The sequence below is a fragment of the Hippoglossus hippoglossus genome, chromosome 14, assembly GCF_009819705.1.
Source record: "Hippoglossus hippoglossus isolate fHipHip1 chromosome 14, fHipHip1.pri, whole genome shotgun sequence".
In the NCBI taxonomy this organism is placed as follows: domain Eukaryota; kingdom Metazoa; phylum Chordata; class Actinopteri; order Pleuronectiformes; family Pleuronectidae; genus Hippoglossus; species Hippoglossus hippoglossus.
In genome coordinates, this window is record NC_047164.1 from 11,969,519 (window position 1) to 12,257,876 (window position 288,358).

Genomic DNA, 288,358 nt, shown 5'->3' on the forward strand with positions numbered 1-288,358 from the left:
CTCCCCTCTTTTTTTTTCGAAGCGGCAGCCTGCAATGCCTCTGGTCTCCGTGGCCCTCCGCGTTCGCCAACATCTGAGGGAAAGGTCATTTATACTGCACACACAGTTGGAGAGAACCGCTCAGGTGTCTGCAAGAGAAGCCACCTGTGTCATGCTGGAGTTATACATTCATTCTGGACAGCAGCTACTGGGCCGTGAAGCCTTTTTCAGTTACTGCTGCGTTGCGTTAGCGACTACACACCATTTACTTCCTCACAGTTTGCCATCTGCTCAGCAGCACAACTCATCAATGTGCCTTTTTTCCTGTCCCTGTCAGCACGGAGCGTGTGTAATTTTCACATTTTGACAGGAGCTGTGCAATACGTGTGTTGACAGGCATTCTCTGCTAAACTGCACATACCTGGGTAAACTTACCTAAAAGCAAATGCTATCACACATAACATGATGAGCTCCGGCAGTAAACAGCGGTGATGTTGAGATGGGTTTGTCATTTCATGCTTATAAGCTGTTCCAGATCACTGTTAACTCCTCCACAAGGTGATGCTTTTTCGCTTGAAGCGCACAGTCAAAAGCAGGCAGCAGCAAAAATGAGATGGCAGGAGAGTGCTGCAGGAAAGGGAGCAGCACGAACCTCCAAATCATTGGCAACAACACCCACGCGCCTCCAGATGTCACAGCACAAGCTTCTATACGTTATTAACAGATGTCATGAGTCCAGGAAAGTGTGAAGGAGATTTAGTGTGTGATCTTCTCAAAAGTTTGTGTGGTTAAAAATGTAGTTTTTTGTCTGTGTTTTCCAATTAAATCCCGAAATAAAGACAAATAATGCAAGTCACCTTTTGTGTTGCAAACATTAAATAATACATAAAAAGGTCTTTGTGATCCCTTCTTTGATTTAATTATTTAATATTATTAAATATATTATTATTATCAATAATATTGTTATTTAATTATTTGATAACTTTTTAATACATTTTACATTTGTGATTTTAATGACTCTGTGCAGAATAGAATAATTAAATTTAACCCACAGACACACACATGGTTGTGTCTCCACTTACATTAGTTTTCTGGAGACTGACCTCAACCACAGTTACTTCTTGACTAATCCTAACCTTAACCTCACATTAACCTAATCCTACACTTAACCTAAACCTGACCTTGACCCTCAAAGCATGTGTTCACCTTAAAATGTATTGATTTACCTAATTGAGACTTCCTTTTGTGCCCATAAAGAAGACATGTCCAAATAACATGACTAAGTAAACAGATGTAGGTCACAACAACATTAGTAATAACTGGACCAGACACACACACACACACACACACACACACACACACACACACACACACACACACACACACACACATAAACACACAAACACACAGAGAAAGAGGGAGAGAGATACATTTTCAAAATGAAAGGTGAGCTGATTGTTGTTGTGCCCCTCCTCGTTCAATCTGAGCCAAAGTGCTTGGTCCTCAGCTTGGCAACATGTGTCAGCCTACATTAGGTGGACCAGTGAACAATGGCCTCAGCCAGGAGCAGGTGGTGGTTACTTGAAACTCTGAGAGGAGGGTGTGCATTAGTGGCAGCATTTGTGTGTGTGTGTGTGTGTGTGTGTGTGTGTGTGTGTGTGTGTGTGTGTGTGTGTGTGTGTGTGTGTGTGTGTGTGTGTGTGTGTTGTGTTTGTGAGGGAGGGAGGGAGGAGGAGAGAGAGACTGGTCTGTCCACCATCTGGAGCACTCGGACAATCCCAGGTGAGGCGGAAATTTGAATGTGCTGTTTCTATCAGTCCACTGACCGGCCTCTCTCTTGGATCCAAACACTTTTTAAAGAAGACCCCATGGTTCCTTGCTATGACTCTAGTGGTGGCACTCACCACTTTGTGAGAGTGTGAAATGAGCCATTACAAGGTGTACAGCGCCGTACCCCCTCCCGTTTAAGGTGGAGTGAGCCAAAATGGGATCAGCAGGCCAAGTCAAGTCAAGTTTATTTATAGAATGTCTTCCACAAACAGATTTAAAACCTTCTACTCAAAACAAAGAACAACTCAGTGTATGTGGGAACTTGTTCTTTTATCTTTGTGAGGAAGAGCAAGACTCTTATACAGAGTGAGGACATTTTGGGACCTCACAACTTCAAAAGTCTGTTTGAGGGTCAAGACTTGGTTTTAGGGTTAGGTTTCGATATAGGTGTAGGTTAGGGGTTGGACATTTTGTTGTGATGGTGATGGTTAGTTTAAGGGGCGAGGGGAAGTGTAAGTCAATAAGTGTCCTCATAAATATAATTATAATTACAACCTTTATTTATAGACTTCCTCAAAATTCAGATTACAAAGTTAACAATGCACCAAAAAAAACACGAGGAAGAAGTTTCAACAATGATGGACATTTTTGAGGAGAGACATTGCGAGTTGGCATGAAACCACAGGTATATCTATGATGTTACTTCACTCTAACACAAGAGGAACATTTTCACAACCTCCTCCACCGCTGACATGATTGATATCGTCAGAAACTCTCGAGTTTGCACTGCTTTCTAGTTGATGTATTGACAACCATTCCAACATATAAGCCACATGGAAGTATGTGGCCAGGGATGGTTACATTCGTTGAAATGAACGCATCTGTTTTCATAAATAATGGCAGCATAATTGAACCTTTGAAAGATAATAGTTATAAAAGTTAAAAGTAAGATGTACAAGTATGTGTGTCTATAAGATGTTGTTGTGTTTATATAAAAAGAAAAAAACAGGATCTGTGAAATGTGTGTTTCTGAAAGTACCAGCTTGCAGAAGAGAAAGAGCCTTGGGCTGAGACTTAATGCCGGTTATTAGTAATTCTGAATAAAAATAAACATATTCTAAATCGGACTTTTTTTCAAATCAGTAAAAATATGAGTCATAAGAGCATTCTGATATGATAGTCCTTAAATGACCTGAACAAGTATGGAGAAGATGGCCTGGCTGCTAACAGCTTTAGGCCACATCCATATGGCTACATTTTTGCTTCGTTTTTCGGTATTTAGGACAGTTTCAGAATTGTCACAGATTATAAAAAATGATAGCTCATCTCCTATGCATGTAAGCAGTTGTAAAATGCTGAATTTAACAACTGTAAGCAAAGACAACAGGGTCAGCGACGATTGTAATTGATTATCCATGTTGCGTTCTGGAGGAGGGTCATGTGATACGAGCCACATCTCTGTGTCTGCCCGTCCAGACTAAAACGTGGACCTGGAGTTTAAAACAGGGCCAGGAGCATTTTCAAACCTCTAAGTTTTAGTGTCTCTAAAACTGTGGAGTAGTGTGGACGCTAAATGAATCCATTGCAGAGTTAGTGCGTTTTGAAACAAAAAAAACGTACATGGATGTAGCCATAGTTGTTTGACTGAGAAGACGTTGTTCTTATTCTTTATGATTCGTCCATAAAATCAATGGTGATATGCCAAGAGTGTTGTCTGCTGTTGCGTCAGACTTTACTTGTTCTTTATAATCATTCATGTAGCATTACGAAGCAGTTTGTCGCTGTTCAAATAGATTTTTGTGATTAACAATCCTCATTCATTCCTGTGTTTGTTGCCACAGACACTATTGTTGGCAAGTGTTCAGAAAGCACTGTCATCTTTTTGTCTTTCTGAGCTCAGCCTGGGTCTCAGTATGTGAACACACATTGCTGCTGCAGACGGAACAGACGTCTGGATATACCCGAGGCAAACAACACATACCTCAGCCGTGGCCTGGCCACCTTTCTGCCCACACTGCTGTCTCATCAGCGCCTTGTATTGTGGTCCCTTCTCTCACTCTATTTTAGTCGTAACAACTTTTTTCCAAAAGGGCTGTGGACATCTTCCACCCCCTGTCCCCTACACCTACACGACTCTTTGTCCCATCACGTCCCACCTCACCTCTCCACCCCTGTGATTGTCCTCTCCAAGACAATCTTCAAAGCTCATAGGCAGTTGTCAACATCAATTCTTCAAAGCGCTTTTAACTGTGATCATCAGAGCAGCAAAGTGATGACACATAAAACTTGCCCATGGTTCATGTGGAGGGACAGCTCACTCTCAGAAGCATGTCTGCATGCCTGTTCCTCTGTTTTGAATTCTGAGCCCATTTTACATGTGCACTGTAAAAAAAGGATTAGCTTGTCTCTCGGGTTGGACGCTGATCCTGGAGGACAATAAGACGATTCGAGTCAAAGCAGCATCCTAGAAGTAAAGCCTCTCAAACACTGAAATCCAGAATCATACTCAAATAGCTGAAGCATTTCCCAGGTTTTGCAGTGGCTGACTCAAAGAAGTGACAGCAGGCGTCCACATGAGCTCTCCCACATCTTTTCCGCACCTTGTGTTGCTGGAAAAAATTTACATTTTAATATTTAAACTCTGTCATTTAGCTATGTTGCTTTGAGTTTTAAGGACCGGTATTTTCAATTCAATTCAATCCTATTTGTACAGTGCCAAATCACCACATACATTACCACATATAAGGTCATGACCTTACAGTATTATAGGGAAACCCAACAGGAAGCATTGGCGACTTTGGAGAGAATAAAACCTTCCATTTAAAAGTAAGAAGACTCTAGAACCAGATTCAATTTGGGCGTCCATCTGCATCGACCGGTTGGGGTGAGCGGAGAGAAATGAGGGAGAAAGGAGAGGTGGCTGGAAAAGACGGGAGAGCAGAGAGAGAAAGAGAGCAAGAGAGAGAAAGAGAGCAAGAGAGAGAGAGAAAGATACTTAATTGATCTAGAAGAACATTTTAAAAGTTTTTTGGGGGGATGTAATGATGCTGTTACTAAATATGCAGCACTAGTTAATAATGTTTCTCCCCCCCACGTTATTTTACACATTTTTGTGTTTTATTTTATATTTTGTTTACATGTTGGCATCCATGTATAAAGAGTTATCTCCATATGATTAACATTGATTTAACTATCTCACACTATTTGATTTAACATTGAGGAGTATCTGAGTAATCCAATCTTCCCCAAACCACTTAACATTTCCAGTCAACACATGGGAAGGCTTTCCTGACATGTAAACAAACCACTTCATTAAAATGAATAATTTTACAGTGTATTTCACATGGTGACCCCCCCCCCCCCCCCCCCCCCCGCACCCTCATCCTCATTTTCCCCCCTCCTATCTCAGCCTCGGATCTGATTGGTTCACGCCTGGCGTCCATCACCGCTGTGGTGGGCGGGACTCAAACACTCCACTCGTGTTCCCTGCGCCGTGGAAGTGTGCGCCACAGCAGAGCAGGAGCGCGGCAGGTTCAGCAGCGTCAGGCAGCATCTGTCACCAGAGGACCACGACTCTTCCCAGTGCGCGAGCCCGACCCTCGTAGTTCCCAGTCCCGTCAACTCAGCCCCAGTAACTCAGCACCTCTCCGCCGGTGCGCCAGGACCCAGAGGAGCCTTTTCCGTTTCCAAAAGGCGACACCAGTCCCCCGGGGTCGAGAAGTCGCCTGTGTGTGTGTGTAAACCCTCCTCTACCCAGGGACCCGCAGAGAGAACCCGCCGCCCGCCCCAGCCTCAACTCCACCTGGATAGCCGACTACAGCCGTCCCGGTTCCCCGGTCCGAGCTCCAGCGTGGAGAGACGGTGCGGAGGAGAGCTTAGTGCGGAACGGAGCAGGAGCAGGAGCAGGAGCAGGAGCAGGAGCGAGGTGCGGAGCAGAAGACAGGATGAATCTCAAGAGTCATTTGATTTTCACCCTCTACACTATTTACGGGATTCTTCTTAAAGGTGAGTCCGGGGCGGGTGGCGTGTGTGTGTGTGTTTTTGTGTATGCTACGTGCGTAATGTGTGTGTGTGTGTGTGTGTGTGTGTGTGTGTGTGTGTGTGTGTGTGTGTGTGTGTGTGTGTGTGTGTGTGTGTGTGTGTGTGTGTGTGTGTGTGTGTGTGTGTGTGTGTGTGTGTGTTTTTATACGCGCGCAATGGTGCAGGCCAGCAGCAGGGGCAGGGGGAGCAAGGGGCAGAACGCGCGGTCACACGAGGGTCCTGGAAGAAACATGCGGAGCTCTCTCTCTCTCTCTCTCTCTTACACACACACACTCTCCCCCTCTCTCACACACACACACACACACACACACTCTCTCTCTCTCTCTCTCTCTCTCTCTCTCTCTCTCTCTCTCTCTCTCTCTCTCTCTCTCTCTCTCACACACACTCACAGGGTGTCTCTATCCTCGTGCCCATGTGTGCCCTGTGCTTGTGTACGTACGCGCGTTCGTCTGCAAACGTGCGCGGTGTAATGATGGGAGCTTGGATGCAAATGTTCAGGGGATGGAAGGAGGAGGGTTGGGGGGTGGGGGGGGATCCTTCAGGACACGACCTGCGTGAGGCCGTGCACGGTGGTGCGTCCCTCTCCCGCATCATCCCCGCTGTCAGGTGCTGTGCGTGAGCGATGAGTAAAAAGAAAACGCGCCCTCCGGGAGCAGGACACACCTTCACCCTGAGCCCAGCAGCTCCGCGGCTTGTTTCTGACTCGCAGCACTCGAATGAGTCAGAGTCGCCGGACGCGTTTTTACGCACAGAACAGTTCGCTGCCGCTGGTGTCTGTAACTTTAGCAGCTCTCACGCCCGCAGGTTTCTATTCAAGAATGTTCTGTATTGTTGTTTCTTCAGTGCAGCTCCGGTGTGTTGTGAGCCCGCATCGTGTTGTAAAAGAAGGTTGCTGCTGTTGTTGTTCACCTCAGATGAGTTGTGGATTCACGTGTGTCCGTCTCATCTGAATGACAGGACTCCAAATTCAAATTCTCCAAAGTTTATTCTCTGCTGAGATTATTAAAGTCGGTCCTCTTCTCAGTTTAAGCCTCATATATCTAATATTTGCCACTGTGTACCTCTGCTAACCGCCCAGGTTACAAGATGGAAACCGATTTGAAGGCAATGTGAATATTATTCTGACTCCAAGACTCTGTGAGGATTGTACCATAAACAGGGAGTCAGAGCACCGGCTGTGGACCAGAAAGGTGACTTTGGGGGTCAAGGTCACTCTGAATTCAGCTTCCTTATGTGCTTTCATAGACGTACAATAAATAAACGACAGTGATATAAAGAAATTAAATGGAAAGAACCTATGCTAAAGCACTGCCATTATATTCCATCTTTTTGACGTTTTTGCTTTGCTTTTATTTCTAATATATGTACGCCTTAAATAGACAAATGTCTAAGTGACAGCAGATTAAAGGCTATGGGTCAATATGAAAGAGAATTCTTAGGCTACAATCATTTGACGGTTATGAAAAGAGAATTCAAGTTTGAATTATTGTAACTAATATTTAAAAATAAGCTACTGTACTGTTTTTGCTGTTTGGAATATTTCTAGATTTCAGACTAGCTCCACTGTCTGGTACAAACTTGCATGAAATAAGCCTAGTTGTATTTTTGTGGTGATTAGTTAATGAGCTCAAACACAGCATCCAAGTCTTGACACATCCATGGAAATGAAAAAAATAAATTTTCTTTAATTTTTACCACTTTATGTGTGAAATTAAAGAGGGAGCACATCCTGAGTCTCTGGACGCCCACATTGTGTTTGACAGTGGCGGGCGGGCGGGGTGATGGTTTTACCCTGAAACAACTTGTCAGTCTGACAGCGGGGGCCACATTCGTCACACTGAGCTTCAGTTCATGCGGTATAAAGTCCACTTTACCCCCCCCCACCACGTCACACCCCGATGTATTTAAGGCACCGGATAACAAACGCATGAAAGACTAAATTAGCATCATCTTGACTTTAACTGCTGTTTTCCACACGAGTAAATGAGAAATCCCAAATGAAAGATCCATTTGTGCTTGATTCCCTTGATCATTTGTTGTTGTCTCTTTGAAGTGCATGTGTGTGTGTGTGCACATGACAGAGAGCGAGGGGGGGGGGGGGGGGGGGGGAGAATGAGAGCCCTCCGTCCTTAATAACCAGACATGATTAAGGCCGTTCTTGACTTAATGAATTGGTATGTAATGAGGTTTCTTAGGATATCTGGTATATCTGACAGCTCACACTGCAGCCATTCTTTTCCACTCATGAGCGTGTGTGTGTGTGTGTGTGTGTGCACGTTTGCCTGTGCTCCTGCAAACTGAGCCCCGTTTGTGTTGCTGATGTAGATTTGGACTAAACACAGACATAGGTACGAAGGGAACAGCAGCGTGCTCGTCTCGTTTCATTTGTGTCTCTCCGCCACACACACACACTCGCATCAATCTCTTTCTCTCCTCTCCTCTTCCACCCTCTCCCTCACCCTGAAGAGGATAATGCTAGGCTGCTTGATTTGAACAGTCATCTCTCGGTGCAAGACCTATTATTGTATAGGTTCCACACAGCAGGCAGGTCAGCCTCCACCTGAATGAAGTCTGCCTTGCAGAAGCCATGTCCGTTGGGGCGCTCTGTAAATGACAGCTGTTTCAGCCCCTCTGGCCCGACGTCGGCTCAGAGATCCAGATCCACGTCTCTGTCACCGACCAGCCCCTGCATGGGTGGTATAGTGTGATCGTGGAGTGGTGTGATGGAGGTTGTTGTTTACCAACAGGTCGAGTTGTCAACATATTATCCGCCGCGTCTCATGTGCCCATGCCGGAGCCAGAGAAAACAGCCTGTTATGCAAATGCTCCTCTTGCGTAAGAGCTTGTAGCTGAGCGGCAGGTGAGGGGAGATAGAGGCAGCGGGAGAGCGACAGAGGAGAGAGTGAGATGTTCCAGAATAGAGGAGTTGATGCAAGCGTAATGTGGGAGGAGAGGCTGTGGAGGAGGAATGTGCCGTCCTCACAACTAAAACGTGTGATATGCACACTGGTTGTTGTTTGCTGTTTGGTATGTCTGTTTATCTCCACTGTTCTGTCTGTTTCCTGTCGCTCTGCCTGCCTGCTAGTCTGTCTGTTCTGAACTCTGATCTTGCTAGCCTAAATACAAACCCCCGCTGAGGGATGTGTTTATCCCCGCAGTGAGTCTAAGCTGCTGAAGGCTGACCCTCCATCCCTCTGTACTTCCGTCCATTCCTCCCTCGCTTCATCCTCCCATCCTGGTGTGGAGCTTTGTAGCACAGCAGCGTGGGAAATCTTCTGATAACAAGCGGCCTTGTGTGTGTGTGTTTGCAGAGCCACTGATTACACCCGAGAAACAAGATGTTCTCTCTTTCTTGCTCACTTGCACTCTTCCCTCCCGCTTCTCTGTGTTTGTGATGTATTCATTTTCATGGCTGTGCTTTGATGGCCAGAACATGTGAGCTGCTCTGTACCTTATACCGATGCCATGAAGCTTCAATGCTGGGAATCCTCAGTGGAGCAGCACTGGCTCAATGTGAATCACACAGACAGTCAAACACACACACACACACACACACACACACACACACACACACACACACACACACACACACACACACACACACTCACACACTCACACACTCTCACACACCTCCACTTTGGATTCATTGCTTCTCTCCCGAGGGATTTCAAAGCCAGTCTTTTGTTAGTCCAGGTGTTAAAGAAAGTTAAAACAGAAAGGAGGAGGAGGCTGGAGTTGAATGTGGTCAGATTCGGAGCTCACACGCTCTCATGGCAGAGCAGAACAGGAGTGAAACATCCACTTGTTCAATTTCTCAGCTGGCTGATAAAAAACAGCTGATATGAGCCTTTTACAGACATATGGCATCATCAGCGTTTATGTTTGCCAATATGAAAAATGTTATTTTACAGGATAATGAGCAGAAAGGATTTGCATTTATCATTACAAGTAAAACAAATTACGTTTATTTTCAAAATTAAAGTTCTATATATTGCAGTGTTTCCCAATAATTATCTAGACTGTGGCCCCCACACCATATTCTAATTTCTCTTAATGGGTTAATTACACTTCTTTATCTTAAGGGTTTGATAACGACAGCTTAAGAATCATTGTCAGCTTTCAAAAATTATAAATATAGCAGCTGATATCGTTATTGGCGTTTACCCCAAAATCCATATCAGTTCGGCTCAAGTTCTTTCATATCATATGAATAAACTAGTGCATTGGTGCCACATTCAGCTCAGTGCGTCTATGACAAGTTGATTTGAGTGTTCAGGCTTTGGGATAAAACAAGGCAGGAAGAGAAAGGACGCCACAGTCATCATTAAGCTTAATAAACCCCCATTAACAGATGGCTGTGTGATTGACGGGTGGCAAAAACTCACCAAGTAAGTCACCGTCAAGAGAGCGGACAAGTTTTGAGCTGTATGCAAATGTCCTGCTGAGTGCAGAGAGCCAACCACTGAGCTCCCAAACCAGCTTGTGGAAAATCTCCTATAGGCTTTTCTGAGCCTCCAGAAAAAGGATGCAAGCACAAAGAATGACACTGCAATGCCAGCCAGATCAGACATCATCATCTAACTGTGCCGTTCAGTTATAGTAGGTACGGAAAGGCAAAGGTTTTAGCAGGCAAATGTCATTTTTAATACATAAGTAACAACATAAGTAAAATAACAAATTTGTCAAGCACCTGTAAAATCATATGATTGATCCACCCAGATACTCAGGAGTAATTAGCTTTGTGATGGCAATGATACACTATCATGGGCGGTTGTGTTAATCACAGTTACGTCGTCAGGCTTAAATTGAAGAAGATGATGGTAGCTTGATTTGAATATTTATCATTTTAGCCAAAGGTATTTTCCAATAGAATCATATGAAGGTGATGGTGTGAGCTAACAACCTCCTAGTTACAAATACACAATATGTCAGCCATGTTTCTAATCCCTAAATCAACATTTCCCCGAATCGATGTAGGATAAAGTTTTTTTTTTTTTTCCGTCATCCCGGCTGTGTGTCACAACTCTTTGGCACGGTGCATCGTACAGCCAGCCCAAAGTGAGAGAAGGGAGAGATCAAATGCAGCCCCCCCATGGAGAACAGTGAGATCACAAGCCCACAGGTGGATTCAGCTGCAGCAGCAGAGGGTTTGCACTCTAAATAGACCTCCCACTAGGTGCAAGAAGTATGCAACCTCAGCTTACATATCAGCTGATGGGGCTTTTCTGCAATGTTAACATGCAGCTATTTCTGTGTACAAGTCGCAGCATGAACTAATGTGCATTTAGTCAGACTTGTGTGATAAGAGAGTGTAAGTTGCTAGTAAAGCAGTTGGTCACCGCTGTATGTACATGTTGCAGAAAGCCCTGAAAACTCCACTAGGACGTTATAATGCGATTAGGACGTATACATGTCTACACAATGAGACTAAGATCAAAAAGTTCCACATGTCTCAATTTGACTATTACTTATTTTAAGTAAAACCTTATTCGGTTTAAGGTAAGAAAATACTGTTTACATGGCAGAGTCTTATTCAGACTCATCAATTTGTCAGGTTATTTTAGAATATTGCTGTCCATTTAAACATAATCACTGATTCAATACGATACATCATCATTCTCAAGAAACCTGGGGATCATTGTGATTACAACTTCAGTCAGTGTTTCTTGTTGATCTTGAAATGCAAACATCCCGGATGTTAGGTTTCTTTTTCTTCCTTTAGACTCAAACGCTTAAATATACAGTAATATACCATGCGAATAAAGCAGCAGCACATACAGTACATTGGAAAAGCCATGGACCGATTGCATTGTTGTGCGCGGGTGCATCGGTCTGTGTGTGTACGCGCGCATGCTTATTTGATGTCTGTATTAGCATTGAATTTCAAAGGATTAGCGAGTGGCTAATCTGAAGCTGCAGTCTTCGACAAGCCATGTGTCACTAATCTCAAAGACACTCCAGAATAAAGAGATGGAAACACAATCTCCTATTTGGATTAAAACTCTCCACACAGAGGCCGTCTGTAATCTTTCACTCGAGGCAAGACAAAGGTAAAAGAAGGTCCAAACTGAAGAAAATTAGAAATTAAAGGACACACAAGATAATGACATCATTTTTTTTGTCTCCCTCTGCCCCCTCCCTCTGAAACACACACACAGAATTGAACAAGTGGGCTCTACAGGTTCATGTATCGTCTCCTCTCTTAACAAGTCTTAGCCTACATAATGTTCTTTTTATGTTATGTGCCCTTTCATCTGACAGCTCCTTTTCATACACGTCCCTGAGGGCCAGAGTCTGGAGACTTGGTAGCACATGTTACAGTAATCACTTTCTTCGACGGAGATAAAGATATGGACAGCCGTGACTCTGACTACTCCCTCAGCTCTCCTGCCCCAACACCGATATTGTTTGGGGACTCAGTGTCTGTTCTTGACAGAAATGAATTCATCCAAAGCAAAGCAGGGCCTGCATTGTGTACAGAGCCATTCTTACGCACTGAGCCATATTGAGTGTGTACACTGAAAACATGCGCACCCCCACGCAAATACACACGCAGACTTTGTGCACACACCAAACCTGGCAGTGTAAAGACAGAGCAGCGAGAAAACAGCAGACAGATTCTTTTGTTTTTGCCGACTGTATTTGATCTGATAATATGGACTAAACATGGGATGAGCTTAGAAGTTATGGCAGTGTTTTTAGTTTTTACCCAACTGCTGCTGTTGTTATGACTCAGATTGAAGGATACCGGTCTCTGTCTAATTGCACAGACATATTTCATTCACATTAAGGTTGAGTTGAAGAGCAGTGAATCTGTGTAATAATTCCAGAAATTGGTTTGTATGTGGAATATCTCAAGAACTATGGCCTTCAGTAGGCTTAAACTTCAGATTTGGACACGTGATACATTCGATATTAATAAACTTAGAATAAAGAGGCGACCAGTTCTCTCTAGCAGCAGCGGTCAATCAGTTTGATTGACATCGTTGATCACGACAACAGCACTTTTAGGACAACGGCAATTGGTTGTCACGTTGGGGGTTCTGCGTACTGAGATGAGCCTCACCACACTTTGAGCAAACAGGTGAACAGCTCTTTGCGCAGCAGCGGTGGAGAGGCTTCAGGGTTCTGCAGCCCGTCTTTACTTGACTCGGCTCAATCACTGCAGGTGACTTTCTCGGAAATAAAGCTGCAACCAGCGTCACCACAGACCAAGGAATGCCCATTGTATCCCATTCCAAACAGGCAGGTTTAGACAGACACTGCACTAGTATGTTGTAAAAGGCTTGATGTAGAGGGACTGAAGAATGGTGAAGGGACAGAAAGATACAACTGCTATTTTCAGGACCGAAGATTTCACGCTTTTCTTCTCGTCCTCTTCTCTTCCTCTACTCTATCTCTTCCCTTCTCTAGGTCTCTCCAGGTCCATTAAAGCCGTATCCACAGTAAATCCCTCAGGTGTTCCTACAGTCACTATTCATTCTGTTTCCAAATGCTGCTATGCCACGAAGTAATCCCCCAAAATGACTCATATCCCTTTTTAATGACAGTGTTCATTTCCTCTTGATGGCTATTACGCATTTCTAATAGATATTCATACTTGTTAATTTCTCACTGCTATAATTTTGTTTGAAATCGACTTCAGAATGCAGCTCGGTTTGCTGGATCTGCACGAGCCGCTCTCTGTGTTTACGCTTCAGTGTAATGATACAGCTTTTCAATATCACACAAAACACTGATTCAGTGTTAAATTGCTTTACTTGTACTTATGTAACGAAATGGAATTATGGCATGATACTAATTGAAAAGCAGGATTTACTGCATCCACAAATAACACAGCTATGCACTTGTTTCAGAGTTTGTGGTCTCAAAGGAAGCCTAGAAGTATCTAAAGCTAATTGAAATATAATTCCCTGAAGACACATGTTCGCGTTAATTGACTCTCTCTGTGTGTGCGTGTGTGTGTGTGGGTGCCTGTGTGTGTTTGTATTCACACTATCGCTAGAAGTCACTTTACAGTCCCTTGTCTAATCATCAGCTTGTGCCCCCCCACATCTTAATTTGTTGTTTGAACACTATTAGACACTCTTTTGCATTAGCACCATTTCTTATCACATCTAATGTTGTAAAAGTATTCAGATGTTGTCTGAAACTCAAATTGAACTCCTTTTCCTTTCACAGTGAATCATAATAACAGTTAATATTCAGCATTTCATTTCAGTCATTATTTCTCAGGCAAGGGGTAACGAACAGAACAGCAGGTGTTTACATGGGAGCAAAAGGAGAACTGTGCAATCTTTTCGAATGGCTGTGTGAATGTGTGTGTGTTTGGGTTTCTATCAGTGTATGTTTGTGTGTGTGTGTTTGTGTGTTTGTGAGAGAGAGTGAGTGAAACTAGGGAGAACACACATTATATTTAAAGGCTGTAATTAACTGATTACCTTTGAGAAATACAGGTATGAAATTTCATCCAACTGAAAAGGTTTTCACACGGTGAACCTTACACCTGTGAACAGACACGCACACACATACTCACCCTCACACACATTCACACACACACACACACACACACACACACACACACACACACACACACACACACACAAACCCACGCACACACACACCCACACATGCACACAGAGGGTGCAAGTACAAATGATAATCATCACAATATACAGCAGAATAATTGAAATGTGTTACGATGACTAAAACATATTCAAATCTATCGTCCAAAAGATCCTTTAATCACACACGTCAGGAATTAATTAATGAATGTTTATATTCTCAATCTCTGACAGAGCATGAAGCATTCAATTTAACAAGAGTAGTAAAAGATAATGAAAAGTCATAAAATATTAAAAAGAAAAAGGAAGATGGTATTAAGAACATACCATTATCTTTCATTCATCCCAGTATGCTTGTAAATTGAGGAACGTCCAGGTCTTAGAAAAACAACAAACAGACCTTAACCATAGTTGCTACTTACTTAACCCTTACCATAAACCTAATCTTAATCTTAACCTAGCTAACCCTAATCTTAACCTACCCTTAAAACACGCCTTTGCCTTAAAATTTGATGATTTACGATATGGTGGCTTGATTTTTGTTCCCATAAGGAAGACACATCCCTATAACACACACACACACATTATGTCCACATAGAACATTTGGATATGTTAAGAGCTAATAGATACACACAGACAAAACAATGCTAGAACAAATTTGTATGGTTTATTACACTTGTTATACTTCCTTGTTTGAGTTAAGACAATTATTCACGTATATTTAATTTAAATATTTATGACACATACACTCAGGATATTGCCTTTGTTATTTCCTTCCTTTTGATGTCTCTCTCTGGTTGTGGCCCTGCTGTCACACTGTGTGACGTCTCCCCCTCCGTCGGGCTCAGTGTCCTCTACAATTCCTGTTTCAGACTTTTCCAAAATCCTTCACTGGTTCTAAGTTTGGAGCGGAGCCGCTCTCTGTGTAAACATTGCTCCGGGCCTGTTGTCTAAGGGAGGGAAGATGGAGTCAAGTGAGACAATTTATAACAGTTAAAAACCAAATGAACTGAGACCCTTGGCTTGGGTGAGCGGGCGGCAGCATACATAATGCGCCTTAGGGATTTCACACACGCACACGCACACACACACACACACACACACACACACACACACACTGTGCTGCGTATGTGTGTGTGTGTGTGTGTCCAAGCTCACAAACGCATAACACACAGACACACACCCCCCCTTCACCATCTGTCTATGTTTGCCACATTGCAAATCCATTATATGCTTCACAACATTATTCCCCCCATCCTAAGTGACACACACCCCTAAGCTTACTTCCACTGTCCTCCTCAGTGGAACGATGACAATTTGCTACTGCAAACACATCTTTGTTAAATATGCTGTGACACGTTTCCACCTGGATTTTAATATATATTTTACAGATTTTACAGGCCTGTTGCTGGTTTCTGCTGCTTTATGTGGGACCATTTTCACCTGCTCCCCAGTTGAACCGACACCTGACTTTATTAATCCTGCTTCTCCCGGAATAATAGGTATTTCTTTTTTGGCAGTGAGATTTAATTCTTGCACACACACACAAACCTCATGAATCTGGCCAGGGTTTGGCTCAGTAGTTTTATAGCTAACTCATCTGCACTTCTAATCAAATAGATTCCCCAGTCCTGAACCTCCCGCTGAGGAAACAAAGAAGTTATTATGTTTTTAAATGGTCTCCGATTACGGGTAATTTCACCGCCTATCTTAAAGCTATTTGCCTTTCTCTCACTTTGCCGCGGTCGGGCAGAGCAAGCCTTGTGCATTGTAGAAAAAAACCAACAACATGTAGACAAGTCAGACATAGAGCAGATGCATTCTTTCTGAAAGCAGAATGGTCTTTTGCACTTCCTCTCTGTCTCTCCTCATCTCTTATCGTCGAAAATGGGGAACAGTTAACTCGATTCCTCCTTTATCTCGCTCATTAGTGTTTGTCTCACAGTGCGCTCAATTACTCACTCCATCACTCTCCTGCACCCACAAGTCAGAAGCTTCCACCGGATGAAGCGAATCAAAATTCTCTTGTAGTTAGGAACCAGCAAGACTTATTAGCGAGATTTGAGTGAGGCCAACTTTGGCTGTTGGTGTGTTTAAAAAAATATTTTTTATCTGTGATGTGGGGTCACTACCGTTTAATGCTTGCATAACTTTTACACCATTAGTCAGAGCCACACTATTGTGGCATTTTAACATTTTAAATGTTAATCCGTGGCCTACCTGGTGAGTGAATTTAGCACAGCAGGATTAGTTTTGATGGATTGGATTGCAGTTGTAACCTTGGCTGTATGTTCTGACTTTTGGCAGCTCTCATTTATTTGTTTGGATTGTGTGACATTTCATTAATAAAAGCTTTGTTTTTTTTTGTCAGAGCAGAATTTGTCAGAATATTGTTTTTTAGAAAATGGTTATTGTCCCTTGCAGCGCTCTGGTAACCGATCATATCATCTTGCCATTTTATAACCAAACAAGAGGAGTAATAGACTGTCTTTGCAAAAAACACACATGATGTGGAATACAAAGTTCAAACCACTGTAATTATAACTGAAGCTTTTGGTAGGTGTGCAAACACATCCATGCAAGTGAATCAAGTAGCTGTATTATACTGTCTCTTTTTGAAAACAGAATATTTCTGTCTGGCATTGCTTCCTTATCTCTCTTTGCAAATTCTTACTGTGGCTACAACCTCGGGTTAGTATGCCAACATGCTAATGCTGCTGTGAGCGTATCCAGTTCAAATGGACCAGCTAATGCTAATCTGCGCTAATCCTCTGAGAAGCACCCTCAGAACAACATTATCATGCTACTCTGCAGCAGAGATGGAGCGAGGAAGAGAGTGGACAAGGAAAAAGAAATCCTGAACGGAGACATTGGCATATAGCAAACATTAGATCACAACAGCTGACGCACCACTGGCCACCTTCCAACGCCTTTTTTTCTCCACATGCACACACATGGCAACCGAAACACACGTGCACACACATGACATTAGCTGCACACACTGAAGATATACACCCAAAATCGCCAGGCATGACGCTTATAATGAGAAAGAGTTAACCACACTTGCACCGAGCTGGTAAATGGTTGCCCACTCTCCAGGACTAAGCACTGACCCCATAAGCCCTCGTCATAATGCGCATGTCACCCTAATCCTGACCTTATTAAAAGTGAGCCTCCAACCAAAAAGGGGCCATATCTCTAGTAGTTCCTCGATACAGCTGGTCTGGCCTCTTAAAGGAGAGATGACCTTCACACACCATAATCCTGGAGCCACCTTCTACCCCCATAGGCATTTGATGGCAGAGCCGGGGCCACGTCTGGAATTGATGCTGAAACTACACAGTGAAAATGGGGCAGAGTCCAGAAATAGTAATAATTGTAGTAATGGATGATGGCTAAGATTTACTTTTAGATATGGATCATTCCTTTTCCAATCAATCACAGTGCAGCGTGATGCCCTGCAATACAGCGAGTATGGCTATCGCAAATGGCAGCAAGAAATAATTTACACATTGTATGAAATATTCTGTCAGCACTAAATTTAAGTTATATGTTCATATCCACATGGCAAATATATTGCAACCGAAATGTTTTTCTTATCTGAGATGTGGTTTTGATATATTTCCCTATATAGCATCTACGCTAGCCGCTAGCCTTGATGTCTCTTTATGTGCCACATAATGCAGCTCTATTTCTAAGTAAAGAGGAAATTATCAGTTGCATGTAATCAGGAATTTGATAATTAGTACCCTGTTATCTCATAAACACATGGCTCGGTCATGCTGTTGGAATGAAATGTGCTGATTTCAGAGATTATTTCTCATACATTTGGATTAATAGTGTCGACAAGGACATGCAGTTGCATAGGTCTTTTCCTCCTATATATGGAAATGCAAATAAATGACATTTCACCATTCCAAGCAAAATGATGAAACCTGTGACATCATTGTGTAGCATCTCTGAACAGATAAGTAAATCAGCCTGTGGAAAAATAAAGCAAGAAATACCAACTCCTGAGACAATTAGAATATACATGTGAAACAACTTACTAGGCATTTTTTAACCAATCTGTGTCAAATTAGACCTTTCAAATGTGTTACACTTTGCCAAACTGAAACATTTAACTTAAACTGCTTGCAGTGCCTTCATCCCTTTCCAGCTTGATTAGCAAAATGAACAGCGTAATCCCTAAAGTCTCAGCAGATCTGCTGATATCCAGCGAATACTTGTCATTCAAAGCAGACCACCTTTGATAGAAGAGATAACAGGAAAGAGAAAGGTAGGAGGGAAAAGAAGGCAGAGGCAGAAAATGCAGCCGGGGAAGCTGATGGGTTTGTTTAGAGATGTTATATGAGTCTATGTTGTGCCTGTGGCTTGGCTGGGATCCTGAGTGACATGTTACTGGCCACTGCTGTGCCAACGTTCTCTTAAAGCCTCGCTGTGATAAGATGAGATGAGACAGGGATGAGGGGAACAGCAAATATTGTCCGTGTGTATGTGTGTGTGTGTGTTTGTGATGAGTGTCATAAATGGGTTGAGGGTGAGGGGGATGAGAGAATTAGAGGGATGTGGGGGTTACTGGATGGATGATGCTGAATAGAGGAATCCTTATATCACATCTGCTCCTCCATCATATACGGAGCAGGAGCAGGGACAGATTAACCCGGAGAGTTTGAAGGAAAAATAAAAAAATAAATGAAAGGTAGTGTAGCGGAAAAAAACAGAGCCAAAATAAGAACAGCAACCATGCATAAGATATTCAGGAAATGAGCCTTGACACTGCTTGAATTTTGTGCTCGAACACAAACTCAGACGCCAAATGGAAATGGTTTGGCTGTGCGATATGACCAAGATGTCATATCCTCGTACAGATCATATCCACATAACAATATTATATATATATATATATATATATATATATATATATATATATATATATATAGCTGACTAATGATATATATATATATATATATATATATATATATATATATATATATATAGCTGACTAATGATATATATATATATATATATATATATATATATATATCATTAGTCAGCTGTACTTCTGTGGCTCTCATCCACAGACTCTCTTCACACTATTTGACAGGATTCTTGTGCAGGTACTAAAAGAGGTTTGTGGAGGTTTATTCTGTTGTGGGGACGAGTTTGCGCCATAATTTGCAAAGTGTTTTTTTCCCCTCCATAACCAAACCACGTCCATGCAACGGATGCAGCCTTTCTTTGAGGTACGAGCTCCTCATTTTTGTGTTGGCTCATCTGGGTCCTCCTGTTTGGAATGATTTCTGCGTCTCGTTCACTCTGCTTCGTGTTTGTTTTTGTTGCCTTTATGCAAATTTACCGCCTGCATCCGTGCTGCTTGGAAGAACGCAGAGCGCCTCCTCAATGGGGAAAAACAAGCGTGTGATTAGTGGCAAAACAAAATACACAATGGAGCATCATATGAAATAGTATATGTTTTTCTATCTATCACATGATATATATTATTATATCACACAGCCCGAGCAAATGGTACATGCTGAGTTTCAACCATCTATTATGTTCACGTACGATCACAGAAATGAAGAGTAACAATGAAGAGGTGATATTTTAGAATCTCCTCATCATCCCTGCTCTCTAAAAAAGAACCTGAATACAATAAAAATGGCTGGTTCACACATTTTCCTCCTGTTTTTCTGAGGAATTATGGATGATTCATGGCTGTGCATTTATAGCATAAAAAGCTTTTGACGGCAACATTTGCTATTTTCGAATAACGTGCCACGCGCCAAACGTCAAGGCCATTGGATTGTCCTCCCGATATAAATTCAGATGGCCCTTTGTAAAGTGCTGTCTTTATCTACATTTCTTCAGTGTGAAAATGGAGCCGGCTTTTCAGTCTTCCTTTATGCAAGATGTTTGTGTATCTTTCTCTTTTATTTCTCTCCTTCCACACTTTTCACCGTCTTCCCTTCTTATCTGGATGTTTCATTACTCTCGTACCCCTGACATCGCTCTCTCCAGCCTCACCAGGGGCTTTCATCCTGGCGGGGTGCTTCCTTTATGAGAATACTCCAATTGGCAGACAAGCGCCCTTGTCAGACACCATTCATTGCACTTGCATAGATATGAAAAGTGTATTAACAAGCACCACGGCGTTTTGAGGTACAGTGGAAACAGCATACCAATGGCAAAGCAGGTCCTGTGACCGAATTAAAAGGGGAGGGAAGTTGGATACAGTTATTTTGACAACCCTGTCATTGACATTAAAGTTCATTACAGAAGGTCATGAGTCTGTAGAGTTTGCTTTGCTTAGAAATGCAGCTGATAAGTTAACAGAACCAGATTTACATAATTTGATATTCTTGCTTTAAATTTGGTGAAAAATACCAACTCAATCTTGGTAAGTTACAACAATAACTTCAGACACTAAAGCACATACTGTGTCATTAGGTACATGGACAGTTAGTGTGAAACCACCACAGATTTTGGTCTTGGAGCCGCTTCATAGACCAGAGTAAGAGAGTGTGTGGCACAGAGGCCATAAATCCATCAGAGGAGTAAGATGCCAGTGGGAGTTGATGACGTACCCCTTTAATGTAAGAGTCCCCCATAAGGTCTCCTCAAGAGGGTTTATGTTTTTTTCTGATAAATGCGTAGCTACGGCAGAGGATATAGATTATTCTGTGGCGGTGGGGGGTTGCAATGAGCAGGTGCTGAAAGAGGTGTTTTGCCCGGGAGGAAGAAGAAAGCAAAATACCTAAAACTATTCAAAGGGATGGATTCCTCTGTGTGAATAAAAACAAAAGCAAATTCACCAGTTTAGCAATTTTTCCAGCACCAAATAAGTTATGCAGAGTAAGCACACTGGGGGGGTGACACGGTGAAATTTTCCTCCCAGCTTGATTCCATGTGCACCTGGTCCTTTTTCCTTTTTTGGTACAACATCTGATGATGATGTTTTTTTTAAATCAAGTATTCTTTACATTCACTGTAATAAATATGCAACCCAAGGAAAATGTGGCTCAAGACAGCTGTTATACATTTTAAAATCTGCTGTGTAAAAGTATTGATCAGGAATGAACTTGCAATCAATGCCTATATACAGGACTGTCTAACTGTTGTTATGGTCAGAGGGATTATGTTCTTGAGTTGTCCGTTTGTTGAATGCAAAATGCCAGGAACACCTTAAGGGAATTTCTTCAAATCTGGTACTGACCTTCCCTTTGACTCAAAGATGAACTGATTACATTTTGGTGGTTGAAGATCAGAGGTCAAGGTCATGGTGACCTCACAAACCCTTATTTGCCTTATCAACACGTTATCTTAAGAACGCCTGGTCTGTCATCCCATTATGTTGATACAGGTCAGTTTTCGCTGTCCGCTCAGGTCATAGTATGTGAATGGAACTTGGGAAACTCTCCTGAAAGTAGCTTGATCTTCAGGTCAGCTGCAGCAGAGAAACCAAATGGCTTAAAATGAGGCGATGTCATCGTAATTCACTGTTGTACATCCTCCGTACAATGATAAAAGCCACAAGGATACTGTCTCTGATAATGTATAAAGTGCCTGCTTTATGGACCATGACATATAATTTCCTCTATTCAGAGCGATACGTACAGTGATCTGTTTCCTTCAGAATGCACTCAGGCTGCACTGATGAAGCTGCTGCGGCAGCAAGCTACATCTGTGTCCTTTACACTCTCACTCTCTCTGTGGAGGAAGTGAGACTTCAGTTTTATATCAGCACTTGGCCAATTTAGCCGCATAAAGGTTACGTGCATCTAGATGACAGTTAATCTGCGGCGTCTGTCAGATCATTTATGACCCAAGATTTTCTGTGTCGTGTCCTGTCTAATATGTAGTCTGGTGCATAAAAATCCTCTAATGGAGTCAAGAAGACCATGATCTAATCCTATCTTCCAATCATATTCTTATATGCTGTTCACACAGTGGGCCCAAGCGGCCAGAATCCGATTGTCCCCCCTATATGTGACCCAGATCTGATTGTTTAATGACAGTGTGAATAGCACAAATCACATGGAATCTGATCTTTTCAAATCAGATTTGGGCCACTTTCATATGTGGTTCTAAATCAGATACAGACTTCAGTCTGAACAGCCATGTGACCTGTATCGGAATTCAATGCGACTTTTACTGCACTCGAGATCGACATTCCTAATTCCTAATTATCACCCTGTCGAAAACATACATGGAAGACCGCTGCGCATGCGGGTCACATCAGGGCCATGACCAGTTCCCATTGAAGTCTGATACTGGCCACAGACTCATTAACTTGATGAACTTGGTATCGCAGACTGAATTGAAGGATAATATAAACTCCATTGTTAATGATTCCTTTAATCATTGTCTCTGTGTTTTGTATCTTTTTTAATTGTGTGCTCGATATTATAACGTGTGAAATTTGTTACGCTCCTTCCCCGACCACTTCTCCCTTCAGACGGAGGTAATTAACCTCTGTGTGATTTACCTCACGGAATATATCTAGGATGCAAAAGAAATGTGATATAGAATTTTGGATGCAGCCTGTTCCTAGAGTTAATTTGACTTGTGCACAGGGCTGGGCTAAAGTTGCCCAAACAAAAGCCCATTTACCCTCTTTTGTTGAGCTGCCCTTCTGGAGGGAAATAGTAACACAATGTTTTCGCTATTGTGGCTACATAAACAATTAACCCATTAGATAGACAGGGTGGCCCAGAGGTTAGACAACAGTGATGCCCTAAGACCCCTGTCATGTGACACGAGCATCAAAATGATGTTGATGATGTGTGAGGACTCCAGTTGAGTCTTTTAAAGATCTGGTAATAATAATGACTAATATGCTTCTGAACAACGCACAACTTTTCATGTTTGTAACACATCACATATTATTGCCTATATTAGCTATTACATGGATCATGGATGGTCTTTGCTTGCTATACCTGGTTAACATAGAGGCACATGTAAAAACATATTTAAAATTGTACATTATACTCCTGTCTAATTCCTGGACTTCACCTGAAATCATTGAGTCAAGCCCCTGTCATCTGACCAAGTATATACTAGTATATACCACTACTTGTTATTTAAAATATAAACAATTTAAACTGGAAAATGCTGTGGACAACATTTCACTTGAGGCTCCAGACCAGAGAGTGGGGGGAGAGCATGCTGAGCATCAGGAGACACATCAGACAGGTACATATTAGGGGGTGTAATGGCCGAGTGTATAAAAGGGCCATGCCAATAATAGTGGGATCCAGAGGAAGATAGATGCTGTAGATAATGATACTCTATTCTCAATAGTACATTACGGAACATGGGCAGAGTTATATTAGAAAGTGGAGAAAAAAAATGTATGGAAATATAAGTATTTAAAGTAAAAAGATAGCAACCCTACTTTAAACCATTCAGGGACATGCAGGATCAAGGTTTTGAAAGCAGCAACCCCTCAAACTGTCTGTGCACGAGTTTCCTGTTGAAGAATGATGGGAACTTACATCTGGAGCCACAACCGTTGTCCAACCGCTCGTAGATCCGGCTGAATAAAGGCATCTGGAGAAACTTTTTAATTTGAGAAAATAATCCTCAGGAATGTGAGTAGCAGGTATTTCAAAGTAAACTGGCACATCTAAAATCTACGAGTTTGGAAAATCACAGAGAAAAGTAATTAACAGCTGAGCCAAGCTAACTATAAGTATTGTTTTGGCATCAGGTTATTGCTTTGTCTTTCGATTATTATAAAACACCTCAACAGCCAAATTAATTTGAATTTTGACAAAGGTTGTCGACAGTATTTTTTTTCCTGATGATGCTGTTAATTAACTCGCCCGAACAAAACTTTTAGGTGGGCGAAAAAATACATTTTCAACTTTCGATTCTATTAGGATGAAAACAACTTAATTACTTAACTCATTTGCACTTACTGGACTATTTAATATGAGGCAGACAATGATGTACATCTACAGCTGCAGGGGAGCGCACACGCATCTGATTCACCTCTCTCTCTCTCTCTCTCTCTCTCTCTCTCTCTCTCTCTCTCTCTCTCTCTCTCTCTCTCTCTGTTTACCGTTTGCTCCGACTCCTGGAGGGGAAACATGACTTGTTTACAGTGTCTGTAGTAACAACTAAATGAAATCACATTCCCCATCAGTCAGTGGGCTAACTGAGGCTAGCTCCTCTATTAGCTGGCAGCTCACATCTCCTTTGCAGGGAGCCGGACCGATCAATGCTCAGCCACAGTTGGATACTCGGCTGCGCACACATGCACACCCTAGCTCACGCACGCCGCGCACATTTCCGCTCAACTCAAAGCATCTGACTTGGAGGTGCAATCATTTTGCATCATTTTCTTTGTTTTGCAGTGAAAACGCGGCTTCATATTACCCCAGTGTTTTCATTTCAACAAACGATTCTTTTTTCGCCAACGTTTGTGTGCAGTTCGTGTGGAAAAACACTTTGGCGGCGGCATCGTGTTCCGAGAGAGGACGTGATACAATCGAGGACAATACTGTCGCTGCTCTGACTGTATGTATTAGAGAGTGAGCGAGTTGAGCCGCTCTTCCTCCATCTTTTGTGCTGGGAGGAGGAATCTGGCTGTTCCCACAGTCTTGGCAAATCCTGCCTTCCCAAATCCTTTTCTCAGTATTTCTGTTGTCCTGCCAACGGTGAGTGAGAGAGCAGAAGTGCATTATGGACCGGTCATGCATGAGTAACAAGGGGCCCCTCTGAATCTCCCTGTGTGTGTGTGTGTGTGTGTGTGTGTGTGTGTGTGTGTGTGTGTGTGTGTGTGTGTGTGTGTGTGTGTGTGTGTGTGTGTGTGTGTGTGTGTGTGTGTGTGTGTGTGTGTGTGTGTGTGTGTGTGTGTGTGTGTGTGTGTGTGTGTGTGTGTGTGTGTTTCTCTACTTTTCTGCCCTATAGAAACCTTGTTATTATGCCGTGGCCCTGTGCTCTTCCGTTATCACATATACGCACTCATGCCTACACACCAGCATATAGAAAGAAATACACCTCAGCATTTATTATAAACTTCCAACCTGCTTTCCCCCTCACAAACCCCTCTGTATTTCCACTCAGCATTTGTTCAGTAACTGAGTCTGACATCAAAGACTAACAGGTTCCCGTGAGTTTTTTTCACTGTGGACAAACCGAGCCAATCCAACACAAACTTGACTCTGTTAGTGAAAATCCAAGTGTGACAATATTCCACACGCCAGAGAGAGATCGTTTTTCTGTCGGACAAGGCAGCAGTTCGCATTCAGCGTTGTGAGGATTATGCTGATACATTAGCCCAATCTGTGTTGATCTAGCAAAGCAGGAGATGAACAGCCCGTATGTCAGATTCTCATTTGGACCGGGTTGGGGTTTTAATTACGTCTGCTCCGCTCCGGTTTGTCTTGGCCAAGCTCTCACAAGCTGAACCGTGTTTGGTTTTCAATACGTGACTTGTGCCTTCACATGCAACTGTCATCAGCCTGATTCAGCCACATTCATTTATTTCTATATCAGTGAATGAATGTGTCCATGTATATTTGATGGGTTATTCATGTCATGACAGTGCTTGTGGGACACACAATGTAGGCTACTGTGTCTCTCTGATTTCTGTTTAGGTCAGTGTCCCAGTCACATGCAGGTCAGATGTAATCAGTGTGGCCTTTACACACACACACACACACACACACACACACACACACACACACACACACACACACACACACACACACACACACACACACACACACACACACACACACACACACACACACACACACAAAGTCATGTGTAACTGCTTGGACATGCCTTTGCATATATGCTGACGTTCTACTGCACTCTGTCCCTCCCCTTTGCCTCGCCTTAACAGTGTGTTTCTTGTGTGTGTGTTTGTGTGTAAGTGTGCAGACATGCTGTCATTTTCCCCTGCTACAGGCAAAGATGAGGTTTGGAGGTTTCTTTTAGTCACATTCTATTTTTGTGGCGCTGCAAATGCAGCATGACTCTTAGCCTACGGCACAGTATAGTGCAACGTAACACAATGCCAGTGAACAGGATTTGTGTTGTGTCTTTGTTTATGTTTGTTTACATGTCTGTGCATTATATCAATGAAAATCTGCTCTTGCACACAATCTGTAAATGAATGCTTCAGTACAAGCAGAAATCTAATGGATCTCCCTTTGTTCCTCTTGTCTGTCTGTGTTTGTGTCAGTGCAAGAGTGTTTGTCTCCTGATGATGTGAAAATGGGAGTGAATGGTTAAATAATGACCAGTGGCGACACAGACAGAAGCTTTGAGGCTCTAGATTTGCCTCTTTTTTTTTCTTTCTCTCAGCCTTTCCGCTAACTGCCAGCTATAGAGCTGAACTGGCTGTGGAGGGTCAGCTCTGGCCCCATGACAGGCTGACGAGGCGAGCGCTCTCCCTCTCAGGGGCCAGGCCTATTAAATGATCAGAGAGTGTGCTCCCCTGACGCCGCTCTGGCTGAGAGGTCTCAACTCCTTCCTGGAGGCCGGCCCAGAGGTGTGTGTTTGTGTGCATGCATGCAGGAAAAATGTATGTCCGAGCACGTTTGACTTCGTTTTTCAGTTGCTTTTACACATTCTGATAGTTCAGTAGATTAAATCAGCACCATCTTCCATTCTGCACTGTATGCTAGAGAGAAGCAGAAACATCAGGGTGTGTGTGTGGGCTTAGACCACAGAGGGTTGTGCTGTATCTAAGCTAGATTCATTCCTTCAGAGCCATTTCAAGCAGGCATTGCTGAGAAAATTTGTTTGAATGCAGCGAATCTGAGAGAAACAATGAATTCACACCTTCAAATACTCTGCTTTAGTCACTGCTGGTCATTACTTGACCGTTTGCCAGCTGTTTCTTACCAGCAGCTATAAAGGCATATACATGGATACACGGGCACAGTGAAATCCTGAAGACGAACACTCAGACACTTTGAGGTTTCTGCTGGCGGCAAGCTCTTATGTGGCAGAAAGCAGCATTGTATGTTTGCCTTTGCCTTCACACAGTTATTTTCTTCATTCTCTCCAGCCATTGTCATTGACTGACCTGTTTCAAGTTCACAGGTTCTGAAAGTGTTACCATGGCTGACGGCATGGTTCTGAAATCACACACAACCTTGTTTGGCCCTGGAGATACTGAACCAGAGCAGCGACTATACTGTAGGACTGCTGTGGATCACAATTGATTAAAGAGTGTTATTGTTATGGTTCAGGATCTTGTTTTGTGAACTTCATATCTAATTCAATAACAAGCCTGTTTATCAAGGCCTTTAAACCCCAAGCAAGGTTTTTGCTGAGTTATAGCTGCCTTGCTTGTTTTGGTATTTCAAGCTGTAGTTTTCCACACCCCATCGTCATGGTGGTGGAAACCAAAAGAAGTTTTCTCTTTTCTTTAATCAAAACCTCTCCCAGCGCCCTTTCTCTACTCCCTCCCTGTCTTTGTTTTGTTTTCAACCAGTCTGTGACTTTGTGGTTGGAAACCATGAGTTGCATATGGCAGACAGAAAGCTCCAGATTTAATCATGCACAATAACACAACATAATGCCATCTCCAGTCCCATTGTGTTGGCTTGGATGTGTGAGCATGTGCGTGTTTATGTTCATGCCTTCTGTCTGTCACTCTGTGTGTGTGTGCATTTTAAATGATGTAATTCAATGTTTTCCCATCCACTGATCTATTAGTGACCTGTCACAACGTGAATCAGATGAACATTCATTTACTGTTTTTACCTAAAATAATGTGCTTGTGGAAATGATTCACTTGTAGAGCTGTGTGCAGTGTATTGGTTTGCACAGCCACTCCTTGTCAGTCACTTTCTTTCATACGTATGGACAATAGACCGGTCTTTAGTCGGACTGTTCATTGGGAGCACTGGGTGAAATCCTGACGTATCGGTGGGCTGGCAGACTATCAAAACAATCCATGAAGTTTTTGCTGTCTTTGTCTGTGTGCTTGTTGTTTGCAGTGGAGTGAGAGCGTGTTGTGGTGTGTGGTAGATTGTTTTTCAGGGGAGCAAGTTTCACAAAAAAGCTTGTTTTATGTAGGTAAAGTCACTAGGGTGTGTGTGTGTGTGTCTGTGTTTGTGTGTACATTCATTGTGCATGCTCATGCTTTAGAGTGTCATTAATCAAGTGGAGTATTATTGTTTTCAGCATCTTGCCCAAGTCTACACATTACCATTTTAATGACATTACTCTCCTATTAATCTGCTTACCACACAGCCACTGGTGCAACTTATAAAACTATCAAAGAAGTACTTGGAGAAAAAAGAGAAAAAGCCATAAAGAGAAAGGGAACAGTAATTAAAAAGCCACTCTAATGAAAGAAAACTCATAAACATGAAATAGGGGTAAAATAATGGAAAAAGTGCATATTCTGTAGTCTAGGATTAGACGTGCAGCAAATAAATGGATGCTCTATACAGCACAGAAATACTGTGTGGCAATACAAAGTCATACTCAATGCCTCCAGCTATACCTGCTATAATTGTATAATTGTAACTTTGTGCATTCCCTAGAGCCTGATCAGATAACTAAATTAAAGCTGCCTTCAACATCTCAAAGTCTAGATTCAGGGGCTCAGGAAACTGTCTCCAAATACATTTTGATGTCTGTTTAAAAGTTCAAATCAAAGGATGAAGTGGAGCTGAAGTCCCTCAGCACTTGGATCCTCGCTAAGATTTTTCTTACCAAGTGATGAGCTGATTAACCTTGGTTGCCAGGTCTAATGAATCAGTGAAATCCATTAACTTGGGGTGTAGGACAAAAAGACTTACGGGCATGTACAAAGGGAAAGTGAAGCCCATGGGCTGCACCTGGCCCCTGCTCCTCTTGAATCTGGGCCCTTCACTGCAGTTTTAAACACACTTAAGTTTTGTTCCTTGCTGAGCATGAAAAGAATGGGCTATTAATTTTTCAGTATAAATGTATATTTTCTATTCATGCATACCCAAGTATATACAATTAAATGTATAACCAGGGGGCTTCAGTCTAGCCAGCTAGACATAGCGTGAACAGACAGGTGTTATGCGAGGGGACTGCTAAAAGGCAGCCTGGGGGTAAAAGCCAGTCACCCACACTCTAACTATTTGTGTGTGTACGTGTCTGGGGACATGTGTGTAGAATACAAAGATAGCTGGCTGAGTATTTCCCTACTTGTAAAACTGCAGCTTTACGGAGATGGATCCACCCAAGGCTTGTTGATATTTTTGATTACTCATGCACGCTACATACAACACGGTCCTGGAACATGCATGCAGCACGCTCTCACGTGCACCCTGAATTACAGGCTCATAGAGAGTGATGACAAAGACGTAGCCGGGTATGGTAAACGCCCACCGGCCCACCGATAGAGCAGCCCACCAGGATTTGTCCCAGTATTCCTGATGGCCAGTGCAGCAAGGGGTTATTCCCTCGCAATCTTGTACACGTACACATAGCTACATACCACGCATGCAGCCTAGGAGCGTTGCAGACAAAGAGCACATGGGGTGAATTTTATGAATGAAAGTGAATGGAGAAGATTCCTTCACCTACTCAGTATTGAAAGCTCTATCACAAAAAGACATCCAAATTGATATTGTTACAAACCTTGTGCATTTTTAAGTAGATACACTGAAATCCTGGAGCTTTCTCAATGGTTACGCGTCGTTAATCTGAGAATCACTCACACTACATATAGGTGGTGTATTCATCTCGAGCCAAACACTGCACCACACGCAGGGCGAATACAATGCTAACAATTGGGTTGTGATGTTTCACTGTTTTTGTGTTGTTGATTTGCAAATGTGTTGGGCTTCATTTATTTTCATCTCCTGATTCTCTCATTATCTCTTATTGTGGCACTTTCTTCTCTTTACTTCTCGCGGCAAACTCTGATGCATTTTGAAGGGAATTGGTAAAGAAGAAAAGAATGCACAAGTAATTCACTGTCTGTCAATCAGCCTTTGTTGGAATGAATGACTCTCTGTCTGTTCATGTGTGAGAATGTGTGATGTGCACCCATGCAGTCCAACATGTTTGCCTTCTCTATGTAAATATTACAGTGATAGTTTAAAGGAGTGTAATGCTGGAAACCGGAGAGAAACACTGAAATTATTCATTTCCTGCCTCAAAAGCGCAGCGGGGCTCCAAATGAATATTCATATAAATTCCTGCCTCTTTTATTATCAGTTTTTCTGATAAGGATATTTAAGGACCACCAGTTGAGTCATTAGTAATTAATGCAAGCCATTTCTGGTTGGCTCTGATCAGAATAGTCTCACCATTATATCCATCCTCTGATATGCAACCTGAACATAAACACACAGTCATGAAGTCATGATAGGGTTAGGGTTAGGGTTATCCAATCTCAGTATTGGAAATGTGTGTTTGTGTCAAGTCTCAATAGTGACATAATCATTAAATGGAATTTTTGCTCTGAGAGAAGCATAATGCAGGAAGAGATTGTATCAGGTAATGGAAGAGAAACAGAGGATGTGGGAGGGAAAAGAGAGAGAGAAAGAGTGTATGAATGCCTGACACTGGTACTGATAATGTAGAACTGAAAATATAATATGTAATAGAAATGTTGGGCTATTATGAAAAGTGCCTGGTTCCCATTTGCTTACGTAAATGGTAGAAGAAAGAAAATGCAGCAGGACCTGCTGTTGTGGCTTCTGAATGTGAGTAGTGATGTACAACTAGTCTGTAAATCACATCCACACATTTGACTCCTCCCTCCTTCCTCTCACCCGTTCTCTCTCTCTCTCTCTCTCTCTCTCTTTCTATCTCACCCCTCTTCCACTCTCTGTCTCTTTACTTCCCCCTGCAAATTTGTGCAAGTGTCAGTTTTGATATACTATGCTTCCACGCTGCGCCTGGAAGAGGATTCTTGAAAGTTGCATCCTGGCAGCCCAAATGTGCTGTCCAAGAAAAGGTCTTATTGGCTTATCGTGCAGTGAGAAGACCCATTCACATAATCCTTAAGCAGCTGGAATCCAGAACATCCATCCCTGTCAGCTATTGTTCTGTTGAGGAAAAACCGCGGCACATACATTTAGGCGGCGCTGCCTCACCCGTCTGTGCTTTCATGTATCATTGTTTGTCACAAACTCCTCCGTCTGACTCCGCTGCAAATGTTGTTTTTATGTGTGTCCGTGTCACTCTGAAAAGAATGGCGCTGCTTTGAAACAGGGAAATATGTCTTTATTTAGGAGGCAGCGGGAGGAAGAGAAGCTTAACATAGTTCTCTCTCATTCTATTGTAAGAAATTAACCAAAAGGAGTGAACCCATTGTTGTCGGTATCCAACTATTTCCATTTCAAAAGCAGAGCTAAGTGGCCGTGATGGACACAAAGCAGCCCATTACCACCGTCACTTTGTGCCTGGTGGATCACAGAACCACGCTCACCACGGTACGTTTGTGTAGTCGAGGGCGGAGCACTACACTCGATAAAGTGTAATGTTTTCCCACTAGATAAAGTTGTGAACTCTTAATTGGGAATTAGTGCAACACATCAGAAGTGACCGCCATTGTCTTAGTCAGGGAGGAAAAAAAGTGTGTGTGTGCAGTCGCGGCTCTCGGTTTGTGTGTCGGGCGTTGAGGGGGTGTTCCCCTGGCAACCTGACTGGGGTCAGCATGTCACGCTGTTTCACTCGCTGAGTGTGCTGCCGTATGCAAATGAGGCCTGTGCCAGCCTTCAAACATTAGCCTTAATGAGCATTTACATAATATCAACTTTTGCTGGTGGAAAAATAGGGCAGAGGAGAGACAGAAAGCAGAGAGAAAGAATTTGTGTTTGAAAAAATCGGAAGTATGAGAAGTGAGAGGTGGCCTCGTCTTCTTTCCTCACCCTGTCAAAATAAATGTGATTGGATGTTTAACAGGGCTGAGTTTATACATGTAAAATGTCATGGTTTATGTGACAGGTGAAAAAAGAGCAATACTTTTGTTTTAATTACTTTTTCATAGACAGTACATAGACCTTGGTGCTAAAGAAATCAAATCTGGCACATGTAAGACTGCAACCAACAACTATTTGCATGTTGATTGATATACAGTTTTTTTTTTAGTCTGTTGATCCAAGGATTAACAGACCAAGGAGGTTATGTTTTCAGCCCTGTTTGTTTATTTGTTGGTTGGTTGGCTTGGTCGTTGTGTGCACGATACACAAACACAACTAAATGGATTTCCACAAAACTTGGTGGGAGGACGTGGTTTCGGTCAGGGAAGAACTCATTCAATTTTGGTGCAGATCTGGATCAGGGGCTGAATCCAGGAATTATTTTTCACTCTCTTAACTTTGCAAGATAAGGCATTTTTCAACACAGAATTATTGATAGATCTTGATCAAAAGCTCATTTAGGAGACTGATACTTATGAGTGTGGTAAATTTGGTGCAACTTGGTTGAATCTAAGGGCACTGTTAGACCTTGGTGGAGGTATGCGCTCTACTGAGTGCCAATCTTATTTGATTAATCTTTATTTATTTGTGTTTTTTTTATTTAAATCAGTGAAATCATGAAATCTACAAACAAAGAATGTTTACCCAATTGTACCCATCATAGCAAGAGTTGAGATTTTGCAGTGTAGTGCCCGGCACTGTGGCAAACCAGAGAGAAAGTTATAAGTCTCATTTCAAAGGGCCATATACCGGCACTACACACACTAAAGAGGGAGGGGGTATTGATGAAAGTTTTCATTTAAGACAGCTACATATTTTTTGTCCTAATTGTAAATTTGAAGTATCTTGAAAAGGCTCATTTTATGACATTTAAATAGCATATAAATAACCCTCTGTGTGTGTGTGTGTGTGTGTGTGTGTGTGTGTGTGTGTGTGTGTGTGTGTGTGTGTGTGTGTGTGTGTGTGTGTGTGTGTGTGTGTCTGTGTCTGTGTGTCTGTGTACATGAGCTGTTTCTTTAGAAGCCTGTTACGCACAGATACAAGTCTGACACTGAGGTTATTGTTTTTAGTTCGCAGGGTGTAGTTTTTCACAGTGATTGGATATCGACAGTGGCGTCATGCTCTCAGCCAAAGACCATACACACTTTACACATTCACATGGACGTATGCACACAAACACACACACACGTGAATGTGGATTTAAGCATATTGAAAGATCATCAGGTCCACAAAGCTGTCGAGGGCAGTATAAGTAAGGTTACTCCCGAAAATGTATTTTTTGCTAATGTGCTAAAAATCCTGAGAAGAGATTCAAACGATTTTTCCTCCTTGGCCTGCTGCTAAAAGTTGTTTCCCTGAAGGTGGAACCTGCAATAAGCAACAACCATCTTTTCCTCACAGTTACTCATTTCTCACCTCCTGTTTCATTGTCTCCTCCGCTGCTCCCTCGGCCTCTCCTCTTCCTCCTTGTTCTCCTCATCATTCTCGTCAAGCAACTGCCTGTTGGGAGAGCTTATGTAACAGCCCCTGCTATACACACACACACACACACACACACACACACACACACACACACACACACACACACACACACACACACCCACATGCACGCACACACGCAGTTAGAGAGAGCACACCGCAACATAAACAAACTGACTGATGGAAAAAAGGGGTGAAAAAGAGCAGACACAAGAAAAAGAACATTAATGATTAAACTTGCATCAGAGCAAGGAAACACAGATTTTGTGTTGATTTAATAACTGATTTACTTGTTGGTCTAATGTTTGCACATATTTTTCATTCCATTCTGTGGCATGACTGGACACCTGGACAGATATTTGATCAAATAGAGAACAATGTTGTTGAAGAAGTCGGGTAATATCTCCTGAGAAACTTTCTGGACGCTGCTTCGCTCTCCTTTTGTAAATTATTACAATCTCTCCTGCCCTGAACCCTAAAAGGTTTTTAAGAAAAATGTGTCAATACTTTATTCCTGGAGAGAAACAATCATCTACAAACTGGATGAAGCACTCTCTATATATATTTTTGACCACTTGGTTCAAACCGGCATGTCTGCTCTCTAGCAAAAGGGATGTAAAATGTTTTTGTCTGCGGTACAGATTCAAGTTTTACCTTTTGGGAAACAGCATGGGGCTGGGTTTTAATCAGTGAAGCGTTTTAAAGACTAAGAGCATGCAGTAAGACAAGAAAAGTGCTCTGCAAAGATACATACGTTAAAAATAGACTTTACAGATGGTTTGATAGCATCCACTTCTTCCATCTTGCTGTTTTTTGTTTGCTGTGGCCCGCTCCGGTTTCCCTGATGAAAATTTTAAACCATCCCCATTGATTTCCCTTAAAACCCTGACTCGCACCCACAAACAAACAACTGCGAGCTAACAATATGGTGTCTCTTGTTTCTCCTCTGCTTTTTCTTCTTTTATGGATTTCTTTTTCTTTCTACATTGTCTTACAATAATTCATATAAGTGGTTTAAAAGAACTTTATCTCATTCCTGGCCCTAATATTTTTGTTCTGGGACTAGAATAGCTTTGCAGAACTCACAGTCCAGACAAGTCCTCATTAATTACAAGTTGCCTTAGTTGAACATTTGACAGAAACAGGCAATATTAGCTCAGGCCTCACTGAGGGTTGACTGTACCTTTGGCTTTCTGTGTCTACTCGTCTCAGTCACATGTACATGTCCAAGGTTCTATTCATACTAAAATGTGAGTCTACAGGGGTCTGGCGTTCTCTGCATGCGTACCGGATCCCTCAATCCATTTCATTCCAGTAGCGCGTGGACATCCGCTTAAGGGTCCTTGGATGGATGACGACATTTACAGCACGAGGACAGTAGCCGACCCCATGTGGACTGACAAAAACCATGAATTCGACTTTAAGAGGCCTTCCCTTAAAACCCCACTTACTTCTGATGGGGGTTCTGCCGTCACCGCTGAGCTTGGTGAGCACTGGCTCATCCTCGCACCTGTGTGGAGGCACTAAAAGCAAACTGTAAAAGACATAAGATGATAGATAGGAAATGGCAACTTCTGAAATCTGTCCCTCTACACACCAATGTGGATATTAAAATGCTATTTTGCAGTCACCAGACGACTGAATTCTAAACCTGCATTGTGGGTTATTTATATGCTAAAGTACAATAAAAGCCTATAGTGCTACTTAAGGCTGCTTTGGGAGAACGGGCTGTGCTTGGAGCAGACGACTGAAGAAAGAAATCAGTGACAAATTAACGTCAGCTCCTTTAGCAAGGATTACTTGTACTAACATTTAGCTGTGAAACTTTTGCCATATTTTAATATGCACATCCGATATTGTAACAATATATTTAGACTCGATTTTGCATCAGTAGCTGTGTGTAGCATAGGTTGTAAATTGTGGGTGTTTATATTATGTACTGACTCAGTTGCAGTATTTCTACCTGCTGCCCTTGATTAATTAAAAGCCTATTTGGTTGCATGCTGCAGCGTCGTAGTGTTTAATTATCACCTCTTTAAATCATTGGGCTTAAACCTCTCAAGATTGCGATGTATAAACTGATCCAATGTCGTAACAACAAGTAGTTGTTCATCTTGCTGTCTCATATTGTTAGCAAAGCACAGAGAATCAGCTACAATGCAATGTACTTCCAGATGAGTGCGCTGCCAGATCTAAAGCTAAACTTTAAGATCACACAAACCTTCAGGTTGCGCTAAGACGACTTGCTGTCACAGTCTCAGTTAAAGCCGAGGTATTCTTCATGCAAATGCAGTTCAAAGAACAGCTTTGTACTGTATGTGTGTGTCAGTGTGTGTACTGTACGTGGGCGTATGTGCGGCAGAGAATCCTTTAATCCCATATGGCATGCCACATATTGTGACAGGGGCTGTCCCTGCCCATTGGTTTGATTTTGTGAGAGAAAAGATAATTATTTCACCTTTCACTTGAAATTCATTATCAGAGGGAGAGAGAGGCAGGTAAATGACAGGTAATTGCTTTTTAGAGTCAACACCGTTCTTCCTCCACTATAGCAGAGCAAGGTGGGAGATGTGAGGAATGGGGGAAAAAGAGAACACGAGGGACAGAGACAGAGTGGGAGCACTGGGAAGGAAGGGTTGATTTCCATAATGAAAAGGTAATAATTTGTGGTGTTAGCGTTAGTTTCAGTCTAGTGTCTATGGCAGGTCAGCTCCCTGATCAAGGTCATTGTGTGGTACCAGTGATGCATGCTAATTCATTTACCAAACCTCGCCTGCGTGGCCTGCCCCTTCTTAAGAGTGTCCGTTTCACCTTCCCTCTTTACTCACATCTTTCCAATCCCATCAAACCACACCCCGCCCTCCCCTCCCCTCCCCCGCCTCCTTTTCTTTTCCCACATTTTTATCTTTCTCCTTGCTCTTTCCAAGGGACCCATATTGTAATAGGTAATACACAAATGAACTATATCCACTCGTGGGATCCCACAAAAGGCCTTTGGAAAACGATCTCTTCCAGCGCGCCCACTCACTTGTTCTATTCTTATATTGTAACATCAATAAAAGCCGCGCCTTTCTCTTTCTGATGCACACAAACACACACTCGATCCTCTCCACCCTGCTACATGAATGATTTAGGAGCATGCACAATGAGTATCTGCCACCTGCCTTGGGCTCTGCTTGGGCCCACCTAGCGGCTACTGGCCCTGCATGTTAATGCCTGCTGGATAGGGACTTGCATGTTAACATGGAGTGGGACACTAGGCTAGCTGACAAAGTGACAAGGAGCTGACACTGTGCCCCTCCACTGCTGGTTAAAGGACCGAGAAGCTCTGCTTTTTAGGTCATTTTCACTTGTAGTGTCGCACGTCACAGCTGAGTTAACCGATGTAGTCTTCGGGCTGTTGGATTGGACTTCGGTTAAAGCCACACGACAACACTTTCATTTGAAAACGCATCAACTCTGCTTTGGATACACCTGACGTCCAAACTGCTCCAGAGTTTTAGAGCGGCTAAACCTGAGAAGCTTGGAAACGCTGCTTCGATTTTGTCTGGATGGGAATAAATGGAAACAAACTGACATAGACGCTCACAACAGCTTACTGATGGGGTCTTTATGGTCCTAACGTAACCTTTGCTGATTTGTCAGGCTCCTATCACAGGACCCCCAAGCTTTGCTAAGCCTGTTGTCTTTGCTAACAGTGGTTTTGCAGTGGTGAGTGGTTTACATGATATGCGTTTTCTTGCGTGTTAGTATGGACGGGTATCAAAACTGATACGGAACCAAAACGCTTGTGTGGACAGAGATCGCTTTTGTTGGGAAATGTTGTTTTTGGCCTGAGCTGCTGCAGGATGGCACAAAAACATCAAGTGAAAACAAAAGACGGAAACACTTCCAGCCAAAGACGGAGCCTGGTTTGACCTTTTTTCAGGACAATAGCTCACTTTTGGGGAAACGCTGGCAATCCTGTTGCTATGTCACTAATGGAAACATGTTTAAAGTGCACTTCCCTTTTAGGAGCCAAAAGTTTGCCTGTTCTTCTGCGACCCTGCACAGTGAGCCCTAATCACATGCTCGGTTCTCAGTGCTGCTGGGAGTGTGCAGCAGCAGCAGCTTGTTGCTTCTCTTGGAAAGAACGAGGAGAAGTTTGTTGGGTCACACGCGGAGTTGGGTCACACGTTGTAACAGTGAATCACAGAACAAGAAAAGAAAATACATGGCATGGAGAGGCTGAACACGGTTTAAAGGAAGTGGAAAGAATCAAGTATGTTTAAGTGCTCATCATAACAGTAAAAAACACATTGCAACTTCTGTCTACATAGAAAATGGAGCATCGAGTGCTTCAAGCTGAATTTTCCATCAGCTTATGATGCCTCCTACTATATTTGATTATGAATTTAGAGTTTGGAATCTAATGTGATTATGAGAGCTGTGGGTTTATAATGAGAGCGTTTAAATTGCATTTTAATCTTTTATCACACTATATATTTTTAGCCTCCCATGTTAGTGTCATTTTGCAGCTGAGTTGATCTTCCTATTGGTTTGTCAGTGTGTGTGCAGAGCTGGTGTCTGTGTTCACACACCAAAGCGAGGTAATTGAAATTCATTCAATGTGGACGGTCACTTTCTCCCCATTAATTTTTGTTTCCAACTCACTTGCTTTTCTAAATAGACTTCATTCTTTTTCAAAATAAAAACATGTGCTGAAGGAATATTAATGTCCAACTCGCAGCCCATTTGAAGAGGCCGAATACATCACAGGTTCAGAGAAGACTTCCTGAATCTTAATTGGCATTTCTATGAATCAGGCCAGCATGCCTTTTCAAGAGATTGATGCATTTGCATTACACTCAGCCATTCTCAGGGATAGATGTGTATTTAGTAACAAAACACCCTTTGTTTGTGTTTTAGCTAACTACTTAATATGACAACTAATCTCACTGTAAAAGACAAACAAATGCCATACTGGATATTGTATATGTGTAGGAAAATTAAACGTTAAAACTGGTGAAATAAGTTAGTTTGGGTTTTAAACATGGAAACTTGCTCCACTAGTTGAGGTGTTGAGGTTTGATTTATGCATGTATGTGTTCTCTAGGTGAGATTGTATTCTGTGCATAACTGTGTAACAGGATTAACTCAGCTGGGTTGCATATCTCTCTCCACTATCTCCCACTGGCAATGCAGAGTGTGTCAAGCTGAGGAGGCTGTCAGTGGGTGGGCGACATATTCTCCACAACTAGAGGGGGATTTTATAGAGTCTGGCAACCGCTACGAATAGGACAAAGGCAGGCAGCTCCCCTTCCTCTATCCACCTCCTTCTGCTGTCTGGGCTTGTCACTACTAAAAGGGGAACAAAGGCTGGAGCAAGTGAGGGATTGGACTGTTCTTGTTTTGGTGTGTTGTTAGTATGATGCCAGCATTTTTAATGGATTGTTCTGCAACACCTTGAACACAGGTTTTATGCTAAAGGTGTGTAGGAAGTTGGCTCGTCCAAACATCTGCTTGTTCTGCATTTCCTCCCCTTCAGATTAGACTCCTGAGTATTCTCAGTTGCTGTTATGAGTAAGAGACATGCTGTGTCAGTGTAGGTACTGTATGTCCCACGTCCCTTAAAGTAGACGAGCATGACTGCTTATTCAGGCACAGAAGCATCATCAGCACTCTGTCTCTCTTTAAAATGAAGCAGATGTCGACAATGGTTTATGACAACACAAGGAGAGCAGAGCTGATGGCACCATAGCATAATGATTTGATGCTTTATGAATACATACAGGCATGTTTACTAAGGATAAAACAATTAGTTAATTGTTGCAGAAAATGAATAAAAATGTGAATAATCAGTTTGGATGAGACAAGATAACATACACTTTATTGATATGTGTTATAAAGAGTACCGTACTATATATAATGGTTTGTTACATATACAGTATAACTATATATAGAATAGAATATGGAATATTGTTGAAGAAAAAAAAACCAAAAAAACCTTACCGAGCATTTTTTTAAACGGTGAAATAGCTGAAACGTCTTTTCCCTCAATGGCCGTGCTGCACATTTCTCTTCCTGCGTGCTCCGACCATCTCTCTGTTGAAACTGCACAACAGCTGTGGCAACCACGAACGCAATGACATGACTAGATTGGACCTAGCAATGCACTTAAATGCCACGACTGTCGAAGATTGCACAGCATACGGCGAAGCGAACAGAACATTATGTATTCACAATTGAATACATTGCCGCTCAGAGGAAAAGTGTCGTCGCGAAAGAAGCCATCCAGCGGCAAAATCACAGGGAAGAAAACCACAGGTCTTAAGGTGCAGCACACAGAAACGGAGGTAACCTAATGTTAAGATGTTGAATAATGTCGCTTTACTTTTAAAGCCGAATGAAGTTAACCACAGGGGCAATGGGGAAATGTTACCTGTTAGCATTTCACCTCAACAGGAAATTGCTACAGTGCTTACAGATTGACATTTAATATCACTCAGTCATTAGCCCAGTCACTTTGGTACATACTTTCTTTGTCAGAGCACTAACACTTGACAGCCACTCAAATTTGAGCTGTGGCTTAAGAGCAGGTCGTCCACTAGCCGGAAGTTTGGTGGTTCCCTGCCTGTCCATTGTGTGCCAAATTGCCCCTGACGACTGAGAAGATAGAGTGTGATTGATGGGTGATAGAGAAAGAGCTGCACATAGATGCACGTGTGAATGTGTTAGTGAATCGCAAAAAAAACTGTTCTGTAATCCCCTTTGCATAAATACAGACCATTTACATTTAAATGTTAGGTCTATTTTTATTTTGAATGGGTTCAGACAATTAAAGGTAATCTGTTTGTGACATCTATTGGTCATTGGAATGTGCATCGTATAATATAGAAGTTTATTTTGGGTAGGAGTAAAGGGTAGTAGTTACAATGTCAAGTACAAAAAAAAAAAGATTATGTTGAACTTTTTATAAACAGTTACATGACACAATGCAACCACTAAGTTCTGGCACATTCCAGACAAATCTAAACATAAGGCAAGGACATGGTTTTCTTCCTTCTGGTTACTTTCCCCCTGAAGCTATTCTTTGTGCTTAAAAATGACACATTCAAGTGGTTTGTCATCAAAAATTCCCCTTGTGACCTTAAAATGGCTTAAATGTAACTCTGCAGCTTCCTTCCTCATTTCTTGTCTGGGATCTGTAAATATGCTGACCTGGCTTTCCATCGCCATTCTTATTTAACTAAATGTTTAATAAATAAAAAGGCTATGTTTCACTTAATATAACTTAATCTAACATGGGCTCTTAATCTCAGGCCAAAGATGACACATTTACTGAAGGTTTACCTTACGTATTTTTGGACGTTTCCTTGGAAAAGTTGCAATTCTCTTTTCAGACCAAGCAAATTAATAACTGCAATAATTAACGAATTAATCAATAATGTAGAACTGCATAGGTGCATTACTTCTACATATACATTCATGTTACAGTGAATCTGCAAACTAATGGTGAAGAAACTGAACAGAATTGCAAACACACATACACACACACACACACACACACACACACACACACACACACACGCAGAAGCAGCCACGTGAGGAAACACATGCAGACGGTTCAAGTGTTGTTGATTGTGCTCATTAGCATTTATGATTCTGGTTGCTGTCAACAAGTGAAGCAGTAATTGTTCTGTTTTTGCTGGTTGTTTTTTGTTTTTTTTCGCATTTGAGGCTGTTGAAAGGAAAGATTTTATGAAACAGGAAACTTAATTGTGTCTTTCAAAAGCACTTACCTCTCAATTAACACAGGGATGCATTCAGCCCCTGAGAGGAATGTGTGAAATGCTGTGGCATACAGGGGCGGTATACTGTTTACTTTGTTTTACTTAAGCAGACAGTCCTTTTTTTTAATTTTACATAACTTGCTCTCAAGCCTGGATGAATCAAAGAGGGCGAGTGACAGAGGGAGGGAGAAAGAGAGAGAAAACGATGGGGGAGAGAATAACTTCCAGTGTTTTCTTGTTGGGCACTGAGGCATGGATAAATATTCTACTTGTAACAATAATTGGAAGAGACAGAGGTTGTCTGAGCGTCCCTCCTCCTCTCCTTTCCTTTCCTCTCTCCTCTCTGTTCTCCTCTCCTCTCCTCTGCAGAGAAGGGAGCTATTTTCTTTTGTATCAGCAATAACTGTCAGTTCACAAACCAGCAGCACACAATGAGGATACATAGCAGAAATGCCATAATTGAACTGGATATCCTGATATTTTTCTCTTTTTGTGTGCCTTTCAAGTTAACACTTAATGCAGTTGGCACATCCTTATACCTTTGCAATAACATGCACTTTACAGCCTTTCTTACTTGTGATGTTAGAAGATATGGCTATTATTAAATCTGGTCTCCATGTATCTGCCTATTAGCCCTGAGCTGTGTGACTGAGCTCCTCCCATCCCCCCCGTTGCACGCTCCGACTCTACAATATTCAGTTGCTCTGCTGGTTGTCAGCATCCTCCAGCCAGTGCAGTGTTGGTGACAGTTTCATTGCAGAATTCACAAGTTCCTCGCTGTGGAGCAAACGCAGGCATTGATAATTCCTTTGACGATTTGAAAGTCAGCACATGTAGCCGTGCTGAACCCTCTGTAGTGTGCTGGGCCGCAGCCACAGATGAATGGCGGCGAGCAGTGTGGAAGCAGAGCCAGTGACTTCTGTTGGACACGGGGATTTGAGAAGCCAGCGTGTTGTCTCCTGTGTTCAAAGCTCAATGGCTACAGACTTTATCTCTTCACAGGGAACTTCAGGCAGAAATAGAGAAATACATAACTAAACACCATCGAACACACACATATTACATTGTGTAATACACAAAACTCACCCTGTTACACTAAATTATAAATATTTTAGTGGTTTAGTGGACAATATTTAGACCGTCATAAATAAAGACCCAGAGGGTGTTTCTTCATAGACGTAGAATCTTTCAGAGACACTGTTTCCATGTGCATATCTGTAACACAGAGCCATTTAGAGGTTGCAGCAACAAACCATGGTATGGACACTAATAGCTTTCACACTGCTTATTACCACTGTCAAAAAATAATGCAGCCGAACTGAGAAAATGTCCGTCATTATCCATCTACCTCTCATCCCGGACTGCCTGTTAGACTTGGAAAATAGGATGAAGATAGGGTTGTTGAGGATGAATATTCAGTGTGCAGCAAATGTGGACACCAATGAGGTGCCAAAGGGTGAAACACATCAATCATGTTCGCCCACCGTTGGGTAGCCAACCCCTCCAATCCCTAAAGAAACTAATTTGTAATTTTTACACAATCCAGCTTCCGTCGATATATATGAGTAGTTTGTCCAATCGGTAACTTCTAACTTGTATATAACTTGTATTGTATTATCTATAACTTGTACCTTTTACTTCACCCTGCCATTTTGTGTAAATAAGTACAAACAGGGAATGGAGGGCTTTGTTCTGGCTGCAGTCTGTTTTTAAAAGGGACACCCGGACCAGGGGGACAAACAAAGATGCTGTTGTGTCATGCCTCGGATTCCAGAACATCAGTATTCTATGTCAAATCACACACTGCACTGTTAATATGACAACGTGTTTGGTTCAGTGTTAACAAGCAAAGGCAGCATAACATCAGTATCGGGATTTCTGTATAAAAGAGACTTAAGTTAAATATTGGTTTAGCTAAGATGTAGCACACCGAGTTAAGTCGCAAATTGTAATCTACTTTGTATTAAACATTTTCAGAATTATTAGAACCCCCCCCCCAAAAAAACAAATTGTTTAATGGTGAAAATAATCAGCAGATAAATCCACAATGAGAAGAAACATTTGTTGCAAATACTGTGTACTAATATTCCATATAATCCACCTACAATGAGTTGATGTGTAGTATGCCATTGGAGAGACTGTGTATGTGCACTTATTGTTGTCCTCTATTGGACCTTTCCCAGTATCAACACCGACCCTGTCAGGACCAAAGTGTCATTTCTGCCGTCCTGGTTAGGGTTAGTGGTGAGATGTGAATCGTGGTTAGGTTAAGGTTAGTCATGAATTGATCATGGTTAAGGTTTTGGTCACAATGGAAGTCAATGCATTGTGCTAACAAGGATATAGATGTGCAAGTGTGTGTTTGTGTTTGTGTGTGTGTGTGTGTGTGTGTGTGTGTGTGTGTGTGTGTGTGTGTGTGTGTGTGTGTGTGTGTGTGTGTGTGTGTGTGTGTGTGTGTGTGTGTGTGTGTGTGTGTGTGTGTGTGTGTGTGTGTGTGTGTGTGTGTGTGTGTGTGTGTGCGCGCGCGCGCGCGTGTGTACATGCGTGTGCATCTGTGATTGGCCTTGGAAATCCCTCTGCCAGTTGGTGGACAGACAGAGTGTCGTGCACGGCAGCAGATTGGCGTGCGGGGCACTCTGGGTCCAGCAGACACTCTGCCTCCCCTGGGTCGTTGATGAGAGACAGAGGACACCACCGGGGGCCCAGCTGACACCTGGGTCACTCTGAGAGAGTCTGCTCCTCATGTGGCCTCTTTGTTTCACTTTACAACCCTGTTCTCCCGAGGCTTTTTGAAAAGACCATATTTACAATGGTGTACTGTGTCTTGCTGATGTTTTTTTTTTTTTTTACATTTACAGCTTTCGTGTTTGTGCATTCACATGCAAGACGTGGAACATGGTTGTACATCCATATAATTGCAAATGCCAAAGAAACTGAGCAGAAAAACACAATTTATTTAAGCAAGCTAAGGAAAGTGGGTGGCGTTTTGCAATGCGTGCAAACATTCACACACTAAATAATCTGCATTTCAGGTCGGTTTGTGCACATGTTCGAGTTAATACGTGCACAGACAACAACTGATATCAACCAACAGGACAGTGAAGTGAGCATCTAATCTCCTCCATTGTTCCTGGAGGGCTTTGTTTGTCAGAATGATTCTGCAGTAGACTGTTGTGATCGCTGATTCTCAGTAACAATTATGGTCTTATACATCCTGCGATAATTAAGACGGCATCTTCTGTATGTTCTTCACTTCATGAAATAGGCCTCAAGGTTGTGCCTGTAATGAAAGTACCCGCAGTTGAACCAGTGCGGTGTTGATGGCTCATCGTCACAAATTACAATTGACTTTATATCAGGTGTTGTTCCAACATATCGCCACCTCGAGCCTCTGTGTTCGTGTCGAGCAGGGATGAAACATTGATGCTAAGAGGAGGTGTAGCCTTGATTGGAGCAGATGTGACATGTTTGTCAAATGACCTACTTCTGTCCCTATTATGAATTAAAATTGTATGACGGAGACTGGGGCGACTCATGAATGATACATGGTGGGGGTGGGGCTAAGTGGGTGGAGAGGGAAAACAAAGGTTACATGGAAATAAAGTCTATGTTTCTGGTGAGCGTGCTGCGTGCTGCGTGCATGCTGTTATATGTGTAAATAACAAATTACGTCTTGTGCTCCGTGGAAAAAAAACCCCAGACTGTATTAATCTAGAGAATAAGCATAGACACAAACAGGAGCATTGACCCACACACCACCCACCAAGCCTGAGCACTAATGGCTCTTTAATTGGTTGAGTGTTTGCATGGAGGTAGCTGTAGACAGATGTTATCTGGCCCCGCTCTCTGTAGGAGGTGAAAGTGGGGCTCTAATGGTCTGTGCATATGGAACCAGGACTCGGGGCCCTGGGTGGAGACGCAGCCCTGCTGATGTGGGCCCTTTAGCTACTTAGCAGCTGAATTAGTTAGCGTAGGAAGAACGTTGACTGAAGGAAGATTAATGCCCACATTTTGTACCAGACCTTATTGTGCCAGCATCAGCACACTGCGTGTCCACTGCTCGTGGTAGCAGCACTCGGGGCCTTATGGACAAACACAGGCTTTGAGTGGGTAGCTGTTTTTTGATAAATGGACAGTGGCTCCTCAGAAGAAAAGTTGTATGTCTGTCTCGCCCCCCGCCCTCGTTTCTCTTCTTAGTGGCTCCTTCTCTCCCTCACCCCCCCCCCCCTCTCCTTGTCTCTTTCCTCTCTCTCTCCATCTCGCCCGCTCCCTCCGGCTCAGTGAGGCACAACTGTGTGTCGTGAGAGATCATATCCTGTTGACCTTGCTCCAGGAGTTCTGATATATTTCATCTCTCATTGATTTTCTATCCTCTTGCCATTTTTTTTATTATCGCCCACTCCCTTCCTTCCATCGCCATCTTTCTTTCTCTCCACAAAATCATTTTCATCTCTCATCCCATACAAACATACTAACAGAATTTCTATTAGTCAGGGGGAAAAAAAGGAGGGGGAAAGCAAGAAAGTAAAGGGGACGGGACAAGATTGCATTTTCCATCACAGTGGATTCTGAGAAAATGTCCACAAACAAATCGAAAAATACAGGTATGCTCGCTAAGTAAAGATGAAAAAGGAGGTGGATAGAAAAACCATTACGCCCACATTCAAACGTATGTGCCTGTAGACACTCACACGCGCACAACAAGGTGTGTGTTTTATGGATGGGCACCACTTACAAAGCAGCCATTTACCTCTCCACAATAACAGCGACACTTCACTCTGGGGCCTCTCCAAACATTTGGGTGTCACTACCCGTGAAGGGAGAGAAGGGACACAAAACAACTTCTTCCTCCAAGTGACTTTTTGACCTTGATGCCCCCACTAATGTATTTTGACTAACACAGTCTGTCCCATTAGTGGCCATGCTGTCGGAGGCCACAAGGTCGCCCGCCGTATGCTGTCTCGGTCAGGGTTCAGGGTTATTGGTACGCAGGCGGCATAGGCATCGTGTCAACTGTCCGCGGAGGTGTCTTGGCTCACGACCCGCTGCCCCGCGGCATCTGGGTCCTCTCTCCGTGGAATGGCCTCGGCGTTTTGTGCCTCCGACCTCAGCTGTCACTCAAACACTTTCATCACTTCTCATTGGCGTGAGGGATGAGGAGTGGGAAAATAAACACAGAGTGAAAGGCTGCAAAACAAAGAGACGTCTCACAGAGGAAAACAGACGATTTCCTTTAATTTCATCATTTTTCCCTAATTTCGTCATTGACGGACACACACACACACACACACACACACACACACACACACACACACACACACACACACACACACACACACAGCTAGTGGTTACTTTTGCTGGTCAACAACATGAGTGAGTCAACATTTTTGAGGCAGGAACAGAAACAACAGACTCCCTGTTGGTTTGTTGACGTGATTCAAAAACAGGGTTATGCAACACCTTGCTCCAACTTCCTTGCCATTAAAACTAATTACTCTCTTAATTTAGCCATCGACTAATTTGGCATGTGCGCATATGTGCTTATGTAATCACATGAATTCATGCACTGCCAGATTTATTTATTATTAGAGATAACGAATTGGACTGTTATCTGTTTTAATCACGTCTCCAGCAGAAATTAAAATACGGTGCTTTCATAATTTCCTATGCACATTGTTTTCTAACAATAACACTTTATAATTTGTGCTCTTTTTAAAACAATTTCTGCTCTGTTGCTTTTGTCTGTTTGTTTTCTCCATAATAAGAGGAGACAGTCGGGTCAGTCCAGTGCAGTGTCAGTCCGTGTTGCATTTTTAAACAGTCATCATTCAAGTATATGTTCCTGTTCAAACGTAAACAGACGGTCTGCCCTCTCTTATTGTGTGTGTGTGTGTGTGACTCTCTAGTTTGCTAAAATATAAAGGTTAGAACACTGGCACTTTAAACCCACCCACTAATTGGCATGTATACTTAGATACAGATAAATGAGTAAACAAAATGTGTGCTCAACTGACATTAGTTCACATCAGACCCTTAGGTTTTTCTGTTCAATTCATGTTGGACTTGCAGAAATTATATAGAGCAAAGTGTAAAGTAACTTTTAGCTGCAAGCTAAAAGCAGGTATTTCCTCCTATGACACAGCAGATTTATCTGAACTACAGTTCACCTTGGTATTTTGGTGCTTTTGTGTCATTTTCTTCTTATTCCTCTTAATTTAAAATGTTAAAATTATATTATTCTTTATTTCTTTATATATGTATAAATGGTTTAATTACCTCATCTAAGGAGGTTATGCTTTCGCCTCTGTCTATGTGTTTGTTGATTTGTATGTTTTTAAGATTACCACAAACGTTGTTGGAAGAGTATGGGTCTGGGAAATCTCCCTTAGATTTGCCGTGGATCAGGCTGCCACCTAAGAAACATAGCTGGACTTATACCCTAACTATTTCCATGAGTTGCTGTGTTTTGCTCTGTTTTTCTAAGATAATAGATTAAGCTTTTTAATATAGAAAAGAAAAAGTAGGAGTATAACATTGACCACTGCAAAGTCTCCTTCACCATGGGATATGGAACATCATGCTGGGTAGATAATGCATTCAGCTCTTCGACATTCAGCTCTTCTATATATTTTAATTGTTCTTTTACTGAGTTAACTATCCATTCACACTTATCCCTTCAAACTAAACAATAGACAACAGACAGTTTGTGTTTTTGCTACAATGAGCTGGCTGGGATTCTTGGTTTAATTGGTTCCTGGAACATATTTTATTAGTTGTCTTTTGAGAAATGACCTATTCCCCTGAATCGTCATCGGACAAGAAACACCGTGAATAACAAGAGCAACAACTAAGGTTAAGCTCATGGTGACGATCATTTTCTCCTGATAATAATATTTTCAATTTTCAAAAGCAGGAATTCTGAGGGAAATGTGACTTGATTAACGGCTTCTGGCAGAATACAGTTGTTTACAATATTGACATCATATATAATACAGCCATTCATTTGGATTCCTAAAACAGGACATGATATGACCACAGAAATGTTGGACACCCAGTCCTTGTCATGTTGGACCCACTTTTGACGGAAAGTTGCTGTGGATATTCCCTTTCATGGATCACTTTCTCAGTATCCGGTCTGTGGCCTTACCCAACCCTGGCCGTGCCATCAGAGAGAGTGGAGGGCATGATGTGAAGCTTGACCTCTGTATATTGTCATGGTTGACTGGGAAAAACCTGAGTCTACCTGTCCCTGCAGAGTAGTAAAGGATTGTAGAGTGCAGGCCATGACAACCTATTCCCTGTGTGCTCATGGTTGGCCTCTCGTCGACAGCCCGCTTCCACAGCTGAAATTTACACACAACTCACTCAGCTCTCAGTAAGAGGAGAGACCGGAAACGAGGTGAGCGAGTGTATGAGAAAAAGTTCAGACTTTAAACTGACTTACATCTTGAGTTGAAGAAAAAAATCAAGAAAGTCTTTTGCCCTGAGATGGAACGTTTCCCACTGGAAAATCGTCAGTGTGAGTGTGTGATGTTCTGCAAGGGGATTTTAAGCATAGACACACTTTCATTTGAGGACTATCACTGGAAAACAACTTTTCTCATTTTTCAGCCTGTGTTGTTAGAGAAAAAACAAAAACAGGTTCACCTCCGCCTTTTTCAGCTTCGCTTAGTGAAGCTGAAAGCAGCACATCATTAACTGGAGTTTCTATTTATGAAGAATTTGTTGCTTTTTGCATGCACATGTGAAGTGTTGTTTAACAGACAATCTTGAAAATGTGTTAATAAGTGTGTGTGTGTGTGTTGGGGGGGGGGCATTATTGTTAAAATGCAGTGTGTTCACAGGAAGTTCTGAAACATTTCACACTGATAAGTGCTTGAAATACTTGATGACTTATACACTGCATTACATACACTGCTTACAGACATGCACTGAATCCTGGATAGTGTCCGAGTGAGCCCCTGTAAGAAGACAGTAGGATTATGTCCAGAAGATTCACCCTGAACACCATGAGCTATACCGATGAGGTTTCTAACACGACGGCTTCAAAACTTAAAAGAAAACTCTAAACACATAGAAAGTCAAATATCTCAGGTAGAAGAAACGCTGCCATGTATGTAGATGGCATGAGAACTTTTGGCTATAAGAACCGACGCTGGTGTTGATGTGGTGTAAAAAAAAACATGTGATGTCTGCAGCAGAATTCCTAAGTTTTGTCCGGCCTCCTGCAAAGTGTGCCACCTCTGGTCTGAATGCTCCTGAGATTTCTGTGTTATTGTGAACGTGTCTGAGGGGAGAATCTCCTGCTGCGTTGTTCCAATGGGAAAGGCAACCTCTGGAGAAAGTCCAGACGCCATTGTCGGAACATTATTATAGAGTTCATGTCTTAAAACGGCTTAACAGTGATTAAACTCAGACTCTGACGTCTCCCCCTTTTCTCTGTCTCTCATAGGTGAGTACCAGGATCCTGGGTGTGTGTGCCGTGGTCGTGAGTACTTGCTTGGTCAACACAGTATGGACTCAATCTCATTTCACAGTCAGTTCCGTCTCCACCTCTTCGAAATCCACTGTCATTCTTGAGGGCATCTGCACTTGACTTCCATGAGTAATGGATGATTATAGTTGCGGGTGCTACAATAGATAATCATTAGCCATATGCAGTGTGTACTGGCATTGCTCGAGATTTAGAGTGCTGTCCGTGGTGCCGAAAACAAATCTATCGCTGGCAATATATTTGCGCTCAGTTGTGTAATAGGTCTATTGTGTGTGCAAGAATCTGTGGGAGCATGTGCGTGTGTGTGCCCGTTCATCTTAGCTGTGTGTGTGTGTGTGTGTGTGTGTGTGTGTGTGTGTGTGTGTGTGTGTGTGTGTGTGTGTGTGTGTGTGTGTGTGTGTGTGTGTGTGTGTGTGTGTGTGTGTGTGTGTGTGTGTGTGTGTGTGTGTGTGTGTGTGTGTGTGTGTGTGTGTGTGTGTGTGGCTCCATTATCTTTGCGTCTGAACAGTTTTTCCGTCCCATGCATCATCCACCCCCGTCTGTCTCCATGTCAGGCCTGATAACAGTTCCTATTGCCCACAGAGATGACTAATCAATAACACACAACCATGGGAACAACAGCTTGCTATCCGCAGACACATACACTCACACACTCTCTCAAAGACGCACTCACACACTCGCGCAAAAGGCGGAAATATTGGCTAACTGTCCTGCAAACATTGCATTGACTGCTGTGTGCTGACAAAGAATCCGTTGTTTTCTGATTCCACGATATCTGAATCAGAAAGCTCACACTCGCACAATGCTTGAACAACAACCCCCCCCCCCCCCCTCCCCCCAAAAAAGAAACAAACAGACAGACACACACCATCAAACCCACAGCTACAACACACCTTCACATAAATAAACGTGCTCTCACGCTCTCTTTCTCTCGAGCTGCTTTCAAACATCCAGTGCCCATGTAAGAGCACAGCAGGATGTTATCCAGAGGATTCACTGTGAGCTGGCAGGCTGTTGATGAAGTTTCTAACACACAGCGGACACAAAACAAAAACAGTACAAACATCTCGGGGTGAAAAAGAGGTGCCTACATGAAGAAGACGCTGGCGAAGATGTCAACTTTGGAAGACAGCAAGATTTTCTGTGATTTGGCCTGGTCGGAGTTGATATGCTTTAAGCAAAAACATGTGATCGCTGCGGTCCTCATGTGTGAAAGATGAACTCCTGAGAAACTATGCGGACATTTTGTGGAGTTCATGTCCGAAAACGACTTCTGTCTCTGTCTTCTGAACACAACACACACACGCGCGCGCGCGCACACACACACACACACACACACACACACACACACACACACGCTTCTCAACCTGAAACTTGAATCACCCCTCAAAATAGTGAGGTTTAGCCACTTTTCCAGAACGTCCTCGCTCCGTAACTTCAACATGTCCCCACAAAGAGACAAGGACGCCAATCTGCCAATAGCCCCTCCATCAGTCATGCCTCCTCAGCCTGATGGTATCAGTGTGTCGTGCTGAGGATGTTTCTTTTATACTAAACATTTTTCAGTTGCTCCTTGCATCACACTGGCCAATTGTTCTGTTGCCGTCTTATCTGTTCGTGTTCTTCACTTGAATACTCCCCTCCTCGTGCGAGGCCCGTCGACTGCCGTGGAGGCTCAATCAGCTCCCCGGCTGAGGAGGAGCGCTTACTGATTTCCATTGATCCAGTGCTCCTCACCCTCCATCAGTGTGTCAGTCGGCCTCTGTGGACTAACAATGGACACACGACAATAAATGCATAATGTACCGACAAAGCACTTTACCTTCTTCCCCCCTTTTTTTCCTCGGTCTCTCCACTTCTGCCTCTCAGTGAGGTGTGAGAATCAGACTGAGACAGACTGGCCCGTATAAAAAGCGTGTCTGCTGTCCTGATTTCCCCCCTCAGGTACAATCCTGACCCAATAACTCCTTCATTCCTCTCTCATGCTTCATTCACTCCTCTCTCTACTTCCTCCCCTCCCTCTTATCCTTCTCTCGCTCCCTCTCTGTCAGTCGCTTGCACTCTATCCCTCCGGTGGCCAGATTGCTGTAATTGAGTTTTTTATTCAAGTCAATTAAAAGTGCCTGCCCAGCCAGAGACAAAACAAGTCTGCATAGTCACTTATTTTTTCTTTCCCCGGGCTGCCTCGTTATTTATTCAATCCACTCTTTATATCACTCAGTAGCTAAGAAAGCATGGAGTGTGTACTTTCATTTCATATGTGTCATTAAACTGTTTTGACATTGTTTACAATGTAATTTATCTTTCTCTATGACGCCTCGCCTTCCCCCAAAAGAAATCCTATTTAAATGGTAATTCAAACTTCCATTAAGTTAAGGCCTTTGTGAATGCCACGCAGAAGTTGCCCCATCCCTCCCTCCTGCCTCAGATGCCATCCGAGGCGTGATTGTTTACTCCCAAAAAGCCAAATATTCATCAAACTGAAACACAGACGATATTGTATTCAGTTGATAACGCTTTCCTATTCTCATTTAGCATCGTATTTTGTTAGCCACTGAAGTGATGAATGATGGAGCTAGAAGTTCATATGGATCATCCGAGATGATAGAGCCGCCATCGCTATGCGTTGTCTGCCGATGCATAATAATGTTGTAATCAGAGGGAAGGTTCGGCCGGGCTGGAATGAGTCGGCCCACTTCAGACTCCGAGTCGACTCTCAGGTACAAATTGATATGCAGATGTTGACACCAGCTGCGCCGCATATCACTACTTTAATGTTTTCCTTCCCTCATTTACTGGATTGCATTTCAGTTTGTGCGGCGCGGAGATAGAGAAAGTGAAGGTGATGCTTTTCATATGCAAATGAGAAATGTAATGTGGGATTCTCAGCATTCATTAAAGAAAAAGCTGAGAGATTTATGGTGGCTCCGGGGCAAATTTTTTCTTAAATGCCTTAATCAGCAAATTGTCTTTAAGGCACAACTCTGAAATGGAATTTGGCCTCATCTCTTACACACACACACACTCACACACACACACACGCTCACACAAATGCACACACATGCACTGCATACAGTACGTTCTCGTTATAGAAGTAGGTTGTGGCGTTGAATTAGATGATGTATTTCTATCTGTTTTCCAGGTCAATTGTCTCGCAGAGTTTGTTTCAGGAACATGCGTCACCCCACTGAGATCCACTGTGCTCCTTTTTCTAAGCCTCATAGGTGGCAAATTATTCACAAGAGTTATTACACACTGTGATAGTCCATTATGTAATGTTGAGTTTTCCAAGCAGACGTGTCTTGTTAAAAAGCTGAAGCCTTCATATTATTATTGCGCCCTCGAAGAGGCGATACAGAAGAGAAGAGTCTCACAAGTCCTCTCGACGACTCAAGCCCTCACATCATCATTCCCCCAACCTGACCTTCTCTGGCTCCGCCGTGCGCTCTTCACATTTCTTTCATCAACAAATGACCTTGAGTAATTATGATGGGAATACAGAAGGGCCTCCGTCGCAGGTGTTGAAGGTGTGTTGGAGAATGGCGACGTGATAGATGTGAGACGACTGTCATTATGCCCGGCTGCGAGTCATGTTCGGTGATGTTTTGCAAAGCGTATATATTATTTATTTCATCCCTTTAGAGAACCTGACATTTGAAAAAAACAAAAACATATTCACACACCTTTTGATTTGACTGGTTTACTCTCTTTTTTTGGGGCCATAATCAAAAGTATAAATACAGGCATACTCTTTACAGCTATGTTGCAATGAACAGTGATTTCTAAATGTATTTACTACAAACTAAGCTGTATCATTATGGAGTTTACTCTTAACCACTCCAGTGAAGGGCCATGTGGGAAAGTAAACACTAATCACTAACTGTTCATTTAAGTTTTGGAGTGCACCGATTAGAAAAAGTGCATATTGGTAGGTTGTGGCTCGTTTCAATAATGATCAAATGATGACTGGCTTTATGAAACATTTCATCATGTTGAGAATTGAACATATGAAGTAGGTTGTATTTAACGCAGTGTCAAGAAGTTTAGGTGAACGTACGTCCATGGTTTGAGTTTTGAATGATTCTGTTTATTTACTTGTACCAAGCAAATGAAGCCTCATTGAACTCTTTGCAACCATTCTGATGCAAAGAGTTCAAGATCCTTCATTAAGCTTCGCTATGAGAATACAGCTAAACATGTTTTCATTTCCAGCCTTTAGATGCAGTACAAGTACTTTGTAATACTGTGTAGTATTCTGTAGTATTTTAAATGTGATTAATTTGCTAAACAATATTACATATGAAATTGATGAATGTTAATATTTTCATTATTGTTATTTTCAAACTATCTAGGGATATTTTGACATTATTGTTATTGTGAATTATTTTGGCTACAATAATCATTTAGTGGAAATCTGATTCTCCGAGAACCCTAATTCATTGACATATCGCTGTAAATTTACTAGCTAATATTAGATGGGTAGAAAAAATAACTTCTATCACTCTGCCACTTCAACAAACAGTACATGGCTAATCTTGACATGTGAACATATATAGTCACTGTCTTTGGTTGTGTTCTGTGTTGATGAAGTTAGTGTTACACTTTCATTCTTGACAGGAAGTTAATGGAAGCAGCATAAATGCCAAGGAAAGGAGGATGTGCTCAATCAATAACCGGTATCAGCATCAGCTTAAACAACTCAACAGAAAGCGATGGGGGTTCTCTACCATGCGGCTCAGTTGTAACAGACGTTTGTTCTTGTACGATTATTTCTGAGCTAATAAAACATATTTCTCTTGCACAGATTGTCGGACATTGTTCCTTACTATCATGCATGCTTGATGCAATGAAATCTTAATGCTCACAGCTGGAAAACATCACAAACCACTGCATCAGATCAATTGGAGCTTGTCAGTAAAGCAGTAGTGACTCTGAGCAGGAGGAGACTGATAAAAGTCTCTTTGAAAAGGCCACCAGAGCCCCCACCCCCTTCCTTACTGTCACACACTTTTGATTTCCAATTTTTAGTTCAGCTTCTGTTCCTGCTGTGTAGCTTCATGTCTACTTGGTAATCACCTGTAAGATGGAACATCATCGTTTCAACATTCAAATGAGGTTTCTGATTAGACGCTCATGCACAGGTTGTGGCACAAAAGATGGATATATTACATCCTGTTTACCGGTAAATACCACTGCACTCATTTTAATTGGTTTCGATGAGAACACCGGCAAAATAGCTCAAATGTAAATGGAGGCAGTGTTGCTTCTGACTGACACAAACAACATTTATGAGGAGAGTTGAAAGGATGAGCAATTTCAGATAATTAGGAAAAGGAAACACTGACGAGCTACCGAAAGTGAAAAATTGATACCAAAAATAACAATAGGAAAGAAGAAAGGCACACCAAAGACAGTTTTTAAATAATTAGAAAGGAATAGTTCTCTGCTTATCAGTCCACACTGTGTTTTTGGACTTTGAAATGAATTGTTAAATTATGCCTCTTTTTTTTTACAACACTACTGACATCTTATAAAAAAAAATACCAATTTGAAGTTTTATATCCAGCATTTTTAGGATAATTCTCGGACCTTTTCTAATGTGACATATCAATAACTGGTAACTGTTTTATTGTACAATGAAAAGAAAGGTGCTGCTGGAAGGGCTGGCATTTTAAAGGCCAAGCCAAACGCCTGCTGCTGTCAAATCCACATATTATTATTTTATCGTTTAAGCTGTTTATCTGCCCTGGATTAACACGGAGGAGAAGCGTTATCTGATCAGTCGTTGACATTTAAGAGTTCCTGCTGTATAACATCCCTCCGATTATCAAAAGTTTAACCAACGAGTGAAGGCTTAAAGACGCTAATCGAGGGTTAGTGTGGTTAAATACAGTACGTATGGCTTGTCAGTCCATCTGCACCCGTTCTTTTCTGTTCACTCATCTATCAAATGCAAGATCTCCCCGTTTCCGTGGCTACTGATGGCTTTGAGAGGCAGGTAGAAGCCGAAACTACACTTTGCATCTCTTCTATTTGGACTCACTGTTCAGGACCACTCAGCTCAAAATCCTCAAATTGAAGTGGTCTGGTTAGACAGGGGTGCTGCTTCTAATGCATTGTCACTGTCATGACCACAGACTGTATATTAAGATGGAGACAGTTATTTGATGCCATAAAAACAGGGTAAAACCTTATGATTGACAGCTGAGACTGTCTAGTGCTTGGTTGCATTGGCGGATCAGTCAGGTTGTTCTGTGGGTCATAATGAAAATGGTTAACCTGTACCAGCACTGCAGCAATACGTCGGATTAAAGTGGCAACCTTATGTTTAGAATTCACTATCTATCAGAACCTGCAGATATTCTGATTTGAGAAAAGTGCCTACTTGAATGTAGAGTCTTTATTTTATTTATTTTGCTTTGACAACTTCACCAGTTTGTCATTTCTCAGCAGGATACTCATCAATAATTTAAACGGCATAAATGCAAGCTTAATCTTTATTTCATTACTCTCCTTCCCTCCCTCTCTCTTGCTCTATATTCTTTTGATGAAAAGCTGTTGAAGCTTGGACACATAGTGGAGACAGGAGGGGTTAGGACTGTGCACAGGAGATGCTGGGAAGTTCAGAAATTGTTGAGAGCTGGATTATGTCAAATCCTTTCCCCCTTCACCTTTTCAAACTGTGTATTTGTTTTGTTTCTTATGTCACTTATCTTCACTTGTCATCACTTCTCCCACCACTGTTTTTGTTGTTATCAGAGTCGGAACCTCTGGAAGAAATGGCCCGTCTTTGCACGGGGCTCACAGCTGAGGAGCCTCTGTAGGCTCTTTTCTGAGGCTCTGATGAAGTTTGTGTCTCAAGGATTAGATTTCAGTTTGATTCACTGGTTTCCAGCCAGAAGGTTTCTTGTTATTGGCGAGTGCTCTGTGATTTGACAGGACATCGTGCGGTATTGGAATAGCTCTCCGTCAGTTAACCACTGAAATATGATTTGCTAAGTCACAGAGCGGCTGCTGATATGATGTTTTGACAGATTGTGGGGAGTTTTATGTAACCGTTGCTTTTTTTTCCAGAGAGCCGACCAGGAAGCGTTCCACCTGCGAATGATTCTGTTTGGCTTTGTTATGTTAAAAATAAAGGTTGTTTTCTGTTGATACATCAGATACTGAGAAGTTTTGATCAACATGTCAGTTTTTCTTTTGTCATAGTCATCCAGTAAACATCATAATTCATTTTTAACAATAATGGTTTTAGTGGAACACTAATTAGCTTGATCTGAGTCTAGTTTTTTGAACAGTCTGTTCATTAATAGACGGATTTCGCTAAAGGCTCCAAACATCTCTCTCTCTTCTGTGTAGGCTTTCATTACTATTTCTCTCTTGTAAAGCTGAAATTCAAGGTTTCAATGCATTATTAGGGTCATGTAAAGCTGTAATATTATGAAATAAAGTCGCAGTATGATACAATTTTACAATAATATAACCGTAAACATCTTAATTTCACAAGAAAGTCATCAAACTTTTGTCTCATCAGCACCATATTATCATACATTTCAGGACTTGTGTAAGAAACTGGCTATTCCAAAGAAAAAAACGCTCAGACTGTGAGGAACGTGCCTCCTATGTGGACGAGGAAATGTTTGGTTGTGGTCGACTGTATAATGTTGCTCACAGTGACATTCAAAGGGGGTTTGTAGTTTCTCAAGAATCAATGGGACTGTTTCAAGATTTTATTTTGTGTCTCTAACCTGGCCTTCATACTCAGTCGTACAAGATCATGTTATCATGACTCATCTTTTTATAGTTTATCCCTGTTTGCTCCTTCACTCTACCATTTATTCGTTTCATTTTTTACATTGAGGAGTTTTAGTAGATGAACTTATCAAGTCAACTCGAGTTAATTTTGTCCACGGGGCTCATTTATTTAAACAACAGTGGAGTCCCAGTTGATGTCATAAACAACAAGAGAGTCAACCTGAGATACAAGCAAGACATTTACAATAGGATTATACGCACGGAGAAGCCTATTACGAAATGAATAATTCACTGTGCCATCCCCGTAAAATCCTCTCATGCCCTTCACAAACACACACACACACACACGTGTACCCCTCCTCCAAATCCGTGCACACTGAGTCTTGGCACCGCGCAGGGGTGTGTGGGTACAAAACCAAATACCTTTTTCAACTGGCCTCAGCGGGATGTAATGATATTGATGACAGGAAGTCATCATGGCGGACATGTATCACAGCAGGATGTGTCTTAGGTGAAACATGTCCCCTCTCTACTCATCAATTCTTTAGCAACCTGCTGTCACCTCACTCTTCTGGCTACAGCAACATATCTCCTGCCCTTGCTCTTTTTGCATTTGCTCTGGCTCTCTATCTACCTCTCTCTCTCTCCCACACACACATACACACAAATACTTACACTTCAAGACAGATAATGCTTTATTCACAGACAAGGGTTGATGAAAACAATGTTGTGGCACTGCAACTTAGTAGAACAGACTTAAGTATGTTTCTTGTGCTGCAAACTTAAAGGTTCAGTGTGTAGAATTTAGTGACATCTAGTGGTGTTCAGCTGAACACCCCTGACCTCACCCTCCCCTTCCAAACATGAAGGAGAACCTGTGGAAGCCTTCAGTTGTAAAAACTCAAAAGGTGTTGAGTTTGTCCAGTTTGGACTACTGTAAAAAACATGGCGGCCTCCACAGAGCGGACCCGCTCCTGATGTAAATATAAAGTATTTAAATATAAAGGGCCCATTCTAGGGTAAAGAAAACAACAATTCGTACAATTTAGATGAAACACACTGGCGAAAAACATCACTAGGATTATTTTATATTAAATTTCTGCCATTAGATCCTTTTCAACTAAATCTTACACACCGGACCTTTAATGCCATGTCTGTTCTTTCATAAAAAAAAATATTGCTGGTTTTAATATCACATTTATTACCAAATTTATAAAATATCCTAATGAACCCAAAGTTTCAAACCATCTTCAGGTTCACTGCTTACGTAGAGTCAACATTTTGAGGTGTCTCCACATCATGAGGAAAAGTAAACATGCTCTAATCGAAGGTGGGCAGCCCCCGGGCCACCAGCGACCGCTGCTCATTTTCAAATCTATACTGAAACCAAACCCCTAAATCACCACATCATCTACCATTCAGAGACGTCCCCCCCTCGTCCTCTCCTGCTCCTCGACTGTCTCACACACGCACACTGTTCAAACCTCTGGCTGAGAAAGCCGCTTGTGCCGGCTGTTTGATCGCCCTGGGACAGCCATGGTGTAAGTGCTGCTACTGGAGTTGCGGCTCATAGCTAGAAAACATGGATAACTTATCTTTCGCTATAACTAATTGGTATGACGTATTTATGTGTAAGTGTCTCAGCCCCGCCTCCCAGCTCTTTACATTTCCATGGAAAGACACTTCACCCATAACTTAGAAGTAACACTTTGTGAAAAGTAAAAATTACTGCAACTGGAAAATATACCCAATTGAGATCCTTTTTTGAGTTTTGGAGAAAGAAAGAAACAAGTGACAAGGACCGGAGAGGAGGCATTGACTAAACAGGATCCACAGCCTCAAGGTTAAAAAGTTGCTTAGTGTAACTGTTTACAGGCCAGGAAGGCTCAGCACGCTCAGGTGGGAAGTTTACTGGTGGTAATGTGATCTGTATTTGGATACCTGTGCAAAGATGTACTGTCAGTGCCCATAACGTGCACTGTAATGCGAATGTGATCGTCCTCGCCAGATCACCTCGAGGTGACGTGGGGCTTAAAATGCCGTTGGATGTCAGCCAGGTGACACACGGTGTGTACGCTGTGAGAAGTGGTGCTCATAGTGTTGCAACATCCTGACACACACCCACGCACGCACGCACGCACGCACGCACGCACGTACATACACGTAACCTTCCACACTGCTTTGTACCACGTGGTCTCCTCCCACCTGTAATTGCTCTTTCCGCTCGTCGATGGTGAAAAGGTCTCTGCTCCTCTAAAGGACGGAAACACTCGCAGCAAAACAAACTCTTTTTAGGCGTCTGATGCATCCTGGGAAACGGCCATTTATTTAATGGCGATGTTTTTCACTCATTTCAGCTGAAAGGAAAATGGAGGCCGCGTCTGCACCTGTTGAATGTTTTAATGAGTTTGCTGCCTCTCCACCTGCTCCACTGCTTTGCATAGCTCACGTGGAAGATGGCATTGCATTACAAAAAGGATTCTTACACAGGCTACATCTGTATTCAGATCACATCTTGATATCTGATTAGAATGTGGCGTAGAGGAGGTTTTGCTGTTGCTCTACCACGCGTGGCTGTGTAATAAGCATCGTGTCTACATCCTGTGGTGCCGTGTGGCAGGTATTGCTGGTCACGTTGTTGGAGAACACCTTGGTACAAATCACATTTTCATTTATTTTTTTCATTTGACCTAATTATTGTTTTATTATCTCTGTGACTATCTGACAGGTTTAAAAAATTCCATAAATTTCCCCTGTACTCGTCTCTCTCCGTATGTGTCCCTGTGTCCCGCTGAGCTGAAAAGAGTCTTGCTCTTCAGCAGCCTACTAGTAAATTAGCACCTCTACAGCCTGGCAGGTGCCTCATTAGAAATATATTAGAGCTGTTATCAGGAACCCAACACTCCCCATTTAAATGTCTGGAGCTCTGTGTGCGCGAGGAAAGAAGTTTGTTGTGTGTGAGTGTCTGTGTTCATAGTTTAATTGAAGCCGAGTTCATTCAGTGAAGCAGTGATTTAATCCAGAAACTGAAATGGTTGATTTCCAGACCTCCAGTGTGTTTGGTGTGAAGTGCACTTCGGTCGGCTGAGTGTGTTTGTGGTTTCTACAACTTAAATTTAAAGCTGTGACGTCAACTTGACTGCAGATCTTAACCTGAAAGTAGATGTATTATCTTATTTAACTGTGTTTGCATCATTTCTGAGCTACAACACTGAACAGCACGAAAAAAAGCTTTAAACATTGATGGACCTCTTTTGTTAGTTCACGGATCTTTTGAGTATTGTTTTTTGTTGACATGCTCTGTAACACGTAGCATCTATTGCACTTCTGTCCGTCCTGGGAGAAGGATCCATCACTTTAAAATCTCCCAGTGGTTTCTGCGTTTTCTTCTCTCCTGTTAAAAGTTTTTCTTTATCCCCGTCGATGTTTAAGGGAAGAGGATTTTGCACCTTTCTTTGAGACAACTGTGATTTGTAAATACGGGCTATGCAAATACAATTTGATTGATGGATTGAAATGACATCTTGGTTTTATGCATTTGAGTCTGGACCACAAGAGTCATAAACTGGGTTATATCTACTGATAGTGAATTACAGTAAATCTCTTTACAATATTGATAGCAGTCTGGAGATAGTTCCAGGCAATAGCAGCTCACACAGCGAGAAGTTGCGGCTGTACTGTGTGTGTGTGTGTGGCCGTGCATGTGCTCAACATGTGAGATTGGGCTCATTTTCAAGCTGGAGCCATACAGGATTTATTCATCCACCCATGTCGTTTTCAAACATTTTATGTAAGTGAAAACTGGATGATTCTCTCCTGTGCCGCGGTGAAAATCTGATGACGCTCCAGAGCTTCTAAATCACAACAGATGATTTTCTCCTCTTTCGACAGATTTTTTCTTCCTGCTCATATCAGACTCCAGAATTTTATGGTCCTAGATATATTAAAGAAAAGAAACAAGATTGTTTTGTGCGGAAACCATCAATTAGGCCTAACCGAGGATATATAAATACTTGTTTAAAGATGCATAGGAGTCAGTGGAGTTGTCAGGGGAGTCCATTATTGTAACAGTTTGTTTTGTCCTGTTTCCCTTTGCTTATAACACTGAGATAATTATAATATTAAGATATAATTCCAGAAGACATTGGACAATACAGGTAATTACAGTACAACAAATAAATATATACATTCAGCCCACGTGGGAAAAGGAAACATATTGCTGTGTGCATATACGGTTGAGGTTCCTTTATTGTCTCTGGATCACAAGTTCTGCTGCATCAAACCAGACATTCAGTTAAAACAAATAAATACATTAAATGCAGGCACACCATTTGCCTGAGATAAAACAACAAAGCAGTTTAGTTAGAAACATTCACACTGTTAAGAAATGTCCTAGATTTCAAGGGCGTACTTGTTAGAGGCATACACATCCCCATTTATGCATCACAGGCTTACAGGCTACTGGAGCCTGCAGTTATTGAAGAACCCTTCCCTTTTACCTTGGTTTTCCATATCCTCTCAAAGCTTTCCGAATATGCTGCTAAGAAATAAAGATAAATCCATTTAATTGCAACAAAAAGACAAGAAAATACATTAAGGTGGAAAACGTATTGACTGACGGCATGTCAAGGCTCCAAAGTGTCTTTGTATATTTAAGCTGCGCTTGTTCACGTTGTGGTACTAAACATACTTTAGGTTGAGAAATACAATTTTCTCCTTGCCATTATTAGCAGAACATTTCGAGAGGGAAAGAAAAATGAATTGAAAGAAACCCAAAAACATCGACTTCAAACAAGGTTTCAGTTATTGTGCGGCGTTTGTGTGTCAGGGCACAAGGGATGGGTTTTCAGTTTTTTGTGTTGAGGAGCGGAGAAACACTCTGTGAACTAAAAGTGTGGAAATTGACAGAGTTTAGTGTTTGGCTGCTGACAGAGTTGATTGGAGTGGAGCCGAGGTTTTCAGGCCGCCTCCGCCGACAGTGAGATCTAAATTAACCAGGAAATTCAGACAGTGCAACATATTGCTGGGCGATGGACCCAGTTTCTGTGCACATGGGTAAACATACATCATGTGGGGGAGCGCACACACAGACACACACACACACACGTGGTCGGGAAAAAAAGGAAATATACTGTTTGCCAGTTACAATAAAAGTTCCTCAAACCAGAACGTTCGTTGAAAACAATCACCGTGGCGTTAACTCGGCTCAGGATGTAGAGTAAGAACAGTTAATAGTTTTTTTTTTGCATTGCACAAAGGCAGAGCATCCTTTTGATAATACATTCTGTACTTCACTGCTTTCAAACAAAGGCGATGTGGGTGATATTACAGTTTGACATTTGACATCTTGGGACAAGTCTCCAGGGGCCACTGGAGTCTTGGATGTGAGATTCAATACGCGGCTAAATGTGAACTTTTTTACAATATCAATCATTTGATTAAACCAAGTTCATGAGTTTGAGAACTGAAAGCTGTTAAACATTGAGAATATATATATTTTTTCGATAAATATGGATCAAATCTGACCTTCAGTAGTTATCTCTCACATGCAGTAGCCAGACTAGTCAAACGAGGTCTATTTTCATTGCAAATTGAGCCTGGCAGCAGGAATGTGTTTGGCAAAATGTTCCACGTTTCCTAACCGAGTGAACAGTCATTTAATCTCATCTGTTGCTCAACCCACTGTACATGACACCAGAACAGAAACAAGTGCTTATTGAGCCTTGGCCCGGCACAACACACAAAACACAGTTGTCTCAGTTTTCAGAGAAAAGTACAATTTGGGCAGCTCTTATGAAATCACATCAAAAAGTCTAAAGTGTTGTTGTAAATCTGAACAAACAACCGTACCAGAGAAATGTGTAATTCTTCCTTGGATTTATTTAAGAAGTTAACGCTTGATAGTATTGAGGCACTTGGTGTACTGTAGGGCCATGACACTGCTTTTCAACCTGGTGAAGAGCTGCTCTATAAAAAACACTTTTGGGTTACAGCTTTTTTTCCTTTTTTTTTAACAGTAAGGCAGGGACAACATAAAAACAGCCACAGACAGAGAAAACAAATACATGTAATTTGTCCCGATTTGACTCTGTGAGACCTCCCCAGCTCCAGTTTAGATTGCTGAAAAGAGAAGCGTGTGAATACCAGAAGGATGCTTTTATTTACTACATAATACTAATGGAGTTCTTCAGTAAAAGCAAAAATGAAATGTGGATATCCTTGAAAATAGAATTCAGGTTAATTCAACTGTCGCTGCCAAGAATGTTTCTGAAATGGTTAGAAGGCATGTTCTCGTAAGATTTCTATACGTTGTTAATATGCATCATCGTTTTGATCAATAATAGGTTTTTCTTATAGGTCTCCAATAAAGAGATACTGTCCACCCTTTAAATATTGCAAAAAATAACAGGCACACCATACTTTACATTACAGATATTCCATCCATGTCTCATTATATTGCCTATTAATTTTAATATCAGCATAAGATTCCATCTCTCAGTGTAAATCCTTTGCATTTTTAAAATATACTTTTCTACCATTATCGAAAATTGAAGATGTGGTAGTTTAATGAAGCAGCAGCTCTGGAGACGATGTCCTCAAGGTCAGTGCAGCTGATCTAACCAATTTGCCCAGGTCGACATCAACAGACTGTCTTGTTACAACAAACACAAAGCTAATATTTACTTCCTTATTGGATTAACTCTGCGTGCTCCAGTATCTATCTCATTTTAATCATGGACATAAAACCCATTTAATTCATTTTTGCATATCAATTGTAGCTTCCACATTCATCAAATAAAAGATATCTCCTGATTTGTAAAATAAAATACAGGTTATCAATACTTAGTTTGGACACTACACTCATAAACTGACCTGCATCTCATCGTCTTATCGCGTGTCAATAGGAGAGTTGACCGACAAGGCAGATGATTTGGGTGTCAAAGCGAAAACTCAAAGCATTAATTCGGATTTTAACCCAAATGTCAAAAGGGAATTGACAACATTAATTGGCCAACGTGCAAACTTTGTCTTACAAAGGTGGCAGCATTTGAAGGTAATACTCTTAAACTACACTTACACTTTCAAGTGCACCACAAGAGCGAGGCTGCCCGCTGTGAAATCTAACGCTAACGATCAAAGTGAGCCACTCTACAGGAATTGAGCCGACACGTCTTTTCTTATAAAATGTCCGCTGTAATTGGTAACACCGGTGCTCCATCCGTAATTGGGATATTGGAGAAAAAGTCACAATTTATGTGCATATAAATCTATTAAATATACGAACATGAGGAGGAACGACGGAGAAGGGGAATTATGTGTGAGAACGGTTTCTGGCCAATCATTTGGATATGATTCGTGCCATGTGGCAGATCAACGAGGCACCAACAGGAAGACTTTTAATCTTCCGACGAGTCTTATTGCAGTGTAGTGTCTCTTGGTTCGTTGCCATCTCCTCGGCACTTTTTCTTCCCCTCTGCTTTTAACAGATTTTATTCACATGGGAGGGAGGCACAGCCGGCCCATAATTTCAACGCGTTTGTCATCTGGTGAGATCAATTTCAAGTATAGTCGTTTAAAGAAGGATGTACAAAGAGAAGACTGACACTTCTGTCCTTCACTTACACCTCATCATGAACCTCCCATACACTTTATTGGACAACTCCACCAGTCTCTGAACTGGCATTGGTCGTTATTACCTCTGCCAACGACGTTATGTTTTTGGCCCTGTCTTTTGTTTGTCGGTTTGTTGGATTGTGTGTTTGATTGTGTGTCCGTCAATCGTATTACGCAAAAACTACGGAGCATCACAGTGATGTTAAGTCAATTCCCACTGGGATTAATGGGTTTACTGAGGAAAAGTAACTGGTCTCCACCTGCTGAAGATCACTTTGTTCCCTGAGGTTAGTTTGACTGTCTAATGTTGGGTTTTTTGTTTTCACTTTAACATTGTGAGATGGGGTGTTTAAGTTCTTGGAGAATAATTAATTTATCTTGATGGGGAAAACAAAATCATGATTAGGGGACTGATATTTGAATGTGTGCAATTTGGTGCAGATCCAAATAAAACTCCAGATCTAGTGAATTTAAATGTGGTCTCATAAAGGGACCGTTGGGCTTTGTATGTGCACTTTACTGAGTACCATTCTAGTTTCTTCTGTTTTATGAGGCCAAGACTAACAGGAACTTTGAGCGTCTCTAATTAATTAGTATAGATTTGTTAAACCAGGCTCTAAGGCTGCTTACACCAGTGTTACACTTCAATAGAGACCTGGAAAGTTTCAGATAAGAAAACAGGTGCAAGATACTGGGGACTATTCATTGTGATAATACATGAGACGATATACAAACAATGAACAAAAGTAAAAAAATAGCTGCAGTTTTTCCTCCTTCCTCTCATTTATCACAGACACACACAGACACACACACACACACACACACACACACACACACACACACACACACACCTTTGTCTGCCTTGGCCTCTATCCTACGTTTCGTAATCATCTGGGGGATTAAGAGGCAGTCACAAGGCTGCTGTGAGGTTGAGCACAGACAACATGACTTCAGATATTTTGTTTTTTTCATGAGTGGATGAAGCTGTGAGTGTGTGTGATAATAATGATGCACTTATCATGCACTCCACTGTCCTGTCCAAACATACAAACTCTGCTCTATGCACTCTGAGGCTCTGTAATTACCGATAGCAATAGTCTTACACTGTAAAAAGTCACAGCCAGAAAATTACTAAAGCAAACGTGGGGAATCTGAGCTACAGTTGTGTGTGTGTGTGTGTGTGTGTGTGTGCGTGTGTGCGTGTGTGCGTGCGTGCGTGCGTGCGTGCGTGCGTGCGTGCGTGCGTGCGCGCGCGCGCGCGCGCGTGCGTGCGTGCGTGTGTGTGTGTGTGCGCGCGTGTGTGTGTGCGCGCGCATAAGAATGTGGATCATGAAAGTGGCTTTGATACTTAAAATGAAGTGATCCTCAGTCTGATCCACCAGCAGAAAATCTGGCTCTTTGGCTGCGTTGCAACTTCACATGTGATAACCACATGTGCTGAGGTGTAGCTTAGCGCTTTTCTAGCCTGGCGACAGCTCAGAGCACTTTACAATGTATGTCTCATTCGCACATTTTTACACTGACGGCGCATCAGGGGTTCAGCCTCTTGCTAAAGGACACTCAGCAGCACACTCTCTGCAGGAGCCGGGGATCGAACCGGGAGCCTTGGGATTACTACACGACACGCTCCTGAGAGCTGGGGAGTGGTCGCACGAGGGGCTGGGTGCACTTGCACACGCACATCTAAAACTAACACTAAAACACACACAGTAATGGTCACTTTTGCATTGTCAGCACTTATCCCAGATACGGCTTGACGGGTAAAGCATCCATTAACACATTAGCATGTTTTTATCTCCGAGTGTGCTCCCCTCACACACACACACACAAGCACTGCTCCGCTTCATGCAGCAGGTATAGAGCGCAGCTTGTTACGCCACAGCGGCGCCAGCCGAGCGAGGTGCGACTGTGTGTTTGCTCACAGTGATGTTAAGTCAATTCACACAGGGATTAATGGGTTTACTGAGGAAAAGTAACTGGTCTCCACCTGCTGAAGATCACTTTGTTCACTGAGGTTAGTTTGACTGTCTAATGTTGGGTTTTATGTCATTGACCCGAGCTAATGTGCGAGCTAGCAGCTGGCACAAAACGCTATAGCGAGCTTTCTTAAGGATCCTCTCTGTGCCTCATTAGCTTTGCTGTCGTCCGATTGGAGGAGATGAGCTTCTACTTTGCTTTAGACTTCAGACCAGGGCTCATTACCCATCTTCCCTCAACCTCTCTGTCCACGCTTACCTTTCTCTTTCCCCCCGTTCACGCCCTCATACACATGCACACATACGCCATTTATACTGCGGGAGTGGAACTGGGGCTTTTAAGAAACACCATTAATGGATTTACTAGACTTGTCATTTAGCCGTCGCCCAATCTGTCATCAATAGACGGCAAATACAGCCAGATACAATTAAATAGCTGAAAACCGGGGGCTTCCTTTTCAATTTTCGAGCTGCCAATGATCACAGACACATGAGCACATCTCGCAGCATTTCACAGGATGCCAAGATCTCGTCCGCCCACTTGCACTCATCCTTGCACAGAAATATACACACATGCATCCTTTCTTTTCCTAATAAGCACACTTTCCACCCCCTCAATAACCTCTATCAGTCAATCAGCAGGATGAGATGGATTGTCTCTCCTCTGATCCTCCTTCTCGGTTTACTCTCCATTATGACTGAAAGAAGACCTTATTGCTGCGTGTGTGAATGTGCATGCCTTTATTGATTCCTCTCTTTAAGTATATGCGTCAATAAATGCACATACAGGGATATATAATGTGGAGAATGCAGAATGGCCTCATGTTGCAGCTGTACAATAAATACATTAAACAGTGGTGGTAAATCCACTGGAGAAATTAATTGTGTGGAATTATCTGGAATTTGTTGCCGGAAGGTGCTAATTCTCGTATTTCTTTTTCTTTGTCTCCTCTCTCTCTAGGTGAGTCTGTAATGCACGGTGAAAACTTCCACCCTGAGGCGCTATGGATCAGTGAGTCATTATTTGTGCAGCAATGACAGGTCCGCATCGAGCCCGTTTTGGAAACTTTTCGAGTACGCCATTAAATCTTAAACTTTTTCGAGGGGCTCAAATGAATTCATGCAGGCGAGGGAATGTAAAGCAAAGCAGTTCATCATCTTCCCCTCAGCTCCCGAGTAAAAAGTACAACCAGGTCTGTCCAATCGTTGACAGGAAGTGGGGTTTATAGCAGTTCTGGCAGATGTTGTAGCCGAGAGCCTGACACATTTTCACTAGAAACCGGGTAGTCGACTTTCTTTGAACATGGGTTAACCAATAAAGATCATCAGGCAATTTTCTACAACACCCAGTTCGACATCCCGGCAGCACATAAACCCTTGTCAACCTGAGAGGCCCTTTTCTTGCATTTCTCTTTCTGCCAATGTGATCGGCCCAAAAGCAAAGGAGTTAGCAGTAAAACTGTTCCCTTTCTTTCTTTTGTGTGCTTTCAAGAATCCGTTTGTCTGCTCGATGATTTAAACTTCTACTGTATCGGCTCTCGACATAATTGTTGTGGTGCAAATGCAAATCATCCAGCTCAAGATGCACATTTGAAAGATGACTGGGCTTTTCAGTTCTGCCAAAGTGAAGCTTTTTTTTTTATTTCTTTTTTTTTACCTCCGCCAAGGGGGTTAGGTTTTCATCTGCGTTTGTTGGTTTGTTTGTTACATAAAAATCTACCCAGGCAATATCCATGAACTGTTGTGGAGGGGCGGGGCCTGACTTAAAGAAGAGCTAATAACATTTTAGCTTGGATCTGAATCAGAGAAGTGACAATTTCTGTTTAATTAAGAGCAAAGTCAACACGGTTTTTTCACAGATGGACTCACAACACATCACAAACATCAGATGTGAAAATGAGCAAAGGGAAGATCGGTGATTTATACGGGATAGATGTGTCACACATTATCTAACAATGAGTCATGCATTGTCAACACTTTGAGTGCATGAACAACATTTTGATGGTGGCAAACAGGTCAGGTCGTCTTATCTCCTATCGGATGAAGAGACAGTTTAACATTTAAGAAAAGGAAAGAGAAATCACTTAATTACATAAAGATTATGATTTATGTTTTTTCTTTCCACAGTTTTGTTATTTTCCCAGAGAATAATTTATGGATCTCGGTGAAAAAGATCAGGCAAGTTCAGGGGACTGACATTTGTAAGTGTGCAGCATTTGGTGGAGATCCAAATATAAATCTGGATCTAGCCCCCCTTTTTTTTTTTAAATATCAAAGTTACTCAAACAGTGCTACAGGCCTGGTGGCAGCTTTTCTGTGATCTACAGGTTCTGCCATTCTATCAGCTCTGGGAATAAAATAAAATAAATTGACATATTCTGCCCAAACATTTCAAGTAGTGAACTTTATCACCGTGGGTCACCAAAGGATGTTGTGGCCACAAAGTTAGCATTCATCCATTGAGTGGAAAAACCTAACGAGCTACAATGGGTTTTTTTTTTATCTCCAATTCATTACACGTTTTTGCTATCTATTTTTGGCTCTACTTTTTCTGGCAATTATTTCATAACAATTCAGTTCTGCGTCTCTGCCTCTTTCTTTTTCCAAAGTTTTAGCTGCAGGCATCATGTAAAAACTCATTAATCTTTGAATCAGGACAATGATGTAATCAGAGACACAAATTCCAGACACCACTGATGCAGTTACATTTGTAAAGAGGGCCGTCTGCTAAACTGAGCGCACGGGCATCACTTTGCAGAAGTAAGGATCATCACAGAAAGTTTTTCATTATGTTAACAATTTTCTAATAATTATTTGTTTTATTGATGAATTTTAATTCGGAGTTATCCTCTCGTGACGTCTCCGTGCTGGCTGGTGCCTTTGGGAATCACACTCCTCTTTGCTTTCTGTTGCTTTGAAACTGTGGATGTGCCTCAGGTGTTTAAACAGGAAAATAGTGTCTGACTTAATTTTCATAAATGCACTTCATAATTCTTTTAAACTATAATTCCATTTTAAAACTCCATATGCAGCCATGTGGATCTTCCTCACTCTGAGTATTCCTGTCATATTTTAGATGTCATCATCATTCTTTTTTACATGGAGAGAGTTCAAGTATTCATTTTCAAAATCAAATCTATTTATTCTTCCTTATAATTCAGTATTTTGTAATTCTCACTCGCAGGTCATGATATACCTGCAAGACTTAATTCCATGAGACCTTCTCATTCTACTCCTCTTAAAAACCAAGCCGCAGCCCTCTTCATTTCTCTCTGGTTTCACTATTAAATCATTTGTTCACCCAGTATCACCATTTGCAATTGAACTCAGCCTATTATTGATGTCGATGCCCCACTGAGAGTTTTGAAACATGCCGCTTTTGGTAAAATGCAGTCATTACATTTATTAACCACACACACGTATTCACAGTGATTTAGGGAGCATAGCATTTTAGTTTAATTTCTTTCTTCGCTGAATCCAACCTGTGACCCTTAACTAATTTCATAACCAAGGATTTTCTACAAATGAGTCGCAGGAGAATTCTAGAGGCTGAATATGTTTTCACTCACCAATCACTTGATAGGAATTTAAGGTTCAATTTAAGGTGATTATACTTCTCTGCCTGCACATGGGCAACTCACATATCATGATTTATTCTCAGAGGGAGATGCTCCACAATCATAATCAAGGTTGCCACTGACTAGTGACTACATTTACCTGGACACCAATATTCCAATATTAACCTGATTAAGACTTAATAGTCTGAATAAGAGACTACCATGCACTTTCTGATTAAAGTAAACTGAATCAGGTCTTACTCAGAATAAGCAATAGTAGAATTAAGACCTGTGCAGTATTCTGATCTTAGTTACATTATATAGACATTTACTGACTGAGTTACCAAATGCTTGACGATACAGATGGTAAAAATAACAAAGGAGTTGTAGCTTTTGCAAAATTAAAAATAACAGAAATACAGTTGGGTTGAACATTAAATATTTACAGGTTGGGGGTTTAAAACTCCCAGAATGCAGTAGGGAACTAAAGATGATGTGAATAACATGTCAACAGGAATATGAATGGATTATTAGCAAGTCATGTTAACATCATAATCAAAATAATGTCGTACTCTGAATAAAGTAAATAGTAAACATATTGGTGTCCATATAAACGTGCTAATTGACACATGCATTTTTTATATTGTCAGCAGCAAATCCATGTTACTGCTCGTCGGTCCTCCTCACCCACCAGTAATGACTCTGTCGCCCGCTGAGATAAGTGTCATGAATGTTTGATTTCTGACATCCAGAAAGCTTCGATATATATACAGCTTGTTTTTAGATCAACAACATGTTAGGTTTTACATCATCACATTCTGCGTGTGAAGAGGAAGCACATGTGGAACCCAAGTGTTTGCCCCCGATGCTCTTCAACCGGACAACACGTTTAAACTCACAGAATGAAGGTTTGTTAAATGTATTGAACAAACACAAAAACTGAAGGGTTAAAGTAAAACAGCAAAAACTTCAAACGGTGAAATCGAGAGCGGAGAAATAAAAAGACAGCACAAGGCCGCTGAGACTATTTTCACTTGACTGAGGTAATAATGGGAGAGAGATTAACATAAATCAGACATCCACTTGTTGGCACTGCCCCATAATTGATTCCACCATGCACACATACAAAAATCTGCATGTTTAGTTGGTATCATTTTCTTGTGCACTTACATATGCACTTTCTATCTGCTCTTTTTCACATCGGCTGCTCTTTTTCTCATCAGCCACCCGTCTCCTTCCTAAATTCAGTTTAATGAAGCTGCTGAAGCAAACTCAGCCAACCCTCCGTAACCTCATTCTACCCTCTCGCTCTCCACCAGACACACAGGCACACAAGCACGATCACAAATAGGGAGCAGTTGTTGGGCAGACCCACCCAGCTGTCTCTGGTTAAACATTAAGCACCCGCACTTTTGATCATGCAGCGCAAGCCTGACTACAGAAATAGTAACAAATGAACCTTCGGCGAAAGAGAGAAAACTGTTGCCCCATCTCGGTTTGCTTTTATTGGATCTTGCAGCAGGCGAAGCCGCCCTGCACAAAGGGGCTGCGGTGGAGTGAACCCGTGCTGGAGCAAAACACATGCATCTGGTCCGCATTAGCACAGTATTACTCATCACGGCTCCACGTCTGCCCCCACAGTTAAGACCACCCTTCTGTTTTCTCCTGTTTTTAAAGTGGTTACTGAAGTCATGTAGTACTGGTTTGGCTCGTCATGAAAAAGAATGGCCTGACAAAATGTTTTATTTTCTGCTACACAATAACACGACACGCCCAAATTAAATATGCGGCAAAGCACTTCTAGATCTTATGGCTTTTCTTGTGAGCTGATAGAGTATTTATGATCTGCGACTCGCAGATTGCGTTTCAATATGATTTTTAAAATATGCTTGAATTGCGTTAATGTGTATGTGTGAGGCTGCAGGGCTTCTTCCTCCTCAGCCCATAGATTCTGACCAATGACGGTAAAGTAAAAAAATCTATCCTCTGTGATCTCCTCATTGCATTTGCAGATTCCCGAGATTGTCCTGATTTATACAGGCCAGTGAACAATTACTCTGCTCAGGAGTCAATGAAAAGACTCGCGAGCACAGTTGCACATTTCTTTTGTTTTATGTTTGAAAAATACAGCAGAGACAGTCACACAAAGAACACTGTAGAAAGCTGTCAAATCCCGTCACCCTCTGTGCCACTTCACCTTCCTTTCCTCCTGCCTTGTGTGATGTGTCGCACGTCGAGGTGTAAACAGTCTCCACGGAAGCTCAGGACTTGCCTGGCCTCCCCCTTTGCAGACACCGGGAGCTGTCACATCCCTTTAGGTGCCACAATAGATCGGGAACACAAATGCGCACATGCAAGCGAACGCTTCCAAAAACACCCACGAACCCTCAGGTTATTGGAAAGACCTCAGCCAGTGGAGCAGTTGGCTCCTCTAGGCTCCACCAAAGCACCAAGACACACATCAAATAGACCCAAATCTGTGATCGGGTGGGTAAACACCAAGACACTGAGGAGAATTGTGATAAATAACCCTTCACTTGGCCTGAACTGTTTCTGAGAAAAAAAGAAATACATTTAAGTCATATGTAAACTCTAAAGGGACGAACACACACGGAATTCACTCAATTCTAATGAAATGCGAGTTTTTGCTGAATAGTTGAGTGAGCTCATATGTCAATGTGCAAATTAAAACCAGCTCATTAAGTGGCGTGGGCTACACTTGAATCACTATGTAAATCAAGAGGGATTGTGATACTTCTACACACTCCATAAACACACATATTGCAGTCCCGTTCTTTCTCTTACATGCCTCCGTGAGCATGTAGCTAAGTTACTCACTTAGGAGCGCGCAGTGTGAGGTTTGTGCATCCATGTGTGTCCCCGTGTGAATACACTTTTGTGTATGTATGTGGCTAAGGGGACATTTGAGAAGAGAGATTGAAAATCAGACAGAAGAGGAGGAGGAACGTGTGAGCAGTTTGTATGAACTTAACCACTTTTCTGTTATTATATCTTTGAGGTTAACCTCAAGCTATGGAAGGAGTCGACAATAACAGGGCTCAGAAAGCCACAGTACAATGTTTGTTGCTTTAATAACCGACACAAACTGGGGCGTTACTGGTGTCTGGGCGCCCTGAAGGCGTAACAGGCAACAAAAAAACATTCCAGCAGCAACACAAGTGTAAAACATACATGTCCATCATAAAAATCTAAAACTATAGGAAAACAATCGTTCATTTTGAAATAGATGAAATGAAAACCGCAAACCTTCAAGAAACACAGTCTCCTTGATTAGCCTCTATTATGTAATTGTGAAATGATTATATCTTTTTTTGTCCTGCAGTAAAAACAGTTGGAGTCGGGTAATATGCCTGAAAATAACTACAGCCTTAATTTAGCTCAAATAATGTTCGTGGTAAAAAGAACAGTCACTGCAAAACAGGAAAGCAGCTTAGTGAAGGGCAGTTTTACACGTGTAAGGTTCAAGTCTTTGTTCCAATGTTTACATTTGATCTGGTCAATTCTGGACTTACATTGCAATTCAGGGAGTGCACTAAAGAGTTTGTACATCATACATACGTCCTGAGACACCGATATGTGTCTACATATACCTGACATTGATTGGTTTGTAGATGGCCGTTTGTCTGACGTCGGCGTGCTGCCAAATCAGAGGTGAATACTACAAGTTATCCTGTGAGCTGCTTCCGCTTCGTTTTTCTTCTTCTATTGTTTAATGCACTCTCAACTTTCCAAAAGACAGTTTTAGTCGGAATCAATTTTGGTCCATTGGTTCGGACCTGCAAATTTAGTACGGATTAACAAGGTAGCTGTGAAGGAACCCCAAGAGTTTGCAAAGTATTTCTTTATATGAAACATCTAAACAAGTGACAAAGCAACAACTGCAAATTAGCATAGACAATTCCTCCCTACATTATTGAATTCTCTCACAAGTCACATTTCCTCTTTTTCACTGTGGTGAGTTTCAGTATATCTTTACTTGAAGGAAAGAACTGTGTAGTTCAAGGTAGTTTTTTTTATGCTGTTTAAAAAGCTCAGCTGATTCATTTTGTGTGGATATAAAATCATTGTGATTTTATATATTTGGCTATAAAATGATTTTGTGACAGAAGGAGAGAGAGGAAGGGCTACATTCCCTTTCCTCCACTTGTTTATGTGCCCATATGTCTCCCAGATGAATTTCTGGAGATAAAAAGTTCGAGTCTTTCCGTGGATGTAAAACGGAGTTAGATTGAGTGGGAGGGAACTGTGGTCCGGGGTCTGGGCTTTGTTGCTGTTAAATATAGGCTTGAGAAACACCGCAAATCGAGAGCCCGGCCTCTGTATTAGATCGTTCATGGGGCCCAGTGGCACAAAAACACATTCATGAGAAACACACACTAGTGAACACACACACACAAAAAACACATACACACAGTTTTGTAGTTGGTTGTGCTTTCTCCCCCTCTTGTAACACACACACACACACACACACACACACACACACACACACACACACACACACACACACACACACACACATTAGGAAGACACTTCAAACTCTTAGAGGATCAGAGAAGATCTTACAACACACCCAACAAGAGAATTGGCCGAGTCTTGTTACTTAGCAGGAGTAGAGCAACAGTATCATCTGGCTTCACTTGATGTTTTCTTGAGGTTTGTTTTCATGACGTCCCATTAAACTCAGTCTGAGCCGCCCAAATTTGATATTAATAACCTCTACTGCCAGAAAAAAAAAAATCCCATCCCCAGGCTGTAGCTCTGGAGAATGTGTGTTTTTTTACGTAACTTAAAATACCTGCGAGGCATCTCACCACACAGCCAGCGCTGCTTTCTTTTGTACGGACCTGAGATCAAACACGACGCTGATATGAGTTTGACCTGAAGTGGGCAGCGTCTCTCCTGGGAGGATTTACCGTGGACCAAAGTGAGAGTCAATAAACACTCCATTCAAACAGAGGGATGACACCCCGGCTGTCAGATATTTGTGTATGGACTGTGCGTGTGATGTTTCGGGCCTCCGCTGCTGCCTCCATCTCACCGGGTCCAAAAGGGTCCTGTGACACTTGAAGATCAGAGAACCCAGAAATTGGCACTTGTGAGCACCATTTACCAGGCTTTGATGTTAAAAAAAAAAAAAGGCGAGCAGTCTGATAGGGTTAGAGATAGGTTGAGGAGAAAACATTTAATGGCTGAGGTTAAGGAAAGTGTTACGGGAGGGGAAAAAGGAATGAAAGTCGTACAATTGTCCTCAACTATATCAGCACAAGGGTGCACAGGCTTTTACACGTTTTTTCTTTCTTTTTTCTATTGATTTCTATCTTTGTGCAGTCTCATGAATCATTAAGGGGGAATGTTAGTGTCCTCTGCCCCATCAGTGCCCATATCGCCCCGCATGGAGAATGGAGGTTTGGGATTGAGGCTAAAAGGTTGATTGCATTAGGGACTTCTCTCAGGATTCATTTGAGGACCGGTTTAGAAACAAAGTGATGGTTTTTGAACTCTGAGGGTGACCTTGACATTTGGGTGTCCAGGCAATCTTATCCGGTGGGATGTGTGTGTCTGCATGTGTGTCGGTTGTAGTGGATTCACAAGGGCATACAGTGAAGAACATCACTCAGGCTAAGTCTCGTGTGTGTTTCCGTTTCTCTCTCGCTGATTGCAACATTAATCATCCGTTCATGCATTAATTATGTGCAAAAGCAAGTCCAAATGCCGTGACATATTTCCGTAAAATTTCTATTTTTTTTTTTAAAGATATTATGTCACAAACGCATTGTGAGAACATCTAGGCAGAGCAGAAATAAATGTGGGGGTGAGTTTAAGGACACACTGAGTGGAAATTAGACCAAAAAGTAGGATAGAGGTCAAGAAAACATTCAGTCACACACGCATAGATACACACATGAATGCACACACACGCAAATGCGGGCATGCACACCCCCGGGGAGCACACACGACAAGCTTTTTTTGCTCTGCGCTCACTGTGAAGTAGAGCGTAGGTAGCCATGACAATAGCATACATCATGTGAGTGGAAGTGAAGGAACAAATGATGTGAAAGTAAAAAGGACCAAAGCATATCACACATCATTCTATATTTACCTCAACTGCCAATATTAATCAGACCTTTATGTTAAACAGGTGTTTCTAGAGTGGCTCCTTCATTTCTAATTTTACTGTGATATTTCCAGATTTTAAAAAGACATGAGACAAGACAGCAAAGCAGAAGCAATGTGATACATGTGCTGGTTTTGATATAGTAGTATTTATTACAATAAATCACATCATTACATTACATCACAAAGCTTTGTAAGTGCTCATGTTATACATGTTATTGACACGGCTGAGACGCCCTCATTGTTGTTTGACTGACACAACCGGTCAGAGTTCAAATAACTAGGCTGTATTTCAACCTTTGGCTTTGTCCTCCATGAAGTAACAGCTCTAATAGTAGAAATAATCACTCTGAAACACATGGACACAAACTCATGTATTTAGACAAACATGGTCCAATGAGAGCAGGACTAGCAGACATATTGCTTACAAGTGCATGGTTCTTTATGTCAAGTTTAGTGGCAGGAAGAAAGGCTCCTGCACCAGGCACATGGTTCAAAAGAGCTGCACTTATTCTCTTAATTAATCATGGGTGTTTTGGGTGTAACATGCAATAAACCAGAGTCCCATCTCCCATTCCCTTTTAAAAGCCAGGAGCCACCTTGGCATATTTCTGCTATGATGATCGCAGATTTGCCAAGTTGCAGTAAAATAACACAAAGTGAAAGTGTGCAAGCTCACCATCTACGTCTAGAAGAAGCATGGGCAGGTGCGGATCTTGGATTTTTCTAAATCAGGGGCCATAAAGGGGCCACAGTTTGCACAGAGGGGCCAATTATATGTCCAACATCAATGCACAATTCCTGATTCAGTAAGGTGTACATTCAAGTCTTTACTTCACACATCATTGAATATATTTTTGGAATTGTTATTGTATTGTTAGTAAATGACTAGTTTGTTAAAACTACTGAATGGACTGATTAGATTTCAGCTGGGGCGAGTGCCCCCCTGTCCCCACCTCTGCATCTGCCCCTGAGCAGGGTGTATATGCATTATGCCCCCACTAGGTGTGTATGAGGCTACTATCTCAGTAATTTGCCCTTAAAATAACAGTGAAATACTGCATCTTTCCGCTGCCTCTACATGACACCGACAAGTGTGTCAGTCTGAATCAAGCAAAGCTTTGTGATCTTTGTGCCGGGTGTTAGATATCGCTCATAAAGTCACTGTTATGTTCCAGTTAGATGCTGTTCAAATGTATTGTTCTCACCTCTGTTCATGTCCACCTCCTCCTCCTTCCTCTCCTCTGATCTCCTCTACATTTTCTTCTGTGTGTGTGATGGATGGGCCGCTCTATCATATGAGTAATACTAATATAGGCCTGTCTGCATTCGCTGGCTCTTGCCCTTGCAAATTGAATTTGTCAGAGGCCCTTTTTTTTCTGCCTGTACGCTTTTTTTTTTATTCACTCCCTCACCTTCTACGCCGTGTGTCTAAGGGTGTGGAACTAGGCCGGCAAGTTTTTGCATAATCTAAAAAAAACATTTTTGCTTTTCTCCTCTCGTAGGACACATGTGGGAATATGTATGTGTTCATTTGAACCAACCATTCTGTGTTTAAATGACCTTGCACTGACCCAGATCATACCAGATTCATCAGGAGAGAAAAGTCCAAGCAATATATTTTTCTTATTTTTGCAATTAATGAATTTCATCATTCAGTATTCCAAGTATTTATCAATTATTTTTCTTTTGATCATCGTTACATTTTTATACATTACATGTCATTTAGCTGACGCTTTTTAACCGAAGCGACTTCCAATTAGTGCATTCAACATCTATGAGGGGCCATTCAGGTTTCAGCATCTTGCCCAAGGACACTTCAGCGTGGGCTGGGATACGAGCGAGCAGCCGACCTCTGGTTGGAGGACGACCACTCTACCCCTCAGCCACAGCCGCCCAATCATCACAAAGCTTTCTGACTTTGTCTGTTTCCACTTTAGAATTTTTGATATTTGTACCTTGACACCAGTATCCAGTGAGAAGGAGAATTATGATTAATTTCTCAATTTTATTATAACGAACATGATCTTATCTTACAAAATTATGGAGAAATCCAACAGTTCTCACAATACTTGGAGACAGTGGAGAGAAACAAATACCTGTTTCTCGTCTATCTGCGGAGAACTGTTGGGGTGAGAGGAGAGAAATGTGCGAGAGATGAGTAAAAAAGAGAGCGAGAGAAGAGACAGAGACCAGGAACAGATGTGTAACTGCAGTACCTATCATGTTCAGAGGGTTATGTCATAGAAATGTTGCTTATAGAAAAGAACAGAGAGCCTAACGAAGATGAGGCATCTCAAATATCTGATGCTGATGACTGAGACTTTGGGCCACAGGGTCAAGCTGCAGCTGAAGATGTGGATGTATGTAGGATTTCATGTCTCCCAGGTGAAGAAGACTTATTTGATATTTGATCCCACCAGAGCAACCCCACCACCCATCCAGCCCAATCAGAGCAGAGCTAGACGACACAACGTGCTCAGGAGATGCCGAGGACCTGCAGCAGGTTCAACAGCGGTTTCACTAAAAGATGGAATATACTTATCAGTGGCAACATCATTTAGGAAATTATAAAATAAACCATCTTTGGGGGGTGAAGAGCAACAGCAGCAAATGGAATGAGTGGAGATCCGTTGAAGAAGATGAAATCATGGACTTTACTGGTTTGACCCTCCTTGCAGGGGGAGGAAGAGCTTGGATGTGGACTCACGGGAGCTGTATCTGGATCCGCTGCAAAATCCAATTTAGAGGGCCAGCATGGGGCTCAGGAGATATGAGAATATCCTCAGCTTCATATGGTTTGATGACAAGAGGGCCAGGGTTTTTGCGATTGGAAACAGACCACACGGTGGCTCTCAGGCATGTGTGCGAGTGATTCCTGGCTCCTCGCAGAGGACCCACTGCTTCATCCCCAGTCACTCTGTCACTATAGATGAGCTACATGTCCAGCAAGTCTGCAAAATCCAGAATAAAAATCTTCTGAATGTGCAATGCATGGGTCCTTTAGGTGAGATTCGGAGAAGTCAGGAAGAGGAGGTTCAACACAGTTCAATACAGATAAACTACAGTTCAATATCTGTTATAAGTTATCAGTGGTATGTGTGTATGTGACAAAGTGGTAAAATAAACCTGATTGAAATAAGAGTTGTATTATCTGTTGGTCCAAATAACTGCTACAACAATTATTTTAACTAAATTGTTATTACAGCATGACTTCTCTTTTTGTTGGGGCTCTTTTATGCTCAATGTGAGATTCATGAAAATTGATGGAGCCTTCTGTTCGAACTCTCTGCAGGTCTTCTAAAAGCTAAAGGATATGGTTTAAAAATACTAAATGGAGCAGTACCACCAAAAGTAGTGAGAGGGCAGTGTAGCCAAGACGACCGTAAGACTTGAGGAAAACATTTCGACAAAGAATTCGCTATCAACATCTCGCCATTCACAATATGGCTGCTTTTGCCTCTTTTCTTAAGAGATACTGTATCATAACCTCCTTCACTGTCGCCATGTTTGTTGTTGTAAGGGACCCTGGATTCTGCACAGCCCTCCCCAACGTACACATGTCTTTTCATACATAAAGGCAACATAGTCTTAATCACACCACCATGTGCAAACTTGATGTAGTAACACAGAGAACGACTTTATATGAAGAAATAAAAGAAGAATGAAAACATTATTCGTGGTAATAAAGAACAGTATATTAAAGATACACATGGACTATAAACTTCTGAAATTAATTGATTTAAATTAGAAAAAAAGAAACACTCAGCCATGCATAAATTATCATAGGAAATGGGTATGGGTCATTTTTGGCCCATGTTGTACATTAGAAGTTTTTTTTTTATATAGCATGCACATCTTTTGTCAAGTCCCTTTCAAGTTCTCTTTCTTTTTCTTATTTTTAAACCGCTACTTTATATGTTTTCGAGATATTAGGCTCCAGAATCATTTGTGGTTTTATACCAAACAGCTTCATAACGTTTACCTCTACGGAGGAGCCATTTAAAACATAAAAAAGGGGCCTCATTCTTTTTCCCTGTTCCCTCCCTGACTATGTCTGGGTGTGACTCCCATACTAAGTGAACGACTGTCTGCTGCTAACTGGGAGATGAGAGATGGACAGAGGGGAGTCGCACCCACCTCACTCCCTCCCTCCCTCCTTCTCTCGTTCTCTCTCTGTTTTTGTGTCGTCTCTCCTGCCTTCCTCCGCACTGAGGTATAATCTGACAGATGTTGAGTACACACATTGGTTAATGTTGACTATGTTTCTCCTCATCTCTGTGTGAATGTGTGTGTGTGTGTGCAGGACCAGGGTGTGATCATGCATACACCTGCTGCATTTACACTTTGTTTTTCTCTCCCAGCCATCAATATGCTGCTGAGGTGAAAGCTGCGTGTGAGGCCCCTGCCATGACTGGCCAGCTGGCTGTTGCCTATGTGCTTGTTTGGATGGATAACACATTAACACTTGGTGAACAACACAGACATCAGAGGCTTCTCTCTGCTTCCTGCTATTTTATAGGAGCCGTGTAACTGAACCTCCTGTATCCCACCTGTAAACAGCTCCATTTTTACAGCCGTTGGATTTTTTTTATTGGTCATTTACAAATATTGTAGGTGTGTTGTTCCTTGGTATCTACCAGTATCTCTTTATCACCCTCCCTCCATCACCTTGTCTGTTTCTATTTGTCTTCGCTGTTACCAATTACAATTCCCCTCACCCGAGCTTGGCCCCTCCCTCCTGCTTTACCGCTATCTGATCTCCTCCTTCACGTTCACTTCAATCCCATCAACACATTCTTTCCATTCCATGCTTTCTCTGTCAATGTGTTTTCTCACCTCTTCTTCACAGCCCCATCTATCAGCTTCCCTCCTCCATTCACTCATCTCCCTGCCATCGCCGCGCAGCCTTCCCCTCACTTCTTTTTGAGCCCATCATTAGGGTCCATTAAGGCCTCAGCTGTTCCGCAGAGAATGACGGAGTCACTCTGACACCTTCGGCGAGGGAAGAATTAGGTGGGAGGTTTGATTGATCGGAGCCAATATGAGATGAAAATGAAGAGAGCAAGTGAATTAATATATGAGGAAAAAAAACTAAAAAAATCAATTCTGGCTAATGTCAAGAATAACTAGTGGCAAAAGTACAGACGTGGTTTCAGACTGGTGACGATGAGGAACATTCAGAAGAGGTTGAAAACAATGTGACACTCGGAATCATACTGATGAGGATGATCATTATGATTGTGTTGATGATGATGATGATGATGAGGATGAGGATGATGCACTCAGTGGAGCAGAGACACGTCTTCATTTCATAGTCAGCTGACTAAACTGTGACTCCCCCTCCTCAGTTTTAGATATTTTAGTTCCCCTCGACTTGGCGTCTGGTGTTTTAGGGTTTTCTTAATTTAAATATCACACAGAGAATAGTTCTTATTCTTATACATTATTGATTTTTTAAAAACTTTAAATAGCACATTCAGCTCTCTCACATAATCACTGCCACATGTTAGACCTTTGGTTTAGGCCTCGTCTACACTACTTCAGATATGTTCATTTTTACATTTTGTGTCCGTCAGGCTTGTTGTTGTTTCTGGTGCCGACTCATTACCCAAAGCAACAGTCGGCATGCGTTTTTGACAATCTGCACTTTGTAAGGCATTTGTAAAAATCTCAGTTTGAGTGACTTAAAGGGTTAGTGTGTAGAATTTAGTGACATCTAGTAGTAAAGTTGCATGTTGCAGCTGAATACCCCTCACCTCACCCCCTTTACTTTCTGTTTTTCAATTAAACAATCTGGCAGATGTGAGTTTATAACATATCTGTTCGATGCCATTGATCTTTTGTACTTTTGTTTTTTAAGCATCTTGTCATATTTTTTGAAAGATGCTTCAAAAATGTAATGTAATGAGGCTCTGTTTTCTTAAATTTCTTAAATCAAAATTGTCTTTTTCAGAGAATAATGAACAAGTAATGGGTTTGTGCAATTTGGTGCAAATCCAAACAAATATCGTGATGTAGTGAATTTAAATGTGGTTTCATAAAGGGACTGTTCATCCTTGGTGGAGGTATGTGCTCTACTGAGTGCCATTCTAGTTTTTCTTAACAAAGATTGCTGTGAATCTTGGTACAGGACCAAGAAACTTAAGGAGGTTTGTTTGTTTGTGTGGAGCCGTCATCTTTCCCTACAGTACTGGCAACAAAGACAAACACTGCCGTTGAACCACACTGGAGCTAAACGATCAAAAGTAAAGACATAAATCGATAATTGAATCTGTTTGATTGTACAATTTCTATTATGTTCTACATCCATCCGGTCTGTCAGGTTACACATACCAGTGAATCAGTGTGAGTGTGCGAGGGAGAGAGAGTGTGCGGGCAAGAGATCTATCAAAGTGACACTTTAAGGCTTGTAGACTCGTGAGCTACTCAGCCAAAGTGGAGTAGAAGTCCCTTAGCTCATGCCTGGTAGTCACACATCTATTTTAATTTCGCTGCTCACTGTCAGTCTTGCCTGACTAATATGTGATCAATATAGGCAGACATCCATGTAATTATGATAGATTGGATTTATCTGAGCATGAAACTAGTGATGTGGGGCATGGGGATTGTGACATGTTTAGTGGGACTGTTCTCATGAGAAAGGGTTTTCATTGCTTTCTTGCTTCCAGACTGTACAGTCTGAATCGGAATCTTTTAGATGGAGTTCTGATCACTCATGCTCTGGATTGTAGGGTTGGGCGATTGGACGAATTGAATTGGCTGAGTCCGATGTGGTACCTCATTAAATTCACGACTGAATCTTTGAATCCATTCACCTTAGTCTTTGCCCGAACTAGGATCTTCTGCATGTTATTGTGTATTCATATTTCCATTTTAGAGTGGAAGTGCGATTACTTTGTTTAGGGTTGTTAGCTTTATCACCTTTTTCTTGTAGAAAAGCTGTGTTTAGTTTAAAAGGCTAAACACAACATTTCTTTGGGAAAGCAAAAAGTCAGCCGTTTGGAAAGTTGCTCCAGCATTGTCGTTTAGTTAGAACCTTTATATCTTTCTATACAGAGAGGAAACCAGCAGCCGGGTGAGACCAGCTGCTGAGATGACCAGCGAGTCAGTATGCAGCCGTGTCCCGGCAGAAAAATCTTATCTCAGCAAAACCTTTATCTGGAGTGTTTTTTGTAATATATGATAAAATGTCGAAAGATAAAATTTGGTCATTGGGTTAAGATATAAGGTTTCTTGCTGCTAGTTTGTCTGAGAGGATGAAGCAAAATACTTTTCTTTTGGACCGATATACCACCACATTTCAGTATAATAAATAAATACAATATACACGATTAACAGAGACAGTGCAGTGCAGTTCATATTAAATTACGTTAGATTTTGAATTAGGATCACAGATAACATATCAAATGCATCTTTTACTAAACTCGCTGTAAATTCCATCTTTTCCCTGAAATACTTTGTGGACCTTTGAGCTAAGAGGATTTCATCACAGTAGAGGTTAAATGTCAGAGAACATATGGATGGAATGTAAATAAACACGCTTACAGAAACTGAAATACATGTGTGAGTGTAGTTGTGAAGGTCGAGGTGAACACCTTATTCGATTTGTGTTTTCCTGAAAGCAGCACGAACGGGGAACTGAAGCTACAAATGGTAGCTACCAGAGAAGGTGAATGTGCAGCTCGCAAAAGTGGAAAAGAGCTTTGAGGAAGTCTTTAAAGTTTTGATCGTGGGGTCATTTCTGGGCCAACAGTGACATCAAGCGCGGCCGAAATGTCTTTGCTATTTGCATTTGTCATTTTCCCATCCAGTGCCCAACTTGTTTAAATAGCAAATGTACTTTCACTGCTATCCTGAGGCTGCGGAAGGTCCCATTAGACCAAAGAAAGCCTGATTCACCTGATTCCCACTAATATGCACCTACATTGGGGTGCAACCGGTGGTGATGGTTACACTGATGGTCTGCTTCTGTACAAAGTGGAACAGTTTCCTCTGCAGAGCAGTGGACTATTCCTTTTTTTTTACCTTGTTCTGCCATTAAGATAACACTCAAGGTGTAAGTGCACATTTTATTATTGCCATGATTAATTGATAGACAAAGTACGACCCTATTGAACCTACAGCGCTGGGTTTTTTTCTACATTTAAACATTCAGACACAAAGATGCTTGCACCAATTGCTTTTGACCATGAGGGTAGATTGTTGAAATAGATTCCCTGATGTTTAGAAGAATTTGATGATGTTCCTTGTGTATCAGTTTAGACAATTTACCAGAAAGCTTTAGGTCAAATGTCTTGTGAGATCTGTGGGGGACTTGAGGGTTAATAATCTGAGATGTGTGATAGGTTCATTTCATTAAGTCCCTAAAAAAATAAGCAATAAGATGTTAAAATCAATTATTTTAGACACAAATAGCAGGTGAGAAGTCCAACATCAGAGTTTTTGAATAAGCTACTGACAAGACTCAGAAGAATCAATAATATCAACATATAAAGAGTAGCACTAATGTAGGTGAGAGGAAACATCGGTGTTAATTACTCTCCACAGATCACGAGGCAATAATGAATAATCAATTATCCTTTTGCAAAAACCTTGAAAATAAGGCCCATGTTGAATACTACGAGAGTTGATTAATCATATTAATATAATTATTAATTAATTTATCCACCTCAACAAGAGAGCGATACGCTGTGGAAGCACAGCCAGAGCCTGGGGGGAATTCAACATTTTCTGCAGCAGCACACCTCCACAAAGCCAGACTGTTTTGTGTTGCGTTCGCATTTGATAACACAACAAAAACTGCAAAATGTCCTACGCTGACAAGCAAACATCACTGAATAAGTCAAGCAAAGCATTTGCCAATCAACACACAGTAGCGCCAGTGAAAACATGCAGATTATTTCCTCTGTTTGAGTGGACTCCAGCAGGCACGTTAGATGCTGTGCTGGCACCGTGCACGTATATCCAGTGAATAACAAGCGAGTCACACTTGTTTGGTTTATAAGTGCAAATCACATTGCACGTGTCAATCACAAGCACCCAGTGAAGACAGTGTTCAGTGCTCAAATCTATTTTTTTTCCAACTATGCTAATTTGTGCTGCACTGTGTGGATTATAATAAATCGATGTTGCCCAAAATAACTTGAGACCTTCTCATTATCACTTGTCCCACGCAGCTGTGGAATTATAAGGATAATAATAAAAATGTACTTTTTATCTTTTTATCTTATAAATGTAACTTATTATTTTATGAATCATAATGGAGCACCTGACAATGCTTGATCTTTGTTTAAATAGATAAATAATAAATCTGTATTGTGTAGCTTTTCCCTAATAGGAAATGTAATATGACATTTTTGGACATTAGTACCGTGCAGTGTTGTTTGGAAGCAAACTATATTTTTAAAAGATGTAAATCCTTATAATTCACAATTCATCTTGTCTGGGCGGATGTTTGCCCGTGTAGTTTAGACAGTAAGAAGAGTCCGAGCAGCAGAGACAGGTGTGCATGCGTTTGTTTTCTCTTCAGTGATATGAAATTCTTATCATATGAATATTTATAGCAGGAGAAGGCGGAGAAGTGAAGACAACGCCACAGAGGAAAGAGAGAAACCAAAAAAAATCTTTCCTCCAAGCTCAATGTTTTCTCATTCAAGCTGAGATAAGGTTATCCACTTGACTTACACAGTATATTAATTGATCCGAATCTGGACTTCCTTTACTTTAACAAAGAAAGACAACATTTTTCTTCATTTCTCAGATAATTACTCACAGATCTTGGTGAAAGAAATCAGACGTGTTTAGTGGAATGATTTTTTTGAGTGTGTGTAATTTGGTGCAGATTCAAATGAAAATCTGGAATTTAAATGTTGTTACATAAGGCGACTGATGGGCCTCGGTGGAGGTGTGCACTCTACTGAGTACCGTTCTACTCTATATTATGTCATTCTTTAAATGCCACTTGTTGTTCTGTTGCTACAGTAGTGCTTCATAGCAGATACATCCTTTTGTGCTGCATATCTGTGCAGGTTATGGAGAAGGGTTACAGAAATTAAAATACCCTTAATGAGGATGGGAAGGCGAGAGGAGCCGAGCAGAGGCGACGTGTCAGCCACGCTGCCAAACAGTGAAGGCTCACCTCAGCACCCCACTAAGAGGGTGGTGGGCAAGGGCAGAGAGGCTTGTTGTTCCCCTGTCTGACTCTGTCACAGCCTCCCTGTGGGAGTCTGCCATGTGTCAGCAACCTTAATTACTACACCTCATCTCCTCAAAGATTAATGATGCCTCCGTTCTCCCAGTATTTATCATCTCATCTACTCATTTACATTCTGCTGTGCATATACTGTATGTGTGTGTGTGTGTGTGTGTGTGTGTGTGTGTGTGTGTGTGTGTGTGTGTGTGTGTGTGTGTGTGTGTGTGTGTGTGTGTGTGTGTGTGTGTGTGTGCGCGCGCAGCAGACACAGTGATACGCCTCTGTGCTCTTTTTTCGGTGCATTTGTGGCTCCCACTTAAGACTGTTTGCTTATTTGCTAACATGAAGTGAAATGCCTTGAAAATGGAGCATGCTGTTAAACTCATTTGTTTCCTTAATTACCTGCCGTGCGCGAAGCTCCTGTTTGCCTCAGAGCTGAGGCCTGCCGGGCCGCGCTTTGTCTCGGCTTTTGTTAGTGTGAGTTCATATTTTAGTCTCATTATTTCGTGCGGCTTGATGTGTGTGTTAACGTGTCAAACTTGTCTCTACATCAGTGTCATTAGTCGGTCACTGTGTGACAATTTGTGTATGCTCGAAAGTGCATGTACATGCATTTGTGTATGTAATTGTGAAATAGTGTAAATGGCGGATTGTCCAGCTCAGCTACAAACAATGATCTCAGTGTATCAGCTCAAACTGGAGCAGACATTCAGGCCCAGTGTTTAGACAGCAACAACACAAGAACAGGACATGATGCATCAGGTCAAGGACAGTGTGTCTGTCTCGATCCTCCTCTGTTTACTTTATTTAATATTTATGTTGCAACGTCCGATAACCTGAACAACAAAAAGGTCTGAGCCCAGCCTAGCTGAGAGAAAAGTAGCCGTGCCCCAACTCAACTCGACAGGCATTCTGTTTTCATTTGGAGGCGTGTAGAACTGACAGAAATTTATTGTATATATATTATAAAACAATTTTGAAGAGGACTCAAAGACTTACAAATTGATATACGCGTGCATGTGTGCAGCAGACACAGTGCAGCATAAAAAAATCAAGCAACTCAGTCAATGTGACCGAACTAAGATATCTTTTCAAGGTTTTTGTCCAAACCCGTCCTGGTTCGCTGGGTCCAGACTTGTCAAATGACTATTTTGTCAAATGACAGTCGATGAGGACTTTCTTGTGGTATTATTTCAGTGTTGGTATCAAGATGTTTAGGCAGGTATCGTATCAGTCATGTTTTTTGGTGCCATAACAACAGTACCCCCATTGTTCAGATGAGAATGGCTGCGGAATATTAGCCGTGATTATTGCGCACAACTGCAATTTCCCTTGAATCCACTTTTCTCTTCAAGTCAGTAAGTGTTCATTTTTCAGAATGTCACATATATAAACAAAATGTAGAAATAGCCGGGCGAGCTGCTGCCAGCCAAATCACAATTATTAATATCAATTTTCCTACCTCTTGTCTTTCTCACGGTTTCTGCATAATCACGCTGTCATCAGGCAGAAACGCCGAGATGTGCTGGTATAAAGAGAGAGAGGGAGAGAGAGAGATAAACACAGTCGAAACCTCTGGGAAAATGTATTTCTCTTCAGATTGCTCGGCAAAGTAAGTGAGCGTGACACTGCATACAGTTTGTCAGGAGTTTAAAAAGTGTGTGTGTGCACGGGCAGGCACTCGTTAAGACTGGCTAACAGAGAGTGTGTGCACATAACGATTACATGCACATAGATGGCTAGTTTAAGGAGACTTCTCTATTTGACAGTATTGAGAAAAAGCTTGAAATCCGGCCGGGAGATGAGAACTTTTAAAAACGTCCCTGCTTCCAAACGCGACAGTTGTGTGGATCGTGTTTTTTTTCTTCATAATTCCCATTATCTCTGATTATCTAAAGCACTAACTGAGAAGGATCAGTGTGTTAATTGATTGAAGAGTCGTTAATTTACATGATAATGTGGCGGAAAAAAATACAACCCCGTGTGACAGATGACGGATGATGATAGGCAACTTAATTAGCGGGTGATTTATGCACGCTACGGCATTTTGTGGGATATAACAGTTGGATTTTTGATTCCTTTTTTTCAAGGTTAAACTGCAGAGTTTGTTTTTTTAATTGTTTTATGGTTGTACTGTGTACCATGAAGCAGTACAATTTGTCACTTGTCATAATGGAGCTTGTGCTTCTCTGAATGGTGAAGACACATCAGAAATCAATTGATTTTACCGAACTTAAGCCATCGTGCATGTTTCTGAAATCATTACTCAGCCTCTGCATTTTGGGCCCAATGTATATGAGCATTGACTTTGTACAGCGTGCAAAGGCTCATGGGACTGTTGGCTGTCGGGTTAAATGTACATTTGTTGTTGTTTCTGTTATGATGTGTTTGTTTTCTGACTCGCTTCATGTCGCTTTTATGTTTGTGTGTTTGGGATAGTTTTAGGTTGACTTTGCTGATAATTGTAGCCACCATGACCGTATGTCTTCTGTTCCAGTCACTGTTTGTGTGAAGAGGTTGAAAACAACTTTTCAGCAAATGTGGTGAGGTTGTGATGTAAAAGCATGTAAAATCGGTGATTCATTGTCTCACAGTGTAGAATTGATGGTGTTGACAATAACTTTTAAATTGTCTACTTATTAAAAATAATTAAAAAAAGAAAACTCATTTCTGTCCCATCACTAGTCCATAGTCAGTAATTGGAAATGATCCCTGCTTTAATGGCCACAGCATATGGCTCTGGAACTGACATATGCTTTAGCAATTAACCTTGAGACTGGTACAGGACGGCGTAGGTCACATGTGTTGCAGTTGTCTCATGTCAGAAGCTTGAGCTTGGAAAAAAAATGACAAAGGAAATAAGAGCAGTGAAATTCACTCATTTCTGTTTCTGTCAGTTGAAACTTTTTGAAAATCGCGACAGCAAACTGAATAATTGTGACGTATCACAACAATGAGAAATGTTATAAATCAAGATGGAGAATTTTGGGGCTCCTCATTAAATCAACTGACATCACTTGACTGCTGGATACTTTAAATCTAGTTTGTGTGTGTTCGTGCTCACGCGTAAAAAAAATACAGTCTTAAGCTCATGGGGTATTTTTTTTACTACTGTGCCACGGTGTGTTATGGTTCCAATATTCTTATGGAATCACACAAGATATTTCCAACTAACCTTGGGCAGAGAAAGGGCTGAGAAGCGAGAAGCAGTGGCAAATAGGAGTATTAATCACAAGACGACCTCAGCAGCACTCCCTACTCCTATCACCTCACACACGCACAATGTAACAGGAGGCTGCAGCCACATATATGGAACTCCCAGCCAGACAGAACCAATCATTCCCGGCACGGCAATCAGATCCCTGATGAGCAGCATCAATAGTAATCATAGAATTTGCCATGACGGTGATGGAGTTTTATGCCTTTTTGCCCTCATTACAGTCCAGTCTAATGGCTTGACTCTACTTACATATATGTATACTCATAAATATAAACCTCTGTATATTTACTGGTGAACTACACTTTATTATTTAGTATTAGTATAGTTTTTGAAACAAAATTTGGCAAAATATTTAAATAGATTTTTATTTTAAAGATTATATTATTTTCATCCAGTGCATAATTAATTGTTTTACTTACTGACATTATGGCAGTGGATACATCAGAAAGATCGAAAATAAACCAGAAAGATGGAGTCTACTCACATCGATGATGAACCGGTGAACATTTCACTAAATTCAAAAACAAAAAAAGATGAACCTGGGTACATTATTGACAAAGAGAAGAGAACTTGGTGAGCTTCACTTCTCGTGAAGTTGGACAGTTTGAAGGATTAGTGCAACAGCTGGCACCACGATCGTAGTTGTTTCTTGAGTATCCCAGTCTGGGCTGTGCACGTTTGGTTGGTTATTTTTCTTCTACATGAGTTGTGTTGCCTGTTGCTTGATCCTATAGCTTCAAGTCGGCTACATCAAATCCTTTTAAAGACGCAAATAACTGTGAGCAATGGCTAGAAAAAATACATGAAATAAATCCACAAATATACTTTATATCAGACTGGATAGAGGAGGAAGTTGTTCTTCTACTACTACTGCTTCAGAATGTGACATTGTCAACAACATGCGTTCTGATTGGTTCGGTGTGTACATGTCGGATATGCCATCTTGGAAAAATTGACCTTGGTCTGAAAAAGGAAAAGCTGCAATATCACTCAATAAACTTCTGCTAATGTGAAAGCTTGTATTGACTGAATACAAGATTGAACAATTAATATTAACGTGCATATTAACCTTGTAGTGTGCAAATGCTTTTACATTGTTAAAGCAATTTCATGCCTTAATTGCAGCCATGTTGTGTGCTTTGTCTTTATTTAGTATTTTTCTCTGCAGTGTGATGTTCTATGTCCTTATTTATTAGACATTTTCATTTCCCCTCAGCACTAAATTAAAAGTGAAAGAAATTTGAACTGAGTGGGCTGTTTCACTGTCAACACTGTCTTCTATCCAAATTTCCGAGGAAGGTCCACTGGCGAGCCGAAAAATAATAATTTCCACCCTCCTACGGTGCTAATGCTGGCCTGATACACAGCACATGAAGTGGAGGCTTGCCTAAAGTTAAACTTTCCAAAAATATTTTCGAGAGTGGTTGGATTTGTCATGAGTGGGTACTGTAAAACATGCACTCTGCAGGATAAATGCTGAGATGCTCCTGCCTGCCATAAGACCAAGGAGGCCCTTTAGGTAAATGATGAAATGTCTTAACCTCTATAAATACAGGCCAGTGGTTAGTTTTAAATCAGACACAGTAAAGAAAGATTTTTTTTCCTCCTCTTTAACTTGATTACATTCCTGCGGTGAATGTCAGTGAGTCACGACGAGCCAGCGTGTGGAGTACCAAGCATTAAAGGTCATTTTCCCTTTGAAGCATGCCCGTCTTTATAGATACCAGCAAACAAAAGCCACCAATTTCAATAAAAAGTGTCTGAATAATAACATGCAGCTGATAAAAATACCTTCAGCCGACCTACATGAAACACACTTTCACCCAGCAATAGAAAATTCAATGTAAATCCCTGAATATATTAATGTGCCATTTAAAATGTGTCTATATTTATCTATCCTCAATTAATCTGTCCTTTACTTTGAGATTATAACAGGAATTAATCGAGAGATGAGTTGAGATGTGCAGGGAGGATGTGGGGGGGATGGTGCCAGGAGACCTTTACCAGGTCATAGACGACTGAGGAGGGTTATGTGAAGGTTGAGCTAAACTGTTGGGTAAACAAACACAACCCTGCAACGCAGGCAGGTCTGAATGAGTGTTGCTGTGTATGTGTGTGTAGTGTCAAGGGGATCATAACCTTTGTTATTGCAGCATGCAAATAAGAGCATTAGGGTGCAAGCATTACCCTAATTGGTCATTTGGTACATTTCCCCCCCCCCAGGTTATGTGCACAGATTAAATTTAACCCGTGATGGTGCACATGGGACCGGGCTTATATCTCACCCCGCGCTGAGTGGGAGTGCTTGCAACACGGAGCTTATTCATCAGTAAACACATATGATGGTAATATATCTCATATACAGTTGAAAGTCGCCCACAACTATGTGAAGAAGCCGTACTTTGTCCCACATCTCCTCTCTCTCTACCTGACTCTCGTTCACTCTCCCTCCTCTTCAGAGGTCATGGGTACATGCGCAGGTTGTACATGACCACACTCTTCTTGTCACGTACACAGAAACAGACATGTTTGCCTCAGATGAGTCATTAGTGATAAACACAAGGTAATTATTAGAAGTGGACACATTTTTACACTCTAACCAGAAGGGCACTCTGAGAGCACATACCTCCACCAAGGCTAATACCCTGTCTCGCCATGTCAAAGCAGTGTTTCCCATTAATTATCTATACAAGACTATGGCAGCTTGCCATATTCTAATTTGTTCTGCCACAATTTCATAACGAAGAAAAAAATAGTTTTTACTTTTCTCATAATAGCTTGGTGTTTTGCTCCGTTGCTGCACCGTCTAATTTTGTGAAGTGCTTTTTACCTTATGTCCATGAAGTGGTTACCGTTCACGCAGACAGTCTGCGTTTACCCACAAGTGGCACGTGATGCAGTTCTCTCTCTCTCACGTCAGAACTTTCTTTCATTCTCAAGTCTATGTACCTTCCACTCGGAATCTGTTGTGAGTGAGCATGACATTTGTGCGTCTGTGTGTCTATGTTCTATGGGACAAGCTGCAAAGAAAGTAAAAAAATCCACTCACAAAATTGAATGGGTGTATTCTTGGGTCATGCCCCCCAACCCCGACTTCATGGAAATCGGCTGAGTAGTTTGTATGTAATCCTGGGAACAGACAAACACAGTTATAAACATAACATCCTTGTGTGAAGAAACACTGGATCAGCCAAGAGAGCACAGAAAGTCCCTTTTTGAGCCAGATATGAGGTATTTGAGATATTTGTTCTCTGAAATGGTTTTGTTCTTCTTTGGATTTTTTCTGCCTCACCTTTATTCTGTTAAAAAAGTCAGATGGTATGCTGTGTATCCCACAGATTCAAACCTAGAGCCTTGTTCAGTTGTAGTAATTTCCAAGCTGTCTGAATGTTTTTTTTGTGTGAGTTCACAAAGTAAGCTCTTGTGTCCCTCTGACTCATTTCGTGATTAAGTTCTAGAAGCACAGCATTAAGAGTGAAACATGTTTTTCCGACAGCAGGAAGATAAAAGATCACCCATTTGAAACGGGTAAATGAAAAACAGACAAACATGAGAAATCGACGGAGGAGAAGGTTTAGAGAAATAAGAGAGAAAGTTAGAGGCACAGAGTGTTTATTAGGTCGGTTGTTATAGACTGTCTTGCGGTTGTTTCCAAGGGAACGGCGATGCTGTGTGGAGGTTGCGGTAACCCTTGAATTCTCAGGCATTACTTTTGGCTATGGGCTGAAATTGGCTGGGATATAACAGGATAACATCTAATCTCTTCAATTAGATCCACCAGGGGGCTTCTCACTGTGCTTGTGTGTACTAGCCTGTGTGCTTTTGTGTGCCCGTGTTTGTGTGTGTGTGTGTGTGTGTGTGTGCAAAAATCTGCAATGGGATAGAGAACAATTTTGTCACAGGCTGAGAATTCCTGTTAATGCCTCTCTCTATCCAGTATTTAAGCTTTTAATATCCTTTTTTTCACATTCTTTAATATCTTTTTTAAGAACATACTTATTACTCTTTATGTTGTAGTACATGATGTATAATTATCTACACTCAGCGCCACTCAAAGTGCTGCACTTTAACACATTTTCTGTTCTCAGACTTTTGGATCCCACTGTATTCTCTTCCTCGATCCTTTTTCACATCTGTCCCTGGGTCACAAAATGTTCCTCTCCTCTCTCGTGAGTCAGTTTTCTCTCTTAGTCACTCAAACTCAGTGCTTCCTCCACACTTTTCCTGTAACAACAAATATTATGCAAATGCCTGTCGCCCGTTGTATAACCAATCCGTCCTCCAACCTATAGAAGCGTTTTGTTCCCATCAGCAGCGAGAGCATATGGACTTTTGTTGTCATAGGAACATTAACCATCAGTGAGGTTATGGAACGGCCATGGTTTCGTTGCTGCATGTTTAGGCACAATTCTATTTATTTAGGCCAAGGAACATATGGTTTTGTGTTAAAAGATGTACTTTCCTATTATCAGAGGACGTTTTGTCCTAATGTGACAATGATGAATTAATATAAAGAAAATAATCGCTTTCAATTTCACATAAGAAGCCACTTAGTTCCTTGTTTGCTCTCACCATGAACACCGTGGTCTAGAGGTTGTCTAAGATAAGATTTAACCTTGGGTCGGAGTAATATATCTTTTTTGTACTATAAGATCTAAACTCTTGAATTTAAACGTGTAAACAAATTATTTACTTAAAGTAAGGGTTGGTAAGTTCTTTCTTTTTATTGCATTTATTGAAATAAAAGCCGGGCAGAGAGACATACACCACTAAAGCAGAGACGATGGCCAGAAGTTAGCAAGCAAGTCACGAAAAAAATCACCTTCTAACAGTTGTCAGGCATGTTTTTTGTTGATCCAGTTTTAACAAAAGGGCAATAAGGAGGGGCTGGGATGTATCGGTTGCAAATATCCGAAGTGTAGCCTGCTCTTGCTAGCTTTTCCAGGATTACCAACCCTAACTTTAACTCAAAATGTCGCATCTGCTGTAGTTATGTTGCGATGCGATGCTTTACAGTGACATACGAGGATGATGTTTAAAACGCAGGGACACTATAAGATGTGCAGTAATTTACCAGGTAGAGGTCAACTTGTGAAAAAATCCAGAATGATACCTTTCATCTGTTTGATACTTGCTACATATTGTGCATGCAGCTTTTATTACCGCTGTCATTGTGCAGTTTCTCTGACAGTAGGAGTTTTGTTTCACCACCAAGACACATTGTATGATTCCAAAAGGTGTAGCAAACATTGAATATATTTTATATTGCATAAAACATTTGGCATGCGTTTCCATGTGCGTGTGTTTGTGCCACAGAACAAAATGGACACCCACTCATCAAAACACTGCTTTGCTGTGCATCGCCAGTAGCGTTCAAAAGCTCCACTTGGCACCTTTTAAGTGAAAATCAGTTTGCCAATGTTCAGGAGAACTTTCGCCCCCTGCCCTATTTCCGACCATAGCAACCGATTCTTATTGTGTTCATTTTATCCATCTCTAAAAACGGAGCAGAGATTCACTTTAATGTTGAAAGCTACGAGGAACCTATGACACTGGGTCTTGAATATGCTTCGCTTTCCAGCTCATGAAACACACTCTAGTGCTGCGGCTTTGCCCATAGACAGCTCCAACCGGATTCGCATCACAAGAAATGAAAAAAGAAAAAAGGGGAAAATGTCTAGCAGTCATTCAACTTGGAACATTACGACCACACCTTCCCGTGCAGAGGTACATCACCAGGCAATTCAACCACATCGGCGAGTCCCTTTATCGGCCGAGCTGTGCAATAGACCGTTGCAGGTGGACTTTCCCATGGTGTGATCATAAGCCATGTCCTGTCTATAAATTGAGCTCTATTGTATTGTATTGCTGGGGCTTACTTTGAAGTGGGTTATGTGATTTATGTGTTTGCTTGTCACACCACAAACTGTTTGACTCGGCTCTTGCGGATGCTGTGAGGCTGCACGCCACACTTTTTCCTTGAAGATTAGTAGACGGTACTTGCACCCCATCGGTATATTGACCCTTTTTATTTGCCTCTATTTGCAAGACAAACCTGGATCATTTCCTGTTACAATTGCAGTCACAAATTTCCTAGTGAAGTAGCGGAAATACACATATAGTGGCACCTTTAGTTACTCCAGGCAAGTCTCACTTCAAACAATAGCGTTCTCCACAAGGTTGCACTTTTGGGAACACTTCAATGTTCAATGGATATTATGTCGTTACCTGCAGGGAGCCAGGTGATTCCCAGACCCTGCATTGAGAAGCAATGGTCTCGAGTCACTTTTCCTTTTCAAAACATTGAACATTTGCCATGAGTAAATAGCATAGCTTTTTAAGAGTTCTAGTTTTTTTTTTTTTTGTCATCTTATGTCTATGTCATTGAAATTTTTTTTTCCGATAAGCGAATGTAGTTCAGCAATTACCACCGCTAAGGAGATTTCATTTTTCCAGGATTTTTTATAAACTTTCTTTAACATTGTGAGGTAGGGAAACATTGCAGCTTGTTGGATTTAGGGGCCTCAGTGGTGGTATGCGCTCTACTACTGCTGCTCTAGTGCCATTCTAGTTTGATGATTCTGGTGAAAGTTGGTTAAACTATGATACAGTTTTGCTTTTCTGGCTGTCTAAGGACATCATTGTGTAAATCTCAACCATAATAATTCCCCAAAATGGTGTCACCTTGCTGAACATTTTCTTATGACAATCTTACAGACCCTTACATCGTCAGCGTGATGATGCATTACTTATTATTTTGTTGATTGTAAAATTTAAAAAAAAGGATCCTATTCCAAAATGGAATTCTAGCACAAGTATATAAATAAATATATCTGTGCAGCCAGGAATGGGAATAAATTTGTCGTCAGCTGTGAGGGATGCTTTAAGAAGCAGTTATTAAAAAACAGCCCATGAAGGAAAATCCTAAATAATTAGCTAGCTGAATTCCCTTGCCAGGGGAATCTTTTTAAATAAATGGCCAGCATCACAAAATGACAGACTAAGCTGTCCATATTACAGATTGAAGCAGTGGGGCAGTCATTAGTTGTTTTAGCAAGTCAGATCTTTCTACGTTAATCTTAAAGTATTCTATAGAGTACCATGAGGGCAAATGAGTGTGTGTGTGTGTGTGTGTGTGTGTATGTGTGTGTGTGTGTGTGTGTGTGTGTGTGTGTCTGTCCTTGCTATTCCTCTGTGATCTAAATAAAGAAAGTAATAGCGCTGGTCATGCACTACTATCTAATTAGCGTGGACATGGTGATCACAAGAGATAGAAGGAAAATGAGAGCTGTCCCTCACCCCTGTCTCTGCTCAGCTACTATCACATTAGTCCTGTTCAAAGATGGAACATGTCATGAGAGATCAGCCTCACTACGGTTGAACATAGAATATCTAATGTATTTTTAAACATGTTTCCTTCATGGCAGTAACATGCTGCACTACCGACAAGAGGAAAAAAAATGTCGCAGATTAATTTCCCAGTACTGCGTTATTCTTCCCTCCAAGGAATTGTTCCTTTTTTCCTGTAAAGCTGTGTGACCTTTAAGTGTGGGCTAATCTCAGTTTACCCGTCTGGCTGCTGGGCCTTAATCCACTGACTCTCTTTATTCTTTATTCAATCTCTTTATTCAACACTTAGAGACTCACACTAATCTTTATCCAACAAATGTTACATACTGTGCCCACTCTCCCTCACTTTCTCTCCGAAGACACGGCACGCATGCAAACATTTACCATCTTTTTATTTTTTTTGTTCTCTTCACATTGATTTTCCCTCCAGTAATTCTCTCATATCGCAAGGCTTAATAGTTACGATTATGCTGTTTTTGTAGTGTCAGCACAACGCAGATAGTAATAATGCATGTACGAGATGGAGGAAACCGAGGCTCCATGTTGCATCTAGAGACTAGATTACTGCATTGATTTAGGACTGTAGGGATACAGTTGTGTGAGAGTAGAAGGCAAAGGAAAAGAAAGTTTACTTCCTCCCATTGCAAAAGTGTACACAATTAAAATAGAACATCAACAGTTTACTAATGTGATGGCAGTGATAAGCATCTGGCCCTTGGATCAACATGCAGATGCTCACACACTGTGAGAGCTAGGACAAGGTTAGGAGGACTGTTGGCTCAGTGGGTCTGTTGCATTACTGTAGAACAAATAGCTGTCCTACGCCTGTGTGTGTGTGTGTGTGTGTGTGTGTGTGTGGGTGTGAGTGTCTGTGTGTGTGTGTGTGTGTGTGTGTGTGTGTGTGCGGTAGAAAGAGAGCAGGTGGGTGAGTGGAGCTTTCTGTGAGTGCTGGGCTGTGAAACAGCTGTCTGAGACGATGACTCTGACGAAGATGGATGAGAAGGCCGCGCAAGACGCTGTCCACTATATCCTGGGTACACACTGGCCTAAAGCAGGAAAAAATACAGAGCACACACACACACGCACACGCACACACGCACACGCACACACACACGCAGAAATACACACTGTCATTATGTTTCCCTCTTTTCTTACTTAGATACAGTACAACAGTCTGTTACATGTCGCAGAACTACAGTGATGTCTCAGAACGTAGCTCCGAAGCTTCACTGCGTCGCTGCGTAGCCGAACTGGCAACTAGAGAGAATGGCTGCCCTGAGATTAGCTTAATCTGAAAATCCTAATGCCACGCTCGTCTGTGCCAACTGACACAGAACCAGACTCTCACTCACATAAACGCCTTGTGTTTGTTTACACACACACACACGCGCATGCACATTCACACTGAACTAGCCCTAGATGCTAGATTTCCCGACAGATAACACATCCATCAGATTTCTCTTCTTTGTCATCCTTGGTGTCATCCAGCGGTCATCCATCACACAGTTATTTAGAAGTTGCACACACACACACACATGCATGTAGAGGGATCACACATATTTGCCAATGACACACTATATAGCTTATATTACACATTTAAGATTCATGTCATTATATTCAAACAGACACATCTATGGAAGAATGAGAAAGAGTGAAAGAATGAGGATTTGTGGGCGTTTCCTGTTTGTTTTCACTGTTTCAGCTTTAGGGTTTGTATGTGTGTTGTTGTTCAGAGAGGGTGTTGAAGTGGTGGTAGACAGGTAGACAGATAAAGGCAGGCAGGGACATAGACACAGAGAGCAAATGTGAGAGGAAGGCCAGTTCTCACTCACACACACACACACACACACACAGAGAAAGAGAGACGACCTGTCGCCTGTCAGTCACTTAGTCACACAGGCATGGGCAGCCACCTTGTACAGAGTGTGTTATAAACAGAGAGAAGACCAGGACAGAGCGGCACTGCGAGGGTGGAGGGGGCATAAAGAGAGAGGCTCAGAATTAAACATTTGGCAGAAATGATTAAAAAGTTAGAAATAAACTCCAATCATGCATTATTGTTGGGGTACAGCCAAGGGTTTGCTTTATGTGGACAGTGTAGGGGCTGTGCTATTTGGCAGAGTTTATATGGTAATTATAATCCATGCCCACACACACACACACACACACACACACACACACACACACACACACACACACACACACACACACACACATGGCCAAATGACAAAATTATATCACATTGGTAGACTGTGACTTTGTTGATGACAACAGAGGAAGAAGATTGTTATGATGTTGGGGCCTGAGATTCTGGACCTGCGATTCATTACTGTCGATAATTACAATGCTCACTGCTGCGTTTTATATGATAAGGTCAGTTTGTCTTCAGTGAGTGAGACTTGATAAACAATGCACATCTTTGCTGCTCTTGAAACCTCATCCATATTTAAGTTGCTCGAAGGACGGCGGGAACAACTCTCTGTGGCACATGCACAGGAGCATGTTAAGTAAACTTTGTGTTTACGACACACCTCTGTAAGACTATTATAATAATATCCTAGCCTTTATGTGAGTGGTACAGCTAAGAATGCACATTCTTAATATCAACAAATAGCTGTTTTTAACTGTCGAGATTAAAATGTTATATAAATGACGAGTGTCTGGCACACGGGGTCAATTTTTATACGTAGCATTCACAATCACAGAGAGCCATCGGGAGAACTCCTGTCGATTAATGGACCATCAAAATATCCCCAATTCCAACTTTTTAGCAATTTAGGCAGGCAGACGTCGGCATGATATTCGGCTTTAGCTGTGACGGGCAGAGTAAATTGCCCTTTCTTTGTGCAATCACAATAATCAACCCTCATTCACACACTAAGCCTGCTCCGTCCTGATGAACGTCCTTAGTAACTGCTTTTACAGAGGCTGCGTTCTTCTGTACACTGAGAAACACCCCAATGACCAACTAGTCAGATACTGTAAAAACTAATTTAGTTCACCATTTAAAAATATATTTACACAGTCGACTGTGTAAATATGCTTCTTTACAAGTCTTCCCCATGTTGTGTTTTCACTGCTTTAATCGTGACACACTAACTTGTGTTTTCATCTTCTGTGCTGACATATTGGTTTTGTGTTGTGTTGTTACGTCTCCTCTGCCTGTGAACTTGTTAGTTCTCTTGTACCGTCGCCATCCTCCTCCTCTCTTACATTCACCAGCTGATGTGAGGCGAGGCCACCCCGTAGTGCCTGCTGTCTATTTACTCCCATTCAGGGGATTCACTAGAGAGGCCACAGCACAAATAAATTCACTCAACAGCCACAGCTCAGTGGGGACCTCGCTCTCCCTTCCCCACTTGCTTGCTAATTCTCTCTCTCCGCCTCTCTCACTCCCTCACTCCGAGTCCTCAATTTGTTCTCTGCATCTTTTTTTCCCTGCTTCTTTTGCTCATTTCTTTCCCTGCACTTCTGTCTCGCTGACTTAGTCTAAGTCTGTCTGTGGCTGTATATGGCCTTTCAGTTTTTCCTCTATGAACTGATGTTGCGGCACTTAACACCAGAGCAGTCCCACAGCACCATGGCAAGCCAAGGTTTTGGAAAACGCAGAACTGGGTCTGCTAAGTTGCTTAAACCTTACTTTACCTTACCTTAAACAACATAATTTGTCGTAGATGCACTGTGTCAAGGTGCTTGTGTGGTGATGGTGGAGATGTGTGGCAAGGTCACATATGTTGCTTAGCCTGAGGGATACAAATACATAACCCTTTTTGTTTTTTTGGACCATTGATCGTTCCGTCCATTTTCTGAAGCAGGGTGTATTCCTATGGTGATGTATGCAGGTTGTCTTCACCAAGCCACATGTGTATGAACACACACAACCCCTATGTGCACATGGGCTCAGAAGTGTACACACGCGTGCACACACACGGACACCTGATCTTGTGTTTCTCCTTTCCAGAAGGAACATGAATAAAACAGGAGTGCAGAGACTCGGTGAGAAGCAGAGAGAGACATGGGGTGTTCTGGCAGATCTCTCTGCAGCAGTGGCTGTGTGTTCGTGCCACAATCTCCGTGTCTGGACTTACAGGATTAGCTCTCTCTTGGATGCTGTCTGCTCTTAGAAAACACACTCCTTTGCTAACCTGTCTGTACAAACATGCACACACTCATATTGAGACTCATCTTCACACACACACACACACACACACACACACACACACACACTCACTCACTCACTCGCTACACATCACACTATCACTGCTAAGCAACACACTGCAAACATCAGCTTATTAGATATTTTTTGTGCAGTAGTTAGAATTTCTTATTTTTCCTCAAATCGATTCTAAAAAAAGAATGTAAGGTGCAGTAATTTTGGTGATATCTGGTGATATTATATTCATCAGTGCTGCAGTCTGACTTTTTCCACTGGACCGGCCGTGGTGACTGACGTTTTTTGAAGAGGTTGTATGATTGGTCTGTTGAATGTCGTGCAGCTGACATAGACATAGATTTGGGAGGTTTTTTTAAGTAAAAAAATACAATTTAAGCTCGTTTACAGTAAGTGTTGCAAACAATTGTCTGGCTGGATCTCGTTTAAACCTTAAAGTTGTGACATAAATGCTTTTTGGGCAACAGTGTTTTGATGAGCAGAGTTTTATGATATGATATATTCTATTGATATAGAGTAAATGCACATTTTGAATAGAGATGTCCTCCTTTTCTTTAAACAGCAACACATTTTGATGGTAGATATGTCAGAAATTCAATTCTGTGCCATTCCTCCTTAAAAATATTTACATCATAGTAGAGAGAGAGAGAGTGTGTGTGTGTGTGTGTGTGTGTGTGTGTGTGTGTGTGTGTGTGTGTGTGTGTGTGTGTGTGTGTGTGTGTGTGTGTGTGTGTGTGTGTGTGTGTGTGTGTGTGTGTGTGTGTGTGTGTGTGTGTGTGTGTGTGTGTGTGTGTGTTTCCGTGTTTCCATCTCTCTTAGTTGGTCTCCAAATCAATACCTCAAAATCTCAAGGGATTTTTTTTGCCCTGCTCAATATGAATTCCGAGGACTCAGCCGACTGAACCTCTGACCCTGAAAAACACCCAGTGAGAAGAAATAAATGCCGCCACTGTCATTCCAGGCTCTGTAAACAAAGGGGATGTGGACTGTGAAGAGACGCGACGCCTTTCACTGCTTTAATATTTGATTCTCCTGAACGACCTCAATTCTCAGGAGGTCTTAAGAAAAAAAAAAGAGTCTCATTCCAAAATGAGACGTCCAGTATTTTGAGTGACACCTATTCTGAAAGCGTGGCTGATGGCCAAAGGTAATAATGAGCTGTCAAAGTTTTTGTCGGTGGCTGAAGTCCTTGGCTGAATAATACTTTTTAGATATTGATGCTTGGAGTGACTAAAAGACGTTAACAAGATAAATTGAGTCCATCAATGATCTATTTTTACTATATTTCACTCATCCATTAAAGAACTGAGGGCTGGATGACACTGGGTGATGAAGAGATACCCTGTCTATCACATGTCTGACGTGTAGAGACCATTCACACTCACATTCACACCAACAGGTAATCTGCAGTCACCAATTGACCTAACATGCTGGTCTTTGGACTGTGTGAGGAAACCAGAGTAACCAGGCGCGGATAGATGCAGCTTTTTCAGAGCACTTCATCCTTTTTTTCATTCTTTTTTATAACCTCAGTACTTTTCAGAGCGGCACCGTATCATCAGTGCAGCTTCTTTTCAGGCAGCCAAACAGATGAGGCAGGACTGACAGACAGACAGACAGACAGACAGACAGACAGACAGACATAGATAGATAAAGAGATGGATACTTTATTGATCCCGAGGGAAATTTAAGCATCCAGTTGCACAAAAAACAGTCAAACACGAGAGCATAAGAATATTAAAAAGTCAAGAATAAGTACACATACTCTGCAGTGAAATGATAGTCTAGTCTAGATATTGACAATCCAGATATTTTAAGTATAAAATGATTAAAAATTTGAGGTGAGGGAAGCCTGAGTACTGAAGCGGAATATAAATACAGATTTAAAGATAAACACATGAAACGATACACAAGTTGTGCAATAGACTAACAAGTCGTCACCCTGGCAACCAAGAAGCTGGACAGAATACTTGTTCAGGTTGTGTGTCTCGAGCTGACAGAAACTTTAATAACAAAAATCGGAAAAAAAACCATTTGTCAGAGCATATCAGTCGACACTGAATGTCTCTGGTGATTGTTGTTTTGTTTTTTTATCACTGTACATCTTCTGGGCTTGTTGTTAGCTGTGTAGTCAAAGCAACACGACAACACAAGTGCTTCACTCTGTACAGCTGTCAGATTGAGCTGCGACAAGCTCATCCATACAGAATATGAGGGCGAGCGTCCTCCGGTTGCTGCTCCCGGTGAAAAAAACCATGCCAAACAAATAGCAGTAAGAGGAAAGTTACGATGCTAGTCTAACGTACAATGCTGAGGGTGATATGTTGGCAAGATATTGGTGATTTATGGTTTGTCAGTTTGTATTATATATATATATATATATATAGGAAGTATAGGAAGTCATGGAAATAATTTTTCGCTTGAAAGCAAGAACATTTACATTAATTAATATTGCACCTCACTCTATCCAGGGTGTTCACTTATCCTGTTGAAACATTATTAAAATGTGCCCACATATCCATTGTGTATGTATAGTCAGCGCGTGTGTGTATTTGGGTGTGTAACGGTGTGCGTGCAGCTTCGCTCTCTAGTTTGCTACATAAGAGGCGCAGTGGGAAGCCTATGAAAGCTTAATGTGCAGCTCCCTATTTAAAAGGAAGTGCATTAGGGCCTCTGTGCCCCCATCAGTCCTCTCACAGCGTCCCTCTCCTGCCTGCACCCTTTAAAACCAGCGACCCCAGCTCACTCCACCTCCGCCACAGCGATGCAAAGCCTACATGAGTGAATGAGTGCGCGTTTAGTCGGAGATCTTTTCTCTCTATAGCTCAGTTCAGGTTAGCAAATATGTTGCTGACAGTGAACTGGGGACTTGGCAGACAATCGTCGCAATTGGAATTTCATTTGATGCAACCTGAGGAGTTGGACCAAAAGCGAATTGCATAACCCCCCCCCCCCCCCCCCCCCCCCCCCCCCCCCCCCCCCACATTCAGTCAAGTTAATAAAAGCACTGACTTACGGCTGAGCATGTGTTCGTTGCTTCTATTTACTCTGTGCAGCTTTTGCAGAGCAGCCATGACTGTGTGAGGGTCAAGCATGTTGAAATGATATGATTAAATCAGAAAAATAGGTAAAAAGTCAATGAAATGAGCGAGTACAGCACAGTAATCCCACACAATGCATACCAGTCCGATTTCTGTCCGACTCGATATCCACTTGTCATGCGAACAACAACCGTACACAACCTGTGTTCGTTTGTGGCCCCTTCATGGCCCCTGATTTAGAAAAATCCTAGATCCACCACTGCATTGGTGAGGTAAGAAGTAAGCCTGATATTATGTTCCTTCTCTTTCTTTAGTTAGAGCACGTTGAATTGAATGTACTGTCCTTAACATCGCTAATACACCAATCATTTGTATATATATATATGAGATATTTAAGGGGCTGCGAAGTGTCACAGAAAACAATTATTTCAAAGAGAAACAGTGTGACAGGGATTTTATGTTAAACCCACAATTGTAAATGGCCTCTGATATCTCTAACTCCAGCAAGCTGTAAACATGAACCTATAATGTTTCCTGCAGTGGGATACTGTCACTCCCATGTTGTGATCCATATTCCCTCTCGTCCTCTTCCCGCTTTGGGTATTGTTGTTGTTTTGATAAAAGCCTGTCAGACTAACAGCAGGATTCAAAAGCCTGTTTGATGTGACTCCGTTCCCTGTCATTTGGCACTTTGTCCACCCGGAGGTGTAAGATCTGGATTACTCTCAGTTTTTGTTCCAGTGGGTGGTGCCGTGCCCAAAGAAAGGTCGCAGTAGTTTGTGTTTGCAAGTTTTCAGTACAGCCGGATGTCAGGTTTACCTTGTTCTTTTAGGGTGGCTGCAGAGTTCAGAAAGGTCAGTGTGTTGCTCCGCGTCTCCTCTCCATTTGATGTGATGTGAGAAGAAATGCTGAGGCCAGACCTGATTCAGCCAGAGACCCTCACAGACAGGCTGCAGTAGAACAGTCCGTTTTGTCAAGTATAATAAGAAGTGCACCAACTTGTATGTCAGTGTCAGTAGACAGCCCCGCGCACCCTCAGCCCTCAGGACTACAAACACTGCTTTGAGCATCACGACTTGCACATAATACTCTGAGAGAACCATTGAGGATACTGCATGTATCAGCCTAGCTAAACTTTATCCTTGGTTTCTTAGAAACAGTGGTACAGTGGTTAGAACTGTTTAATCAGGCAAACATAAAACACTACAAACAAGTATATTAATCAAGACCTAATTAATAAGCACGTTTGACAAAATTCTAACCATATATTTAGATTATTTTCAAATTGTTTCCTGTTGAGCACTAGGTGTAGATGGGTGTAAAAGTTAGAGTGATCACAGACTGAATTGAATTGACCGTGCCATCTGTGGTTGGGTTTATTCAACAACCTCACTCTTGTTAACGTTATGGAAAGATGGTGTTTTTGATTAAATCAACTGTTTGGACTGTCGTCTGTTGGTACACGATGGTGCGCGAGCTCCTTTCAAAGTAGAACACCCCAAGGTTTGTGCTTCGCTTTCCAATGTCATCTTTGCTGTAGAACACAACAGACAGACTCAGTGAAGAAAGTGCAAGTGGAAGAACAACAAGAGAACTGAGAAAATACAGACACTGCTTTGATTCTCCGGAGCGTCTTGCAGTAATGTTAAAGCACGTACTGTATTTATGTCTTTCCTCTTTAGTTCTAGCTGCCCTTCTCTTTTCCATCTTTTCATATCCCCATTTATGTGTTGTGCTCGAAACTGCTCTGTCCGTCCTTGTTTCCTCTGCCAAGGAGGTTATGTTTTCGTCTGGATTGATTTGTTTGTTTGTTTGTTAGTTAGCAGGATTTCGCTAAATCGACTTGGTGTATTATGAGAAAACTTTGTGGAAGGATGCGTTATGGGTCAGGGAAGAATCCATTAAAATTTGGTTCTGAACGGCAACATTGGAAGGAAGGGCTTTCTACTCACATTTTCTGTATTTTCCCAGGGAATAATCAATGGATTCAGATTTTTTGTTTTAACGGGTACATGTAGGGGACTGATATCTCAGTTTTCTCTATGTTGTTACTGCCATGATGCTTAATAATTACTCATTGCTCCACATTGTCCTCTTCATCTCGTCCCTTTTCCCTCTACTTTGTCCATTTAGGTGAAGAAAGAAGAAAAAAAAGGCGTTTTTAAAGAGTAAATTTAACTATTAGGTTTAGTGTTTGTTTTTTTTTAAACTGAGCATCTCTCTTTGAAACTTTGATTGACAATTAACCTGGTGATTGCGACCAAGACAAGACAAGAATTTTCTTTTTTTTAATAATTTAATGTTTCTCTCCATCTCATTCTCGCTCGCTTGCCTCACATGTACAGTATCAGCCTGACACTCATCACTTCCCCTCATCCTGCATCCAAGTCTCCCAATTACTCCCAGTCAGTGTGGTTCAGTGGTGAACAAAGGCTAATTTGAGACATGTTCCTGGCTAATTTGTGACACGTGGCTGGCTCTTTGAAATCACATCACACATGAGCCGACGAGTGTCATCAGGCTGCGAGGAAACTGCTCCCCGATTTGATCTCATTAGCAGCCTCTGCATCCTGTTGCAGGTTTGGAGTTTGGAGCTCTCTGAAAGAGGAGAGGAATGCGAAGACATACGCTCAGTGATAAGTACCATAATAATAGCCGCACAGTGGCATGACAGTTATTTCCCTTGATAGAGGAGAAACCCGGGCTCTGTGCTGTTGAATGCAATGTAATATCAAGGTGTGAATTAAGTCCTAATATTAATAAGCTCTGTTATTTATACACTAGTGCACCAGCATGTTGGTATCAACAAGTGCATGCTTTCCCATCTACACACCAGCTGCCCTTACACTGACCCTAAGATCATTACAAAGTGCAAACATACTCGTGTGAAACAACACGGGATGATTTCTCGATTAACAGACCACTTCACTGACCCTCCAGCCAATGTGAAATACGTCGTGGGCTCCAGCTGAAGTACGCTGCACTCTGCACAAACTTTGGTAATCAGCCCTGAACTTCATACTTGCCGTGTAATTTTGGCCCCTCATATTATCGTCGGTGTGTTAAGCGTCGGTGGCTCATGAATGTCTTTAGCCAGACGAGACAGGCTTTTTGTTCTCCCCTCTCGTTCAGCTCAATAGGCTCCGTAATTAGTTGGCAGAGTGTGTCTGGGCAGGGGGAAGAGCACAAAGGCCTTGATACCCAGACGTGACCATGAAAAGCATTTTCTCCTCGCGCTCCAAACAGTAATTGATGTCTTCTGCCGGCGTGGACCAGGTGACCTACTGCGTCCCGTCTAAAGGGTCTTAACCTGATTGACTCGTGATAAAGCTTTGATTTTTCATAATTTCCCAGATCATCTTGTATCTGAGGAAGAGGTACAAGGGTCTCCCAACCACGACAGCTATAAAAAGCTGTATCTTGTGTTTTCTTTTTCATACTTACAAAGCCAGTCGGTTCAGTTTGAGATAGAGGAACGATACAAGGTGTAATACGTAGCAAAAAACAACATATAGATAATTATTATACACAGTTATACTCTGTGTAAACAAACATTTATAGGTAAGAAAACTTTATCAATGCAAATTTGTTTTTAATATATATAACCTGCCAGTCAGTGAAAGCAGGTTCCGATCGTGGCTATGTTCACATTTGGATAACAGACCCTCGACTTCAGGATTTAACACATGTAATACATGAAAGCAACAGAATCATTATGAAGTGTCTGAATGAAAGGCCACTTGTACAGTAGATAATCCTTAATAAGATGGGGTTATGCTTTCTCTATCTGTCCCCCCCGCTGTGTATTCTCCTCCTTCGACCTGCCTCCCCTCCTCTCTTTACCTTTTCTCATAGCAATCTTTTGAGTCTGTTACAAAAGCCTTTCACTCCCCCAGCCCCGCAGCCCTCAAACTGACACGCACCATGAAAATGAGATCTATCCCATTTGATCGGTTGCCTTCTTCATTGTTTTAAATAAAAGTTGTGTTGTTCTCTTGCAAAGTGCATATCAGCCACTTTCTCACAGCCTCTGGTTTTGGTGTGCCACCGCGGTAACTATAGTGACGGATGTGTTGATTTCGCAGAATAAAATAAAGTCACTCTCCCTTGGCTGAAAGGTGCCATTTACTGTAAATGCTGCCAATTACTGGAAATGTCTGTTTCTGCCTGACCCTAAACACTTCCGCCGATAATTACCAACTGGCAGACGCTGCAGCGCCGCATTTATGTTGGAATAATGAACTGATAGTCATCCACACTGGATACTAGTTTGACTGTTTTAAAGGTGGGAAATGGGAGAATATCATAGTGGGAATTTATACTATTGGAACCTGCAGCTCACTCACTCGCTCTCACTCGCTCTCTCTCTCTCTCTCTCACTCGCTCTCTCTCTCTCTCTCTCACACACACACACACACACACACACACACACACACACACACACACACACACACACACACACACCTGTAGTCTTCATGTCATATCCCTTGTTGCCATGAAAATGGTGCAGCCTTCCCTTTCGGGCTAATTGTGATGTTGTTTTGCTGTGACCTCTTGATACTGACACACACACACACACACACACACACACACACACACACACACACACACACACACACACACACACACACACACACACACAGCACCCCTGACTCCGCAGTGGTTGTCTTTTCTTATTTTGGATCCCCCAGCTGTGACCCTTAGACCTCCACTCTCCAGCTACTGTATTGTGCACAGCCTTTCTGTTGTGCGTGTGTCACCGCAGGTGTCCCAGGCACGGTAAATAAAACATCGTCCCACCAGCAGTGAAATATTGAACAGACAAGCCACTGAGATGCTTGTCTTGTCTGAGGTAGGGGTTTAGGGCCAGAAGGGTTGTGGAGGCAGAAAATTGAGGGGTAACGCGCCCTGGTCAGGGTGAAACACGGGGAAGAAATGGGTGAAAGCACATTACCACGGAGAATCTAGTTGGAAGAAATGGTACTAAAAGACAAGACTGATGGGGAGGAAATGGAAGCTGATAATGGACTGCAGGCACGGCTGCTCCATCTTCTTTCCCTTTTTGTCTCTCACACTCAACGATTCATACACAAACTACAGAGAAAAAAAAGCAGAAGTGAATGCAGGCCCAGGAGGCTTTTTCAGCTGGAGATCTGATTGGCTGCTACTTTGTTCGTTCAGTTAGCTCTTGCTGAGTCATTCTCCAGAAGCTGCACACAGTCTCACACTTTCTCATATGTAACTCGTATATTGCCACATAAACACCTCTACAAGCCTGTGAAGCACAGTACGGCACTCGTTCAGCATCTGTCACACATGCAAAAGAAAAGGGAGGGGGCTTTTCGACCCCATTGAATTGAATTGAATTAACATTGTGAGATTTTCCATTTCTCAACATTTTCCATGATTTCTCAGAGATTAATTCATGACTCTTGATGAAAAAATCAGGTACGTTTAGAGCTGATATTTATAAGCATGTGCAATGTAGTACAGATCCAAATACAAATTGGTATCTTGGCACAGGCGCTCTACTGAATGTGCCATTCCAGTCCATTTACATTTTGCCCCCATAGTCTAACCTGTCCTGACACATATTCATGATGAGCTAAATCTTTTTCATCTCATCTTTCTGACCAGCTGAGAAAGAGGGGCTGACATGCTGACACACACACACACACACACACACACACACACACACACACACACACACACACACACACACACACACACACACACACACACACACTCACCCCCCCATATCTCTCTCTCTCTCTCTCTCTCTCTCTCTCTCTCTCTCTCTTCCTATTAACCATTATAAATTATCTTTAAATAGCCAACCATTGCACTATAAAAACTAACTGGATATAGTTGATGATGATAATAAATATTTTAGTTCATTAGCTATATTATTATCTCTTATTTAGCTATAAATTGCTTGTTGTGTGTATTTGTCCTTCTATAGCATCAATAATCGTGAAAAAACATGAAACCGTGATATTTCCTTTGACAATAATCGTGATCCAGAATCTCATATCGTTACTTCCATACTCCTCGGTCATATTCGTGTCGGAAAAATGCACCTGCTATCTTTTGCTAGAATATGATGGATATAACATTTACAGTAAATATTGCACAATCAATAATTACGTATGCGTTTGTTTGCCTGTTTACGTAATATGTTTTAAAGTGTGCATTTTGCATTGTTGCTTCAACAAAAAGGAGAGTTTTTGTTGAGAACAGGTTCCATGCTGTGCCATTCACCGTGTGAGTGAATACTGCAGGTACTGTATGTTCAGAAGAAAGTGCTCAGTGTATGCCACGTACCATGCTGAGATAAATGCAGGTCAGGGACCAGAAAAACCGACACAACAGTGTAATTTCAAACTTACAGGCAGGTCTGTGTGCTCATATCCTTCTTCACTAATCACAGTGAAAAGGAAGCCTAAAGCTATATGCGATTTATATCCAGTAATCGTCATAGTTGCAAAGCCTTGTACAGGGAAGTGAATATTAGAACCCTGAAGCCTCCACTGCTACACAAAGAGTCGTTCACCTGCCTATATATAATCAATATTGTTTTGTAATTTATATTTGATAGGTTTGAGGAAAATGGATTAATATTTTGTATCAGAACAGTTTAAAAATACTGTAAAATGCTTTCTGTGAGACTTGAACGTGATTAGTCAGAGTTAAATTGTAGGTATCTGAAACAGAAATTATAGTCATCATTAAATTGCAGTTTTCTGTAATACATGTAAAAAAAGCATTGTACAAGAAGAACGACTGGAAAGGTTCAAATGTAGCTTTTTGTCTTTTTATCTGATAAATCGAAAAAAGATTGTCGACAGATGAATCGATTATCAAAATAATCATTAGTTGCAGCCCTACTCTCGAGATATGTGAGCAACATACGGACAGAGATTTCTGGAATTAGTAGATAGACAACTGGATAAATGACTCAGTAAGTTAACAGCCTAACAGACATTTTAAAGTTCTTTTCAAACACTTGTAACAAACCAAATTGTCATGGTTCACTGAGCCTCTACCAAAAATGTTTGTCTGCTTCTAAAAGATTTTGTCAGGAGAGGAGCAGCCTAGCAAAACAGGCCCTCCAATAATAATCCTACAAATATCACTTTGTGTGTTTTCCATGATATGACATTGAAAGTTCCAGTCCACATTCTTCATCGCCGCAAATCATGTTTCCCCACACCTCCATTTGGTCTAGTCTTTTAGGGTTGTAATTACATAAACTCTTAATGTGATTAGATAGCCGCTGTATACCAGCTACTAATGTCAGCATTGGCTGTAATGGAAGGTAATGATCCTAGATTTGATGCTGCTCGACAGAAGGACATGAATCAGAGGATTAATGGACTCACTCAAGCCATTAACCATTAGGAGTGGTTAACTGTGTTGAATCAATGGATGCAGCCGGCAGCTTGAACAAGAAGGACAGCACTGTCAAAATTTGTAGTTATTTTGAGATCTGAAAAAAAAGAAGTTACATTTGTCGTTATTTGCAAAAGCGGGTGCTACACACCGACTTTCTATTGTAGAGAACTGCAATATAATGTATAATTCACCACTTGACTCTAAATGCAGAACAATAAATCTTTAATTTGATCGATCCTCTTTCGCTCTGCTCGGGTATTGGCAGTTTTTTTTCCCCCTGAAAGTCACGATAAGTGTGAATGAGAAATCCAACACACAGACCATCTGTGCGTCGCGCTCAAGTCCAGGACCGAAAACACAAACTGATCATTTAATCTGTGTTGGTACACAGTGTAAACTGATACAGCATCCCACCCACAGCTATCGTTGTATTCATACATAAGAAATCAGTCTGTCATGGCAATATACTGCTGTCATTATGACCTGCTGTGCTCTTAAAGACTTGATTGGATGATTTGTGTGTGTAATATACAGTTATGTACATTTCCTGCCACTCTACTTGTGGATTCATTGACCTTAGCCCTACATGTGTATGATTTATTTTCACTGGTGGTGGATTCACAAATTGTCAATTTTTACTGACTATTTAACAATCAATCACCAAACTGTGACAACACTGTAAATACGAGATGAATATCCTTTAGTGCCGGTGTCACCCCATCACTGCCTTTCACATTTGGTTGGTTAATTATCAATAATAACAAATCCTCTTCATATAGTATGTTTGTTTCTTCTGTAGAAGCAGATGTCTTGCATAATTTACCACTTTAATTTTTAGAAACACAAACAAAACAACACATCAGCATGATTAGGTGATGATGTGTGTGCGTGTGCGTGTGCGTGTGCGCCTGTGTGGTCACATTTGTGTACCAAACATGTTAATATAAAATTGCTAATTTGAGTCTAATTTAGTTGAGCAGAGGCATTTATATGCGATGACTTGAATTTGTTTTAATTTAATTAGCTGTCATTACCTCAGTAACCTTACACTTTTTAAAACACGTAAAAAAGGATATGGGCAATCTGGTGATTATATATACATATGTATCATGTGTGTAAATATGTGTGTATATGTGTATGTATGTTTATACACGTGTATATTTTGTTATGGGTGTTGGTTTGATATCAGATACGCTATTGGCCAAGTTATTGCACAGACAGGCAGCCACATCCTGAATCAGACATGTAACAAAACAGTCAAATAATCAATATGATGGTTACACTTGCATATCTACTATCAAAATATACTTTTCACACTTGGATCTGATTATTTATTTTGTCTCTGAAACCTTGAATGTTGCCTCACTATGAATTAGAATCTGTGCTGCACTTAAAACTTAAGACCTTCAGTCTCCGGAGGCAACACATTTTTAAGGTTTACTGTGTAAGATTATAATGCATCACTTGGAAAAATCACAGTGAAAAGTAAATGCAGTAATGACATGAAGAAAATGTTTCTTTCTTGCTCATGACCATGTGGTCACATAAGAACTACACTGAACTGTGCATGAGCACAAAACAATCTGTGGTTTTATTTACTTTGCCTTTTTATTTCCCCACCTGCTGAACAACAAAACTTGAAAAACAATGAAGGCAGGACAGTGTTTGCCTCTGGACTGAACAGCCTGTTTATTAGCAGTAATACCTGTAGTTTCGACTAAACAGCACAGAAACAGTGCATCACTGACAATGCACACACAAACACACAAACACACACACACACACACACACACACACACACACACACACACACACACACACACACACACAAAGCTAAGCATCTGGTGATTATACTGTATTTGCCTTTTAAGTGACTAACAGCTGTCCCCTGGTTGATTCCTAATTAGAAAGCTATTGATTACACTCAATACCAAACTTCCACTTTAGGCCTGATGAGCAAACACAACAGATGTTTCCAAACATCAATATGGGAGTCATTATTTAATGAATGTCATATTTCCCACTTAGTTTTAGTACCCTATTTCAAAACATTAGCACCAACAGTTTTCCATTATTAATGAGCTGCAGGCTCCACAGCTATTTAAAAGCAGTTTGAGACAAAGATAACATTTTGATGTTTTTAACTTTTGGACAATTTGAAATGGTCGACTCTCTGCACAAAACCTACCATGTGATCCAAACTCAAATGCATATGTTATCGTTGCTTGTGCTGACGCAATAAGTCAGTTAAACAATGCATCTCTACTTATTTCTTTATATTTGGTAATAAATTGAGTTTAGAAAATGTATTTAAGTAACAATGAATTGATTGGTCAAAAATGTATCAGTATATATAGTTGGGGCCCCAGTTGCTGGTGAACTAGTTTCCTTATTTGCACATCAGTTCACTTACTCAGCATTGATTAAATTAGTCTCACTTACAGAAGAAGTGCTGACCGAGCAGAATTTCACTTTAACACAAAAGGCTGTGCGATTCCCACTGTTACTTTCTATCCGGCTTTTACTTCTCATTGAAACATGTTGAATTACAGGCTTTGGCAGCTATTAAACAGAGCTTTTCATTTTTCTACTACGTGCACGAGCTCACCTTCCCAACTGTGGAAGCAGACGTATAGAAACCGACATTGCACTGGAAGTGCACTGCTAGAAAAGCTTCCAATCAAACATGTTGTCTCCTGTTAGTATCTGTTGTTGTGCAAGTCATTTCCAGCCTCATTTGATCAGCGCGGCCTCGCTGACAGCCGCGCAGACAGCCATGCAGTCCTCCTTCCTGTCAGCTAATCATGACAACCGGTGTATTGACCGACTGTAGCTGACACGTGCATATGCTGCACACTCTTTGTCAAGCACACACACACACAAAGGCACCAGCTTCCATGCGTTTTGACACTTGCTTGTGAGTCATGCTGGTTTAGAAGCTACACAGTGTGATCTTCCTGTGATGAGGAGCATTGTGATCCATACATGGAATTGACTTTGACCTCTCCCGCCTTTCAATAGCCCTGTGAGACACAAGGAAATGACATTATCTCTTAGTTTGGACTCGCTCTCACCAGAGGAAATAGAGTTAAGGTGCAAAGCCACAGAGGTTCCTGGTGGCAGTCCTGTGGGGTCGAAAAATAATCATTTGTTCGCGGTAATTTGTTTTGAGAACTGTGCGTAAAGATTTGTTGGTAGATTGGTTTCATGAGGAGTGCAACCGCCTGCTAAATCACCTTTTCATAACTCTTTATTCTTTAATCATACCAGCATTATCATTCATTGAATGTGTGTTGATCCATGCGCACTGTTCTTGTGTGTGTGTATGTGACATCGCACACAGCAACCCCTCACTAAAACCCTCTTATCCTTCCTCTGGGGGCACAGCTTAGTGTAAACAAAGGGAGAGAGAGTTAAGAAAAGGAAGAGGCGGAGTGGATTATCATCCCTCTCCTCTTGAATCCGGGGGAGATCAGCGAGTCATTTACACAACATAATTCATTTAAGATGTATTATTCCCCAAAAACTAATGGACTTAAATACAGCAGCTGTTGCCAGCTTATGACACACTCCAGTCAGTTAAAGCAACCGATCAAAGTTGGGCTGTCGCCGAATTTCTTGTGTTCCAGAATTCAAACCTTTCCCCTTGTTGCCCTGGGAAATCCGACATACAGTATGTTGTTTTGATTGTCTCCCTCAGTAAGCTCCAGTATTGCCAGTTCTTCCTATTAGTTATCTAGACATGTGGCGGCCCACCATATTCCTATTGGTCTCACCGCAGATTCATAATGAATAGAAACATTTCCACACCTCTCATAATAGATGTCTACCTTTGTGTGTGCAGCTCTATTTGCAGTTTGTTTGCCACCTGCTCGTGCTACCAAGTGCTCGCTCTGTAATAATGTTCTGTCTCCAAAATGTTTTTACCGTCCATGCAGAGAGGCAGACCTCAGAGTTTCAGCTCCAGCTGTGACATGCAATGCAGAACTTTCTCTCAACCAAGATCTTATCTTTCACTCTCTCAGCTGTGTACCTGTCACTTGAAATCTGTTTTGTGTGACAGTGACCTTCATGTGCGTGTATGTGAACCCCTGTTACTGCCCTAGATTAAAATAATTTGAATAAATCTTGTTCTAGATAGATGGGATTTCTATACTGTATATTTTTTTCAGATATATTCTTTGACTATATCACACACTTGGTTCGTCTAAGTGTGGCCTAGGTAAAGCTGCCGTTACCTTGGTGACTCATTTGTTGCAGAGCCGAGATACACACACACTCAGAAACACACACAGACGCAATTCTTAACCCAGAATTGCTACTGTTTATAACATTGTATTCCATAATAGCGGCGTTACTACAGTGGAATAATTATCATAAGCACAGTTGAGCTGTAGCCATGGCCTTTCAGTTTGGCAAAACATACAATTTCATCATTCTTGACCTTTTGTAAATATAATAATTCATACTAATTTGTTCTCTTTTTCTCCCATTCTTCTTTCCTTTCCTCTTGCTGCCGTCCTGACTCTAACCTGGCCGTTTAATGAACAGGTAAGCACATATTTTTCTGTACGGTTCCACTTCCCTTGATCGCAGCCATTTCTCCCTGGCTAGATCCCCCCAAAAATGTTTCCTGACGGGAAACTTGACAATTGTGATGCTCTTTATAAAGTATCACATGCAGTCCTCAAACAGGGATGGTTTTTTTTTTACCACATTTAATAGATAAATGTGTCTATTTTAATATTTCACTATAAAATCTACATTTCTCTTGTCTTTAAATAATCCCCCGTTTCCCCTCTGGTGGTTTGCCAATGACATGTGTTGCATTCTCCATCAGTGCAATTGTGACATTCAGCGTGCTCCACACAGTGTTATTTTAGGAGCACAATAATTAGCTGCCAAGCTTTGGCATCGCCAGTTGACCCTATTACAAACTTAGCCTCCAACACACCAACCTGTACAGTGCAGGCTATAGAGGAATGTACCTGACTTTTCCCTCAGAGCATTGTGTTTGTGGAGCAAGGGCACCAGATTGATTATGGAAAGACGGGGGCGGCGGTGAAAAAAAGTGTGTGCTCTCATATTGAGCAACAAATCAATTACTTTATTTTTTGAGACCACAGCACATGGCGTGCAGGCAACCAGGGGTAGCCACTCCTCCCTGCCAGAGACCTGCCTGCATCCCGGGCGTTGCTGGCGGCAGGCAACAGAATCATGAATTTCACAGGCAACACGGTGACGCACAGGGCTCCAGATACTCCGCTGAACACGAGGGAGGCACAGAGGTGGTTTTACATTGTCTCCAAGCTTCCATTTGAGCATTCAGGGGTATATTACAATGACTGCAAACTATATAACACCACCAGCAGCTTGTAGACACAGATGAATTATGTTGCCTGAATGCTAAAGCATCAAGTTTTGATGTTTTTTCATGTTTGGCTGCATAGCTTTATAGCAACAGTTGATTTCAGTCGAAATCTTGTTAAATTTATGGTTTCAATTAGTTTTACACTTCACCGGCTATGACTTCACAATGACTACGAGGCATCTTGTTTATAATATCAGCATTTGTTAGATCGGATGCTGGTCTGTAAATGCACCTAAACCTTCTATAATGTTAAATATCCTTCATGCTCAACAATGCCTCTTCTGTCAATTACTGCACATCTCTCATTGTTTTGAACTGCACCCCTGAGTCATTTCCCTGCAGCTAAACATCCCGATGTGAAGCAGTCAGAGTGCGTTTTTGAAACGCCCTCTGCTTGAATGACTTTCTCACGCTGATGTTGCAAGAGGTCTCTGGTGGTGAACTGTCACGGAGGCTTAGGTCGGATTCAGACGTCTTATCAGGGGGCACCTGGCTGAGGTCAGCCCCCCTCTTTACAAAATGGATTAAAAGTTTAATATTCTTCTTGATATGTTTGCCTGCTTTATTTTAATGAATGTCTTATAGTGGGTGGCAATGATTGAGGCATGATATCTCGTCTTGCCAGTCCATGGTCAAGATGGGCAGCAATCTCTTTTAGCAGCTGGGGCGGTCCGGCTAAAACACAAACAAAAACAATCACATTTATTTAGTAATTAATCGATGATGTTGGATCATGAATCTTACAATACATAGCGGAGAAACACTGCACACATGGACTTTTAACACACACATACTAAAACCCATGAAAAAACAAACAATACGCTTAGAAACATATAGGAATCAGAGGCTAAAATAAATAATACAAAATAAAAGGAACCTGTTAAAAACAATGATGTTATTCCATAAAACTGATTTCAAAAGACTAAAACATGCCCAGGGAGAATAACGCTTCTAATAAATCTTTTACACCAAACTTAGAAGGTGTACACACTTTGGAAAGGAGGAAGAAATTGACTCCTTTCCCATTGCCAGTAGAGGAGTTTCTGTTTTTTTCCCTTGTACATGTTTACACGAACGTGCAGAAAACTGAGGCGCTCTCACCCCACTGTCTTGCCAAATTAGCGATTTCACCTTGGTGTCTCACTGCCAATTGGAGCCAGAGACGATAAAAACCTGTATCTACTATCTAAGATATGTCTTGCAGCTAATGCCAAGCATGTGGTGCATGAAAGCTAAAGGCAGATTTACCAGCTCTGTTAGAGTAGTGGGGACCTGAAGGAGAATTTTGTCTGAAGATCGTGTATTGTAGCTTTTTTAAATTTTTTTATTACATTTCTGAAAATAAATCCCTCTCACCTAAACATTACACACTGAACCTTTGAGTTTGACTTTTCCGGACTGAGATATTAGCAGAACGTTAAACCACGTCTTCTACTGGAGTGTAAATAACAAACAACAATGGCCTATTGATACATTTGCAAAGATGAAGTCAGGAAACCTGCTGTGGCTCAAGTGAATTATCTATGCAACAATATCTTGTTTTGAGGGGCATACTTACACAAACAAAATAAACTTGACAACATTATATTGTGTAATTGAATATGTGAACATATGACAGTGTTATAATTTGTCTTTAACTTGTAGAGGGAAATTGTATTCTCTACAACCCAGTAGTTATGAATATAGATAAACACAAAGGTGTGTACTCATTATATCTAGCCTGTTTAAAGTATTTATGCTGTGTGCGAGTGCTAATAAGTGGCACCCGCAGGCATAAAAATGAGCAAGGAAACAAATCACTGCTGAATGTCTCTGCTATAGAGCTGAAAACTAAGCCTGTGTGTATTCTCAGAGTGTCAAACACAAGCAATTAAAACTGTAGACCTTTAAGCATAAAGTGTCATTCTTCCAATACTGTGCGAGGATTCTCAAAGGAGCCCGGAGCAGCAGCAACCCATGCATCTGTTTAACTGTGCTATCTTAAAAAAAGAGGTGTTCTGTACAGACGGGGCCTTATTTAGTTAGGAGGTAGAGGTTAGGGCGAAGCTTTCAGGGGTCACGCCACTGATGGTGGCTACAGTAAATATCTGTAATGGCCAATAATAAACAGTGAACATATAAGGTCTCTGGTATTGTCAGCAGAAAGCTCGGTACTACATCATTCTAATGGCGTCCCAAATGGACAATGTCTGCCACTGTCTCTAAGCACCCGAGGCAGGAGCAGCCACCACCCCTTTATCTCTTTTAACTACCCAAAGCCTGGAGAAATACACCTTGCGGTACCTCATAAGATCTTACTATCCCCCAGTATAAGATTCAGTCCAGTGAAAAAGCTCCAATATTAGTTCTGTTCTGCCGGTTTCACATCCTCGCTGCAGCGTCGAATAGGGCCAGTGTGTAAAGAGCTAAACAGTAAATATTTCATGCTCTGTAGCAGTTGCCCACCTACACTTATCTCACCAAAGCAGGCATGAATTCAAATCATTACGTGCATCTGAGAGACGATGTCAATTTACTGCTTTGCCACATTTGAGTTATGCCAAACATAAATAGATTCACCAGAATAGCCAGTTATCCTCTAAGGCAAAAAATAAGCTCAGTATTAACGACAATATATTATAATTGGTATGTGCTGACCCTAGCTTAGCTTAACATTGTGAGCCTAGGAGATATTAGCTGTGTCTCGATTCAGGGGCTGCATCCTTTGGAGGCTGCATTGCTATTGCATCACATCGGTGGACTATGCTGTCCCATTTTGAAAGCTCCTTCAAATGTATCAACAACCAACTTCAGCTCTGTTGCTGGGCAATAGGAATATGGGAGGGACGAGCCGGTGACGTCGATCACTGGAAGCCTCTGTAGCTCAGACCGTCTCATTTGAGTAAGCCTTTGTGGTCCGTGCTTAAGCAAACCACGTCCTTCGAAGGAAACGTCCCCTGAATTGGGACCCGGCTATTGTTTAGCCTTGTTGTATTTTGAGTGCATGCACTCTCACAAACAGGGATGCTAACATGAGTCACAGAGAACAGATTGTCATATTGTAGGACGTTGACCCACAGACAATAATGTTAATATCCATTGTCCTTCCAGACCAAGGATCCAGGTGCACACAGTTCCAAATGGAAATGTTCTCTGTTCTTGATTTCTCTGTATCCCTGTGTCCCACTGAGGATACTGAATACCTACAGCAGCAGTCGGCTATATCAGAATCCCTCATACCCGGGAGAGATACTTAACCCTAAAAGGCTTTGTGTAAGGTTATTCTGCTACCCCTGAAAATACCTGTCTCACCACTGAAGGTGCCTACTTGTAAAATGATGCTATAAATGGAAGATAGGTATGTCGACATTAAAGTTTTCAACCTATAAAAGCTATTTGAACGATTCTGGCTCTGTACAGAAAATGCGAAGTGGAGTGCCATGTTGAACAACAAGCACTGAATACGTTATATAGTCAATAGTAACGGCACCGGACATCAATCATTAACAGGGGCTTAAAAAAGACCTCAGACAATATATTTGTTCGTGGGATTGACTGTGAAGAAAACGAACTGGAGGGATCAAACCTGTGCAGTCAGTATAATTTGCATTGCATCAGCAGCAGTGCTTCCACGGCAATTGCACGTCCAAGTAATCCACCCAGTCAAGTGCCGGAGCTTATTGTACAGATTTAGTTTTGAATAAGAAGTGATTGGCATACCCTGAGCAGAATATGCTGCAAGGAAACAAGGGCTACAGAAAAACATTTCTGTTTGAATAGAGTCAAACTGATTAACCATTCATATAACACAGCTATGTGACAAGTGACAGATGCATTTTTTTTCTCTGATGTTCCAGGTTTCACTTTATTGACATTGTCACATTTAGAGAACAGCATATTGAATGTAAATAGCATGGTTAGCACACAGTAGATGCTGTTTAATTCAGCATCTAACCATCGGTTGCCAGCCAGGTCTCTCATTACCCATCAGCCCATTTGCCAGCTGCCTCATCATTACCCATCTCCCCTGGCGGCCCCTGTCACTCAAATGCCTGCGAAGAAGCAGGAAAGTCAATTAATGTGTGTTGCATGCAAGTGCGTCTGTCTTCCCGTCTGCCTGTGTGTGTGTGTGTGTGTGTGTGTGTGTGTGTGTGTGTGTGTGTGTGTGTGTGTGTGTGTGTGTGTGTGTGTGTGTGTGTGTGTGTGTGTGTGTGTGTGTGTGTGTGTGTGTGTGTGTGTGTGTGTGTGTGTGTGTGTGTGTGTGTGTGTGTGTGTGTGTGTGTGTGTGTGTGTGTGTGTGAAAGAGAGGAACAGAGAGAGAGCTACAGCGAGAGGGCCGCTGTGTAAGTAAACAGCGTCTGGGTGAGTGGTAGGTGAAGGCTTCCTGTCCTGCCGCTACATCGTGGTCGCTAGTTTATGCTGCATTATGTCCATAAGTACAGTGACATATTCCATGTCGATCTGTCCTTTAATGTAAAGTTTGTGCTGCAAACAGTACTGTGAGAAGGTAAAATATTATTATCATCATTTCAGTCATGTAACTTCTCTCTTACTCGTCAAACAACTGTAATTAAGGCATTACTGAAAATGGACTTTCAGTGGCCAGCCCCAAACTCCCCTAGGGAGATTATTCTTTGCATGATCCTGTTCAAATTGATCCGGACAACAGATGGAACAATTATTTATTACTGCTACTGAACCTTTTCCATCTTTTTCCGGAACTACGTTGACTATGTGTGTCCACTGACTCCTCCACTCCCGATGGTTTTGCCTCATATAACCCGGCAGAATCCGACATTCGAAGCAACAAGGCTGCAGACAGCAGAGCACAGAGTTTGTGTATTTATTTTGTAGCCTCTTGGTTGTGTTTGTGAAGGATTTCATCGAATGTAGTGTAATCCCAGAGCATCAGCATGCATAATGATGCTTTGCCTCAGTGCAGCATTCACTTGGCTGTTTGGAATCAGTGTTCTGAAAGTCTTCATACCTCCGAGAAACAGTTCTGCTCTAGCCATTGGAAAGAATAGCTCCTTAATCTTTAATACACTTTTTACACACTTTAACACACTGTAAACTGTATATTTAAAACATTCATTGACAACAGCAACAGAAACTTCATGATGCTTGGACATGTCTGCCATTGCATTGCACCAGAGAAAGTTATTACCTACTTTGATTGTGTATCAGAAAGGTTTCTCGCCTAACAGGTAAACAGATATTCATTTTTCTTCTTAAATTTGTTCAGAAAGTTTAGTGCAGAGTTACATTTATTTCATAACCAGATGATTTTGCCAATTGGCTCCATTTGTAAGGAGCCAGTGAAGCAATTTCAAATTCAGTGGGAGGTATGGCTTGAATCTCTCAGGCCTAATAAGTCGGGCTTGGATGAAGTGCTTGTGGATAGACGAGTGTTTACATCATGTGAAAATGTCAAAACTGATGATGCCGAAGTAGATGCAAATGAACAGATGATGAGCAGTGTGGGGGGTGAGAAAGGAAGGAGGGAGTAGAGCAAAAGAAAGTTTTCTCAATGCCAGATGGAAGACCAGTTGGCACCTCTCTCATTACTGTGGGGATGGATTTGCTTGTATCGCACCGACACACACATCGCATGAACACCGACGCACACACACACACACGCAGAGCTACCTCCTGTCACTCCACACCACCTGCCCAGCACCTGGTCATCAAAGCAAGACCAACGAGGGCTCTCATCTTTAGAGAAGAAGGGATGAATTAGAGAAATGGACGGAGGAGTGGAAGGGCACTAATGCCGCATGATTTCACCTTTGGTCGCACCGGCTCTGTATAGATGCCGGTTTCTTCTCTTTTCACAATCGTCACTTTGCTTGAATCAGCTCTCTATCGTCTTGTGCCATTCTCCATCTCCGTCTCTCTCTCTCTCAGCTGTTAGTCGGTTTGTGACTGGCCAGACGTGTGTCTGTGTCTCGCCCTCGCCATCAAGGTGCGCGAGGCCTGTCTCGCCTGCGATAAATTAAATGTGACACAGATGGGTGGAGTAGCTTCCCCCTTTGATCCAAGCGGTGCAACAGAAGGACAGACCCTGACCAACACATGTCAGACAAAACTGTTGGGCACCACTAAAGATAGCACTCCCATTGGATATGAGCCAGGGTGCGAAAGCCATAGAGAGAATTCTATATTCGGTCTTTATGTCTTTAATGTCTTTTACTATAGAGGTGTCCAATAGCTCACCTGGTTGAGGGAGTGTACGGAGGCTTGAGTCCTGCAGCAGCTGCAGGTTTGGTTCAATACATGTCTTTCCCACTCTCTCTCTCCCTTTTTCTGGCTTAAACTTTGTCTTATCATTCAAGGTTAGGCCCCCAAAATATATATGAAAAACATGTTATTTACTATAAACCGTCGTTCTCTATCTTTTTTTAGGGTAGCTCTGGTGTTATTGATAATTTAGATGAATAAAACAAAGAGCCAGAGTTTCCATTTCTCATGGTCAGTTTGTCTTTCATTGTGGGACAGAGGGATTTGGGATCCACTCTGAAGGTGTGCCCCTTGAGGACGTTTGGGTTTAAATTTACCCTGGGATGGACAGCCAACACTGTGTTACCTCGTATCGCTTGTCTCTCTTCTCCAACACATCGAGCGTCACTAAAAAGACTTCTGTCAATAACAGACATCTGGGTCCCCTGTACCTTTCTTCAGCAGCTCACTTGATTTTTTTTTACCATCACATCATTACATTTGTAAGGTCACAAATGTTATGGTGCGAACAGACGTGTGATGAAATGTGCAATAGTGATACAATGCTTCATTGTGTGGAGTGTTACTTCCACTCTAAGTTTAAAAAAAATCTCTTCTGCAAGTGTGAACTTCTGTCTCTTCGCCTGTCAAGCTGGATTTCTTCTCCAGCTGTAGCTGCAAGGTTGACAGTCTGAGTTTGACTCTGAACAATGTGCTCCAATAGAAATGCGCTCAGCCTCATTGTCTGGCAGATACATGCATGTCACTCAAACACGAGGAGACAGCGGCATCAAGTTGTTTAGCATTCAGAAACATCTGATGTACAACAACAACAACATTGTGAACATTACTGATGCTCAAACTGTGGCAGTCGCATTCTCATCTCGTCCATCTTACTGGCTACTTACAATAATGAGAATGTGGGTTTAAGGAAATATATTGAGGCCTTAAAGCCTTAAATGATCTAACGGTGGTGAATATTTTATTGCATTTATTTCCAATGTAAGTTTGAACTTGCTTTTTGAGACACACTCCCTGATTTAGTTATTCGATTTGACAGAAGGCTCAAAGTTGTTAATTATACTTTAACCATGAAACCAGCGGATCTTCATAAACCAACAACTCCGAAAAGTAAACAGAAAGAGAGTCGCCCGTAGTTGCTTCTATAACAACAGCGTTCCTACATACAAAATGTACGGATGACTTTACCTGTAAGGCAAGAGTTACCTGGGGGCCCCACATTGAACCAAGTATACTGTGCATATACATAAATAATCATGAAGTGGTAAAGTTTCAGTACAAACCACCACCATTATCCCAGACACAACATACACAAGAATGTGGATGTTCTTGTCTTCAACCAAATCTCTAAAAATACAAAGCTTATGGAAAAAAGCAAATGGCATGGGGTCTCACCATAAGGTTGTCTGACCATGGTGTCCTTGCATTCTACATAGCATCAATTATAAGGGGGTTCACAACAAATTGTTGTTTCTATGGGCTGACGTAATCAGCTGTTCTTGGGGGCCCACTCTCAGCTCGGGGGCCCCAGGCAATGGCTTGCTCTGCCTTTCCAGTTGCAACGCACCTGACCGGTGTAGTGGTTTTAGGAGAAAATGCCTTTTGGTAAAGGTGAGGTGGTATTTCACATCAATTTAAAGGCAGAAGGCCCAGAATGTGTCATCCCTGCTGTTGTGTTTATATCAGGAACACATTGCCATATAAATTCATGCTGATGATTGCGCCCATGTTATGAATTAATTCACACCCACACTTATTAACATCATGACATAATGCAAACTTGTTTTGATACAGAAAGACAGGAGACAGTTAATTTATGCACCATGCTAAATCAGTCTATTGATATTAAAATAGCTATTTTGATTGTCAGGCAATATTGAATCTAAAATGCATGTGTCCTAATGGCATACCCAGGGCTACTTTTAATACTTTAGACTTGAAATATAATAGTTACAATGAGATATAATACCGCGGCTGCTTCCAAACTGGGTGGAGGGTGAAGGAAAATCATTCGGCTCCCACCCTTAATGTCTTTGGATATAATAGCCTATTAGATTCCTGCTTTATAGCACGAGTACTGCAGTACTTACACCAAACTGTCTCCAACCAACCTAGGTTATTCAGGCTTAGAAACCTAATGAGAACAATGACCTTGTGTTCCATTTGGACGGGTGGATAGTCTGCACCCCCTTCCCACCACCATCACCACCACCCATACCCTCTAAGGACATCCATCTTTAAGAATTTCCTCCTTTTTTCATTCTCTTTGTTCTCCTTTTTTTGTACTTCCGCCATCATTTTTGGTCAGCTTCCGAATCTCTCTGTATGTATCATTGTCTCTCTCTCTCTCTCTCTCTCTCTCTCTCTCTCTCTCTCTCTCTCTCTCTCTCTCTCTCTCTCTTTGTTTGTGGTGTATTCCACTGGGCTCTGCACAGGCATCCTAAATACAATTACAGTCCACAACTGAATGGAGAGGAAAGGTCCTCTGGGATCCCTGGAAACAGGAAATGGTCAGGAGGGTTGGACTGAGGAGGGAACGGCAAATCCCTAATTCAATTGGCTGAACCTTGGCAACAAGCCCCCGGCGACTCTTACTGTGAAATCAGTGGAATCAAACAATGCTGCTCAAACCGCAAGAGAGGTTTTCATCCACACTGGCAAACATACAAACACTCGTGCACACACACACACACAACCTGACACAAATGCATCTCATTTTCTCTCTCCCTAGCATCGGTTTCTCTGCCTTCTTTGTGTTCTCCCTGCCCTTTCTCTTTTGGAGTTGCTCTGTACTTGATGTTGGCCACTAAGCGAGAACCAGAAATAATCCAATGATCCACCTCAAGATTATCACTTCTCCTCCTAGTCGCTGTTTCTCTGAACTGTTACGATAACTGGGAAGGGGATTGATATCTGCTCTATGTGTTAACGCTGGTGACCCCCAACCCAGGGTTCATGGGTTACTCTTTATTGCTGAGGAGCTGCTTGGTACTCTTCACTCAACACACAAACACACACACACACGTACACACAGACATGTAGGCATGAATGTGTGTAGGAGCGGAATAAGAAAATCAATCTGTAACTACGGCAAATCTTTTAATCCACTCTGTGGGTGGGCGACGTGGACAAAAGGCCAGTCAGCATCTGCACATACACATTAGCATTAACAATTAATGTCTTTTGGCAGGAGTATGAAAATGATTTTAAGGAATTCCGGTTGTCTTATTTGCAGTTATTAATATTATCCTTACTTAGTGTGGGTCTGTGAGCAATGTCACTGCAAAACAAAGGCTATTTAAAATCAAAACTCTGAAAGCTACCATTTCTAACTTACTACAAAAGCCTCTGATGCAATCACAATCTCAACACTTAGTTAATTTAATGTCATATGACTGTAGCCAGTGAACTGAAGATAATGAACTGAAGTCGTCATTTAGCTTCAGGGCCTTTACAAACAGAGTCACAAGTAATTAGATCTAAGTTGTATTTATTCACTTATTTAGAAATCACTTATTTTCCACGTGTATGTCTGATATCAAAACGTTTCTATTTTACGATTTGAACATCATTTGTAGATTGCTGCACAGCAGAATTCTGCTTTGACTGCAAACACAAAATGTTTTCCTGTGGTTTCTTGACTGACTAATCCAAAAAGGCAGGGTGGGCAGATTCACTTTGCACAAGCTGCCTAGGGATCTGTCCTCATATCTTAAAAAAGGTGCATAAAAATCACATTAAATATGAATGCATTTATTGCATCATTTCGTGTTCTTTTCTCCCCTCGCCCTCAGGTCTGCCTCCTCTTCCTGCTGCTATACTAACTCTCCATTCTCAGATATGGTTGCCTCTGCCGCTCTAATGCCTGTGTGAACAGCAGTGTGAGGCCCCATACCCTCACTGATAATTGGAACAAAGTGAGGGATCGATACGGAGGCCACACACGCATGTACAGTTCAACAATATAAACAATCACATTTTACACACAAGCACACAAGCCGGTGCAGTCGTTTACACACAGTGGACAGGAGCACTGGAATCAATACGAATCAGAGGCAGGATTTTCCTCTGCGTTTTACTGTGCATCCTCAACACAATCTGGTGCCGAGCATTTTGTGCAACAGATACAATAAGACTGTTCGCTAATGTGACTTTTTTTTCTACATTTGTGTTTGTAGCAAATCTGCACAGTCTCATGTCAACTCGCCCACAGTATATGTCAACACTGTAGTGCACCAATCACAAAACACAAGATAAATACTGAAAGCTGGTTGTTTCAGATTATTTTCACGACACATTTAGCATTTCGATGATTCGGATGAATCATCTAAACCAGCATGCTCATCTTCTGTACAGGCTGTGGTTATTTTAGCTAAGTTTAACCATCTGGATGATAACACTTCAAGTCTAACTCATATTTCTATCTACTGTATGTATCCCTTTTATGTGCATATAGCACAGTATACTGTATTTATCATGAGTTTCTGTCTCTCCACAAATACATCATGTGTATGTGTATGTGTATGCATTTGCTATGCATGCATGCACATGCAAGTGTTTATTCCCTGAAATAAATGTCTTGTGTTTTGGAGAGTTTCTCCTGAGGGAGGAAAGAGCAGCCAAGTGAGACTAACAGGCGGGTCTAAGTGGAAGTGTGCTGATGGGTCTAAGTGGAAGTGTGCTGATGGAGGAGGTTACTACATCCCATTAAAACAGGAAAGATATTTGATCGTGGCCTCCAGTTGTCCTTCTTTCAGGGCAACAGCACTATAAATGTCGGTGCAGACTGTCAGTGTGCGTCTCTCCACAGGTAACCCATTTGTCTGTTCACTGGTGGAGGACCGCACAGGTTCTGTTGACTTTTTGTTCTCTCTGAAGGTCTGCAGAAATTAAGTAGCTTTAATTGTCTTGAACTGAGTGCAGCCAAATGACCTTTCATTTATTGTATATCATTACCATTTCTAAAATGTCAACTCTGGTGCATTTATTGCTATATTTAAAAAAAGATTTTTGATGTATCTGCTTGTCATTGTAAAATGCATGAGATTTTGGGAACATATGGTGTTTACACAGAAAAACAAAAAGAAAATAATTACTCTTTTACATTTATTAATCACCTTTTATAATACTCTAATTAACGGATTTGGACACTTCAAATCAAAATTGCCTGATTGGTTTAAATATTTACATAACTGATCGCATGGGTTTGAATCGACCAATCCCACAAGGTGTAGGCTAAGAGAAGACAGCCAAGAGGGAGGAAATGCAAACAAAAGACATCAACTGTGTGTGATTGATTTTTCTGAAATTGATTTTTTTCAAGTTGATACTGTGAGAGGGGGAAATATCTTATAAATTATAGCTAAACAAATTGTCGACTGTAGGAAAAATGTAACTGAATTAACAGACTGCTAATGGCATGGAGATACCTCTTTTATTACTTAAATTAGATTTTTATATGATTAGAATCAAAAGATGAAACCAGAGATTTCCCTTTTTAAGGTACCAACGATCTTAACAGTCGAGTATTTTCCTTCAATTGCTTTGGCTGTTGACAAGACTGAGTATCACAAATGCACACATCCATTAAAGATCCTTGCTGTTTTTTCATTTGATGTTATACACATAGAATTTAATTGAATTTTGAATTGGGCACTTATTTGTCAGAAAACAAAGATATTGAAAAATCTGACAACGCCGATATATCAAATCCACACATTTAATCACAGTTTTCAAGTAATAGCAAAATCATTCTACCTGTACTTGCAAACAATTAAATGTTTAAAATATTTTACCCGACTGCAAAGATAAGCGTAATAGTTTAGTTGGTTATCAGTAAATTACCGTCTGAAACAAAATAGTTTTTTTTAATTATGCTTTGCAAATGTCAGGACTGTTTTTTTCCATTGCAACACCTTTTTTCTTATATCGAATATTCTCAATTTGTCCGCAACTGGAACAGGAATGTCAAAAAACTTTTAGATTTTACAGCTCATTAAGTCAGAGCTTAACCTACATCATTTCCTCTGCCCTTTGTTCCATGGTATTATAAAGTCATTTGGCTATTTGCAAGACATTTTAGAAAAGTGCAGGAAAATGTCAACAAAAACCAGACGTTTAACCACATTAAACGCCTGATTTCCTGGATATCTCCCTCTGTTTGGACCGACGTCAAATCATCAGTTTGGGTTCATGGAAACAGTCCAAGTTCAGCTCTCTGGGGTCAGGAGATGTTTTTTTTCACACCTGAGTTCAGCTGCTGTATTAAATTCAGCAGCACTAAACATGGTAATTATTAAAGGGCCTCCAGTTTGTTTTTTGAGTCTAAACACCAGTCTGCCCTTGCACAGTCACATGAAGCCTGCAATATTGTGTGACTGTGTTAAGCAGTTGTGGGTGCATGTTTGAGCAAGTATTTAACAGCATGTACGAACACATGCATGCCTGCTTGTGTCAGAGCCACATCAGATAATTCAAACTGATTTCCATTATTTATAGCTGTCATGATAATGATGATAATGATTCTGCACAAAATAATCCTTGAATTGACAACATGGACATCAGAAGATGCCAACACTTACCTGCACAGTGCATCCTGCTCTTTGCACATAGGTCAAGTATTGAAGCCTTGAAATTTTAGGATATTCTATGAATAATACATCTAATTTTGATAATTTTCCTTCTTTCTTGTATCCCAAATGAAGCAATCCAACCACTTTATACAGGTTTAGGTTCATAGCTCTGGAAGGAGCAGCCTGATTACTTGCCTTAAGCAGGGAGAGCATTATTATCTGATAATTCAAAAATACCTGAAAGTTCTCCAAGTTAGAAGAAAAGCCTGCAAGGAATAATCATTGTTATTGACCTGAAATGATGGGAAGGAACAGGAGTGTGCGAAAATGTGACGGAGGCTGCAACTCGAGTAAGATTGTGTTTGTGTACTTAGGCGTTGTTAACAGGAAGGTTGCATAACGCAGCAACTGTTAAAAGATAAACCACAGTAAAACGAATTACATAAAAATGTATTGCACTCCTACTTCATTTAAACGCATTGAGTATTTTTCATTTGGCCCCTGCTATGTGATGATCAGTGATCTTCTATCATTCTGAACTTCCTGAATTCAATATTTTTTTTTATTTTTAGAACTTAAGTGGGCTTTTATAGCAGTAATTACAGCAGTGCAGGGGTAATGTAAATAAGCTTGGTCTATAATATCAGAATAAATATGTCAATAAATAGAATACAAAGAAAATAGCTTAAGAGAAATAACTGTCCAATATAATATGGGAGATAAAGAAACTTTGCCGTCTGGATTAAACCTAAGGAACAAAATTTTAATAACTTTTTTTATTGGAGAACATGATTTTTGTGTGACAGTACAGCATAAGAGAAAATAATTTAGTGTTAAGATAAAAAACTGGTGCCTTGGAGGTAGTGCTGGAGCTGACGGAATTACTTAGCTGCACCATTAGGTTGAACAAATAGACTGAATAATACCTGCAGTTAGTTATGCATCACTGGACCCTGAAGAGGTCGCAACATAAGTCATTTTGGTTGGAGGGTGATGGGATATGTCAGCTAGATATCAGCTAGACCACACCTCAACATGAGTGTCTGAAGATGGAGAAGCTAGTGATGTTTGAATGGCAGTGGAATCTCACACAGTTTATGAGTTTCACGTAAAGGCAAAGTAAGATGGGGCCCAGGATAGCAGCTTGGGGAACCTCACTTATGGTCACCACAGGCTCCTGTTCCACAATATTAAAACAATTTAATCCATATCCCTCTATGCAGGTAGAAGAGCCATCAATGTGCAAACCCAGTTAGCCTCCAGGCCATTGGAAACAGCTGGTGGTTGACAGTCTCAAAGACACCATCAAGAGAATGGGAAGTTCCTGTGGAGAGAAGTTCTTTAGTGATTGCAGTGATTGTACCGTCATGATGTCATGGAATGGTTTTAGTTTTTCACACTCAGGGAAACCAGCTTAGTCATTTAACTGCAAAGGTTCAAAGATTCTGAATACATTCAATTTAGTAATTAAGCAAATACATTTAACTCCTTTTAATTTTCAGAACCCAGTTTGAACAACATGCCCTACTGTATAATGTGTCCTTTACTTTTCCAAAGAGAGCTGAATTGCAGAGGTCATCTTGTTTGTGGTCTGCAGTGTCCTTCCCAACTTGGCCTCAGTTTATTTGTCTTCAGGTAATTGAAAGATTATAAAGATTATCCCACATACAGCAAACTTCCACTCTTGGAAAAACAAACACCCTTTTCTGTCGTCTTCATTCTCTCTCAATCTTTGGACAATTACTCACCTAATAGCCCGACTGTGTCGATAAAGCTTTTTTATTTACTGTTTCAAAAAACAACGTGGTCGTAATTGGATTTCCATTTGTATTCACACATTGCCATTCAAATGCATCCGTTTCTGTTGTCAGATGACACCATTTAGCACACGGTTTTGCGTTTGTCCATTTTCACAAGCGAGTGAAAAACAAATCTTAATTTTGCATAAATGGTGACAGCAGAATAAGTTCAGACCCTGTACCGTCCCCTTCGGCGTTTGCTGTGATGAGATATATTGTTTGATCATGCAAAGAGGATCTGTGCAGATTTTTGCAGGTGTGGAGCTGCCCAGTTAAATTCTTTCAGCAGCATAGCAGACGTATAACGTTTATTAGATATGGCAAACAGTGGTACGGTTTGACAGCCCCACACCTGACTGAGCAGTCTGAATGTGTCTCCTGATGACCGAGGCGCTTCAGCGATAGCCGCCTCATTTCCATAAGTGCTGATTTGCCAGAGTTGACAGGTGTGATTGTACCAACTGAATACTTGCCTCACGGGATGAAAACATATTCATTCACTTATTCTCAGTGGATTGCTCCTCTTGAGCTTTATATATGCAGTGGCCTTTTTCCTGAGTTACCAACTGACAATCACTGGTTACCACCCATCTATGAGAGCATGGCTATGTGTCAGCTAACTGACATTTGAATGGCCTCCTCACTCACTGTGTGGTGTTGAGGTGTCAACACCTTTGTCTGGCCCTGACAGAAAGTCAGCTCTGATGGATATGACATTGCAGCTCCTTGACATTATTGCTCCCATTGAGACGTCTGCAGGAGTCCACAGCTACAGGATACAGGATGTCTCTGTCTCTCCGTTTCACACGCATGAAATGAGCATAAAGGCATGAAGCCAAATGGCACAATCCTTCAATGATGCATCAAGTGTTTGAGGAGCCATTGTGTCCTGACCATTAACTGGGCGAGGAGGGCATCTTTGAGATGGTAATATCGCTGCTCTCATTTAGCACATCGCCAAGAAAGAATGCCAACTTCTAATCAGCGGTGTGTGTATGTGTGTGTGTGACCTTGGTATTCATCATGTTGTGGAGACTCATGTCCATCTAGTCACATTACGGGGACATGCTTACGTCATGGGACAAAGAGAATTTCCCAATGATTTAAAACATGTTTTAATGTCAGGGCTAGGTTAAGGTAAGGGTCGAGTTGGGGCTATATTCCAAACAAATTGTAATGTAATGTCTCCTGAAGTCATGGACACACAACTATGTGTGGGTGGGAGAGAGAGAGAGAGGGAGAGACCATTAGGGATTTTCAGAAATCCACATAGTCAATCTCCCTCATTATTTGTGTGGATAACCCATCGTGATCCAGCCCCAGCCAGTAATTGGGTTTTTTGTTGGGAATGATACGGAATGCAGTGGATGCTCAGCGTTTACATAGAACTTCTTGGAGGGATGATGAATTCAAGCCATTAGATACGAAAAGGAGCACAATTAGTCAGGATGGTGAAAAAAGTTTGACTACAAAACAAGTTGCTTTTTATTTGCAACGTCCACATTCTTAACATGCTGTTATTCTTTTTCTAATATTATATTAAACCTTTGGGGCTAAAATGAGTTAACAATAGCTGTGTCCCAATTCAGGGGCTGCCTCCTTTAGAGGACGCGAACTACATGGCCTACAAGAGAAAGTTTGAATGCCCCTTGTTTTTACTATGTGTACAGTTGTATGGTGTTTGGTTGATTTAAAGCGCCTCATTAGACACTCAAGCATCTCACGTCGTGTTGCTTGCCGACGCCATTACCTCTTTTAAAAATTGTTTGTCACTGAAGCACAATGAATCCTGGGAAAGGTTGCCGTCAGAAGGATCCACCTGTTGGAGCCTTTGTTTCTTGGGGATGAAGGGATTGCATTTGTTGATCTCATTTTGAGGAGCCTTCATCATGATCAATCTTCAAATGGAGCCTCCAAAGGATGCAGCTCCTAATTTTTGACACACGTCACTTTAATGAAATTAAAAAAGCATAATTTATTAGTTCTTCATGCCTTGACTTGAAGTCAGTAGCCGCCTTTATGAGATTTACACACTGCCACATAGTAACTGTTTGTGTGTTTACTGGTTGTAATATCATTCTAATGCATCCTGCTACAAAAGATCTACATGTGATATTCGTGAAACTGAATGCAGCATGTGTACTCAGTGTACTCAAGCGTCAGTGAACGGAAGGAGAAGTTTAAACCTAAAGCAACATGTTCATGCCCAAACAAATGTGCAGCGCGGTGCATTGGGATGTTTGGGCACATTGTGTGGTGCACTGTGATGTTGGGGGCGGACATTTAACAGATGGCGCCAACCAGCTCCCAGGATAGTAATGTTCAATTATCTGTGTCCAATTTACACCTTTGTAATGGGTGAGAAAGACGAGGAGAGAGGAAAGTGCAAGAGAGTGGGTATAAATGAAAGCAAGGGTATACAGAAGACACGGAGGGGGTGTAACAGTTGTCGGAAGTGTATTTTTTTTATTTATTATATTAATAGCAGGGTTAGGTGCATTTTCCCCCCAGAGGCTGCATCACGGTTTAGCATCACCACGTCCACCTCCCTCCCTCTCTCCCTCCCTCCGTCCTTACTTAGCTCCCATGGGCTCGTGCCTGTGAATAACTATAATGGGAGCATGTTGAGGTCAACTTTAATTTGATGGCGAGGAAAGCAAACAAGTCGCCGTTTTATTTATATATTTACTTCAATTGCAACACTGTGAAGGAATTAGTTCCAGTTGAATTTGCTCAAAATGACCCAGATGAGTTCAAATTTGTCTTTGGTAATTGAACAGTGTTTCCTTTTGTTCTGTAAATACAAGCTGGGGCATGAAATGGAATTTATTCATGTCCCCCCCCCCCCCCCCCCCCCCCCCGCCTTTGGTGAAAGGTAATGGGTGAAGCAAGGTGTGTCAGGAAATCATTTTGTTTTATTTAATCTGGTTTGTCAAGAAAATTGCATTCAATAATATTGTTCCTCAAAATACATCATGTTTTATTTATCAAATATGAATTAAATGTAGGTTCTTTACTTCTGTATTTTGTTTTCTACAGAGCACAACTGGTAAAATATATTCCACCATCTATAATCCCATCAAATACATATCAAAAAATTAAACAGGTTACCATAAGATAGAAAGATTTATTTATTTTTGCTAATGCAACACTAATAGACATTATTTAGACATACACATGGGCAGTGAAAAAAACAAACAACTGCAACATTTAACCAGGCCGGTCACTTACTGCGAGGATGACCTGGCAGGAGTCACCTGGCAGGAGGGAGGCGAGCGCACCCACACAATCACAGGAAATGTAAAGGACTAAACAGATGGACGGCGTTAAGTGGGAGGCGAGGAGGTACAAGAAAACATCATAAAGCAATGAGTCACATCAGAAATGTAAATCAGGTAAACGCAGTAGAACAGAAGGAATGGAGCGATGCAGAAAGTATAAACAGTGAAATAAATGTGGAAGAAGCATTTCACTTTCAATTTGAATTCAGTGATATAGACACATAGTGTGCTTGTATGGAAGCTGTGAGTTTTGGGCATGTTTAATATTATGTCTATTCGTAGTGTAGAATAGCTTAACCCAAATAAGCTGTTATAAGGTAATGATCTGTACGTTGCTACTTCCCAGTTACGCAGTCAACAGCCACCTTTTCTTCGGCTTACAGCTGCTGCCTTTATATGATCTGAATCACAAGTGAATATAATTACTATTCAATAGCAGCTTTTTGGAGAAAAAAACTTTTAGAATACAACAGGATTGTCAAAAGAAAATGTCCTGCACGGATCTATGTAACCGGCTGACCTCGCAGCAAATTTATCAGCGTGCGGCTCGAGCGATCGGTTAAATAAACGTCTCTTATCGAGGTAATGTAAAGAAGGTTGAGGTAGAAAAGAATACGGAGCTCGTGCTGAATAAAACCTGAGATTGTTTGGTGTCATTATCAAGGATTCGTATGTACTGGAGAAGGTGAAGATCCTCGCGGGGGCTCTGGCTGACCTGCTTAGCTGGAGTTGGTTAAACTCCCACAGGAAACCTCTGTGTTGCCGCACTTCTCTACAGCAGTTTCATTAGAATCCCCCCCCCCGCCCGTCTCCACACTGTGTGTGTTAGTATATGTTTTTTTGTAAAACAGGAATAAGGGCAGGGCGAACTAAATCAGGCGGACATGCAGCAGGGTAATACGGCACGGTACATGGTACGCTGCAAAATGAACGTAGCGGAAACCCGACAGTTAGTGAATGCACGATGGGGAAATGTATTCACCGAATTAACCGACATGAGCAAGATTAAGTCGGTTAGAGGTTAAAAATGTCGGTTTCGATACATTTTAGGTTAATTGCCCGGCCCTAACATGAATCCATGTCACCCACACAGCACTGCATGAAATGAAGAAGAGGAGAAAACACTCTAAAAACTCTATTAAATTAGAGAGCTGTGGATGTAGGGATAAAAGGGAGGAGAATGCGAGACAAAAGAGCGAAAGCTATAGTCAAGGACTTGAAAGGAGGAAGAATCCACACACGTCTTGGAGCCCTTTCTTCTTCCCCTTATCCTTTAGAGCCGTGGTCTCCTGTGAGCTGCTGCCCACTGAGACAGGCTGCGATGGCGATGCCCTAGAGATTGCCTATTGCCATCATTACAAAAGACCCCTTGCACTGCAGCCGCACACACAGCATGTAAATGTGCACGGTATTTTGCTCCTGAACATTCTCACAAAACCTTAACACACACATGCACCTACATGCAAAATTTATTAGGAGTGCACAGACCCACACTCGCTCCTGTTAGAAGTCTATTCTCCCCTCGACCTGCGGGAAAGCCACGCTAACACAATGCCCTCAATAGAAAGGGATATAAAGGTGATGGTTTGAAAATGTGAGGTAACAGCCCGGCGATGAGTGAAGCAGTAACAATCACAGGGAGCTTGCACTGTTTGATGCCAAATGGTCCCTTGAGGGTGAGGCTCACCGGTCAGCTCCCTGCAGAGGCACGGTGAACACTTTGCCAATTTACCATCACTCTAGCCATTGTAATGCAACACAGCACAAACACGCCTTTGTTCACTGACCTTTGAATAATTCAGCTCGAGCAAAATGCTATGACACATTTTTGATCAAAGTCTCACTATCAAGGGGAGGAGGCATTTTCCAGATGCTCCATCGAGGATAAAAGCTTCCCCTCCTCTACACGATCTCTGACTAACGGTATGGATAAAGCCGCAAAACGGAAAACCCCTGATTAATATATGGCATCCATATGTTTAAATTAAAGAGAGCACCTGATGCTGAAACGAACATTGCTGCCATATAGCTCCTTATCCTGTAGGGATTTGACCTCTGCACGCCGTAAAAAATGAAGCTCCTGTTATCTGGAAGTTTTCCTTGGAAACCTCCTGTGCCTTCACCCTGTGACGAATGGCTGGAGATTACAGGTTGGTGACCAGGCATCCGCATCCACTTCCAGGCTTTGTGTGCAGGAAGCCATTTGTTACCCTCAAGGCATCTATCACAATATAACTTCACCTTCTAAACTATTCATTTGAAGAAGCAGTGGAAACAAAAAGCATCTGCTGAATTATGGGCTTTACCTGGACTGTCCGTCATCGAACAGCAGTACCTGTGTGACAGTGAGCGGTGTGTGCTTTTACGTGTGCGTGCACACGTGCACGCGTCCAGGTGTGTCCATCATCCAATAGCAATTCCTGTTTGACTTTTGTTGTTGGAGAGATTCATGGTTTTGATATCCCTTGGGTGTTTTGTGGAAATTGAAATGTGCTACTGGATGCCTGGGGGAATTTCTTTAAGGCTGTGAATGGCAAAATGTGTGTGTGTGTGTGTGTGTGTGTGTGTGTGTGTGTGTGTGTGTGTGTGTGTGTGTGTGTGTGTGTGTGTGTGTGTGTGTGTGTGTGTGTGTGTGTGTGTGTGTGTGTGTGTGTGTGAGGTCAAAGAGCAGTTTTTATAGGATGACCGTGGTCAAACCTACACTTGTTTTATCTTTTCTCATCTCATCCTCTTCACCTCTTCCTTTTACACCATCCACTGCACTATTGTGATGAAAAACATTGCGCACTTCACCTACAGGTCACAGTTTTACAACATCCACATTTTACAGGTTTTATTGAAATTTCCCCAGTTCACGTCCAGTGAATAATCGTAAATAGTATAAGGTCAGCGGTAAACTGCCCAAGGTGAAAAAGGAAAAAAAGCTCACCAATCACTGAGCAGACATATAAAGTTTCTTAGAGAACACGTCTTTTTCAGGGTTTAAGAAATTGGTAAATGTACAGTTGTTCTACAGCAATGCAAGTAAATGAAGCCTGGAAAGTAAATGCAAACGTATTTTTGGATGACTTATAACCCAAAGCCTTAGAAAGGAGGAACTAAACAGTGGCTTCTTGCATCATGTAATGGACAACCTGTACAATCTGCAGACTTGAACCCTACTGAGGTCACTACCTCTGCCAAGGTGGTTATGTTTTCACCCCTGTGTTTGTTTGTTGGTTTGTTTTCTATGTTTGTTTGTCAGCAATGACAGATTTCCACAAAACTTGGTAGAAGGATGGGTCATGAGCCATGGAAGAACCTGTTAAATTTTGGTCTAGATCGGTGGGCAGGTGAAAAATAACATGCATGTTTAAGCGACTGATATTCATGGGTGTGTGCACTTTGGAGCAGATCCATATAAACATCCTGATCTTGTGAATTTAAATGTGGTTTCATAAAGACTGTTGGGTCTTGGCTGAGGTATGTGCTCTTTGAGTGTCTGAATTAAACATATATGTAAAGCAACCTACAAGTCCGACATATTTGTGTGAACTTCTGCAGCAGTGTTGACAAACCTTCTCTGGAAAATGCTTGGTCTCTGATGTTCGCCTGCTGAATTAGTCGAATATGTGAAAATGTTGATTCAATTTGACATTGGAAAATGTAAATTTCAGTAACAACTGGAAATATTGAGATATTCTAAGTATAAGTTTTGACTGGTAGTGTTTATTATTCACAGAACCCTGATAAGAGTGGATTGAAGATGTCAGTGATAGGACGCTGCCATAGCTACAGTCCAGTCAGAGCCTCAGAGGGATTAATGGATTAACGCAGCTCCCGTCTTGGCAGTTTTTTTAGACAAGTACATACTCATCCAGAATTTATCAAGTGCCAAATGAAAAAGTAAAATAATAAATATTAGCTGATAAGTTTTGAACTCATGCAAAAAAAATTCTGGCTTCTAAACAGTCCCCAGGGTCATAATTCATGTTGACTCTTCTTATTTATTCTGTGTGGGCAGGGTTTGGATGTTTGTCAAGCTTGTGCCTGTAATATGAGACAAACTCTTGGCTCTGTGTTTTTCTAGCGGGCCTCTGCTTCTTAAGAAAGATGGCTCCTGCTGCAGAAGTACCTGGCAGCAGACAGACGTACAAAGTGCTAAACAGCCCATCAAACAGCCCGGCTTTACAACACCAGCTTAGCCGTGCTAAAATGAAGGGACACAAACATTTCTGGCAAACGGAAACTACATAGAATGAATTCATGAACATCAATTTGTTAATATTGTTCAGGAGGATGATTGCATTATGAGCAATTACCATACAAATCAGGTGGCTGGCTGCAAATCGTGGTTATAAATACGTCAGAATACAAGACTGATGCCTTTGATTTAAGTCTATTCACTGTATATCTTATGAAACGCACATTTAATCCTCTGTATAAAAGTTTTTCACTCAAGACAAATCACGTCTCTGTGAAAGGAAAGATGAGAAGAAAATCAGAGATCACTCAAAGTCATTTTAAAGTCTATTTATTATTGATTGGCATCACAGATGTAACTTTCATGAGGCACAAAATAAAACTAAAAAAAACTTTTTAGGGTGATTATTTAAGACAATATTTAAACATCCCTTTTTTTCCCCCATCAAAACGTTTAATTTCTCAAAAGGCTCCAGATAGAAGCTCATAGTTCTGGGCTTATTTGTCTAGCAGTGTCCAAATGAATCACCAAGATATATACAACTTCAGAAACCGTGGGGGAAAGATCAGTACAGCGTTCTGTGCAGTACATATCCCACACGGTTCCTCTCATGAAGTCTGCTGTGTGTGAAGGACAGTGTGATATGTGGCAGCATGGCTGTGCTTTCTGTGCATGGAACCAGTGATGTATGCCAGCGAATTTTGTCAAATAAAATTTTTTTGTGGTACACGGTGTGTGTGTGTTGTGTCCAAGTGTAAGTGCAGTGGAAGCGGCTGTGTACCGTGCACATACTGTATGCTTTCGTGGCTGTGTGTGCTCTGACCTTTCTTATAGAGCAGGTGTGAAGTCAAGTGACAGAGAATCTGTGCACTGAAATGTCCCGACATTAAAACCACCAGGTCACTGTCACTGAAACCTCTTCCTAACCTTCTTCCAGACCTGCCGATAAGTTATGTCATCGATTTATCATATTTAGACATGACCTTGATCATTCTAGATGACCCTTGACTTCCTTCCATTCTACAAAATAAATCTACAATATTCTGGATATGGGGACGGCCATCTTGTGCTTTTGATGTCACTTGACACCAGAGTAGTGATCGTGGTTCGTCAACAAAAGGCCACTCCATGCCTGCATGTTGTTAACAGTATTCTGCTTTATTCATCTATCATTAATGTGAAAAGTTGATCACTGTGCCGTTGAACAGAAAATCTAAAAATGAACTGTAGCTCTGGGGCCGATTGGCTGGGGCCATTCACACATGGTGTGATGATGGCGATTCACCAGGTGGTGATTGGTTGGTTATTTCCAGAACGAAAGAAAAATGTTTGCAAGGCGTATTGAATGGAACCACAAACACTGCTGTGGACCATCTTTAGAGGGGATGGAGCAAATGTTATGAAGTGTGTGCATGTGTGATCAACATGTGTGAACTCGTGTATGTGTGCGTCTTTGTGTGCGTTTTGTTGGCTTATGGCTTGTGAGCAGATGATTGTGCCATGGACAGGGTATGTATAATTGTGTTAAGGAGTGGAAATCAAATATGCCGGATTAAATGACAAAACAAACAGATGTGCCTCCCTGTAATGTGAGAAAACAAGGACGTGGTAGACAGATCTAATAAAGCAAGCAGTATGGTGGCAATAAGCTGAGTTAAGTAAGCTTGATTCCATCTATTAACACTGTTTACCATCTCCTTTATTACCCCGAGATGAATTGTGGCATTTAGCAAAAGCTGTGCTAAATCAAATAAGATTTAAATACATTTGCTTGTGTTCCTTCGCAGCCATTTGTATGCTGATGATTCTCTTGAAATCAAATGCAGTCAGGGCTCACAATGAATATGTGTCATAATGGAAATTCTCCTAAATATCGTGTGTGTGTGTGTGTGTGTGTGTGTGTGTGTGTGTGTGTGTGTGTGTGTGTGTGTGTGTGTGTGTGTGTGTGTGTGTGTGTGTGTGTGTGTGTGTGTGTGTGTGTGTGTGTGTGTGTGTGTGTGTGTGTGTGTGTGTGTGCTGATGGCTCCATGTACAGCCGAGTCATAGGGTGACATAGAGTGTGTTAAGGTTTTACAGCAATCTGCTCACCGGTGGAATATTGGTGGGATTCCAAGGGCCCGGAGTACATCAAACATACGGCAAAACAGCTGCCGCCGTACGAAAGATAAGCTTAACTCTCCATCATGCCGTGTGACAGCTCAGAGAGGCGCGCTGCACACATCGATCTCCATAGGCTTTTCACTCCTTGTCAGACGCTGAATATATCTGCCACTTTGATAGAGGTACCCCGAGAGGGGGGGGGGGGGACAAAATACAGAACGGGAGACAGAGAGAGATGCAGGTAAGGAAGGGGTTAATAAAAAAAGGAGAGTGAACAAGAAAAGGCAGGTGAGACAAACTCCTGAATGAGCCTGAGTTGAAGGGAGAGGAAACGAGGAGGAAACGAGGAGGAAACGAGGAGGAAACGAGGAGGAAAACAGGAGGGATTGTTGCAATAGAACACATGTCCTCCCATGAGACTTATACCCCAAGGGAATACTATGATCACTGTTTTGTGTGTGTGTGCATGTGAGTGTGTGTGAGTATGTGTCACAGTAGGTGGTGTCTGTGTGAACTGTCACAGTTTATTTATGACAGCTCCCCGCTGACAGTTGCAGAGACAGAGAACAACCTGCTTACAACTCTGAGCTTTTCTCTTCAACCTTCACACCGTCACTCACTTCTCATTCTCTCATAAGGAAACGAAAAGACAAGTGTGTTTGTTAATGTGATACCTAGACCAATAGCTCCAAGCAGTGTTTTGTTAAATAGTTAAAAACTGTCAATCACCAGGTATTTGCAATGATCAGTCATATAAAATGTATGTAACAAGGTAACCTTTCCTCTTCTTTCTGTAATGCAGATTTAAGCTGCACCTGCAGGAGAGAAAACTTCATTCAGCTCAGTCTGAGTTATCTCCTGTACATGTCAGTGGGCCTTGTTTTACCTCTAGATAACAGGTTTTGAAAGCCAACCTTCTCTAGTTACTATTATCACACTATTATTATCACTCTCAAGAGACCATGAAATGAGGTTAAAGCTGCCTGACGTGGTTTTTCAACCACTAGGGGGCAAACAGATTCCCCCTTACAGCAACTAAGGAACTGTTCAGACCTGGTATTAACATCCATCCTGAGAGATCCACAAATCATGGTTTTTACATTGTACCCAATGACAATGTTTGTGTGTGTGTTTGTTTGTGCAAGCGGAGTCAGGAGGACTGAATGAATGAATGAATGTCAGCAGCTATGAAGAAAGATTTCACCAATTTAAGACAAGTATCAATCAGTATGTGGTGGTCGGGGTTGATAAATCGGAGGTGGCTGCAAACAAATCAACATTTGGACTGAGAAGTGTAGAAATATTTTTAACCTGTAGCGAGCCCCCAGCTGAGTAGGCGGCCCTTATGGCCCAGGACGCAGTTGCATGCGCACGACTAAAAGAATATGGCCACGTGTGAACATGCAAACAGCATTCACCTGTTGAATGTGCAGCAAGTCCGATATTCACTGGTGAGACAACAGAAGAAACAGGAATTCCAGGAGCGTGTCGGCTTCAATGTTTAGAGAAACAACCAGATTAAACTGTATTCAGGGACCAGTATCGTGTTTCATATATTCTGTCCGATCATTAGTATTGTGAGAGGTGTCCATTGTGTAATTAATTGGATTCTTGGGTCTCTCTGTCTGTATCTGTTATATAAACACAGCTGTTATTACGAGTGAAAAGCTGCAAATCCTGTTTTTTTTCCCTCTGTTTGTCTCCAGGATCTGTCTTTTTTTCCTTCTTCTTTTGAGTATTGACTGGGAGAGATCACAGAAGCGCTGTTGTGACAGCAAACTCGTACCTTGACAGCAGCGATGAAAGGCAGTGAGGGAGCGAGGTCAGACTTTGCTTAGGGAATATTTCACAGAGCCATCAGTTCCATGTAGAAGGCGGTGTTGGTAGAGACGTGACACCCGCTGACCTGTTTCTCTGCCAGTTCCTCTATCTCTTTACCACTGACACAGCAGCAGCGTGTGAAATCTTCCCCAGCCGCCTGTGCGTTTGCATTTGTGTACGACATTGTACGAGAAAAACTCTGAGAACCGTTCTCTTATGTGATTGTTTTAGCCTTTTGTTCCAATCTCAATTGCTCCGCGCGATGTTCTTGAATTCTGAAAAATTACAAGAAATGATCCCTTTCTCTCTTTTGCACTTTCCCTTCCTCACTCTATTTCTCTTACCTTGGCAAGCTGTGAAGTAGTGCTAATAGAACATAATCATTTCCATCAGCAAGTGAGAATTGGCTATTAGGATTTAATAGCACTCAGATATGAACAAAACAAAATGTATGTGAAAGTGGTCAGACTATTTAGCATCTGGTTTGCATCTCAGGGGGAGTTTGAATAAAGGTTGTTATGTTCCAATCTCAGTCTTGAAATCCATTTCAAGTATGTTTACCTACCAACATATACAATTCAACATTTGTTATGTACAATTGGATTGATTTCAAGATCTGTAAATCTAGAGGAAATCGTGAGACTCTTTTATAACCTGCAGACTGTGCACCTGCAGTTAGATTCCCTTTGTTCTTCTCCTCTCATTTCAGGCTCACTGGAGGCATTCCAATAGATCCATCAATTTGGCAAAGCAGTGTGTGTGAAGCATAAGAATCATTCCCTTGGGACGCGCACACACGAAAACACAGGCACATGTGCACACTAATAGACAATCTGGGTTGTTTATTCGGCTCTCCTCTTGTGTTTTCACCAGCAGGATGTCTCGGAGGCGATGCTCCTGTTGTCGGTTAGGTCCTCTGTGTTGTGGTTATCTTCGCCTTTTGTACATGGTTTCATTTGCTCCGCGTGGTTCTCTTTGAACCCTCCCATATGATGGCATATTCTCTGCTACACCGCACTCCTGCCAGTGCATCTCCTCGCTGATTACAGTGCTGTCATTCACAGCCGTTTATGATATCCAGCAGTCTGTCCTGAGAACATGCGCACACACACACACACACACACAAGAATCATGACCTCCTGTGTGTCCACATAAAACAGACGTCAGCCACTGTAAGAGATGTCTTATGATTTCCACAAGAAATCAAATGAAGCACGGCATTCACTAATCAACCGCATGCTATCTACAGTATGTCCTGATCCTTATGGGTCTTGCAAGCTCATTAGACGGCAACAAGCTTCCTCGCATGATCCAGATGATGTGACGCTACCAATTAAAAGGTGCCACGCTGTAAGCTCTCAATTTGCTGATGAGCTAAATCAGGACATTCTCTTTCAGGGTTGAGCGATCGGAGGCAGGGGTCGGGGTGGTGGGGGTGTCAGCACTCTTGATTGACATTCAAGATAGAGAGACTACGCTCTTCTCCGGTACAGACACAAGCACACTGTTCCTCCCGCAGTTATCTAATCAGCTGCTCTGTCTTCTGTCTTTGTCCTCTCTCCTCTCTCTGCTTTCTGGCGTCTGCCTCTCTTGCTGTCCATCCGACCCCTCTCTTGTCTACTTGGGGATTCCAGTGATGGCTTCAAAAGGCAAAGTTCGAGGTGAGTCGTGGCTGCGCTTCCCCCCCGCTGCTCCCTCAGCCTTACAAATCTCACATCAGAGGAGTCAAACAGAATTAATTCACCCGGGCTGGATTTGCTTTAACAGATTTGGCTGACATTTCTGATTTGGTTGCTTTTATTTTATTTAGTTTTTCTCGTTTTTGTTTGCTTGGTTCCAAAACTATATTTTTTGCCTCAGCATTCATTACAGATTTGAAATGCCCTGTTTTGTTTTAATGGGGGGGCACTGACCACAGCTGAAATCTGATTGGCTATTGAAGTGACCCTATCCTTTCAGTAGTCTTGTTTTTAATAAACTTGTCACTTACCAACAATCCTAACAACAAATATGACAAGTTGTTAAGAAGTTTTATTTGAGTATTTTTGAAGCACTTGATCAAGGAATGGGATGTGTGGCTTTGTTCAAAGCTTTAGAGCGAACGGTAAACAAGGAATGCCTTAAATGTGCACCTTACTGAATCAGGTATTGTGCATGGATGTTGGCCTTATAATTGGCCCCTCTGTGTCAATTGTGGCCCCTCTGTGGCCCCTGACTTAGATAAATCTGAGATCCGCCCCTGTTTAGTGTGGTTTAGTTAACACACTAAACAAGCCTGTGTAATGTGTGTGGTTAATTCGCTCGGAATCAGGATGTGTGTTCTGGTTTTGAAGCGGTAGCACATGAAGCTCACATGTATCACGAATTGCGCATAGTTTTCTTTTGTAAACATTTGCTTTATAGCATTAACTTTAAAGAGGTTATTCCGAGGTCATGAGATTGTTAAATCTAGATATATAATATTCATATCGGCTATTTAATTGTGTTATTTTGTCCTTTATACCTTTGTCAGAGACTGGGAAGACGGCAGTAAATGACAACGATCACAATCTCCCCCGTCGCTCTCTGTGTCTGCAAGATGGCAGTGTGTAACTGAGGGAAGGATTATAGATCAGAGAGAGGGTGTCAGGGAGGAGAGGCAGGGTGTTTATTTGAGAGGAGATAACCTGATTATATTCAGCTGCGTGCTTCAGTAAATATCCCACTCCAAAACTAAGAATTTAGTCAACCACGACTTTATTCTCCATCTGTTTAGCCGCCGTCTTTGGCTGATGATAACAGAGGAGCGGCTCTCGAATGCAGTCACTTCCTGCACAGAGTCGTATTGATGAGTCAAATGAGAGGATTTGCGTCGGCTCAGAGGAGGCAAACATAAGAAACAGGCCGAATGTGTACATCGAGTCATATGTGCCAGATTTCAGCCATTTGAATCAGTGATGGACTTGATGCAGTAGTTATGTTGAGATGTATAGTTTTTCTTTGGTAAATCAAACATTCACAATCTGAGCCAAACTTGCAAAAATATGAAATGCACCAACAGGAAAATATATGTGCTGAAAGAAAAGTGTCATTCAAGTTTGTACTCTAGAAGAAGTTCATTTCAGATATCAGATTTATCCTCTTTTTGCTCATTTGCTTCAATTGGACTCACAAGTACCATCAGGAAGATGCCTCACATCCTTTCATTGTTGTTCATGAGTGCTCTTCACCATTTTTACATGTGGTTCATCTTCGCCAGGGAACTGTATTTAAAAAAGGTACATTGTGCACTGATCAGAAAGGAGCTTGGCTTGATCACGTTCTTGGGATGAGTCCCATGGTCTTGCTCTAACTCTGTCTTCTCCTTCAATATTGTCTATTCCCTCCTTCTCCTCCTTTTCAATCAGGTTATTATTGAAACTGGGTTATTTTTAGAGCATGTGACAATGTAATGACGGTTGCAAATGAGTGTGAAAAAGGACCTTGTTGAACACAACAGACGGATACATGGCATCTCTACATTCTGCGTTCATGAATATGTGTCTGTCTTTGTACAAAGAAAACAGTTGCTAGGTGTCTTTTTGCTTTGAATCGAAAGCAATTCGGGTTAAAAACATGCCTGAATAAAAATCCTGGATCTGCCCCTTTGTCCAGGTCTGCACCAAAATGTAATGGGTTTATTCTTGGCCCATGTCCCAATTTCAAGGGAATCTGATCAGTATAGTTGTTGTGTAATGCTGCCAACTACCAAACATAAATGAAACCATAACCTCCTTTGTGGAGGTAATAATTCCTTAAAATAAGGGGTTTTCAAAGTCTGACAGACACTTTGGGTCCTACCTCAGAGAAAGAAAAAAAAACACCCATCATAAGATCACATCTTCGGGGGAAGGTTGGTAGAAATGCGAGAGATGTCTTTGTGAACGACTCGCAAGTGTTCTCATCACCTAGCAACTCGAGGCGAAGGTGTGATTACAGACGTGGCGAAGGTAAAAACACTGCATTCACAATATAACACCATTTGTATTAAATATCGGCTCAGGCCTGTATTTGTTTTGTCTTTGGCACTTCCGCACCAGTCTTTTGTTTTATGGGACCTGTTGGTGTGATTTTTGTCAAAAAAAAAATTGGCTGGTCTGTTGTGTCACAACCACTTGAGCTGCTGACCATGCTAGTGATCAGCCCATGCTACAATAAAACAAACTTCTCGTTGTTTGTAGAACATCGGACTGGTGCCTTGCATCGCAGTTTGAAAACCTCTGCTGGGATTAGTTTATACTTCTACTGACCAAGGCAAATTCATTTATTTTTAACCACACTCACCGGAGCAGGTTTTGCCGTTTGAAACACACGGTCCACGCTTTCACTACCTTCGTCACACAATTTAGTTCTCAGATGCGCTCATCCCGGGGTAGACCCGTCTGAGTTTAGCTTTGAGACGAGATCTTCAGTGTCAACCCTGACTGGAGGTTCTGCTAAAAGAGCAACACTGCAAAGTAAGTCTGACACACAAGCCAAATGCTAAGAGCTGTTTTTTAAAACTAGCACTTTCTGCTCACTGAGTCTTGCAAAATCCCCCCGGGGGCATGAAAGCATTTCCCCAGATCCCTCTTAAATGAAGAGTATCTGTCAACACATCACCGCACATTAGAGAATCACACTGTGTCATGTTGATTTGGGGAATTTGGGAGTTTTTGGTGGCAGCAATGATTAGTTTGATTTCCCTCGTGAATGCACCCAGTCCCTGAGATCATCCTGTTCTCACCCCGTATTAAAGCAGAAGAAATAAATAGCTTCCTGTGATAAAAAAGGTTGCGACGTTAAGCACATTTCTCCACCACATCAGTCAGAATATTTTTTTTTGAGAATTTCAATAGCCACAATAAATCAGATTTGTCCCCGGCCTTGTGCTTTTTACGATATTTAATTTACAAAACTCGCTAAGCCTGCAAGCGTGTGGATGGCTGCTAATATTGCGTTCCCATTGCTTGGCTTTATATTTAAAGAGGGAATAGAGCAGAATATTTGATCGTGCACACACTGTATGTAGTCAAAGCTTTTTGCCTTCTGTGTCCTTGTAACACCTAAAATAGAACAGATGAGACTGGGATTTTGCCATATCGAAAAAGGATGAAGTGAAAAATAACATTTACTTAATATTTCACTTCTCACTTTTACACACACAACCCACACACACTATCTGCACTTGCATAGAGAAGCAAGCACATAGAGAAACACTTACCTTCTTCTTACGTTTTATGCAATAATCAGGGGAGCATATTTCTCGTCTTAACATCTTGAGCCATGTATAAAAAACGGGTCCTCTTTGCAGAAAAGGAAGCATCTAAGACTTTGTTCTCTTGTTTTTACACTTGCCTCACTTGTTTACTCCATTCCCTCCTCCCTTACTTCCGCTTATCTGTCAAAATATGTACCCCTGTCCTTACCGCACTCGCCTTTGCTCTCAGCTTCTTCTGCTCGCTTTTGCTAGCTGGAAGAAAGCAGCGTATTAAGTATTTATGAATGCCCGCTTTACCTCTGTCATAAAACCATGAGATGTCTGCCCTTGACTGGTGGAGAATAGTGAGATCTCAGGCCATTTTGGACGGAGCGAGCTTGAACTCAGATGGCTTCCACGCAGAGAATGGGCAGGGGTTTATGTATCTGCCCTTTAAATTGATGTTGCTGAATCAAGGGCAGGAATACTGGGCGAGTGATAATAGTGTCTGGGACCATGTCTGACCACCAACTTGAAATTAGTGCGTGGGTTTTTATAAGCAGTGGCATATACAGTGGGTTTGGTTTCTGAGAATCAACAAAAGTTCAAACCGAGGCAGTTTTTCCTCAACAACAAAAAGGGAAAAAACAGAGAAACAGCTGTATGCTTAGGCTTTTTAAAAATTATTTTTAGTGCTATCATAGGCGAAATCCTTTCCCGGATGTTTTGTCACTCCCGTGACATTGTCTGTTAATTCCTTTCACAACCCTCTACTGGGAACATCCTCACCTACCTCAAAAACAAGCCAAAAAGACCTGTGTACACCCTGACAGCTTGTGGTTCATAAAAAGAACGTCCTCTGTCTGTCACTCCTCACCGTGCTTAAACAACACCTAATAGCACCACGGAGGAATAGGTGATGTTTTGTTGATCGGACTCCTGGGGTTGTGTGTTGGATGTCAAAATTTGCAATGGCAGCACCAACAGCTGCCCAGTCTAATTACTGTACTGTATGTAGATCACGACAGCACCGCCGTAGCCAGCTTCTCTGGTGCCGGGTAATTAATTTCATATCTCCACATCAGAAATGGCTGTCCTGAGGTGGTTGTATGTGAGCGCTGAATACAAAGGTAGCTCAGCCCTCTGCAGGGGTTGCATTCAATTTGCTCACAGCAGGAGTCTTATCAGTGTCAGAAGAGCAAGTTTAGTTTGGAATGTGCCTGTGAACACACACACACACACACACACACACACACACACACACACACACACACACACACACACACACACTAAATATAAATAACATACAGTTCACTCACAGACACGAGTGGAGCAAAACAGAAAAACAGAACGTTTTATCACTTCAATAGAAGAACTAGAATAGATAGAACACACACTAAGCCCATCCCAGTTTTTTCTTTTTTATTTGCATAATAATATTGTGATTTATAGAAATATGTGTAGCTCAGTGTTTTTATTAGACTATTTTTGTAAGAGATACAATTTTTTACTGCATATTGTTTATTAATTGAATGCATGAGATATACATTCATCTATCATGCCTGTATACCTTGATTGTTAGATAATAGGTAGTGGTAGCATTTTTTTGGAATACACCTGGTTTATTACCCCAGTTGTTTTCCAGGCAGTTTTCAGATGCCTTCCATTCTGCTCTGACTAAAGCTCCCCCTGCTGGCCCGTGCACAGAACACCTGTCACAGCATTCAATTCCACCTGTACGATGATCTTTCCCCTCAGTCCAGCCTCCTGAGGGCAACCACTGAATGACTCTGTTTTTAGATTGCGGGGCGTTGGACTATTTGAATAGTTTAAAATCTCCAGCGTGACTTCAACACAGTCCATCACTCCTCACTCCTCTTCGACAGCGATAAACATGTTGTCAGTCAGTGACAGGCCCCATCAGTGGTTTGCCTCCTGCCTTCAAGACAGAAGCATCTCTGTCATCCTCTTCCTCTGCATCCATCAGCTGTGGTGGACCACAGGGCCCCGTTTTAGGCCATTTTTTGTTTCTCTTTTTATATGGCTCCTCGGATGAGAAAGACAGAAATATCTACAGATGAAACATTTAATCTTCTCTGTGCCGTTTTTTTATTTCTAATTCTTGTGATTAATACAATTCTCCTTATGTAGGAATGAGTCAGTAATGTTACGTCTGCATCTGGTTTCAAAATGCAGCAGCTGGATTTCTTACATGGCACCAAGCAGAGAGACCATATCTCCCCTGTAGTGGCTTCTGTTGACTGGTTACCAGTGAAGAGCTGAGTTGCTTTTAAGATTATTTTATGTTTTTACAGCACTCCATGGCCTGGCATGAGGTCTCTGAACTCCTCATTCCCTTTTTTCTATTTACAGACCCCTCAGATCTGCTGACTAATCACTGCTCTCCGTTCCACGCACCTACTTAAAATCCAACTTGGTGAAGCAATTTCTGGCTCTAAATCATGGAAATGTTTGACATACGCTATTAGATCCTCCACTTTAACTAATTCATTTAAAACCTATTCTCTTTGTAGACAGGACTGGATACATTTTTAATTTGCTTGTTTTTTCTATGTGAAATCATGTTGTAGTCATGATCATGGTTTTGTTAATGAGTAAAGTAAAGAAGGTCATTGTTGCTGTTTGGACCTTGATGAGAGCATAAGGCCAAAATGTAGGACTTAGATTGAGCATTATGTTGTTCAGCTAAAGAAGAAGATAAGATCAAGGCTATTTGAAATCCTCCTCCTTCACATTGTCAAGAGGATACCAGCAGTAATCTCATTGACTTAAGATGCTCCTTCACTTCAAGAGCATGTGCAATAGAGACATGTTACACTCAAACATCACAGAAAATTATATGTACAATTTTAGCACTAACATTTGTTCTTGGATCTATATAAGATTAACAGAGAGCATTTTCACTTTATAGATTTAGGCTGTAGTTAATATAATTTGAGCGTACCTGTTTCTCTATTACAAGCAAGTGTTGTAAATGTATTAAATATTGTTTTCATCAGCACAGAATATTCTGACTTACAGAGGACTAATGATATATGAAAGCTGCAAATGTGTGGGTACCTGCCGATGCCAAGTGTCAAGCCAGGCTTCACTTCCTCATCTGCTTTCAAGAGGTTTAAAAGATAAATTACATATAAATCCGTAAGTCCCATAGTGCTGATAGATAGTTTAGTCACACTGGCGATTACTGTTTTTCACAGGTACATGCAATTTAATTTCAATGTGAATACCGGAGGCTCGCTTTTCACGTTAGGTCTAATAGCTTTAGAAAATGTTGATATGTGCGACACGGATTTGGGATGCATATCTGTAGAAGGCGTGAAAAAGGTCATTGCAGTGTGTGTGTGTGTGTGTGTGTGTGTGTCTGTGAGTGTGTGACATGTTCCCGAGAAACAGGGAGGAGTTTGTGTGAAAATTGCCACAGTGGGAGGAAGAGTCCCCACAGCGAGGGCAGGGAGTGATGATGCACTCGTCTGATAAGTTGCCTTCTGTTCCAGGAAGTTACTAAAAACATTTTGTCGTCCATATTATCAACTGAAATTGGTTCTTGAAAGAAATATGGAATTTCTAGCACACTTGTACTTTCGGCAGTTTGCTGATACTCTCAACCAGCGAGGAGGTTGTCGACACGTTTTCTCGGTCAAGGACACACGGCCACTTGATGAATTCATCTTGAGATGATCTTGTGCCATTGGACAGTCTCTGCAATCGCCATTCCACCCAGCTGCCTCACACTGAGGGGCTTGTGCACCCAGCTGCGTGGCCACCTGTGTCACCTCATAGACACTAACTGGCCATGGCAAATGTTTCATGTACTGTGTAATCTTTTGCATCTCTGTCATGATCACGTGAGAGCGATGCTTTACGAACAGTAAGACACTTGAAGTCATATTATACAGTGTCAGGGAGGAGATAGAGAGGTATAGGCTTTGATGCTGGTATGGTTTCAAACACAGGTTTTTTAACACATGATTAAAAAAAACAAAGACTACAGCATGTTTTCATCATGTTTTTTAACCTTTAATTGAAAATAAGTTATAGTAAAAATTAAATATTATCTTTTAAGGCAATGTAAATCTTTTACACATACTTGTGTTTCTCAACCTGCCTGTTTTTCGACTGGGTTGTTTGCTTTGCCTGTGGTGATGCTGCAGTAATTGAAGAGTAAAGACCGGCTGCAGAACCCTGAAGAACTACCGCTGCTGCACAAATAGCTGTTCACCTGTATATTCAAATTCTGGTGAAGTTTGACTCAGTAGAGCCCTGACATGGATAATCAGTTGTTGTTGAACGCGCCCGTTGTCATGATCAACAACATCACTTACTTTGATGAGTCCCAGCCGCCACTGCTACAGAGCACTGGTCTGTTTACCCAAAGTTTATTACTATTGAATACATCGCGTGTCCAAATCGCACCAAATTCAACACTCCACTTCCTTGGGCCCCTTGACAATACACATGTCAAGTGTGAAGCCGATAATACGAATGGCTGTCGAGTTATGCGAGTCACAGACAAACAGAAAGAGATTTTCTGGAATCATTAGACAGATGTAGTTTCAAATATGTGCATTTCATGTACCAGCTTATTTTTGTAATACAGATTATTTCCAACATTACGTCTGTGCTAACTTTCGGTTCTGTCTCCAGATAATGCGGCAGATAATCTGCTGCTGGCTCGTCGACAGCCTGTCCGCTCCTCCTGCTTTTCATTCTCGCTCGTTGTCGCCAGATTTCAGGATTAACTTTGCCGTTTTATTTTCATGAGAGATTGAAATTATGGTTAACATTGCATCAGGCCTGAGCCATAATAAACCGGAATTATCCATTAAATTTAGATCTGCAGTAATGTGATCCCAAGTCTGCATTTATCGGTTATGTTCCGCTGGCTTAAAAGGTGACTCAGCTAATCAAAACCACGACCTGGCTCTATCCATTTTGTAATCCTGTATTCCCAGCCATACATCATAGCTCTACAGCTCAGTTGAGCCGCAGTTCTGCTATAAAGGTCAGTAGCTCCGGGCTGTCCGTCTGTCTGCCTGCATCTCCCTCTTTTTCTCTGCTCCTTGAATACCTAAATAAGAAAGGTTAGTAGACTCAGCTGCTCTTGCTTGAAAGGTCATGTCAGAGAGCAAACAGGAAGCATTCAGAATTCTCTTATCACTTTTATTTGTTTAGTAGTTTGCTTTGGAATATGTTCTGTGTCTGTGAAAGTGCCTTTGTGTCCTGTGAATATCTCTCCTGGCTGCACTGGCATTTGTACCTTTTGAGTTGTTGTATTTGAGAAATACCCGGACACTGGATGCTGTGCGGTGGGAGGCACGAGTCCAGATGATTGTGCGGAGGATTTGCGGGCAGCCTTGATTAGTAGCCATTTCTTATACTGGGGGGAGGGAGGCTACTGAGTGGACCCATTAAAACTTAAGACTCAGCTCATCGAGGGAGACAGCTGTGTGGAGGGTAAAATAAAATCTTTTTTGTCTTTAGAGGAAATAACGATTTGCTGTAACCCCCAATGCAATCACAACTGCGTTAGTATACTATTGAAGGTGGCATATATATTAAGCCAAATAAGGCTGAGCAAATTGAATTATGTCATTGCTTCATAATGTCATGCAGACGCTGACCTGGCTTACCCTCGGCACGTCAGTCAACGTAGGGTGCAATTAGAGTCACCCCTCTCTCCATGAGACACAACTGAGCAGAAGAACCGAGGTAGGATCGAGATAAATCTGAAAGCCCGAGGAGCATCGGGGGAGACAAAGAGAATATGAAAATGAGCGACAAAGAAAGTGGAAACGCCACCCTTCAGGGATCAGCCAGAGGAGGAAACGTGACAGAGGCAGCGAGGGGAACAGAGAGGAGGGAACTGCAGTGGAATGGATGTGGATCGGAGAAAAGATGGAGCGAGAGAAGACTGAGAGTGGGAGAAAGAGTGGAGAGGTGGAGTGAGGGAAGGACCTAAATTTAGACATGGAAATCAGAAGAGAGCAGCTGCCTGCTTCCCTCAGGAGATACATTTAAATCAGGTCTGGGTGGCCAGAGGGGGGAGAATGGAAGAATCTACTCCGCTGGTCAATTAGGCGCACAGACCACTGCGCTCCTCTAATATAACCATCATCGTGGCCCCTTTGGCCCTTTCAGTCCCTCTGGACATGTAGCACCAGACGCTGACGCTAGGCTAAGGCAAGGTTAGGAATCCCCAGACTATTGTTAGTTTGTGTAGGCACTAGTGGAAGAAAGGAAGAGGAGAAAAGGGATAAACCTAGGGAAAAACCTATATTTCAGATGTTTTGCCTTTGTAATGATTGGTAATTTTACAGATACAAATAGTTGAGGGGGTTAAGGTTTGACACCTTTAGTCAATAGACAGCAGCATTATGGATTTTCTCAATCGTCATCTGGTCGGTCATATCTCATGCTAAACTGCAGAAACTGTGCTCCTCGGTTTTCTGTGCGTTCGTAACGTTGAACATGACCCAGCGGGGGATAATACTGTATTACTCTACCGGCAATGGGAGAGGAGTCAAACCACCTTTTTTAGCTGGTGGACCCGAGTTTAGAAAACCTTCATATACCTGCAATTGTTGGTGTAAAAGTCGTAAATGTCTTACAAATGCTACTGTTATTTCATAGCTGGAAAGATAGATTTTGGAAGCACCCATGTTGGCTAATGGCACTTTGCTGCGACGATTAAATGACTCAACACTTCACTTGGAGAACAAACTAGAAGACTGTATTATTAGGAATCAGTAAAGTCCTGACCATACTGAAAGCAAGCGTGGAGTTACTCCCATTTTCAACGATATCTCACAGGGTCACATTCAGCATTGCAGTAATGAACTGAAATTATACACCATGTCATATTTTGCAGAACCCGGCTCAAAAAGAATCCTCATTTGCCACCATTCGGTATGGTGTTAAACCATTAACTTTTCTTTTGTGGCCGGCACAAAGGAAATAAAATGTATCACACTGGGCTGTATGTCGCCCAACTGCGTGAGTGAGAAAAGGGAGGAAAAGTAAGTGATTTAAAGAGAGGAAGTAATAAAGAGAGCGAGGGCAGGCGCGGGAGAATGGTAAATCGTTGGCAGATCATGCCTCATGCAAAACTTTCATGAATAAAACATATTCCTTGCCTCCCATAGCGCGGATCCATTTTTCCTCCATTTCCCTCCTCTTCCCTCTCTATCTCTCACATGCATGATTAACCTCGGGAGGCCTTAATCAACACTGGAAATGACCCGTGCTCCTTGACTTACCTCTCTCTGCCGCTCCTTCCCTCCTTCACCTCATCTTCTCTCCTCTCGACGTGTCCTTCACCGCAGGTCTCTCTGATGGTGTTTGCCTCACCTACTAACCCTGCAGACAAGTGTTTTTTTTCCCGGGTTTATTTATCTTTCCCTGTGCAGTCATTAGCTGAAGTAAGGAAACACAAAATTGGCTGCTGATAATTACAGTGTTCAATCATTTAATACAGAAACAGCGTTTGAATCGAGATGCATCAGCGGAATTAAACTGAAATGGAAATTGTGGCATTTAAAAACTTCATTTCTGAATATTTCTCATTTCTCTTTTTCCTTGACTTAATATATATAGATTTCAGTTTTTATGATCCCTAACCCTCCCTGGAAGGGATTGTGGTTTAAGACGGGGGTGTTAGCTGGGGATGAATAATCTTTCTTACCTCAGACTCTATTCACACGTCTTTAAAACCTGTCCTCTGGGGATGAAGACAGAAATAGATTTATGGTTATTATTATTTACTTGCTTACTTGCTCCCTCTGCCTCACTCCCTCCCTCCCTCACACACACACACACACACACACACACACACACACACACACACACACACACACACACACACACACACAAATGTGAGCTGTCCAGAGTTTTGAAAACAGGCAGTTACCTGTCCGTGGTGCTGAAAACTGGCGCTGCTTGTCTAAGAGGTCACACACAATTACAGGACTTAACGCTGTTTGTCTCTTTGTTTCTCTCAGTCAATGTGGGATCTCACACACACACACATGCAGAAGAGTCCACAGAGAGTGGTTTTTAATTGGTCCTTCCCTGCGTAGCTGAGGTTTCAGGCTTGATACCGCAGGCTAAACGCCCCCTGTTTCTTCTGTGTTAGGGTCCAATTTAGCACACAGCCGTGACCGGCCATCCTGCATGAACATTTAATTTGTAATCAGGGTGTTAATCTTTGTTTTCCAAATGTATTAAACAAACAAAGCCACGTTACGAATCCAGCAATAAAATGACACCATCTGTCTCACTCTGTGTACCTCCGTAACTTTCGCTCCCTCGCTCCTGCTGCATCCTCATCTCCTAACTCTGTTCTTCTCTTATGTGTCACTTCGCAGGCGTCAGCGGTCAGTACCCTCTGGTTCAAAATATGACGGTGACGGAGGGTGGCACGGCGAACATGACCTGCCGCGTGGAGTATAATGACAACACCTCCCTCCAGTGGTCAAACCCGGCACAGCAGACCCTCTTTTTCGGGGACAAGAAAGGTGAGTTGGAGACAGATGCACATGTCTCCTGTGTTAGATTTGTGGTGGTTGAGAAATCCACAAAACCTGGTTGGAGTCAAACCTGGAAAAAAATCTTCTGTAATCCTGTGTGTTTTTCACTTGAATAAGCTGCTGTCTTTGTTGTGTCATAGCGTCTGTCCCACATTTCATGGATCTGTGTTTTCCTGTCCTGCTCGGTTTTTACAGCAAGTGCATTCACTGTGTAGAAAACAAACACACACACACACACGCACGACAAAGCCCGTTATCATGAGTCTTTAAAACCTTCCCTCTGAGGATAAATAAGTATGTGGCTTTATTTTATCTCTCAACCTTAACACACACACACACACACACATACTCAGACAATCACACACACACACACACAGACAGTCACTCTGCAATGGAGAACACTTGGTGGTGAGAAAGATATGTCTCTCATTCTGGCTTGTTTTGACTAAGATTTATAACCTGCCATTAGCTAGTTGGGACTTTAATATCTATGTTGACTAGTTTGATAGTGTGTAATCACAATGGCTTAGTGTGTATTTGGATTGTTCAAAAGCACAAGTGGATGGATGACAACGGATTAATTTCGTCAGATTTCAAGATCAGTTGTGGTACAAGGAGCAGGCTACTGATGGCAAAAACAGCTTTGGTGTTTTCCTGGCATTCATTAATTTTTACTGGCATCTGAAGTACAAACATGATCAGTGTTACCATTGTTGCACAAAAGATGCTCAATACAAATTTTGAAATTGTTGTTGAAATCAACTTAGATCATCAGAAACAGCCGACTCACGCTCCTCGCAGCCAGCTGTGCATGTGCTCTTTACTGCAGTTCTCACCTCGTCCTGTCTCGACCTCACGCTGGACAGTTATACAGTCAATCTCAGCGAAATAAACAAACCCAAACAGCCTGAGCCTTGGATGGTAGAGCCAGTACGGCCTTGTGTGCAATTGATGGTGCAAAAGCATTAAGTTGTTTACATATAATCAATTACCTACTTTCACATTTTGCAGTTCAGCATGAGGTAATATTGCAGTAGACTAGGCTACAGATCCAACTGGAGTAAATGATAAATAAAGGCTTTATCGTTTTATAGGAGAGTCGCACAAATATCCACGTTTGTTGATCTCGACATGCCAACAATACTGACAGTATAAAACTCAACAAATAAACAGAGATCATCCAGTTGAGTGTTGAAAATGTGCCTAATGGAAAGCATATCATTTAATAAAAAATACAATACATTGAGATAAATTAAGATGAGTGGCTTTATTAAACTAATATAATATATAATATTATATATATTTTTTTTTACAATCTCTCACCTCACTACCTGTGAGACAATAACCTGAGGATAATACAGTCTGCAGAAAAGATTTCAAGCTCTGAATAACAAACACTTTATGCACCGGAAACTTTCATGGTCCTGCAGAGAAATTCCTTCCATTAATTGGATGCAAACCCTTGTTATCTTTTTGCACATTCACAGACACAGTGATGTAACCACACAAACACACTCGGTGGAATTGTGGGTCTGGCACAAAGCCACTAATGTTTAACGGCTAATAAGTACAAAGGGTTTATCCCTGACCTTTCACACCCTCTTAAGTAAAGTCCCCATAAATAGGATTCATGGGTGTTATTTTGTTGGTCCATGCCTGCTGAAATGATTGTGCCCCGTGCGTCTCTCAGCTGTATTAGTCGAGTGTAATAGAGTATGAATCACACTCTCTTGTAAGTGTCTGGATTAAGCACATATGGGATTTACACAGTCTTCCCCCATTATCCCTCTGCCCACTGGGCTGCCTCGTCCATTTGTGTGCTCACACACTGTGCCTGCACTTGTCTGTGTTTATGTAGATATATATATTTTACATACAGTAAGTGAATGCATGCATGTGCAAATCATTCCAATTTTAGCCATTCACATATTCACTTACCCACCTTTCTATGGACCGAGTGACAGTAAAAAGCTGCACTGAACATCAAAATCAACAACTGATGTTCTCTGCAGGTTATTCCATATCACAGCAGGGGTCCGGCCTGGGGGCCTGTTTCATGGCATTTCCAGTGCAGAGCTCTGAGATTGGAAATGAGAAAGCAGCCAAGGACTCTCTTATTATCGGGAAAAGCAAGGGGATGCTGCTAAGGCCCCAGAGTTGCAAAGCTTTTTTAGGTTGGCTGTGCCTGCGTGTACATCTTGGCCGGTCGCCACAACTTCAAAGGGGTGTTTCAGGGTTAAGACTTGGTTTTAGTGTTCAGGTTAAAGTTGGATTTAGATTATTCTTAGAGTAAATGTTGGGGTTAGGCATTTGGTTGAATGGTTGATAAATCTCGTAACCCCATCGATTATCATCATCGAGTCTTCCAATGTAGACAGCAAATATCCAAATCTTCTGTTCCCTGTGCACTGTTTACGGTCCAACTAGTTTCTTTTAATATGTCATTCAAACGTTTCTCCACACAAAACTCAACCAGCGATACTTTTTGTTGGTGTTTTAGGTCCAGACAACATTTTGGCTGATCTTTATTATGACCTATCTGCATATATGAATACAGATAAATTAAAAAGATGATGCTTTTTGGTCAATGTGTTCCACCTCTTTTTGCTCTCCACACAGGAAACCAAAACCTGCTAAAAAATTATGGGTCAAACTAAAACGTAAACCAGAAGGCCCTCGTCTACAGTTTCTATTCACACGCAGAATCTGTTTATAGAGATGAATCTTTGGTTATGGTTTTGGAAAAAGGGGCTAGGCAGTGCATTATGTCAACGAGCATTGGATAGGAGTGTGTGTATCTGTGTGTGTCTGTGTGTGTTTGTGTGTAAGTGCCAGCGCTCTGGGAGTCGTCTTGCTGAACGTGGCAAATTCAGATGCACATGCTGATGGGAGCACTGAGATGGCGTGGTGTATCCAAAGTGCCACTGGCAGTGTGAGGAAGGAACAATGTCTCAGCTGCAAACGCCTTTGAGCACTGTAGGTTTCAGATTAATTTTCCGTGCTGCCTGTTGGGAGGGAAAAGACAAGGATTAGGACAAGCACAGCGTTGTGCAAATGTGCAACCCCAACTCGCCAACTTTCTGCATACTTTTCGGGCTGAAAAATACCTGTTTTTGTTTTTTTTATGTCAAAGTAAAGTTTTATTATTGAAAAGTTTAATTTCTACTTTATTTTGGGTTACTGGCTGACTCAATGAACTCAATGTTTGTTTGTTTTTAGCTATTTACTTTTAATTTGGTGCAATAATTTGGACCAAAACATTGAAATTTGTTATAACAGCTATAATACAGATTACAATAATATTATAACCTTTATATTTTTAAACCTGCAAGAAATTGTTGGATTATATTTGGTGTGTAATTCAACAGATTGTTGTCTGTGTGCACGTGTGCCATCACAGAATGTGTGGCTCTATTGAAGGCAGCCGCAGAACATTTGCATAAACATATTACTTACAAAGACAAATGCAGCCACTGACTCCATTACGGTCCTTTGAGTGGTGCTGGTTTCACGGCTGTTGTTGTTTAATGTCAAGGCTCAGTCTCACCTCCAAGACGTTTAGTCGGATGAAAGCGACTCCTCTTGTCTCGCTCCTCTCAAAGGTGCCGCGGCGCCTGCGAAGAGTTGTTTGAATTTCAAATAAGCCATTGTCCTGAAAATAGCCGATTTTGTCCTTTCCATCACTTCCCACTGAGGGACTTCAGCTGTGCTTCAACAGCGAGAGGAAGAGATGAGCACTGAGCAAGAGGGATTCTGCCTTTTATGAGATTCAAAAGAGCCTAATATCTCTTTACAAATTGCTCTTTTGGTTCCGTGTAATTCAAGACTTGATAGTGTCTTTATTTCCAGGATGAAGACATTTTCCAGGGAGTCATAGTTTCAATTTATTCATTCTTCCCATACTAGAAAGAACCTATGTATAATTACTTTCCAGGCTAAATTTGCAGTGGACTCATCGTGGGTGAGCACTGACTCAGGTTTGACATTTAAATCACTTATTCAACACGGTTGCTGTAATTTGCAAACCCGTCTCCATCCCGTTTCTTCTTCAGCGCCCACATCTGTCTTGTCATTTCCAACCTGCTTAACTCCCTTCATTCATTCCTCTTTTTAATTTCTGCCCTCTGGAGTATGGCAGGGGGCATCACCTGTCCTTGTGAGCATCAGTAGGTTTTTTGCCCCCACACATTAAGAAAACCTGATCATAATGTAGCTCCGGCCCAAAGCGTGACTGATTCAGCAAGTACAGATGTTGGCAGACGCAACATAAACTGCTGCGTGTTTGCTACTTCTCGGGTCGGGCGTCTGTGATTAACAGCTTCGGATGCTGGTCATTTTGTCAAGAAATTATTTCAAAACTGGTCGAGCTTATGCACTTATACTTTTCCCAATAATTACATCACCGAACTAGAGGTTGTTGTCAAACCAAGCCTAACGTTGTATCTAGCCATGATAAACAAAGTGAAAAGAAATGACTGGATCTGCCTGTTTATTCAGATCCTCTGCAAAAATGGGAAATCCCGGGATCATGCCCGACCCCTCCAACAATTAAACAACCTCCTCGGACGTAATAATGATTTCTTAGTTTTTTTGGTTTGTGTCACTGGAGGAATCAAAATGACGAACGAAACAAACAAAAAACATGATTTGTTTTACTTGGCCCACAGCTTTTACCTTTACCAATGTAATAGGAAATTTCTTCAATTTACCCCATTACTCCTCCATACGTGTTATTGTACATTTTTCTTTCCATGATTCAAAGACGATGTGGCTCCACATGTAAGAGTCGGTAGTTTAATGTCCAGGTCCTGCAGTCTGCATACCCTAGTGTCCTTGGGCAAGATACTGAACCCAAATTACTGATACTGAGCAAAAATACTGCCAGCTGTGTGTGCGCGCATGTGTGTGTGTGTGTGTGTGTGTGTATGTTTGTGTGTGTTTGTGTGTATGTGTCTGGTATTTGATAGATGGAGCGGACGATATATGCGTGTGTAATTGGGTGAATGTGGCTTGCATTTTGATTGGTCGAGAAATACATCTCAATGACCATTAAGAGAGTTTGCAAATAAAACTACTCAAACATAAATAATATGAATTGCAGTTATCCATCATCTATTTGGTTAATGTTGCTAAATGAACGTTGAGTCCATGTTCTTGTTCTCTAGTTAAATTGGTTATAGCCCATGGAAAAGGCAACTTGACCATGCAAAGGTCACAGTGACTCGGCCACTTTCCCATCAGCCTGAAAACAGTGCATCACACACTTTAGTGCGATGCTGCTGCATTCGTACAACACAGCCTCTCTACATGTCGGTGGTCACAGTATCTGCTGCTCTTTCCGTGAAAAAGCGATAATATGTTGATGCTGTTTGCAAAAGTTCCCACTGCACCTGTGCTGGACATCCCCGCCTGTGCTGTGCCATCTGCAGATTGATTGAATCTGTTTAAACATTAAGATTAGTGTTATGGGTGAACAGCTAAGAGCCAACCACTCGTTTTTAGACCCCCGAGCTGTTGAATATGAAACCATTCAGGTCCTCAGATGTCAAATATTCAGCTGTCTGAATCAATTTGCCGGCTGTTTGTGGCTGTGCGAGAGTGTGTGTTGCTTGTAAGTGCACATATATACGTGTGTGCCTGTGGAATGTCAAGTATTCCACTTCCCTGGTATGCAGCCGTGAAAGCTTTGATGCATTCAGAGTGTCTGTGCCTGAGCAATTTAGGGGATGGGCTTTTAAAAGTTTTTCCAAAGTAAATAACAAAATAAGAAATGCCTGACAGACTTTTTATTAAACAGATACCAGAACTTTCTCTCAAAAAATACTTAATCTGAGCCGGAAAGTTAAACTTCGGAGACAGCTGTCTTTTTGTTTTATTTCCTGGAAGAGTGCCTCTGTGAAACATCCTTTCATATCGGCCTGAAGATTGGTACCGTGTTCTCTCTGATAGAAAAAACTTGACTGTAAATCTCCACAGATCCCTAACAAGTCCCCTCTCTCCAAGACAAGGACCATAAAACATGAGAGGAAGAAAAAGAGGAGAAGGGAGATGGTGTGTGGGCCTTGGTGGGATAAAGGAGAGGAATTAAGGAGGCATTTTATGAGCGCTTTCAGAAACAGTTATCACCTCTGAAAGACACAAGCAAACTTTTTCCTTTGACCTTGAGCATTCTGCCTCTCCTCTCTTTGTCACCTCTCTTTGTATTACAATATTTAACTTCTTATTATTAAAGAAAAAGCTGTTGCGTTTGCACAGTATTTAAAGGAGCAGTTATTACCACCTTTATTAATAGAGCCACTTATCATTTGTGAGGCGCAGAGAAAAATGCCCGAGGCAAATTGGAATAATTAGCTCACATTTAGCAGCGGGCATATTCTTTTTCTCTTCTAGAAGAATGGCTTTTGAATAACGAGTTGTAAAAAGAAACCATATGTTATAATGGAATCGGAAATCAGAAGGATTGTTTTTTGAGAGAAATTCATGCCTGATCACAGTGAGAATATATTCCTGCAAACACTGGCAGCTTTTCAAAGTCACTTTGAAGGACAGCTGTAATGGGCCCCTTAGAATAATATGCACCTCCTTATAGACCAGGGTGTCTGTTCTTATACTCCCAGGCTGTCGGGTGAAAACGTGTCCCTATGCAAAATACAACAGGGTTTTAGAGGCGAGCGCTGTCTCCTCGCTGACCCACTTCTCACAAAAGATTTAATGAAGCAGGGCTGATGCAGGTTTCCCGCTGAATTTGGCATGGCAGGTAGTAACTGATGAAAGGAAATCATTTCTGTCACTGGAAGAAATTTCCACAAGCCAATTATTGTATAAAGTATACGGCACTTTTTTACATTTAAAAAAAAGCCGGCGCGCCTCGGAAAAGGTTTAACAGGTAATGTAGGTTGAGCCGGGGCTGAGATAAAGAATATACGTTAAGCTTTTCAATAAGCGTTGCATTCTGTTTGCTCTTCTCTCTCTCTCTCTCTCTCTCTCTCTCTCTCTCTCTCTCTCTCTCTCTCTCTGTATACGACACACACACACTCAGAGACAGACACACAGATGGGTTGTTGACAAGAAAAAGAGAATAGTCACATCCAGACAGAGTCAGGTATATGGGCAGGTATATTCTGAAATTTGCACTTTTCTCATTATAAAACCGTGTCACTTGAATGAGCAAACACCTGCCAAGGTTCTATACTAATGCATAGTGTCCCTGGATAGATGAAAGGATGAGGAGGGAGGGAGGAAGGAAGGATGGCAGAGGAAGAGGAGAAGGAAATAAACAGACAAAGGCAAATGTGGAAAAATCATAATCTTAAACTCAGTGGGTCTCAATTTGACTGTGTCCACTCTGTGCTTCTACAATAAATGCCTCTCTAACGTACTAATGTTTTATCTTTCATACACACACACACACATATTAGCGCATGCCCACAAACTTGTTTACTTACCTGCTCATGGTCGTGGAGTTTAACCATGGACAATTGGAGGATATATACAGCCAAACAAGATATGTGGGTATGTGCTGCTTTCCTGCTGTATATGCCGTTTTCCATATAAACCCACAGTGAGTAGCTGGGGTGCTCTGATGACGGCGTATTGATGTGTAGCAATATTAGTGAGACTCTGGCGACATACTAATGTTTCCATCAGTACAAACCCATCAGACCTAGTAATGCATGTTTCTAGAACAAGTGTAATCAGTGGCATCTAAACAATAAATCCTATGGTCAATTTTCTACATATGTGTAAGCCCCTATGTAAATTATACAGCACAGTGTATCGCACTATAACTTAAAGCAAACAAAGAAACCCATATAGAAATTCAAATGACCAAAAGGTTAGTAAGCTCTTCCATGGAGCACAACAGATGTAGAAAAAGATTAGTAGACACGGGAGACACACCCTTATAATCCTCTCTCAGAAACCTATTTGTACCAAATGGCTTTTACTTGATTGTTTTTTGCTATTACTTATGTTTTGTTCCATCCATTTCTCCAACCATTTCTTTAAATTATGCTGCATTATTCTATCTGCTGTCCCTTCAATTTTAGAATTTGTATTTATTTGCCTCTTATCGCTGACGTTTATTTTCTCATTTTTATTTGTCTTCCTTTGGCTGTTTTGAAAGGTGCTTTATAAATAAACATATTGTTATTTGTATATTTTTCTTTTCTCTTTTTAATCAATTCCAAAAGTGGACATAGACATTTAGAACTTTATCAAACGTTCCACATATTGACCACGAAGGCCTATACACGTCCGTAATAATTGTTTACACAGAATTTGTTTAATTATAACAAATCACATAAAAAATGCATATTGGACTGTTAAGCTTTTTGGATTCACTTAAACATTTGTAGTTTTGTTCCCTCAGTCTGAAACAAATATAAAATCAGTTCAGGACTGAGTCTGACTGTGTCATAGTCTCATTTAGATACTCAATGATTAATTGTGTTTGAAGCAGGAGCAGTAAAAACGTCATGTATTATTTCTGTGAGATGTCAAATAGCCTTGAATCAACAAGATAGAGTGCATGTGCTGTAAAAATGCAAGAAGCCCAGACTAAAATAGCAAACGTGGATGTTGTGGGAAAAGATGATATAGAGTGTGGGAAGCATCTCGGGGAGAAAGAAGCTGCAGTTGCTGAGCCTGAGGTTCAGCTGAGGTTCAGACAGTAACCATGAACGCAGCACGGCACAGCGCAGCAGCCACCATCAGATAAACAGCCATGGTGCAGCAGAGAGGTTTGTCCTTGCTTGTTGTCTAGTGTTTTGTTTTGTCTAGTTCTAGCTCTAGCTGATGTGCAAGCAATGGATTTGAGTTTTCAGGTAGACTTCTTCTCTGTTATATTATCGATGTTAAAGAAACAAGTCATTTTATCTTGTGAAAAATATTTTATTTTTAAAGCTGTGGTTGTGGATACTTTAAATATCAACCAATTTAAAATGGCTGCAAAACGCCATTCTATACTGGAAGGATGAATTGCATATACAAATGGTGATGTTGAAAAATATTTAAAGCGATGGGAAAAGTTTACTAATCAATGGAGAGAAAAATATTAACTTTTTCTTACTTATTAGTTTTTCATCTATTTAATTATTTCTGGTGGGTGGTTGACCGGATGATATGTTGGTTTGTTATGGTGCTTACAGTCTTTGTTTGTATTGATGGGAGTTTGTGTTAGTTTTGTACATTTTGTCTGTTTTGTTGTTGATTCATGTTTTTGAATTAATAATAATAAGGAAGTGGAGCGTAACTGATGTTTTGGAGCAGCGAAGAAGAAGTGATTTCTGGGAAGGTAAAATTACAGTTTTATCTAGATGAGAATAATATACTTTAAAGACATAGTGTCGGATCGGTAAATAGATTTGCGTACTCCCAATCCCCGACCCGTCATTCTCACCAGAAGGTATTTCTGATGCTGGTGTTAGTATCGGAACATCTTTACTAAAATATATTTTTACTGCTTTACTACATGTGCATGAATGTGAACATTGAACCCAAAATCAAAAAGGAAAAAGAATTTAGTAAGAATATGTTTTTATTCTTACCTGTTACTCATTAAAAGAAAAAATCTGATTGTGAATATTCACATCATTCAAAGTCGGTTCCAGTGAGACGGTTTCATCAGCTGGCTCAACGTCTTCCCTCAGAATAAAAATGTCACTTCTGATTTAAAAGTAACAAAACATCTTTGACCCTCTCTCTGTCTCAGGTTTCCTTTTCAAAGTCCTGCCTTTCTTCCCGTCCATTAGAGATTTCTCCGCTTTTATTCTGTTAAAGAAAGATCATGGCTGTATTCAAGGTAACCGCAGCATGGACAGCTTCTTTGAGACAACTGTTGTACTTGTAATAGGATAAAAAAAAATCTTCCTAACCTCAGTGGGTTTTCTGAATATTAAACTAAGTGTCTGTTTCATCATATAATCGTCGTATTTGAAGGAACTCTGCGATCAAATGTACAAAAAACATATATTTCTCTCTCTCAGACACACAAGCACACACATAAACACTACAAACTGTAAACAAACAAGAAGCCACACATTCAGGTGTATTCAAAATTTGGTGCAGAATCAAATCAAACTTTGATGCTTACAACTGCAGCTTTGCTTTTTGTCTCTTCCTGTGTTCTCGAAGACGCAGGCTGAGGCTAAATGAGCAGGAAAGTATGGTTGTACATTCAGTAAGTATAGTAGTTGTTGGGGAAAACAAAATCACTGCCTTTGATGTCCACTAAACAACACATTCAGGACCATCTGCACTAATGGTCTGTAATGGATGACAGGCAGGCAGCACCTCTGCAGACAAACAGAGATGCATTCCTCAGTCGTCAGCTGCGCTATGTCAATATCCAACCTTTTAATATGGACACAGAGTGACGGAGCAGAGGCTGCGTTTTATTAGAGGGGAAAAATCTTAGAGAAAACACTACCTAAAAATAAATGGTATAAGCTAAACTGTGTGTGTGTGTGTGTGTGTGTGTGTGTGTGTGTGTGTGTGTGTGTGTGTGTGTGTGTGTGTGTGTGTACTTGTTTTGGTTTCCTATAGCGTCCTTGGGTCTCTTGAAAGGTGCTATATAAATTCAAGCTATTATTGTTATTATTACTATTATAGGATTATTTACAGCATAAACACTGACCTTCTCAGGACCAGACCTCATTGGGCCCAAAGCCTGGTCCTAATGAGGCAAAACATAATGTCTGAGGTCCTGGTTGAGTTTAGGTGTGAATTGTGGTTAAGGTTGGACATGAGTTGGTCATGGTTGAGTTAAGGGTTAAGGTTTTGGTTAGGCTGTCCACAATGAATGGAAGTCAATGTGAAGTTGTAAAAACTTCGCAAACATGTACAATATTTTCATATTGCGTAGTGGTATACATTTGCAAGTGTACAAGTTACAAAGTTGTTGTTTTCATGTTATAAAGAAATTCACGTTGATTTAAATGTATGATTTTATTTACGTGATTTCAATTTCCCATATTAGCTTTTAGCATAATTAGTATCATAACTCTAAGTAAAAAGACAAACGTTAGAATCTGAATTGATTAAATAACCAAAACAATCTTTCGTTGTGTGTGTGTGGTCTTGTCATTGATATAGAACTTTGGTACATTTGATTAAATATAAGTAAAATGATTTTCCCGTATTATTGCCTGTATGATTATGATTTCATGGTTTTATATATATCACCTTTCATGTTTCTAAATCCAGTCGGAATCCGCCCTTCCAGGGGGATCAGGATAATCCTGCTTTTTGGCATCTAACTATTGTGATATCTGCCTGTGAGCACTGAGAAATGCATAAACTACAAAATAAAAATCCAGATTTAAATTGGAATGATCACATCCTTCAGATTCAATATCACTATTTTAGACCATTTCATTATAAGTGTGAATAAAGTGTCATGACAGGTTTTCTAAGTCATTGAGTTCATTAAACTTTCTTAGGTCCACAAAAATATTATATATCAAATTTTTAAGAACTATACATTTATACATATCTTTGAATGTCCCGTAAACAACCTCCCACAGAGGGCTGTTGACAAGAGTGGAGGAAGAAAAGCAGAGTGTTATCATCATAGCCAGCGAGCCAGCAGAGCTAAATGCCTTCTCTGACGTTTGCCTGCTCGTATTTTCTCGCCCAAAGCAAATAAGACAACAGATGAACTAACGCATTGTTTAACTTGTACACTTCTACAGGTTAGTGGAGCTGCCTGAGTCGACAGAATGAGGTCTGGGTGGGAGGAAGGAGAGAATCTGAGAGGGTGACAGGAAAAAAGAAACAGAAAGATATGCAGAGGAAAAAATAATCTATTTGTTTTAGTTTGTCCTTTGATCAGCGAGGGTGTGTGTGTGTGTGTGTGTGTGTGTGTGTGTGTGTGTGTGTGTGTGTGTGTGTGTGTGTGTGTGTGTGTGGTGTACACACCCGACATGAGAAATAACGACCATCTTTACAGGCAGGTCTCACCATTAGCTGAACTGGCAGTGCATTAGACTAAAACTAATTTGGTGTCCGTGCGCTGGTGGTCTTGTATTGATGGCCATGTGTACACACACACACACACAAACAGAAACATAGTGTCACTAGTGCCAGGACTAAAGATATGTCATGTGCTCATATCAACATGTCACGCTTGCTCAGGCTCAGCACACAGCATATAGAGATAACCGCTGTTGCGTTGGACAGGAATGGACAGAACAAATGTAATAATACATTAAAGAGAGAGCAGCTGTCGTTTAGCCAAACTGATTACAGATCAGCTGCCATTTACTCTGGTGTTTATCCTGGAACTAACAAAGCACAGGGTTCCCTCCCCGGGGCCCAGACCAAATGACATGAGATACCATGTGCTCACTGACATTTTTCTACATTTGTCAGCTCTGTGCTTGTTGCAGCATGAAAACACAGCAGCTGGACAGAGGCTGCTGCTCACATGCACGTGTGTCATTTCAGAGTTGACTTGACATTCAGCAGTAACCCACAAATTACAGACATAAGTCCGTGAAAACACAGCTAACACTCTGTGCATTGATTTAATCAATCAAATATACAGAAATGAACAATATTCGGCCGAATTAATTAATCATTCCATTTCCACAAGTTAGATTTAAAACATTGATTAGAGCCCGAACAATAAGGATTGATGCTGATGCCAACATTAGGGAGTGTAAATCTGTAAAAATGAAAGTAATGGCAATGTCTATTAAACCTGAATATAATTGTGAGAACGTATGACTGTACATGCACATTAATTGCCTTTAAATGAATTGCCTGTAAATTGGAGTTTGCACAGTGACAGTATTTTCAGTGATTGGGATCACATGCACTCTCTAGTTTTCAGTATAATGAATATGTTTCTATCTATTGACTTTTATTTTTAAATTGGCAATGATTCCTAAGATGTCATTATCAAACTATTATGACAAAGAAATGTAACCGAGGCTTGATATTTTACATCTCAATAATCTTTCTTATAAATTAAAAAAACATAAATATAACCTAAAATATAAAATACGAACATGAATGCACATTTTGTATACATTTTTTTTTCATATATATTTATTTCAACATGATCGCTGATACGATCCGTCTGTGAAAGGCTGTGATCAGAAGTGAGAAGAAGTTTTCTATATGAGGATAAACTAACTAAGGTTTCCATTTAGCGAAAGAGGAATCGGATGAGTTGTGTGGGTCAGGGGAGGTTAAGGTATTTGGGGAAGAAACATGACTGTTTTTTAACGATGGCTCCGAGCTTGAGGATGTTGAAACAGAGCCTCAGTGCTTTAGATACCTTGGGTCTATCGTTTCTCCCCATACAGCCCTCTGCTCTTTAAAGCACTCTACAAACAGACTCTCTAATGGCCTTTACTTTCCACTCTTCTGTGGAGGTTACAAAACCACACTGCTCTACTTTTTGTACGATTTCTTACAATTACCATAAGATAAGACTCTTCTTTCATGTGCTGCCACATGAAAGAAAACATGAACCCCGGCATGTACACAAGTAACTGTACATGTGTTGTGTTGAATTTAGTCCTCCACAGTCACACACACACACACAGACACACACACACTGCACTTCAGCGAGGTGTGCTCCAAATCACTTAGATGGAGAGTGACATAAAAGTAGCCTTAGCTGCACATATTAAATTAGGTTTGTACTATTGGAGGAAAGGATTAAATAAAACTGTCGAGCCGCCGGGCCACAGAAACAAAATGAATAAAAAGAATTCTGCTCTCAACAATCCACATTGTCTGTCCTCAAGAAGAAGAAAAAAATCACAATGCACCTCTCAGACACAACAGGCATGAATCAAGTCATTTCCAAGGTGTCACCTCAGCGTAAAACCTGAACGCATGCTCCCACTGTATCATAGCTATTAAGTATACAGACTTGTGTGGAGTGTCTCTCAACTGGCCATCCAATTTCAGCAAATCCATTTCAAGTCTCACATCTTGCCAAACTCTCATTAGGCCTCTTTCTCAGCCTGTTATTGCATTATTGATTTCCATTCCTGTTATGTCTTTTGAAAGATTACATTTTCATATAAGTAAAATGTCTACGACGGCTTCCAGGAGAGCAGGCTGTGTGAGAGGGATATGAATACACTTTCACATTCAACAGACAGTTCAGTTTTGAGGTCGCTTTTTGATACGATTTTCTGCATTTATATCTGCTCATAATTAAATGACTCACACGTCACAGCTTGAAGGAATGCTTTTATTTCACTGTAAACTATCACAATAAGCCTCACACTTTTAAGAATTGGCAATAACCACACTCTACCAATAACCAAAACTAAATGGGCAAAATTGCAAATCCTTGTGTACCAAGAGATGTGCTTTTGTACACATAAATTATGCCAAAAGCTTAATTGTCACTTCTGGAGTTATTTCTAGAGGAACAAGGGAAGGGTGCAAGATACTTTGATGATTGCATTCATACTGTTGGTGAATAACATTGTGTGTAGTTAAGATGTTTAGCATTATATTAGAGACGGAAGGAGACAATTTGAACACACCAATTATCTCTCTTTATTCACACTTGTTCAACACTCACAATGTTGCACTTTGTCTTTTCTCCGTCTATTTGACTGCAAAAAATGTAATTAGTTACTAACTTAAAAGAACAAAGAAACAAATAAACAACATTGATTCAAACTAAAGTCATCAGGTTTGTCAATAGAACTTGCTAATATTAATTTGAACAAACTCAACTCATTTGTGTTTGTTATCAATCAAAGTAAATTTGGTTAAGTTGTTTTTCTTTTTTTCAGTTTTATGAGGGCATAATGTCAGACATAACACAGACATACAGTCTTCTGGTTGACATTAATATAAAATATATGTTAGGGAGGTTGTTTGCAGACATTGTACCAGTTTGTGTTGTTAACTAACCGTCCATCTGCCTGTGTCTGTCTCTCTGTCCAGCTTTAAGAGACAACAGGATTGAGCTGGTGCATGCGTCGTGGTCGGAGCTGACCATCAGTATCAGTGACGTCACGCTGTCGGATGAAGGCATGTACACCTGTTCCCTCTTCACCATGCCCGTCAGAACGGCCAAGGCCTACCTGACAGTTCTCGGTAAGTACAAACAAACACGTCGCTGCTTCAAGGACATGTTCATTTCTGAATACACGGTTACATAACACCAGTCGTACCTTTTTCTCACTCTGTCAGGTTTATGCTGGTTTAAAAAAAAAGTGACATTTTCCTCAATTACTGTGAAGACAAGCTGTACTTTTCTCATACTAAGTGCTCCAAGGACAAGACCAATATTCAAAGCCATTACATGTACTAGTTTAAATTTTAAAATACATATAATAATACATCAACATTAACAAACATACAGCATGAATCAGTACAGACTGAATATTAAAAGTACAGCATGTTGCAGAAAGCTGTGGTTATAATAATAATCATAATAATCATAATAGTCATAATGAACACCTTAAACAAGACAAGGCAGGTCACTAAAAGTATGTTGGCCATTGGTTAGTTGTTGTAGAACCTTGTTGTATGTTAATCTTTTTTTCATTTGTATGGTTTTATTGTATTTGTGTATTTTCTTAGTTAGTGTTAGATAAAATAGCCTGTTACAGACAAATAAAAACCACTCTCAGGCGGTGTCCCCCTTTAATAGTCTTTGTGTTTTCATCATGGGCTCATAAAAACCCTTGTCTCATGTCCTGACATTGGCTTTATTTTCTCTCCCAATTAGTTTTGGCTAATGATAATAGTTGTGCCAGTGAGTCCCCATTCACAATAGATTGTGGGAATACTCTCATAGCTCCTAATTTAGCCGACATTTCTCACAAAGAGTCAAGGAAGAGACAAAAATGTTGACGTTAGTGAGGAGGAGTGGTTCACCCAGTTAGTACGTAGCACACAAGGATGTGATTGGTTTTTCATGCAATGAACATAACTTTAAACCATAATTTACAAAAACCTTCCAAATAATGTTAAAACACAAGTCTACTTTTACATCCATTTATTTACCATGCTGTTAATTTCAGTAGTTAATCAATTCACTGTTAGCAAGGGAACATTACTCAGATTTCATCAGCTTCTGCTTTCCAGTCTAAATAAGTAACAATATTTGTTGACATGTAAATCTCCCGTAGACCAGCAAACAAGCAGACGTGAGTCACATAACCAGAAAACCCAAATGGACAGACAACCAGCATGAAACCACTTACTCTCAAGCTTCTTACTCCCATAGCTCATAGCTTCCTTTTTTACCTCAGGAGCTCTCTGAAGGCTTAAGATGTTTTGTAAATAACATCTATGTCTACCAGGACTCTTAACTGTGAGGGTAAATTCATAGAAAACATTGTAATTCTAAGATTTTCTTAGAATTTTGTCAATAGGACCATCTGTTTGTATTAGGAAGCTTTATGAATACCTGAAGGACCATTAGCTGGCTCTCTGTGTTAACAAGCATTCTGAGCATTGGGGACATTAAAGGCTCCTGCTCAACAAGGATATGGAGAAAATTATTTTGCCATTCTGAACAATAGTTAAGGGTTCAAGCCAGGGAACAGAGAGGGGGATTTAATTAAGACTCAAAATGGACTGGGAATGGCCTGATGAGTTCTGGTAATGGACGTTGAAAGTCTTTCATAAACATACAATGAAATGAGCCGCAAATACAATTCTTCAAATATATAAAAAGGTGTATCTATTGTAATGTATATTTAACATGCTATAATATTCAAATTATAAATATCAACAGGCCACAAGTATTATGTCATAGAATTAAGTTTTAGACATGTGAAATTTGGAAATGTTAAAATCTAACTTTGCATGTCAATAATCTTTATTTTTATTTAAAATATGGCCCCCTCACATTTTTATCAGCCCTCGCCATCCTGATTCCAGGCCTGAGACTGACCAATAGAATGAGATTATTGTCCCCACTACCACGCTACAAGCTAAAAATGCATTATTAGACACTGACTTTGATTTATTTTCTTTCAATGACAACAGGAATTATCAGTGGAACCAAGTTTTCTTGCTTTTCTATCACGCATCAGAAATCAAACTCTCATTCCTTTTTCATGTCCCGAAAGCCCTTTTGGTCGGGCACACACACACACCACTGTCACACACAAAACCATGTTGCACAAGGAAGAAGAGAAGCGCACACCCATGATATTATACACTCACACAAACGCACACACACACAGTGCCACACAAATCCAGCAGGAATAAAGTTGTGCAGCCCCTGGCCAGCCATGGGGAACTTGACTGTATAAGATGAACATTGGCTTTGATCTGGTCTCGTTCAGTTTTAGAGAACTCCAGACATACAATGCTCTGAGTCTAATTCACATATTTACACACACACGAAACAGCATTCACTTCGGCTGCTAATGTAGAACGCAACATCGCTAATCAGTTACAAGCGTTGCTGACCCTGTTGCATTTGCTAACAGTTGTGCAGTTAAATTCTGCTTGAAAGATGCTGTAACTGTTTACGTGTGGAGGAGACAAGCTACTATTTGAGAAGGTTTTTTAAACTCCAGCATCTGCGTGCCCACTGCCCAGCGTACGTGAGTGTTCATGTGATATGCATTTTAAGGCGTGTTAGTATGAGCAGGGATTCAAACTGGAGCCTAAACACTTGCGTGGACAGGGATCGTTTTACTTTGAAAACGCTGTTTTATTAGTACAGATGTTGCCTCAGTTCAGGTGGGATGGAACTCACTGCGCACTGTATCTACCGAGCAGCAGCTTTTGTTGGCAGCTTCAAAGGGATGATGAACAGAAAACAGCAGAAGCTTCAGCTGGTAATGAAACGTACAGGAGGCGGTGAGACAAGGCCACAGTCAGTCAATGGCATTGACTGTCAGACCTTTCACTCACTCAGCCTGAGGCAGACTTATTGCTCATTGACATTAGAAAGGCAGACTCTACACACTTAAAACACTCATTATAGGGAAAAGCCAGTAATTAACATTTGCTGTACAACCTCGTGGCCTCCTCTGCGTTCATGAGCCTTTGCTTACTCACATGTACACACACACACACACACACAAATCCTGTTCAGCTTACACTTGTCTTTTTTGTTTTATCATAGGTAGTGCTTCTTTAGTAGAAGTACCCATGGTAACCCAGACATCTGTTCCGTGTAAACGCATTGCTGTTAAATATTTTAAATACAATTTTTCAGTTGTGTGAGCACCATAAATAAAGCTCCATTCACTCCTTTTGTATTCGGGCCGTTGCGCACACAGATGTCTCCCAACCTGGCCAGAGAAAATCAAAACTAAGAGCACTACAAGGTGCACATGAGAAAATGTGGTTCTTTGTAATTCGTGTGAAACGACCCTTAAAGAAGGGAACAGCCCAGTTGTTAGAGAGACCATCTCCCTGATGTCTTCTCGAGCACGACGCTGCTCAGGGAAGCTGCTCGGCTGCAGGCTCCTCTTTTAATCTCCCTGCAGGAGACTGAGCTGGAGGAGAAGATCTTCCAATATGGAATGATAACACTATTGTTGACTTACAGCTGTGTCATTAGTTCCGTCGCTGTGATTTTCAACTCCGTCCTGTAGGTGTGCCCGAGAAGCCAGAGATCGATGGCTTGACGAAGCCCGCCCTGGAGGGAGACCACATCACTCTGACCTGCATCACTCAGGGCAGCAAGCCCGCCGCCGACCTGCGCTGGTTCAGGAATGAGAAGGAGGTCAAAGGTGCGTAACGATTTACATCTGTGTGAAACATAGAGCCTATAGAGTGTTGAATGAGACTCACAGTGACTGATACAAACTTTTGCAGGAGGAATTATGATCAAATCTGATCAAATTATAACATTTTCCATATCCAGGAGTGAGAATGTTTGTTATTTTACTCAGAAAATTGGTTGATTATTGGTTTGATGTCTTTTTCAAATTTGGCCTTTTTGCTAGTTTTCTTTTTTCTATTTTAGGACTCGAACAAACTGTTTAGTGTAGGGATGCACCGATATGGAAATTCTTGGCCGATACCGATATTTAAAACAACAATCTAGCCGATAGCCGATACCGATACCGATATTTGTTTATTACTTGCATGTGGCCTTCTTGGTGTGTAACGCCGGGTTTACACCGGGCGCTGAAGCGCCGCCCCGCGCCGCGCAGCGTTATTCTCAAGCGCGCAGCCGCCTGGCTGTTCACACCGGACCCACATTTCTCCGCGTCAGTCAGCCCGTGATTCTCCGCTTGTTGTTGTATGTAACCCGTTCAATGTCGGGTGTCGGGGGTAAATGACGTATTCTCCAAGCAAGCCTTTAGCCCCCCCCTCTCTCTCTTTTTATCTATATGACTGCTTGTGTGGCTGTAGTGGATGGGCAGAGGGGGACATTTAATTATGTGATTGGGAAAATTGGGAAAATTAAAACTCCAGGACAACAGAAGGGGAATACAAAGTATGGGATGCATATTTGATCATTTATATCATATCAAATATGTCATTTATATCGTTTAAAATTATTTTTCAGTCTGTTTCCTGGCGCGATACGCTCGCTCGCACGCCGAAACCATCGGTGAAGGGCGCTAGCGCGGCGCGGCGCATCGCAGCCCATGTGAACCGCACAAAGGTTTAACAGGGGGGGGGGGGGAGGCACCTGGCTTTCCTTGGCGCTGCGCGGCGCTTCAGCTCCCGGTGTAAACCCGGCGTCAGTGTACCATAATCTGGATGCCAGATTGGCAGGCTGCAGAAAACATACCAATGAATATCGGCCAATGTTATCGGTGAAAGTCAAGTTTATTACCGATACGCCGATAGCAGTAAACGAGGCGAATATCGGCCGCTACCGATATACGGCCGATACATCGGTGCACCACTAGTTTAGTGTATCTATTTAATTTATCAAGTAAACAAATAATTCACTCACACAATTGATTCCCCTTTTTTTCTAATTTTAAAAAGCTAAACTATAATCATCCTCTGCCATTAATCATGTTGTTACAGTACCTGTCTACTGATTTAATATCAAGCTGTAGTTTCCATTGTGAGCAAACAACTTAATTAAACTCACAGTTTATCTCTTTAGAGACTTGTCACTGTCTCCACTGTGCTGTCAGATTCTGAGAAATATTGATTATCATGTGTGAGCGGGGCTCACATCACCTCTATATGCTTTGTAAATGTGAAACAGAGACAAACTGAATGTGTCAGGAAATAAGAATTAGTGTTTTGAAATACTTAAAGTCTCTCACATAAAAGTGGCTCCATGACACGACTGCGGCGGACGTCCCTACAGTGTATATTTGTTTTTCAACATGTTGCTTCAGTTAGAGCAGATTCAGCATGTGTCCTCTGGCCTGAGAGCGATACATTAACCTCCCTTGTTATCAGAGGGGCGCTCTGAATCCCACCGACCGGACTCCACACCTCATTTCCACCCTGCTCCTGCTTTGTTCTGCTTGATGAACCATTCACTTTATAATTGTTTGAAAGGGAGATGAAGAGAGACGCAGGCTAACAGACGGTATGAGAGAGAATATTAAAGAAAAGAGAGCCGGGGACACGGAATGATGAAATTTTGTTTTTGAACAAGAGAGAGAGACAGATGCGGCTCTGTATCAAATGAAAACATAGATCCCAGCGGGGCGTACCGCCACATATCGTTAGCACAGTCGCAGAACTTTTGTCAAGGATTGTGGGTCTTTTCATAAAGTAGATTAGAGACGGAGGACAAATGCAAATCAACAATTTCTAATTTAAAGTGTAAACAAAGAAATAAACTGAAAAAAACATGGAAATGAGTGGAAAGTCAAAATCTCTGAATCTTAGTAAAACCCAACAGACCCAACACTGAAACTCAGGAACAAGGATATCCAGCCGCAGGTGTTTCTCATCCTAACTACTGAATTAAATGTATTTAAATTATCTTCCTGTAAAGCACTTGAGATGTTTGCACAAAGAATTTCTAAAACACAAAGATATTTTTCCCAAAACATGCAGGGTTTTAGATTTTTACCTTTGCCAATTCTACAAAAATTACTATAGTAACAAATGATATCGTCCTATGTGTATTTGGTTTTGCCGATAGCAGTGTCTAGGTCTTCCTTCAGTCACCTGCACATTTATTAGCATTGTTAAATTAATTTACAATATGTTCTACATTTGTATACATATTTCTTTAGATAACTTTTCCAATGCTGTTTCTAATGCAATGAACAAACCTTATCAATCATATCTGAATTATCATGTAAACCACAAATAATCTCCCTGTTCTTATGCTGATTGACACTGACAAAATAAAGCAAAACACTTGTTACTCCCCATGACCCTTATCACATTTTCATGTAAAATAATAGGAATATAATTATAATCATAATAGGAATCTTTCAATTACCTTTGGTCGTAGCTCTCCCTCTCACATGCTGTTAGGGTTTGTTTGTTTCACTTTTTACAATCTAACTAATCACCAAATGTTGTATTTCTATTATAGTATTATGTCCCTACACTTAATATCTCCTCCTGTTGCCCTTCTGAGGAAGATGAAACGAATAGGAGCAGAATATACACTAATTAGCACAGTGAGTATTTTTCATTACCGGCTCATTGTGTCTCAACGGGTGATTATTGCATCTCCCAGCGGCCCAGCAGAGAAAGAGAGAGAGAGAAAAGCTCCCTGTAAAGGCAACTAGAGGCTTAGCCGGGACATTCTTTTAATTTGCCACGGAAAGCGAACAGGTAGTAAGAGATATCCTTGGTGGCTCCAAGTGGAGGTAGTCTCAAGAGGACATGCTTTCTCATTAAGGTCAGATGTTATAATTCTCTCCTCAACTTGGCACACAACTATCTTTAATTTGGGCCTTGTACAATTTTATATGACGATATTATTCACTGTGACAAGGTTGTAGTGCTGTAGCCCCGAAAGGAATTGAGTGTTCAGGTTTGCCCTTGTGTGTGAATGTATTCTGTACTGCACACTTGACATTGTTGAAACTATTATTATAGGTGCAAGTTCATATACATATGTATATATGTACATGAAGTGGTGAATATTATTAGACATAGATTGGACATAAAACAATAAATCAACGTGGTCCTAGAACAGAAAGCCAAACCTCGAGACTTCATTCGAATGTCAGATGAGGAGATTCCTGTCAGATCTGCTGTTGGACTCGTGGAGAATGTCGATGGGAGGTGAAGTTTCAGCTCTCACTGAATTCACTGAAAAGCTCTCCCAGCGCCTGCCACCACAGCCTTTCTACCTGAGCTCAAGAGCAGACAGCTCAGGCTGCTATCTCACGTCACGGGTTTCCCAGGGTCCAGATAAGCAAACAGATAAGCTCCGATCAATGCTGGTTTTCCCCTCACAGTTTTAAGCAGATATCATGGTTATCTCTCAGTTTCATTAACTGTAGCTGGGAGATGATATTGAATCAACGTCATCACATTTACACAGACTTCCTCATATTCTCATCGAACCGTGTTATTCTCACACACTGACTTTGGACGGAGTGAAGACCAATTCTAAAACTGATTTCAACACCATGAAAGGCCACATCTAATCAAACTGAATCCATAAACAGTGGCTAACATTGTCGCCATCATCTTTGTACTATACCCATAGAACTACTATATAAAAGTATAAGCAGTATAATTACTGCAAAGGTTGTTGATTTCAAAGTTGAAAATATGGATTCCCTAATAAATGCCTTGTCTTATCTGACAAGTAGGTCAGTTTTTCGTTAACACTTCACTGCTTAGCAACATATTCTGGACAATTGTCATTCAGGAGAAAGACTATACTGTCACACACTATTTTTGCAACTAATTACTCCACTTTCTTGTGGTTACAAGCCCTGTGTGTGGGGGTGTGCGTGTGTGTGTGTGTGTTTCTCTGTGTGTGTCTGTGTGTGTGTTGTATCGTATCGTAACGTGGAAAACATAACGAGCCCAGCGAGCCACTCTCCCACAGTCTGACTGTCCCCATCTAAAAAAGACTAAATAAATAAACATGAGAGTAAACAAACACAAAGGGGCAAAACATGTGGATACACAATATATATGTATGTATGTATGCATGCAAAGGTGCATGTGAGTGCAATTGAAGTGTTCATCATCCTGACAGGATCGGGGTGTGTTCAGTGTGAAAAGCCATCTGATTGCGGGTGACCATGCTGGGACTAAATGACAATTGTGACATATTGGTGTGGGATCTATGGGAATAGAGAAGATTATATTACCAGCAGAGCCACTGGAGCAGTCCATCACCCATTCACATGCGACACCCTGTGCTAAGTGTGTGTGCGTGTGTGAGCGTGTGTGTGTGTGTTTGTGTCAGATAGAGCAAAACAGACAGATGGAGCAGACAGGCTGCATGTAAGGACATAAGCTTGTGTGTGTGGAACGAAATCCAATATTCTTATTTCTCAGTCTCTTTGTCCCTCCGATCCCCTCAGTCCCCACCCAGTAATGATATATTTCTATCTCAGTTACACACCGTAACCCGGAGAGGCCTGTGCCAATATCACCACATGTAGCACTTGTTTACACACCACTGAACCAGAGGGAACTGTGCGGAGACCAAGCTAGGCATAGATGAAATGAATATTTATTTCAAATAAGGGTGGGGATGTTCGCTATCTGACTAGTATTATCATACTCTCTGACCTAAACTGTAGAGGTTATTGCTTCACCGTGTTATGTGATAGCTCTATTCCGACGGGGCTTAAGGGAAAAAATACAGAGATTTGATTCAGATTTGCTTGCAGTCACATCTCTATTCTGTTGTCAAAGTTGTTAGTCAAGGACAAGGAACTATCCCAGCAAACCTTGCGCTCTTTCAGGTGGTTGTCTGCTGACTTTCCAACGCTCTATCACTCGAGTGAGCCCATCCACTGTGACTGAACCACCTTTTGAAATAGTGCTGACTAATTCCTAATTTAAGGGTTATTGTCCTTGACTATACGGCAAGGTTTTCTCTGGAAGCAGCTATTGAGGAGAGCGAAGAGGCAATAGCTCCTGGAAGTCATTCCAGACGAGATGATGTTGACATTTCATGAGACTGCTGTTGTCTGTGTGAACACTAAAACAAGTTCAGGGTTTAAAAACAAGTTTTGAGTTTAAAGGAAAAGACATTTTCAGTCATTTCAACAGTGCGAGACAACCTTGCACTCTACTTAAAAAGTAGTGTGTTGGGACTGCAGTTAGACTATTCACCTCCCATAGGGTGGGAGTGGATCAATGACCATTAAAGATGTAATTTCAAGATGGCTCCTGCTAGTCACAGTGACATGAATAAAAGATGCTCAAGTCATGCACACAAACACAAACACACACACACACACACACACACACACACACACACACACACACACACACACACACACACACACACACACATACACACAAACACAAACGCATATTCAACCTCTGTATTCTGTAAACATGAGCAGCACATACACAAAAAGGGAATGATAATGTAGGTAGGGTATGGTATTTTAAGGGATGGTATGGTTTACGTAGTTATGGTATGGTACAAAAGAGTATGGTATTGTCAGGTATGGCAGGGTGGGGTATGTGAAGTTATGGTGTGGTAGTCTAGGTTACGGTATGGTTGGTTATGGTAGGGTAGTGGAAGTTAAGGTATTGTAGGTGAGGCTAGGGGGGTAGGATGGAGAAGGATTATGTATTTTATCCTAGGGTAGGGTAAGGGGGGTAAGGGTAAAGTACAAAAGAGTATGGTATGGTCAGGTATGGTAAGGTTGGTATGCTAGGCTATGTAGGAGTCTAGATTAGGGTATAGGTATAGTGGAAGTTGGTGTATGGTAGGGTTAGGTAGGGTAGGGTATATGAGGTATGGTACAGAATTGTTTAGTAGGGAAGGTTATCTCTACATAGAATCACAACTTTAAGTGAAATCTTTTACCTTTTAGTCGAACTCTTCATCCACCTGATAGCTAGAATACAGAGCAGAAATACCTCCATCATAAATATCTCATGAAGGCCTCTACTTTCTTTTATTTCTTTAAACTTAAATGACCCTGTTCAAATATTCTCAATGCATAAGGGAATCTGACTTATCCTTGGTCTCTGGCAGCATAACATTGTGTGATCAGGTTAACAGCCTTCGACTTAAACACTGTGGTGAAAAAAAAGAGCAGATCAGATTGCTACACCCACTGTCTATGTCCATTAAGAGCAACATCCTGGAGGTGGAGCACCTGTCCGCTTTCAAATGCCAAGACACCGAGACGGACCAGACCCCTCTCCTTTTGGAGTGGAAAACCATGAATCATGAATCCACAGCAGACACTCGTGCGAATGCTCAGGGAGTTTCATGTCAGAAAGGACATTATGATACGGGTCTGCCAGGCGCTGATAGAAAGTCTCCTAACATTTAAAAGTGCTCCCTGGTCGTAGTCAGCCGTCAGTTAAGCACAGAGTCATGCTGCTAAGACAGGTCACACAAGCTGGGAAAGCTTCAGGCTGCCAACAAGTGAGAGGGTGCTGGAGGACATTATATCCCATCTCTAGCCCTCACTGCAGCAGGAGCCTGCCGCGTATTAGTGTTCTCGGTTTTAAGTGTAGTCACATCTATTGCTATGCAGCTCATCTGACAGGCAAAGGACAGCCCACAGTTGAGGTACTCGTCGTTTCTTTTTTGCATCCTGAATTTTACTGTTTAAATTGTGTTTTATGCTGCAATACATTTGAATTATCCTCACTCTAACCCACACACAAATTGACATTGTTCCTGTTTGAGCAAATTGTTTTAAATCTCTGACAGGATGCAGTTCAGGGAAGTTGAGTCAGCCCTTAGACCCCCGCTGCCAGGATTAGTCAGCTCTCTTTGGGAATGTTGACAATCCTTCCCCGCCCCGGCAGTCCTCCTCTTGTCGGTCACCCCCCCCATCTTCTTTTCTGGGTTGTCCCGCTCTCCTGTGAAATGGCATAAAAGGGTCAAATTCTCACATTTCTACGCCTGTCATTTCCATTTCTAATCCTCCAAGGCACTCTCTTGGCTCACACCAACGATGCAGAGCCTGGAGCCGACTCCCACAGAACAGTGTGCCGCAGTCGCAGTCAAACACTGCCAGGCTTTTTTGTTAGGGAAAGGCACCACAGGTGAATATGGCAGTAAGAATAAACACATGGTTTACAGTTGACTATTAGTAAGAATAAAGAGTAAGAATAAAATAAACAGTTTAAATGTAGATGGTTATTATATCATGTAGATTATTGTTATATTCATACCATGGTAACACTGCAGAGTGTCAGTTTTGACTAATTGTGAGTATGTAATTAAAAATAAGTTGTGTATTTGTCCTTTCCTGCCACGGCTAACATCCATTTGGAGTGAGGTCTGGTGTATGCAGAACCAAATAGTGTGACAAGCCTTTATACTTTTCCTCTCTTTCATTTAGTAGCTAGGTTTCTGTCCAAATCAAAACCATCCCCAAAAACCGCTGCACTTTTCTCTAAAAACAGAAATTCTGACAATGAATTCTGACAAGTGCTGCAGCGGTGTGTAGGCAGCGGAATCTGTGCAAGACAGACGAGAGATGTGATAACAGTAAAATGGGAGATGGCAGTTCTAGACAATACACACTGCTGCTGGCTACAGGTCTTCTGTTCATATTGTTTAATGAACTAAGAGCTTAGAGATGCATTGTTTGTTTGCTTATTAGTCAAAAGAAAATATCATAAATATCATAAACAAGCAGTTTTTAGAAAGTCTTATTAAAATCTGATGATCATGTTTTGTAATGTAATGTTGCCTCCATCCTGAAATAGTTGAATATCTCACTCTGAACATGTTATGACCTGGATTTTAGTGTTTTATCGGAAATCACATACAAGGAAAAGAGCATTTGTCCTATTTAAGATTTGTTTTGTCAAGATAAAATTAGAATTTTGATTGAAATGACGCATTTACCTTCTGCCAATTGAGTAGATTTCAAGATGTCATACAGTCCTCCAGCATCCTCTTGTTTTTTTTTTCTTCCAACATAAAAAAAGATATCATCATAAGTCGCCATTGGCAGCTGAGAGTTATTGCTTTTCTGTTATAAGTAATGTATTTGCGTGTGTGTGTGTGTGTGTGTGTGTGCCCATGTGTGGGTGTGTGGTATAAAACTTGCCAGATGAGTATGATTGACAAGTCCGAGTTTTAATGGCAGCTCCATGTCATCTGCTCCTTTCAGCTGTGCTTAAAATGCAATAAGATATTTATAGACCAATTATAACTATTCTAACACACAAGCATGCACACACACACTCAAGTACACTTGTACACACACAGTGCAGGAGACACCAGTGTACACGCAGATTGACGCACTTGAATGATGAGATATTTCTTGCTGTTAAGACAACTGTTAATATGTTCTGAAAGTGGATGTTAGAGGACTTTAACCAAAATAATGATTCAACTGAAGCCAAGCTGTGTGCAAGCACATCACTTTGTGCAGTGCTCTTACCCTAAATCACACAGAGGCAATTAGAGTCCATTCAAATCGCCATGAGACAAGAATCGAAATCGGTCCAGACCCTTAAATCACACAGCTGAATTATAAGGAAAGTGCGTTACAAGAGTTTCTTGATGGCTTTTCTTTCTGTTTTGAACACATTTACAACCTCTTAGACAGAACTTTATTATTTTACTTATTTTATAACTTTGAGAAATAATCGTGCGTATAATACTGAAATCCAACCTACAATAAAAAACTATAGGGAAGGTTTTGGGGAGTTTAAGTGAAGGCAGAACTTCAGGTTACTTGATAGAGCCGCATCACTGCGTGCCTACTTCCTAAAATCTGATTTTTAACTGATCAGCCACAATTAAACTTTTAAATTCATGATCATTCATTCAGCCTGTTGGGACAAAAGCATTATAACAAAGTTCTAATCCTCTTTTCAACTTTTTGCTGAGAGAAAAATTTGAAAATAGCTTTTTGTTAAAAAAAAGTTGCATAACCTTTTTGAAATGGGGTTATTTTGTTTTTCAGATAAGTCTGTGTATAATTAACCCTTACTTTGGTGCCAGTTAGAAAGAATCAGACAATCATTGATCCCAAAACTGACCTCAAAAATAATAGAAAAGATTAAGAGGAGAAACACACAATAGGAAGAATCAGCCTAAGGGTCACTTTTAAAACACTACGTCTGGAGAAGAGAGCTTCTAGAGCCGCAGATAGACTGAGGAAGACAAGTTTGACTCTAAGAGACACAAAGACTCAAGAAGAGACAGAGTATGGAAACCCAGAATAAATAGCAGAGATGTGAGCAGAGCGTTTGCAACTGCTAAAGCAGTCTGTGATATTATAAATTCATTCTCCTCTGTTTCCCTGCTCTGAACTCTTTCTCACTCTTCTTTTGTCTCCGGCAATTTCTCTTTATGTGCAGAAATCCAGCCATTTTCCCTCCCTCCTGCAGTGTGGATGGATGTTACTAACACTGCAGACCTGTCACTCATTCATCTCCAGGGGAGGCCGGCTCATTGCCTCAGTTGGGGGAAAGTGACTGAGCGGAATAGTTGATTGGCAGGATGGAGAGGGAGAGGAGACAGTGGGGTGGGAAGCTTAGAAAGTGGAGCAGATGAGCACAGAGGCGAGAAGGATATGGAGCGTACACAGTCTCTTTAAGAGATTCAAACAACGACGGCCACCATGATAGAGAGATGGTGCATGCTGTAGACTGATGCTTCTTGGAATTTGCTGTGATGAGAATACAGAAAAGGAGAGATTTTTAGAAACCAGGGCAACACGTGAATTCAGAGATGAGCCCGGACGGCTGAATAACATTACACAAGTGATTTGTAGGAGGGTGGATGACCAGGCTTGATATGGTTTGAAATACCTGCTGGCACGAAACCAACCACCCCCAAAGGACTGGTTGAACAGGTGTATTTGTATAGAGCCAGTAGATGAAAACAAATGTGGCGTTGGTGAGTTGTCCGAGAACACAGACTTAGCTGTGAGTTTCTAGCCTGTAAGAGGATGTCAGACGCATACTTAACAGCTTTTGAGGTTAAGAGTACATTACATACAAAAGAGATACGTCAGTTTCAAACAATGTAACAGTCACTGCCCACATACCTCGATGCATCCTTTACGTTGGTATGGCTGTTAAGCTATGTATTCACTAGAGGGCAGCACTGAGGCTCGAGTTTTCTTCAGTGTTCCCGATAAGTTAGATGCCTGTAGTTTCTTCCCAAATTGCAACGTCTCTCCTCAAAAACTTCTGCCATTAGTAAAATTTCTTCCTCGTGCCTTACGGTCATCTAACTTGTACTATTGGATACACTGACAACCCCCCCCCCGACCCCTTCCCCAACACCCACTTACAATTTTCAGTGGCACGGCTTTGTTTCCTCATTTTCCGCTGCATCCGTAAGCTTTTAGAAGATCGGCTCCGTCGGTTTCCGTATAAGTGTCTAACATTGAGCATGAATGAGCCTTTAGGATTCATCTGAAGTCGTTAAATGTCATCTGTTACCTCAACACGCCGACAGTTCCCTGAATTATTCAGGTATGAATTTGTGCAGCATCACTCCAGAGACACTAAAGTTTCCCATTCATTCTGCCTCAACTACTAAAAACTTGTTGAAAAGCAAGAATTCATAATAAATCAGCAGGGTGCTCACAGGTATGCAGAGGGGATATCGGTCTAGTACTGGAGAGTCCTTCTGTATTGTGGTGAAACTTGTTGATGCCGCACAGGGCACTGTGACTGAGTACAGCGCCGGGCACAAGGACAGTTTGACGGGGACAGAATAAGTCATTGATGCAGGAGTTGACTCTGTAACCTTCCAGTAAGAAGGGCCTCTACCCACAAGGTGTCACTGCTATCAGGCATGATGATTTATTTCCAGCCAATAACTTTTCAAGGGCACCCGTGTGCTGGTTGAAATATTGGTGTCACGAGGGCTGGTCGTTACACTTGAATCTAATACATTCGGCTTATCTCAGGCTTGTATCATTGGGGAGGTAAATGAAGCTAAAAGGGTAATGACGGAGTCTGCCAAATTTCAGGACATCAGGTAGATAATTTGAGGAAGCTGGGTAGCAGGAGTTCTCCACTGCTTTGGCAATGATTGGGGTGTTGATGGGCATGGAGAGGTGGATCGGCTGTTTGGTTGGGATTACAAGGCAGGTGTTTCAGTGAGTGCCCTGAAAGCAGATTGCACAGATGGAGAGGACTGAGCATAATGATACTTTGCTACAAGGCTGATTGAAGTTATTGCCAGATGTGTGATTGGCCCCTTGTAATGTTTTGTTGTACCAGCGAGGCTGAAAATAGAAAGGATTGGAGGGAGAACTGAAGTGCATTAAAGTGTTTGGAGAGATTTAGATATTGCGTGGGAGCAGCAAAGCCCAGGAAGCGCCAGGCACTGGCAGAGATGGTAGGTGAGGCCAGAGGTGCTTAAAAAGCCTCCAGTGTAAATCACATTTAAAGAGTCCCAACCAGGAGGTGAGCAAATTGGGTTTTTTTTAGAGCTCTGACCAAAACTGGACATGTCGATGTACCAAAGCAGCATCGAGGGAGATGTGTGATACAAATATGTGCAGAGTTACACAGACAGCAGTGATTTTGTTTAGTATTCGTCGGGAGAGAAACATCAGCCAAGGAATAATGTCTGTGGAAAATATCCTCATCAAGTTCTCTGGTTACGTTTTTACCCAGTGCATTCACAGTTGTGATTTGAAAACAGTTTTTTGGACTATTACCGCCGCCAAGGAGGTTATGTTCTCATTGCTGTTTGTCTGTTAAACAAAAACTTCTGAACCAATTTAGGCACGGATCTGGACAAAGGGGTGGATCCAAGAATGTTTTATCCCTTTCTTTAATATAGGCTGCTTTTTTCACATGTTTGCTAATTTCTCCGGAAATAATGTGTGGATCTTGTTGGAAAAAGATATCCATGTTGAGGGGACTGATATCTATGAGCATGTGCAATTTGGCATGGCTTGATTGAATTTCATGAAGACTGTCGGGCCTGAGCAGAAGTATGCGTTCAAATAATTGTAAATTGAGGGCAGGAAGTACATGTAATGCACATGTAATGGACATGTACTTCGGTTTTGTTTATGTAGTATTGGACATTCTTGTAAGTTATTGCTTCTACCAGAACAATACAATACTCTAACATAATATTTTTTAGGGTTTGGTATGATAAAGATATAAAAGAAACTTAGAAAATTCCATTCAGCTACTTGCTGCATTTCATCTGTATGGATGGATAGAAAGAAGACCCAGGTGGAATCTGGCTTTTCGGTGTCAATCACAGGAGCATCACGTTATCCCCATTTGCACGATAAATGTGCCACATCTGTGACATTATGCCCTTTTTCTCCAAAGGTGCCAAAGAGGTGAATGCAAGTGGGAAGACATTTACAGTACGGAGCTCTCTCCAGATGTATGTGGACAGAAACGACGATGGAGTGGCCTACACCTGCAAAGTGGACCATGTGGCACTCACGCAGACACCGCAGCAGGCCACTGAAGTACTGGAGGTCCACTGTGAGTGTGCATGCACACATACACTTACACACATGGAGTGGACACACTTGAGTGAAGAAGAATGATGAATGTTTGCTGCATTCTGTTAGCTTCCATTTAACCTAATAAGAACCACATTTGTCACAGTGGTTATATTTCAATTTTTTTTATTTTTTTTATTTCACTGTTTCCATTATTTACATTGTAACTTTACATTAACATGCATTAAAAAAATATTGTCCATGCAAAAATATGTTGTGTTTAAATTTGTATATGATTTTATATTGATCAATCTTATTTTGTACATAATATTATATCATAATATGTCATTGTTTCAATTTTATTTTGAAATACCATAGTTAGATATCCAGATGATCATGGGTCTCATTATCCTCCACCCTGACTTTAAGCCACGTCTCTCTGTCCTAGATGCTCCTCGTGTGGAGATCATCTGCTCCCTTACAGTTCCTCAGGAGGGTCAGTACTTAAAGTTGGAGTGCGTGTCCATAGGAAACCCTTCGTAAGTCACTCGACATCTGTATGAGTTGATGTCAGCCTATTCTGTAGCGCTTCAGACAAATAAATGTCCTCATCTCTCTTTCACATCCTCTCACCTCCCAGGCCAGATCCTGTGACGTGGACAAAAGACAGGGGTGAAATTCCTGACCTGGACCGGATGATTGTAGAGGGGAGGGAGCTCACCTTTACCTCACTCAACAAGACAGACAATGGCACCTACCGCTGCGAGGCCACCAACCACCTAGGGACCAGCAGTGCTGAATATGTACTCTACGTCTATGGTGAGTAAAGAGGAAACGCTGATTCGTGGGTAGCCGTGCTTCATGTGATGCTGTCCAAAAGTGAAGATGAAGAGAGAAACTCTTCGTCAGTTATTCAACACCACCGACAGATGAAGGAAGTGCAGAAGAGAAAATGCTGCAAGAGGTCGCCTTGGATGCAAAAATGTTTACATATATATATAAATAGTGGAAAATATGAAACTCACAGGCACAGGCAGCAAACTCCATTGGAGAAGCCAGTTTTAAAATACTTCCTGATCTGCATACTGTATCAGTGCTAAGAGTGATTAGTGGTACCATCTCTCACAGGGAGAATAAGGGCCTCAGGTGACACAATTGCCACCAACGCCTTTCCTTAAATAAACCTGCGTCCCAGATCCTCCAAACACACACACACACACACAAACACACACTGGGAGGGAAATGTGTGAGGGAGGCAGAATTTAGTGCTGCGTTGTCAGGAATATCACCAGGACGGATACGTAATTCCTAGTAATGCCAGAGAAGGTGGAGGATAAAGGGACTCACTGTCAGGGGGAAACAGATCGCTCTCCCCCTCTTCTGTTTCTACACTGCCATTTGTCTCTTGGCATTAAGTAATAATGCTTTAAAAGAGGGGGGGGGCAAAGCAGTGACACATCTATGTTCCCTCTGTAATAGGAGCTTAGTCGGTGTGTGACAAGGGACAGAAAGAGGCCGGTCGTTTTTGACCAGAGAGACCATACGACTGGACGCCCAAGTGGATCAATAAAATATATAGAAATCATTGTTATTATTACAGGCGCCTAGGGGGTGTTTCATTTGCTCTCCCATTTAAACAGGGACCTAATCTAATGGAAAACATGAGAGACTAAACCTCTCAGGTGCAGACATGCTTTGCTAGAGCTAAAGTGATTTCGAATACGTTCTGGAATATCCTTGATGGGATTACATTAATAGCCAGATGAAGAGCCGTTTGGAGGTTTTCACTGGTTGGTTCTGCAGCAACATGAGGAAAACTCTGGAATCACGTATTGTTAATTGCTAAACAACATAACAAATGGGCTGAGCACAGACAGTCCTCATGGACCCTCATGGACCCTCATGGACGTGGGCACAAGATGTTGACCCTTGCAGCCTCCGGATACAGAAAGTGTAACCGAACAATGTGTGGCTCTGCTGTCCACATTCCTTAAGTTCAAAAGTTTGTACACTGGCCAATTAGGCTGTCGATTATAAAAGAAAATAATGGATATAGGTAATCAATTTCTCCAGGAAGAAACGCACATCATGACATGCTGTTATAGATCCATGTATATTTTAATGTTCCAAATGAAAGGTATTTTAATAGCATTCAACTTGATCTTCAGCTAGAAGTGTGCAGTGGTGTGGGTTGATTAAAATTAAAATGGGTACATCAAAGCAAGGTCGTGGTAAAATTCCAATGTTATACAACAGTTTTCTCCAGTGTTGCTGCCAAACGATTTTTGATTTTATGACTCATCCCATACTCTAACAAGGCAAATCGAAAGATATAAACTTCATTGTTTGCTTTTTATGATCAGAGGTCTTTTTCAAGCCCATCAAATATGCAGTAATGCCAATGTTTACCGTCCTATTGCCGAGATATTTAAATGAATTATTGTTGTACTGCTATTTCCATTTATACCCAGAAAACTGGTCAGCACTGAGGAGGGAAACCTGAAATCAAATTAATAAAGGCAATAGCAGCATATTGTTTAGGATCACTTTAATAATTAATTGTTCCACTCTATACGGCCTATTAGCTCCCCTTAAACCTTAAGGTTTTGAACTTCAATATTCAACCCCCCACTAACATAATTGCGGTACTTTGGGAGAAGTTTAATCGGTGTGCTTGTCCCACATGCTGCGGTGTCTGTGTGCACCGAGCAGCTCCTTCAAATGCCAGCTGAACGGGACAACAAGAATAACCAGAGCACGTAATGGCCGTATTGTTATTAAACTGACTAAAAGTCTATGCAACAAAAACAGGCACTTGGGTACTTGAGGGTCAAAGGGTCCCATCCAGATTCATTACTTGTTCTTTTGAAATGGCACCCGGTCTGTTCCTACCCTTCATTAGTGATTAGCACACCTTTTAGCCTTTCACAATTGCTGTCATAATTCTTGGAAGATACCTTTTAATGGTTTCCCTCCAAAGAGGAGACATTTTCTCTCTTCCCTTTTTTTCATTTTTTTTTTAAGCAAAGACATGCACTTAGCTGCATAGTGATTCACACTAAGCCTGAAATGTCACAGAGACGTGCAGGACAGTTGGGCCGCAGAAAGACTACCTCAGCCAATTAAAAGCCACTAGCTCACTATAAATGCAGAGTGGCATAAACATAAGAACCGAGATGGTAGTGTAACCTCATTAACTTTGTCACACAATGTTTAAGCCACATTTTTTCCTGTTGCTGTAACATGGGAAGGTGAGAAACGCTGCCTCGGTGGAAACTATTTTACCGTTATCCTGGAATGAGAAGTCAAAAACAGAGCATGGCAGTGATGGCATTGCTACGTTTTCCTGAAATCACCCTTTGCAAACATGGATAATTGGCAGAGGTCATTTGTCTTCATGATCCAGCTTTCTTCTCTTTCATGTTAAGAGCGGTTTATTACGGACATTCTCCAGTATAACCATTACACATTAACAGATTTTTCAGTCTTTTTCAGACTCAGGATGTGTCTAAAGGCTTCTTGAACCCGTATCCGGGTCGGCACCAAAGTTTTATGGATTCTTCCATGAACCACACAGCATTCGTTCATGAGTTTAGTTGCATACATCCAGTTGTTTTTGCGTAATGTGCAAACCAATCAACAAACAGAAGAACAGGGTGAAAACATAACCTCCTTGGCCGAGACCCAAAACAGTTGGCATCGACTCAAAGAGAATCATTCCTATAAGAAGCTCCATTCAGCAGGTTGATTTAGATTCATAAACTATACTGAAAAATTATTATTTAAAGATTGAAATATATACAATTTCACAAACTTCTGCTTTCTAAATTTGAGAGAATGTTTTGTCCTTTTTTGTTTTCCATCAGTTAAGAATGTTTTGCCTGTGACCAGTTTGTGTTGCTCTTTTAAACGATCTAACTGCCGCCATGTAAATTCATTTTTTATTTGTTGTGTTTGTTCTTGTATTATTTTTGTGTACATGTGTCTGTCTGTCCCCTCCACCAGACTTTCCCACCAACCCGCCTCCATCCACCACTCCCTCCCTACATCCCATCCCTCCAGATACTACTGCACTATTAGGCACCCACGCCTCAGACCCCACAGTCATTGGCAACAGAGGTACAGTACTGCCCCTCGCGTCTCCACGACCTCCTCAGCATGCTCCTATATATTCCAACTTCACTCTCGCTTTCATTTCTTCTTTCGACGTCTCTCTGTACTTCACTGCTTCAAGCTTCAACGTACATGACTCATGTGGACACTCGGGGAAGTAGAGACTCTGACAGCTGAAAAAATATGGACCAAATATAGCTCACTTCCTGGTCCAAAGTTCTTCCCTGTCTTCTTATACTGCATTTGTCTACCTGTTTGTAAATCTTTCTCTCCCTCTAGGACTGTTAACGTAAACTGTGTGTGTTCGATAAGCTTTCGAGACACTGATTTGCAAGTTCCATCAAAACTTGTTGTGTGTTTATGCATCAGAAAGTATGCAGAATTGACTCTATGACACACTCTGGGTCGTTGTATTCAGAAAAGAGTCTCACTGTGCAAATGCTCCATCCGCCGTCCCCTTGGCATTTCAAAGACTTCAGTACTTCTGTGCCCTGAAACCTCAAAGACGCAAATGTCATGTCCAACTCAAAATGTCTGGCCACTGGAGAGGTTTCATCATGACTCCTAATGCTGTGACAGAGGATCTTGGAGATTTAAAAAGAAGACTTAAACGGCTCCTCTTCAGAGAAATAACCATAGAAGATGCACGACACATCTCCACTTCATTCCACTATCCAGAAACAAAGCTTCAATATCCGGGATACGGATCGGGGCGCCATGAGCGATTGGGGGATGGTCTTGCGGTTTCAAGGTCCTGCTGATACATGTACTTTACCAATCGTGAGTCTCAGCTGTCGATGCCACCCCCCATGTTTTTTTATACTCAGTTCAGTTTGGTCCACATCCCATCCTCTAACATGGTGGAGGCGGGGTTTATGATTTATGCTGCAGCCAGTCACCAGGGGGGTGATCAAGGCGATTCGGCTCCACTTATGCCGTCCATCTTTATATACGGCCTATGAAGACAACATAGGAGCCACGACATCATTGTTTTACTGCTATGACTGAGTAGTTACTATTTTTTTTTCAGTATCTGTTTGTGATTAGTATGAATGATGATGTCATAATCCTTTCAGCAATGTCCTGTAATGTATATGAATAATAGGATGTCATCCATAGTAAAGCTGAAGATGATAGAGAGGCATCAATTGCAGAGGATAAACCACATTTCAAGCATTTTTATTTACTGCCGCAGAGGATAAGGAATTGCCAAGAGTTCTGGTTATGGATTCAAGCTTTAAAATCACTGATGTGCTGTGTAAAATAATTTGCCATCATCACCCTGCATCGCTAATGGCATCCACACAAAGCCCATTTTCTGGTTTCACCATTTGTGGGACATCTTTTCATCAAAGCACCAGTTAACACAGTGGAGTTAGGGGAAGCTTTGCTCTTACTTCTGATAGGAAACCTCAAACCGTATTCATGAGGTGCCAGGTAAATTCTCAGTATTATTTGGTTGTCCTGGCTGACTCCCCATTGCTAGCTAGTTAAGTTGCTTTGAGAATCAGAGGAAGATGCCCTCTACTGGAGGTATTCCAGCATGTCCAATTCAACTGGGTCTGCGTTTACAGGAGACAGTTTGTATTTAAAATAGAGTGGTTTGGGCATCTAACCAAAATGCTTCTCTATGGAGGCATATCCAACTGGGAAAAGCACGGAGCTGGAGCGCATGGCTGGAAAAAGAATGTTTGGCCATCACATAAACTGAAATAAGTGGTAGCGAATGGAATGAATATCACAAACCACTCAGAAGGTGTAGTTGCTCTGGCTTATTAACCTTTATCTCCGAAGGATTTCTGTAAAACATTTATTCACGGTCAATGTAGTCATTATGAGATTTTACATAATTTATACAAGCTTTACTTTCATAATGTAGTGAGAAAAGAGTGTCCTCAGCAGCTGGAGAGAAAATGCTTAAATATTCCAATTACCTTCAGTCCATTTAGGAAGCCTTAGTGTGACAAAGTGGCACACTTGCATATACCCAGAAAGTAGAGACAAGGAGAGAGATTCAACTGACAAATCTCTCCTCTTTTTTCTAAGTTATCTGTATTTTAAAGTACTCCTGAGTACCGTCATTCGTGTATCTTCTCTCCTCATATAGAAGTTGAGTTAACGTTTTTTTTTTTTGCTCCCTCTCTCTTTTCCACTCAACTTCATGATGCTCCAGACGAACATTCATTCAGAATAATTTCCTCTCATCATTGCCACTTTCTCTAAATTACTATCTTTAAAGTCCTTTGGTTGTCGAGATGTGAGAGTGAGACTGGCCTCTATGAGTCACACAGAGGCGGAGACACGCGTAGAGCGCCTCCTGCAGCTGCTGCGGGTTAGGTTCTGACCCGACCCTTTGATGCTTCCTGTCCCAACATCAAAGGTGAAACGCCCCAAATATCTTTAAAAATAATTCAATTCTTTGACCGACTAAATGAATGAACACAGAAATTGGTGTGATAGTCCTGGGTCGTGACACCGAAGACATTTCAAACAGTCAAATACTCGAATCCAGTTGAATTAATAATCCTAGCTCATGAATGTGTGGCACAGGAAGCTGACTGAGCATCGCAGGCTATGGTAAAAACGCAAGTAGGTGAATTGAAGCACAGGTAAAAGACAGAGGTTAGTTTCAGGCAGACCGGCAAGGTAACAAGATTTTCGAAAAACAAAAGGCAGAGAGGTTGACGGAATTCTTAGTGGTTAAACGTGTCTTTATATTGGCCAAAGTCTTTGTGGTCATTAGCTCAGGGGTGTGGGAGAAATGATGGGAAATGAGTGAAGCGTCACCCAGCCAGTATCCCATGCAGTCAGGTGCAGGCTCCAAATGGGGAGAAAAATCCCACAGCAGGAAAACGAGGACATAAAACAAGAAAAATAACAAAGAGTCCACATTCCTGACATCAGGACTCTTGACTCCCCCTCCCCTCGTCTCTCCTAACCTCACATCTCTCTGAAGACCTCCTTAGATAAGAGGCTTCCACACGTTGGATATTCCTCATCAGTTCGTCTCTGATGTCTGTTTGTGTAACGCGGAGACACAAGAGGAGCCGAGCGTCTCAGTGTATCTTCGGGGAATCTAAATATCAGACTCCTTCACTGCGTCCCCAGTCACAGGATACTACACTATCTGCTTTCATGTGTCTGCTTGATTTATTACCAGGTCTTTTTGTAGGCTCTGGATGAAAGCAAACAACTGTGGAGCTGTAACAGCCCCATGATGTTTTGTCCCTTTAATGAAGTTGTCTTGCAGAAGAAATGCACTCTGTAGGTTCAGCACTATAGAGCATGTATGCAGATTATACACCTGATGAGCTCAGGGGCAGCCCTCTGATTTGTGGTCTGCAGATCAGTTGCATCTTTCCTCGTTTGCCTCCAACAAGAAAAAAAAGGTTTGGGCAGGGAATATCCAAGGAGGTGATCCTTACATTAGCAATATAGCAAATATATATATAATAGTGATTTTGAAGCTTTGAATATCCACTTGTATTTAGTGTCATCTTGTGAAACACTTAAAACTTAAACGTTAAAACTAAGCTCTGTACCTCTGAACTAAGTTTTTACTGTTGTTATTCTTTGGGTCCTAAGTCTCCCACAGTGTCAAGATATTAGACGTAATTGAGCCCCTCTGAAATTATGCTTTTTCAGTCAAAGGTGAGGTATTTTGGGCTTTGAAATCAGTAAAGCCTGTTACCATGACTACCACAGGCCAGTCGGAAAACAAGGTGAAACTGTGGACTACATTGTTTCTCCGAGAGAAAAATAAGACTGGGGGACATTATATCGATTCAGTCTAAGATAACCTTTATGTAAATTGGAATAAATTCAAATCGAATAAATGTATGATACTTTCCTTTGATAATTGAAAACAGGCTAATGATTGTTTTACCTCCACTGAAGACGAACAGTCCCATTACTAAAACCACATTTAATTTAACTAGATCAGCACCAGATTCAAATCTGTCGTGTAGTTTTTGCGTAATCTTGCTTCCAAACAAACAGACAGGGCTGAAATAACCCTCACGTTAATTTGAATGATATAAAATTGAATAGAAATAATATATGACACTTTCATTTAATTGAAAATAGGCTAATGTTTGGTTACGAATCAAACTTTGTTCAAATGGATTTTGAACTGAGCTTTCTACAGTTTTACATACACAGTAGTGCATTGGTACCATTCTAGGGATTTTCTTGAGAGGAAAAAACATGAAACATTTTTGAAAACATTGAGGTCTAGGTGCAGAGTGTTTTTTTGTTGTTGTTTTTTTCACTTGTCTTCAGGTAAGTTAAAAATAGCCTCAAATTCATCAACAAGATATCAACCCAGAGAATCCAACACTGAGAGAAACGCTATTTGCATGACAAGTGCAAATTGGACAGGGAGCTGAAAAACAACTGCCAACACTCTTTCATTCTGTTCACTGCAATGAGTTGTTTTCTTCTCAGTGGTATTTGGATTTAATATTCTGCATTTACAAAAAACAGTTAGTAAGATATGGAAAGTGAGGTTTTCTTACAATGTGCTTACACAATTATCCATATTTATGTCGGATTTTGCTGACATGGTCATTGTACAATAATGTGCCATTTAATGGAAGCATTTATTTGTACTTGCAAGAATATAAAGGAAAAAGAAAATTCATTACAGTAGCCTAAGCCTCTAATTCTAACTGTTGGGGACTTTGGAGTGTAGCTAGTGTGCAGGTATGTGTGATTTTCCTGTTTTTCAACCAAAGTGCCAGGACTGATGCATAACTACACACTGTGATTCACTTTATTAATGAAGTGCTGGCAGGTATGCCCAACACACACACTGCTTCAATAGCCCAGCGAGCCTTAATGTCTATAATAACTCTTTTGCTAAGTATCAGAGGTCTATGCAATGTCATCAGGCTTCTCCCTCCCTTCCGCGAACACACACGCACTCTCTCTCTTTCCCCACCACCTCTGAATTCTTTCAAATTTGCCAAATGCTTTTTCATGGCTTGCAAATTAGTTTTGACCTTGTGAAGCTGAAAGGTTGAATCGTGCACAAGAGTTTCTTTGGTGTTTAAAATATTTACAATTCACTTCTCATAATCAGCATTCGTGTGGCCAACCCCAGACCCTGTAGCCGCAGAAAAAGGGCTCACTGCCGAGAAGACAGCAATTATTCATGCCTGGTGTCTCTGCCTGCGGAGAAGACAGAAAAACTAAAATAATACATGTCTGTAAACTTGCATAGAAAAATGTGTCTTTTGTTCACTCCGTTACTAGTTCTCCAACAAAGGATAAAAGTAAAGAACTTCACCAACAGCATTGAGACTCTTGATCAAAGTCTATTCCATGAATTTTATATAAAGATTGGCATCGGTACTTGAGCTTGACCAGTTATTATACAGAAAAAAACAACCCCTTTAATATTTTTTTCTAATAAGATTAGCATGCATATCAAAAATTGCCTTTTTTTACCTCTGCATTAGGTCAGAATGTTTTTCAGCTTTTATTCGGGTCCTTGAGGAAGAAACAGAAGCTACAGCATATATGTAGATATGTGTAGATATGTACATATTTATACAAGTATATAGAATATAATTATAGGCTGAAAACATAATAGAAAATATACAGTACCCTATTAATGTTGAAATCTACTTTTATGAAATTGCACACTGTTTCGATCTTACATAGATAATTAAGAAATCTAGAATAAATGACAAAAACAAGAAGAAGACAATATATTTGTTAAAAGTTGTATAAAATATATTAAAACAACTTAACTTTTCGCTTTAAAATATTATGTGGACTTCCAGGTGAATTTCAACGGTTCAGTCGCAAGATCCATGGGAGTTAAAAGGGCCTTTCACAGGTAATGTTTCATGCCTTTAACCCAGCGTTCACCTATTCAAGCTGCTTTAGGCTGAGGGCGAACCTTTTGTGAAAACTCAATAAGTGAATGGACAATTTTCATCCCTTGGAGGGATTGGTAACGGCTTTATTCCATTGCTATTGATCTTGTTTTAAATGGAGGGTAGGGGTTAGGCCATGTGACGAGTGAAAGGACATATTTTCTTGAGGGCAAGTGTCCAGAGCGGCTGTTTGGTGGCTGTGTTTAAACCAGAAAGGCCATGTTGGGGTTGCAGCATCCCCAGAGGGAGGGAGAGTGGTGGTTAAATATTGAACAGTGCCGACCATCTTCCCTCTACTTTCCCTCCCACTCCTCATTCCTCACACCATAAAGCTGAGGAGCACAGGAGAAATTAAAACATAATGCAAAGGTCTCTCCACTTATTGCAGGGTAAGCTTATTGATGACCTGTCGCATTACCTCGCTTTGGGGAAGAATTATGGCAACAATTTGGAATAAAGTGTAGAGCAGAAAAAGAGAAATCATTAGATCCCGAGGCTGGTGTTATGAATTACATATAATAGCAATTCTATTCGTTAAATCTCACTGGCAACGGACACTATCAGCTGTCTTGCAGAAGCACACGCATGCACGTGAACGCACACATACGCACGAGGCGGTCTAATTTTCATTTGTTGACATGAAGTTTTATTCCCTGCTTTATTCATTTTTCTCCACTCGTCTCCCTCGGGGGTTTGTTGTGGTGGCAACTTGCCTCCTCCAGTATCACTCATCGCTGTGTGGCTACTGTTCCTGCTGCTCTTGTTCTGCCGTTGATTCACACAATGCAGCTCTCCGGAGCTAACGCAGGTTGTGACGGAGAATTTCTTACGAAAAGCAGCAGCACAGTCTTGATTAAGCCGCCACAGCAGTCGTATAAATGAAGTTATCTCCCTGCTCCTTCCTTTGTTGTATTTTAATCCTGGTTGGAAGCGGTTATGCCTTTTGCAGAACGCGGAGCCTCTTTTGTAGATTGATTCTTGCGAGTGACTTAATTAATTCATGTGATTAATTATATTGCTTTGCTTATAACTTCATGTTGTCACCCTGCTGACCACAATTTCTTTTCATACCGGGAAGAAACAGGAAGTGGTCGGGCATTCAAGATAGTGTCCAAGTCCACATGTGGGCTTTATTGAATGATTAGCAGGAATAATTTGTTTCTCTGAATCTAATTAATCCGATGTGACCCAGCAAGCAGTAATAAGCGAGGACGCAGACAAACACACACGTGTCTTGGTAACGTTTCACTCTTTCTATGGATGCATAAGTATATGCACGCAGCACATGTGTCTTATCCGGCCCTCTGCTGCAGCCTCCAGGGATTCTTTTGTCTCAGCAGTGGAGGCCAGCATTAGATGTAGATCGGTGAGTTTCCAGTCTCAGCCAAAAAAGCTGAGAATAATTGACTCATTGAACAAGGGAAGTCTGCAGGCACTTTCTCTCCCTTCACTTTCTCTGTGTCTACATGCACTTCTCCCTTTTGCGTCTCTAACTTAAACTGACCGTCACTGCAGTATCATATTTATGTTCCACATTCAATGATAATGTGAAGTATTTTCAAATAAAAAGCTGAATCTGGGCACAGCAGGAAATTATGGAAATGATCATCCATTATCCATCATTATCTATACTGCTCATCCTTTGAGGGCTGACATTGAGACAAACAACCATTCACATTTACACCTATGGTTAATTTAGAGTCTCCAATCAACCTAATTCCCAATCTGCATGTTTTTGGATTGGCGGAGGAAGCCGGGTACCCGGAGTAACTGGAGAACAAAATGTTAAGGTTGTGTTGAGCTTCACCGCACTTTCAGTAAACAGGTGAACAGCTCTTTGTGCAGCAGTGGTGATGCAGCTCCTGGGTTCTGTGGACTGGGTCCTGGAGCTGGTCTTTGGCTCAATTACTGCAGGTCACTTTCATAGTTTCAGATAGAAAGCAACAACCTGCCTCACCACAAGCCAAACAAACAGGCAGGTTAAGAACGGGCTCTCCACTAGTTAATGTAGAAATTATTATGTCACGATGCACTATTTCTCTCTCTCACTCACTCACTCACACACACACACACACACACACACACACACACACACACACACACACACACACACACACACACACACACACACACACACACACACACACACACACACACACACACACAAAGATTCCCTGACCCACACCACAGACACAAGGACACTGCAGCTCTGGGAGCCTGTGCTTAAGCTAGCTGCTGATTTATTGATCTGAGCAACTGGAGCCATTGCTTCACAAAGCTTTATCTAAGATATAGAGAGGAAATCGTGTAATCCCAAAGAAGAAACAGATGCTTGTAGGGCATGAATATAATATAAAAACTATTTAATACCGAGGGGGAAAGTGAGAGAGGCAGAAATGTACAGTATGTTAAGAGCAGTATATAAATACCATTTGACTATAGCTTGCTGAAAATTTTCAACACTGCGTCTGATCTGTTCAAATTTGGCGGAGGATGGTTTCCTCTCAGGCCCGAGAGATGCTGTAACAATATTTTACAGAGGAGGAGACGTTTCTTCTGAAGTTTTTCTGACATTGGCAGCAAATACAGTGTTTGAAGAATGAGCTAAGGGCACATATTCAATATTCAGTACAGACAACGAGGAAGTTACTCAAGTCAAACCTTTTAGTGCTTTGACTGCTCAGCCACTCCACTCCCAGCTTCCCCTCTTATAGATTTCCCATTTACCTTTTTATGCAAAGATCAGGAAACTCGATTCACCACCTAGTGTGTGATATTGCAGGTATCAGGTCGGATCAGCGTGACATGGAAGTGGTGGCATTATGGAAGCAGGGGACAAGAGTAGGGTCATAATTTCTTTCCAGCTGAGCCCTGGATTGAATTGAATATATGACATTTCACTAGAACTCATAATTATTCCTTTGCACATAAGTTACAAATGTCTGTACCACATGAGTTCTATCAAGGACTAATAATTGTTTAGTGAGTCACATTTCAGTTATTACCAGTGTTCTTCTTGGAGTTTGGCAGAAAATGTTCAGCAGCTTTGACACATGCTTTTACTCTGATGTATAGGATGTTTGGCTTTCTTTCCAAGCTGGACACTTACATTTAAAAGTGTCGGCATCAGACATTTGCCGCCGCCATTATCTCTTTAAAAAAGCAGTTTGTCAGCAAAGCGCAATGAATCCTGGGATGTGTTGACCCGAGAAGGATCCACCTGTTGGAGGACACATCTATCAGCCGCAGTTGGAAGGTCTTATAAAATGGGACAGCGTAGTTGTTCCGCTGTGATGCAATCCGTCTTCAAATGCAGCTCCAGAAAGAACCGGCCCCTGAATTGAGACACACATTATGGCTATATTCTTTGACTATATTTTATATTCTATATTCTTCCATTTCGAGTCTTCACAGAGTCCTGAAACCCCCCCCCCCCCCACAGTACTACCATCACGCCTCCTTTCGCAGTTAGCCCATATGGAGCCAGCATCAGTGAAACAGATCAGATGAGGAGTTACTTGAGCAGTTAAAGAGCAACACTTTGGTTCAGTCTGGCCAAGCTGTGCCTCACACAAGCCCTGAACCCCTTTAATTTATTAAACAAGCCCCATTCGCAAGGCCAGACGACAAGGGGAGCGTTATAAATATTAAAAGAGGAGTTTGCTCTGCCACGCTCACATATTAAATCACACAGAGAAGAATGTATGTGCCCTTATTAAAAGATAATGTGTTCCGCAGCCATAAAAATATATCCCTCCCCTCCTTGTCTCGCTCGAGCTGAAATTTCAACCTTTTCCTTTAAATCACTCTATATTTTTTCTTTTCTTTTCTCGGTGTGTCTTTATGAACCCTCGCTGTTTTTTAGTTTTTTTTCGTTCTATAGTGTAGCAGCGGATTAGAAGAGAATACACAAGAACACTATACATTAGCCATGTTTAGCACTTGAAGGCCAAGGCACTCGAGCTAAGTGTATTTACACTTTGTACTTTATATAATGACGACAGGTCACCGGCTTCTGTTGCTTCACAAACATCGAGTTAAATGAAAATCAATTGAATAATAAGCCCATTTTAGCTTGAAAGATATATGATATTTATAATAAATAAACACATACATACATAGGAAAGTACAAGTCAGGATAGAGTGATTAACAATCGCTGGCATTTCAACCTTTAGATAATTAAACATAGTTTAAAAAAGGAGCTTTTCTTCACCAGCAGCAGCAAAATCACAGTTGTCTGACACAGATCACTATACAGGAGCTTGTTTGCTTTATTTAAACTTAACTTACATTTTCTTCTCTCTTCTTCTCTTCTTGCATTGCGGAGCTGACCTGTTGTTCTCGTCCAAGACTTTTCATTGTACCGTTCAGCCTGTGTTAACTTGACAAATATATAGAGCTTTACCTTGCAAGCAGGGATATTAGGGTACGTCTGGATTTGTTTGTAAATCATCAGGATTATGCAAAAGTCGAGTCATAACCCAATGATGATCCCATCAAATGTTGCTGGATCAGGGCTTTACATTGCAAGTTAAGGAATTTTGTTTATATTCTCCTCAAATTCCTGGAGAATAATTCATGGATCTTGATGAAAGAAAATGGCATTTTTTGGGAACTGATATTAATGAGTGTGTGAAATATGGTGCAGCTCCAAATAAAAATTTGGATCTAATGAATTTACATTTGGTTTCATAAGGGAACAGTTGGGCTTTGACGGAGGTTTGTGCTCAACTGAGTGCCACTCTAGTTGAAGCTCGATTTATGAGGTTGTCAATAGTTGAGTATAGTGTTTTGGGATTTTGGGGATTTTTAGAAATCACCTTTGAGAAATGAGCTTGTCTTGTATTTCAAATTGCTTTGTTAAAGTTAGTGATGTGTTCTTTAAAAGTTTGTCTTTAGGTTAATGACAGCCCCTGTTCTCCATGGGGGTTTCCGTTCATATTTAATCTCATTTAGTTTCGCTGGTGCCATAGTGCTAATGGTAAGTCATCATCTTATTAATAAAATTGTTAACTAGATAATCACAGGACGGAGGAAGGAACCATGTTATTAATACGATTTATCAAACTTCAGATAACCCGCTCAGTAACAAAGCTACATGATGATAACAATGCAGAGGAAAAATGCAGCAGTTTAATTACAGAGGATCAATCCTTAGACCGTGAGTAATAATTATATCCAACGTGTGGCCCCGGTTGTGAGGCGGCCTCTTAACGTGTTGGATAAAATCAATGGAGCTCAGCAATTTCAGCAACTTATCAGCTTTAGAGTCGGGCCATGTCATCCCCGTGTAGATTAAAAGACTAGAATGTTGCCATAATTGGTTCTGACCAGAGACAACATTACATTAAACCCATCTGTAGCCAACCAATAGGAATGTTTCTATACAGTTCAGAGCCTCAGCAAATATAGAAGCAGTCAGGCCACAATTATACCATTCAACCAAACCCTAATAACTACATCATGGAGGTGATGTCATAATTAGAACAGTAGGTTTGTTGCTTTTTAACCAGGTTTCAGTTTTAAATTACTTTATGTTCAGAAATTAGTTCATTAATAACAAATGTGTTACAGTGATCACACAAGTGCCACACAAGTCCATTTTCCTTATCCAGTGTGTCTCATTGAAGTTGAACATATCATGGTATCAGGATCAAATTATTCCTACTTATACCACACGTTGGTTTAACAGATAAGTCACAGTCGCGATAAATTGGCAATGCAGAGTCATGGTGAGAGAAAAAGAAATAAATCATTAAAATACACCACAGTAAGTTTTTCAAACCACCGCTGCAGCATAATCAGCTTCCCTGCCATTGATCTTCATGCTCAGTATGTGGTTAACAATTTCCACTTTGATAGTAAATCATATATATATATATATATATATATATTCTACTTTTGCTGGAGCTGCGGGGATATTACAAAGCAGTAGCATATATCGTACGATGTTATTTTAACAACATTAAATCCTCTTCACGTCGCGATAACCATCAATACGTAAAGTCGTCTGTAACCCTCGCCCATCCATTCAGACCAAATGAAATGATTGGCTGTCCGAGAGAAAGATGCTGCTGAAGCAGAGACGATGGTCAGAAGTTAGTGAGCGAGTCACAAGATAGCCGGCTTCTAGCAGTTGTCATGCAGTGAGCGATCATGTTTTAGGGGACGTGGCGGGCCGATGGGCGAGTGTGGGATCGGTTGCAATATTTCAAATTGTAGCCTGTTCTTGCTTCTCCAGGATTACCAACCCCAGCTTTAAGGTCCCTGTCGTGATTCATACTAACTGAGCGGCTCTCTTCCATGAAGGGACAAGCTGCAATCCCTTCAGAGCGAGCTTTCTATTCTACTCAGAAGACTGGTTTTCAGTGTCGTTTTCCTTCAAGGTCAAAAGTGATGCGGTAGCGTTGAATCGAACATGTCCTAGAGGTGTCCAGGGGGTTGGCGTACATCCCAACCACTTGGACATGACACCAGCATATTGCATGTGCGATGTGTAGCATCCTGTAGAAGTGTGTGTGGCGAGGAGCTGTTTGTGCCAGCACTGGGTTGTAACAACTAAACTGAAGCACAGACAGACAGTGGGTGTGTATGTTGACATCCTGACAGGTAGAGGTGAAGAGACACAGCCATGTGTGAATCTAAACGCCCTGAGTCCTCGCCGTGCTGGGCAGCGCCGGGGGGAACGTTCCTCTACTCTCCGCTCCACTGACCAAGCAGTACCGCAGCACAGTGAACCCACGCCACGCATGTCTGCACGTATGAGTGCGCGAGTATGAGTGTGTATTTGTCCACATGGAGGCAGCGAAGCGTGGCGGCCTGGTCGCTCGGACCCCGGGAGTTATGGGGCGAGAGCGAGCCAGCTGTTCAATTCGGCCACATGGGCGGACTTGGAAAAGAAAAGGAGAATACTGAAGAGGGAAAGAGGCAATGTACGACGTGGGCTGTGTCTAAACCAGCCTTCTCTCGCTGCATACCCCACTCTGACATGTTAACCACCATGAGCCCCACACACAGACACCAAAACACATAGTGACACTGGTGCTCAGAGGTGGATAATGAGACGAGTGCTAATTTCTCAGGTGTCACGGACCGATATGAATAATACACGTTATCCCGTCACCCATCTCCCCCACTGCTGCCACTGTCAACTTTTTTTTTAGATCCTTCCACAGTGCACTGTCAGTGTCACACCCTCACTCTTACCTTGAATAGCCTGAAAGTCAGACTTCGTGAAAAAAAATGGAAGTGAATAATAAAATGTAATAAGCTTTTGCTGAAGTAAAGGGAAACCTTTGATGAGTTTTTATTTCCATGAGGCGTGAACGAGCTAATAACGCTGTCTTCGCTCTCACATGACTTTTACAATCATTTCTGCCGCTCTCCCGACGGCGAGGGACCAGTACCAACTCTCTAACACCTAATTCATTTCCCCAACAACAATCCCTCTCGCCAGGAAAACAGAAGAAGATTGATCTTTCCGTTTTTATTTTCCGTTTGATGATTTATTTACTGTGTACTACTCCTCCGCTGCTGCCCTCGTTTGCATGTTGGGGACTCCGCGCGGGTGGTCCTGAATTATTCACCTCTTTATTCCAACTCCTGTCTTTTATTCTCTCTTCCTTTCATTTTGCAGGCCGAATGCACGCCTGCCCGTAGCCGCGCTCTGTGTCAATGTGTTGTCCGTCTCTCTGCCTCACTCTCTCTCCCCATTATTATTCTCAGAGTGCGAGGCAGTTCAGCTCCGGCGGCATGATGTGAATGGCGAGAGGGGAATGACAGCAGCTCAAAACAATCATTAGATCAGGAACAAGCTGGGAATAATCTTCTGCTTCCTCCTTGCTCTGTTTTGTATTACCTGCCTCTCGCTGCTCCTCTGCCCTCACTCCCTCACCTCGCCAGCCGATGCCGTCATCCTCTCTCTTTGTTTCTCTCTGTGTGTCTCTCCTTAGATCCCAACGCTCTGGGGCAGCACGGCACTGACCATGCCTTGATCGGAGGGGTGGTGGCCGTCGTGGTCTTCGTCACCTTGTGTTTAATCATTGTTCTGGGAAGATACCTGGCCAGGCATAAAGGTAAATCCTCAGTGGAGCAGACCTGAGTCTCTCGAGGCTCAAGAAACCAGCGGAGCACATCCTACTTGTCCCATTAGACACCAGAGACCCTCACCATTCCCAATGCACAAATGTCTGACATACACCCAGTGGAGAAGAAGGCTTGAGTCATGCACGTATAAGAAGCACTGATGGACAGTTCAGGGCACGTCGTTATATAGGACATAGTTTTTTCGGGTTTTTCGTATTTTTAAACAATGCAGAAATGTGGAAATATGTGGAATGGAAATAATTCAATGAAAAATGTGATGAATTACTATATGAGTTTATGAATTCTTAGTTGCAGCCTTCATACTGACTCAATGGATCAACTGTGATATTAAAAGGTGATTTATAAGGTCACAAAGTCCCTGTATCATATTCTTAACTCACATGCACAGTGATACAATGGAATTTGTGACATAGGACTTAATTGGCTTAAACATTTAGCATCTCTGCGAAAGAGAGAGAAGAGTCAAAAAAAAGCTTTGGCTTCAAAGTTAATTGTCAGTTTTCAGCCCTCGTGCTTTTTACTCGGAGAGCTGCATCACGTTATTTGGAGGTGAAACTCTGAGTTACACACACACACACACACACACACACACACCTTCTCTCTGCTTTATTAACACACTCGTCACTATCCGAGCTCCTCATTCTCTATATGAATAATGCAGCATTACTGATGTTGTCTTCAGATGTGTTTTTCGCCTCAGGCAGCAAACACCACGCAGGGCTGCTCGGTATTTGTTTTCCTTGATACAGATTTGTTTTTTTTTCCGTTTCCTCAGGAACATACTTGACAAACGAAGCCAAAGGAGCGGACGATGCGCCCGACGCCGACACCGCCATCATCAACGCTGAGGGCAACCATGCACACGCAGAAGAAAAGAAAGAATACTTCATTTAGACTGCAGGGGGAGCTATGCAGCTCTCTCCTTCTCCCTCTTTTCCTCTTTCGGTCTCTGTATCTCTTTTTCTCTCTTTCTCTCTCGGCCCCTTTTCTTCTTCTCCACCTCTGACCACTGCCCCGTCGCGACCACCAGGAACCCGCAGGCAGTCCACGGATAGAGAAGTTTCCCGAGTGTTATTGCCTTTTTTGTTAAGCCCATTTCTTTCACTTACACCTCGTCCTTTATTTCTTCCTCTCGTATTCCGTTTCTTTTGACAGCCAGTTTTCACAGGCAGCTCCACCGTCGCTGCCGAAGTTTTGCCCTTTGTCACATGTTTCCTCATCTTTTGACATGAGTTCCTGGAAATCTGTGTATCTGCCATGACTGCTTCTTGCGTGTCCCCTCGTACGTCCTTCCCTCCCAGGCAGACATCCAAACACACACGAAATCCCCTTTGTTCACACACACACACACACACACACACACACACACACACACACACACACACACGTCCACAGACACATATCATGTCTCACATCAACACGGTGCCTAAAAATACAGACGCCATTGAACTTCTGTCAATGCCTTCATGTATCGTCTGTCGGTAGCAATGTAAATGCTTCTTCGATGGTTCACCGGACCATCATTTCATTGCTTAACTCACAGCTTTGTATTATGCATTGCGTCTTTTTATTTGAATGAAGATCTGTGCTGTTTTTACGCCTTATACATGTCTATCACACTGAATATGGTACTTTTAGACGCTCCACCGCTCCCCCCACCCCCACCCCCCCCACCCCCGCCGACCCCATCCCCTCTAAATAGACTTTGTAATTAAACAGTTGACCCTTGTAAGATACGAAGAAGGTTTTGTGTGACACTGTAGTGAGGTTTGTCAGATGCGTGTGTAATATGATTTTCATTCTTAGGGGTAGGGTTAATAAAAAAGGTATTGTTGGTATTGTTTAGAGCAGAGAATACACACCAAAAATATATGAAGGATACTAGACGAAGCATTCCATCAAATCAACTCAATCAACTATATATAAAAAAAAAAATACATTTGCTGAACCTGCTGTCGCTATGTACTTTTGTCTGTATATTCCTGCACTGTCCCAGGCTGCAGTTTAGCGAAAACATCTTCAGTGTCCTCTTGACAGCTTAACAGTAGTTTGTTGTTCACATCAAGGGTTCAGGTGTATCAATCTCCTCTCTAAAAGCTGTACAAATTGTTTCAGAGTGAGTTTAGCTTTTCCACTTTTCAAGACTTTTTGTTTTTGTTAATGTGACCATTTTTTTTCAAGCCCGAAGGACCCCATGAAATGTGAAGTGAACCATCAGCAGATAATACAGGCTGAAGAGCACAATCGCAGTATGCGCAGGAGGGTTGAATGCGTTGAATTAAAGCTAGGGTTGGTAATCCTAGAGAAGCTACTGCAACTTATCCTCCCATCAGCCCTCACTTAACAGCTGTACACATGCACCCGCTCGAAGGTCATTCTCACGCGCAACAGATTCCAAGTGACAGGTACACAGACTAAAGAGTGAAAGGTAGATTCTCGTGTGAGAGAAAGGCCTCACATTGCATGGCACAGCGGTCTGCGTGGATGGTAGAAATGTTGTGGACCATAGCGCGAGCATGAGGCACGAGTGAGCATGCATCAAATAGGGCTGCCACAGTCTAGATATTTAATGGGAAACAATGCGTCTAAGCTACACCCCCAATACATGGACATGCACTGCCTGACAACTGCTAGAAGCCAATGTTTCCATCGCTCGCTAACTTTTAGCATCTCTGCCTCAGTGGCGTATGTCTCTCAGGCTAAAGACTCCGGTCATCCTGTCTGATGCTAATTTCCATTTCATGGGGTCTTCAAGCTAAAAGTTAAAAAAAAGGAAAGAAAACGTAGTGTTGCTGGGTCACAGATGTGCAGGGGCCTCCTTTCCAAAACTAGAAACTGACGACAAAACATAGAAGCACAAAAATGTCTGAAAGAGTAACAGTGTTACTATTACTCGATCATCTTTGAGCTGGTTCCTCTGATCAAATGGGTCGTGGAAAGATGACAAGGCTGTTTGATTTAGTTCTTTTAGTTCATACGGTGCATCTTTTTTTTTAAGTGTAAGCTAATTCATGTTTTGTTTTTTTTATTGAAAGAAAAATGTTTTTTTTATATTTTTGGTTGAAGTGGTTTTTAGCTTCCTGCTGTATATTGTGTCTGCTAAAAATGTGGTTGATTGTGAAAATTGCTGTTCTGGATTCTGGATTTCCGTATTCCTTCAAATTTGTATATTAGCCACCTTTAATCAGTTTGCTTTGTTTTTATTTTTGGTTCATTTTTCATTGCATAATCCTTATTAGAAATCTTTTTAAAGAAATGTATTTTTGTTTTGGCACAAGGCATGTATATAATGTGTGAGAACTAAAGTTTCGTAATACACATTAGCATGTTTTTGTTTGGTTCTTTATCATCATTCATTTATTGGAGCTGACGTCATCTATATATGGAAATATGATTAACAACAACAACAAAAAAAGAAAATCAGTGAAATGTGGAAAGAAATGGTGTCCTGTGCAGTGGCCTTCTGTGCACAGAAATAGAAGAAAATGTGCATCTGTCTTTACTAAATACTTAAAATGCAAATTGGATAGGGTGAAATATTAAAAATAAGGATGAAGGTGTGCACAAACAAAGATAAACAACCTAACAAGACATATCCGAGGAAGCCGTTTCTTTTTCCTTGTCCCAGTTCCGCGTCTTTCATCACTTTGCAGGAATTCGGCAGATTTACTCTCCTGTGCCACGAGTGATAAACACTTTGGCCTCTGAAATTAAAGACTTAAATGCGAGGCGCTAATCTTAAGGGAGCAAATTATTACCAAGGGCGATAAAAAAAAGTGTTTCCAGCTGTCTCCAATTCAATGGCCAATTTACAACATTATGCAAATGAGGTCAGCGAGTAAGGTCTTGTTCCGTGTGTTTGAACCCGAGCGGCGCCGGAGCGAATCAAGAGTCCTGAGTCATTTGATCTGTCTTCTCAGTTTTTGCTTATTAACACTGATGCAGGATTTACCTTGCATATGAAAATGTGCACTTCAGTCAATTTACCATCAACAGCTATGACGTCAACCTCGCCACAAAAGAGTTAGAGCTTTCTAGACTGGTTCTGGTCTGAAAACGTTTTTTATCACGTGTGTATAAATACATTTATCACAATGATGCGATGTCTTCTTTTTCTTTTATGTCTTAAATTCACGTTTTTTCCCCCGTTTCTTTACGTCGGAGTTTGGAGAGCAGCCGAATGGATTTGTTGATTGTGACGTCAGAGGAACAGGAAGTTTTATATTGAATGCTCACACATAACCAGGTCTGCAGTGATGAAATGAAACAGGTGCCACTTACTGACATTATGCACTCAGACTAATTTGATGGGTATTTTTTAGTGGTGAAATGTGTTTTTTTTTGTTGTTTCTTTCTCAAATCCCTTTGTAAATATGTGTTTTCACATGACAGTGATGAGACCAAACCTGAATCTTTTTATTTTCAACTGCCTGGCACACACCATCCTGCAGTATATTTAACTATGATAGAACCTCCTGTAGTTCTGTCACATCTTGGGGTCAGTTATTCCTGTTTCCTCGCTGTCGTGCGTTCAAACTAAGCTTTAAACATGTTGCCTCATTGATTTCCTGTGTGCATCCGTTAGGACATCGCGGGCCTCTAATTTCTTCCCGGCGGCGAGACGGTGGCCGCACTGACGCAGGCATTTCTATTGGGCACAAGTTCGCTCTTTAGACTCGTCTCCGGTTAATTTCCTGCTTCCAAATGAAGCCACTTTCTCGGGCTGAGTGTGGGAGTGACACAGCTGAGGTTTCTGCAGATTGAGTCGTGCACACTGGCAGTAATTTGTGCATGAAATTGGAAACTATTTTGTGAATTATTTTCATGTTGAAGCCACATACGGACCTGATCAAAGACCAAATGTCTGCTGAGTTTTTCCCTCTTTCAATGCTCACATTTCCAAACACAGACTTTAACACACATAACACATCTTGTTTGTTATGGGCTTGATTCATAGGTTGTGCTGTATTAATAGATATTCCTGTTTCGGCGGATTAAAAGCTGCCGTCGCCATACAGCAGCGGGAACCATGTGCATGCTCCAGGCAACAGACAACAATAATGAAAACACATTTTATTATAGTTCAAGCTGCTGCCAATATTGACTAAGTGCACTGATATCCTCACCTTATTAAATGATTTACTTTTATCTCCAGAACACTCAGATGTGAATGTGCAGCTCTGTTTATTTGTGCTTTGCGACTGCTCCTCCGGTTTGCTCCGTTCTCCTCCTCCCGCCTGTCGGACGTTTTTAGAGACACTGGATGAGCTGGTGTGATAATTGAACCTTGTCCAAACCCCACTTTGCTGATGCGGCGATGTGTAATCATCCTGCAGGAGCACATCTGCTCCCAAAATATCGGAGTCAGTCCGGGACACACATTCGTGCGATCGGCCCCCGAGTTTGCACCAGCGCCTGCTCTTGTTCCCAGTTTGAGGAAATTAGAGGCCCCATACCAAGTCCACTCAGAACCCCTGAGTGAAGAGAGATGCATGTGGACGTATCGGCCATTGTTTCTGTTTAACTGTACTCGTTTTACATTTTATTTTAACTCATGCTTTTAATGGTTGTGTTCAGTGCTGATATCATGACATGGCTCATTCCTGTCCTGTCTCTGACCTGTCGTATGTCTCTGCTGTACAGTTTGGCTTTAGCACACTGCAATATCGACACTAGAATCAATCAGCCCCAATCTCCATATTGTCACGGTGATGACATGATTATCTGTTTTGTTTTGTTTTTTCCTTTTTTTTGCATCTCAGGAATATTTTTCATTCAGAGATTTTGATTTGTATTGTTTTAGTTGGAGGGGCCTGTGGGCAGTTGTCTCTCTGCTCGTCCCTGTGACGCTGACACCACCGTGTATTTGTTGAGCTTAAGATCATCACGATGTTAATAAAGTTTATTCAGTGATTCTTCAGTAACTCTGTCATTGGGATATTTAAGACTCAAGAAGCTGTACATTTTTTTTTTTATATGACCACCGACTTGAAATACTGAGGTTTAGAAATATGCTGCAACTGATCACGAGTTTCGATAACGATAGGAGTTGTGTTTGGACACGATGTCAGCTGATTTTAGCTTATGGTGTGTAAGCAGTTCAATGCTGTTGTCCTCTTGTTTCTTTTTTTTCTTGTAGCCACACACATCTTTATGTCCATGGGTTTTTAGATGGAAGGAGTTGTAATGCACTATCACTCACTGAATATAAAATATCCACAGTAAAAGTTCAGGATTAGAGCTATAGACACGTTAGTTCAGCTTCTGATGTACCTTTGGTGAAATAAGAGGGTTTTCATATCAAGCTGTACTAAGAGGGCTTGACTCGATATATAGCGCCATGACGGAGGTGTTTTTTCTCCCATTATCTATTATGGTTAATTTAGAGGTTCGTTCTCATGTATAAAATGGAACTTGTTGAATAAATAGTTGCCAAAACATCTGTGCAAGCCTCATTCTATTTTTGTTCTAAATCACCGTTTTTCTTCTTCTACCTCAGTGTTTCTGAGCCGATGCACAACAAACACTTCAGCTTTTGTCTGAATTCACAAAGATCCACGCACACACACACACGGAGAACACACTCATAAAAACAGAGGCGAACGGAGACATGTTCATGAATTTCTACTAACAAGAATAATTCATGTTGTTTATAAGCTCTGCAGTCCGTGGTGGTGCTGGTGCTGTTATGATGCCGTCCAATTTGTCCAGTCTTTCAGCCTCTGTTTTTCTGTATTAGTCGGTGGTTCACGCGAGGCTGACACAGCAGCTCTAGCTGCGATACACAATATAAGAAGTTAAAAGTCTCAGTCAATCAAGATTGAGTGACAAGAGAAAAAGAGTAACGAGGGAAAACGCAGTAAAGTGGATGTTGCCTCGGGCACCTGCAGACGGCGGAGCTTGAAAAACACTTTACTCAACACTAAACTTGGAGGAGATGATTTCTGGAAGTTTGTGTCCAGGGTCACTTCATGAACGAACCCTCACTTATTATTTGAGATCCACTCAAACCGATTCCAAAGACAACGTCTGGGAAAACGTGAGCCTGAATTGTTCTATAACTAATATAGTTTCCGCTTGACTTTTTCACAGCTTTAGATTTTGAAATCCCAAAAACTGAGAGACTTGAGAATGCATTGCAATACAGTACAATACTAATATCAACTGTATTTGTATTCGTCTGTAAAATCCGTCCTTGTGGTCAGATTTAGTGGCTCTAGATATGGTCAAGTAATAAATGTAAGATGCAATAGTTCTATAATTCTGAAATGCCCAAAACAGAGAGACTCGAGAAATGCATGTGTTATTTTTGAGTAATAGCATCTACAGTTTGTGTTCACTATTCACAAGCTGTGAGCTCTTGTGGTCAGATTTAAGGTATTGGCTCTGGATGTGACCATGCCGGTGGTGGTGAAGTGAAAATCCTTTAAATCTCGAATGTGCCACTTCCATCATTTCTGCTCGAGCCGCATCAGAATGATGCATGAATGTAAAAAAAAAATAGAAAATAAAAAAAGATGGAGCACATGAAGAGGGCTATGAGAATGTGAGAAGGGAGAGACTGAGAGGAGGTGTGGATGCGGCTGAGCCTGATCGACAGCAGAGAGAGGTATTCACCCTTTTCAGTGAGTCAGAAGATGATGACTGAGGGGGGAATTAGGTAATGGCAATAAGACGTCATGTTCGACTGAAGAAAGCAGCTGCAATCAGCCCACCTGTCAGGGATAAACACAGCCTGGAGACGCCGGAGTTCCTGCAGCTGAGGCGTGATTCTTCTGATGAAAAGTGAGGGGTCAGGGAAAAAACTCAATTACCACCGCATCAATCAGAGCCGTCGTGTGAACAGGGACGGGGAGGTCAAGGAAGATCGGACAGAAATTGTTAATAATGCCATTTCTTTTTTTATTGCTTCCTTATACTGTCAAGCACACGTTGCAGCCATCAGTCCCCAAAGTGTTTGTTTCTCCTCGAGGGGAAAACTTTCCCGAATTCACCGAAACGTTTTTACGTCTGTATTGTTTCGTTAGATGGTGAAGAAGAGACACAGGACAGAGGGAAGAGACGGGTGCGATGACAGGCAGCGGTGGATTTGAAGCTATGCAAAGATTAAACAGTATATAGTCCAATGAGCTGTCACACAAACCCACCACTGTGTTTCTGTAGGTTTACACTCACCTCGTCCATATCGTTACAGTTACAGGGCTAATCACGTTCCAAATATAAGACACATTCATGTCTATAGAAAAGTAACAATAAAAAAACTTCAAACCCATTAGTTAGAAAACCAAAAGCCTCGCAGCCACAGCTTAGACTTTCTCCAGATTCATGCTTTCTATGCTTTTTTCATCTTTCTCTTGCTCTCAGTTATTTTACTTTCTGTAATAAATATTTGATATGTCAGTAGGTTTCTCACAGAAAAGAGGATGAGGAGGCGTCCCTGAAAACTCTTCTTATCAAAGGAAACAAATGGTGGTTTCAGCTCAACATTGAATGACCCTGAACTGAACTTTGCACGAAGTGATTTGCGTTAAGCCCCAGACCAGAAAAGGCACACAGAGAATGGTGTACTGAATTGAAAAGGGTGATAATATATCTTGGCTTGTACTGGCTGGTTTTGTGAAACAGAATCATTTGGATAAAAGGAAGAATAGTCCACGTCTTTACCAAGCAGCAGCACGACAAGTCAAACACGTACTTATATGATGTTTTGATGCAAAGTTGATGACATAAATGTGCATTCAGACCAAAGCAAATTTCTGACATCACTGACGTCCTGACGTATCAGAAATAGAAGGCGAAATGGCTGTTTTTGTATGTTGGCACCATGACACTATCTATATCAAAATTGGGCGAAGAATAAGGAGAAGGTCTGGGAGAACATGAGCGAGGAAGTTGGACTTTCAATTGTCATCACTTCAGCCGTGGTTGACAAGAGACAGAAAGGGTGGAGAGCAATCGCCTCTGCTCTTCTCCTCCTTCCAGGTAGAGAAACAGCGAACATCCGCGGGTTGTGTGAACTCCCCACTGCACACACGGCAGTGGGGAACCTTCACCTCCCGTTCACGTCCAATCTGTGTGAGCGAGGTGGCGAACGAAATATTCTCTTACTGTGGCAAAGCAAAAATACGTGGCTTCACATGGAATTCAACTGTGGGGAAGTTTGACCTGCGATCTTCGCCTGGATTCAAGTATGAGTGACTTGTGCAGGTAAACACAAATGCAGTCAAACTCACACAAGTAGCACAACACAAAAATGGGCTTCTTATTTGGTCCGAACACACCATAGACCTGAAATCAGTCTGCAGGACATAACCCTCAGGTTTTCATATAATCTAATTGCATGAATGTTCTGTTCAGTCGGAAAAGTCCCTTTTGGAAAGAAAGAAGAGAACATTTTGGGATTTAGAATGAAGGATTCAGATGAATGTGCGTTGAAAAGAGAGAGAAGGCACATGCACAAAGGTCTGTTTAAGATGAATGGTGACCTTCCACCTGCAGGCTAACACACACTCTCGTGCACACACACACACACACACACACAACTCTCGCTAAGTGTCACTTTCTGAATGTGCCCCGGTGCCGAGCCTCACACCTGCCCAGTGCTGTCAGTCTGCCAGCTGTGAGAGCCGGGGCTGTCACCAAGGTATCGGCCGCTCCATATGCAAATACATTCCTCTCCTTTATGATGCGGATTCACTTGCCCGTATCTCCGGTCGCCTCCTTTCAGTCCTCCAGTCAGAGCCACTCCTCTCCATCTCGCCATCAATCCTAATCTTTTCCTCAGCCACTTTTCTCCTTTGTACACAGGCTCCTCAACTCATCATGGTTTTCCTCTTCATCCTCCCCTCTCTTCTTCCTCCTCTGCAGTGTGCTGTGTGGCCAGGTCTCCATTTACCTTGCAGGATGATTCACTTTGGAGGAATCGACCGGGGACGACAGCAGAGGTGTTAGTAGCCTTTGATGTTCTGTAATTGTGCTGACCGTGTGTAGCCAACAACCACACACACACACACACACACACACACACACACACACACACACACACACACACACACACACACACACACACACACACACACACACACACCTGTTTCCTGTGCTTCAAGATGCCATCAGAGAGAATTTGTGCAGAGAAAGGCTTTGATGTCTACAAGCTTTACTTTGAGGGAATTTTCCCCTCATGAGCCCACGAACACGCTGAGATCATCAAGCAGCACGTCTTTGACTTTTCCAAAGTTCATGCCAAAGGTGATCAGGCAGGTGACCCCCGGTTAAGATGTTCTACAGTCACAGTCGCCAAATGTCAGGACGACATGCTGCCACATTTTATCTGTGGAGAAAACAAAGTAGAGCAACTGCAGTTTAAAGTTTAGAGTGTCTCATCTCTGTCACGCTTCATTGTGACTCAATTGTTGGGTTCCAGGGAAAATGCAGAGTTTTGGTACATTTATGAAAGAGTCTGAAAACAATAAGATATTAACTCAGACCTGGCAACACAACAACAGGAAGCCTGAACACAACATTCAGAAGAAGTCCGATCGACATCTTCAAAACAAACCAATGAAATAGCTGATGTGCTTTTGTTCATCAAACTAATTAAGGTGCAAGTTCACATGAACTCATTCAATAATAAGGATGATGATAATCACCCCCTTGTGGCTAGCTGCAGTATAGCTCATGAACGGCCTCCTCCATGTTACTGAATGGGACATGGACCGAATAAAACAAATCAAAGTACACGTTATAGGTACATTTTTCGCAAAGATGGTTTCTGTCATTTTAGATGGTTCTAATCACACTGATGTTTGTTCAAGTGCTCATGTTTCTGATGAGTTTGGTTTTAATCCGTTATTTGATGCTGTAAAAATGTGAGGAACTGTTCTGATTGACAGCTGAGACTGACTCACCATTGGTCGAGTGTGTGCATCAGTGGGACGTCCATATGCAGCTCCACAACACCATCACTTCTGCAAAGGGTGCAAGAGGGCAGCACCCGCAACCGAGACCTTTTAGTGTAGTTTTTGGACAATGGCGAAACGTCGTCCATCTTAATTGTAATGACTGTAATGTGCACATTCTACAATATTTGCGAGTCCACTTGAGTTTTAGAGTGTGACCCCGTAGCCATCAGAATATTAGAAGGACTTTGAGTTTGCGACATTAGCTGTTAATGTCAGTGAATGAGTAGATTCCTTCAGCAGTGAGCACTCTGATGCCCTTTGAGCAAATCTCCCCTGCCTCATTCCAGACTCCTCAGTGGAGATAAGACAGTAAAGAGCCACTTGTTCTCTGTATGACTGAGTGAGTGGGAAGCATTTGTGTTATAGTGAACCTGTCATTGGGTGAATATATGTTTGAACTACAGTGTACATGCATATTGGTCAATTTAGTTTAGTTTAATCATTTAATTTGAATCAACCATGCACCCATGCTTTTCTTAGACAGGAACTTTTAATGCCATCACACCCACCTGTGGTCTTTTAATATAGAATATTTGAATAAAATTCTGCAACTAAAACCTAAAACCCTCATCGTTATTTAACTTTTCTCCATTTTATCATCTGATCATTTCTGTAATGATGATCTGCAGAACTTTTGGTGCACTACTGCCGTGTTAAAGTGACAAAATGTGGCAGAAGTTATCCAACTGCTCATTTCATGTGGGACAACATATCCATTAGAGCTGACAGTCTGGACATGAAACTAATAACAGCTGTGCTGTTTCACATCGAAAGTAATAACAGCACAGAGCCAAAACATCACAGTGTGTCTGTCCAAATGCCTATGAAGCTCACTTTATGTGACACCCGTGTAGCAGGAGTATATCATGGCGGAATGTGAGCTTTATGGAGGATTGCAAGGCATTAGTCGGCCTTTGGCTGGATGCTGCAGTGATATTGCTAATTTATATCTGCTGCACAACTAATGGAGGATATAAAAGGCTTCAGCTCTGTCCATTTCAGACTTTGTGTTTTAGGGCACAGCTCCAAATGATGAGAAAGCACTGTGTTAAACGAGGGTTTTGTGGCAGTTAGAGTGTGTGGGTGCTCTGCAGTCTGCGTGGCAGTGCCTCGTTAAAGAGCTGCAGAGTTATCATAGTAATTAGAACAGATTACATTCTCTGTGCATTCTGTGTCTCCATTTCATGCACACATCCACTGTGCAGACAAACACACACACTACTCACTATCAGATCTGACAGCTTGTGTTATGTTATTGCTGCAAGTCTGAGCCAAAAAGCATTGTGTCTCTTCCACTGGCAGCAGCAATGATTCTGTTTCACAGTGTTTTCCTCTTCTCGGCTTGAGATGGACAAACATTAGACATTCTCTCTGAACATTTTAGAAGAGATGCTGCTGTCATATCCATTAGAGGCAAGGTCACATCACATGTTTCTTAACGATGCCTGCATTCACATCTCGAAGCTCCATTGTGCAAAGAGTTTAAAAGTTCAACATTAACTCTTTTTGGGACCAAATGTTCAATCATCTCTTTAATCCTTTTATCAGCTCAAAGTCTATGATAGCTTTTATTTCAATCATTACATCCACTAAGGAGGATACGTTTTCACCCTGTCCATTTGTTTGTTGTTTGGTTTGTTTATGAGCAGGATAACCACACAACTTGTTAGAAGGATGTGTGGGTCAGGGAAGAACCCATTCAATTTTTAAATTAATGGGACTGTCAGGCCTTGGCAGAGGTACGTGATCGACTGAGTTAGTTTGAGGCCTAGTCGTGTGATTATTTGTGTTATTGTCTCTAAAATCATTTGTATATCATTTCATACTGTCATCGGATTTTTCTTCAGAGTCTGAACACGGACTGTTAAAAGATGAAATAAGAGAAAAGATCATGTTGTGCACAGATTCGACCTATATACTCTCTATATACAACCTACAGAACCATGGGAATACAGATGCAAGACCTCATTTAATATTACTTTTTACTTCTGCTCTACTTTAAAAACTTGAAAAAATATGAAGAAGTTGTGACAGTAGCAGATCTTTTTATAGTGAGTATACAACTCCCAAAACTCATTATAATAAAACAATCATGTCACCTTGCATATGGAGACCCAGCAAGCAGACACCACCCAGCTGCAAGACTAAAAGAGAGGTTGAAAAAGTTGCAATCGCTCTCACAGGTTTGGGGCAAAAGGGTCACAATGAACCAGATGTTTTTCACTGAGCTCTGACTCCACATGCATCTCAACACACACACGCAAACCTTCAGGTTTGGCCCTAGGTAATGATCTATGTCGAGAGAAAAGTACGAGTATACACCAAGGTACCACACAGGGGTCAGGGTCACCTCTAAACAGATGTTATGGCAGAGGCTGCTGCCGGGACATCGGGACATGGGTCAGTATTAAGCAGATGTTGTAGACCGGGAGGGATTCGCATGTCACATCCTCTTTGAGCTGACTAAATGCTGCTGTCGCTGTCAAGAGACCCCCTGCTGGCATGTGAGACGGCAGGAGTGCGGCTTTATTGCGGCTGCCGGGGTGAAGCTAAGAAATCATCGCTAATGTGGCAGCATGAAACCTCAAATAAATCTCCTGACTCACTACTGTTACGTCGTTCAGCCACTGTCAGCCTGTCTGTTGTTAGTTCTGTGCACTGAAAAAAGAAAATGGTTTACAAACTAAAAAAATTATAAAAACACACAAAGGAATTTGTGTGTTTTTTTCAAATAAAATGTAGCAATTGTGTTGATATAACTTGTAACCCGCAAGTTGAACAAACTTAATTTGTGTGCTACTATGTTAAAGACTTTTTTTAGGTCGGTCCAAAGTTGGTCCAAGTACAGACGGCTTATTTGATAAGATACAATAATGTAAGTCAAGATAAGATCAAATTGAACTTTATTAATGTTAAAGGACATTCTTGTGCCAGATTGTTCTTCAAAGTTCAGAATATAAAAAAATTAAATAAAAAATAGACTAAAATAGTAATAATAAAAGTTGTAGTGGAAATGACAGGTGAAAAGTAACTATTCCACATGAGAACAAAAGCAATATTGCTCATGATATTAATATAATACTGTATATGAGCAGAATGAAAGTGTTATTTTACATGAAATAAAATGAATGTTGCACACATAGCAAATAATAATGAAAAAGTAATATTGCACATAATACTGAGCAGCTGGTTATAGAAATATTCATTTCAGTCTGTTCGTAGTTACAAAGTTTGATCTCCACAGGTAGGAGAGACTTCCTGTGACATTCTGTGTGATGTGAGCTACGTTCTGTAATATTGCACTGAGATATTGATCACCCTGACATACAAAATTGATTCATCTGTTTTTGTTAATTGGAAAAAAATCATGATTGCAATTTTGACTCTGTAGGTAAGATTTTCAAAATGTCTGCTTATTTAACAGGGACTAAAATGCATTTCCACATCAGATATTGAAATCCAGAATCACTGCAATCTTCATGCAGTTTGTGGCAATGACAGCAAATTAAAGTGACGCCAGTAAAGCAGCACAGCAGTGCACCACTTAAATAGTACACTGAGCAATAGATTTCCCCAATCAAATGCAGAGCTTATTAGATTCATTATTATTACTCATTCGAAATTGTAAAACCTCCTTAGTGTGGATGATGACAACTACCATACTTACAACTTATCACAAACCTTCTGTATCAGAATTAATGAATTCCAAAAGAGGATTATCTCTGCAGTAAGGAGGTCAGAGAAACAACAGTTCTCACCGAGTGTGTTCTCACCAAAAGAACGGCCGCACAGCGATGACCTATCCGACTGCATGCGGCTACGCAAATGTGTATTTTTGAAGAAGCATGTTTCCACTTTTAAATTATAGTGGGAGTGATAAGCACATCCCGCCCAAACATTATAATTTGGCTCTCGTGTGAAAGCAGATCTGCTGAAGAGGTGGAAAAACTAAGATTTTCATATTAGAAAACCTGCAACTATCTCCACAACATTTTGACTTGTAAATCATCACTTATGACCCGACACTACGAGCCACTCCACTGAAGGATTATGTGCTTTGCGTTCCTGCAGATATGTACAAATAAATAATAGAATAGTGGTTCAGATGTGCAGGTGTCAATTTGTCCTTAACAACACTGAGAGTTTGAATAAATAAGCTTCCTTCTCCTGAGACTTGTAACATTAAGCTGATTTCTTTATATCTAAATACAACATTAAAGTATGGCCCTGTGTAGTGTTAGCAAACAGATTTACACATTCAGAAGGGAGCATTCATGTTGTCTCGGTGTGATGAAGTCCATCAGTCACAATAGCTCTAGATTGGGTCTCCTCCATCCTGAGGGAAATATCCAGCTCTTTAGTTAATAAATGCTCCAATATGCTCAGCAGCGAGAGGTGGGCAGGTGGCGTGCAGTGGGGTTATACTGTACTAGCAGCTGCTGACACAGATGAGAGGGGTGACACTGAATCAAATGAGCTAAACTGTGTGAAATCTACACAGTTGAGTGATACCTCTCTGTGGGTTCAGCTGTCAGACTCTGAGTCATCTATTACTATACAAATATTGGTTATGTAATCTTGAATACTCACAATCAGGTGATACAAACCTGTTGCCATCCAGACGGACCTTTCACATGCAGACAGTACACGGGGCAATAGATTTAGGGCATGAAGGTGATGTTTCAGATGAAATTCATGTGAACACGACTCAACATCAAACTGAAGGTGAGCAAAAAGAACCTTCAGCAAATGAATTTGAAAACATTTTTCTCTCTTTTCTTCTCAAACCTTGTAAATACATCATTCTGCACAGCGCAGTTCAGACACTTGACTTTGTGAGGTCTGTTTGTTTCTGTTGAAGATGTTATGCTGTTAGAGCAGATTGTAGGAGATGTGACTCAAACATGAATTCAAAATATGAAAAAATTAATAATACTAATGATCTCTAAAGCACAACCCTATGTATGGAATGCACCATATAGACGAATCTATAACAAAATGTGAGTTATTATTAGTCATTTCACCAGTTGTTGACTCTTTTTTAAGGTAAACTCTTTGCTTCAGGCTGAAATTGTTCAGAATTCCATTCCCCCCCCCTGCACCCTGTCAATGCTTCTGTCTGTGGGAATGAATGCAAATTAAGTGTTTCTTCTTTTTTTTTTTTTTGCTGTTCTTCCTCAGTATCATGAGAAACTTGTTCGCAGTGTTCACTTTATAAAATTAAAGATTTGTCAATATTTTAAGTTCACTATAAGACACGTTTTTTCACTTTAAAAAGGAAGTCCTTTCTTCTTCAACATATTCTTATTCCTGTATGGTAGGATTCTTCACACACACACACACACACACACACACACACACACACACACACACACACACACACACACACACAGTTGCTGTGATATGATTTAGCTCAGTAGTGTGCTGTTTATTAAAAAGTGGGCAGACTGCTGAGCTTGACACCTCGCCACTGTTTCTGAATAATAAATATTAACACTGTGCTATCTCCTCGATGAAAAATACTGCAATAGAGCGGTGGTAGAGCTCTCTCTCTCTCTCTCTCTCTGTGTGTGTGTGTGTGTGTGTGTGTGTGTGTGTGCGTGCGTGCGTGCATGTAACATTTAGAGTATGTATACGTGTGACTACTGCAACTGAGTTATGACCTTATTCGGATTAACCGGAAGGCTTTGTTGTATAGCAAGAGCTTTATTAATTTATGAAACTATCATGCTGTCACTCCCCCTCCCTGAGGTGATTAATATATCTGTGACATAGAAGACAAGTGAATTCCCTTGGGAGAGATATGCACTATGAATGCTCTCTATCATTTATCTACTGCGTACTGTATATTTGTATAGCATGATAAATCCATTTCCATTATACTTGTACACCAAACTCTGCTTTGCACACAGGACATAAAATGCAGGTTCACCAGCACACGTTTATACAATTAACACTTTCTTTACCGAGGATGTTTGCAAGAGACATGTTACCAACATCTACAGATTTAATTTTATGAAGGTAGCTTTTTGAAATGGTCCTTCCAGTCAAACCAATGACTTGGCAGAAGTATTTCTTTGGATCATGGCCCTTCTACAGTTGGAAATAATGATGATTGAGCAATTTACAGAATACAGAAAGTGTTTTTATGTCTTATTATCTTTAACAAAAAATGAAATAGATGGCACCGTAATTACTGTCTTTCTTTAATGTGACTGCATGCTTCACATCAGACAGACTTGAAGCATAGTTTATTATACATATATAAAATGAGTTAAAATAACAAATCCCCTCTTAGTCATTCAAAGGGCAAGTGGCTCGTTTCTCCTCCTTTCAGCTTACAAAAGACGCTGGATGTTTCCTCTCAGCGCTGATTTTTACTTCACAGCACTAAGACCTGCCAGACAGCACTTTATAATAACCCTGTTTGAGAACTTAATAGACGCTTGTGCAAAATATAGAGAGCGAAAGCAAGATTGGCTCAGTGAAGGGAAGATAAAGAGATAGAGACGAATGAGCGAGGTGAAGGACTGAGAAATTTTCTTTCCCTGGTGGTGTGTCAAAGTCACTTTTCACTAATGTCCCTCTTAACCCTGAATCTGTCACTGCGAGCGCACACACACACACACACACACACACACACACACACACACACACACACACACACACACACACACACACACACACACATTTATATGCACAGGACGATCCATTCATTTTCTTGTGCCATCTGGTCGCAGCTTTTAAAGCCAGTTTAGTGGGACAGTGATTACAGACAGAAAGAGACAGAGATGAGAGAGAAAGGTGAGAACAGGGACAAGTGCACTAACTCAGACACAAAGAAGATAATGACCTGGTCACCTTGTCATTAACATCAGTACAAATCGTTCAAAGGACAAAGGAACAGTTTTACATTTAGAGAGAAGACACTTAAGTCATGTGAGTAAATGTTTAAAACATCTAATATTTTTCTGAGAGATGGTTTCTGCCACTTAGGGAAGTTGAAAATTGTGTTTTTCTAATAAGTTTGCTATTTGAAATAAAAATGGGGTGAACCATCATGATTGACAGCTGAGACTGACTTACAATTGGTCAAGCGCAGGTATCGCCGGGACCTCGTGGAAACGTTTGTATCTGGTATATTTTGGCTTGATTTCTGGATAGTGGGAGGAAGTGGAGACATGTCGTCCATCTTTATATACAGTCTATTTGTTGGACTAAATATCTTGTGAGTGACCTGAAGAGAAAAGCGTGTGGGGCACTGCTGTTCATTTTTTTAGTGGAGCTTTAATGGTCAGACTAATATCCATGTCAGCCTCACTCCAGATTAGACAAAGAATGCAATGGTACGTTTTGAATGGATGTAAAAGAATTATCGATTACCATGTCGGGTATCATTCAGGGAACACACCCAAATGAGCAGCTTTATCATGAGGCCATTCAGGACATGTCCAATTTCCCCTCACAAGTCATTGATAAGCGCTCCCCTTGCCTGTCACTCAGGACTTAGTCTGAGCCCAATTTAGTCTCCCTAAGAATCTATCACACGGCGATGTTATCTGCAAGTAACCCAATCTCCACTTGGCCCATTCCATCCGTCTTCCCTTCCATCTCTCTCTCTCCCTCCTCTCCACCTTTCTCTTTCTCTGCGTCTATCCACTCCCCTCATTATTCCACTTGTGCCTATCACTGTTTTCCATCCTCTGTCTCTCATCCCCTGCCGTCTTTCCGGAGGACCTCACAAACTAATCAAGCCGACTTTGCATATAGATCATATTCCCCGTTGACAAGGGACGGTGAAGAAAAATGTCCGCATGGCTTACATATGAAGCCTTTCACTAATTTGATGGATGAGTCGCATTTAGCTTCAGCAAACTTTTGAGACGTTTCACTGATATGACTTGATTAATGGCCGAGCCGAGACGACCACTGCAAGAGGGAATCTATTGAGGAGGGAAATTCTCCCTTAGAAGATCTCAGATAAAACACTTAATGGCTAGTTCTGTCAATCAGCCCTCGTCACAGCATACTAAGTGGATGTGTGTGTGATCTTCAGGACAATGACACGGCACACGATATATCTCACGGTGGAAATTAAAGGGATTTTTAGGGATGAAAATCGAGATGTCATCAGCAGAAAGAGGAACAAAATGGGAAGTATCATAAATGGTAATTGTCTGATGGCCCGAGGCTCATATCGCTTTGGCAACGGATGCAAGAGATAATAGAGGAGATAGTGTATAAGACAACTCTTAGGGGGGAAGCCTAAATGAGCCGAGAGACTCTGAACCTGCACACGCTTGTATCACCTGTCAGCATTAAACTGTGGACAGGATATTAAATTCCTCAATTATGAAAATGAGGTTTTATTCAAGCCTGGATGTTACGGAGCAAAGACCTTAATTAATCCGTCTCTAATGGTCAAATGTCTTCTTGGCGTCAAGGGAGTGAATACCCCTAGGGGTTAGTGACCTGGGAGCGCATCTCATAATACGAAGCAGATGTTAAACATAATCAGAGTTGCATCTTAATTTTAATGAATCCTGCAGGGTCGTGATAAGTGCCATTAAACACCATGCAGCGGCAGAATGTGTCACAAACGATGGCGGAGGCTGCTTCGGATTATGTGGAAGAATGGAGCACATGAAAGAAACAAGCACAGTGAGTGGTGGGTTTTAAACACTGCTAATAGTAAATGCTTTGTGTTTATATAGCACTCAAAGCACTATACATTTATCCATTCATACAGTGCATCTATCTCTATCGTACATACAAACTGTCAGGGGTAATTTGGGGTTCAGTATCTCCTGGTTAGTGGACCACCCGCTCTACCCCCTGAGCCACAGATCAGCTGGCTAAAACTACCATCTTATTGGGCTCGTTCTGTAGATCTCCTAGCATGTATCGATCCTAGCTGGAGGTTTCTGGCAGTGTACATCATGTGTCTGCAAGTCTGCACTGTCTGAATCCCATCTCTTGAAAAAATAATAACACAGCTGAATGCTGTTTCTATTTCTAGCTCAGCGAAGAGACGATTCCTGAGCAAAGAGCAGAGGAGCAGAGTGTCCTGAGTCAAGGCTGCTGATGGAAGTGCAGGAGGAGGAGGAAGACTCTGCATCGTGCTCATCATTAAAGTTACTCTTTGCTTAGCTCGGCACATTTAGTGTCTCATTAGGGATGTGGTCTGACTTCGGGTTTTGGTGTGTGGCTGCAGTTGTGATCCAGTTATGAAGAAAAGACAATGTGTCCAGACCCTTACTGGAAATTACAATTTAAAGAGAATTTAGTAAAGAAAGTAAAGGCATTTACCAAACCGCTCCCTGTAGCAGTAATGAGATAACACACACATGTAATAGTCACTTGGGAGGACCATGCATTGACCTGCATATATTCACTGACTGTCCTCACAACATCATAAAGAAAAATACACGGATAAACACACAAGTGTTACTGACAAAAATAAAAAATTAACCAAATATATTGTAAAGGGTATTTTCCTTTTAATTCAAATTTAAAATCACATAATTTTAAAGGACAACCTAGTGTGACAAACCTAAAATTTGAATGACCATGTTCTTATCAACAACTGACTTCAGTGTCTCCTCTGTATTTTCTCTTAATGCAACATGATTTTGTTTATTTGCAGATTTTAAAAAGATGTTCTTCCGTAAATCCTTAACTTCGAATTTACTGTAGCCTTTATATGTTATGTTGATACTGCATATGAGATGCACGCTCTCTGCTTACGTGTGTGCTTGTTCCTCGGGTTACGAACTTCTATCCCACTGGAGAAAAGCAAAACCAACATAAACTTAGTGAATTATTTATAAATGAGTCTTGTATGGTCAGGCTAAATCTTGCTAAATCAATATTTTTATTTACATTAATGAGAAACCAAGATACAGTTCATCCAGGTCAGATTCATGACGAGGACGTAACTCGGGTTGACAGCTACTCAACCTATCGACTATGGATAATTATAGTCACTAATTTTGTAGCATATTTCACAACCAAGCTGGATGATATCAATACATATTCATGAAGATATATATGGAAGCCTTGATTATGAGTAAACGTCCCTGAATGTTGTCGATAGGAAACAGTCCTTGTTTTGCCCTTTGGGTTGTTGCATCCGTTGCTTACAATGTGTAACAGATGTCTATCAATTGTGTCCTTGCCAAAGTCATCTGTTGGGCTGCCTTCACCAAACAAATGACTGCCTCTCCTTCATTCTCTCACCTCTGTCTCTTCTAACTCTACCTAGATCCCTGTCTCCATGGGAAAAAAGCCATTTTAGCATGTCATGTTTTTTTAATATCCCCCATGGCCCCTATAAATATTTATTGAAGATGTACCATTAAGATGGGCTAAAAAAGCAGCCTCTGCTAGACCATAAGCAAACACCTCGCGTGTAGAAGCCAAACAGTGAATGCTCCAGACATACTCCAGCCTCATGTAGGGACATTTGTGCATCTTTACAGACGTAGATTACCAAGTCAAAACTCAGAGGCTGAGAGGAGACATGGTGGTGAAAGACTTTAAGCTATGAAAGTAAAAAAGAAACCTACTGATCTCTAAATATTTGGGGGATAGAGGTGAAATATCTTTACATTTTTTAATAAAGGCTTTGAATATTTTAGCATTAGACATATCTTGACATAACTTCTCAACATTATATGATAATTTATATTATAATAGTTGGCAGGTTTTTCTGAAACAGTTTATAAGACAAGCCAGAGCAGATGATAGCCAGAAGCTAGTGAGCGAGTCACAGAAAAGTTGGCTTTAGTAGTTGCAAATTGCGTTCATTTGTTTTTGGAGTTTAGCTTTGATGAGAGAGTGGACGGGAGGAGGTGAGATGTATCGGTCGCATTTTTTCAAGTGTAGCCTGCTCTTGCTAGCTTTTCCAGGATTACCAACATTAGCTTTAACAGAATTGTCAATGTCATTGATTTAGAGTGTTTTAGATAATTTAGCCACAAGAGTACAAATGCATTCTGAAAAAAGAGAAATGAGAAAGAAAGATTTAAAGTCGAGGTGTTGGGCATCCTGATAGACCAGAATGATAAAGGTGCATGTCACACAGGCGCAAACGCCTTGAGCAGCGAGTCCATAGTTTGATTCCTGGCTGGTGGGATCTTTAATTGTGTGTTATTTCCCTTCTCTCTAACCCCCTGTCCTGTATCTTCTTCACAGACTCTGTCAAGTAAAAGCAAAAGCCACAAATTATATTCTTTAAAGTCAATTTGATTGCAAGCAAAAGTATCGACGTAAACTTTGTGCTCTTTTTCTCCCATCACAATTCTATTTTCTACAACATTTTCCCCACTCACACCAGCCCTCAGGCCCTTTCACCTCTCCATTTGGCTGCTGTACTTTCTGTCCTGCTCGATTCTCCCTCCAAGGCTCAGCCTGGCCCAGTTTAGTGGGTATTGTATGTGGACAGCATGTACTTATCACCCGTGCTGTTCGGCTTTACCCTGATTAGGCTCCATCAGGAGGTGGAGGGATGAGGTAGAACATTAAATCCAGTTACCGGTTTTAATGTTGTGGCTTATCGGTGAATATTTATGTTAGTAAATTATACTTTCATGTCCATTCTGAGGGAACGTGATGTGAACGACAATAAGATACTTTTACAGCTGCTGCATTGAGACAGAAATCAAGGTTTCCACTTTTTTGGGGAGTTCAGAAGTTCAGAAGTGCAAATGGGATGTCAACGCAGGCAGACAAATGATTTACATCTAATCCACACATCAATACGCATAATTATGCACAATGCAGGGGAGGCATCAAAATGCAGTGTCAGTGCAGCCAGATTTAAAGCTTAATGCAAGTCAAAAAGCATCTGGAACATTACTTAAAATCAATAAAGATCACAAGGGCAATGCATCAGACACATTTCAGTCCACATAAGCAAGGACTAAGTGGAAACCTGTATGTTAAATAAATGCCAAATGTAATGCAAATACCTGCAACGTGTCCCATCTCCTGTACAACTTGAGCTTGTTCCAGTGTGTGATTGTGACGCATGGCTTTCGAACGGCCATATGGGTAAATTAGCATTGAGTGTGGTGCCTTGTTCCTCTTCTTCTTGGAAGCTGATTTGCATAAACAAAATACATCATTTTTCTGTGCAATCTAGTAATTACCTCATTAACACATTCGTGACTTTGATTATGTCAGTTTTGGGTAGAGACATCATCATATTATATTTTGTAATGAGACCAAATTGTCATGATTCTGCCCCGACTCCTATAAACTTATGACTGTTTTGGTTCTGGACTCTTTAGTTTATAGACTTTTACCTTGGTTTCCTTAGGTTTCCTGTTTGGTTGTTGTCCCCGACTGCTCCATTTCCTGTTTTATTTTGAAATGATTCTCCTTGTGTGTCTCCAGCTGGATTTCCTGCCCCGGTGATGCACCTGTTCCTAATGTGTTTCACCTGTGTTCAATCACCTCTTGTGTATATAAGTCTCTGTGCTCCCGTTTGTCTTGTTCAGATCTCATGTTGTTTTCAGCCTTTTCCCTGTTTCTTTGCATGTTGACTTTTTGGGATTTTGTTTTTCTTCCACCATGCCTTGCTTTTCACTTGTTTTCCTTTGTTTTGATATTGGCCTTTATTAAAGGACACCTTTTGTCATTCACCTTCACCTGGCTCCTGCGTTCGGCTCCTCCTGCCCCACACACTGTGACACAAATCTTAGTTTGTGCTGTAAACACAGGAGACCCGAGTGAAGAAAGTAAACATGATTTTTTTTTCATTCTTAAATCTCACAATTCCCATTTAAAAAAAAAACAAACCCACATGTCATTTAGTAAAACCCCAACAGAGACAACTGGAGCAACTTGGACCTCATTGGAACAAGCAAATAACAGGAGGCCTGGATTTATCAATCATACATCACTGCATACCTTATGCAATGTGAGATTTCTATCTCTGTGAGTTACTTTGAAAAACGTTCATTACATTTTTCACTTCTAGCTGTCAACACATTTTACATTTATTATCTGATCTCAAATTCCATATTCACATATCCAACTAACCAGACAAGTAAATAAATAAAAAAATGTAAAGGGAAGGAGAAATGTCATATTGCTACATGGTCCAACAACTGAAAGATGCAGCTGAAAGATTGCATGTTTTCATCACATAATATGTTTTAACTCTATCTGTCTAAACCCAGAAGCGAGAAGTAAAGATCCTGTTTGTTCATGAAAATAATAAAAATATAATTCATTAGTTATCAGACAAATTTGGTTTATTTCTGCAAAAGGCAGATCATATTTGTGTGTGGGATATGTGCTATCTCTCGATCTTTTACACTCCCACAACATGTATAGCTGGAAAGTGGCTCCTTCTGTGAAGTCTGCCTTTTAAGATTTTCAGCTTCTTTCTTCACAAAGACAGCTTTTTTTCTGGAATTAATCAGGTGTGGCACTTGGAGGAGCTCATTCTTTTGTGGCTACCAAGTGTATAATGTGCTCGAGCAGGTGTTGTTAAACCCAACCTCCAGGCTCTGTCTGTTGGGGAAAAAAAGAGTCTGAGAGGTAATTTTATTGTCCAGCAAACTTCTTTCAGTCTCTCCGCAAGATGAATACTAATGACAAGTCTAGGGGCGAGTCTTAGATGTGTTTTATGGCTCCCCCGATGCCTGTAGAGGAAGCTGAAGAGAAAAATGATTACCCATCTGTATGAGGGACATGCAAATTAGAGCAGGTCAAGCAAGGGTCACAGGAGGAAGTCAGAAATATGGTACAATAATGATGTGAAGGAAATCACGTCCCTGTCGGGTCTATAAAAACATCTAAAGAGAAAGAATATGTTTTATATATAATGTATGTTATTTAGTATAAGTAAATTCTACAGAGAAATGACATTGGGTTAATAATGTGGCTCCAGTGGTGTGATGTCAGCTGATTGTAATTTGATAACACTGGGTTAGAGCAGCTGGCTGGAGAGAGACATGAGACTGAGATTCAACTATTTCATGACCACCCACAGAGACAGTATAGTGGTGGCAAATAACGTCCTATGAGCCAAACACAGTCGTCCAACCAGAAGTTTTAGCCCTCTATTGGAGAATGCTGTAAAAAGCAGAGCCCTGGTTAAAGCTAATTCCTGATGCCTGGGATAGTGGGTAAGAATATTTCAGCACCATGGACAGAGACCCAAATAAAAGCTGGTCCATTTGATTGGCTCAACAGACACAAACCAAAAGACCATTCAGTGGCAGATGTCTAATTTTCTAAATAAAACGTTATTTAAAAACAACAAACAAGTATTTTATGTTGCCGTGATCGACACTTGGAGGCCTGAATGAGGAAAGAGGAAATTAAAGTTTAGTGATTTGATCAACGGTGATGGACAGTATTTACTGTATATGGCACTTTTCCAGTCTTTTCATCCACTCAAAGAACTTTTACACTACAGGATGCATTCACACAGCGCTTCTTAAATCAAATACGCTTCAGTCAGCACAGACATCAGGGGATATATCTGCTTCAGTATCTTGTCCCAGGACACTTTCAAATACGGATAAGAGGAGTCGAGGATCACACCACTGATTTTTCTGGTCAGTGGACGACCCTCGCTACCTCCTCAGTTACACGATTTGAATGCGGAGTTCTCCCTTTTTAAATGTATTACTTGCGTTTTCTTTATAGCAAGATGCTTTGTGAATTTACATTCAAGATAATTACAAAGACTAATTGCACAACATTCTGAATGTGCAGAGTAAATCATCATGGGCACTAATCCAAGTGTATATTATGGGAACACACTCGCAAATAAAGAGCAACCACTTGATTAAAAACGTCAAGGTAAGACAGTCGGTGTAGTAGTTCCACATATGGTCAGAATGGAAGTAACAGATTGAGAAATTATAATAACATACAAATGGGATTTAATTTGGGATTTTTATGCTTCACCTGTGATCACGCTTCAGTCTCCTTTCACTGTTTTGACAACATCAGCAATGCAGCATCTTTAAAGTGTGACTTTCTATAAAAGAGAAGTTATTGATCATTATTCATTAGGATACTGAATGGGACGTCTGAGAGCAGAATTGTCCTAATGAGCATTTGATCCAGCTCAGTTCCGCATTGATCCATCTGTGGTCTGCCCTTCATGCACTGACTTTGTTAGAATTTGTCTTGACTATTAAACTCTTTTGATAAAAACTATATATAACTAGAATAGAGTGTTAACTCCACAAAGGCCAAATCGCTTTTTCCTGACCTACACCAAATAACTAACAAATAACTATTTCCTGACAAGTTCATGAAAATGTAAAAAAAAAATAAAGAAAACGTTGTTGAGATGATTTAACCCTTTAAAGGATTCACACCAAAATGTGATGGGCTCTTCCCCTGCCCGATCCAGCCACCTAGTTCGGTGAAAAGTAAACGTCAAAGATTGTTTCTGTCATCTTAGGTTGTTATTATCACACTGATGTTTGTGCAAGTACTGATTGATAATTGGTTAGGTTTCATTTATCGACCGGACCTCGCTTCCACTGCGCCATCTCCCAATCACTCCCCTGAAGACTCCGGCTCTGAATTCAAAAGCGTTTGTAACCGGGATAAATTGGCTTTATTTCTATATAGTGGGAGGAAGTGGAGTGTTTTCGTCCATCTTTATATACAGTCTATGATTAAAACATACCTCCTCTGTGGAGGTAAATGTAAGCCCCAGTGGGTGCTGATGGTTGCGTTGAAAAAAAAGAACTTTTATGTGAACTAGCTATTAATAACAAATTTTAAAGATGTTAAAAATCATAAATGTTATATTTATTCACAATCTGGCAACAATTTACTGTCCCATGGGCCCACTTTCATGTTATGTTTGCAGCAGACCTGGTGTCAAATGTTCAAAGTCAATCTTCCTGACTTAATATGAAACGCTTATGTATGCAAGGTGCGTCGCACGCTGTGGTACGGTCCGTGTCAGAAATACTTTCAATCATCCTGCAGGACTTCATATGATTGACAGGTCGCACACAAGGTCACAGAAACCTTTGGTTAAAAAAGAAAAAAGACACTGCAAACACAAAGTAGTGTTTTCTCTGCACACTCCTCGTCAATATGTTAAAGCTTGATTATCCACAGCAATAATAGCAGTGATCTGTAGTGCCGCAGTAATCAACAGTATGTGTTGCACTAAATTCATAACTCCATGCTAAATGGGCGTCCTTATTTAACTTTTAACACAGATGCACATTTCCTCCATAAAAATATCTCTTGCAATAAATCAAGGGAGGGGAGGAAGGAGACATTAACAACAAACTTGCTTTTTATTGCCTCGCTAAGTGTATGCTGACTGGACAAGATGAAGTGCCTGAAAAGGAGAACGTTTTTGGCTGTTTGCATTAAAGCACTCTTTTAACTAATTTAACTCCCGACAAAAAGAGGAGTCAAGATTTATACAGTCGCAGTTTAAAAAATTCTCCCCCTGTGAATAGACGCTGAACTTAGAATTCACACATATCACAGACGCTAGTTAATATTCAGGCTTGTAAATTAATTTAACAATGGTAACAGAATGATGCTGCAAGTCGAGGTGTGTGTGTGTGTGTGTGTGTGTAAGAGTGACAGGGGGAGACAAAGATGGGAGGAGGAGGAGTATCTGCTTATATGGTCCTGCCAGTGTTCATGCATTCATGCATGTGTGCAGCGTCTCTGCATGCTTACATGTGAATCTGATTATGTACATCTTTGCATCTTCTGGATGGAAATAACAATAACATTATAACCCCTGGGATCCTATTAAAACTCAGGCCTCTCCACAGTGTGTGTGTGTGTGTGTGTATGTATGTATGTATGTATGTGTGTGTGTGTGTGTGTGTATTGAAAAATAGGACCCCTGTTTCAGAGTGATGGGTGAATGTCCTCAGCTCTCTCAGGGGGACTCTATGAAAATTCGTTTTTTTTTATTGCACCTCTCTCATGTTCAGTATGAGGTGCAGGCCTTAAGCGTATCATGTGTGAAAAATACAGAAAAGGACAGAATTCATTATCTCCTGGCAAAAAAAAAGAAGATTCCTGGATTCAAAAGTCTTATTGATCATAGGAAAATCTCTGCATCAAATAATGGTGCCTCACAATGAAACAACCCTTTAAATCCCTTTTAGGCAATTTCAGTGTTGTTGTCATCGCTGCAGATACTCCTGTAGATTTTGAGAAGAAGCTTTTAAACCCAATAAAATGTATTGAAATGACTTGAAAGGGCCGAGTGAAGGAGTCGTTCCCAACAATGGCGCAGTCGGCCTACTTGACGACACACCATCCTACATGTTCCATTGGCTGCGCTATGATCTTTTAATAGAGTGTGGGGTGCTATCACAGCGGGACAGCTGTGCAGCCGTGTCGCTGAAGCATACTACCACAGTGACACCATGCTAATTCGACTGTCAGCGTGTTCATTATGATACAAGAGGAAAACGTGACAGAAGGACAGAAACACTCTGTTCTGGTAAAAAATCCACCAAAGATGTGTGGCGTCGTAGCACGGTGCTCAAACGCGGCACATCACAGTAGTGACAGCGTCTCTTATCTTCAGGATTGCATGGACAAACCGCACAAGAGACACGGCTGAGCAACTGCAAATCAACCTATTGTCTGTGAGAGAGAGAGAGAAAGAGTGTGTGTGTGTGTGTATTTAAATACACATACAATTTGCTATTTAATCAGTTTTCAATATTTACACTACTGCAAGTCTGTTCCTTAACTCAGTTTGTAATAAACAGGCATAAAATGGCCGTGAGCTGAATGGATAAATAGGTGAGGGAACTGGGGCGATTGTTGGGTTTCAGTAATCACGAATCTCATTGCATATTCAGCAATAACATTGAGATGAACGCACACTAAACTTGCTGTTGTCGACATGATGTAACAAAAGTGCAAACACGGTAAACGGCCGCCTAAAGTATAAACCATAAAAATACACGATAAATGTAAAATGACGAAAGTGAGATGTCGGCACAAATTTGAAGCTACAACTAATTTGGGCCATAAACTTCATGATATGCGGGGTTCAATTCCTGGTGCTTATGAGTCTGTTCCTGTTAAAAACATAGAATTAAAATGAGCAATGCAACAAAAATCGACTCGTTAAAAAAGTTAGTTAATTGGAGGCTGTATCTTGTGTCAATGTGTGATTTTTGATTACTTGATTTAAATATACAGTTTCCTATCTTACTCCTACGTGTTAGTGAGCTGGTGAAACACATACGTGACTGAGTTTTCATTGTTACCAGTGTAACCAAGGTCCAGTCGGGCAGTTCGTACAGAAAAACCCTCCAAGGGAAGGAAATTTGAAATAAAGTACGTTTCAACTTTGACATTTTGTCTTCTTTTTTTTTTTTAAGACCCGCTGTGTTGTTCCCATCAGCTGTTTATCTGAGCACAGTGAGTAAAACCCTCTGATGCACTTCTCTGTGCCAAAGCAATTTCTCTCCCCTTCCTCTTCAGTAAACACACACTACAATGAAGTGATCTAATCTTCACCGTTATGAAGATTCTCTCAAAAGAGATTTTACTTTACACCGCGTTGGCTTAAAGAAGGCATCGCAATCCACTGGAATCCCCACAGACCGGCTGCTGCTGCTGCTGATGCGGTCGGGTGCATTATACTGTTAATTTGGAGATAGAAGCATTACAGCAACCGGTGGGACTCCACTCTGCAGCTCTCACACTTGAGCCTCAAATGGCATTACTAACTCTGTAATCTAATCACTGGCCAGTGTTGTAATGCAGTCCACAGCACAAGCCCCGGGAAGCTCCTGGGCATACAAGCAATTAATTAACTTAATTGCATGGTTAACTTAATTGATTACCTTGTTATTTTCCTACCCTTGATATGGCACCATTGCACAGTGAGATAATGTAGACATGAGTATTAGCCCATAGGCAGCGTCGGTTTCAGGTGTCTATCTCTCCTCCCTCCCCGCTCCTGACTCACTCGCTGAAATACCTAATTGTCCCGGTTTTGCACTGAGTGAGTAATTGATGTCAAATTATCATTCCATTATCAAGCGCTTAATTAGTTTTATTTATTAGTCATTAGCTGAATACATCCAATCAAACACGAAAATGATAAGCAGGGCACAGGAGTGCGCCTGAGTGCTGCAGACCGGTGTCGGCATAACTGAGTCATGCTAATGTCAGTGAGATAAAGGTCGTGTAGGAGCGCAGCGGAGGAGTAAACAGTGGCCTGAGGGGCGGTTTAGCCTGCAGTCCACAGTCAGCTCCACTGGTGAGAAAATAGCAAGCAACAATAAGTCAACACATCTCAGAGTCTTTCACTGCAGTGTCAGAAATGACAACACACCTAGAAACCATCAGGGCTGAAGAAAGTTTGGGTTTAGGTTAAAGTAAGGGTTCTGGTTCAGTGTGGTTTGGACTCACGTGGTTACTGCAAAGGATAATGGGGGGTTTAATGGGGTTGTGGTTTGCAAGGCGGCAGCAGGACCTTTCTCTACCATGTAAAAAATAAGGACTTTATCACAACAGCCAGCAGCGGTTCAAATCTTGCATGTGATCCCCTCTCTCTCCCCTGACAAAGAAAATAATCTTTAAAAAAAAAAAAAAAACTGTCTACCTTCTTGTCTTATTTTAGACAGGTTGCCTGGCAAAATGGGAAACCGCCATGGTCAGAGGAAAAGAAACCAGGGAGCAGCAGAGAGTGAGAGATGTAAAGGGAAAAACACACTTCCCATAGATTCATGTCTGCCAGCCTATAGATCTGTAGTCTATACGTTCAGTTTCAGTGAATGTATATGAATTTTTTTGATAGAGAAATCATGAAACAATTTTAAGATTGCCCTATTTCACAATGTCAAATGAAAAATACAAAAAATCCTGGATCCACCTCCAAATCTGGATTGGCACCAAAATGTAATGGTTTCTTCTCTGACCCAAACTGCTTCCTTCCACCAAGTTTTGTGAAAATATGTCCGGTGGTTTTTGTCTTGTTTACAAACAGACAGGGATGAAAACAACATCCTTGGCGGAGATAATCATTAGAAATTCTGTATTACATTCTGGTTTTAAACGGTGTAAGAGAAATGTTTTGTGTGTCTTGTGTGTTTTGTATTCTTAGTGAGTTTTCGAAGGTTCAGCCAAAACTATAGGCTATTTGGTCAGTGAATAGTTTTAAATTTTTTTAATCTGTATAATTTTCCTCTAAAACCAACACAGTGGCCAACTGTATAACTAATCTGGAACCTGTTACATCAATAAACAAGGTTGGTTTTTATTGTTTCATTCCCTAACAATGAATTCAGCCAACAATGTCTCCTTCTGCAGAGAATTTATAGTTAAAGCTCAGATACAACTGATCTGAAACTAAAGCGTTACGAGCGAGTTGTTCTCCAGATAGAAAAAAAGAGATAAAGTATTGTGCATGCATAGCTCAGTGTGAAAGTTGGTAAAGCCAGAGGCATTTATCAGTGGAATGAGTTGGCCTCAGATTTGGCCTCAGACAACTGTCATATCAACACTGCTTTAGGGTAGGACAGCCAGCCTCTCTTTTCTCCACTCCTCTCTCCACTCTTCATCCCCCACTCCCTGCTCCAGTTCTCCATTATCTTGTTGCCTCTTCTCTCTGTCTTCCCTGTCCGACTTGTCCTAATCTCCCCTTCTTCTCACTCATCCCCCTGCTTTTCTCGCTCGGTCTCACACTGTTCTTCCTCCCTACTATCTCTCCTCCAGTTTTTCCGTCTGCTGTGTGCGTATGAGGGATGACTCTTCCTCCTGGCCTGAGTATATTAGCTCCTCGGCCTCAGTCTCTCCTGACAGCTCCGACCTTGTTAGAGCTGGAGAGTGAAGACGTCCACTTTTGCAGCAGCGCAAAAAAAACCACAAAAAAAAAATGCAAGGACAGCTGTATGACTTTTTTTACCTTTAGTTTTACCCTTGAAGATGGATGTACATAAACACATCATCATCAGGGGATGATCATTAAGAAGGGAGCTGCCAGCGCCAAAACATCTCACTTCAAAACTCCATGTGTCTATTTTTGTCTGAAGGACTACAGCAGGGATATTGAGATTCTTCCCTAAAGTTCTTTTGCAGAAAACTTTCTTTTAATGCCACATAATGGCGTTGGGCGAATAACGCCACCCAGCTCACAAGCACACCTTTATTTTTATTCTTCTTATAAAAACCAATTACCATACTCCATCATGCACCGTGGTACCATTAAATGAGCTCATTAAATACCTTTTGGATTACAAATCAAAGTAATTGGCAATTAGGATTTACCTAATTATGTGAAACTTCGAGGATCTGATGTTTTCTCACTACGTTTGTGGCGCTGCGCAGGTTCATGTCACACCTTACACTTATTTATCAGCCAAGCCATTCTGATGATGGATGCAGACAGGTAGAGTCGGCCTGGTTCAGAATGTGATATACTTACCACAGTAAATACTACGGCTGAAGCAGCGAGGGACAGGTAACTAAAAACAGTTAACGTACGTCTGTATCTCTGAGTGATGTCAGCTAAGATGCCGCGGCAACCTTGATGTCAAAGTGAGAAAACGACAAATTAAGCTCGAGCTTCGTGTCTTTTTCTTTGAGTGATACGTTGCAAAACAAAAATCAAAAATCTGTCTATTGAGAAGAAAAACAGCCGTGCTCGTGTCCTGGTCTGTAAATAAAGACGGACAACACGTCTCCACTTCCTCCCACTGTACAAAATGAAGTCAAAATAAATTCAAGTGCCACCATTTTGCGATTTTGACAATTTGGAGCTTGAGTCCGTGGTGTGGAGCAGAGGTATCCAGGTCCAGCCGATACACGCTCTTGACCAACCACGAGTCAGTGTCAGATCATAATATTTCACCAGTTTTTATAGCATCAAATAACAAATTACAACCTGAACATATAACAGGAAAAATTAACACTTGGACATATATCAGTGTGACAAGAACTACCTAAAATAAAGTACATGTTTAATAGATCAAAAAAAAAAATTCTGTTGGCATGTTAGTTTGGCCCATGTCCTATCCAGGAACATGGAGAAGGCAGCGTTTATGACCCATACTGAAGCCAGCCACCAGGGGGGCGATCAAGTGGATTTGGCTTCACTTTTTAGCAGCTGTCAAAACGTCCATCTAAATATAGTCTACAGTCAGCACAGGGTGCAATGAGCTAAATTCTAATCATCTTAACATTGGCTTATTAGCACGAAACACACAGGCCAATAGGAAAGACAATCTTTTTAAAAGGTAGTTGGTCAGAAACTAAAAGGAAAACCAGTTTTTAAAATTCATTGCCTGCAACCCATCACACGAGTGTTGTTGGGATATTTGACGCAAAACCACAAATGTCCACCTCGGTGCCAGGGGAGAAGTCAGAGGATCACAAAAGTCATTCATCCTCTGGGGACCATAAACATCTACCTCATGTTAATCAGTCATCAGATTGATGAGGTTTCTTGAAGATGCTGTGGATCGACTCAGTCACCACAATGAGCCCCTGTACGCATGGTAGACAGCTGTAAAAGTTTGCTGTTTGCACTTACTGTAAAATAACAATTCCTTCAATTTGTGCAGTAGAATTGGATTAAGGCAAGTTTCCTTGATTGGAACAATTACCAAAGCAAGAACAAAATGCACAAAGTAAAATCCAGAGTATGATTTTGGTGACCCGGGCTCAGTGCTTCCCTCGACTCCGTGTGCCTTCTCTGCTGTATGTTAAAAGTCTGGTTGCTTTACAGCATGATGTATCTGAATGCCCTCAAGCTAAGCTATGGAAACACCAACCTCTCTGAAACAATGTGGCCATTTAAATAGAACAGTAAATCAAATTTCGCCATGGGCAACAGAACTCCATTTCCTTGCTTCTATCACAATATATAGAGCATTTGTTCAATATATGGACATGCCTGAGGGTTTCTCTAAATTTAGGGAATGGGGCTTGATAGAGGTCTGTCTCATGTGAACTCTTGCTACCTCCTGCACTGTGAGTCATACCGAGTGCACAGTAAATCCATCCTGCTAATTTATATAAGAGTAAGACTGCAGAGTGAACTCGGAGTGAGCTACTGCCCGAAGTGTGAAGCCGTACTGTCCCTATTCCCTGCCTCTATTTAGCTCATGTGCCGGAGTTAACAGACTCAAGCTAAAATATTCAGGAAGTACCACTCATGTGTTTGTCCTAGTTGCATCTAAAAGGATTCGGTCAGGCTCAGATTCCTTCTCCAGTCCTCGTGTCCTGTTATTTCCTTGTAGACGAGGGCCCTACTTTGGTCGACTGGAGCCACATACAGAAAGTTTCTGGTACAACAAACTGGAGACCATGCTGCGATGGGATCAGAGCAGCCTGCTGACATGTTCGTGCTTCGACACAGGTTTATTCAATGGTCAAGATATTGTTACATGAGGACTCAGTAGTCAATACTGCAAGTACTCATACTACATTATCACATGAGGACTTGGTAGCCAAAAATATGAATACTCAGTATTCAACTCTACACCATTACATGACTACTCAGTAGTGGATACTACATTACTATATAAGTACTCAGTAGTCAATAGTACGAGTACTCAGCTGTCATTACTACATGATTACATGAGTACTCACTAGTCATTACTCCATCATTATATGAGTACTCAGTTGTCATTAATATATTATTACATGAATACTTAGTAGTCAATACATTATGTGAGTACTCAGTAGTAATTACTACATATTACATGAATACTCAGTAATCACAAAGACACTATTACAAATACTTAGTAGTGATTACATTATTACATGACTACTCAATAATAAAAGCATTGTTACTTGAGTACTTAGTAGTGAGTACCACATGATAACATGAGACCTCATTGGTCAATGCATTATCACATCAGTACAATGTCATCATTATTGTATGAGTACTCAGTAGTCATTACTACATTATGAATATGCAGTAGTCAACACTACATTATCACATTAGTACTGCAGTAGTCATTACTATATGAGTACTCAGTAGCTACTTATGGGTCTGATCACACTCAACTTCAAACTGAACCTTCATTATCTTAACTGCACCCCCCGTAAAGTTTCGTGACTGCATCTTGCACGACTTCCACAGACACAGACAGAAGTACACACCTGCCAAAGTACTCAAAACCACCAATGTGGTATTTCCTGCCGCAGTAGGTGTAGGTGTCTCCAGGACACACGCGCACATACAAAGAAGGTGAAAACAATCCCAGCCACATTGTCACGCCTGGTGAAAAGTACACAGCCAGTGTTATTCGTAGGCAGACCTGTGCTGCTGGTGCTTGACTGTGAACTTAGGCAGCGCTTCAGAATACTTAAATAGTCCTTCGCCAAGCATTTCCCCTTGGGCTGAAAAGTTTCATCATGGGAAAGAGTTTAGTGAATTAGACTTAAACAGCACTTTAAGAAAATGTTTGGCTGTTTCTCTATGATGCTTTGCCTCTTCTCACCCATTCTGAAAAAATGTTACTCTTTCAAAATGAAAATGTGTAATAGTCATGCAATAGAAAAAACACACCATTTTACCCATCAATGACTACTGAAACCAAACTTTAAACCAGACCGTGAAAAATGTATATTACATGTTCTATTGTTCATTGATTTCTCCTTTAGACTTTATTAAAATATAAGTACATCTACTCACTATGGTTTTGAATCTGAGCCAGAGTCTTGTAAAACCAGGCCACTCAGCCACTCGGACTTTGGTGTCCCCCATTGCTGTTATAACACGGCAGCGGTAATAGAAAACCATAAAGAGCCTGTATGTGATGACAGAGTAATAACAGTAGATTTAAACTGTGTCAGACCAGGCGGCCCTTTCAAGCCATAATGACTAACACAAATGAACGTCTAAGAGCCAATAGATTGAGATCCATAGTCGTTGTTTATTCATAATATGAAAACCTCAAGTGCTAATAAAATTGATCACTTTGCTTTTTGAGTTGAGGGCAGTTGCGGAAATAACCCACATAGTATGAAGTTCCCTGCTTTGGTTTAGGATAAATGAAGCCGATAAATTCCCAGGATTCCATTTAAATTCAGATATTGATTGTGTGCTTTGTGTGATTTCATACAGTGTGGCTGTGTGATGGGGAAGATGGGACTGAGGCCCAGAGCAAGGGAAGGAGGAGCCGGGGGAGTACGGCAAGGCAGACACAAATAAAATGACTGTGTGGGCTTTCATTTCAATATAACTATCATCATCAGAGCAATACATACACATGTACAGACACAAAACACACACTCACACATGCCTGCACGAACACACACAGACTCATTCAAAGCCATTTGCGGAGCTGAGCGGTTGCCTGCAGTGTGGAGGAGTGGTGCAACTGGGATAGGACCAGCTGACTGGCTCGGAATGCTAATGGGCTCGCAAATGGGTCAGGGAGAGCTAAAGGAGAGCTGGGCTAATTATGAGGCAACCCCGCCTCCACCAATCAGGTTCGGAGGCCAGAGAGGCCGGCGAGGCGACTGGTTGTAGGCAGGTTTTAATTCATTAATTCATATTTTATTGGTTGTACATACACAAGTCAGATGTTAATTAGCTTGTACTGGTGCAGCGGTTTCATGCAAGTGGGTCAGAGGCTGGTTAAAGCATGGAGGGCGTCTTTCACTGTACAGGAAGGAGAAACGTGAATCTGAGCTGATCAACACCTGTTCTGCAACACTCCCACAATCCCAATCACACTTCTGATCTTTTGCATATTCACTTGTTAAAGAAATTCAGTCATTATAATATCAAAGTGGTGATTTAAGTTTTTTAAAGGACACTCATTGTCTGCATTTTTTGAGTTATGAGTAATTTCTACCTTGACTGGCACCTTCCCTTGAAAACTACATCCTTTACAGCCAAGTATGTTGGCAACATTGAACCTGGGTCTCCACCTGTCGTGTATGATGTCGTGTGGTAAATTTATTCAACTAATTTGAGTAATTAAAGATGGCACATTAATAATCCCTGTTGGATCCCTCATTAATTCCTGTTTAAAATTACATATTAATTATTTGGATGAAATGAAAAACCATTTAAACCACCAGACAGAGAATGTAATGACATAGATTTGATTTTGGTCGGTTATTTAATCTCTCTCGAGATCCAGAAACAGAAACATTTTTATTCGGGTTAATATGTACACACACCTCCTCAAATGGTGGGTTTATTTGGTCGGAGTAACGTCCTGAGGTAATGCTGCCATCCTCTGGTGAGGATTGAGCTACATTATTCAAAGAGAAACGGGCCGCACACAAGACGGTTCTGTGGTTCATAACATTTGCACCACTGCTTAATCAAGCAGATAATGAGCAGTAAAATGTTAGGCTGTGTGTGTGCGCGTGTGTGTGTGTGTGTGTGTGTGTGTGAGAGCCCATGCCAGACAGGGATTTCATCATATTTATGCCTGGCAAACAGATCAATGGCTATTAAAAAGGTCAAGGGCAGATGATGATGGATGCTAGCTGTATGTATTGATAAATTTTGACTGCATTAATGAATTACAAATGCACACACTCTTGCACAAACACACACACACACGCACGGCAGACCAAATGATAGGTATTAATTCATTGATCATGCTTAATCTGTCATAATTAATTCCATAGGAACAACAGTGATGAGAGCAATTCCCCATTAAAACAGATAAATTATTCAGCATGAGGAGGTGGTGGATCAAAGTTAAATGAGTGCGGGGGGAACGTGGCAGCAGTCAGAGGCTGAGGTTAATTACAGTCTTTTCTTGGAAACTAGCTCAGGTTGACTTACAGTAATAGTTATATGGAAATACCATGCAACTGTAATTGGGGGCTCAGGTTGACTTAACAGTTCGCTGAAGCACTTGGGCTTCATTTACTTTGAATAAAGTTATCTAAGATTAAGTAAATGGTGAGTGGTCTGTATTCATACAGTGCTTCTCTGGTCTTGATGACCACTCAAAGTGCTTTACAGTAGTTTTACATTCACACACACATTCACTCCTTAGGTGCATATATGAGCAGCACTTTTTTCATAGACAACAGCTGTAAATTTGGGGTTCAGTATCTTGCTCAAGGAAACTTCGGCACATGGAATGGGAAAGGCTGGGATCAATCTTCCAACCTTCTGGTGAGAGAACAGCCCGCTCTACCCCCTGAGCCCCAGTTGATAGCACAATGTGATATATCCACTTGTATATTGGCTGAGGGGAGCTGGTCCAAGGGGAATCAAATCTCTAACCAGTGTCAACTCTCTTCAGGTTTATCTTTGTGGGTCAGTGTATACAGGTAAAAATATGCGGGAGCAGACATTGTGTTAGATTTATATATTGTGTAATATTCATTGTTCTGTATAACCGAACTCACTGGGAAATGGACGCACTGTCCTTCACTCTGCGCTCAGTCTGGTTCTTGAAAAACTGCCAGAGCAGTATTTCTTTGTTTGCTACACTAAGCCATTATCGGCTATTGATGGTGATGCACATTATCTATAAAAGCTTGGCCATTACTCACTGTGGTCTATCACATTGAGATCAGCACTTGGACATATTTGTATTTGGTTGTGAGGCATGCATGAAGGTTCAGGGACACGATCCAATGACAAATTATTTCAATTTACATATCTACTAGTTTCTGTGTGGTACGTGGCGAACATTTCCCCTGCGTATTCTTTATTTGAGCCCTGTTGAATAAAAGACAAACTGCATCCATCGATGATAACCATCAAGTTGTTTTTTATTTACTCTCCAGCATCATTTACAGCTGTATGCAGGCACAGGAGATAACATAGTTCATCAGTTTGACATTTGGGAGAAAATCAACTTTGAAAATCAACCTAAAGAAGTTCTCCTTCCTGCTTTTCATGCGTGAACGTACCATGTCATGAAGGATGTCACTAATCAGACATCATCTCTTTATAATCCTAAATATTAGGAATTAGGAACATTGTTTTAATTAAGAACATCCATTTTTAACCAGTTTTGGTTTCCCTAGCTTTGTGATTCAGCCTCTTCTACACAAAAGATAAAAATTAAGTCCAGGAAAATTATTTTAAAAAATATTAACAGAAAACCATCAGCAGGAAAACTACTGCTGCTGCATATATACAATATAGTGATGTATTGGAAAATACAAACTATTGACATTTCACCTAAACTACTGAATATGGACATTAAAGTCACCAAAATGTAATTATTCCTGGATTTTACTGTGAACACTTTTGGTACCAAACAACACTGATCATGTCAGTCAAAGAAATACTTCAAGAGAGAAACTCTACCCATGTTATAAAGTAGACCTTAATGTAGAGTTTCTTAGCAATCCTCTGCATGTAATCAGTCATCCCAGACCTGGTAGATGGAGAAATGGCAGCAGACGTGTGTGTTAGAAGAAAGTTTCTCTGCAGAGTGGGCAGGTGGACTTGTTGCTGGAGGTGAACCATTTGTACTGTAAAAAAAGATGAGAAAAACAATTACAAAACAAAGTCAAAAAGCAATGTTGACTTAGAACTATATGACCGTATGCATTTAATGGTATTCGTCATCTCTGTTACTATAATCGATGTGAATATTTTATTTAAAACCTCCAGAGAAGGCAGTGACGATCTGGACAGATAATCAAAAGACAACTTACCAAACACGCTGAGTGGAATTTCTTTTTGCAGGTACGACAAGCCTTCTTGGGCAGCGAGTAGTTGGAGCCGTGGATAACAGAGAAGCAGATCATGCAATCCTCTATTCCCTCAAAACGTTTGTCCACGTTGTTCTTCCACAGAGCCAGGCCCTCCATTATACTGCCGTTCTTAAGATACCAAAAACACAATTAGATTTTATGGAAATGTTTTATCCTCTTGTATATTTTCTGATCCCTAAAAACTAAGTATTCTCACAACTTCTGCGCCAAAAGTTGAGGAAAAAGTCCCTACTTACTACACAAACTTCTATCCAGTGTGTTTCTGTGTCTACCTGATGTGTGAGGTACGTGCTCAGCTGCAGCATCCAGTTCCTCCACTGCTGTACGGCAACACCAACACGCCTCCCACTCTCCACCGTGATACAGCCCAGAGGGTAGTTCTGTGGCAGCTGAATCACCAACTCTATGAAGATGTCATCCACAGAATAGGTAGCAATCACCTCCCGCGCTGCGGAGCGGGCTTTAACCTGGGGCGAGAAGATGAATAAATAAATCCACTGTTTGTCTGAGCCACTGGGAGTCCTTCAGTCAAATAATCACCTGCTTTATAATTCAATGCCAGATCGCACTGGATCATTTCAAATTAAGAGCATCTATTGTTTCTGATTCATTATGCTGCAAATTTGATGCAGGTATTGCACCAGAGGATTTGTTCAGTTTACATGATTATTAAGCCCATCAACCTTTGTGTAATTTCTTTGAGATCAGGTATGCTGGGGTTTATCGATGACGTGGCCCCTCCCATAACATGTTTCATCTTTATTACATCCAACGAGGACAATATAGGTAAGTTTGACTACATTTAATTGAATATTTAACACCTTCACTGCTGATGAGATGAAAAATAAACCAAAAACAAAAGGCCTTCAGAAAAGAGTAAATTGATCCTGATATTTATGTGAGAAATAAATCAAAACATCAAAAAATTTAGTTCTGTCAGAAATACCCCAAAATCCAAACTCTTTCTATTTATTATGCAGTAATAATTTGAAACTGACAGCTCCTTTACTATATTTTATATCAAATATATTTTTAGATTATTTGGTTTCTTAAAGAAACAGGTTTATAGAGGAAGGCAAATTAAGTAGACTCCTCAAGTCTTTATCTTCCATAACTATCATGAACAGTTTGTCTGCTTTTATTAAATCTGACATTTGGAGTCTACAGCTAGTGCAAGCTGTCACAGAAATGTATTTTCTCACTTACAGTCATGCTGTCAAACATCTGAGTGCTGGAGTGGACAGACGAGATCTCCTCAGCTGAGAGAACGGGAGTGACGTATCTGATGGTGAATTTCTCCACAGCAGCGCTCACTCTCTTCTCCTGGCTGTTCCAGCACAGCCGCACCATGGCAGGCAGGTCCTGCACCGTGCTGTAGTACACGCTGCAAGCCAGGTGAGGGAGCTCCCACTCAACGCTGTCACTGTCTGCAAGAAAACACCAGAGAGAAAAACACTGGGCTTGTTTACATTCCACAGTCAGGTACAGAGAGTGTGTAGGAGTGGGTAACGTGTACTCACTCTCAACAGCCAGAGACAGGCTCTCTGTGAAGAAGGTTTTGGTCTCCTTGGTGTCTGCCCCCTGGCCGGGGTACAGAGGGTTCTCAGGCATCAGTTTGAAGAGGTGGAGGAGGAGCTTGTTTAGGGAGCAGCTTCTCTTCAGATACTGGGCGTAATGGGCACGCAGCTACAGATACACAAGAAGAGCAATATTTTTATATCGACACATCAAAGCCCACTCTCCCCATTAAACGTATATATATCTGTTTGTTTCTATACACTTTTAATAGAAAGTAAAACGTGTTAAAGTCATGTTTTGTGACCATCTAGTTAAAAAGATGAACCACAATGTACAAAATATAATAGAAACAAAGACTGAAGTTGCTCTGAAACAAGACATCATCATGACTCACGTGAGAAGGTGAGGATTTGAAAAAAGTGAGGAGCAGCTTCCAGGCCAACAGGTATCCCAGAATGCATGAGTGTTCAACACTGAGAGGCTGCACCACTGCAAACTCTCCTACTTGAACCCCCGCCAGGATACTGTCGCACAGCTCCTCGCAGGTGAACAGGAGCGCCATCAGGGCAGCTGGAGGAGAACTAAAGAACAAAACTTAAATGTAAGGAAAAAAAATCTATTGAAACAATATCATCTTTACTCAGAAATGTGGTTTCCCTCTTTGACTTACAGACATGGCTCGTCTCTGTCATCATCAGACTTGTTATTGTCTCCTTCTCCATCACACTCAGGCAGCTGAGGCATGACTCTGTATGGGCAAGAGGAAAGTATGTTGATTTGTTTTTCTTTACTAATCTTTGGGTGCCCTAAATATCTCAAGATTTGATTTTTGTAGCAGGAATTGGAGATCATTTTCTAGTAATTTAAGGAGGCTTGTGTTTGTGCACAAAATCCTTACTTTTCCAAAAGGTGGTAGACGGTGATCTGCAGAGGTCTGGCCTTAAACAGCAGCAGAGGACACAGTGTGTTGAGGAGTGTCTGCAAGGGCTCTGGCAGGTTCGTCTTCTGGTCGGCTATGAACTGCGGTGGAAGGGAGTTCTGATTGAGCTGCTGCACAGGCACATAGGTCAGAGCCATACCGACCGACTGCAGCACCGCAAACGGGAACACAGGATCATCCGGTTCCTTAAAGGCATCTTTATTTGAACAGAAAACAGAACAAAAAAATGATTCCCTTTTCAGAGAATGCTTCCTCAGACCTCATAAAATAAAACCCACACGTACCTGTAATGTTGATAGGGAGAGGCAAGAGGAGGTTGTAGATTCCTTCTACAAAGAAGTCTCTCCATTCACCCGCCAGCTCTGACGGCAGCGTCTCCAGAGCATCAGGCGAGGACGATGCAAAGAACTGGTTCAGGTTCACTATCAGTGCAGCGACCTCACACACAAATAGCTGCACCCATGGGTTCCACAGACTCCTCACATTCTCGCTGGCAGTCTGAGATAGGAAAGTCACAGATAATGAGTGACTGCAGATGAATAGTTGTTGAAGATGTACAACCAAAACAAACACAACTACATTGTAATGGCGTGTATGTCCATTTTGAGTCAATGAGTTGTCACCACATGATGACAGGCACCCATCCTGCTTCAAGGCTCAAACTTCTTCAGCTCTTGGAGGAAATAATCTTTGGCTGACCTTTGCCTCTAAACCTTAAAGTCACAAAACAGCACAGTATGTATGATTTATATCTCACCTCCAACCAGGCTAGCATAGAGCAGAGCAAGAAGTCCCACTGGGTGCTGCCAAGAACCGTCGGACAATGAGCCACGAGCCAGGACAGGTAACGCATCATTTCCACAGTGAGGTTCAACTGTTCTGCAGATGCTTTGGACAGGTCACTGAAAGACAAAGATGTGACAGATGTTGGTACAGCAGTAGAACAATTAAAAACAATGTGTAAATGTTTCCAGGGTTTGTGTGATTACATTACCTGCCAAAGAGGAACCAGTCCTCCTTGCTGTTCCTCCACTCCATCATCGTGGCCAGGATTGCATGTAAAACCTCCTCCTCCATTTCTGTGTTGGCTTTTAGACAGCACAGCAGCACCACCAGACTTCCATAAACATCTGTGATAACACAGGTCAGATTTAGCATTGGTATGGTTGAAGTCAAAAAATCCCCATGTATATATTTAGCGTGTAAACTTAAGTGTGTTTACTCACTGTCATCCTCTTCCCAGTTGATAATCGAAGCAGTAGCCAGGGTTACGAGAATCTCTTTGTCCGTATCGGTCATAGTGGGGCAGAGGACCTGGATTGTGCTCAGTTTGCTTTGAGACACTGGGAATAAACTGATCAAGCACAGACCATCTTTTAGCATGTAACACAGTGGTAAGGGTGACAACAGAATAGCTTTTAATGTGCAAATTAAAATGACGTCAACATATAAAGTTACTGACCTTTCCACAGATTTGTAAAGCTCCCTAATGGTTGCACTGCAAGTGGTCGCCAAGTTGTTGGTGTGGATGTAGTTTTCTAGAGTCAGAGACCACAGTCCTCCATCCTCCACTGACCTACAGAGTAATATATAAAACAATGCAGCATATTGAGTGGAGGTCGTTTAAAATAAATCACATTGGGGAGAAAACATACATTAAAAACAAACAAGTGCTGGTGACATTTATTATATTTCTTTTAAGTTCTTTGTAATCAGCCCATTAAATAAACATCCATATTAAGTGGCTCAAATGATCCAGGTGACTTAATTCTCTGCTTATGGAGAAAATCATAAAATGTGTTAATGTACTTTTTGTATATCCTGCCGAGTATTCTTTCCGACTACTCTTATTCATCAAAAATCACCTCGAGTAGAACGTCTCCAGCAGGCGTGTCGTTGGAACCTGGCTGCTGAGTCCGTCTGACAGCCCCCACTCAGTCAGCAGCTTGTGATAGGCAGACACTATAGTGGGGCTGTACTCTACCTCCTTACACCACTGCAGTGCATGCAGCAGTTCTGAAACTGTCAAAGAAAAACATGCATATCAAAATATATTAAACAGGATCATAGATTGACATTCACACGAAAAACACAAAATTACAGAAACAATAGTTAATGTCCTGTGTGCGTACCTGTGTCTTTAAGGTCTGAAGGACATTGTGCCTCCTTTTGGTCGACAGTTACAGCTGCAACGTTCCTGGCAACCCTCCCCAATAGGGCGCAGGCACATAGGTGGGCTGGCAACCTGTTTGGCAACTGAAACTTCCACATATCTCTGGAGGGTTTTTCACAAACTCCTCTGTGGCGGCTGGACAGTAAAGGTGTTTTGATCCACTGCACAGGACAGAAAAAAGGAGAGGAACAATGTAGGAATGTCAAGTTTTGTGATCTAATGAATGCGTGATTTACATAACCAATGTATGTTGCCTGAATTTGTTGTTTTCCTTGATGAAGGACTCACCTGAGGAGGTAAGGCCTGTCTGATTCTTGTCCATTCGGTCTGGCTTGGCATCAGTAGAGTAAAGAACTGGATGAGAAGTGAGGAGTCTTGATTGCAGCCAGAGATGATTGTCTCCACTAGGCTCTCTACAGCCTGAACTAGAACCTGCAAACTAACCACCAAGAAGAGTTAAAAGCACAGTTTCTTATAATATGGTTGCACAGAATAAGACACAGTCATCGGGTTGAAATTTGGAGAAGGATAACTGGGAAACCAACAATTTGTTACCTTTTAATGTCCAGACAGACGGTGAGAAGTTGGTTTTTCACCCAAACAGCCGCACTGTGCAGGAAACCACCTTCCTTGCCCTCACATTCAGAGTTTTGGACCAATGACTGGATCCCAGCAACACAAACTTTCCTCAGTTTATCTAATAGAGAGTCTTTCAAAACAAAACACACATATTAGTTACTCAGCTGACCTCACAAGTACATTCTAAATGTTCTGAGCAGTGTGTGACTACATACTAGATAGCTGAGTGTGTGTTTGATCCTGGGCGGTGAGTTGGAAGATACTGAGCAACAGTTCCTCGGCAGAGAGCAGTAGAAGACAGTCTTTTACAGAGGAGAAGAACGTGGAGGCAACGTCACCGATGAAGGAGACGAGTGGCTCCATGTTGCCGGCATCCGACAGACTCTTGGTCTCAGAAAGAGTGGCGTGCAGCTTCTCTAATATCTTCTCCATGTATACCTCCCCTATCAGAGGCTCTGCGAGGAAAACAGGTCAAAAATATTTTCATCTGGTTTGGTGACTGGAATGAAAACCACAAGTATTTAGAAAATAGATAATCTTTGCTGGTGTACGTATTTCTGCTCACCGTTGTTGTGATGTTGAGAGAGGACGAGGCTTATAAGCGTCCAACTTTGGCTGCTTGTAGAACTGGGGGGGCAGTGTCCGACCTGACACAGCTCCTCAGCCAAACCCAGGAGCTGCTCGCCCAGAACTGAACCTTTCAGCCAATCACGACAGCTGTCAAGAGCCTGAGGATCTGCACAGGCCTAACAGAACAGACAGCAGAGATGCACAGACATGTATAACAGTGCACATTTGATGCATGATTAGGGAACACACTTTGATTTACGTCTATCATAAACTGAGTGATACATACCCTCTGTATAATTTGCAGGATAATTCTCCACTGCAAATCCATCTAGGAAGCAGAGTAAGAGCATAAATGTCAGCAATGAAACAAGAGCAAAATTTGGGTGAAATCAACGTCATTCAATGTTACCATGGTGATGTGGTTGAGTAAACGGGTGGTATCCTGCCGGCTGCAGCAGTAGAGCGAGCTGAAAACCATCTCTACCAGGTGCTCAGTGTCGGTGCGGCCCTTCTCAGTCAGCCACACCACCACCCGCTGCAGCAGGAACTGCACTGCTGGATTTGTCTCATTGAGCTCATCTCTCTGCTCAGCGCCCTTTGTTACGCTGTCGTCCAACTCGCCCAATGACTAAAAGAAGCACAGATCAAAAGAAAAGTCAGTTGCATCAAGGAACTCAGAGCTTACTTCATTTTTTAATCTAAAATTAACATACAAGTGTTTTAAATTTTTTTATATTGAATTTAGCCAAATATATACATTAAAAGGTCATATATACCCAATAAATAAATTATGTAGATTAGTGGACAGAAGTGCTTACATTCGACTCACAATGATTAAAAACAACGGACACGGAAATACACAATAGTCAAAAATAACTTACACTGAAGACCCTCTGTGTGTGGAAGGACCGCAGGAGAAGGGAGAGAAAAACAAGATGCCTCTCTGAGTTTTTCTCATTCACATTCACCAGGCACAGTTGAGCCAGCTGGCACACCACGTCCTCAAAGCGCTGGGTCTGTAGGGATCCAAACGTCTTCTCATTCACAAGCTCTGACACCGTCTGCGCAGGCTTCTCAACATTATCCCCCTCAACTTCAGTTTTCTCGTTGTCCTCTGGCTTAGAGAAACAGATCTTGACAGATTTCTTCTTCTGGATGTGGTTTCTGTTTACTCTCTCGGGGTAGCGCATCACCTGCAGACATAAGAGATGGTGAGAAAAAAGATTTATTTTGGCATTTTGTTTTCTGTTTCACTTTGGCCACTTTTTTAAGACATGAATGAATCGGACAGCCGTATTGATTTGCTGTGTCCTTCGTGTCAACATGGAAATTTCAGTGGTGATTATGTCTTAAACCAAAACTTGCCTGCAGCAAAGTGGCTATTCCTTCCAAAGCCTGTGGATCCGCTTCTTCAACGTCAACATATCTGACAAAGAGAAGACCAAGCTCCTCCCAGAAGTCAGCCAGAAGCTCTTCAAAGACGCCCGTGCTGTCATTTGCTTCACCAACACTAAGTAAACCTGCTCTCTTCTCCCAGGAAACCAGCATTTCAGTGACCAAAAGGAAGAGCGGACCATTCTGAAGGGAGGGATTGCCGAGGGACTTTTCGAGGAGAGGTAGCAGCTACAAAAAGAAAAACAACAAAACAATGTAGAAAACGTGGAGACTTGACAGGAGGTAGATTTGACAGGGTGAGAAAAGTGTGTGCTACTCTGTGATCCCACCTGCTGTGAAATGAGCATGGTCCGTATTTTTCTCTGATCCTCCATTTTTTCTGTGTTTTGGAGTATGCAGTACCTCAAGCACTCAACCACAGAGTTGACTATAACTGCACTTTCTGATGGACTTGCTGCTGCACGCTCACTTGAAAGGCTAAGACAGACAGACAACATGGTTGAAATCAATATAACAATATTAACACAGGGAATAGGAGTGATACAGCAGATATTTCAAATGCAAAATCATGTAATGGGTGGGCTCAAGGATTGTGCAACATGAAATGTATATTTGTATTAGACAACTACTAATAAATAATGATCTAAACATTCCTTTTTGGCATTTAAACTTCTGATGAATTGATCATTTTCTTGCTAAAAAAATAATCAACAAAATGGATTTTCATAATGCAGTTCCCTTTAAAAATTTATGAATTAGCTCTCAGCCCAAGTGTACATGGACATGTGAAAACAAATTACCCTTGTGTGAGGGACGTGAAGAAGGTGGTGTAAAAGTCCAGGGTTGGATCTGTGACCTGTTGGGGCAGTTTGCTGAGGAGTGGCATTAAATTAGGGTGGAGAGCTTTAGCCATGCCTTTACCACCGTCTTTTAGTAGAGTCCATAGTTTAGGTAGGAAGCCTTTCTTGGCATTCACATGTGTCCAGCAATCCTGGGATAGAAACAGAAACATCAGAAAATAAGATACGTCAGTTATTTCAATAAATTGGCTCGATGAAAAATTTAAAAACACATACTTTAATATCTATACTCTACTTGTGTTGCTTACTACTCCTTTTTGCTTTATTTAGTAGACAACATTATGGCAAGTGAATCGCTGTATGTGTGAGATCATCCTTTAAACACAAGCTTACGGGGACTTTAGACACGACGTGAAGAACGGCTTCCCACACAGGAGGCAGCACGATAGGATCAGTGTCATCAATACTGAGGAGGACGGCAGGGCAGAGTCGTGCTGCTTCAGCCTGGATCAGCGCTGGAGTGAACTCACACAGAGCGCAAACCATCTCGAAAAATGCCCCTCGAACCTGTGGAGCAACGTAATGTGGTGGTTAGAGAAACATCCTCCTCAAAACAGCTTCTTGTATTAGATATAAGGTTGGCACAAACAGATCACATGTAGTAGATTTATCATTTTAGATTATAGTCCACTCAAGTGTTACAGGTTTGTTGAGCAGAATATAAACCCCAGATAATTACCTTTAAATTAACTCCACATAAAAGCATAGTAACAGCAACATAAATTCAGATCACTACATTTGGAATTATAGGGGTGAAGTCATTACATATTACCACTTTCAATCTTTACAAACTACAATCTGTTATTCACAATAAAAATCTGATCAAGATGATGTGATGATTAATGTATTTAATTGAAACCATAGAATAAACATTGAATGTTATATATTAATAAATACTCATTATGTGCACATTTCAGGTGAACAAGTACATGATTTACTTAGTTAACGGTGGAGTCTGTGCCAGTACCTGTGGTGTCTTGTGTTTGCTGTACTTCCAGAACTTCGCAGAATTCACCAGCTGAACTAGTCTTTGCTCCAGGGCCTCCCTGTCGTTCTGAGCGAGCAGGGAGAGCAGTCTCTTCACTCCAAGCAGGGAACAGGTCTGCATGCGCACATATTTGGATTCTCTCTCCTCTGCTGTCACGCTTCTAGAGAACATGGAGACCAGAGCCTGAGCAAAGATGCTAATAGCATTCATTATAACCACGCATATACAATGAGTGGAATGGACGCTGAAGCTATAATGACTTAAACTGATAACTTACTGTGGATCACTCAGTGTGTCTGCTGTTTCCTTTAACAAAATATCTTGAAGTACCTGCAGTATCAAAATAACAATTTTAATTCAGTTGATTTTTGCTCATTGGATTAAAGTTCACATCCCTTTGTCTGCACTAAAGTCCCCGCTCTTACTCACATTTAGGATTTCATCCTTGCAGAAGCCGAGAGCCTCGGGCTGTTTTGCAGGTGAGAACGCAGCCTGGAAGGCCTGGCAGGCAGTAGAGGCTGCAGGTGAGTAAGTGTCACACTGGGACAGAATCCAGTGGCCCATCAAGCTCTTCAGGAAGGGCGCCAAGCTGCGGCGCACTTTCAGCACCAGCTGCTCAAAGGCCTGTTGTGTGGCCTCCCTGATCCGGCGGTCATGATCCTGACAGAAATAATGATGAAGACTTATTGTCTTAATGTGCACACAGCAAACCTGAATACCCACACCCACAGAGTATATAGTCCCAGTTTAATGACGTCCTGAATTTGGGGGTAGTTTTAGTCAGACCTCTTTTTCATAGATATCTCTCATTGTGAATTTGATGCATGTTCTGTAGAACAGGGACACTTTCCTCAGGATAGTTCAAAATCTATGATGGTGAAGTATTCAAGATGCCCTGACTGTTTCCACGAGGATAAAACTAATGTCACACTGAAACAAAATAAAATATTCACAAATATGATGAGAATGTGAGATGAGCTCACCACTGATATCTTGCAGTAAATCCTCGGCCAGTAAGGCAGGACCCCTTTAACCTCTTCAGCATCCCGCTCCTGACACATGGACCCGAAGTCCTGCACAGCCTGAGAAGAACACATGTTATAAATACACACACCTGAGAAGACATGTTATGAATACACACGCCGGAGAAGAACACACAATATCAATATATACACGCCTGAGAGGAACAGACGATAGCAATATACACGCCTGAGAAGAACACATCTTATTAATACACACGCCTGAGAAGAACACATGTTACTGATAGACACGCCTGAGAAGAACACATGTTACTGATAGACACGCCTGAGAAGAACACGCGTAACTAATAGACACGCCTGAGAAGAACACACGTTACTAATACACGCCTGAGAAGAACACGCTTTACTAATACACACGCCCGAGAAGAACACACGTTACTAATACACACGCCTGAGAAGAACACACGTTACTAATACACATGCCTGAGATGAACACACGTTATATATACACCGTTCCTGCATTATCACAACACTGGCCTGAACCAAATACATATCAGACAGGGGTTATTTCAACACATAGACATTACTTTGAAGGTTTCTTTCATACCGTACTTTATGTAATTCCTCGTGTCAGGTTGTGTAACAGTGGATGCATTAGATGTTTAGACTGTCACTAAACGTGTTGGATTCTGACATTATTTGACTCTTTGTGTACATGGAGGAAGGCAGAGCTCCTCTAGAAAACCTATAAGTTAGAGTCACTCTTTACCTTCAGTCTGGTGACGACATCCCTCTTGGAGAGTTTCCTGAGCACCAGGCGGAAGTCGGGATCCACCAGGTTGTCGATCTCCTCTGCGCCGTGGACCGCGGGGACGTAACTCAGCTCCGAGGTCACCGTCGTGTCAAAGCCCACGAACCCCGGGATGACGCCACCCTCCCGGGTCAGTGCCTCAGCAGCTCGGCCGCTACTCGATGGCTGGCGGGCCGGGAGAGAAACGCGTGGTTATTATCACAAAAAAAGAATACTAATGGCGATGGTTACAAAACAGCTGAGGCAGAACCGCCACATGTGGGTTCGCTAACTAGCCTTAAGTTGATCCCGGGTTGTTCTGACGGGTTTGAGCTAATCTGTTGCTAACTTTTACTTCGCGATGGTGCGTTTACTCACCCGAACATTGCCTTTGGTTCTCTGTTTGTTTTTACCCCCCATGGATCCGCGTTTCTCTTCTACTTTCTACAGTAACTGGCTTGTTTTCGCTGTTGACAGGACTTTCAATGACCACAGGAAGTGACTCACAGTGAAAATCACCGGTTTGTCAGGGAATCGACCACTTCCTGCCTCGGTCTTTCAAAGTAAAGCGTCCGCCCCCCAAGCAATTTGGATACACTTAGAAAACAATCTTCTCTTGCAAGTCCAAAATTAGTCCCATGTTCAAATTAAATGAGACGCAAATCGAAACGAATCATAACAACAAACATAGTGTGAACAGAGAGTTGAAACATAATAATTTAGCAGGCTAACCGGCTATTTTGTGGTATTCTAATAACAGTCATCGATTGAGTCATTCAAGAGTAGATTATGCAGGATTTTATAGAGCATTTTAAAACAACACCTAACCACTAAAATAACTATTGTCGAATTGTTTTGAACTTCATTTAAGCGAGGTCAATCACAAATACTTTTATTTTGAATGGGAAATCGCCTAACATGTGTGTTCTTGACGCTCTTTGGATATACTTCCGCAGTGTGTTTCTTCTTTCTGGCCCAATTTGAGTGAACTCACTACCTTGCACGCTCATCACTGCCCTCTACAAACATATCAGGTACTGCAGTCCTCTGAGTCATGAACAGGATTCTTGGGCCCAATATGAATCATTTGAAACTTCTCAGCTATTTTGACCTAAAACAGGAAATACTGACCTGATGGTACCGTTAGAGGAAAGTTCAGGAGTCGTAGATAATGACGATTTCACCTCTGCTGCCTCCTGCACAGCAAGTTCCATGGAAATCAGACCATTGAAGGTTCAATGTGTAAGATTTAGGTGAAAGGGATCTATTGGCAGAGATTAAATATAAAATAATCCTAGTGATGATTCCACTAGTGTGTTTCAATTGAATTGTACAAATTCTTATTTTCTTTACCCTAGAATGGGCCCTTTATATTTAAATATTTTATATTTACATCAGAGCGGGTCCTTTCTAAGGAGGCTGTCGTGTTTTTTTTACAGTAGCTTAGACTGGACAAACTAAACACCTTTTGAGTTTTTAGGACAACTGAAGGCTTCCACGTTTGGAAGGTGAGGTGAGGGGTGTTCAGCTGCAACATGCAACTTCACCTCTTGATGTCACTACATTCTACACAATGAACCTTAAACTCCGTATACCTTGAATATAATTTCCATATCCAGTCATCCTCTGTGTGTTTGTGTGTAGCTACACTTATTGAAATCCTAACATTTATAGAAACTTTACAATAGACAACATTAATGGCCAGGGGACATTTTTTCATAGTTTTTTGGGGTGAAAGTTTTAGGTTTCTAAAATCATGAAGATTTACATTATGGGACCCATGGGTATATTATAAAATTGCATTGGTCTGACAATATGTGTTGTCCTCCTGTGGATGTTGAAAATTTGCTTAAGTTCACTTTAACTTCTACTGTAAACCCTAATAACAAATCATCAGCACTCTGATTTAGAACAGTTGCAGGGACATGGCAGAGGCTGTTCCAATAATGTAATGGTCACATTGCCACATTATACTGGCAATGTGACCATTACATTATTGGAACAGCCTCTGCCATGTCCCTGCAACTGTTCTAAATCAGAGAAATAAAAGGCAAATTCTGTAACACTGTAGTTTGGACTGTAGGATTTCATGACCAGGTGACGCCAGTCACTGCACAAGCAAAAACAGAAAACGGACATTATCATTATATAAGATCGAACTCAGCACTGAATTAAAAAAAAGTCATGCACTTGGAATCGAAAAATATTTTAATATACACCTTCTTACATAAATCAAATACATTTGTAGAGAGTTGTATTTTAATTCAATATGATAGATTGTTATTATCTCACTCTTTCTCTGCCTTAGTCTCAACAAGAAGGTTGCATTGTATTTTCTTTTTTACAATCATGGCTTCTGGTGTGGAGGTCAGATGTGTCTAAAGCTGGGTTGAACAACTGAAGTCAAAACACTGAAGTAAACAGAACTATGTGTTCCCTACAACAATCTACTTTACACCCTAGTTATATGAAATCACATCTGGAATGAAGCGGTCAATTTGTGTCATGAATGTCCAATTTGTGTTGAGCACTGAAATATTACACGAGCCACAGATTTCCCAATTGTCCACATTAATTCAGACACTAAAACGTTTGATGCAGCACCAACTTCTTCAGTAAACAATATTTCAATCAACGTAGATTTTGAGTAACATTTTATCTTGGAATTTCCAGTTAGCATCAATTGAAATTCAAACAGCCAACACAATGTATTTATTTTTCATGTGATACAAAAATATTTAATTCAATCTCTGTTAATGATTTCTATTAGTGGATATTAAATATTTAAGTAATATTTAACCCAATCACCTCCAGAGAATAAAATGAAAATGATGGTTCAGGTTGATTGAAGAAATTTATTTCTCAAATTTGGGTGGAGAATATCGAACTTTGTTTTTTTTAGAACATTTGCAAATTATATAGTTTGATTTAAATATGGATTTAAAAATTTTGACTGCATTACACTGTGATTTGGCCAATTTATCCTCTATAAAGTATCAGGTTTCTCATACTTTGCTCTCGAATACATTTGCACTTTACTGTGAAACAGCAGTGGATAGGACTCAAATATTTGAATTCAACCATATGCAAAACTGTGACATATTGCGAAAGTTTCATTCTAACAGGAAGGCAGTGGGAGTGATAGAAAAAACATTACATGTAGAATCATGTCACAAAAATGATTAAATCTTAAATCAGACAAAAATCTGGAATGAAAATAAATGAGTCACAATGAGTTAGTTTGCAAAATCAAAGTCCTGAGGCAGACACCAAATACACACAGTCTGATTAAATGTTTCTCATATAACATTAACTTTTAGTACATTTAAGATAAATGTGATTAATGACAACCTGCTAACTGTAACTTTTGAAGTAATCAGGTTAGTGATCTGTGCTGTGCAAACAGTCTGATTTCCAGCCTTAACATGATTCACCCAATAACCTGTCCACACGAGGGTGGAATCAATAGGGTTTAACAGTCGATTTACTGTTTCCTTTTGCTCTAATTGCTATTTTTGTCTTGAATATAAAATATCTGGTATTTTCACACCTAATGAGCTGTACTACTCACTCCAATTGAAATTTCTACTGTCAAGTGCTGTTAAAAAAAAGAAATTGGAAAGAAAATCAGTTAAGCTATGAAAAATGTAAGTTCAACAGCGACTTCACACGTCCATGTTTCACATCACAGAACACAATCTAAACAATCTCCCCTTGACTCCTAACACTATATGATAAGGCTAGATAATTATATATCATCAGTTGCACCCATTGTCTTGAAAAAGTTCACATTCATACATTCCCCATCAGTCCTCTGAAATCGAAATTAAAATCAGGCATCACTGTGTTTGTTGCTAAAGGATTAGTGAGTTTCCCCCTCTGACTGCCATGTACCCATCCAAATAACCAGAGTTCTGACGCTGCCAACCTTCAAGTAACTTAACAAAAACGATAGAAACATAACGATTTAAGGATAAAAATAAAATTTGCTGCATGCTAAGTGTAGTTTTTATATTCCACTAAACCAAATTTTGCTTTTTTTTTGTGGTCTGGGTGAACTGATACTACTTTTGGGGGCCCACACAATTATAATTGTTGTGGACATACGTAGTCAAATGTTCTCAGAGCCCCGCCTCTCAGGTTAGGGGCCCCAGTAAATTGCCTGCCTTGTCCCCCCTGTTGCAACGCCCCTGCATAAACCCTCAACAGGTTCAGAAGAACCTGCCAAATACAAATTGACTTCTTGAACATTTATATTATTATTACATTATTATTTGTATTGTACGGTTAAGGGATTCATTGGGACTTAAGATACTGTTAATATACTTGTCAATTTTGATTTCAATCTCAATCTTCCAAACTTGTCCATTTCAGTTATTTCACCAATTAGCTGTGAACATACAACCCAAATCAGTAAAGGACCTTGATAAAGACAACACCTTTTACCCACGACGCCCTGATTTGGACAGATCTTGGACTTTTACATCTTCAAAGTAAATCCCATCTCATAAAACAACATCACTACTTCTGAGCAGTCATAAGACCTTTAAAAAAAGTCGCTCAGAAAGAACAAGCAAACTGTCCGTTTCCTGTTGAGGTAAACCTACAGCTCCTTCCCTGAGCCTGGTACCAAGTCATCCCAGTTGGAAGTCGACTCCAGGTGGAAGCAGCGTGGTGTATCGAGGGTCCAGTTTGGGCACAAAGCCTTTCATGTCCCTGGAGGCCTGAGTCCCGAACACATCTAACAAGTGTCGGTTCATGAGAGCAAACCTTGAAGAAAAGAAAGAAAATGATCTAAACTCTCACAAACAGATCAACTGAACATGGACAGAAAAGGTCTGAATACTGATGATGAAGCACAAAATACAGAATTGGATTTCTAGTTTTAAAAACCTAATATATTTATGCAAACTGCGTTAAAACATAGTGACGGTATACAAAGCTCAAACACTCTTCAATCACGCAGTCACAATTAGATCAGTCCTTGTTACAACATTGTTTGTTTTAAGTAAAACTCTGTTAAAGAAAATAAAGTATTTCTCTCTGTTGTTTGACAACAGCACACATTCATACCTGCCCTTTGTTAAACGCAGCAGGAACTTCCAGTACGAAGGCCTGAGGTTCTGCATTTCCATAACAGCCTGTGGGACAATAATGAGTCAAAACATTATATCTTTTCTCAGCAAAAAAAAGTTGTATTTTTGAGTAGATCTGTATGTTTGTGCACGGATTACTTACAGCTTGGAAACAGATAGCAGTGGAGATGGCGTATAAGACTGTGTCTGCATGAGGAAAGTATGGGAACCGGCCGGCCTCAATGCCCTTGAAGTACATGGTCTAAAGACAGAGATTAGTACATGTGCTGTTAATGATAAACAAGGCCATCCAGATAAGATGAGATGTATGGCAACATGTTACATCTGTGGAAGTTGTTTTGTCAGTCAGCTAACCTCTGACCTACTTCCATTTCTGTCACATTTTTACAGTATTTACTAGTTTTCTCAATTAAGATTTGAGATGTAAATGTTATATTATCTTTTATTTAAAGGGTGAATCGTATTTTGTATGATATTCATGAAATCCTGTTCCTCTATCCTTGAGATGGGAAATGTATTTATTTTGTTGTGTTTCTTTTCACTGAGATTAGTTGTGATTCGTCTGCGAATAGATATTCTTTTACCTCCACCAGCTTAGAGAAGAGATACATGGATATTGATGTGCTTTTGTAGAAGAACATTGACATACCAGCCAGGAAGCCTTGAAAGAGAAATGAAAAGAGACGGCTGTCAAACAGATTCTACAGAGGGATCACTCTACGGGGGTTTTATGTGGCAGTTACCTGCTATTAGTGCATGGAGTTCATCGTCAATGTTACGCAGCCAGCGCAGCAAGCAGCTTGTTCCCTGAATAAGAGAAATTCATAAAAAAAAAAAAATTACAATACTCACATGACATATTATAAGGATATCAGAATTTAAAAGAGACACATCATGGAAAAACAAAGCAGCGTGTATGAAATGTACCTTGTAGATACTGACGAAAGATCCCAGAAACGCCCCGAGCTGGAAGTTCTCCTTGTTGTAGAAGAGAGAGGGCAGACGTGACGGTTTGGAGAACATCTGCCTGAACGCTGAGGGCACTTTAAGACAGCACTGAATCAGGTAGCCAACACTGAACATCCTGATGAAGCCCTGGACAATGAGAGAAAACACATTTAGGATTAGTATTTAGTCATTTTTTATTATTTTTATTATCATTGATGAGAAAAAAAACCTCACACCAACGGTAGTATCTTGGTTAAAAGTGTGTTACCTTAATACAGTATGAAATGCAGTTGTCTTGGTAATGTTTACAACATCTGTGTCTTGGACCATGTTTGCATCTGAGTTATAAAAAAAAGGGTGAAAAAAAAATGTCAGTATTGACCACCACTCTGCACAAACCCATATGTGTCTGTGTTCTCTCACATTGATTCTAGCAGCTCCCTGGTGTAGGCCACCAGAGTTTTCCTCCTGGAGCTGGGCCTTCCTGCTGACGGTTGCGAATCCTCCGTCTCTATAGCAGCTGTCCTCTCAAGGGGTCGGGTGCCAACAAGTTCTGCCGAGACAGGGTGAGTTGGAATCTCTTCTTTCCCGATGATGAACCTGTGACACAAGAAGCCTCTGAGCTTCACCCCAAAACTGACAACAGTCTAAATCAAGGCATCTGTGGGAGCAGAGACTTAACTTGAACTTACTTCAGTGCAGAGAATGCGAAGCCTTTGAGACCATCTTTACTCCTGCAGAACAAAACACAAGATTTAACGCATTAAACACCAAACATTTGGTTTTGATATTCGTAAGGAAGCAATGTTGCATATTTCAGTGTAATAATCTGTGCACTGTGCTGCTCGGACCTGAAGAAGAACATGTAGAGGGACGCAGTTATGCAGAACAACAGCACCTAATGGGAAACAGAGACAGAAAGAGGAAATCAAGATCAACATCTGGTCATGTGACTCCACTCTAAAAAAAACATTTGTACAAGTGTACAATTATTGATACTAGAGCTTTGCGTTGAAGCTGTCAAACAATAGGAAAAGATGACAGTGAAGTTATATATTTCAGATTGATGACATGTTGATGGTGAAGCTGTAGAATTCTGCTGTAAGGTGACGGTAAATTTAATCTTCAAGTGACAGAAACAACTGTCAAGTTTATACATAAAAATCTGACAGCTGATGCGACTCACTTCATATTCTGTACTGACACATCGGTATGAATCTACACATCCGAGATTAATGTATGAAACAAAACTAACGGCACATTGCAAGGCCCTCATCTGAAATAAAGAGTGATACAGTTTAAAGAAATTATTTTACATTTATGCAGCCTATTAAGCTAAGAGGGGGCGCTAATACACATCGCTTAAAAACATTTAAAAAAAATTAATAATATCCCCCCCCAACAGACACACACACTCCTGTGATGTGACTGCTATCGTTCTGAAAAGTGGTTTGTCTGTGTTTGTTCTGAAATGTCCTTCTCGGGGTTTCTTGTTGAAAGCACATTTTGTTTCTCTGAGCCGTTATTGTTTGGAGTCTTTGTTCAGCTCGACCTTGAACTAGGCTACACTATGTGGGCCTACATCAGACCACTGGCTACAGTATGTGGGCCTACATCAGACCACTGGCTACAGTATGTGGGCCTACATCAGACCACTGGCTACACTATGTGGGCCTACATCAGACCACTGGCTACAGTATGTGGGCCTACATCAGAGCATTGTTTATTCATTTAACTGCTTTTAAATGTCTATGTTTGCAATTATTGGGTTGGAATAAATACTGTAAGAAAGAACATTTTAATTTCTGTCATTTTTTTTCGGAGACTATTAGAATCATCACACTGCTGTGATTGTAAGAACCAAAGCAAGATGTGGACATGTAGAGTTTCAGGCGTTTCCAGTACTTCGTTTAGTACTGGGTGGGTTTTCAAATAGTTAAATTAATTGTGAGGTACTGCTACCTTTTGTGGCAATGTTTTTACTGCATATTTTACAGATAAACGCTGTTTGTTCAACATCTTCCTTGTCCTAAACAAACCACTACCATTTTTTACATGGCTCTTTCCCTGTTTACTCTCGAGACAAAAACACACATCTCGGTCTTATCCAGTTACGCACAAACGCCCATTGGAATGTGTGTATGTGTCATGTGTAGGTTTGACAGTTTTTTTTTTTTATCTTGTTGTGTCTGTGAGAGAGGCATACCAGAAAACAAGGAAAGGGAAACATTGTGTTAGCTAACAGTCCTCATGAAGCTTGGCTACCTGATAAAAGAAAGCTCAAGCCGATCTGGGAGCCACTGAGTAGAGATGGTGTCCTCCTACACTATCTGTTATATTACTAAGGCCCCAACCACCATTATTTAGCTGCCTTCACTTTCGTCTTACCTCGCCATGTCTGATGGGTTTGACGATGCCTCGTGTTACGGCCATGCGGAACAACGTCTCAGTGGCCTGAAAACCAGATTACACAACAAATATTACAAATGCACTGTGTGGCAGGAGCAAATGTATCAATTGATGTAAAACAGATAATGTTTAAATGAAAACAGCAGCACTTACGAGATTTGTCATGTATATTGTCAGCAGCCCTCTCCTGGTGACGGGGAGAAAGGTTGAGACATAGTTTGGTAATAAAACACTGAATCAATATTTACGAGGACATCCCTGATACTTGAGATGTATCCAACAATTGAATTACAACCCCAAATAAAAGGTGCCATTTCTGTGCATTGCTGGACCTGGTAAATGGGTTTTATGAGAAGACTTTGAAAGAGTCATGAAAGCAAATAAAGTGAAAATAAACAGACTGGAATCTCACCTGCTCTTGCGCTCCAAGAGGATAGCAATGTAGGAGGCAGGCAGTGCCGAGCCAAACCCGGCAGACCAGGAGTAGAACCCTCCCAACAGTTTTCTGAAGTTGGAAAATTAAATGTTATTACATTTTTTTCCTCAGATAACATTTTTTTCCTCTTATCTCAATAAAATCAAAAATGTCTCCATGTTTAAAATATTTGTATGGCTTTAATAAGACTAGTTATTTTTTAAATTGTGTCGACCTGTGAGGGTTTTTTTGCACAAAAATGTGGGTTCTGCGATGCACATTCCTGCCAATAGTTTTATTTGTCCATGTCCAGACTTAAGTGTATGTAGGACACCAAATTGGTCCAATAGGTGTCATCACTGTGGTTTGGATCATTAGTTATGCAGGAGGAACCTTCATTCAGGTACAGGTGTTACTCGGCGGAGGAGCTAAAACATTCTGTGATCGCCACACCATGTAAACACTCAGTGGCCTTGGTGAAAAGTTTGGCTGCGTAGAAATGTATGCATGCACTGGTTATGCACTCTTGCCTTTAACATTGAAGACTGTAATAGAATTGTGCATCCTGCTACTTGGTACAAGCCTGTCTGTCTTTGCAGGTCTGTTCATTATCGAATCAGGTCACAAATATCTTCTTCTGACCATACGGAGATCTCACCGACCTACACAGTGTCTCTTCTCACTGGTTGAGCTTGGGCAGTTGCCAGTCCTAACCACAATCAGACACACACTTACACAACACTAGGCACTTCCTTCTCTCACTTCCACTCAGATCTGCTTACAAAAAACTTTACGATTTACACCGCAACACCAACCAACTGTGAGCAATAATATTCTCAAAAGCATGAAGCGGAAGTTTACTCTGTTACTAGACACTACATCTTTGTTTCGTGAGAATGTTACAACAATACAACTGAGGCAACAAAGACAGTATAGAAGAGGACTGCCATCTACTAAACATAGTGGATAAAGAGAGGATTTATATGGTTTTAAATTGGCTTTGCAAAGTTTAGATAACCCATTGGCTCCTTATTTTTTGATGACAAACATTTCAATTGATTGATAGGCTGTGGCTGAGGTGTAGAGCGGTCGTCCTCCAACCAGAAGGTCGGCGGTTCAATCCTCAGTCTTCCTCATCTGCCCCCTCATAGATGTCAAATGCACTAATTGTAAGTCGCTTTGGAGAAAAGCGTCCGCCAAATGCGTGTAATGTAAAATCTGTTCATCTTAGCTGAGCTGTGTGACCTACAATTGGATGCACTAACCTGAGGATGCAGAAGAAAACAATGTAGAGACCTCCATTGGCAGTGAGGAAAGAGGTAGACCACAGGATCTCAGGTAGAAGCCTTTTTAAATAGTAGTCCTTCTTCCTTCTCCTAAGAATCGCTGCAATCTGTGAAACATAGAGCATTACTGGTTTTCATATTTTGTTTCCAAATCACAGCTTTAGAAAACTTGAGGACAGTTGTTTAAATGTACTACATTCCCCACTTGAACTGATGATGGTTTGAAAGCTGCAAAACAAAACACAGCAAGAAGCTCATTTGATGGTTTCCAATACATTATTACACTGCATGTTTTTACAAGCTCCCATCACTGAAGGATTGTTCTATGAGAAGTAGCTGCTAACATCGTTAGCTTTCATAATTTTAAGCAAACTTTAGCTGAATTTCACGTGTTAGCTAACCTTAAACTTTGTGCTATATACATGATCTGCATAACACAGACAACTGCTTCGAGATGTAACCCTGAGCTCTTCAGAACACACTGTAGTGTTAGTATAAATACTTCTAAAGTTTTGACAGTATCACACCTCTGTGGAAGAATTTACTTTTTGCTCCAGGGGGAATTCCTGGATTGCCACTACAGGCTGTTTCCTATTGAAGGCCTTTTCATGTCAACTTGGGAAATAGCTTCACGTTTGAAGGTGGTGACTGTGCTGGAGTTGATCCACTTCTTTATTGGTTTATTATCATATTTCTTTTAGTTTTTATGTTTTCAAAGGCTACAGACAACAGAGGTAAATTGATAAAGGGTTTTACAGCAGCTCATCTCTGGACCTCTTCACCGCACCATGGCTTTTCAAGAGATATGCACAATCAGTTGTTTAACTTTATTTTCATTTGAGTGCTGTAAAAGATAAGCCACTGAGCTATACTGACAAATGGATAGAATGATCAGAGCTTTCAGCTTTCACATGACCACAGTCCGACAGAGTCGATACACAGGCAGCAGTGAGTGAGCTAACAGCCAAGAAACTGAAAGCTCATGGACAAGGGGAATCTGTGAAGGAGGCCTTGTTCCAGGACAGAGTAAAACGTTTTCATACCAAGCAAGAACAAACAGTGATAAGTGGACGAAAGCATTTTGACACATTTACTACGGTTTATAATGTGGAGTCAGATGCTGCCTAACACAGCTCCGTTTAAATGCCGTCCTGAAAAGTCTTTCTCTTTATATGGCTTTGGGGATTTATTTGTTTTATTCATTTTAACTGGGGGTTTTTTTTTGTTCTCCTTGTTGTTATGGAAGTTTTCTGGAAGCTGGTGAAAGGAGAACTCAGCTGATGTCTTATGCTGAAGATTTTAATGTAGACTTGATGCATCAAGGATCCAGTATATCTCCCTCTACTTGAGTCACCCATTCTAACAGCACATCCATGAACGGCTAGAATTGCTGTCACTCTCTATGTTATATGTAGGTGTTCGCATCCTATTGGATAGTTAAGCCTAAGGTATGATAAAATACGCAAAAGAGTTGGTGAGAGTTGAAGTTGGTGCTTCTCTGTCTGGCACATCTGAGTTAGATATGAAAGTCCCTAGACATAGACACTGAAATGCATTGCTGGTCGGTCCAACCTGACCTTGGGTACTGCTTAGAGAGAGAAGGGAGTATCTGTGGAACTAGACAGGCACTATTCTCCTGTACAGATATAATATAATATACATTATTTATAGTGGCATATACAGTAATGTGTGAGGATGGTTAAAAATTCCTCAACACTTGTGAAGCATGCAAATGCTGTAGAAATAAAGTTTTTAATACTATTATCATTATTACCTACAAAGAAGAAAGATTAAGAAACTGATCGAGCTTTTGATTCTGACAAACACTTCCCTGTCCATATCTGCACACTGCATCACTCTATGTGTAAATGTAGACTGTCCAGTTTTTAAAAATGTGTTGTGTATGCACCCAGAAAGACTCCTCTCTGGAGGTCAGCACCCAGACGGACTCCTCTCTGGAAGTCAGCACCCAGGTGGACTCTCTCTGGAGGTCAGCACCCAGGTGGACTCCTCTCTGGAAGTCAGCACCCAGACAGACTCTCTCTGGAGGTCAGCACCCAGACGGACTCTCTCTGGAGGTCAGCACCCAGGTGGACTCTCTCTGGAAGTCAGCACCCAGACGGACTCTCTCTGGAAGTCAGCACCCAGACGGACTCTCTCTGGAGGTCAGCACCCAGGTGGACTCTCTCTGGAGGTCAGCACCCAGGTGGACTCCTCTCTGGAAGTCAGCACCCAGACGGACTCTCTCTGGAGGTCAGCACCCAGGTGGACTCTCTCTGGAGGTCAGCACCCAGGTGGACTCTCTCTGGAAGTCAGCACCCAGGTGGACTCCTCTCTGGAGGTCAGCACCCAGACGGACTCCTCTCTGGAAGTCAGCACCCAGACGGACTCCTCTCTGGAAGTCAGCACCCAGGTGGACTCTCTCTGGAGGTCAGCACCCAGGTGGACTCTCTCTGGAAGTCAGCACCCAGGCGGACTCTCTCTGGAAGTCAGCACCCAGGCAGACTCTCTCTGGCAGTCAGCACCCAGGCATACTCTCTGGAAGTCAGCACCCAGGCATACTCTCTGGAAGTCAGCACCCAGGCAGACTCTCTGGAAGTCAGCACCCAGGCAGACTCTCTCTGGCAGTCAGCACCCAGGCAGACTCTCTCTGGAAGTCAGCACCCAGGCGGACTCTCTCTGGAGGTCAGCACCCAGGTGGACTCTCTCTGGAAGTCAGCACCCAGGCAGACTCTCTCTGGAAGTCAGCACCCAGGCATACTCTCTGGAAGTCAGCACCCAGGCATACTCTCTGGAAGTCAGCACCCAGGCAGACTCTCTCTGGCAGTCAGCACCCAGGCAGACTCTCTCTGGAAGTCAGCACCCAGGCAGACTCTCTCTGGAAGTCAGCACCCAGGCGGACTCTCTCTGGAAGTCAGCACCCAGGCAGACTCCTCTCTGGAAGTCAGCACCCAGGTGGACTCTCTCTGGAAGTCAGCACCCAGGCAGACTCTCTCTGGAAGTCAGCACCCAGGCAGACTCCTCTCTGGAAGTCAGCACCCAGGTGGACTCTCTCTCTGGAAGTCAGCACCCAGGCAGACTCTCTCTGGAAGTCAGCACCCAGGCAGACTCTCTCTGGAAGTCAGCACCCAGGCATACTCTCTGGAAGTCAGCACCCAGGCATACTCTCTGTGGAGGTCAGCACCCAGTTGGACTCTCTTGAGGTCAGCACCCAGTTGGACTCTCTTGAGGTCAGCACCCAGTTGGACTCTCTTGAGGTCAGCACCCAGTTGGACTCTCTTGAGGTCAGCACCCAGTTGGACTCTCTTGAGGTCAGCACCCAGGCGGACACTCTCGAGGTCAGCACCCAGGTGGACTCTCCTGAAGTCTGAACCCAGACTTCCTCTCTGGAAGTCAGCAGAAAGTCCTCTTGAGGAGGCCCCGTGTTCTGGATGAATTGTGTGTCAGAACAGCCTGAAACCTCCCGGAAACGAACCCGCGAGGTGCGGTGAGTCCCCGACTGAAAGCTAGTTGACACCGCAGCTAATCTTTATGACGTTTAGCAGAGGTTGTTAGCATTACTTGGCTAGCTGGCTAACTTTAGCCCCAGAGTGTACAAGTCTCAGAACAGCGGGTGAAACCTACCAGGTAGAGAGGAGCGTATATTTTGAAGGAGACCTCCAGAGCCCCCCGGGTTATGTCCACGGCAGCCTGCGCACACGACGGGCTCCATGTGTGACCGATCTCGTAGCAGTTGTGTGGTATTTTGCTCAGAGCGCCCATGACTGCAGGTCTGAACACTGACCACAACACCCAGTACACACAGCGTGCGCGTTCACTGCCAGGCCTGCGATGACACGCAGAACAGCTGTGAACGCGCACGGCGCTGGACGTAAAATGGTTACTGGAGTAAATCCTGATCCTGTGTTCAAAACTCAAATCACAGTGAAAACTATTTTATCCGCAATGTTTTATAATAATAATAATAATAATAATAATAATAATAATAATAATAATACATTACATTTATACAGCACCTTTCATACATTAAATGCAGCAAGACATTAAAAATAAGCTGGATCAATAACAACACGTTAGCAATAAAACAAAGACTTAGGATAAAAGCATAAAACTAGCAAAAGGTCTATAAACAAGTCAAAAATAAAAATAAAAAAAAACATTTCATTGATTAAAAACAAGATCATAGAAATAGATTGTGAGTTGTTTCTTAAAACTATCAACAGAAGTAGCTTGTCTTGTGTGTGGTGGGAGTTTGTTCCGAACCTTTGGTGCATAGCAACAGGATAAGTACTTTTATTTATATGATTACATTTATAAACAAACTGCTGCAAAACATTGTAAGACCCTTATAAAACAAGCCTCTCTAAATTAAAACTTATAAATAACCTTTTCTTTCTTTTATTGAAAACAACATATAGTCACAGAAATAAGGTTACGACGACAACACATTTAAAGCGCACACACACACATATATATTATATAGCCCTTACACGTCATATATACATGAAAAATAATATCATTATTAATAATAATGATAATTATTATAATAGTAATATTAATAATAATAATAATGTAGATATTCACCATATTAATTCTCTTTTTTTTACCTTATAAATGTATTGATTTAAGTGCTGATTCAAGGTCTAAGATAAATGCTGTAAATGTCAGTTTGTGAGTCAAAAAGAATTGCATATAGAATAATAAAGTTGAGTAGATACTCAAGGGCCCCATCTTCTGGTTTAAAACAGTCACACAGACAGAAGTTTTGTTCATAAAACTTCTGTCTGTAGATACTCAAGGGCCCCATCTTCTGGTTTAAAACAGTCACACAGACAGAAGTTTTGTTCATAAAAAAGTGTAGAATGCATTTATATCCTGGGATTAAATTGTCACTAATAATTGTTTAAAATATGTTTTGTGATATTAAGTTTGAATTTACTTCTAATTAATTCTTGGAAATTGGATTCAGCCGTCCAAATGCTTTTGCTCCGCCAAAATCATTTCTCAAGATTTAGGCTGAAGAGACAGAGTGGTACTTGGGTAACTTGGGTATTCATTGAAACCAGATTTATAAAGATTAGTATATTAGAGATTTGTTGCTGTGTTACATGATGTATAAGCTTTGTTCTTAGAACTTCTTTATACGTAAACCTCTCAATCTGAATTTAGGCTTAATGTGACGCAAGATGTTAACGCTGCAGGGAGACGTGTGGATTGTGTGAATGTACACAGCAGCATGATTTTGTTTCTTTTATATGATTGTCGAGATAATTACGCAGCAAATTTAGCATGTTTTCTCTCTAAAATAAATCAACAGCAGAAAAACACATACCCGAGGATAGCATGGGAATCCTTCGATTAAACCAGCTGAATATCGTAATGTTTGAGGTGAACTATTAATGAGGTGACACTAGGTGTCTATTCCACAGTGGATCACTGAGCAGATGCCTGACTGAAAATGACATGAGAGCTCACGTGATCTTGTGGAACAGTGTATTCTTTCGCACTGAGGTGTCCCAACAGGGTGGGCAAAGTAGGTGATTACCCCGAACTGACAGGGGGCCCATGAGAATGGCTGATCACATTAGTCACCAACAACAACCCATTGTGTAGAGGCCCCCAGGTCCCTTTAACCTGGGGCACTCAAAGTCCCTTGAAACGGCCCTGTTTCTACAGGCTTGGATTTCAGTGGTCACAATGGAGCCACAAGACAAAAGACAACATAATCATCCCCCGAGTGGAGGGATTGACCCTGTTGACCTACAAGCACATAGCAGAGTAATAACAGTACACTTTTTTAAGCCATTGTGACTTTATTTCCAGTATAAACAGTACAGAGTGTTGGTTTTTGCATCATATCACCACTGAGCCATTGTCTGATTTTGTTTTTTTTTAGAAAAAGGAAGCTCAGAGATGAGAGGTGGAGCCATCGGTTCACCCGGCTTGATCTCTACTGCTGCACTGTTCAGAGTTGGTCAGCAGGTGTCAGCCTCTGCACTCCTTAGATGCAAGGTGTGAGGTGCTGGTTTGAGATTACGTCTATTTCACTGGTTGTGCAGTATTTCTACAACTACGAAAATAGATATCTCGACTTAATTTAAAGAGCTCAGCTACTTGCTATGTGAATGTTAATGAATTTGGCTCAAGGGGATTTATTTTGATAATTTACAAATCACATTGTAAAGGAATTTATTAAGTTTTGGTTTGTTTTTTAAGCTATCTCCAATTATTCTATTCGGTGTTAAATAAATCCAGCAGTAATGGCAACTTGTTTTGTTGCCAGATTGAGTAAAAATCCACTGGACGCTTCCTCGTCCTTCAACAGGGCACTGCATCTCGACCAAAATCCATTTTACTTATTAGAAAGTGTGAAAACTACAAATACATATGTATTTATTAATGGTATAAAAACATTTACAATCAGCCAGGTAGATCTTTCTCAACCTGGCAACCCAAGTTGTTCATATAAATGGTTTATAACTGACTTTATGACTTAAAGGCATTTCTTCTTTGACTTATCAGAAAGTGATGAGGTTGAAAGATTTAATAATCAGAACGAGAAAATCACATCATAATTGCAGGCCATAATAGGTTTTTTTTTAAATTGCAGTGTGTCATTATCATCCCGCACAGTTCTCTTAAGTGCACTCGCACCAGCTGAGAAACGTGCTTATTCATCACCTCTGGAAAATTGACAGCCAATTGAGACAATCCACGCTGCTTGAGTCTGCATTTCAGTATAAGTAGATTAATTACCTTAATTTCCCAGTAGGAGATTTCAATCACTGGTAATTAACGGGAGAACATTGAGTGGTTATTATCATCATCCGTGCACGTCTGATGGCGGATACCACAGAAGGAGGAGGAGGAGGAAGAGGAGGAGGAGGTGCTCACTAATGCTGAATAGACCAACTGTTTCCCCCCTTCGCACACTTTCACAAGAACTTCAGCAGCAGCAGCAGCAGCGGCAGCAGCAGCAAGAGTGACTGTGTGCGTACATGGAGGAGACACGGGTGCTCTCCACTTCCCTATCCGTCTGCACAGCTCTGCCGCGGGACTAGTAAGAGGAGCGACCCTGTGCACCATGGCCCAGACTTTGAGGCTGTTTGCGGGTTGTTTGTTGTTGATGTTGTCGCTCCTGCCCTCCGGGGCGGGAGGGACGCGCAGCCGGGACAGAGTTTACTATGTGGGGATCATTGAGGAAACGTGGGACTATGCTCCAAGTGGCAAAAATCTGCTCAACGGGGAACAAATCGGAAATGACGAGTGAGTTGTGACACACTGATATGACGTTGATGTTATTATTCAGATTCAGGGTCCAGAATAAAATACAATCAAAGGCGCTAAAAAGATTTATATAAGCATATGATTGATTGATTGATTGATTTAGATTTATGTTAGTGTGTCATGCTATGCATCATATAATAGTATATACTGTACCATAGACTACTATACTATATGATACAATACTATATTATAGCCTACTATACTACTTTATATTCTACTGCATTATACTATACTATTCTAATCCCTCCAAAATCGGTTTATCAGAACATTTCTGCATTTTAAACAAACACCACATGTGATAGTCTTAATACAGAAGAAAATGTGATTCATTATTATTAACATATTCAATATTCACTAACAACTATACCAATGTATCCACAGCTGGGCTTGGTAGTTTGCAGTATTACTACATATTTCATAGAACAGGGATTATTTCATTTTCAGAGTCACTGAGCTGCAAATAAATGTACACATGAGATTTCTTAGGACAGATTTGAAAGTATATAATCCTGCAGCGACAAACATTTCACTCGCACTACATCATCTCAGTCTCTTGTGTAGTAGTCTCATAGCATCATTATAATCAACTTCAAGTTTCTCTATAATCTTGCTTTTTTTTGTGTCAAGTAATTGAATTTGTGTTATCATTTACTCATTTAATCATACACGTGAAATTGACATGTGAGGTGTTGATATTACTGACACATCTGAAGTGATGTAAGTGCTGAAAGATCCCTACTATTAACACAAAGAGTACAATAAGTTTTAAATGAAAAAGTTCTGCACTAAGTCGTCTTGTCCGTGTCTAGACTTCGCAGGGGATTGTTGGGTGCTTAACTGACCGTCTGTTATTTACAGAGGATGGTGACTAACAGTAAATGTCTGCTCTCCTTCCTGCGATCAGCAGCTAGATAAACCAGGGCACGCAAAACATCTGCTTCCCATATAAATCAGAGAAAAGTTTTCATCAGGCACATCAATACTGTTACGTTTTACAAAGTAGGTGCATCAACAGAAAGATGTAAAAGGGTGCAAAGTCTGGACTTTGAGGATTTTCTGAATGCCTCCAACCTGGTGATTAGGAACATTTAATGTACGTTGCCTTTAAGTTTTAGATGGAAAGCTGAGCCCAGAAATAATACTATTAACGTGGCTGGCAGCTGTGTTCCTCCGGCCTGTAAATCACATATAGCCATTTGGAGTTCAGATGGTAGATTGAGGGATGTTTTATTTGTTGTTTTCATAATGATCCCTAGTTTAAAAGACTCTCAGAACACTATGGAAAATCATGTACTGCTTTGATTTTCCTGTAATTTAAAGTCCATTTTTGGATTCAGATGGAAAATGTAATTTGTAAAGAAGAGATGACAAGGCTTCTTTTCACGGACCTGACAAACACGTGGACTACAGCCCTCTTTCAATCATAATCATGATTTTTCTAATCGCGCTTTGATTATTCCAGTTTGCCTCCTCTTCTTAGAGAGAACACGAAGCAACATAAGCTTTACATCCTTACGTAATGCTGGAGTTTTCCTGACTCACTCCTGTGAGGGAGGGTGGTTGATCATGAGCACACAATTTCTCCAACCAGGGGCTTAGTAAAACCCCCTTTTAGATTGTCAGCAAAGTACGACCCATGCATGGATCGACTTAACATTATGCTTTCCATCCTTGTTGTCTTGACTATGTCCTGGATGTGCAGTAGCAAAAATGTGTTTGCCGCAGCTCTTGTAACGGGTCATTAACTAAGAGAAACATGTAATCACAATAGTGACAAGTCCAGTTGCTGGAGAGATACAATTTGTTCTGCAGGATTATAGTGTGAAGAGCTTTGTGACCTGCTCATGTGCGGTTTGATGTGAATTTTCATTAGTTATGGACAAAGACAGTAAAGAATTCAAAAGGTAAAATAGAATTTAATAGAGCCAATACCTTCTAACAATCCCCTTAATTTCAACCAAGCCGCACCAAATTGCACACACTTAAAGATATCAGTCCCCTAAATGTGTCTGATCCATGGCTCCCAGGTAAATTGGCAAAACATTTTCAAAAATACAAGTGACAAATAAATATGCCATCTACCACTTTTTCCAGATTTGAACCAAAGTGTAATGAGTTCTTCCTTGGCCCATGTCCAATCCTTCCACCAAGTTTGTTAGAAATCAGTTGAGTAATTTTTGCGTATTCCGGCTCACAAACAAACAAATAAACCAACGGACAGCAGTGAAGAGTACCTCCTCAGTGGAGGTAATCAGAGACTTTTGTGAAAGCTCAGTGCTCCACAGTGGTATCACACATTTTGCTATATTTATACTTCACTACTTTTTTATACAGGTAATTGTTTTTTTTATATTAAATATTTATTGTTGTATAGTTGGTCACAGGCATGCCGTTTGTATCTTGACACAAAGTAGGCAGTTGCATTGCTGTGACGGTGTATGCAGATATAATCTAGCCCTAATAGATGTGTTTCAACTTGTGCTTTAACATTCCTTACACATATCTGTGCTTGTTGCAAAAATATGATTGTATCATGACAGTGAGATAGAAGTGTGTGCCATTGTGCAATCCTGTTTTGAGAATGTTCTATAATACTTTAAGATGTGCAAACTGAAACAGGATTTGTTGCCATCTCTTTCTCCTCCACCTCCTACACACTCTCCTCTGTGTGTGAATCCCCTGCTGTGTCTGTATCTCCCATGTTTTTCTGTCTCAATCTCAGGCATGCGGCTGTGTTCCTGGAAAGAGGACCCCACCGAATGGGCAGTGTTTATAAGAAGGCCATGTTCCGGCAGTACACGGACGCTACATACAGCACACAGGCTCCCCGCCCTGAGTGGTTGGGCTTCCTGGGGCCAATACTGCGCGCGGAGGTCGATGACGTTATCACGGTCCACCTGAAGAACTTTGCATCCAGGGGCTATTCTATGCATCCCCATGGAGTCTTCTATGATAAGAAATCAGAGGGTAGAGTGTTACACAATATAATACAGTACATGTGATCATAGAAATGCACATATTGTATTTACACACAGAAAGACACTAAATTAATAAGTTACACTTTACATTACATATATTTATATTTATATATTTATATGTATTTATATACATATATATACATTACATCATTTTTACATCAGCCAAGGAGGTTATGTTTTTGTCCGTGTTTATTTGTCTGTTAGTTAGGAGGACCAGAAATAACTACCTGATGGATTACCACGAAACTTGAAGGATGCAGTATGGGTCAGGAAAGAAGCCATTAGATTTTGGTGCAGACCCAGTATCAGGGGGCAGAACCAGGATTTTTTAACATTGTAAAATAGGGCGTTTGTTGACATTTTCACCAATTCACCAACGAATAATTCATGGATCTTGTTGAAACAATTATGTATATTAATAGGACTGATATCTATGAGTGTGGGAAATTTGGTGCCGATCCAAATACTGTAAAGATACAGATCTAGTGAATTTAAATGTGGTTTCATAAGGCAACTGTTAGGCCTTGGTAGAGACGTGCCCTTAGTTTAAAAATATAATGCAATATGTGAGCCATTGTCAAGAGATTTGGTCTTCAAAGTTATGGCAATACTTTAGACAGTGGGACAATTTGACCACACAGACTCCATCATGAAATATTAACATTGGTTGCATATTTAGCTTGAATAGATATAATCTCTTCTCTCTGTTTTTTTACACAAAAGCTGTGGCTTTGTGTAATGCTGGTGTGTAAATATGGCATGTTGTGGCCATGTGCAGAAAGTGACATGGCAACTGCAATAACTCAGTGACCTACATGGAAGATGTGGCCTCTTGTCAAAACATCTCTCAAGTGTTCTGACCTTTGCAGCTCGTTGTTATGTAACAAAGCCCCCATCCCCCACCCATTTGATAGTATACATCATGGTTCAGGAATTTCGATAGTCTTCCAAGAACGCGGAAGTGAAAGTAAAATTTGGTGTTTCCTCTTTCAACAGAATGCAAGCAGGAGCCTGTTGTGTCTGTCTATGAGGCACATGAGCTCAGATAAACTGTAACCAGCTGTTGAGTCAAATAGTTTTAATAAACAGCATCTTGTACAAGAAGGGGGAGAGTTGTGGGCCTATTGACTCTGAAGGGCGCAGTGGTGACGACACACATAAAACTTTGAAATCAGATAAGTGTGTCCTTAATTATTTCTCATCACGAGTGCATATGGGTACAGAGGTCAGTGTGCCCATGACTAAGACTGAGATGTTTATGTGTATATAGATCACACACACGTGGAGGCTGAAAGCTGAACAGAGATAGAGAAGAAGTGGATATGAACATGATTTGTAAAGCTGAACAACTGAAGCATATAGTATAAACCTGTTAGAATCATTTGTTTCAGGCATATTATTTTCTAAATTCTTCCATATCACGTTTTAAACCCTAACCCTTACCATTTAGATGTTGTTCTACTGACATAACAATGAAATCAGAGCAGCAGAGCTGCTCTCTAAACAGAAAAATCTCAACATAAACATCTTGTACATTCCCACCAGGGGCACTCTATCCAGATGGGACGTCAAGCAGGTTAAAGGAGGATGACTCCGTTCCTCCAGGAGGCAGCTACACCTACCGCTGGGAGGTCAGGCCAGAATTTGCCCCTACGGATGATGATGCTAACTGCCTGACCTGGGTCTACCACTCTCACGTAGACGCCCCTATGGACATTGCCTCTGGACTTATCGGGGCTCTGCTCACATGCAAGAAAGGTATGAAGATATGTGATCACTTGCAAATGAAAATGATTTCTGTTTTCCTTAGTCATAGTTACAGTCACCAAGGGCCTTTTTGAACCTGTCTAAAACAAAGATGTTGGGAGACCAGAGGCGAGGAAAGATGAAATATGCCTCTATCAGTGTTTGGCTACATTAATATATAATATCTTAACCCTGTCCTGCATTTTGCTACATCTATGACCCAGTTCAGACCTTATATTAACATCTATCCAGAGTTATCCCATCCCAAGTGTTCAGTGTTATCTTAGGTAAAGGTCTGAACACACTCAAATCCGTACTGAGATCCGATCATTAAAACCACATTTAGAAGTGCTCTGCGACACATGTGTGAACACAAATGCATCAGGACCCACTACAGTGCACCGTGAACCAAACTTATTTTTTATGCTTCTCAGTGACCATATGTCGATTTGTTTGTAGCCACCGCCACAGTATGAACATTGATTCAGCCCCTCCCGACTCCTCTCTCTCTCTCTTGCTTGCTCGCCCGTGCCGTTATACACAAACACACACACTCAAACACACCTACACACACAACACCACACAAACACAGTGACATCGGACACATCTGTAAACTCAGACCGGGTAAAACAACATAATTTGATCTTTGTGAACACCAGTGACGTTAGTGATTATTCTCATATAGAGCAGGGAAGTGAGATGTGATCACAAGTGATCACAGGAGTCATATTTAGGACACATTTTAGAGCCAGGTTTAAACACATGTACTTGAAGCTGAGCACTTGAACACCAAGTCTGCACAGGACCTATGTTGCATGTTTTTGTATGAGCGCAGGAACCTTGAAGGAGACAAAGCCAGAATCTGTCACAGACTCAGCCCGCAATGATGTGGACCAGGACGTCTTCTTGATGTTCTACATAGTGGACGAGAACCTGAGCTGGTACCTGGAGGACAACATTCAGAGCCTCTCTGATCCAGATGGAGTCGAAGACGACGAAGACTTCAAGGAGTCAAACCTGATGCACGGTGTGTCTTTCAAATATGATCGCAAACCTCATTTTCACTATGCTATAAAAGAAGGTCTCTTTGTTCCTTCCTCTGACCTCACTCTGTGTGTTTCTCTGTGTTACAGCCATTAACGGCTACATGTTTGGTAACTTGCCCGGGATCAAATTGTGCCAGGACCGTGCAGTAGCCTGGCATTTGTTCGGCATGGGCAACGAAGTTGACATTCACTCAGCCTTTTTCCATGGGAACACGTTGCTCGACCGTGGCCACCGCACAGACGTCCTCAGCCTGTTCCCCGCCACGTTTGCTACCGCTGAAATGGTCCCGAGAGCAAGAGGGAAGTGGCTGCTGACCTGCCAGGTTAATGACCACCTGCAGGGTAGGGCTCCTGACCTTTCACCTCTTTGCACCGAGACTTACTGAGTTGCTGACAGGGGGAGAATGCGTTTTTGTGAGGTATAGTCAAGGCCATTATGTCAGTGTGTGATGTAACGAGTCTTAAAGCTTGTATTTCAAAAGACGCCAGGACCAAAGTCTATCTTATCTTATTTGCTATGAACATACTATGAATAATTGTAAAATAATTCCTTTGTATCATACCAGGCTTTATATAATGTGTTATTCTTATTCCTGTGTTGTTCAAAGAAAGTGTTATTTACCCTCCAACCACACCTCTGGTAGTTTTGCATATTTCAGATCTTGACCTCTCTTTAATATGACGACAGCTACAAGATAAGGGCGTTGAGAGTGTAAACTGAACGGAGTATTTATTATTGATGTATCGTTAAATCTGAACCTCCAGAGTTGGTCTGTGTAATATTTTTGTGCATGTCTCTTCATCTGTTGCAGCCGGGATGCAGGCCTTTTATGAAGTGAAGTCATGTGACAGTGAGGCCAGCACTGCAGCGGCGGGCGGCATTGTGAGGAATTTCTACCTGGCAGCAGAAAAGGTCCTGTGGAGCTATGCTCCCTCTGAAAAGGACCTGATCAACAACGTGTCCCTCACCGAGGCCGACAGGTGGGCAGACGTGAGCAACACACTGGACTGGAGAGTTCAACCTACTGTAATTAATGATAACACACAGGGTCACTGCTGAGTAAGGGGTGAATCATTATCCAGCCCAATGCACTTCATGAATTCTGCATCAAACACAGTGATCCATGCCAGCTTTCTCCAAACTATTTCGATTATTGGGGGCCACATCCGTGCTTGTTTTATTGCCTCATCTGGTCTGTTCATCACAGTCAGTCCGCCTAATATCCAGTCCTAAACCACTTCTATGATGCAAATCACTTTACAGCTGTAATAAAACTATAACATGTCTCAAAGCACCTAATGTGGAATGAGATATGTGCTTTACAGCCAGGCAGCTGCATATATAATTAGAGCAGAAGTCTGAAATGTCACAGATGGATAGTTTACATGTAGAAAGTACAAGTGCTGATCCTTCCTGTGGTGAGGCAGTTTTGATGTGCCCATCATAAACAGTGTTGATAGTTGTTGTGATTTGTCAAGCTTACAGGATGTACAAACAGAGCACAAGGCAGGAAGTGCGGAAAAGATAATGTGTTTTTCAAACAGATGGGCTTATAGTATAGAGTAAGTGAGGACTCAGAGCTGTCCCACTGTGATATCTTCAGCTGTCTGAGGGCTTTCTCGCAGACTCTCCGAGCCCTTTATGCACACTTTCCGTACTTCAGCATTTCTGCAGACTTCATTAAAGAGAAATGACCAGTGTTCCCTAGCAATGTGATGTGGATAAACAAACAGGACAAAGACAGGAAGTTAAAAGAAGTAAGGGGCATGTAAGATAAGAACTACAAAGCAAAACAGGAAATGATAAGTTAGAAGTCCATTGCAATCAAATTGCAAATCCAAACCCAGTCTAAATAGAGACCATCAAAAAGTGAGTCATTCTAAAGTCCTGCTCAGGGGAGTATCCTATCAGGGACACAATTGTTTACGTTACTGTTCCCTGACCTAACACAGTGAAAGCCTCTCTGACTGTTCAGTTCCACTGTCACGCTGCTGATTCATCCAGACCAAACCGGTGTTGCCTCTTCTCTGTCTCCCCCCTCCCCTCCGTCTCTCTCTCAGAGCATCAGAGATGTTTTTTGGCAGAGACGGTGGGAGGCTCGGTGGTAAATACGTGAAAGTGATCTACAAGGAGTACACAGACAATACCTTCACCGTTGTAAAATCCCCTGATCCTGGACATTTAGGAATCCTTGGTAAGGCGTTCCAGATTTGGCAAAAACAGATCTCTGCTCGTCTTTCGCCTTTTTCTAGTTCCAGTAATCTTTTTGTTCTATTTGTCCAGGTCCAGTCCTGAGGGCAGAGGAAGGAGACACTATCAGAGTGACGTTCATGAACAAGGCTGATAGAAATTACAGCATCCAGCCTCACGGCGTGCACTATGACAAACTCTCCCAGGGAAGCAGCTATGAGGACGGTGAGGAGGCAGCCACAGATTCTTATTTCACAACCAAGAAACTGTGATATAATTGTTAGATATCAGGACTCAAATTGAGTGATAACAAGGGGAGTGGATCAATACAAATTATGCTGCCGCCGATAATTGAAAAGTTCAGACATTAGCATCTGAATACTACCTTAAGACTGGATTAAATTTCCCTTTCTGTGCCTCTAATGAGGGATCGACTAATACTTTTATTAAGTTTGAGCAAAAAACTCCAAAAGACTCAAAAAATAAAGAATTCACGAGCTGTATTGCAATGAAATATGTTTGAATTTCAGAATACCACAAATTGAAATATGAAAACTGTTGCCAGGCTCAATTTGCAGACACAAACTTTTAATGCGATACCAACTGGCGCCTTAATTTAACCTTGTTTGTATAGTGAATTGTAGGAGTGATATAGCTCTTATTGTTTTTAGGCAAACAGAATACATTCAGATCCGCAGCACCATTTTCTCTGTGCAAGTTTTATTGGTTATATAGTTTTTTGTTTGCTGTGTGACCACAGTACAAACTTAATGCTCTCTGAAAGAATCAAGGTCACTGGTAATGTGAGCAGCGTCTTTGATTCATATGTGTGGGGATTAACAAATGACTGAAGTGATACCAGATCGGATAATCGCAGGACTTTGTTGTACTGTAGGTGTTGACAAGCCCGGCTCCCACGTTGGCCCAGGCGAGCGCTTCGTCTACACCTGGCAGGTCCTCGAGGGTCCGTCTCCATCTGACTCCCTCTGTATCCCCTACCTGTACTACTCCGCCACTGATCCCGCACTGGACACCAACTCTGGGCTCGTGGGACCTCTGCTCGTGTGTAAGAGAGGAGCGCTGACGGAGAATGGAACCCGGGTGCTTATTTATTTTCCCTTTAACGAAATATCTCATGCAGAGACAGAAATCCCCTTTTTAAATAATATTCAACCCACAAATGTTTGCTTTTAATTGATTTATTGAATCATGGATTGACAAGGATTGATTAATGGAATAATTGTTACAGCGCGACTTACATAAAATGAGATTAAATAAAACTTTAATCATCGTTGTCAGGCGATTTGTATGGTGGCCCTGAAGTGCCTCCTTCTAACACGAAGGCAAAACACAAAAGGCGACAACAAATCACCAAACACGTTTTGTCAGCATTTCTTTCCTGTTAAAAACATACCGTCCCGACAGACGTCCCTTTGTGCTTTTCTTATTTGTTGTTTTGTGATTTGACCGTTGTCTTACACCTCAGGGCCACCAAGTATTTGTGCCTTTGCAGATAAAATAATGAGGCCGAGAAGACAATATAGTCGTTGATGTTTGCATGTTCAAAGATGCGTTTAAGAGTCTAAAACATCTTGATACGTTTTTAGTTTTCGTGCTGTTACCTGCAGCTGCGGCAGTGTCCTTATTGTCACCTCTGTTTGTGCGTTGCTTCATAGAAAGATGTGGACAAGGAGTTCTTCCTGCTCTTTTCTATCATGGATGAAAACATGAGCTGGTACTTGGAGGAGAATATTCAGAGATTTGGCAGAAACGAGTCAGATATAGATGATGAGGACTTCATCGAGAGCAATAATATGCACGGTAAACAGTGTGTTTGGCTAAGAGTGTGTCGTTTTATCTCATTTAAATATTTCTTATAGTAGCTCTCATACCATTAGTACGATAATTTCAGTACAGTTCCTACTTTTGATGTGTGTTTTCCTGTTTAAATATTCTCGATCATTTAAAGCTGTGAACGGACGCATGTACGGGAACCTTGCCGGACTTGAGATGTGCGCCGGGGACAAAGTTTGGTGGTACACCTTCGGGCTGGGCACAGAGGTGGACATCCATGGTGTTTATTTTGAAGGGAACACCTTCAACAAGCAGAGCACAACACGTGACACTGTCAACCTGTTCCCTCACACCACTGCCAGTGTCTCCATGCAGCCCAACACCCCTGGTCAGTCATATTACTCTTCACATTCACTCAAAGCACATTTCCTCCTTCATATGCCATGTGTCCTCTGACTGCCACACCAAACCCAACACTTAACAACGGGAATCATCAATAACCACTATGCAAACAGTTCAAAGCTTTCTGTTGAATTTATATGATTCATGGGATGTTTGTTGGCTGTTTGGGTTGGTGGAATGTTCTTTCTCCCATTCGAATGACGTCTGCTCTCGCAAACCTCAAAAACAAATCCGGAGACAGAAACAGATTAAGTGTCAACGTGTCCTTGTGGATGCTGTAAACTAGTCAAATATGCTGAATGTTAGAGTAGTTAAAAAAAAAAGAAACCTGCCTTTAATAAACATTTATCTTTGTTTTTCCCACAAAAATTAACTAGGTTAAAATGTTCAAAATTGCATCAGCGTCTCCTTTAATTAAAAAAAGAGGCATTATCTTGTTATGTCGTATCGTGTCATTGAAAGCATATTTTGCCTTTTTTCTATATCTTACCTTATCTTACCCTATCTTACCTTACCTTCACCTCTTTCCATTCCTCTGTCAGGTGTGTATGAAGTGAGCTGCAGAGTGACTGACCACTACTCAGCTGGCATGAGGCAGCAGTACAGAGTCGACTATTGCCCAAGACGTCAAGTGAAGCACACACACAACCACACCCACACCCACACACAGCCAACTAAGATTGTGGAGTATTTCATCAGTGCTGAAGAAATCGAGTGGGATTACTCACCCGAGAGAACCTGGGAGCTGGAGAAGCACCAGGTCACATCAGGGGACAGGTAATTGTCAATGATCGATGTGTGTGTGTGTGTGTGTGTGTGTGTGTGTGTGTGTGTGTGTGTGTGTGTGTGTGTGTGTGTGTGTGTGTGTGTGTGTCTGTGTCTGTGTGTGTGTGTGTGTCTGTGTGTGTGTGTGTGTGTGTGTGTACGAGCATGATAATTGTAGGATGATGCATTTCAGTGTCAGAGCCGGAGCATGTGATTAGTAGCATTACTTATTGCTGTTTGTTAATGGGAGCAAATTGGCACATGTCTCCCAGTCCAGGCAGCACTTTTGTGGAGAAAGGGACGAACAGTATTGGATCACGCTATAAGAAGGTGGTGTACAGAGAATACACAGACGACACCTTCAGGGTTCAGAAGAAACGGCTGCCCAGTCAACAGCACCTGGAAATTATGGGTAAATTCAGCTGCACTTTGTGTTGTTTGGTGGAAAAGACAGAAAACGCTGAAGACAACGTGTGTTCTCTCGTCCCCTGTAGGACCAATAATCAAAGCAGAAGTGGGAGAGCAGATCGTGATCTCATTCAAGAACAAAGCCAGTCGTGAATACTCGATTGGTGCACATGGAGTCAGAGCCAGTGGCGCGCACATTCCTGTCAAACCTGGTGAGAGTAAAATTGGAATAAAATAAGTTAAGTTCAAAGTTTTCTTACAAAAGTTGGATTGACTTTTGTTTGTCCTGTGTTCTCTTGTCTTCAGGTCACATACTCGAGTTGACCTGGGATGTTCCTGTAAGATCTGGTCCAGGGGCCTCGGATCCTAACTGCATCTCTTTCGCCTACTACTCCAATGTTGATTTCATTAAGGTACATACACTCTGTAGACAATCACAGTCACATCATGATTCACCGTGTTGCTGTTGTAAGGAAGTGTTTTCTTCTTTGGGTAGAAGATTTACTGCATGCTTGTGACAGAGCAGCTTCCTTTGTTTATGTTCAGGATCTGTACAGTGGTCTTTTGGGGCCTCTGGTGATATGCAGGCCCGGGACTCTGCGGCGCGGCGAGGGGGGGCCCGACAGACAGAGGGGTGACGTGGAGAAGGAGTTTGCTCTGCTCTTTATGGTGCATGATGAAAACCAGTCCTGGTACTTGGACGACAACATCAGGACGTACCTCGGCATCGAGCCCGATGCCGTCACGTACGACGATGACTTTGAAGAAAGTAACAAAATGCACGGTGAGAGATAAGAAAAAGGAGGAGGGGGTGTAAAAAGAACCATCTAATCTATTATAAAAATGAAGATTTATGGATTTTCATGAGAAATTATGAGTGCTGCTCCTATTTGAGACAAAACTAACCTAGCTCGACCCAAACCTCTGTTTTGTGTCCGAAACCAAACCAAATCTGATGTTTTCCCGGATTACAGACATGTGTAGTGTCAAAAATCAAATGGATAACCCAGCCAACGTGATCTGATTTCAAATCTTTTGTCTGAACTTGGTTGATGGCTCCCAGTGGGCTTGGGTCGGCTAGCCACACTCCAGTTGCGATTGGTGTCAACATGTAAAAGGAAGATCTGTGATACTGGTTTTCCTTTCTGAAAATTGTTTGCGTGTGATTCTCTGTCTGATGATGTGAGTGTGTGTTAATCTCTATAATTGAATGTGTATATTGAAGGGATCAATGGTAAGCTGTACGGTAACCTCCATGGACTGGTGATGATGCAGGGCCAGAAGGTCGACTGGTATCTACTGGGAATGGGCAACGAAGTGGACATGCACACCGTTCACTTCCACGCTGAGACTTTCACCTACAAGGTAACTTACAACACCAACGAAAAAGGATTATTATTATTTTCTTTTAATAAAAGAGTGTGAGGCAATATTATTTATAAACAAATACCACTGGTTTTATCTGGGAGTGGGGCTGCAACAATGATAATAATGACTTCTACATTACATATCAAATCATTTAGCTGATGTGATATATATTTTTTTTTGTATAAACACCAGAGTTGATGATGGTTATTAGACATCATCATCTTAACCAAGGTGTTGTCGGAAGAGATGTGTTTTTAGTCTGTGGCGGAAGATGTGTAGACTTTCTGCTGTCCAGCTGTCAATGGGGATCTTGTTCCACCATTTGGGAGCCAGGACAGCAAAGAGTCGTGATTTTGTTGAGTGACTAACTCACAGTGAGGGAGCAGCAAGTCGATTGGCCGATGCAGAGCGGAGTGGACAGACTGGGGTGTAAGGTTTAACCATGTCCTGGATGTAGACTGGGCCCGATCCGTTCCCAGCACTGTACGCAAGTACTACTGTCTTGAAGCGGATGTGGGTAGCCACTGGTAACCAGTGAAGGGCTGCAGAGGTCGGATGGCACTAGAAGGCAGACAAGCTCGGTCTTGTCAATGTCTCGACTTTCTGAAATCACTTTGGTATTTCCTCATCTGCTCACTCAGAAAGTGTTTATTTCCTCTTTTTTGTTCCCTTTTGTTGTACTGTACGCACCGTGTGTGTGCATGTATTTGTGTGTGTGTGTGTGTGTGTGTGTGTGTGTGTGTGTGTGTGTGTGTGTGTGTGTGTGTGTGTGTGTGTGTGTGTGTGTGTGTGTGTGTG

The 288,358-nt window shown here is 41.4% G+C and overlaps 4 protein-coding genes across 9 annotated transcripts in view; 2 read left to right on the forward strand and 2 right to left on the reverse strand.

Annotated features, from left to right (window-relative positions):
- Nucleotides 1-4,695: 4,695 nt before the first annotated feature.
- cadm2a (cell adhesion molecule 2a) lies at nt 4,696-208,372 on the forward strand. Of its 5 annotated transcripts, none has more exons than XM_034606413.1 (12): nt 4,696-4,714; nt 5,522-5,754; nt 145,374-145,400; nt 157,324-157,473; nt 172,411-172,563; nt 176,037-176,174; nt 188,782-188,943; nt 189,352-189,442; nt 189,544-189,722; nt 192,909-193,022; nt 206,855-206,977; nt 207,784-208,372. In XM_034606413.1, exons 2-12 carry the CDS (start codon nt 5,694-5,696, stop codon nt 207,900-207,902), a joined length of 1,317 nt encoding a protein of 438 aa, XP_034462304.1. In that variant the 5' UTR covers nt 4,696-4,714; nt 5,522-5,693; the 3' UTR covers nt 207,903-208,372. The 5 variants fall into 5 exon arrangements, with proteins under 5 accessions (XP_034462304.1, XP_034462305.1, XP_034462301.1 ...); XM_034606414.1 differs by lacking the exon at nt 4,696-4,714 and adding an exon at nt 4,720-4,736; XM_034606410.1 differs by lacking the exon at nt 4,696-4,714 and having other exon boundaries at nt 5,228-5,754.
- A 37,281-nt stretch (nt 208,373-245,653) lies between these two features.
- ltn1 (listerin E3 ubiquitin protein ligase 1) lies at nt 245,654-257,939 on the reverse strand. The gene is made up of 32 exons (XM_034606962.1): nt 257,800-257,939; nt 257,401-257,607; nt 256,635-256,733; nt 256,081-256,311; nt 255,929-255,981; nt 255,631-255,811; nt 254,997-255,170; nt 254,604-254,794; nt 254,133-254,280; nt 253,774-254,031; nt 253,290-253,601; nt 252,818-253,036; nt 252,695-252,736; nt 252,404-252,584; nt 252,054-252,293; nt 251,815-251,968; nt 251,548-251,698; nt 251,219-251,420; nt 250,952-251,108; nt 250,549-250,662; nt 250,313-250,440; nt 250,081-250,216; nt 249,844-249,988; nt 249,371-249,584; nt 249,045-249,282; nt 248,817-248,894; nt 248,541-248,727; nt 248,149-248,314; nt 247,835-248,055; nt 246,901-247,095; nt 246,569-246,736; nt 245,654-246,382 (listed from the first exon to the last, which is right to left on the reverse strand). Exons 1-32 carry the CDS (start codon nt 257,839-257,841, stop codon nt 246,320-246,322), a joined length of 5,295 nt encoding a protein of 1,764 aa, XP_034462853.1. The 5' UTR covers nt 257,842-257,939; the 3' UTR covers nt 245,654-246,319.
- Nucleotides 257,940-260,255: 2,316 nt separating this feature from the next.
- tmem135 (transmembrane protein 135) lies at nt 260,256-271,388 on the reverse strand. 2 transcript variants are annotated; one of them, XM_034605782.1, is made up of 15 exons: nt 271,200-271,386; nt 267,555-267,682; nt 266,287-266,379; nt 266,028-266,061; nt 265,854-265,919; nt 264,317-264,363; nt 264,158-264,199; nt 263,889-264,065; nt 263,734-263,803; nt 263,445-263,612; nt 263,261-263,324; nt 263,102-263,178; nt 262,660-262,758; nt 262,495-262,562; nt 260,256-262,191 (listed from the first exon to the last, which is right to left on the reverse strand). In XM_034605782.1, the coding sequence occupies exons 1-15, from the start codon at nt 271,335-271,337 to the stop codon at nt 262,056-262,058; spliced, it is 1,407 nt and encodes a 468-aa protein (XP_034461673.1). In that variant the 5' UTR covers nt 271,338-271,386; the 3' UTR covers nt 260,256-262,055. The 2 variants fall into 2 exon arrangements, with proteins under 2 accessions (XP_034461673.1, XP_034461675.1); XM_034605784.1 differs by lacking the exons at nt 260,256-262,191; nt 262,495-262,562; nt 262,660-262,758 and adding an exon at nt 262,805-262,946 and having other exon boundaries at nt 263,032-263,178; nt 271,200-271,388.
- A 3,120-nt stretch (nt 271,389-274,508) lies between these two features.
- LOC117773923 (ferroxidase HEPHL1) overlaps nt 274,509-288,358 on the forward strand; it is a 14,826-nt gene continuing 976 nt past the window's right edge. Inside the window, exons 1-17 of the mRNA XM_034605779.1 lie at nt 274,509-274,841; nt 277,585-277,829; nt 279,386-279,598; nt 280,422-280,613; nt 280,720-280,974; nt 281,445-281,613; nt 282,694-282,827; nt 282,917-283,048; nt 283,719-283,924; nt 284,500-284,644; nt 284,793-285,005; nt 285,562-285,796; nt 286,057-286,196; nt 286,279-286,404; nt 286,499-286,605; nt 286,739-286,976; nt 287,418-287,557. Coding sequence (XP_034461670.1) covers nt 274,660-274,841; nt 277,585-277,829; nt 279,386-279,598; nt 280,422-280,613; nt 280,720-280,974; nt 281,445-281,613; nt 282,694-282,827; nt 282,917-283,048; nt 283,719-283,924; nt 284,500-284,644; nt 284,793-285,005; nt 285,562-285,796; nt 286,057-286,196; nt 286,279-286,404; nt 286,499-286,605; nt 286,739-286,976; nt 287,418-287,557 — 3,072 coding nt within the window. The 5' untranslated portion in view covers nt 274,509-274,659. The remainder of the gene's footprint in view (nt 274,842-277,584; nt 277,830-279,385; nt 279,599-280,421; nt 280,614-280,719; nt 280,975-281,444; nt 281,614-282,693; nt 282,828-282,916; nt 283,049-283,718; nt 283,925-284,499; nt 284,645-284,792; nt 285,006-285,561; nt 285,797-286,056; nt 286,197-286,278; nt 286,405-286,498; nt 286,606-286,738; nt 286,977-287,417; nt 287,558-288,358) is intronic.

Bases quoted from the DNA above. Each gene is read 5' to 3' on its own strand.
- ltn1 (XM_034606962.1), bottom strand. From the start codon at position 257,841: ATGGGGGGTAAAAACAAACAGAGAACCAAAGGCAATGTTCGG. The intron at 251,969-252,053 runs GTATGTAGTCAC...TTGTTTTGAAAG, and splicing joins AACACACACTCAGCTATCTA to ACTCTCTATTAGATAAACTG. The intron at 250,663-250,951 runs GTGATTTTTGAT...ATTACTCTGTAG, and splicing joins CTGGAGACGTTCTACTCGAG to GTCAGTGGAGGATGGAGGAC.
- tmem135 (XM_034605782.1), bottom strand. From the start codon at position 271,337: ATGGGCGCTCTGAGCAAAATACCACACAACTGCTACGAGATCGGTCAC. The intron at 264,066-264,157 runs GTAAGTTCAAGT...CTTGTGTCACAG, and splicing joins TTCGCATTCTCTGCACTGAA to GTTCATCATCGGGAAAGAAG. The intron at 263,613-263,733 runs GTAACACACTTT...CTCATTGTCCAG, and splicing joins GCATTTCATACTGTATTAAG to GGCTTCATCAGGATGTTCAG.
- cadm2a (XM_034606413.1), top strand. From the start codon at position 5,694: ATGAATCTCAAGAGTCATTTGATTTTCACCCTCTACACTATTTACGGG. The intron at 193,023-206,854 runs GTACAGTACTGC...GTCTCTCCTTAG, and splicing joins CACAGTCATTGGCAACAGAG to ATCCCAACGCTCTGGGGCAG. The intron at 206,978-207,783 runs GTAAATCCTCAG...CCGTTTCCTCAG, and splicing joins ATACCTGGCCAGGCATAAAG to GAACATACTTGACAAACGAA.